At 42.5% G+C, this 288,358-nt stretch overlaps 2 protein-coding genes and 1 long non-coding RNA gene across 3 annotated transcripts; 2 read left to right on the top strand and 1 right to left on the bottom strand.

Annotated features, from left to right (window-relative positions):
- Positions 1-68,021: 68,021 nt before the first annotated feature.
- GPR158 (G protein-coupled receptor 158) lies at positions 68,022-234,488 on the bottom strand. Its single transcript, XM_061586390.1, has 11 exons — positions 232,944-234,488; positions 214,916-215,021; positions 146,126-146,228; positions 138,838-139,055; positions 117,770-117,838; positions 104,780-104,889; positions 91,986-92,224; positions 78,251-78,389; positions 76,136-76,241; positions 74,569-74,715; positions 68,022-70,976 (listed from the first exon to the last, which is right to left on the bottom strand). Exons 1-11 carry the CDS (start codon positions 233,822-233,824, stop codon positions 69,513-69,515), a joined length of 3,582 nt encoding a protein of 1,193 aa, XP_061442374.1. The 5' UTR covers positions 233,825-234,488; the 3' UTR covers positions 68,022-69,512.
- On the top strand, positions 233,970-239,295 carry LOC133365080 (uncharacterized). Its single transcript, XR_009758106.1, has 3 exons — positions 233,970-234,909; positions 238,288-238,478; positions 239,037-239,295. It is a non-coding gene; the product is annotated as an uncharacterized LOC133365080 (long non-coding RNA).
- Positions 239,296-249,011: 9,716 nt separating this feature from the next.
- Positions 249,012-255,537, top strand: LOC133365079 (uncharacterized). Its single transcript, XM_061586391.1, has 2 exons — positions 249,012-250,294; positions 253,721-255,537. The coding sequence occupies exons 1-2, from the start codon at positions 249,793-249,795 to the stop codon at positions 253,924-253,926; spliced, it is 708 nt and encodes a 235-aa protein (XP_061442375.1). The 5' UTR covers positions 249,012-249,792; the 3' UTR covers positions 253,927-255,537.
- The last annotated feature ends 32,821 nt before the right edge of the window (positions 255,538-288,358 follow it).

Raw genomic sequence — 288,358 nt, 5'->3', positions numbered from 1 at the left:
AGTTTCCAGCAACTGGTATTCAGAAGCATGCTGTCTCCATCTGTGGAGGCAGAGCATAGTCATTGTGACCAGTAGCCTTTGATATCCTTATCATCCATGAATTTGTCTAATCCTCTTTCAAAGCCCACCAAGTTGGTGACCATCACTGCCTCCTTTGTGAGCGAGTTTCATAGTTTAACTATGCACTGCGTGAAGAATTACTTTCATTTGTCTGTCCTGAATCTTCCAACATTCAGCTTCATTGAATGTCCACAAGTTCTAGTGTTATGAGAGAGGGAGAAAAACTTTTCTCTATCCACTTTCATTACGCCATGCATATTTTTATACACTTCTATCATGTCTCCTCTGACTCTCCTTTTCTCTAAACTAAAAAGCCTCAACTTTTGCCACCTTTCCTTATAGGGTAGTCGCTCCATCCCCTTGATCATCTTGGATACCCTTTGTTGAACCTTTTCCAACCCTACCTTCATTTATTTATTTCGGTTTTCCAGCTTTTCCTGTACACTCCTGATGTTGCTGGACCCCAGCTCCCATCATTGACCACACAGGCTTGGGTTGATGCAAACTGGTGTCCCAAACTTCTGGGGGGTGCCAGGTTGGGGAAGGCTGCCCTAAACAGTGTAAGAAATATTGAAGGAATTCTCAAATGCCAAAATGAAAGGAACGGTATATTAAACTAGAGGATGCAACTGTTTTAAACAAATGAATCTGTTTAATAAAAAAGGGTGTGTGATGAAAATGTGTTTGAAAGAGAGCACATGAGCATGCACACACACACGTGCACACACACAGAGTTTATGTGTGTATATGTGTGAGCAATTCCACATCTAGCAGGTTCATTTTCCAGAGGTTTCTGACCTTTGTGGTGGTGGTGGTGAGGAGGATTTTCTTGTAGTATGATGGAAGAGGATGAAATGTCTCCATGTTATCAGCAGCAGAAGAAACCTCATACTTCAGGCCGTTGGTGTTGATTCTGCCTTGTAAGAGACTTAATTTGTGTGTGTGTATACTCAGATTGCTGAAATAATATACATATACATGTATATGGCTATCTGAACTAGCATTCTGTTTCCCTGGGAGACAGCTCAAGCATTTATCTAAATTATCTTGGTAATATGACGGAGTGATTGCTCACTAATGGTCAGTAACAGTTTTCTTTGTCATTTTCCTAGTCATTACCTCCTCCGAATGAACTCCAGAATAAGCTTCTGAGAGATCGTGACTGGAATATCAAGCAAGACAATTTCGATTAAGCCGCTCCACCTAGTATCAGGCTTTTTTTGGCCATTTTCATTTATGAAAAATAATACTCTTCCATTACAGTGCCTGATATGCTTAGGAGATGTTTTATTCTTAAACAGATCAGAAGCAATATTTATTCTTCACAGCTGTCTTCTGTTTTCCTGCTAACATATAATACACAGTAGCTCTGCTTGCCACAGTCTCACTCGGAAGGTTGCTGCAGTTGCTGGTATTTACTGGGGTTTGCAGTCTAGACAGCTGCAATTTTTTTCTTTGTTTGACTTGGATGTTTAAGTCCATTTGCCCTTTTCATGGGCTACGAAGAATCACTGATTACACAGGCAGCCTGAATCTAATTTTCCCTGCTGAGTGTTTGAAAAACCCTTAGCTGAAAACTGGCACATGGACAGCCTCCACGTTCTCAAAGGTTAGTGATCTTCAGATCTGGCACATATTTTCAAGGTTTATTTATACTGATTGATTTAAAATACTTAGAAGCCACCTTTCAATATTTCAAATCCTCTCACTGTGCTTTCCAATATACCAAAACTGGCAATAAAATACCCACAAACCAGGTTCAGTTCTCATTTTATGATTTCAAGACTTTCAAGTGCTCCCATGTCTTTTTTTTTTTTTTTAATGGTGTAACTTTATTTCACATCTGAATAATCCTTTTTTGACAAATACATGCAACAGGCACCAAGGGCAGATTTGGATGTTCCACATCAGAAGCCACGGTATGTCTTTTTTTAAAAAAGCATGGTGTTCAGCCACACAAACACAAAGCTATGTCCAACATACATGTTTCCACACCTGTGATATGATTTCTAACAAACAGTGATGCTAGCTCTCAAATGATCATGAGATCAACATTCTTAGGGCTGACTGTCTAGAGTTCAACTTCTGTAAAATTAAAGATTCTGTTTTCTACTAGCACTGTGCCCACCTGACAATGTAAAGCTGTACCACATGTTTGTCTTGAATTTGGGGTTGCTGGGGGTGATACTGGTTCCCCAAAACTGGGGTGATATTTGGGTGGCAATGTTTGACCATTGGTGGTGGGGCAGCAGCAAGGAAGATGATGATGATGATGCTTTTGTGGCTGCCATTCCACTCCCAAGTCTCTGAATGCTCTGTAGCCAGCATTGTTCCAGGGCTTGCTTGCTGGAAAAAGGTGTCCACAGCCATTTACACAGGAGACATTCTAAACATTACAGCTGGGACAGTGAAGACTTACCTGGAGAAGTTTGAGCAGCATCTCTAGCTGCAGCAAGTATAACCTATGTTCTGACACAGTAGTCCTCCCTCCATTCTCCTAGTAAACATGATTGCAATCAATCATAGCCCAGAGAATGAGGAACAGAATTTTCATAATCTGGAGCTGACAGTAATATTTTTTTAAAATAGCTCATCTGCAAATAGGGAAGCTGGAACTCAATCAGTTTGGAAAGGGGTGGGGTTTAAAGTGAATTCTCTGTAAAATGCAGGCTATGTCTACTCTCTGTAGAGAAGCACACTTAGTATTAATAACATTACAGCATGGGTTCTAGTACTTAACTTCATGATTAATCCAACTGTGACATCATGGACTTCAGGTTTAATACCACAACAAGTATATTCTCACATCAAGCCGGTTTCGTGGGGCTCTGTTTTTCATTCGGGTGTGTGTGGGGTGTGTGTGTGGGGTGTGTGTGTGGGGTGTGTGTGTGGGGTGTGTGTGTGGGGTGTGTGTGTGGGGTGTGTGTGTGTGGGGTGTGTGTGTGTGGGGTGTGTGTGATGCATTCCTCCACTAGATGTTCAATTGAGCCCAGAAAAAGAAATCACGTGGCATAATGCATACTTCTGCAAGCATTTTCGTTCATCATTGCCTGTCACATCTGTTCAAAGTCAAACCTTAGTTAAAAGGGTGGACTAGAATGGCTAAAGGTTAGGGTTGTGCACCAACAGGATTCAGTTTGGATCCCAATTTGCTGCTTTGGAAAACAGTTTGATTTGACCTGTGCCCAGTTTGATTCACATTTGAATCACAGTTTGTAAAAACGAAGAGTTGTGCCTTCTCCAATCACTATTATAGAGAAATTAAAAAGGACTATACTGTTTGTTGTTTTCAACAGATTTTGATTAAATTTGCAGTAGCTTCTCTAGTCGGGATAGAGCCTGTGCAATTAAAGATAAATTGGTCCAGTGGGGGTTGTGCTGGGCACCTTTGAAATTTTTTTAAAAAAATTAATGAACCATCTATAGTTTTTAATTTGTTTTGCAAAAATTGATGAAATTCGCAGGCTTGGCAGACCTTTTGAAAAGGATGAATCCTGCCAAATTTCAGAAGGTGATGCAGTGGTTTTCTTGTAAGGGTAGTCTTTATAGTTTGGGATGGTAAAAAGAAGAAGATTCACAGCTCCCCTTCTGTTTTGTGGACAACTTACATAAAAATGGTGCCCCAAGGTAAGACATCTATCAAATTAGAGAAATTGATTGAGGAATTTTTGTGCTTCAAACTTGTGTTCTGCTCAATTGGCACCAAAAGGCACACAATTGGCACCAAAAGGCACACCAAAAGTCACACAAAGCTAATTTGACAGGAGTTGATGTGTGGGCATGTTAGAAGCAGGAGGACATGAATGTTCAGCATTTCCCAAGCACCCACCATTAGAAGAACTAACAAAGAGCACAGACTAGACAAGAACAAAGTTCAACATCTCTTTTCCAAAGCATGGTAGGTAGATCTGTCAGTCACAAAAGAGCTCTCACCCACTCCTCTTTTCCCCCTTGTATTTTCCTTATATGTCAAGTTTACAAATAAATATTTCACTTTATTTGCACACACATTGCACAGGCTTTTTAAAACACAAATCTCTGAATCACCCCAGATTGCTTTGGAGGTCCCCACTTCAGTTTGGTGTGCTTTGAAGAGATTCTGCTTCAGCTGATACAACCCCCAAATTTGACCAAAGTGGCTTGCTTCAGTTCTTGATCCTGGATTCATCCAAATCGAATGCATACCCCTATTAATGGCAAGACAGGTCTCTTGAATTATCATAAACACAAGCAATATTGCACCTCTCCTCACACAGGAAGGAGAGGGTAAGAAATTTACAGGATAGACAACATAATTATATTATAGGTAAACAAAATAACCACATTGCACACAATTATCTGGAGCCAGCAGGCAGGTCGATATGGTGCAAATCCACTGGCAGTCAATCCAGCACTCCTGCTGGTGCATTTGCACCATGTCAGCCTCCCCACCACGTTGCCCCTCTCCCTCCCAGTAAGTGCAATGATGCTAGTGACAGGAGATCAGGTAAAAACTGCCACCCTCTCCACAGATCGCTGCTGTTATTGTCTACACTAACCAGCAGAAGCTTTCTAGGGTTTCAGACAGGGCCCTGTCCCAACCCTACTGGAGATGCTGCGGATAAAACCTGGGACCTTCTACTTGTAAGGCAGATGCTTTACAGCATAGATATTGCCCTTCTGGATGATGATCTGCCTACCAGCTCCTCCACTTTCTGCAGGCCAGTGCCATGTTTATATGGACAGTTGCCCAAAGATGTTAGAATAATCAGCTGGGCAAAGAGGATGCTCTCTTCCTCTGGCACACCACTGCATGGGAAGAAAAAGTAAAAACTCTTCCTTGCATGCTACAATCCTGATTCCGAACCCCTCCCCACCACCTTCTCAGGTGCTATTTAAAGAAATGCATCATGGCATCTAAACATTTAACATATTTAACATTGACTCTCAGTGCTAACCAATAGGACTGGTGGAGAAATTTGTCTCAGTTCACAAGTTTTGAAACAATATGACAACTGAAATACAGCCATCCTTTGAAAGTCACATTTACCAGAATTTTGCAATGCAGTCCTCCAACCAACCAAAGTTTACAAAAACGTGTACATTAGTACACATTTGTACAAAAGCTTGCAGAAATGTGTTTATTAGGAGAAATTCACACTAAAATGCTGAACAATTATCAGGAGGATTTTTAAAAAAATAATCACTAAATGCTGCAGAAAAGGGGAGAACTAAATTTAAGACTGGAAAAAAGAGAAACTGAGAAAACTGAAATTGACAGATCCTTCCATCTCTACTACCCACTGATCGTTATACAGCCACAAGAGTGGCTGTATATTATAGCCAGCGTGAATTTTTAACATTCCGCAATGTTAAATTGAAAATATCCCCCATGCCATTCTGATACTTCCCATAAGCTCAGTTCAAAACAAAACCTTACAAAATATATAGTCCTGATCTCAGAAACGCTTGCTTAACAACCCAACTCAGAGGCACTTGTTACCAAATTCTTCCAAGCTACACAGCAAGTGGATTGGACAGTGAAAGACCAACCCAAATTGTGTTTGCATTTTGACAAATTTGTAGGGCAGTACAATCTCTCAGAGTGGAGGGTCAGGTCTCCTGCTCCCCTGGTGCATTCACTAAAGCTGCCCAATTTCCCTGCTTTTTAAAGTTTGGTAGAAATATCTGTGGGCTATAGGTACGTTCTTAAATCGCAAGGTTTTTTTGCCTATTAGTGAATACATATATGACTGCCTAAACAAGCCCCTCGTAGCAATATTCTCTGAAGTTTATGATTTGAGACCAGTACTTCTTCTGGAGATTCAGTTTTAAGGGAGTGCAACAGCTGCTGCCGCTGCCAAGTCTAGGGGAAGTGCCTATTTCTTTTCTTTTTTAACCAATTTGCAAGTAAAAATGCTTTCAAATGAGAGCAGCCTGCCAACAGAGCAATAGTGAGTTGAAGATAAGTATCCCTTCCTTGCTGCAGGGTGCTGGTCAAGATTGCTTTCACTCTTGATCTGAGTCCAATCATTTCAGAGCAAAACATAAACATCGCCATAAATAGGCAATAAATATGTCAGCAGTGTCTGCTAAAAAACTCAACATGGCCACTTTGCTGATAAAGGTTTCCTGGTGTCCCTCTCAAATATGTGTTTGATCGTTTCTGTGTATATGAAGATAAAGGAGGAGAACCATAAGCCTAGCTGAGTTTTGAAGAGAGGCGGAACAAAGAAAAATGAGTATTTGATAGGACAGTTGAACTCTGGTTACTTACCTCTTAGCAACTTCAATCTCTGAAAATTTAACAGCATGAGGAAAAAGTTGCATGGGCAGCCATGCAGCTACTTTTGTGTAAGTCATACAGGGAATGACTGCACCAGTTGAATGCATGAGCTGGCCCAGCAGAGTGGCTCCATTACCCTATGTTTTCACAGAGCTATGCATCTGGCGAAAATGCTGTCTGGTTTAATAGCCTTTTCAATCATGGGGTGGCTTGCAGCCAGGTTGGCTGGAAAGGTCTATATATTGTTGTGTACTGCCCCAATCTCTGAACAGTGAGAGATCTCCCCGTGCTTGCCCAGGGTTTATTTTCCTTGGAAAGAAGGTCAGTGGAGTCTGCGTTGTCTTTATGAAATACGGTTCCAGCCTGAGTTTAAGTTGGAGGGGTTCAAGGCATCAGCAATCAAATAGATCTTTCCATCAGGCTTATAGGAGGCATGCTGAAACCATGGTGCAGGGAGTCAGCCTCTCTGCCTGTCTCCAGTTTCCAGCCTTTCCTCAGACCCTCTCTTTTGGCCCCAGGAGGGGGGGCTCTCCTGAAGAGTTTCAATAACAGCATTTCAGTAATAATGGGCATTTGATAGACCCTTTAGCCCACCTGGCCACTCTATTAGATTAACAAAGGAGACTCATCTGACCAGTGGAGCATGTTTTTCCACTGTAGAGCCCAACTCCAGGTGCAGGGTTCCAAATCAGAGGCTGGAAGGAAACTCATAGAAATCATCTCTCTCAACCCCCAAACCCATAACAATATGATGATGCTTCTCTCCATTAAAAAAAAGTCTGAAAGTTACCGCAGGCATTAAAGTTACTCATTAGTAGCCCCACCCATTGCAGATGTCATCCTCAATGTATTTTGATAGATGCACAAAACAACCCTGTGAGGTAGGTTACCCTGTTGACGTATGAAAGGGGGCTCAATTAGTTTGACATTGTAACTCCCAGGCCCACTGAAGCCATGCCCGCAAATAGAGGGACTCCGTTCCCCAAGCTCTGTTTCCTCTTGCCTCTTGAGTGTGTCAAATTATTTAAATAAACTTGAAATTATTAGTTACTTATTGCTTTAGCTGCCTTTGCCGGCTGCTACTACAACATGTCATTGTTATCACAGAAAGGGAAAGATTGGGGGAAGGGTGATTTAATTGCTGGGAGGTAGAGGTGAGTGAAGGATTGGGGAAAGTTTGGGTGGCTTGCAACCAAGTTGGCTGGGATAGCCTGTATACGATGCTGCTTCCCCCATTAAAAAAACAATTGTCTGAAAGTTACTGCAAGCATTCAGGTTACTCATTAGTAGCCCCACGCACCGCAGAACAGCCCTGTGAGGTAGGTTACCCTGATGAAGTACAGAAGGGGGCTGACTTAGTTACCATGGAGTTTTGACTTATCAGATGGCTTATGTCCCAGGTGCAGCTAGGTTCCAGATGGGCACAGTTCAATTCACTTATAAGAAATAAAACAGATATGGCTTACATTTTTGTCCACAACATACACAGTTGATCATGTAATGGTTTTTCAGTTTAAAATGTACTGAAATAAGAAAACGATAGTATATGTGAAACATTCAAACAGAGGTGTTTTTTTTTAAAAACCTGTGTTCATGATGGTCTGTGAGCCTGTGTATTAAAATGTCAACTTGAATAATGCTAAGAATATATTTCCTAAAGAGTATTTAATATTTAAGTACTTATAATTGACTCCTGCTGTGCTGCCCCTGTGAGTTTTAAAAAAGAAAAATAAATAAGGATGAGACAAGTTAAGAATACAACAATGAATTCCGATGGTTACCATCAACACCTCACTGACAGAAGTCAAAGGAAATAGACATTGCAACAGATTATGTAGAATTTCAAACTGATAAAATGATTGTTCATAATATCAATATTTTTGAGGCAGATTATTTAAAAAAAAACATTTTTGAAAATTGCCACGAAAAATTGAAATATAAAAATCCAAGCCACAAAGATAACAAATAAGTGAATGTTTGCAACATTTGGTATCAAATCTGAATTTGGTAGACTCCTTGCACGTCACTAACCTGGAGGGCATCAGGTTGGCCCTCTCCTCTGACTGGCAGCTGCTCTTCCAGGTCTCAGGTAGAGTTTTTTCCCCATTATTTGCTACCTGATCCTTTTAACTGGAGATGCCAGAAGTTGAATCTAGGAACTTCTACATGCAAAACAGGTGCTCTAGCACTGAGCTGTGGTCCCTTAGTCCATGGCCAGCTATTTGTTTCCTTTATTTCCAAATAATTTGCTTGTGTACAGATTTTATGAGTCAGCTATTTGTATCTATACTGCACCTGAAAAATATCATCAACCTTCATCCTATACATTACTAACAAATTAGAACTACAATATTATTAAAGATGATTTCCTTGCACTACATTTTAGGATTTCGCAGCCAAGCCCATTTGAATTCAGAGGGCATATGATTGGCATTACACTGAAAGCATCTTAATCCTTCTGTAAGCATCAAAGAATGGTAAGAAAGAAACAGAAGGTCTTTGACTATGTTTGACAGAAATAACATGACCATAAGTCAAAGACAGACATTTGTAGGATGATGCATTTGTGTATCACACAACGCTATATCCTGGACTATGTCAGTGAATGCCTATAAACATATAACGGTTTCTCATTATTGAAAAAAACTTTTTTTTTGCAAGAGCTAATCACGAATTCAGCTGGCTTTTCTTTGATTTACAGAAAATCCTGTAAATGTTTACTCCTGAGAGTTGTAGCCTTACAGTGCAATACTATACATGGCTACTGTAAGTAGACAATAGATGAGTCCTATTGAAATCAGTGGGGCTTAGACCCAGGGAAGCAGGCACAGGATCACATCTTCATTCACTTGCAAATCCTAAATAAATGTATGTGTTTTCTTAGCCCCATTTCAAATTTTCACCTGGGTTGGCTGTCTCTCTGTTAAGTCATACTCCTTGCACGAGCTTCTAGGTTAATAACACACCAGCTTCCCTTCATCCGGCTCACAGCTCCAGCTGACTAACCAGCCTCTAAGTGGAGTCCTTGAATAACCTCAGGCAGTGCTTACAAAGGCTCATTCTTGCACATTCTTACAATCAGTGGTTATAGTAATTTCTTAAAACAAAGGAAGTTCCAGGGTGAAAGCACCAATCTTACATGGAAGCTGAGCCTTCTAATCATAAATGTGCTGTTCTTGTTACTCAGCAGTGGGGGAAAATATTACTCTACACATGTTCAGAGTCACTCTGTAGTGTTACTTTATATGATTATACAGCCACGAGAGTGGCTCTGTACTATAGCCAGCATGTATATTTTGCAATGTTAAATTGAAAATATTCCCCATGCCATTCTGATGCTTCCCATAAGCTCATTTGAAACAAAATCTTAAATTTATAGTCCTGAACTCAGAAACGCTTGCTTAACAAACCTCTAAATTTTCATGGCGATACACAAAACAGTCAGAGAGAATTGAGAGTTCAAAGTGTAAAAAGAGAGAGAGAAAAACCAGACCCCTTTGGGACTTTTTTCTGTCAGAGTTCTCATAATCTGTTGAAATTAATTAAAAATCTGCCATGTTCACAGTGTGCCTGTACCTGTAATACTATTACTGACCTTTCCCTATACTCTGACCTTCATCTTCTGCAGTTTAAAAGTTAACACAATGCCTAGCTGATGTTTAATTAGCTTAAGAAATTTAGCTAACAACTGTCAGTGTTCTAAAAGCCAGACTCACAGCTGCTCAACTTGCCTAATCAGGGTGCCACACCCACACCAGACTTTGATTTCACTTGAGACAGTCATGGCTTCCCCCAAAGAATCCTGGGAAGTGCAGTTTGTGAAGGGTGCTGAGAGGAGACTCCTATTCCACTGACAGAGCTCCAGTGGCCAGAGTGGTTGAACAGTCAGCCACTCTAATTGAAGGTCTGTGAGGGGAACAGGGCATCTCATAGCAACTCTCAGCACCCTTTACTAACTACACTTCCCAAGATTCTTGGGAGAAGCCATGACTATGTAAAGTGAAATAAAGGTCTGGTGTGGACGTGGCCAGGAACAGCTTTTGTTTAAATTTGGGTGGGAGACTACATGTGCCTGCTGCAGAATAAAAAGGTGGGGAAAACTCTGAAAAAGAATAATACTGTTCACAATGTTTTCCTTTTGGAAAAGAAAGGGGCTTCCCCTCTACCCAGTGCCCACCCACCCAATCTCCTCCCCTCCCTGCCTTTCGCCCAGGTCAGTTTTACCTATCCTAAGCACAATTGCACAGGAATAAATCTCATTGAACTCAAAAAGCATGCAAATAATCAAACCTGTCCTCCCCTCCTCCTCCCCCTATCCCCTTCCAATCTCCTCCTTTCCCCTCCCCCATCACCTTCCAATCTCCTCCTTCCCCCTTCCCCTGGTCAGTTATACCTATCCTAACCATGATTGCACAGGAGTAAATCCCATTGAATTAAATAAGCATACAAATGATCAGACCTGCCCTCCCATCCTTCCCATCCCCTCTCCCTTCCTTCTCCCTTCTTCCTCCCCTCCCCTCCCCTCCTCCTCCCCTCCCCTCCTCCTCCCCTGATCTCTTCTCTGGGATATTGTACTGCCCTACAAATTTGTAAAAATGCAAACACAATTTGGGTTTGGAAATATTTCCACTGGTATAACTGGCTGCAATAGAATCATACAGTTGGAGGCATCTTGCAGATCATCTAGTAGTCCAATCCAGCCCTGTGGCTGGTGGGGTGGCACCGTCCCCACCCCTCCAGAGCTGTACTTCTGAGATGACAGACAATGATAACCGCCCTTTAAAGAATGAAAGCTTGTTTTAAGAATACAAGCAATTAAGAATAGGACCCTCTGAAAAATTCAGTGAATAAGGCAGGGCGAGTGCACAGCAAAAGCCCCTTGTGGAAGAGCCCCCACAAGTCTGCTCACTCAAGACTCTCCCTGACTTAAGGGTGGATTTTTCATTATCACAATCACCCTGTAGCTACTTAAGTGATCCTGAAAAAGCCAGCCTGTATAGTAACATAACCCTTGAAGAGTTAAACATTAGAACTTCTAGAGTTAGCCCATTATGGGCTAGAAAGTCCTGTTGGACTTTCCTTTACTCTGCTTTTCAGTTTCAATTTCAGTTCTCTACCTAGCCAGCAATAAAGACGCATGTTTGTTCACCTGCAGTAAGAAAGTTTCTTATTCTGCAGTTATTATGATGAGTAGAGCAGGATTGGGTGCTGCTGTGTATACTACAGTTAGCTAGCTAGCTGGCCACCTAGACCCAATTTCTGCTTTTTCCCAATATGTGCAGCTCAGCATGGGCCTTTTCAAAGTTTCTGGACAGAAAAATCAACCCAGAAACCAATAAAAAAATCCAGTTGCTTTCCACAATTAGTTTCCAATTGTTTAGTTAGCCTTTTATATAATGGCCATTTAAACAGTTTTTGCATGATTGTCCAACAGGAAGGAAAATCTAAAGGTCAGGAACAAGATGAAGGAAGGACTCTCAAGGAGGAGTTAACAAACATATTCTGAAGTATTTATTTTCTCTCTGCTCTTTCTTAAACTTGAAGTATGGACAGGTTTGTGTTTGGGTGGAAACTAAAACTGAGATACCTAATGCAGCATTAAAGCAAAACTCAGGAGCTCCCTGTCATTACCAAAGTAGTTCAGTTTGTGAAGAATCAGGACACAGGGATAGACCACAGGTGAAAGAGGACTGTAGCTATTGGCAAAGTCAAGCTTTTGAGTCTGGAATTCCGGTGCTCCTACCGGGAGCAAGGGCGGGATATAATAATAATAATAATAATAATAATAATAATAATAATAATAATAATAGGGTGAGACAATTCAACAGATTAAACTTCATTCCTGTAAATTAACACATTTTCTGGATGGAGGAGGAGAGAGGGGGAATGTCACCGCCTTTCCTTTCCTGGCCCTCACACCCTCTCTACCAGGGGAAGGGGACTGGCTAGCACTATGTGCCTCTCCCCCCATGCCCCACCTAGAAACGTGGCTGCCCCACCCCACAAGGAAAGCTGACTACCAGGATGGCCCAGCCCCATTTGATGTCAGAAATCCAGAGCTAGAGCATCCCCAACAGATGTCTGTCCAGTCTGCTTGCAGATTTCCAGAGGATTTGGGTTGCATCCACACCATACATTTAAAGCACGTGGATTCCCCCCCAAATCCTCAGAACTATAGTTTACCCCCCACAGAGCTTTAATTCCCAGCACCCTTAACAAACTACAGTTCCCAATCTTCTTAAGTCAAAAAAATTGCAGGAATATGTTTCCTTGGCAATAATAGAATCTGCTCCCTAAAATAATGAAGTTGGCTGGGCCCTCTGTGTACTTATTTATTTATTTTTCATTCATTGTACTTTTTATCATCACAATCTTCTGCTTCAGCATATTTTCTCTCCTCAGCAGGGAAAGGGGCAGGGAGGAAATCAATGTTAGAATCATTACTTCAGTTGCCAGAAGATGAAAGAAGCCCTATTCCAAGACAATTTTAAAATCAATAGACCCAAAGATTCTTCTAACAAGCTGCTGTTGTTTAAACTATGAAGTCTACGTCACCATACTAATTACACTTGTCCGTGAAATACAGGTTCTAGCAATTATGATATTTATCAAACACCATGACACATGTCAGAGCTACTACTGTCAGTAGTTTGTTAATTTAAGAAAAATACATATTGATAGGCAATCTAGGATGGCCTCTCATGCTTAGGGTCTAGCTTGTGACAGGGTTGCTGTGGAGGGGCCCACCTTTGCATCTCAAAAAAGAAAAGAAAAGAAAAGAAAAAGGGCAAAATAGGACACATATTTGCACAAAATATGCATGTTCTAAATAATTTCTGTAGTTTAAATAGAAATGCAAAACATCTAGTGGGTAAGACTGTGACCAGGTGACCCAGGTTCCTGCTCAGTCGACCATCCAGGGGCTCACTGTTGATTGATAGGCAGTTTCAAGGCCCCGCTCTTCCTTCGGATTGTTCTTTATCTTTAAACCAGACTCGGACTGGAGAGGACTGTGATGCGTCCTTCCCTGGCTCTCCCTGTCAGGTTCCTACCTGCTCGTGGTTACTGCCTGTCTCTAGGCACCACCAGGGACTCCACCAGTCCGGACTGCTCTCTCTTATGATTTCTCTCCCCGCTCTAGCACAGATCTCAACAGATCCCCCTGCTAGGCAACCACCAGTAACGTCCCAATACTAGTATTCCCAGAGACTCTGAATACTGGTATTGTTATTCTCTTCACCGCTGCCACCATTTGTTACAGTTCCCCTTCAGCCTTGGTCATTACCTTACCCTCCCTTCTGGTCTGTGAAACCCCAGCCAAGGATCAGGCCTTTGGTAAACCAAATTAAGTATTTATTACAGATAACAAAGCTAACAAGATTAACAAGATTTCTTCTTAAGGCACATAAGCATATGGTTTTACTCAATACTAATCCGAACTCCACCTCCCTCCTGGTAAACAACTCTCTAAACCCCACCAAGCAATCCACTCTTTCTCTTCTCCCCCCAGATTCCACAATTCACCACCTCACATTCACCCAGATTTACCTGTCATCCTTTCATTTATACTGTCAGCCATTTTAAACATTCAGCCAATCATCAAGCATTCTATTGCCCATTCACTCCCCCTCCTCTTTCACTACTTACCATGTATACTCTAAACAACCAGCACTTACCATATATACACTAATATATAGGAACATCACAAGGACTCCTTCAAATAGAGGATTGTCCTCTGCAAAATAGAACACACAGCCACTCTAAGTATAGTCCTCTGACACAGAGAAGGCAATGGTCACATGAGCCAGAGGGCAGGAGGAGGTGTGACCTTGAATAGGCTAGAGGGCAAATACTAGATTGGAGAGGTAGGACACACAAGAAAATCTGCATAGTTTCTCAATGAGTTACGTTGTTTAGAATGCAGCACCAGGCTGGGAGGATGCTGCCTCTCCACTGGTTTGTGAAGTCAGCTGACCGTCTTCAGGTAGAGGACTTATTGACCTATACAGCCTGGTCTGATTGCCTAGTTGAAGGCCCAGAGCGATGGTGCCCCAGGAAGTAAAATGCTGAAAGGTCTGGTTCAAGGCCACCCTCATTGTCTCACAAGCTGTAGGTGGGCTGAACCACTCTTTCTTCTCTGAGTGTGAATATACTTCCATTGCTTCTGAGCAACAGAGAGATAAAAGGATTTTGGGGCTATGCAGGGCATGGTAGTTACTATTGTATTGGCTACTGAACCAGGTCCTACTCTATTATAATAATATTTATATATTATATTATCATATTTGCCAAATATTACCAAGGGAAAAAAGTTAACATATAATCTCTCTTCTCTAGGTCTTTTTGAAGTCTTCATAACTTGAGAAGCAGGTAAAGTGAGGTGAGGTAGTTTCAAGAGATGCAATGCAAATGACTTCAATGCTAAAATTACTCCTAGAATCTGCGGAAGCACCCTCTATTAAGGGAAAGACCAGCCTGGACTCAGCTATTGGCCAGAGAAGAAACAGTTTTAGGGAGCTTGGTTCCCCGCACTCTGCTAGGAAGACCCCTTGGCTTCAATTGTCAGTTGCCCCAGGACTGCAGAGCAGAATGGAAGCACAGTCTGGCCTCTGTCATCAGCCAGACAATTAATAGTTGAGTGTATGTATGCATGAGTTTGGGGTATTTTGTGTGTGCGCGCAGGTATAATATACTATTGTAAACTACCTTGATAACCACTCATTTGAAAGATAGGGTATAAGTCTTCAAAATAAATAAATATTAATTGCAACAATGTGATCTAGGGAAATTTTTAAAGCATCCTTTTTTTAAAAAAAACAATATTCAAAATAGCAATATATTTTCATGTACTCAGGTGCATGTTTGATACACGCAGTAAGGAAAGCAAACCAGGCCAATTTGTGAAAGCAGAATGGCAGATGTGGCTAGTCATTCAAATGATTCCTTCCAGCTGCTTATCAGGTGTTGTTTTCTTCTTATAAAATTTTAAATCTGATGCTAAATGAAATATGAAACAAATCTGACCATCAGGCTAGGGGCAGTATCAGTGTTTCCTGTCTGTGACCTTTCAGTTGTGTGCAGCAACTCCAAAATGTCTCCTTCTTGCTTGCTACCTTAAACCTACCATTTTAGATTTTTGCCATGGAACTGTCAGGAACTGCTGATCACTACCCCATGTGGTAAGCTGTGTAACTGCAGCCTCTCAAGGAAGAACTTTCCAGATTTGGCCCAGCTCCATTCGCTGAGGCTGGCTATGGGCTCCTCCTGAGCAGGAAGGAGTATAAAGTACTTCCTTTTCCAGATGAGCCTTTCTAAAGCAACACAGTCTTCCTCATCTCTGGTGTATCTAATTGCCCTCCAGTCCTGATTCCTGGGGAGCCTTCCAAATGTTCTTGGATTCCAACTGTCATCCGGCCTAGCCATCATGGCTAATGATCAGGGATAATGGGAGTTGTAGTTCAGCAACATCTGGAGGCCCAAAGGTTCCCCGGTCCTGCTCCAGACCGCTGCCCACAGTCCAGTCCAGACAGGAATGTGTGTGTATGTGTGGGGGTGTCATTCTGCTTTTGGTGACAGCTGCATATTCATTTGTATTTATTATTCCTAGGTGCTGTGCCCCTGCTCACTCTGCTCACCAACCACCCCACTCCCCTACATTATCCCCCAAGATTCTCCTTCCTACCCCATGCAATTACTAAGCTCCCTTTTCACCTTCCCAACCCCATTTCTGAAGCCGCTTCTCTTCTGTAGCCCTACTTTGCACCCGTTTTCATCTTCACCCTCATGTCCATCCTTTCTCCTCTTTGTGCAGCTCCCCCTTGCACACAGACCATCCCCACTGTAACCACCTGCATCTTTCTCCTCCCACACACTGCAACTACTAAACACTCTTTTCCCCTTCCACCCTATTATGAAGCCACTATCCCCTCCTGTTCTGCAGCTCCTTTCATATACCTGTTTTTGTCTTCACCCCCATTCCCATGCCTCCTACTCCCTCCTTTTTTGCAACACCTAACTGCACCTCTATTCTCACCTTCACCCCTTTTCCTCCATTCTTCCTCCATTTTCTCAACTCCCCCTTGCACACAGATCACCCCCATTTCCATGCCTCTTCCCTCTCTTCTGTTCTACACCCCCACACACAGACACACATGTGATGATATATGTTGCTATATCTTTAAGAGGAATGGAATCTTAAGAGCAAACCTGCCATTTAGCTTGTTAAGTTAGGGAAGGTTACGTTCAGTTGATGGATGTTGTACATATATGGGTATTTGCTTGTTGATAAAATATACTAAACGACTACATTGAATCTGGAACTTCATTTTCAAGACAGCACATGGTACCAGGAGGAATATGTTGCTTGAAGGTACAGTGGAATACCTGAGGCTCCACATCCTTTATCTCTCTCACACGAAGCAACTGAGGAATGGAAGAGGGAGGTGTTTGAGTACAGTGAGAAAGGAGGAAACTAAAAGGGAAAAGAGGCTGTTTTAAACAATGGCAGAGGTTTGAGTGAAGCAGGGGTTGAGGGACACAGAAACAATGAGAGAGATTTGAGCATGGGTTAGAGTACAGTGAGAAGTGAGTTGGGAAAGGCTCTGTTGTGTCAGCTGCTTTGTTGTATCCATCTCTGCTATTTTTCCTTGTTGATTTTTTTTTAAAACAACAACCCTTCAATGTTCCTCCCTTGCCAATCTATTCAGATCCTTTTTGTTGTTTTAAAGCACCACTTTCCCCCTGCAGGTGTCCCTTTCTTTTTGCTCCTATGCCCCATCACTACTGTTGTGCAACCTGCCTTCTCTTTTGCTCCCCTACCCCACCCTGACTTCATGCAAATCCAGGATTGTGATCCAGCACTACAATGGGGTTGAGTGATAACATTTTACATTTATAGTACATGTCAATGTAAGACATTTATCTCCCACTTTCCTCCAAGGAGCTCAGGGTGTCATACACATTTCTATCCTCCCTATTTTATCATCACAACAATCCTGTGAGGTAGGTTAGTGAAGCTTCCTGTGTGGTAAGTGTGTACAATCCTGTATACACTGACCTGGGAGTAAGCCCTACTGAAATTAGTGGAATTTACTTCTGAGTAGACATGCATAGAATTGTACTCAACACAACACGCTACTAAAAGAAGCATAATTGCAGATCCACTTAGGTCACACTAGCTACGCTGAGGGAGATAGTATCTCCTATATATTTTTTTAGAAGTCTGAATAACAGCTGTGGGAGGAGGGATTTGTGTGAGTATGGCCCTGTGGGAGTTCACTGTCTTCCTGCACTATTTTCCCAATTAAAAAATTCTCCTAAAGTTATTTGCTCTGTGGGGCACAACATGCAATAATAATAATAATAATAATAATAATAATAATAATAATAATAATTTAATTTGTGGGTCGCCTATCTGGCCAATGGCCACTCTAGGCGACGTACAATTTAACAACAATACATTACATCATAATAAAATACATCATAAAATACAATATAACAATAAAACAATAAAACAGTTCCAGTACAGAGTAGTAGGCTATTGGTCGTAAAAATTTAACCCTCCCCGTAAGTCCCAAAGGCCTGTCTGAAGAGCCAGGTCTTCAAAGCTTGGCGGAATACATTCAGGGAAGGGGCATGTCGAAGGTCATACGGGAGGGAGTTCCAGAGAGTGGGGGCTGCCACTGAAAATGCCCTCTCTCTTGTCCCCGCCAACCTAGCTGTTTTAGTTGGCGGGATTGAGAGAAGGTCCTGTGTGGCTGATCTTGTTGGGCGGCATGGTTGGTGGCGCTGGAGGCGCTCCATCAGATAAACTGGGCCGAGACCGTATAGGGATTTAAAGGTTAATACCAACACCTTGAATTGGGCCCGGAAAATAACTGGGAGCCAGTGTAGGTCGAACAACACTGGGGTGATGTGTTCCCGGCGGCGACAGTTTGTAAGTAGTCGAGCCGCAGCATTTTGTATATCTGTATGATGCCTGTATATTTTGTCTCATGGGGCAAATATCAACTTTTGGGGGGGGGTTAATAAGGACAATAGTGGTCCCAATTCAAATGGGGTTCCCCATACCTTTCAGTTGCACATTTTTAAAAAATGTGGGAGGTCTTATTTCCTGTATCACATGTAATATGAATCTGGGCTACAGGCCAATATATAACAGAAATTTATTTATTTATTTAAAATATTTCTATCCCCCCTTCTACCCTATAATAGGGTGGCTTACAATAAAATCAAACACATACATAATAAAATTGTACACAATAAAGATCTCAAAAACATTAAAATAAATTAAAATACATAAAATACAATTAAAATACGTAAAATACAACACACACACACACACACATATAAATATACCTATACGTAATTGTGATTAACAAAACAGGTTTTTATTGTATTGACAAAACGTTTCGGTTTCCGCCTTCATCAGCTGCTAACATACAAATGCTGTTACCAAGGTGGCAGTTATAGAGCTTTGAGGATGGAATGCTCAGAGGGGCTTCATTGGCAGAAGCTAAGTGATGCTGGTACTGTCCTCCAGGTTCAGGCCATGTGGTGCCAACGTGTCCAGAGAGTATATCCAAAAGTTCTCCCTCTCAGTCAGTGCTGCTAGGTCTGTTGGCATCTCTATAGCTGTTATAGAAAAGTCCAACAGACTGTGGCCCTCAGTGTTGAAATGTTTACTCCACTTCTTTTGTCAGTATTGTCTATACTGACGGGCTATAGCTTCCCAGGATTTCAGAGAGGGTCTCTTCCAGCCCTACCTGGAGCTTTTTAAAAATTTCAACAATTTATATACCACTTGACACCATAGTCCTTAAGCAGAGTACAGCAAGGTCAAACAATTGTAGTGTACTTTCAAAAAACCTTTTGAAAACTTTGGACTTTCCTCAAGCTTGTTGCTATACCTTGTCTCATATGCATGGTCAGTGCTGTTCTGGCTACATAGGTAGCAACACTTCCCTCTGAATACTGGAAACAGAGGACATATGCTATGCATGAATAAGATCTAACTAAAAGTAAATGTCAAGCCTCCATGGCACAGAGTGGTAAGCGGCGGTAACGCAGCCGAAGCTCTGCTCACGGCCGGAGTTCAATTCCAACAAAAGGAGGAAGTTGAATCTCCTGTAAAAGGGGTTGAGGTCCATGTGATGTTGCTGCTTATAGTGTAAATATGGTAAGTGCTGTTTATATAGAAGACATATGGTAAGTGGAGTGAAAGAGGAGTGGGGAGTACATGAGCAGTAGAACGCTGGATGATTGGCTGAGCATTTGAATGGCTGGGAGTATAAATGGAAGAATGACAGTTGAATCTGTGTGGATGTTGGGAGTGTGGAGAAAGAGGTGTTTGAGGGTGGAGGTCAGGAGTATGGAGAAAGAGGGAGTTGGAGTTCTGATTAATAATAAGTCAAGTACAAAACAAGAATAGATGAAACCATACGCTTGTGAAACATTCTAAAACTAATCTTGTTATTTCTGATATTTAATAAATACTTATTTGGTTTACCAAAGGCCTGATCCTTGGCTGGGTGATATACATACCAGAAGGGAGGGCAAGGTAATTACCAAGGCTGAACAGAAACAGTATCTAATGGTGGCAGCGGTGAAGGGAGGAATAATAACAATTCAAGTATCCAGAGCAACCCAGAGTTGTATGCGTTATCTATAAAGATACAAGGGGGTTGGGAACAGCATAAGCACGCAGTCACAAAAGTAACCAGCTAGAGAGAGACTCAGGCAAAGTCTCTGGGAGTATTGGTTATAGGACGTGACTGGTGGTGCTGCCTAGCAGGGGGATCTAGTGAGATCTGTGCTAGAGCGGAGTGAGAAACCATATAAAGGATGGTCCGGACTGGTGGTATCCCTGGTGGTGCCTAGTGAAAGGCAGTAGCCACAAGCAGGTGGGAACCTGACAGGGAGAACCAGGGAAGGACGTCACAGTCCACTCAACCTTCCATCCATCTGTGGTCGGTAAAATGAGTACCCGGCATATGCTGGGGGGAGAAGAAAGGCTGGGGAAGGAACTGGCAATCCCACCCCATATATACGGTCTGCCTAGTAAACATCGCAAGACGTCACCCTAAGAGTCGGAAACGACTCACACTACAAGTGCAGGGACACCTTTAATTTTAAAAGTAAATGTTGGGGAAACGCATCAAGTTTCCAAACTAGCAAATGTTACTGGAATATAAGCTATGGTTTGATTGACAAGAAAATTACTTTATGTAATGTTCTCCCTCCCCCCTTCATTTCCCCAACTGTCACTGCAAGCAACTTCTAGGAATACTGCAGTGGGAAATTTGTGTGGAGTTGAGGACAGGAGGAGAAGAGAATAACTTTACTGCTTCTTTCACCACATAGGATACAGATATAGTACCACTGGATGTCGCTGTTGCACCATTGCTTAGAACCAGCTGTGTCAGGTTGTCAAGTGTACAACCCGTTTTCTAGCTAAATACCTAATTCAAGCCTTACTGTCTTGCCATTCTGTTATAGGGTTGCCAGGTTCAATCCCTGAGACTGATCCTGTATCTTTAGGAGAAAAGAAAGTCAGCCAAGTGCAGGTGTTCTTGCAACCCTGTAATGGGAAAAACCACCAGGTGGAATTTTCCCTTCCCCCTGCATAACTTTTAAAGATACAAAAGACCTCTTGGTTGCCAGGCCCAGCCTCCAAGAGGTCTTTTGTATCTTTAAAAGTTGTGCAGCAGGGAGGGATAATGCCACCTGGTGGTTTTTCCCATTACAAGGTTGCAAGAACACCTGCACTTGGCTGACTTTCTTTTCTCCTAAAGATACAGGATCAGTCTCAGGGATCGAACCTGGCAACCCTATTCTGCTATGACTGCAGAGAAAAAATGTTAATAGGGGTGGGGGTAATGTCGGGGCACCCTTATAATATGTTGTTTGCAGATATAGTCCTCCCACATTCTATCTCCACTGTGTTTTTCTCCAAGACTCGCACCAGGATTGCAGGTTTTTGATTAAACTGCATGCCTCTTGTATCTCTTTCTTCCCCTCAACCCCACTGCTGTTTGAGAGACGGTTGCAGGCACAAGTCTGGATATTGCTGGGGCCGTCATGGACAAAATAGTCCCTGACTTCATAGACCAGCCAGGCTTGTACAATGATTGGTGTTTGCCATAAAAATACTTTATTGAATGAATACTTCTCCACCTCTCGGCATGTGCACCCTCATAAAGGAAAAAAAAGGTGGAGGACTTGAATACGTTTCTCCTCTCTCCCATGCCAACATCCTCCTACTTTGTAACAGTTTGTCATTGAGAACTTTGAACAATTCTATGCACACTAACCTGGAAAAGTATGTTCTGCTGATTTCAGTTGGGCTCATAAGCCCTACTCAGAGCAGACCCATTGAAGTTAATAGACATGACTAACTTAGGTCCATTCATTTCAATGGGTCTACTCTGAGTAAGACTTTGAATACAACCCACAATGCCTAGGCTGAAGCTGGATATGCCCTTCAAGGATATTTAGGCCCTTATTCATATATGCAATAGAATACCCATCTCCTGATGTTTATTGTGTGGAATGTATAAATATTACATATTTTATGTATTTTAATGTATTTTTATTGGGGGGGGGGTTGTGTGTACATATATATAGTACATATATATAGTAATATAGTAATTTTAAATTGGTGTAAGCCAGCCTGAGTGATGCCTGGGCAGATGGGTGATATATGAAAATGCTGCCCTCAAAAGCAAAGGCTAACTTCCCTAAGACTAGATTCATCCTCCCTACCATTCTGTTTAACTGGTTGCCACATTTTGGCAGGATGATCAGAGGAAGTAGTATCTAAGCCTTTACCGTATTCAAACAGTTGTGGCTTCCCTCAAAGAATCCTGGGAACCAGAGTGATATAACAATCAATCCTTCTTCCCAGGAAACTCTGGAAATTGTAGCTCTGTGTGGGGAATATGGGATCTCCTAACGACCCAGCACCCAGGGGAACCTGCAACTGTTTAATGTGGTATGATTCTGCTTTAAGTGCATAGTGCAGATGGGGCCTAAATGTAATTGATGTGGTTGTGGGTAGGGAACTGACTGTATCCAGCTTATGAAACAAAAGAGGCAAGAGCACTTAAAATATATTGTGTGGCTGACAGGAAGGGTACTTACATACTGCAGCTCTTCGTATGAAAAAACTTAACAAACAATCAAAAATCCCTGCAGTGTTTGGAAGATTTGGATTACATGTAGAATTTGCTACACTGAAGTATCTTTCTATTATCCATCAAATAAAGGAATGGCAACAATGCAAAGGGAAATGCAGGCACATCCCACTGCAAAATGACTCTATCAGCCTGTCTCCCTACTTCCTCAACACCTATATGGTGGCTGTCACCTCCCTCCCTCCCTCCCTCTGTCTGCCTGCCTTCAGTTCAAAACCCACTTTTCCCATAAAAGGAAATATAGCTTAAGTTATGTGATTGTAACTGCATTTGCTTATCCCTTGTTACCGTTGCCTCCTCTACACTTCCTCTGTGGTCTCCCTCAGTATGGCAAAATTTAGATTGGAAGCCAAGTCCCTGTCTTTCTTGCTAACATTATTCTGTAAACCAAGAATGGGGAAACTGTGACCCTTCAGGAGTTGGATTACAACTCCCATCATAACTGCTGGCCCAAAACATCTCTTGAGAAGGGCACCTTGTATAACAGGTGCGCCCCTGTTGCCTCTTAGAAGGGTTTTGTTGCATGAACTTTCAATTGGAGCTTAATAACCAAAAGTGTGGGGGAAAACCCTAGGAATTTCAGAAGAAGGAATAGATTATATGTACTTACAGAGTTAAATAACCTTCCAGTCTCTCTTAATAAAGGGTTGAGATTTACTTTTTAGTAATAATAATAATAATAATGAAAATAAGATGGACTGCCTTCAAGTCAATTCCGACTTATGGTGACCCTATGAATAGGGTTTTCACAGTAAGTGGTATTCAGAGGTGGTTTATTTATTTATTTATTATTTGATTTATATCCTGCCCTTCCTCCCAGCAGGAGCCCAGGGTGGCAAACAAAAGCACTAAAAACACTTTAAAATATCATAAAACAGACCTTAAAATACATTAAAACAAAACAACTTTAAAAACATTTTTTTAAAAGCTGTGAAGACATCTTTAAAAAAGGTTAAAAACGTATTGTTTTTGAAAAAAAAGTTTAAAAACATATTAAAAAGCTGTGGACATCTTAAAAAAAGGTTAAAAAACATATTGCTTTTGAAAAAAAAGGTTAAAAACATATTAAAAAGCTATTCCAACATAGAAGCAGAGTAGGATAAGATCTCAACTTAAAATGCTTGTTGAAAGAGGAAGGTCTTCAACAGGTGCTGAAAAGATAACAGAGATGGCGCCTGTCTAATATTTAAGGGTAGGGAGTTCCACAGGATAGGTGCTGCCACAGTAAAGGTCCATTTCCTATGTTGTGCAGAACGGACCTCCTGATAAGATGGTATCTGCAGGAGGCCCTCACCTGCAGAGTGCAGTGATCGACTAGGTATATAAGGGATAAGACGGTCTTTCAGGTATGCTGGTCCCAAGCTGTATAGGACTTTGTACACTAAAAGTAGAACCTTGAACTTGGACCGGTAGCAAATGGGCAGCCAGTGCAATTCTTTCAGTCGCGGCGTGACATGTTGGTGATGCCCTGCTCCAGTGAGCAGTCTCACCACTGCATTTTGCACCAGCTGCAGCTTCCAGACCAACCTTAAGGGCAGCCTCACATAGAGCACATTACAGTAATCCAGCCTGGAGGTTACCAGTGCATGGACAACAGTGGTCAGGCTATCCCAGGCCAGAAATGGTCACAGCTGTCTTACCAGCCAAAGATGGTAAAAGACACTCCTAGCCAAGGAGGTCACCTGGGCCTCTAGCGACAAAGTTGGATCTAGGAGCACCCCCAGACTATGGACCTGCTCTTTCAGAGGTAGTATAACTCCATCCAAAGTAGGCAATTGACCAATTATCTGAACTCAGGAACCACCAACCCACAGTGCCTCCATCTTGCTAGGATTCAGACTCAGATTATTGGCCCTCATCCAGCCCACCACCGAGTCCAGGCAACGGCCCACAGCTTGCACGGCCTCTCCCGATTCAGATATTACAGACAAATAGAGCTATCATCAGCATACTGCTGACACCTCACCCCAAATCTCCTGATGACCGCTCCCAAGGGCTTCATATATATGTTAAACAGCATGGGGGACAAGATAGTGCCCTGCGGCACCCCACAGCACAACTGCCAGGAGGCCGAAAGACAATCGCCCAATACTATTCTCTGAAAACAACCCTGGAGATAGGATCGGAACCACCGTAAAACAGTGCCTCTGATACCCATCTGACCAAGTCGGCCCAGAAGGATACCATGGTGAATGGTATCAAAAGCCACTGAGAGATCAAATAAGAGTAACAGGGTCACACTCCTCCTGTCCTTCTCCTGATAAAGGTCATCCATCAGGGCGACCAAGGCCAATTCAGTCCTGTAACCAGGCCGGAACCCAGACTGGGATGGGTCAAGATAATTGCTGCGCCACAACCCTCTCAATCACTTTCCCTAAAAACGGGGTAATGGTGACTGGTAATTGTTACAGACCAATGAGTCCAGGGTGGGCTTTTTCAGGAGCGGTTGGATCACCACCTCTTTCAGGGTGGCTGGAACCACTCCCTCCCGCAATGATGCATTGACCACACCCTGGATCCACTCAGTCAACCCCCCTCAGCAAGCTTTAATAAGCCAAGAAGGGCAAGGGTTGAGTGGACACCTTGCTGGCCACATCGCCGCAAGCACCTTGTCCACATCATCAGGCTGCATCAACTGAAACCATTCCCAAGAAGTTGCAGCAGACGTTGCACTGGACACCACATTGAGGACTACAGTAGATGTGGATGGGGCATCAAGACTGCTACGGAGGTGAGCAACTTTACCCTCCAAGTGCCTTGCAAACAATTCACAGTGGGCCTCCGAAGGGTCTAAGACTCCATTTCCTGGAGTTGATGTCAATAGACCTCTGACAATATGGAAAAGCTCAACTGAAGGCTACTTGAGGATGCAATGGAAGTTGGGCCTTCTTCGCCGTCCTCACTGCCACACAGCAGGCATGGCTATGAAGTTTTACTCGTGCCCAATCAGCCTCACAGCCCGTCTTTCGCCACTTGTGCTCTAGCTGTCGTCCAACCTGTTTCATTGCCCTTAGCTCACTGGTTTACCATGGCCTTCCTCTGAGGCTGAGAGACAGTGACTGGCCCAAGGTCATCCAGTGAGCTTCATGGCTATGTGGGGATTCGAACCCTGGTCTCCCAGGTTGTAGTCCACACTGGCTGTCAGTAATAATAAGGTAGTTAATTTAATCATCCACTGACTTATCTACTTATCTGTGCATAAGATGTATCGTTGTTTAAATTTTTTCAGTGTTGGTATAAGAATTCATATTAAAAATATTTTGTATGCTATTTTACATTTATATCATACCTATATTTCATATATTATGTCAAATATATAAACATTTGTAATGTAAAGTATATGGTATAATGAGTATTTGCAAATAAAATAAAACAGCAAAAAAGAAATCTTCAGTATTTTGTTGCATGACTTTCAGTTCGACATACTTTCTTCTCAATTAATTTGGAAATGGAAAGAAAACAGAACCAGTTCCATTCCAACCTGAAGAGGACTCGGAGGCAATGGTCCTCCCCCCTGTGCCATGGCCTTTCGCTTTTCTATTTTATTTTATTTACTTTGAATATTTTGTGCACCGAGTCATGACTGCCTCCCCATCCCCCAATGCCCTTATTTTTAGCACCTCACTTTTTCTGTTTATTTTAAAAAAATATTTGCAATTAATTTTTTGGATTCCTACAAGACCAAGAGGTGTGGAATGATTGACATGACTCTGATAGGCTCCATCTGGTTGCAGCTGATAACGTCATCCCAAAGGATCCTGGGTAATATCTTTCTATGCTTAACAGGCAGCAGCCTAATCTGTTTGCAAGGTGTGGAGGAACGAAAGCAAAGCAAGGCAAGGCAAGCCTTGAAGCTAACATTTCTGATTCAGCAGGATTCAGCACGAACAACTGGGCAGAGACCATGCTTGTATGGGCACAGTGAGGGAGCTTTTAGAAAATCTACTTTAAATGATGAGTCACCAAATACGGAGTTTTTTACTTCCTGGAAAAATTAAAAGGATTGAAGAGTGGGTTTTTCACTGAATGTGATGTTGTGATTAGGGCACACAGTAAACTAATGATAGTTCTCCCCCATCTCCACCCCCACTTGTAGCCACTATATTTTCTATACCAGCCTTTGCCATCCTGGTGACCTACAGATGTTTTTAACTAGAGACCTTATCCCAGCCTGTGCCTGTGTTGAAATAGCTTTTTAAGACCCCTTTAAAGCTTTTTTTTTAAAAAAAATATGTTTTGTTTTAATACGTTTTTTGAAGATGTTTTATTTTAATATATTTTAATGTTTGTTTTTATGATGTCTTATAGTGCTTTTAGTGTTTTTGTTTGCCGCCCTGGGCTCCTACTGGGAGGAAAGGTGGGATAATAATAATAATAATAATAATAATAATAACAATAATAATAAGTTGGACATCACTGGGGTTGGTGAGAGTTATAGTCCAACAATATCTGGAGGGCACCAAGGCCCCATCTGTGCTATACATTTAAAGCACTATCATACTACTTTAAACAGGCATGGCTTCTCCCAAAGAATTCTGGGAACTGCAGTTTGTCAAGGCTGTTAATTGTTGTTAGGAGACCCCTGTTCCCCTCACAGAGCTACAATTCTCAGAATTTCCTGGGACGAGGAATTGATTGTTAAACCACTCTGAGAACTGTAGCTCTGTGAGGGGAATAGGGGTCTCCTAACATCTTTGAGCACCCTTAACAAACTACAGTACTCAGGATTCTTTGGGGGAAGCCCTGACTGTTTAAAGTGGTATAATATTGCTTCAAAAGTATAGCGCAGATGTGGGATATGAAACCAACTTCAAACTATAGGGCTTCATATCCTAGCTTGTACCTAGACTGTTAACCATAGTGTCCTGGTTCAGATGAAACAGGAAAGTGTTGATAGCTGAAGACTTCCTGGCTTATTCACTTACATGCACAAGAGGAAGAGTGAGGCTGCTGCTCGTGGGGGCATGTAACCCATCCATATCTTAGCTAATTAAGCCAAGATATTATTGTGCACGTGTGGCCATAGACTCCCCCTCTTTTAACTGCTAACTGATAGATCGGTCAGAATGGTGAGATTTGGCTACATTTCTTGTTGTGTTGGCTTTTGCTTTGCAGGTTCCGTTCTGGACTGCCGCCATAAAGCGGAAATCGCTGTAAAGCGGAACCCATTGAGTATAATGGGGCGCGTCGCACAAAAATGACGCCAAAATGCCGCAAAATGCGGCAAAAGCACAAAACTGGCTTTAAAACGGGGAATTTCCCGCTGCCGCATTAGTGGAACGCCGGAATGCGAAGCGCCTGTAAGTGGGGCCCTACTGTAATATGTATGCTGCCTTGAGTGTTTTTAAAGGAAATACTGTTAACAAAATTCTACAAATAATTCATAAATAAACATTATTTTCATTCTGCTTTTTTTTTTTTGAGGGAGGGGGATAGCAAATTATGCAGGAAGAAGCTAAAAGCTCCAGCCAGCCATTCAACCCAATGAATAAAATGAGCCTATTCTTTTCAAGAAAGCATTTTTTCCCCTGCTCATCTCCTCACATATTGTCTTTCTGTTCAGGTACAGCACCACCTTCTGGAAAGATGAATAAACCATTTTGCAGTTAATTTCCCCAAACCGTTCACCTCATTTGCTCTTTTGGTTCACTGGTTCCAATTTTAGAGACAGGGAAGAAATGTGATTCAGTTCTCATGTAAAGGTGACTCTACATAATTTTCACTTTCTGAAACAATATGAGAACCGAAACACAGCCATCCTTTAAATTTTGCAATGCATGTCTCCAACTGAAAAAAGGGTACAAACATGCATATTGGTAAAAGTCTGCATAAAATTAAAAAATGCATATATTACTGAAATAACATGCACAATTCATTTTATGAGGGCAGGGCAAACTGCTTTGCAAAAATTTGTATGTGAGGGAAAGTTGCATATAAACACGCATATATTAGGAGAAATTCATACTAAAATGCTGATGAATATTCATGAGGACTTTAAAAAAAACTGCACATTGATGTGGAAATGTGGACAAATTCAACTTAAGATTGGAAAAATAATGAGAAGATAATAGAAATTGAAACTGACAGAGTCACTCATCCCTAGCTCCAGCACGGATAAGGAACCCATGGCCCTCCAGATGTTGTAGGACTCCAAGCCCCATCAGTCCCAGCCAGCATGGCCAACAATCAGGAACTGTAGTCAGGGCCAACCCAAGGCATTTTTCTTCCCTGAGGCAAAGAAGACCTACCCACCCCCACCCCCATAGATCACCCTCATCCTATAGTTGTCCATGCACTGCTAATGTCAAGTTTGGATTAGTACAGTGCGCTCTATGTGAAAATGGAAATGGACTGCCTTCAAGTCAATTCCGACTTATGGGCAACCCTACGAATAGGGTTTTCATGGTAAGCAGTATTCAGAGGGGTTTTTATCATTGCCTCCCTCTGAGGCTGAGAGGCAGTGACTGGCCCAAGGTCACCCAGTGAGCTTCATGGCTGTGTGGGGATTCAAACCCTGGTCTCCCAGGTCATAGCCCAGCACCTTAACCACTACACCACCCACCCTTTAAGTTGGCATGAAGGCTGGTGAGGCTAGGTTGCTGGTGGGGGCAAACTACAGCAAGGATATTTCACCTTGCTTCAAGATTTTCAGTGGCTGCCAATTTGCTACTGGGCCAAGTTCAAGGCTTTAGTACTAAAACATAAGGCCTATACAGCTCAGGCCCAGAGACTGCCTCATATACAAGCACAGCAAGTCACTGTGGTCTGCAGGAGAGCTGCCCCTGCAAGTTCCAAAGAGATCAGAAACCTGCTCCAGAGTAACTCAGAACAGGGCTTTCAGCGTGGCCGCCCCTATTCTGTGGAATAGCATACCAGTTGAGATATGACAGGCACCCCTACTTTCCAGAAAGGACTGAAGACATTTTTTGTTCAAACAAGTTTTCCCACCTGCTTGAATGGGTCTCTGCCACAGGTGTCTATTTTGTTTTGTTTAAAGATATCCACTGTGGGGTTCTGGTGCAGTTTGCAGCTGTTTTCAGCTGTTTTCATTGTACATCACCTTAAGATGCTTGTGTGGAAGGCAGTCTGATGCTGCTGCTGGCTAGTCTGGCAGTTGAATGTTACTTCCACACTGGTGATGGGATAACATTCTCCACCCTCCCTGAGGCAGTGGGCCAGATCGGGAGGACCAGGACCGGCAAAGGTTGATGGGATGGCACGGGCAGGGCACAGCTGCTCACCTGCCTTCACAATGCTGAGCATCACTGCTGCTTCCTGAGAAGAGCTGAGGCACAGTAGCGTTTGTCCACTGGCTGTTTGGGTACTCCATGCTGGCAAAGCTCCCCCACTGGTAGGGCTGGTGTGGGCAGGGGAGGAGGAAGGAAGAGGGGAGGGGAGGGAGAAGGGAGGAGGAAGGGAGAGGGGAAAGAAGGGAAAGGGAGGTCTGCTCATTTGCATGCTTATTGAGTTCAATGGGATTTACTCCCATGCAATCATGGTTAGGATAGGTAAAACTGGCCATGGGAGAGGAGGAGGGGGTGGGCAGGGGAGAGGGAAGGAGGGAGAGGGGGAAGGAGGAGATTGGAAGGGGAGGGAGGGAAGAGGCAAAAGGGAGGTGATGGGCAGGTTTGATCATTTGCATGCTTATTGAGTTCAGTGAGTTTACTCCTATGCAATCATGCTTAAGATAGGTAAAACTGACCATGGGAGGGGAGGAGGGAGAGGGGAGGGGAAATAGGAGGAGGGGGAGGGCAAAGGAAGGGGGAGGGAGGGGACAAGAGGGAGGAGGAGGGGAGGGCAGGTTTGATCATTTGTGTACTTTTTTAGTTCAGTGGGATTTACTCCTGTGCAATCATGCTAGGATAGGTGGAACTGACTTGGGGGAGGGGAGGAGATTTAGTGGGTGGGCACTGGGCAGAGGGGAAGCCCCTTTCCTTTCCAAAAGGAAATCATTGTGAACAGTATTATTCTTTTTCAGAGTTTTCCCCACCTTTTTATTCTACAGCAGGCACATGTAGTCTCCCACCCAAATTTAAACAAAAGCTGTTCCTGGCCATGTCCACACCAGACCTTTATATTAGACAGTCATGGCTTCTCCCAAAGAATCCTGGGAAGTGTAATTAGTGAAGGGTGCTGAGAGTTGCTAGGAGATGCCCTATTCCCCTCATAGACCTTCAATCAGAGTGGCTGACTGTTAAACCACTCTGGCCACTAGAGCTCTGTCAGGGGAATAGCAGTCTCCTCTCAGCACCCTTCACAAACTACACTTCCCCAGATTCTTTTGGGGGAAGCCATGATTGTCTCAAGTGAAATAAAGGTCTGGTGTGAGTGTGGCCCCAATTAGCCAAGCCCAGCAGCCGTGAGTCGGCTTTTAGAACACTGACAGCTGGTTCTTACCGAGCATGCTAAATTTCTTAAGCTAATTAAGCATCAGCCAGGCATTGTTTTAACTTTTAAACTGCAGAAGATGAAGGTCAGAGTTTGGGGCAAGGTCAGTAATAGGATTACAGGCACTCTGATTTTTAATGAATTTCAAAAGGGTCTCTCTGTTTTTACACTTTGAACTCTCTGTTCTCTCTGACTGTTTTGTGTATCACCGTGACATTTTAGAGGGTTGTTAAGCAAGCGTTTCTCGGTTCAGGACTATAAGTTTTGTAAGGTTTTGTTTTGAAATGAGCTTATGGGAAGCATAAGAATGGCATGGGGGTATTTTCAATTTAACATTGCGGAATGTGAAAAATCCATGCTAGCTATTGTATACAGCAACTCTCATGGCTGTATGAGAAAAGTGCTGTCGGTGCTGGCACCCAATGGTTGCTATGGGCAGCCAAAAAAGAGGTGCCAGTACTCCGTACCGGTGAGTCCCATCCCAAAAAAAGCCCTGGCCCTCTACAAATGTTTGCTTCCAGCTTCTGACTGTCTCATCAGATTGATTGGTCAAAGTGAGGGTGCAAAACAAAAAGGGGAAAGAGTGGCTTTCTTGGGGATTACTAATAAAGAACTGGGCATGCTTAACCACCACTTTCAACTCAAGACTTTCTAATTTAAACGGCACTAATTGTCCTCACGATTTGGGCGTCTCCTTGTCCCCTTTATGTGCTATCTTTGAACAAAGTACATGCCTTATCTTTGTAATTAACCATTCAACATGTCAACAAATCATCAATTAGGTGTGAGTCACTCCGTTGGTAAATCAAGCAGTGGGCCACCGAAACCAAATTGATTTTCTCCAGTCCTCAAGACAACAACAATAAAAGAGGTACACAGCTATACTTAACATTTCCCTGTTGTAATTTGCAGGTGCCTTCTGTGCCCATAATTGGAGACTGTGGTTTTTGAAAGGAGGAATAAAACACTTCATCCTGGCTGTTGTTCTTTGTTTTTTGTTTTATTGTTTTGAGGCAACCTGCATTTAAGGTTAGGACATATAAATAAACAAGAAAAGGGATAGGATCTAACAGTTAGAGGAGACTTGCCTGCTAATTATTACGTTTCAAGTGACGTGTGCATCACATTGGCCTTTATAAAGTTGAGATTTTTTTTAATACATAAAAAAATGGAATGAGGAGGAAAACCTGAAGCTGAATGAAGGACCATCTCCTTTAGGGACAGGGGAGGAATTCAATTTTGTTTGCATTATAATGAGAAACTACCTATTTTGCACTCCTCAAACCAATTTATGACCTGAAACACAGATATCCTTTGAAATTTGCCCTTCTCATAATTTTGTGATGCAGTTCTCCATCCAACCAATGTGTACAAACATACATATATTGAGGAAAAGTGTGTATATAAATATATATATATTCATGAAAATAATATACAAAAAGCATTATATTGTGGGAAATTGCTTTCAAAAATGTATATATCAGTCAAAGCTGTATGCAGAATTTTCTTATTTGGAGAAATGCCAAATTTTCATGAGGATTTTACAAAAACAATCACAAATTGCTGCAGAAATGTGGAGACCTAAATTTAAGACAGGAAAAATGAGAACCTGAGAGAAACCAAAATTGGCATATTCATTATTGTTATTGCTGTTACTATATTAAATTTCTATCCTGCCCTTCCAGAAGCAGCCCAGGGTGGCAAACAAGAGACCAAACACTAAAAACATCTTAAAACATTTCAAAAACAAAACATTTCAAAAAGCTGTTCCAGCTCAGACACAGACTGAAATAAGGTTTCTGCTTAAACGGCTTGTTGAAAGAGGAACGTCTTCAATAGATGCCCAAAAGACAGCAGAGATGGAGCCTGTCTAATATTTAAGGGGAGGAAATTTCAAAGGGAAGGTGCCACAACACTAAACATCTGCTATATGAGATGATGTCTGCAGGAGGCCCTCACCTGCAGAGTGCAGTGATCGACGATCAACGAAGGGTAAGGCAATCTTTCAGATTAATCTACTCCTGCTCCTCCCATTACTTACACACACGCACACGCAGATGCGCGTGTGTGCACGGACACACACACACATAAGGCCTCTCTGAGGTGATGGATCCCTCTTTATACTGGGAAAGACAGCTGACCTCTCTCTCCAGTTCAGGCAAGCATTTGTTTAGGGTATAACTTGGTGGTGGGTGAATTGAATTAGTTCTGGTGTCTCTCTTTTTTAAAGTTCACTATTATACTGCTGCCACTGGTTTAGGGTGTTGATTTTCCTGCTTCTATTGTTTAAGCTATGCTATTTTAGTATGTTTTAAAATACTAGTTACTGGCCATATTTTGGGTCCCAACATGGGACAGAAAAGAAAATTATTATGATTATTTTTGCACAGGTTTGCCAACTTGCTTTTTTTTAAAAAAAAAATTGCCCCATTAAAGAGTAGTATACATTAGTAATTCTTAAATTTGTTTGTTCCTACTTTCTGACTATTTCCAGTCTTAATACACAAATGATTTACAACTTTTGCAAACAGAGCAGCCCCTATCTGTAATATGAAGCCAATTGCTTTCTTTTCCTTCATATTTTTATCACAGTCCATATGACATCACAAATATATTTGCATTTGTCAGAGTCCAGATTTGTTTTTTAGACTACAAATGTTTCCTGAGATTGAGGAGCAGGTTTTTGGCTATGTTTGGTTACAGTTGGATTCCATTTTGAATCAAGATGGTGAACTGAACTTTTCTAAACTGCACTGGTTTTAACCAAATTTTGAGGGGATTATATATTACAGTTTACCTAACAGCATTAGAATGAAAATACTTTTTTTAAAAAAAAGTTAAGAAACTAAAAAGTTAATTATCCATTTATCAAACTCAGTATTTCTTGGTTTCTTAGAAAACCTGAGCAATGATGCATGCTGGCTATCATTGTCAAACGTGCCCTTCTGCTGTTCACATAGGACGAAACAGTCATCCTCTATGCAAGAGGGTAAATGGGCACAAGCTAAACATAAAAACATTAAGATATCAACGGGAGAACATTCAGTGTTCTAGAACACTCTGCTGTTGACACTGAAGTCATCATACTTTAAGATAACATCTTTATGGGATGACTCCAGTGTAGAATTGCTGAGTTAGAATTCTCAGCAAATTTGATTCAATTCAGCTTGGACTTAATGGGGACTCTGGGTTTATTAAGCTGATGTATGTTAAATTGATGATGTGCTACTAGAAAGAGTAATGCCACAATAGCTGCTGTTATGAAGAGGTTGTTCTGTTCTTAGTTTGTATACATTTGGGCTCTGCGTAGAAAAATGTAATAGACCTTGTATTTCATGACTGTTTGTCTTCACTATTCACAAACCATTTTTATCATTTGTCTCTTCATATCTCTGCAGAAGATAATATCGTGCATCTGACAAAGTAGGTTATAGTCCAAGAAAGCTTAAGCTACAATAAAATGGCTAACCTTTAAACAGCTGCTTTTATAATAAAAGAGAAACTTAATGGAATTTAGTTTTTCTGGCCAATAGCCCTTTCTGTCTAGAAAGAAGAAGAAAAGAAGTAAAATTCCCACTCTGGATAACTCTGGATTAAATGTAACCATTTAATCATTTTTAAAGTTATCCCAAGACCCCGATATTCATCAAGAATGCATTAAGACTGTTTTAACATTCAAATGAGACATCTGCCACCTCTCAGATTTTGTTCAAAGTATGCCAATAATTGCCTAATATTTGCATCGCAGAAGGATTGAAATCTATACACATACAAAAGAGGAAAAATGTATTATTAGTCAAGTCAATCATATTTACTTCACACTTGCTACGCAGACCTCTTCAATACTTCTGCTGCCTTTCAACACATCTCAATGAATGGGAATTTCTGCTGAAGAGGCTTTCAGCATCACTGTGACACTGTCTCTCTTTTTTTATTTCCTACACATGTCAACTGAGAAGTAAGCTCCCTTCCTATATACTCACTTTCCTGGGAGTAAAACCTACTGAAACCACATCAAAAACCACAAAGCAGACTAACTAATCCAAACCTCTGGGCTGGGCTGGGGCTGGAAGAGGTGTTCCTTCATCCAGCCCTGCTGGCCTCTGCCCATGGAGTGGTGCCAGCATCACTTCACTGGTGTGGAAGTCCCCGTTTCACCTGCTGAATGGGAAGGTGGTGGGAAATATCACTGGTAGGATCCCCACTAGTGGCAGTGGTGGCTGGTGGCTCCATGTCAGTGGGGCAGTGGAATCTGCTCAGGGTTTTAACCTGAACTTCCAAGGACCTGTCCAAGGTGCTGAAACATCTTCCCACAGTATGTTCAGCACCTTGGACAGCTCATTGAAAGTTTGTACTAAAACCTGGAGCAGATTCCACTGACATGGAGCCACCAGCTGTCACTGGCTGGTAGTAGCCTGCATAAAGGCTCAAAACAAGGCAGGAAGGGGGGCATGAGCTGCTGCAAAATGGCATGGTGGTGGTACTGCTATAGCAATTTGCCTGCTCCTTGCTTTCTGTCCCAGCTGGCATCAGTGGCAGGGCTGCAGATGCAGCAGTGGCCCTGCCTCCCTTTTAAACCCTACCACTTCCCAGCCAGCTTGAACAGCAGCCTGATAACTCTGCAACAATAAAAATGCCTGAGCATACAAGTAGGTCTTCACTTGGTGCTGGAATGACAGATGTGTTGGCATCAAACACACTTCTAAGGGGAGGGCACTCCAGGAAAAGAACACTACTCCAGAGACTTATTTCTTCTGAACAGACATGCATAGGATTGCTGCATTAGTCAACAAAAGGGAGTGTGCATGTGTGTGTTAGGGTGACTAGATGCAAAAGAGGACAGGAACTCTTGCACCTTTAATTATTGTACAACAAGCTGCACCTGCTAAAACTCCGTATTTTACACAACTATTAAAGAGGCAGAAGCCCCCTGACCACCTTTGCTTCTGGCCACCCTAGATAGAAAGTGTGTCACAATTTGAACATATTTTCATATCTGTTGAAAAGGTGAAGAATGAAAGGTGTGTGGAACTCACACAGCCAATGTTAGTTGTACTTCAAGTAGACCCATTGAAATAAATTGACTTAAGTCTACTGCTTTCAACACACAGCTTTGCACACAGTGTCGGAGGGATTTTGACCCATTCTTCTTGGCAGGTTCGCTCTAGATTGTTCAGGTTGGTTGGACATCGCTTGTGGACCGCAATTTTCAAAGAGTGCCACAGACTCTCAATGGGATTGAGATCAGGACTTTGACTGAGCCATTGTAGGACATTCACCTTTTCGTTCTTGAGCCAATCTAATGTTACTTTGGCGTTGTGGTTGGGATCATTGTCCTGCTGAAAGGTAAATTTCCTTCCAAGCTTCAGTTTTTTAGTGGACTGAAGCAGGTTCTCTTGCAGTATTTCCCTGTCTTTTGCTCCATCCATTCTTCCTTTGATTTTAACAAGATGACCAGTCCCTGCTGATGAGAAGCATCCCCACAGCATACTTCACTGTAGGGATGGTGTGTCTTGAGACATGGGCAGTATTAGGTTTGCGCCACACATAGCACTTTGTGTTTTGGCCAAAAAGCTCTATCTTGGTCTCATCTGACCACAAAACCTTTTCCCGCATGGCAGCTAGGGTACTCTCATGCTTTCTGGCAAACTCCAGACGTGTTTTTACTTGGTACCTTTTTGAGTAATGGCTTATTTCTTGCCACCCTCCCATACAGGCCAGTGTTATGCAGAGCTCTTGATATGGCTGTCTGGTGCACTATTCCTCCACTCCCAGCCACTGAACTCTGTAGCTCCTTCAAAGTGATTGTTGGCATCTGTGGCTTCTCTCACAAGTCTCCTTGTTTGAGCGCTGAGTTTTGAGGGGTGGCCTTTTCTTGACAGTGCCGGGGTGGTGTGATGCAGCTTCCATTTCCTGATTATTGATCCAACTGTGCTCACTGGGATATCCAAACATTTGGATTTTAGTTTGTACCCTTTTCCTAATCTATGCATTTGTATTACATTATCTCTCACTTCTGTAGAATGCTCTTTGGTCTTCATTTTCCTTCAGATCCACAGCCTGACCAAAGATCCTTCAACATTGGCCTTTCTTTCCTGCCCTTCCTCCCAGTAGGAGCCCAGGGAGGCAAATAAAAACACTAAAAACACTCTAAAACATCTTAAAAACAGACTTTAAAATACAGTATATTAAAACAAACCATCTTTAAAAACATTTTTTTAAAAAAACCTTTAAAGCATCATAAAAAAACAAATTCCAACACAGAAGCAGACTGGATCTGTACTTAAAAAGCTTGTTGAAAGAGGAAGGTCTTCAGTAGGCGCCGAAAAGATAACAGAGTTGGAGCCTGTCTAATATTTAAGGGGGGGGGATTCCAAAAGGTAAGTGCCACTACACTAAAGGTCCATTTCCTTTGTTGTGCAGAACGGACCTCCTGATAAGATGGTAACTGCAGGAGGCCCTCACCTGCAGAGTGTAGTGATTGACTGGGTATGTAAGGGTTAGATGATTTTTAAGGTATCCCTTGTCCCAAGCTGAATAGGGCTTTGTACTTAACTTGACCCTGTAGCTAATGAGCAGCCAGTGCAATTCTTTCAGCAGCCAGTTGACATGTTGGCAATACTCTGTCCCAGTGAACAGTTGTGCTGCCACATTTTGCACCAGCTGCAGCTTCCAGACCAACCTTAAGGGCAGCTCCACATAGAATTGAATTTCACTTTGTGCATGTGTGTGTGTTAGCATTTGCTGGAGGTGAAACTGAGTTATTAGCTTTCCAAGGCAAGTCTGCATCCAAACTTCCCTAAATATAGCATTGCTGAGAACCTCATGTGAGTCTGCGGCTATCTGGTAATGGATCAGTTGGAGAGGCTGACATAGCCTGTGAAATCTCTATAGCAACTTGCACTCCAGAGAAGAGCTTTGATGAGTACAGGGAGGCCAAATCGTCTCTTGGGCTAATAGGCATGGCTAGTGAGTTCCAGGGAGACCCTAGATATTACAATGATGCAGTCAGTTACAGTAGTAGTCTTGTGTCACTTCTAAATAAGACCCAGGATCTGCACTGTACATTTAAAGCATCATCATGCCACTTTAAGCAGTCATGGCTTCATCCAAAGACTCCTGGGAGTGTTTGTTAAGGGTGCTGAGAGTTGTTAGGAGACCCCAATCCCTCCACTCACCCACAAAGCTACAATTTCCAGAGTGATTTAACAATCAGTCCCTCTTCCCAGGGACCTCCTGGTGTAGATGATACTAAACTGGAGGGACCAATGGTCTGACTTCATATAAAACAATTTCCTCTGTTTTTAAAGGTGTCTTTAAATGTTTTAAGTTGTTTTGTCACTTGTTTGCCACCCTGGGTTCCTTCTGGGAGGAAGGGTGGGATATAAATTTAATAAACAAAACATAAATATGTTCCTAAGACCTCTGTCCCCTTTTTGCATCTATTCACCCCCCCCACTGCCCAACTTTCTCATTCTCTAAAAAAGGACAGAACTACTTGCTTAAAATCATGGCAAATATACCCTGAGGAAACATGAATGCAGAGTTGGGTATTTCTAGGTGAGAATCAGTAGGTGGAAGACAATGATGCTTAACCTCATGCTCACTGATTCTTAGACATCTGAGTTGCCAAACAGGAAACAGAGACAGGAAGACTATGGTTGACCAAACAAAGCCCCAGCTTGGACAGGAAGCATCTATTGCTCTTCCTGTTGATCCAATAGTAGGCATGGGCGGAGCTATTTCAGTATCAGGAAGAGTGATTCCAGTTTGTAGCTTTTGTGGATCACCACATGGAGCAGCTGCACCCAACAGCACCTGATGCACTCCATTCCAATGTCCCCTGTGGCCTTTTCCCTCCAGCCAGGCATTCCTCCTGTCTCAGAGACCAGCTGGTGAAGAATGATGTGGGGGCATTTGCAGGCAAGAATCAGTGGACTTACTAAAGGTTAAGCATCCCTTTTCTCTTTCAACAAGCCTTTTAAGTTGAGACCTCTTCCAGTCAGCATCTGTGTTGGAATTGCTTTTTAATATGTTCTTTAACTTTCTTTTTAAAAATGTTTTTAATCTTAGAAGATGTTTTCATAGCTTTTTCATAGCTTTTTTATGTAACATTTTTGAAGATGTTTTGTTTTAATGTGTTTTAAGTTTGTTTTTATGATGTCTTAATGTTTTTAGTGCTTTTGTTTGCTGCCCTGGGCTCCTGCTGGGAGGAAGGGTGGGATGTAAATACTTTAACAACAACAACAAAACAACAACAACAACAATAACAACAACAATAATAATCCCTTCCCAATTCTCTCATGCGAACACCCTCTATAACCTGCATTAGCATTGCAAGTGTAGTGCTTGTAAAATGCAGCATTGCCACAAGAGAAAGGAAAACAATTACAGGGATGGGGATAGGGAACCAAGAAGGCTTGACGCACGAGGAATTAAATTCTGCTTTTTGCAGGGATTGGCTGCTGATCAAGCAGTGTTTCTACCTGCTCCACACCTGATGCCATATATGATGCCAGGTAGGTGTGGTTTGGTGAAAATGGTCTGGTGGGCCAAATTTGGGCAATGGGAGGGAGGTTCTCCACCCCTGTCCTAGAGAGTCAAGGGACTTGCACACCAAATTGGTCTTTTAATGGATGGGTCTGGACCCAGATCTAGGCCATGCCTTGGCCTATATCCTCTCACTGCCTGGCCCATCCTCTTTCTGCTGTAGCCACCCAGATGCTTTCTGCTGACAGCATCCAAGCCGAGAAGAAAGGATGCTACACATTCAGCCACATAAAGACACAAATGCACACTTAAAATGGTTACCACATGCATGCTTGAATGAACTGATCTTATGCATTGTTGATGTGAACATGCTCAAGCTTAGACCCTGCTTGGAAAGGGGACCTGGAATTCCAAGGGAGTTCCATTGGTGCAGATTAGGGATGACCAACATCTGCATACTCTCCAAACACCATTCTGGAGGCTGGAAAACGCCAACCTTCCTTCATGGATGGTCAAGATCTGTTTTCATGGAGGGGTTAGGAGAACTGGGAAGAACCAAAACTAATAGAGTGACAGAGAAGGAGTGAAGCAAAGAGAGAAAGAAATGGGGTGGCACAGAGAGGCAAGTGGAGAGTGGAATATACAGTCCTGCAATGCTGCAAACCCCACCCTCTTTTGGCTCTGGCTCCACCCACCAGTGGCATGTGGTCCCTGACAGATCACCCCGGAAGGAACCTGGCCTTTGACAGAAAAAAAGATTCCCCATTTCTGATCTATAATAAAATTAGCATCACCAGCAGTACAGGCATCACAGATATGGAGCACAGGCATTTGGATGGTATGAGATCATCAACTGGGAGGTTTCCTGGAAGAGATGTTTTGCCTTTCCAGAATGTGCATGAGATAGCAATGCAAGAGAATGGGTACAACATTAGGTTGTATCGAATGCTAGTCATACTTAGAGCGGATCCATTGAGATCAATGGGCACCATTAATTTAGGTCCATTAATTTCAATGGGCCTACTCTGAGTAGAGCATAGCTGTATGCAGCCTGTTGTTGCTTTAAAAGTAAAGCTGCAGGCTCCCCCTGCCCCAGATCTAGATGAAAATATGATACATTTGGTTCAGGAGCCAGAATCTTCATGATGCCAGCCAGCCATACCTGCTACAGATCAGCTTCCATACATGCCTCTCAGTGAGCCCTTGATGTTCAAATCTAAACCCCTAAGAGGACAATCTTGCAAGATCTTTGGGAATGAAAGAGGACATACAGGACAAACATAGTTGGCTTTGTGGCTGGTTTTGATGTATGCAGTTAAGCCTAGAATGGGTTGTACTCCAGTGAATGTGGTCCAACCAGCCTAGCACCACTTGGAGGTCATCCTTCACCACATCCCAGACCAGCCTTCAAATAATTTTCAAGTGTTCTGCCCTGATTGACAATGAGCCTACAGTGGGGTCTGGTGCAAGCAAGTTAGGCAGTAGTTTTTATTTATTTTTTAATTGTGTTTTTAAAATTGTTTTTTGTGTTTCAAAATTTATATATTTGTTTTTATTGTTTTTAATTGCTGTAAACTGCCCAGAGAGCTTCAGCTATAGGGCAGTATATAAATATACAGGCATACCCCGCTTTAACGTACGCAATGGGACCGGAGAGTGTACTTTAAGTGAAAATGTGCTTGAAGTGAAGCAATTATCTTCACTTGTACTGCATGCAATCACCACTAGATGGCAGCGGCATCATTATTTATTATTTATTTATTATTATTTATTATTTTATTAAGCTTATATACCGCCCGACTAGCAAACAGCTCTCTGGGCGGTGAGCATAAAAACATATACAATAATAAAATTACAGGATCTAATAAAACAAGTATATAAAAGTACACCATCTAAAATAAAATTACAACATTTACTCAAATTAACTTAGATTAAAATGCCTCAGAGAAGAGAAAGGTTTTAACCTGGCGCCGAAAGGATAATAGTGTCGGCGCCAGGCGTACCTCCTCGGGGAGACTATTCCACAATTCGGGGGCCACCACTGAGAAGGCCCTAGATCTTGTTACTACCCTCCGGGCCTCCTTATGGGTCGGGACCCGGAGGAGGGCCTTTGTAGTAGACCGTAGTGTACGAGCCAGTTCGTATCGGGAGAGGCGTTCCAGCAGATATCGTGGTCCCGCGCCGTATAAGGCTTTATCATGCCAATAAATGTCCGTTATTGCGAAGTGCGCGTACTTTAAGCGGGGTATGGTGGAGTATGGAGCATGTACTTTATAGCGAGGCTACTTTAAGTGAAGCTACTTTAAGCGGGGTATGCCTGTAATAGATAGATAGATAGATAGATAGATAGACAGACAGACAGACAGACAGACAGTCCACAGTGGGTAACAAGAGCAAAGGCCCAACAGGCACAGACTGTGTAGAAACTTCACAGGTCAGGGAAAGAATGTTCAGAGACAGGTTCTTTCAGGACCCTGGAGAAGTCCCAGAAAGGAGATGACTTGGTCTATCAAGGCTGTTTGACTTTCCCTTTTCAAACTGATGATCCTTCCCAGGCTCCACCCACTTGCTGGAGGATGGAGATCATTAAAGAAGTAGTCCTCTGGCTTGAGGCCTGGAACCATACCTCTCTGCTAACTCTTCTCATATATTTTGCCTGTCCTGCTGCCATGCACAAACTCAGGGCAAAGATGCTGGCCTCCAAATGGGTCCAGGTTGGGGGCTGAAGTCTCAGGGGTTCTGGATTCAGAGGTCTTTGGTTGAGAAAGTCCACAGGCTCTGGCTCAATGGTGTCAGAGTCAAGATCCAGTTGTGCTACTGCCCCATCAGAATCCACTGGCACATTTACCGCCAAGTCATCATTGAACGTTACAATGCTAAACGTGTCTACTCAGCAGTAAAGCCCATTGAGGTCAATGGGCCTTACTCACAGATAAATGTCCATAGGATTACAGCCTAAATTGCAACTGCGGCCACATTCACACCACACATGTAAAACATTATTATGCCATTTTAAACATTCCTGGCTTTCCCCCAAAGAATCCTGGGAACAATAGTATGTAGAGGGCACTGAGAGTTAAGAGACCCCAGAGTTTCCTGGAAAGAGGGATAGACAGTTAAATCACTCTAGAAATTGCAACTGTGTGAGGAGAACAGGGCTTTCTTAACCATTCTCAGCTCCCTTAACAAACTAGTGTTCCCAGGATTCTTTGGGGGAAGCCATGACTGTTTAAAGAGGTATGATACTGCTCTAAATGTATGGTGTAAATAGGGCCTGGGTCCAGACATCAAGGGCAGCTCCACAACTGAGTACACTGAGTACAGCTTGATAAAAAATATGAGATAAAAATAATGGACATCTCAGAAGGTGAAGCTGATGAAAGCAACGTCTTTACCTGTGATTAAAATGTGGTTATATGAGGGTGGAGCAATGGAACAGGTGCATGATCAGGAGGGACCAAGTACAGGCATCTCCACATTTTCCATATCAAAGTCACCAAACAGGTACAGAATCCTGTGTAAACCAAGAGGCAGGATCAGAAATAGGTGAGGAAAAGCGTAAGAGCTATGCTTATATCCATACATCGGTGATATTTCATTCTGACTTTCCTCAAAGTGGCCTTTAGGGACCAGTAATGTAGTGGCAAATTCAGAAGTGCAGAGTCCTTCATGATAGCCACAGCCACACCCTCCCCCCTTTTTTACTTTTGCTGCTGGGGTGAGAATGAGATCCTTGTTAATGCCTTCCCCCACAACATCCATAGGAGCCAATCAGCAGGAAAGGAGAGAGTTTTAGCTACTGAAAACGGCCTTCTCAGTGGCTGACTCGCCTCCTTTTACTCTCATTGGCTCCAATCAGCAGGAAATTACAAGGAAGCAAGTTAGAAGATTCTTCTCAGTGGCTAACACATTCCCCTTTCATGCTGATTGGCTCATAGGATACTAGAGACATAGGGACCCTGCTGGAACCTTGCTCCCAAAAATGTAAAGGGTCCAAGACCCTAGATGACTACACCCCTGTTAGGGAGGAAATTGACTAGATCAGTAGGTGTTTGCAGGCCAGTCTGTTGGACTAGGAAAAGGGGCTGCAACTCAGACTTACAAAAGCCAATCCCACCCCACAAGCTTCAGCAAGCCTCTGTGCCAGGAATGGCTAATCCGTGGCTCTCCAGATGTTGCTGGCAACAACTCCCATCAACCCTGATCGTTGACCATGATGACTGGGGCTGATGGGAGCTGGAGTTCAGCAAGATCTGAAGGATACCTCATCGATTATGCTTGCTCTTTGCTTTATATTTGTTCATTATCAAGTGTCCAATGCTGGATCAGGGCTGGTGCCATAGCAGCAGGAAGGTGGGGAATTCCCTCCATTGCTCTTCAGAAGCCATCACTGGCCTGCAACTGCTGCAAAGGATAAAAAGGAAACTTACAAGAGATTGCCATCTTGTGGATGGCATGAGGCAGATCACAACTGGCAACATAACAGTTGCCAGTCATAAGGAAACCCATGATGACTGGTAACTTCAGGCTTTTTGGATGAAATAGTGAGGGTGATGAGAAAACTCACTAGCGGAAATGCATTGTGTAAAAACCTGTCTGTCAAATCTTCCAGGAAAGGGAAGGGCTGTAGCTCAGTGGCAGAGCATTGGCCTTACATGCAGAAGGTCCCAAGATCAATCCCTGGCATCTCCAGGTAGGACTGGGACTATCCTGGAAAGCCACTACCAGTCAGTGTAGACTAAACGAGATAGACCAGTGGTTCGACTTGGTCTAAAGCAGTTTCCGGTGTTCCTAACTTCACTGGGTGATCTTATGTTCAATATGATAGGAGATGAGATGGGCAGGCATCTCTATCCACCTTCTCCAGACACCATCATAATCATTTCTGCTTTTCACACCCCTGTCAGAGGCCCTCCTGGGGGGACTACTGGCAAGCTCACCACTAACACTTGAACTGGACATCACTAACAGTGTAATCCTATGCATGTTTTCACAGACGTATGTCCCACTGAATTCACTGGGATTTATTCCTAGGCGAAACGTCCTATCTGTTAAAGCAGTACTGTGATGGAACCAGTTACCTAGGGAGGTGGTGGGCTCTCCAACACTGGAGGCATTCAAGAGGCAGCTGGACAGCCACCTGTCGGGAATGCTTTGAGTTGGATTCCTGCATTGAGCAGGGGGTTGGACTCGATGGCCTTATAGGCCCCTTCCAACTCTACAATTCTATGATTCTAAGTGAGGATAGCATTGCACAGGCATAGCCCAGCTGTTTCCATGCTGGTGCTCTCCAGATGTTTTGGACTGCATCTCCCATCAGTCACCGTGGCAAATGGTGATGGATTATGGGTCTTATAGTCCAACATCGGAAGGGCTGCTGGGATTCCAGTGTGTAGCTGGGATTCCATCATGGTCCCCCCCGCAGATGTTGTTGGACTCCAACTCCAGTTAGCTTCAGTAGGCATGGCCAATGGTCAGGGATGGTGGCAACTGAAGTGAAGTTGGGGGAGGCGGGCATAGTCTATGGTTAATTCCTGTACCTATTTTAACTGGGAGTAAGCTCCACGGAACTCAATGGGACTGACTTCAGAGGAGACATGTATAGGATTGCACTGTAAAGTGACACTGTGGAGCATATCTACTGGACCCATTCTGGGGATAATTTTACACTGAATTTTCATTTAGGCCTTGGTTTGAAACTGCTGGATTTATTTCCATTTTATCTAATTTGCAATCCATATTGCATTCTAGGCTGAGATGGACAGATGCAAAGGAGAACTGGGTCCTCCTGTGCCAGTTCTGCAGCAGAGTGAATTTCAGCAGGTGCACCTTCCCTATGACAACTGACAAAAACCTGTTGCCATCCAAATGCCCTTTTCAATTATATATATGTATTTATTATAACTATTTTTATACCACCCTTCAGTCATAGGCCCAGGATGGTATGCAAAAAAACCCCCCAAAACAAAGAAAAAATGATTTAAAATAATAATAATAAAATGATTTTTTTTAATGAAAAAGCCACAAGTTTGTAAAAATAGCCTGCAAGATTGAAATTGTATCCAAAAAGCTAGGGGAAATAAAAACGTCTTTGCCTGGCACTGAAAAGACAAAAAGGTAGGTGCCAGGCAGATCTCTCTGGGGCAACCCTTGCACAACTGGAGCACCATCACCAAGAAAGACACTTTACCTTAGAGCAGGTATAGGGAACCTGTGGCCTTCCAGATATTGCTGGACTACAATTTCCATCATCCCTGACCATTGTCCATGCTGGATGGGGCTGACAGGAGTTGAACAACATCTGGAGGGCCAAAAGTTCCCCATACCTGCATTAGAGTCTTCTATACATCTAAGAACATAAGAAGAGCCCTGCAGGATCAGACAAAAGGCCAATCTTATCCAGCATTCTGCTCTAACAGTGGCCAACCAGATGCCTGTGGGAAGCTGGGAAGCCAGACCCGAGAGCAACACCACCCTCCGCATTTGTGATTCCTAGCAACTGGGAGTCAACTGTGACACTGGAGGTAATACCAGTGTCTATGAAAGGTCAAAGGTCTCTCTGTCTTCCTTTGCGTCTGATCATGCTATTTGATGTTTTATGGGAAGTTGGTTGACCTGTGAGAAAAATGGTGCTTTGGTTCACAATGTGTAGACATCAACACTTGATTTCCTGACAGTTGAGTAGGCTCCTTTGTTGACTGGCATTACCTTACTCTGTTCAAAAGCATTTCATTTCATTTAAGATGATGTGGAGAGATATGGAAGTTCCATCTGTAGCATTGTATATGCTGGCCCCTTAACTCAGTGCATATTATCTCTATCATAGCCATTGAATGATAAAATGTGCAAGTGTAAATTTCCACACAAGAACCTTCAGTGGCTCACTGCATAGGGCATAGGGTCGAGAAGTAGGAAATGAGAGGTGAAGCCCCACCAGGGGGAAGGGGAAGGGTCACTGAGAGACAGATACAGGGGATATTGATGTTCTGGTCCCACATCCTGCAGGGACTTCAAACTCTGGGCTTTTATTTTAAAAAACAAGTATCTAGCCCTTTCAGAAAGAAAGTTATGAAGCAAAATGTGCAGGTAACTTTCAAAGTTATTTCTGTGAGATGAGACAGCCTGGCTGCTCCACAGCCTGGCAGTGTTTTTAGCCAATGAGTAAAGTCAGAAAGTGAATTACAAGTGAATTGTTTGGACACCAGGCAATGGAAATCCTAGGGTTCCTAAAGGGCTGCTGTTTACACTATTGTGCACTTTTCCAGCTTCTGTCTCATTTTCTGGTGCTTGGAAACTTTGCCCTTACATTTTAATGGCAACTAGGATGCATCATTCCTTTTCTGGATTCATCTGAGATCAGGTATTCCCTAGAAATTATTTTCTGCAAATACTACTACACCATAAGTGTAGATGGATGTTAAAGAATCCCAACCCCCAATGGAAAATGCCAAATGAGAAAACTTTGCAAAGAGGCTTAGGAATGTCTCCTGCTATGCAGAAGCTAAAGACCAGGTAGTCATTAAGAATTCCCTGTATAGTTGACTGTAGTCCATGCTGTAGAGTACAATGATATACATGTCTACTCAGAAGCAAGTCTCTTTGTGTTTAATGGGGCTTACTTCCATGCAAGTGGGTATAGGATGGCAGCCTAGGCTTTGGTTTAGGGTGGGCACTGGGGGAAAGCAGGTTTCTTGGGCCTTTAACAGTAGTGTGGCATGCAGATGTTCAACAGGTTAAGCCTTTTCTTCAATTATGGGGAAGCTACCTGTTCACATTCTGTCTACCAGACATATTATGTGTGTGACCACTGGTTTATTTTGGGGCCTTCCACTCCACCTGCAAAAAAGAGCACAAATTTGCTTATGACAGAAAATATATGCCTTGTAAGACAATTCTACAGAAAAAGGACTGCGACTGACATAGGAGGAGTGTTGAGGACCAAAGTGAAATGATCTAACTCTTTCCTTATTTTTGCTATTGCCAGGAAGTGTAATGTTGCCTGCCAGGAGATGTAATCTTGTGACATTTACAGTACTGAAAAGTCATTTTTTGTTTGCTGTTGTATTTGCTGTTACGTTACTGTTTTATTTTTCTTATTGTGAAATTGTTCTTACAACTGTCCATTTTGAGACATATTGCTGTTCTCTTAGCTGTAAGCTGCTTTGAGCACAATTTTTGTGTGGGAAGGCCACATACAAACAAGGTTGTGATCATGATGTGCCAGTTTTTTGTGAGCAGGTCAGAGGCCCCAACCCACATACAGCGTACTGGGCCCAGAAAATCCTGCCGGCATCCCTGGGAAGGGGGCAACACATGGTAGCTCTTGTCAAATGTTCAGCCTACAACATGCAAGAGCAAAAGGCATTCTGGAGGCTGGGGGTGCATGCACTGGCCCTGCCACAAAACTAGGGATGGAAAGTTCTGTCAACTTCAGTTCTCTCATTTTCTCACTTTTCCAATCTTTCCATTTTTCCACCCAATTTTTCCCCCAGTCAGTTTTCCAAATTTCTGCAGCAGTTTGTGATTTTTAAAAAAACCCTCTCCAGTATTTTAGTATTGATTTCTCCTAATAAACACATTTTTGTTGGTGGTTTTAACTAATGTACACATTTTTGCAAATAATTTCTCATCATACAGTATAATGCATTTTTGTATGTTAAAGTTTGTTTGGTTGGTGAATTGCATTGCGAAACCTGAATAAGTGCAAATTTTGAAAGATGGCTGTGTTTCGGTTATCATATTATTTTGCAAAGTGCAAATTTCATAGATTCAGCTTGAAATGATACACAGCTCTATTTCTCCATAACATCTGAATCAGGAGAGGCTGTGAACACTGGATCGGTGTCTGAATGCAGTAGTGGATTAGATGAGAGCCAGTAGACAGAGGCTCTTTGGGTAGGTGATTCCCATGTCCAGGAGATAGGCAAGTTATCTGTTCTGGATGGGGGGTCGCACTTCCTCTGAAGGAGAAGGTCCATAGCTTAAAGGTTCTCCTGGATTCATCTTTGTCACTAGAGGCTCAAGTATCCTAGGGGTGCCTTTTACCAGCTTTGTCTGGTTTGTCAGCAACAGCCATTCCTGGGCAGGGATAGTCTGACCACTGTAGTCCATGCGTTGGTAACCTCGAGGATGGATTACTGCAATGTGCTGTATGTGGGGCTGCATTTGGCTGTGGTTTGGAACCTTCAGCTGCTGCAAAACTGCTTATGGGGGCACAAGGCTGACAATATGTCACACCACTGTTAACACATCTGCACTGGCTCCCCATTCACTACTGCGTCAAATTCAAGATCCTAGTATTAATTTACAAAGTGCTGAACAACTTAGGGATCACCTGAATCCTTATTTCCCAGCTCGATCACTGAGGTCACTTGCATGAGCGGCTTTGGGCGTCCCCTGAGCAGTAGTGTTGTGGCAAATTTAGAATCGTAGGGTCCCTTCATGTTAGTCACAGCTATGCCCCTCCCTGCTTTTTTGCTGTGGGGTTGAGAATGAGATCCTTGTTAATGCCTAGAAACCAATAAGCATGAAAGAGGAGAGTGTTAGCACTCAGAAGAGTCTTCTCAGTGGCTGACTTGCCTCCTTTCACTCGGATTGGCTTCAATCAGCAGGAAAGGAGAATATTAGAAGACTCTTCTCAGTGGCTAACACCCCCCTTTCATTCTGATTGACTAGCAGGATGCTGGAGACATAGGGACCCTGCTCCCAAAAAAGTAAAGGGTGTACGACCCCCAAGAGCCCACATGACTACACCCCTGCCCCCGAGTCGGTGAGGCTCATGTAACATCAACACAAAATCGAGCCTTCAGTGTTATCGTCCCAGTTCTCTGGAATGCCCCACCAACATAGATTCGGCAGGCGCCTTCTGTTTTAACCTTTAACCTTTCTGTTTCACCAGGCTTATGCAGGTAATTAAGAAGCTGTCTTTTTACAATAGTTGACCTTCGTTTTTAAGGTATTTTTAATGGGTTTTATTATACAGGTTGTATTTGTATTTGCTCTGAGGTTTTTTAAAAAGAAATAGAGGCATGCAAATATATTTATACATAAATAAACTAAATGCCAACGGAATCACATTTCTCACCCTTCCCTGCCCCAAAGGTCCCCATGTGCAACAGCCCTGCCTCCACACCCACAAAGTTAATAGTGCAAATGTGTGAAGGGGGCTTCTGAGTATCAATTGCAAGGAGGCAATTAAACATGATTGGGGGAGAAGCAGCCTAGAAGCCTCCTTCAGACCTTTCTGCTCATCATAAGAGGGACAACTGGGAGTGCAGCAGGCATGCTTGGGGTGTCTAAGGAAGCTGGGGGCAGAGCTAGCATTCCCACTCCCCAGCCCCCTACACCTTTTTTGCCCTCGTGGGTTCAGGCTCACGAGGACTAGTAACTGACTTCCTAACAATGTTGTCTGCAATAACGATTCTGCATTGCCCCTTTGGAGGGGAAAGAATTGTAGTTCTGTGGTCAAGCACTTGCATTGCAGGCAGAAGGAGGTGCAATCCCTGACATCTCAGGTAAGGATGTGAAAGACCCCTGTGTGATACCCTGACCTACTGCTGCCACTCAGTGTTGCACATAAAATGGAGTTAAATGGAGTAATGATCTCACTTGGTGGGAGGCCGCTTTCTGTTCTTATATGAACCACCCCATTGCCCGCCCCATTCTTTTATGGGCTTTATCTCTTATCCCAGGAAATTAACTTGTATAACTTTCTTGCTCTTTGAAGGTTAAACACCACCCCCATGATTAGGGTTGCCAGGTTCAGGGCCTGAGACTGATCCTGTATCTTTAGGAGAAGAGAAAGTCAGCCAAGTGCAGGTGTTCTTGCAACTCTGTAATGGGAAAAACCACAAGGTGGAATTCTCCCTTCCCCCTGCACAACTTTTAAAGATACAGAAGATGTCTTGGAGGCTGGGCCTGGCAACCAAGAGGTCATCTGTATCTTTAAAAATTGTGCAGGGGGAAGGGAGAATTCCACCTTGTGGTTTTTCCCATTACAGTGTTGCAAGAACACCTGCACTTGGCTGACTTTCTCTTCTCCTAAAGATACAGGATCAGTCTCAGGCCCTGAGCCTGGCAACCCTCCCCATTATCAAGTAAAAAAAAGTTTTTCTTTCTTCTTGTGTCCAGTTTCCCCCGTGGAACACTGGGGGGCGCAGACGTACTGGGTTTGAATCAACGCTTGTTAAAGCTGAGTCAAAGTCAGTGATGTAATTTTCTCCATTCTCTCTATTTCTATTAGGAGTGTTTTGTGTTTTGTTTTTACTTACAGCCAACACTTATATCTATTTATAAACTTCGTGTTTCTGAGAAGCGAAAACCTACATTATTCTGACGAGCTGCTGGAATAAGCATCTAGAAGCTGTGTGGAACATGGGGGAAACCAATAAAACAGAAGTGAATTTTCCTCCATCTGTATTAGCAGCATTTTTGTCTGTTCCCATCTTAGACATTTATTTATATCTTTACTGCACCCAGTTTGCCTTGATTTCTTGCTCTGCTGAAATCTCTTAAATTTTCTTTGCATCTGGATTCTAACAGGGCAAACCAATGCATGCTAATGTAGAAGTAAGTCCCATTGAGTTCAATGGGGCTTACTCCCAGGTAAGTGGATAGAGGATTGCAGCTGCCTTGTCCTCCTGGCCTGGATGTTGTCATCGCCTTTGCTCCTGAATCTGATCTAGGGAGGAAGAACATTTCGGGGGAGGGACTGCTCTTTATGAAAAGCAAGGCAACCAGAACTGCCACTAATGTTGGCTGTAATTTGAACTTGTGCTTGAACTTGCCTTTTTTCTCTCCCTCCCAATTCCTTTTTCCTTGTGTGCCATGTCCTTTTAGATTGTTAGCCTAAGGCACAGCTCATTGTAGGGCTATTTTTTGTAAGCTGTTCTAAGAGCCTTTTTGGCTAAAGAGCAGGGTATGAATGCTGTAAACAAACAACCTCGAACAATGTTATTAGCTCTCAGTGGTGGCTGGTGGCTCCGTGTCAGTGGAGCAGTGGAATTTGCTCTGAGTTTTAGTCTAAACTTTCAAAAAGAGCTATCCAAGGTGCTGAAAGCTCCTTGAAAATTCAGACTGAAACCCAGAGCGGATTCTACTGCCCCACTGACATAGAGCTGCCAGCTGCCACTATTCCTGGATTGGGGGCGTCGCTTTGGTGGGGGACTGTTCTTTGCCCTCCTGCTGAAGCCAAAATAGCCAGTACAATCACTGACATGAGCGACCAAAGAGAACAACTCAACTAAATCCCACCCAAGAAGATTCTGACAAGAGAGCCATCAAGGCAGTGCCAGTTGCTCATAGGAAGAATGGTGTGGCCAGTGCAGCTAGATCCTCCAGATCCAGGCATTTGTATCTGTTTTGATACTGGTTTTGGTCTACATGCAGCATCCTTGGGCAGTTGCCTGGAGCCCAGCACCTTGACAGGGTTCTCTACCACTGTCACCTGCCCTGGGACCCCTTTGATGTTTTCTTCTTCTTTTTTCCCTGGTAGTCAGTGCTCCAGTCAAGGCTGGGCATGCCTTGTGGGAAATTAAAATGGCACTGCCCAGTGCTTGGATTCACAGCACTGCCATTGCCACCACCAGGGCCCATAACTGAGAAACTGTGCCCCACCAGATGTTGTTGGACTTTAACTCCCATCATCCCCAGCCAGTATGGCCAACAATCCAACTTCTGGAGGGCCACAGGCTCTCCACCCCTGCTTTAAAGAAAGTAGAGAAACCCTCACCCAAAATGAATAAATTGTATTTATTCATGTATGTTCAATTCCTTTTGATAACTGGCCAGAAAATCCAAGCCTCGCCTACTGCTGTGCATTTATCAAGAGGATTGATCTGCAGAAATCAGCAGCTGAAGCTCTTTATGGCATGGAGCTACACATTTTCACCTGCAAATTGCCACAGATCAACCTGCTGTTATAAAGACACCTGTGGGGCTCGCAGGAAAGGTGACAGCTCTCAAGTGTCTGGAACTATGGATGCATTTTCAGTTTCCAAAATCTATGAAACACAACCACAATTTCCCAATTTACAGGTCCAGAGAACAAGAGCAGGTAAAAAAAAGTCTTGGAAAAAGTGATCACTTCTCCCTCCAAACCAGTTTGTTCAGGAATTGCTATCATTTGAACCTGCTCTCCTCCCAGCCATTCTCTCCCATAGCAATTAGGAGGTGATGACAAGTGCCTCCCCAAGCCATCAAAAGCTTCACTTGCTGGTTTCTACAGATCAAATTCTGGTTAACAGCATAGGAGCATGGCCACTGAGAGAGGTTGGCAACCGAGATTTCAGCTGAACATCAGGAAAAACCTCCTAATTGTTAGAGTGGTACAACAATGGAACCAACGACCTAGGGAGGTGGTGGGCTCTCCAACACTGGAGGCCTTCAAGAGGCAGCTGGACAGCCACCTGTTGGGTATGCTTTAAGTTGGACTTGATCGGCCCCTTCCAACTCTACTTTTCTATGATTCTATGACCCTAACACAAGCCTCTTAAAAGAAAAGAAAAAAGCAACTACTGAAGGCATTCTCTTCCATCTCAACCTGCAAGAGATGCCAACTTTTGAAGCGGCCGTTGTAGCCTTCCCTTTGCTGGAGTTTGCATCTACTGCAGGGATGCTGCCCTCCAGATGTTGTTGGACTACAATTTGCATCATCCCTGACCATTGGCCATGCAGGCTGAGGCTGATGGGACTCGGAGTCTGGCAACATGGAAGGCTACAGGTTCCCCATCCCTGATTCACAGCAACTGAAAATGATAATGTTTTAGCTCCATGTCATGAAGGGGGGGGAAAGTCACTAGCTCTGATTTCTGCAGATCAGACTTCTTTAAAGGCAGAGGAGCAGGCCAGTGATTAGCGTTTCTTTTTTTGGTAGAAAATGAGGTGCTGGTACTCATACCTTGATAAAAGGGGGCCAGCGCAAAATGGCTGACATGGGCAGAAAACAAGGAAGTGCTGGTACTCTGTACCAGTGAGACCCATCACAAAAAAGCACTATATAGATATATGGACTTGGTGGGGAGAAGGAATGGGAACAGTGACCGAATGACATAAGGAACTGGGGAAGACTGCAATACAACGATATTCCACTTCTACATACCATACCTTGCAATGCCCCCATAACACACTCGGTGGCAGCCTCTCACTCTTTCTGTCTCTCATACTTTTTTCCTGCCTGCATTAATTGACCTCCTTTCCCTCCACCCAGGTTTTAAATTCTTGATAAACTATGATTAATGTTTAAAGCTGTTGAACAATGCTCTATATTATAGGGTGAGAGTGCACTGCCCAACTTACATGAAACGCCAATTAAAGGGAATAGTTTACCCTATTGTAATAGAATGTGCTCCTTTTCAAATGTTCTTATTCTTCTTTATCCTTCTTCCTCCCTTGTCTTCCCCATCCCGCAGCCTATTTTAAATTGAAAGCATCTCAAGGGCAGGGACCTATTTATTTTTTGCTTATACACTATTGGAGCCAATTCCAGACTCCAATTCCCATCAGCCCTGGGTAGCATGGGCAATAGTTAGGGATGATGGGAGCTGTAGTCCATCAACATCTGGAGGGTGACAGGTTCTCTTCTCTGGTCTACATATGAATCCCAACTTTTTAATTTGGGAAGATTTTTTTTTTTAAAGGCTGTGGTGGAAACTCCAGAAAATATGTTTGCCCTTTTGAGGAATGGGGTGCGGGAGGACAAAAATGTAGCCAATGGAAGGAATAAAATTGTACTTGAAGGCTGTGTCTTCTCTTCCATGACCCTGGCCAACAAACTAAACCCCAAGCGCACAGGTCAAAATCCCACAATCACTGGAAAGCCATTATCTCATTGTCCCAGTAAAGAACCCTCACACTGCTAAAGGTGCTCCATGCATTATAGATAGATGACATTATAGACAGATGGCAGATAGATGGCCATTCTGAATCCCACTTCCTCTTGCTCCTCGCCCAAGCTGCTGCTGACAAGTGGTGTTACAAATTACAGGGATGCTAATTTTCCCAAAGAATTATTTCTCTAGCTCTGGTACAAACAAGTGTTGGTTATGCCTCCAGGGGAGTCTTGTTCTGAACCCTGCTAGAGTGAATGAACCAAAGTCACCCAGAGAGCTTAATGGCTGGCTGGTCAGTTTGACATTTGAAGCCAGCCCACTCTGGTCCGAGTCCAGGGGTGTTTTCTGTCAAGGGTCACATTTCCTCAAGGATAATCTGGCAGGGGACCCACGTTGGTGGGCGGAGGGGGGGAGAGTCAAAGGTGGGAAGGGCCACCAGCTTTTCTCTCTTCTTTAGACACTTCCTTTCCTTTCTCTTTTTCAATGGCCCCCTTTCTCTTCTTTCTCTGTTTCTTTCTTGTGCCCCCTTCCCTCTTGTTTTTCCTGACCTTGCCATCCATCTGAAATCAGATCAAGGGCCAGATGAAATTGGGCTGAGGGCCACATTCCACCAGTGCAGTAGTGTGGTGACACATTCAGAAGTGCAGGGTTTCTTCATGATAGTCACAGCCACACTCCTCCCCTACTTTTTGTTGCTGTTGTTGAGTTGAGAATGAAATCCTTGTTAATGCCTTCTCCCACAACAACAGACTTCCCTAAGAGCCAATCAGCATGAAAGGGAAGAGTGTTAGCTACTTAAAAGAGTCTTCTCAGTGGCTGACTCACCTGCTTTTGCTGTGAGTGGCTCCTATCAGCAGGAAAGGACAAGGAAGCATGTTAGAAGACTCTTCCCAGTGGCTAACACACTCCCCTTTCATGCTGATTGGCTTGTAGGATGCTGGAGACATAGGGACCCTTCTCCCAAAAAAGGAAGGGGTATAAGAATGCCCCCCCTCAGACCCTGGGCAACTACACCCCTGCACATGTGTCCCCAATATTATTAATATTGCACCAAGCTGGTTCTCTTCTGTTACTCCAGTCCAGAGGCCTTCTTTATTGTCAGTTTGTCACCAACCGCAGATCTTTCTGTTCACCTGGGCTTTTTAAACTTGTCTTTTAAAAAAAACTCCAGGCCTTTGGCCTGTATTAATGTGATTTTAAATAAACCAAATGCACTCGGTCGTTTACTGCAGTTGTAAGCTATGCTGCAAATTCTTTGGTTCTGTCTCCACTAGGGACCCTTGGCCCTTCCTCAGAGCAAGACCAGGGGGAGGAACCTGGGGCTGAGGCCTAAAGCAATGGACAAAGGTGGAGAGGGGACAAAGTGGGGAGAAAGGGCAATGGCAGCACCTGGCTTTGGCAGAGCAATGTGTTGCACAAGCCCTGCAGTCAACAGAAACCTCTGATATCTGAAGCCTGATGCAGGTGGTCAAATGCTGTCATCAGAGCTCCCTGGGAAGAGGGTTTGGTGATGTCATCCTGGAGCATTGGCCATGCTGACTGGGTCCAAAGGGCACTGCAGTCTGGCAACATCTGGAGGGCCACAGTTTCCCCAACAACGTACTATAGCAGTGGGTGACATTAAAAAACCCTACAGCACCTTTACAGCATGTTTAGGCACCACAATGTATCTGTGATGTTCTGGAGTCCAATATTATGATCGTGAGTGTAGGTGGGAATCTACCTGCAGAGGCTTTAACATTATGTAATATTTAGAAAGATGATTTGGTTCAGGGCCCACAGGACTGGCTGTTTAAGAGGACTGAGAATGTGACATTTGGGGCCCCAGCCAATTCTTTTTCTCTCCTCTCCCTCCCCCCCCCCATGTCTGCCTGCATGCAGTGGCTACTTGAGGTTGCATTGCATGACTGCGGAGATGCGTATGTGTATCCCTTTCTCTGGAACCCCAAATTCCTTTCATTAGGTCCGCTAAAATGTTTTCAGAGGTTAACAACAAATTCACAGTGGGATCCTTGTTTTCAGATGCAAGCTACAAGCCATATGTTATTTAACATAAAGACGGAGAATCATACTTGTATTAACTAAACACAACATCCTTAGGGGTTGATGTCACTTATACAGCCTTTCCTAAAAAGCCCTTGGGAATTTGAGTCTGAATACAATGGCCGTTTCCCACATGTTAATTATTTCACTGTGACCCACAGAAAGCTTGGAGAGTTGGCAAGCTGCACAAAGGTTTTACACATTTGATTTATTTTTAGCACCAGGAAAATAAATTTAGCTGTAGTCTTCTGCATAATTAATGATCAAAGTCTTTTCATGTTCTGGTGAATTTACAGTGGATTCTCTTTCTCTCATTAACTCTGTTGGGGGAAAAACAATCTGTAATCTTGCATACAAGGTCTGTCTTAGAAATTCTAGAAACAAGCAGATGCTGACTTATCAGCTGCTGTATAATATGGTACAAAGTACAATGGATAGACATTTTATTTAAAAAGATGGATAATTTTAGAATGATCATGGTGGTATGATAAAAGCCACACATCATTGCAAATGTCTTTTCCCTCTATATCACTCCAGGTAACAGTACAATTCTCAGTGCTTGGTTTGGATTCAAAATTCCTGTGAGTGCAATTCTGTTCATGAACATAAGAACCCTGCTGAATCAGGCCAGAGGCCCATCTAGTGCAACATTTTGTTCTCCCAATGGCCCATCAGGTGCCTATGGGACACTCATGCTGGAGAAAGAAGGAGAGGTGGTTTCTCTTCTTGCAGTGGGCAGATAATTGGAGGAAGTGAGTGGCGTGTGTGCAGGCCTGTCGTTCATTCTTCAGCTTAATATTATCTCCAAACTGGCTCATAGGGTGCTTTCAGACAGGGACTTCATATTGTAAATGGGGCATTGAGATATCACAAACAACTTATTGGCAACAGGCTTGTGTTGTTATTGTAATCTATTGGATTTCCCCCAGAAAGCATAAAAGCAAGATTAAATTGGGAGGTGATGGGTGGGAGAGAAATATGAGTTGGCCATTTGATAACAATGTTATGTGGATACTGCAAAAACAAAACAAAACTTGCATGCATGAGGAGCACTGATGCCACAAACACGCACATTTTCGCTCACCCAGCCACAATTCGAATATAGATCTATCGTATTTCTCTAAGAAATAGATGAATCTTCAGTTCAGCAGCAAGTGGAATTGCATGGAAATGGAAAAGAAGCCGACTCCCAAGCTAGCACATTTTTCTTTTACAACACTGATTTCTACCATTATGAGATTGTTTCTTATCAGCTTGCTGTTTGCCCAGCTCTTTTTTAAAAAGGGCATTTAAAAAGAAAAAAAGAAAAGGGTCTGGCAGTGTTTGGTTTGCATCTGATTCTTTTTCATTTCGAGCAGGAATGAAAGATGCCAAAATTAAACAGTCACTACACTTTTATTCACAAACACTGCAGGGCCAAACACCCAAAGATATCCTGGTGACATTTGGGTGGTATTTGAAGGATCTAGAAGGATTCTGGCTGGTGCTTTATGTGTACAAGGGAAGGGCATTATGTAATCAGTGAACTACAAAAGCACACAAAGGAAACCACAGTGTTCTTTTTGGAGAAACAAATGTTTTAAAAACTGGCAGGAGTTGTGCCTTCCCCAAGTTCAACAAGCAAAGAGAACTTGGCCAAGGAACCCCCTCCTTTCTTGGTAACAGCGGAAAGATTTTGCAGCCCTCCAGACTGTCAGTATTTTGTGGCAGTGATTCAAGATCATACAGGAAACCCTTGGATGAAGGAAGCATTCACCTCGTTCTACCAAAGAATGGCTGCAGAAGAAGAAATTCCGTCTTTTAGAATGGCTTAGTCAAAATCCAGACCTAAACCCCATGGAAATGTTGTGGCAGGATCTGAAGTGAGCTGTTCATGCAAGGAAGCCCTCAAATGTCACTGAATTGGAGCAATTCTGCAAGGAGGAATGGGCCAAAATTCCTTGAAACTGATGTGAGAGACTGACCAACACTTATAGAAAAGCTTACTTTAAGTCATTGCTGCTCAAGGGGATGCCACCAGGTACTGAACTTCACACATAGATATTGACTGTTGAATCACTTGAAAATGCAACATTGTTGAAAATGCATCATGTTTGTGTGTCATTTGTTTAATCCAGTTATTTATTGTTCTTTATCTAGGATTATGGAGTTAAGAGTAAGATCTATTAACATTTTAGGTTGGAAATATGTGACAATCCTGAGGCAATCTTAAGGATATGACAATCACAAACTTTTTCTTGCCACTGTATGTGACTGAATCACACCCAAAGGACTGGGTAATACATAGCCATATTAAGAGGTATGTGATTGAATCTCACCCCCAAATAGCAACAGACTAGAAATGCCCTCTATCAATTTAGCACAAGAAATTGACATTTTGAGGATAGGAGAGCGATGGAAAAATGCATGGAATGAATGAAAGTATGGAATGAATGCATGGATGATTAATGGGAAGAGGTATAAACATCCTGCAAGTAAGGAAGAATGAATGCAGGACTAATGTTTATTGTTGTATGACCTCTCTGCAAACAAATCATAACAAATGATCAATTAAAAACTGGATATAATCTAACTCCATGTGAGGTTTGTGCAAGCAAATCAGGATAAATGGTCAACAAATAGGTCATATGGAGAAGAACAGTGGAAACAACCTCTAAAATTGCATGCTTTTGTGCTATGGTAGCATTCAGATAATCCCTCATCTAGGGAAGACTTTTATCCATCACCAAAATACAGTAAACACATCTCTAAAAAGCAGAGGACAAGAAGACACAGATAGCCCACAGGATGATCCCAGGTGGGTATATAAATACATCCTGAAATACATAGTGGGGAATACAATGACCAGGTGTCCTGTGCGCCTGCTCAGTTCTGCTGTCCAGGTGCTCATCATTGATAGCCAATGTCATGTCCTTTGTTCCTCCCTTCTTATGGTTCTTTATCATTAAACTGGACTTGGACTGGACAGCTCTTCTAAGAGAGGGTACACCTGGTTTGTATGGAGAAGGTCCTGGGTTGAGTCACCAGCTTATCCAAGAAGATCTGGGAAAGATTCCATGGACAGCCACAATCAGTCAGGGCAGACAATACTAAGCTAGGTGGACCATTGGTCTGACTCATTATAAGGCAGCTTTCTCTGTTTGACAGACCTTCAAATTGAGGGCAGTAAAGTAGGCCACATGGCCACCCTACCTTCTAACTTCCTATCCCCACAGCTCACTGATGTGCATACCTATATACCTTAAATCCCTTCCCATCAACAGCACACAGTCAGAGCCCTAATTCCTGATTCAATCCTGCTTTGTGTGGATTTTGCCAGGTGCATGGCTTGGATTTGTCTTACCCACGACCATATCTTTCGAGTTCTAGTGGGTCCCTCTACTGTGCTAGGCCTAAAGACACTTACACATGGCAGTTTACTGTGGGCATTGCAAGTTTGTGTGGTGTCCACCCAAATTCTTCAGCATTATAGCGCACATTTCTTTTACTAAACTCATTTTTGCAAGCAATTTCTCCTAATACAGTGCATTTGTGTATGTTATTTTCATTAATATGTTCATTTTTATGCACTTTTATTTCCCCCTGTTATATGCCTTCTGGTAAACATTGCTTGGTTGGAGAACTGCATCACAAAATTTGGGTGTGAATTTTGAAGAATAGTCATGTTTGTGTTCTCATATTGTTTTGGAAAGTGTGGATTTGATAGTTTTGGTTTTAAATGCAAACTGAATAGAATTTCTCTCCCATCCCTAGTGCCTTCAGATATCTTGGATGATGATGATGATGATATCTTCACCCAAAGATCCCAGGGTGGGTTTTAAAAAACAGCATTAACCCCCTCCCCACAAATCACTACACATGATGAGCCCTACAAATATACATCACAGGTGTCAAAGGCCAGGGTAAAGAGGTGTGACTAGCAGCCTGCAGGTAAATCCCACTGATTTCAGGCCAGATAAAGGCTGTGTACACACCATACATTTAAAGCACATGACTTCCCCTAAAGAATCTTGGGAAGCATAGTTTATTAAGGGTGCTGGTAACTGTAGCTCTGTGAAGGGTAAACAACAGTTCCCAGGGTTCTTTGGGGAAAGTCATGTGTTTTAAATGTATTGCGTGCACACACCCCTAGTTGGAGGCTCATTCTATGAAAATTCAGAGCCCAAAATCCATCTTCCTCTTAAGTTTCACCCATCTTTGATCATTGCAAATAACTTGTGATGCCACTGCAAAATACCTCATCTCGTTCACTTTGCAGTGATGATGCAGAATTATTTAACTTTCTATCAAGATGCAAAAGGGGGAGAGAGTTTTTTTTTAAAAGTGGATAGTGCTCAATTGTTCCCATACAGAAATCAATGCCCTACATAATGGCAATGCAAAAAGGCAACCACAAGTATTTTTTTCATATAAATTTTATTGCAGAGAAGTTATATTATTTACATGCTGTGATACATTACAACATAAATCTATCAAATAGTTCATGGTGGATGCTGTTGGTTGCCAGATTTCTTTTTTTTTTTAAGAACCACAGACTAAAGTGAACAGACGTACAGCTTTATTCTACAACTCTGGTTAGTAGCTAAAATGTTCAAAGTCAAAAGGAAGTGTTTTCTCAGGCCTACCTGTCATCATATGCATGCAACAACCTAAGGAGAGCAGCAAATATAAAATCAGTAACTGTTTTCCAGATCCATAATGCCACCAAAGCTGACAATGGGTAAATAGCTTTTATATTTTTAAAGCATGTACTTCTTGCATAAAATATACAGGTCTAATAAGGTTTGGTATAAATCTATTACATCTTTATAAACCATGTCTTCAAAACAAAGGAGAGATGCAGCCTGCTCATGCATTTTGAGAAAGACAACATAGCAAATGTTTGTTAGCATAGCAAATTATGACCTGTCTTCTACACAGATCCACTAGAAAACACTGTGAATCTAGAGTTGCATTTCTCTTGGGAGAAGAACATCAATGGAACTCCAGAACAAGGACAAGCTAATCAATGCTGGTGGAGAAGAATCTATGAAACATGGAACGTCAATTTGGCTAACTTGGGTTTGTCAGGTTATAGCAATGCTTCTAACAGGTTCATAACGTTGTACAATACTAATAAGTCCAGTGATGTTTCGGCTTTCCTTTGTTTTCTAAGGTGCTGAAGAAATTTTAAGTACAAACAGCTGCAGCACAAATGTTAATAATTGTATGCGCATGGGAAACAGTACTTCATTTTACAAACAGGTCTCTGTTTCTAAAAAGCCTTGCAGTACACAGCTTGAGGGAGCCTATGAAGCATTTTTTTAAAGTGACCCAAAGAAAATTCAAGGTGCCAGAAAACAAACTACCCGTACACTGCGCTCAACATCTAAGGCCCTCCTCTGAGTACCATCACATCGAGAAGCTCGGAGGGTGGTGACTAGAAATAGGGCCTTTTCGGTTGTGGCCCCCGAACTGTGGAATAGTCTCCCTGATGAGGTGCGCCTGGCGCCGATGCTGCAATCTTTTCAGCGCCAGGTGAAAACCTTTTTATATTCCCGCATTTTAATGTGTACTATTAATATTTATGGATGTATTTTGCTGCTATTTTGATTATTTTTGTTTGATTCCATTGTATTATTGTATTTATATATTCTCTGATTGTTTTATTATTATGTACACCGCCCAGAGAGCCCTTGGGCTTAGGGTGGTATATAAATAAAATAAAATAAATAAAAAATAAGTAATAAATATCAAGGCCTGATCCTCAGCTGCTGTGAACAGTCATGTCTAGATTGAATTTAGTGTGTCTGGACCAAACTGAAAAAGCGGAGAAATTCAATCTCCTTCTCTATTATCAATTTCAAGGGATTAAATGCTAGTATGGTGAACTTCCTATGATGGTCAGAAATTAAGACTTTAATTGGCATACACAGGGATCTAAACTTAGTCTGCAGTTTCAGAGTAGTTCACAGTCTTCAGTTCTAAACACAATAATTGTATCAGTTTTGGTGGACTTTGGGCAAAAGGCTGGTCACACTAAGAATATAATTTCCCTCAAGTTATTTGGAAACAAACTCCCAAGTGTATCTTTTTAAAAACTCCATCCTTTTGGTTGATCTGGCCTAGATCAGAATGTTGGAATGGGGCTGGATTACAGGCTTTAGACCAACTTTTGAATAATGGATTGAATTTAAACTAAGTTCAGTGTTAATAGTGTGATCCTATGAATTCAGAGGACCTTACTCCCAGATAACCATGCACAGGATTGCAGCCTGTGTTTATGGGGAAGGACCACCGCTGAGTGGTAGAGCATCTGCTTTGCATGCAGAAGGTCCAGGTTCAAACCTTCCCATTTCCAGGAAGCAGTGGCGGCTGGTGGCTCCATGTCAGTGAGGCAGTGGAATTTGCTCCAGGTTTTAGTTTGAACTTTCAAGGTGCTTTCCCAGGGGCTTAAACCTATTCCCACAACAGGTTCAGCAGCGTGGACAGCTCCTTGAAAGTCTGGACTAAAACCCAGAGTAGATTCCATTGCCTTATTGATATGGAGACACCAGCTGTCACTGCCAGGAATGTCCCGTCTGAAACTCTGGAGAACCATTGCCAGTCAAGTAGGCAATACTGAGCTCGATGGACCAATTGTTTGACTCAGCACAAGGCAGCTTCCCATGTTCTTAGTTGAAGTTAGTTCCCTCTGAAATCAATGGGTCTTGACTTGAGCTCCATTGATTCCAATGGGAACGAAGTCCAACTAACAGTCTGGATCCAACCCAATAAGAAAAGTGCAGAGGACATTATTTTGGTACCTGAGGCAGAAAATACCACAAATGTGCCTCCCCCTACTTGGCAGTAACAACAATAAAATTAAGTAACCAACAACTTGCTGCCATTTCATGACACCCCAAATCAGCCACCTGAGGCCGCTCTCACTCTGTCTAATGGCAGGGCCAGCTCTGAATGCACTTGTGCACATCAGTAATTGAGAGGACTGGGGGAGGTGAGTTTCAAATAAAATAAAGGATCCCAAAGCTGAGGCCAACTGCACATCCTCCAGCCCTGAAATTAATTTTAGAAATTTTCCTAGTTAAACCAGAATCCAAGAGGACTTGAACACAAGATACGACAAACAGAGGAGCAATAAAGTAATGGAACAGAGGAATTCCTCTCATCCCAAAGGAATGGAGGGTTGTGTAATTGATCTTGCCTTCATAATGCTTTGTCTGTTTCCGTGCTAAAACATACATTTGGACATGCACCTTTAGGATCAGGTCAGGTCAGGTCAGGAAAAGGAAGAGGTTGTCAACTCTCAACATGGTTTTGCACAATAGGCACCATACAGTTTGCACACATGAGAGGGTCCCTGGGCTCCTTCTAGGAGGAAGGGTGGGATATAAATTTAATAAATCAACTTGTCAAGGATTATCAATACCTCGGCACAGTCATTAACCATAATGGAGACAATAGTCAAGAAATCAGAAGAAGGCCAGGACTGGGGAGGGCAGCTATGAGAGAACTAGAAAAGGTCCTCAAATGCAAAGATGTGTCACTGAACACTAATGGCAGGATCATTCAGAGCATGGTATTTCTGATTGCTATGTATGGATATGAAAGTTGGACAGTGAAAAAAGTGGATAAGAGAAAACTCACTTGAAATGTGGTGTTGGAAGAGAGCTTTACAGATACCATGGACTGCAAAAAAGACAACTAATTGGGTGCTAGAACAAATTAAACCAAAACTATCACTAGAAGCTAAAATGATGAAACTGAGGTTATCATACTTTGGACACATCATGAGAAGACATGATTCACTAGAAAAGACAACAATGCTGGGAAAAACAGAAGGGAGTAGAAAAAGAGGAAGGCCAAACAAGAGATAGATTGATTCCATAAAGGAAGCCACAGACCTGAACTTACAACATCTGAACAGGGTGGCTCATGACAGATGCTATTGGAGGTTGTTGATTCATAGGGTTGCCATAAGTTGCAGTCGATTAAATGATTAAATATTTGTTATATGGTATATTGTATTTATATTCTACATTTTTTCCTAATGTAAGAAAAATACATTTTTAAAGGTCCCTGACAGACTTTGAAAAGACAAAAAAAATACACACTTCTGAAGGCAGTTCAATTGCATTGCTGTTGTTACATTCTCTCTCCTCCCCCTTCCCCTGGCTAACATTTAAGAACATAAGAGGAGTCCTACTGGATCAGGCCAATGGCCTACCTAGTCCAGCATTCTGTTTTCACAGTGGCCAACCAGATGCCCATGGGAAACCTGCAAGTGGGACCAGACTGCAAAGAGCACTCTCTCCTCCTGCGATTTCCAGCAACTGGTGTTTGGAAGCATACTACCTATGCCTATGGAGACAGAGCATAACCATAATGGCTAGTAGCCAATGATAGCCTTTTCTTCCATGAATTTATCTAATCCTCTTTTAAAGCCATCCATGTTTGTGGCCATCACTGTCTCTTGTGGGAGCAAATTCTGTAGTTTAACTATGCACTGTGTACTTTCTTTTGTCTGTCCTGAATCTTCCAACATTCAGCATCATTGGATGTCTACAAACTCTAGAGTTATGTCATGTATAATTTTATACGCTTCTTACTTGTCTTTTCACTTCTTTTTTCTCTAAACTAAAAAGCCTCAAATGCTGCTTTTCCTTATAGGGAAGATGTAGGGAAGATCCCCTTGATCACTTTGGTTGCCCTTTTCTGAACCTTTCCCAGCTCTTTTTTCATGCCAATACATGCTGTATTCTAGGATCTGCCTTGGGTGCACAGTAAAAGCCTTGGGTCCTGTTCCACATGTGAAACCTTTGAAGGTTTCAATTATATAAGAGGAGGACAGTTCCAGATATTTGCTTTCTTTAATATAAGTTGGCCTTAGAAGATGCTACAAAAGGGATGGGAAACTGGGGGTAGCTGGGGCCATGAGAACTGGTGTCCAATATCTGGCTGGCCACAAGTTCCCATCTCTGTGCTTTATGCAGATAAACTAACCTACCTGCACAGATGTGGGTGCAGAATTATAGTCAATGTGCTTTTCTATCTGCATGTAAATGTGCCCTGCCTGATGCAATCCCTATCACCCTTACATAGTGCAGAAATAATCTCAATGAGGATGGGAATGAACTGTCTTCAAATGCTATCTGGGATTCTAATGTGGTATGTCCTCCCATATACTTTTGGACTCCCACCTCACATCATCCAGAATGTCCAATGGAGTCAAGGATAATGGGAGTTGGCATCCAAAAACATCTAGAGGGAACCTCCTTGGCTACTAGTTCCAATGCATGCACAGAGCCCTCCAGGCCAGCATGAGGTCTCCATTCATTTCAGGAAAGGGAGATGATCTGATTGCATGTTCCTTTATTTGTGCAGACAACTTCCTTTATGGACATAAATCAGGACCACTGTACATTCAAGAGAGCACATACATTTGAGCACACACAGGGTGCTCACACCAGGAGGCAGGAGTATAATCTTTTATACTCATTAATCATTAAAATCACTGGCAGTTTTATTACCTGCCTAAGTGGGGATGAAGACTATAACCGAGGGCTATATTTATAAGGACCTGAATTGCTACTCATTGTAGTTTTCAGCCCCTGTGATATCCAAAATTCACTGACATCCTTACATTTATTTATGTATTGTCCATCACTGACACCACTGGCTTCAGTTGAGGCTATCACATACACAACTGTAAGCAAGTGTTCACGTCTTTGCTGAACTAGTACATAGTTCATTCTTGGGATCTCTTAAAACTGGGTTGAGATTTTGGCTCAGCTAAAAAATAATGATAGCTTTAGATAAATTACAATCTCGCAGGCATCATCTGTAGAAGGGAGATAAAACGTGTTTAGGGACTGCTCTTCTTCCAAAGCTCAGAGTGTCTTACAAATGGTTTCCTAGCTATCTCCCTTCCAGGTAGCTTCGAGGACCAGACCTGCTTAGCTTCAGCAGTAGAATTGCATCATATACTTTCAGATCACTCTCTCAGCCTACCAAAAAGCTACCAACTTTACCTGGTATAGTGAGGATGAATTAGGTAACATCTTAAAAGTCAGCATTGGCCAGTGCATAGATTTACATATATAGACAGACAGACAGACAGACAGACATATAGATATTTGGTATGTTATGAGCAGGGTAGCCATCTCCTGACTCAGACATTGTGGTTGCTTTAACTGCACCAAGTTAGACATCAACTCAAATAGACATTGAGAGAGACTGGGAGTTGCCCATCATCACTCCTGGTCTCTTTCTACCCCTTCCTCATAACATCTCTTGGTAAACACAACATGTGATGTGTGACACCACTAGGCTGTGATCTGGTTGATATCATTGCTTGTTGGCCATGGGGGCCAGGCAATGATGTCATGCCATGCATTGCATTTACTAAACATTGCAAGGAGGAAGAGGCAAACAGATATGGTGTCATGGCAGCTCTGTGTCCTTTGTAATATTATGGCTGCTGCCTCAGCATCCTGTTATTAGGTGGAAAGCTACTTATTGAAAGCCCAGAGTTAGATTTCCCACATTGGATCAAAGGGAGCTAAGGACATGGTTTCCTGTTAGGTGAGGAATCCCTCTGTGGAGTTGAATGAGATACCCATCAGAGTTTGGAGTTGGTGACACTCCTCCAGCTAACGGGAGGAGGCAGAGGAAAGACTATGTGTGTTGAAGACAGAGCAGAAAGAGAGAGAGCAACATGAAGATGTCTAGCTGGAGTTGGCTGAAACTGCTGAAACGGGTGGGGAGTTGCCTATGTTGCTCTCTGGTACTGCCTTGTAGGGCTGGCTTTTTGCCTTCACTTATTCCTTGTTTATATATTTGAATTGAATTATATATTTGATATTCTTTACTCACCAGAGCCCTCTTATCCAAAGGAAACTAACCTGGTAGTGCTGCCCTTTAAAAATCCCACTGCTTGGGGAGGGCATATCGGTAATATTGAGTAGTATACAGAGCAGAGATGGGAAACATGTGGCCCTCCAGATGTTGCTGGATTTTGACTCCCATCATCCATTACCAGTGGAGGCACAGGCGGCCAACAGCTTCTAGCCATGATGGCTATGTACAACCTCCACAGTTGGCAGCAGTATGCTTCTGAATGCCAGTTGCTGGCTCCTGCATTTGGGCATCTGGTTGGCATTGTGAGAACAGGATGACGGACTAGATGGGCCACTGGCCTGATCCAGCAGGCTCTTCTTATGCTAGCTGATGGGAGCTGGGAATCCAATAATATCTGGAGAGCCACAGGTTTCCCATTCCTGTTTCAGAGAGACAGAATTTAGGAGCAAGTTCTTGCACCTCAGCACTCCAGCCCTCCATTCAACCAACTGCTCTACATGCTATAAGGCAAAACTAGAGTCCTGCTTGTCACAGGGAAAAAAGGCCAAGTGATTAGATCACTGTAGCATTAGCACTGTAAGTACAGTTCCCCAATGCTGTTTTACGGATCTTGAGTTGTTAAAGCAACAGTTACTGCCTCTAGGACAGGAGCTGGCAACCTCGGTCAGCAGGTGGGTGCGGTGTGGGGATAAGTGACACTATAAGATTATCTCTCAACATTGGTAAAAGTGCTATAAAACAATTATTAAAGGATTACAAAAACATCTTGCAGATTAAGGTGGCAACCCTTAATCTGCACATTTACTTAGAAGTAAGCCCTACTGAACTCTGCGTGGCTTATTTCTGAGAAAACATGCATAGGATCCAGCTGTATGAGTGCTTTACAAGTGATTAATAAACAATGGGAATTCCCTGTTTTCATCTCCTGTCACTCTCTTAATTGGTGCAGAGTAGGCCAGGGAGGTTCCTCATTTTCTGATCTCTGAAATTTGATAGTATGATGAGCAAGAACTTTCATGTCTAATTTCCTTTTCAAGGTTAATTTCTTCAGTGATATGATGAGCAAAGCCTTTCAAGTCTAATTTCTCTTCCAAACACGAATTCAGAGAGCATTCCAGAACAGTTATTCCTACTCTTCAGAATACATTGTCTCCATTTCCACATTTTCCCTTTTCTTTGAATTGGATCAATGTAAAACACTGAGCAATATAATGATGAGGAATTATTAAAGTGGTACTTGCAGAATGATAAACAATGTTTGCTAGTTTTCTAACAAACAACAGGTCCATTGTCCTCAGATTGATATTTAAACTGTGCTTCTTTTCAACATGCTATAGAAATACTAAATACCATTACGATTATTTACCGGGCTGCACAACTCCCTAAGGTGACAGTGTCTGCTAGTAAAGATCGTAAATGGGTGAGTGCAAGACAAGAAACATACCTCGTATAAAAACCCTGAATCGTACAGCATCAAATCATAATTGGAAATAACAGAGTGAAACAACAAGCCCACAATATAAAGCACGACAGAAAACAAACAAATCCCCAACATGTTTTCTTACGAGCCTGTGAGAGCTTGCCATGGGTCCTAGAAATAAATAAAGTTCTAGAGCAGGTTTTGCTTTTCAAATTGCACACATTTGATTATCTGCAGATTGCATAAATGTATTGTGTCACATAATCATATCAAAGTTATTTGCAAAGATTATACAAACTGGAATGCTTAAATATGAGACACAACATACATATATATATAAGAAAAATGACAGCAATCATATAAAAATATAATTGGGGAACAGGATGCATTAAATTAGCAGCACTATCAAGGGTAGAGATGAGGAAAAGTGAAAAGTCATCATTTCTTTGTTTCTGGATTTGCTCCACAGTTCACAATTTATCTCTGCATGTTTGGAGGCATCCATTTGCTTCAAGTCTCAATGGTATTATACATCCAATTCAAGGTATTTTAGAACAACTCCATTAGATTTTATCATATATAATGAATTCGTACCCATGTTATGCCAATACAGGGCCTTTAGGAATAATTACATTTGATTTTAAGTACTTCAGTGTAGCTTACTTACCAACCGCACACATTTTACAAAAAAATAAATTATTTCTAAAGGCATGTTTTCACTCATTTGGAATGTAAACTCTTTTAGGGACAGGAGAGGGCCACAAGTTCCTCTTGTTCTGGATCGCACTGATAACACTGTTGGCACTCAACTACAAACAAACAAATAAGAGACAATTTACTTTGCTTAGTTCCTACATGTTCAAGGTGCTCATTGCCTGCTTAAGTGATGCTCCTTTTGAATTAGCAGATCCTTTTGACCTTTCCCTTCCCTCTTTCCAGCCCTTTTTCCTTCCATTGTTGCTTCTCTTCCCACAGTCTAAGCCCTCTTATTTTGGATGTGTTGCTGTTTTACTCGAGCTTAAACTGGTAGCGTTCGATAAAGCTATCTTTCTTTCCGCTTTTGGTAATTCTGGTGTCTCGTACTCCCAGGGACAGATTTCCACACGCAGTGTTAAAGGTTGCTGTGAGTTACTAGTGGTTGACCTAGCAGAATCAGAGGGAAGCACATTTCCTGCTGCTGGAGAAGAGGATGCATTTTTTGTCTGATCTCCCAGTTTATTGGTATCTGTGGTTTGTGCTGTTGTCTTTTTGAGCAGTTCCTTGGGATCTCCAGCTGAAAGGCTGGCTACATATTGTTTATTAGCATTTTCACCTTTTAACCCAGGAACATCCTGCTGAGCCTTGGAACTCAAATGTTGTTCTTTTGCTGCCTGTTCATCTTGGCTCTCCCAAGGGCACACTTCACATTTGTCTGTGCTGTTTTGATTGGGTAGCTGATACCCTTCAGCAGTCTTGTGATGAGTTTTGTCCTTTGTCTGGGACAAATGGGGTTTCTCTGATTCAGAGGAAGCAATGGATACATGCTTTTGAGCTTTGGAATCAGAAAGCCCAGACCCTGGGCTCTGGTCATAGATTTCCCAAGGACAAACTTCTCCTATATCAACACCGTTATTTGGCAGTGACTTATCCGCTCCTGCCTCAGGATTTCCAGGTGCCTGATTGGACCTTTGCTGTTTCATTATCCCAGATTTATGGGGTTTTCTTGACTCTTCTGTGTGGGCAGAATTTTTTCGGTGTGAATCTTTATGTTCACTTTTCTCAGAGCCTGAGTGCTTTTTGCTCACTTCTTTGCCCTTTTGTTGAGACTTGTGGGCCTTGCCACTCTCTTCGCTTTGCATTTTGCCTGTCAACCCCAGAGTTTTCTCCTTAGCACTGGCAATAACACTGAGCGATTTCTGCAACACTGATGTTCTCGGATGGAAAGGTTTCTTATCTGCACTTAAATTGTGAGCACTCACGGATTTGCACACCAAAGGGACATTTTCGGTGGACACCCCTTCAACTCTGTCTACAGAATTTTTTGTTGTTTTTTTCCCAGGGAGAGAATCCAGCAAGGAATTCTCGGTAGCTGTGATGACTTCCACACTTTCTGTTGTTAAGCTGTTAGACTCTTCAGTTGGGTCCCGGACATGATCATAAGTGCTGTGAGACTTTTTCAATGAGAAGACCCTGTTCCTCAAAGAATCTTCCTTTGGTTTAATGTGTCCACCAGAATCTGGTGGGTTTTTCCTTGCTACAGGAGTATTCTTTGAAATCCCATGTTCCAAAAAGTCCTTTTCCTCCCGTGAACACTGCCTGGTGACTGTCTCTGGGATCTCAGTAATTCTTCGCATAATTGAACGACCCAAGCCCTTTTTTGAGCACCTCTTCTTCTGGAGGTGTGGATTGTTGGTGATCATCTTTTTCCTCTTATAAATCTCCAGCTGGGCATACAGTTTCTTCAATTCATCCTGCAAAGCAAAGGGAAAAAACTTGTAATACATGGTGAAGAGCTCTCTATAAATATTGGAAATAAAATCAGTGTGGTGTAACAGCTCAAATATTCTTCTCCAACCTGGTTCCCTCTAGATGCTGTTGGACTACAAGTCCCATCAGCCCTAGCTAGCATGTTCAATGGTCAAGAATGACAGGAGTTGTAATCAAAAAAATCTGGAAGGCACCAGGTTGAGAATGCTGGGCTACACTGTTGAGAAATCCAAACCCAAATTCTCATCAAGCTATGAGGTTTATAGACTGTTCCTGAGCAAACCAAAACTATGTGTGATGTTCCCCTACTCCCCTACTGATGGAGGGAAGGGTTGTAGCTCAGTGGTAGAGCACCTTCCCTTCATGCAGATGGTCCCTGGTTCAATCCCTGGTACTTCCAGGTACAGCTGGAAGAGATTCCTTGTCTGAAACCCTGGAGATCCACTGAGCTAGATGGACCAATGATCTGACTTAGAATAAGACAGCTTCCTATGTTCAGTTAGATCACTGATTCTTCCTCCTAAAGGCTTTATTTTCCAATGAAATGGAGGCAGGACCAACGGGGGCAAGGAACTGCCCAATCTTTACTCTTCCTACTTTTTGTCCATTCAGCATAACCCTCTGATGGTGCTTTTCTTGCAAGGGGAAAAAACATAAAAGATGGCTGCATGGAAAAAAATAGGTGGGGATCAACAGTTTCATTAGAAATAAGTAAGTCCACTGCCATTTATAGTTGTCCCTCAGCCTACTCTATATCACAGGTTTGTTGTAAAACTAAGTGTTTTTCGAAGGAAGGATCAGATCCATCATGCGAAAAATACAGAAAATAGTCTTTGGAATAATTTATTTGGCATATGGGTGAGGAAAAGCTTGGGCTACCTGGAAATTGCCATAGAATTCTACGTCATGCAGTTTCACATGGTTATATGGATTTTATTTATTTATTTATTTAAAAGCTTACCCACTCTTCATTGCACAGCAATTTCAGAGTAGGTTACAACAACAAAAACAGTTTCAAATTCGCAATACAATTATTAAACACCACGGCACATTAGTCACAACCAGCCAACTAAAAAAATCAAGACTGGCATTCGATTTCACTAAGAGCCTGTGCAAATAACCCAGGCATAAAAAAACCCTTAAGAGTAGATGCCAGCTGTATCACAGAGAAGAGGGATTTCCAAAAAGAGGAGCTCCACTACTGAGAAGGCCCTCCCGCCTGATGCCATATAGCAGGCCTCAGGTAAAGATGGCACAGCCAAGAGATCCTCCTTGGTAGATCTTAACAAATGGGTAGGTCTATACAGGAAAAGGTGTTCTTTCAGGTGTTTGGCCTCTTGTATAGGGCTTTATAAACCAGTGTGAACTGAAGCAGGCTCAGTAGCATATATGCAGCCAGGGCAATTTTTTACAGTATTGGTGCTGTATGTTTGTGATGGGCCACTCCAGAGAAAAGACCAGCTGTCACATTCTACACTAGCTACAGCTTCTGAACCAGCTTCAAGGGAAACCCCACAAAAAGCACATTGCAGCAGTGCAATCTAGAGATTACCAGTACTTGGATCACTGTAAGAAGGCTTTTCCTGTTCAGGAATGGCAGTAGCTGGTGAATCAGCCAGAACTGGTAAAAGGCATTCCTTGCTGCAGATGCCACTTGAGCCTTCAGCAACAATGGCTCTGGGAACATTCCCAGACTATGCACCTGCTCCACCAGAGGGACTGCAACATCTCCCACTTTCTGGACCTGGGAGCTATCCACAGGACCTCCTCGGCATTCAGTTTCAACTCATTGGTCCTCATCTAGCCCGCCAATGCATCCAAGCACCGTTCCAAGACCTGCACATCCTCACTTGACTCAGTTGACAAAAGAAACAGAGCATACTGATGACACCTGGCTCCAACTCTCCTAATGCCTGCTCCCAACAGCTTCCTATAGAATGCTTAACAGCATTAGGGACAGAAGAGAATTCTCAAACACTCCACAACCAAAAAAGCCAAGTGGGATCAACAAATGTCACTCAATGCCACTTTCTGGTAGATTGTAGCAGAACCACTGCAATACCGTGCCCCAAATTCCCAGTAGGATATCATGGTCAATGGTACAAAAAAACACAGAGAGGGTCACACTCCCCTTGTCCCTCTTCCAATAAGGATAAATCTTCAGGGCAACTAGGTTGATTTGGTCCCAAAATCAGGCCTGAACCTAGACTGGAATTATTCAAGGTACTGTGTCCTCCAAGAGTTCTTAGGACCTGCAAGCCTCCCCCACACCACCTTGAGCACCTTCTCTAAGAAGGGGACATTTGTTACCAAATAGTTGTTGCAAACCTTCTGGTCCAATGTGGGCTTTTTGAGCAGTGGCCACACCACCACCACCGCATTTGAGCAACAGGCACCATCAAAGGTTGACTGAAGTCTTAAAAGTTTGCATAGCGAAGTAGTGACAAGCCCTGGGGCATCCATCTAGTAGAACAGGGCTAGGGAATCTTTATCAGCTCAAGAGCCAACTTGCATTTTGAGCAACCAAATGTTGTCTTTGTTTAGTAGGCTAGTTTTTACACACCCTTCTTTATTCGCCATGCAGGCGAGCAAGAGGTATTGTCAGAGTTCAAGGGCACATTCCAGCCAGGCAAAAACATGGAGGGTGCAATCAGATCTTGTGGGGACGTGGCCTAAGAATAGGGGGTATGGATAGGAAGGAAATGTAGCTTGGAAAGAGGTCCAAGGGCCAGACAGATATTTGGCCTCTGAGCCTGAGCTTCGCCACCTCTGTAATAGAAGGAAATGCATGTGTAAATAGTGACCTGTGTGTACATTTCCCAGGGCTAAAACCTTATGTAGGAGCTAGGGTTGCATGGAGACCCAATCCAATTAAATAGAGCAGATCATCTAGGATGAAGGGGCAGGACTGAATTCAGTCTTCCATTCTAATCTCCTCCTTCCTGAACAATTGATCAGCAGAATTGAACATGCCTAGAAAAACATGCCCAGAGCCCTTATGTCATTTGCATGGACGTATTAGTACAAGGTACCCATGCAGAAGACAACCAAACAACACCATGTTCTTAGGAGTGCACAATGGACACCATTTCTGAAGGAGAAATTGATTGGACTTCATAGAGTGTAACATAATGAGGACAGACCATCCTAAATCCACTCTTCAAAATTGAACTGAAGCATCTATCTAGATAAGGAACTAAGTGCTTCTTCTATTGGATTCTTCATTCTAGACCAGGCATGGGGAACCTATGGGCCTCCCTATGTTGTTGGACTCCAACTCCCATCAGCCTCAGCCAGCATGGCTGATGGTCAGGGATGATGGGAGCTGAAGTGCAGCAACAGCTGGAGCACCAGATTCTCCATCCCTGTTCTAGACTGTCTGCGATGACACTCTAGCAGTACAACAGGCAACACTGTTGCTGCTTATGTTCGACTCACTTTACCACATCATAGTTTTTATTAGGACTGAGCTGGCCATCATGTTGGTCATTGTTTTTTATGATTATTATTACTGAAGATGTTCCATCTGGCTGTTTAAAAACACACACAGAGAAAATTTACAAGATTGGCATGTACCCTAATATCTTCTGGGTCCAAGCTATGTTCACTCCAAGCTGAATTGATACTGCTGTTCAGATAGGATCCAGATCTTCCCATGTCGAGCTCATCTTCATAAGCTTCAGTAGCTATATCATCTCGTGGGTTATTACTTGAATGGGAAAACTGCAAGCATACAAAAGATTTTGAAGTGAAGGCCTTGGTCAATATAATACTAGCATCAAAGAATGTGCACCTGTTCTTTCATTTGAGGGGCTCGACACGCAAGAGTTGACCCTTCCTTGGTGGGTGTCATCCAAGGCTACAGGAGGGCCTGGGGGGCCATTCTCCAGTGAGGATATCTCTGTCCTTCTCTCTGAATATTCAGCTTCTTTTTTGCTCCTTTAAAGCAGGTGTGGAGAACCTTTGGCCCTCCAGACATTGCTAAAATACAGCTCCCACCATTCCTGGCCATTGTCCATGCTTGCTGGGGCTGATGGGAGTCGCACTTCAGCAGCATCTGGAGGGCCAAAGATTCCCCACATGTGTTTTAAAGTATGTATCAAGTCTTGCTATGGGCACAGAAACAAGGGGAAATCTGCAGATATTATATTACCAAAAACTACAAATAGGTGGAGGCTGGACACATTTTTAATTCTACAAAAATAAAATTTTATGTTACTAAAGACATTTATAAACCATAGATTAAGAATGCAATGTTATGGATGTTAACCTGGAAGTAAGTCTTATTGATTTCAAGGACTGCATAAGTAGACTAATATGTTTTTATTAAAAGTATTTTTAATAATAAATTAAAAGTAAATGAAAATGTGTCAGATTGCTTGTGTGTAGGTTTTTGTTTTTACTTATGATGCCTCTTAATCCACTGCCACTATTTTGGCCCATCTGCACTGTACATTTAAAGCAGTATCATACCATTTTAAACAGTCATGGCTTCCCCCAAAGTATCCTGGAAACTACAGAATGTTAAGAGTGCTGAGAGTTGTTAGGAGGACCTCTATTCCCCTCATAGAAATACAGTTCTCAGAGTGGTTTAAAAATCAATCCCTCTTCCCAGGGAACTCTGAGAATTGTAGCTCTGTGAGGGGAACAGGGTGTCTCCTAACAACTCTCACCACCCTTCACAAACAACAGTTTGCAGGATTATTTGGGGGAAGCCATGACTGTATAATAGCACTTTGAATGTAGAGTGCAGATGGGGCCAAAATGTCTGGGCCTGGAGGCCATGTGTACAATTAGCTTTTGGATGTTGTTGATAGGTTTTCATTAATTCAGTGCTTTCTCTGCAAAGAGAGGCATTTGTGCAATTAGGTTCACAAAAAAGGTCTCCAAACGACTTATAAAAACAAAATTAACATATAAATTGGCTGTAAGAACATCTTGAGAAGATGGATATACAATGGGTAGCAGCAGAATTATCTATTTATTTATTTATTTATTGTTTGATTTATATCCCACCCTTCCTCGCAGCAGGAGCCCAGGGTGGCAATGAATATCCAAGGCAGGGTGTAGCCATTGATTGCACCAAGCCAGGCCAAAATTGGCCAGAAATAGGCATCATGGGAAAAGAGTAGAGAAAGAATACCTTCGGGATCAGAAGTAACCCAGTGGTGACTGTCACAGTCAAATGTGTGTGTGCAAAGAACAGCATAAGCATCCAATCAGACTGAAGTCTTGAGGCAAGACTAAACCTGAAAATAGAATTCACAGGGTTGGCAAATACATCTTCCTCCACTTTCCTCCTCCACATTACATGTCAGATCTTTAATATTCCTGACAACACTAATAGAGCAAAAATCCAAATATAACAATATTGGTCTTGCCTTACTTGATTGAACAGGACAGTATTGTCTGTCTCTCCCTTACCTCAACACACATACTTTGATCCACAGGCTCCTTGTTTGTGCATATGTGAGAATGCTAATGTGCACATGAGTCCCATTGTGTGTGCAAAGCCATTTCCAACTCTCCATTCCCAATAAAGTGGAAACTTGCAGGGATGGCTCTAGGTGTGAGGGTCCTCAACAAACTGCCCTGTGGTTGGTCCCTTCTGACATCAGTGGGGTTGCCCCTGGATGGAAGCAGCAGCAGTAACACCGTCCTGTGCAGTGGGTGGATGTGAACTATCCATTGATCTATTATTTATTTCCTTTATATTTATATCCTGCCTTTCTTCTGTCATGGAACCCAAGGTGGCATACATGTGGTTCCCAGGTGGACATTCATCCATGTTGGCCAGCATCAGCAAAATATTAGCCTCATGTGCCTTCAGACCACACCCTGGGAACTAGTGTCACTTGGGGGCACTGACAGCAATTTAAAATGGTGGCCTCCCCGCTGCCTACTGTTGCTGCTCTGTAAGCCAAGATCTAGGCGCGCAGGTGCAAGATCTGTGACTGGGATGGGTCCAGAGCAGATATCAGCATTAATGGGTGTTGGTCATAGTTACACATGCTTTAGCCACACTAGTGTAAATTACTGCAATCAATTATATATGGGACTGCCCTTGAAGAGTAGTCAGAAACTGCAGCTGGTGCAAAATGCAGCAGCCAGGAATACTTAACTGGTGCTCATCTTTTAGATCATATCACACATTGTCAATGAACTGCCTCCTCTTACATAACCCTGTCCATCAAACAGGAGCATCTTTGGAGGCCTCACTCCGTGTTCTGACACCAAGAGAGGTGCAGCTGATGGGGATGCGAGACAGTGCCTTCTTGGTGGCAGCCCCCCAGTTATGGAATTCTTTCCCAAGGAAGATTAGATTGGCCCCTTCCTTTATGGGTATCAGGCAGGTGGGTCTTTTTCCTAAATTCCGCTAGGCTTTTAATGAATTACAATCCTGCCTATGTAGGGATATTATCATGAGTGCATGTTTGTATGCAAATGTAATCTAGCAGTCAGTGGAGGTTGGTCCATTAGGGCAAATGGGGCATTGCCCCACCCAACTCAGCCTCTTTCAGCCACCTCCTACTTGCCTACCTTCTTATATGCAACCAGCTCAGGGGTGGCTCTGGTTGTCAGGTTCCTCCTCCTTAGTCTCAGTTTTGCCCTTGAAGAACTCAGCAGGGAGGAGGATGGGGACAACATTAGAATTAGTTGGCTCCACCTACCATTGGCTCTTTCTCGGTCCACCCACCATTGGCCTCCCCGTCTTCCACTCCACCTGTCCCAATGGGCACCAGCCACCGCTGCCTGCCACCTGGTAGTTTTCTATGCTGTTTTTTATTCTGGAATTTAAGAATCCTTTTAAAGCTTATTATATTAAGATTTTTATTGTTGTAAACTGCTTTTGGCCCCAAAAGGCATCATAGAAAAACTTTAATAAATAACATATGAGAGATTATTTATTTTGATGCAAGTGCATGGAATGGGAAGCTTTTTTGGAGGTATAAACAAATGCACTCTACATAAATGATTACATAAAGGGCTAGATCTGCTATCACAAGCTTATTCTTTACATCAAACACAGGTAATATGTCAACAAACCACTATAAGAAAACCCTCCTGCATATGAATAGATAGGAAGCTCATCTCATTCAGTCATTTGATAGAACATCTTTCAAGGATTTCATACTTTGCAGGAGGAAAACTTCCATTTGAGACCTTCTGATATGCATCTTAGCTCAATGAACTGTTTCAAATTGCACCATGTTGAAAGCAAACATTTAAGAACTACATGCTGCTACAGATCACTTGCCTAATTGTATGGAATATAGCAGAGATAATAAGCTCAATGTGAACTGCAACAGCCAAATAACGTGGCTCGTGAAACGCCGAGGGTACTGTCCGCACTGCATAGCAGAGATAAACACCCCACAAGAGGAATAAAAATTCAGCTGAAAGAGGAACAAAAAAGAAATACATTTTGCCATTAGTATTTACACATGAATATATACAAATTTAATTGTCAGATGTATGCATGTGCTAATATGCTTTCAGATATCAGAATTGTATATCCATCACCTAATGCTGTTTTGCTTCTTGCTCAACCATCAAGCCTACATGTGCTAGCTCCCTGTTCATGCACAGAATGGAAACAATGCACACTTGTATATAAGGCCAGAAAAGTTACTAATTTCCAATGAGCTCAAGGCAACTCACATGGACCGCTCTCTCCCCCACCCCCACACTGTGGGTTGGTAGAGGAGATGCTGAGCACTCCATCTCTCCTCCATCACTCCACTCGCTCCCCTGGATGTAATTCCATGCACTTGCCTCCATGGAATTCCTTGGCACCTAGGGTGACCAGGTGAGTGTTATACCATAAGGCTAATTTTCATTCTTATTTGATTAAAAAAAAAGTATTCTACTTTTTTTTGCTTTACAAGAATCCAAAGTAGCAGCTAACAAGAAATGCAACTGAAACAATCACCAAGGGAGGGGGGGGGAGAGAGAAATACTCCCCTACATGCCTTTTGAAAGAGAAAAACCATTACACTTGGGCAGACAGCCAGGAAGGAGAGGGCCAAACTTAAGTCAGGGAGTTCTAGAGCTTGGAGGCAATTAAGAATGTGCTAGAATTCTACCCAATTTGGACTTGATACTAAATTTTCCATTAATTTGCTTATTCTCTATCATTGCAGATTGGATTTTTATGTAGCAATTTTCTGTAGCTATTTTTGAAAAAAAATGTTAAAGAAAAATTCCACCTCTAAAGTATCAAGAATATAATTTTATTGATATTTCCTTTCAAAATAACAATGTTTCCTTTCAAAATAACACTGTTTCCTTTCAAAATAACACTGTTTCCTTTAAAGTTATCAATATTTCCTTTATCGATACTAATATCAATACCAGGGGGAGGGGGAAAATGGATTAGTAAAAGCAGCAGATAGTGGTCAAAGAATGAACCCGAATTGATGCTGGCCTGTTAGGTTTATGGAATACTTTCGAAGTGACACTGGCAAATAGAGGAAATAGCCAAAAAGGCTCTATTCCATACACCCATACACCTAACCTCAGGGTGTGCATATGTTTAAGAAAGACGTGAATTCTGGTTTGAGTATAAAGTGAGTGTAGGGGTTCAGTTTTAAGACTAAACAGAGTTGGATGGGTGGGAGTAAAAACCACCCCTCCCCTACATTACCCCCTTCATCTGTTTGAAGAGTGACAGGCTTTGATTTGATCTCCCCCATACACTCAATTTAGTGTATCTTCCACACACACTTTATAGCCAGCCCAGTGCATTCTAGCAAAATGTGCAAGTCAAGTTTAGCATTGGATGACTTAAGAGCCCAGACAAGCTCATAAGGAGCAAGGTTGTCCATAAGGTAATAAGGTCCCATAGTTTCTGACTCATCCAGTCCCTCAGGTTGGAAGAGATCTTCTCATAACTTCCTAATCATTTGCTTCCTCTTTAAATGAGTATATTGATGTTTCTTTTATAACTCTCCAAACGAAGGGTTTAACCACTTGTATCCCATTGGCATTCCCGGTTTGTTTGCTTGTTTGTGTTTGCTTGTAACATGATATTACTCTTTGACACTTGGCATGAAACTGGTATGTTTTGGTTCCAACCAAAATTCATCATTTCAAGTTAGAATAAATGAGTTTAGCCCTCATAGTCACTAGGCTGTAGAATCTTCACAAATGTGTCATTCAGTATATGTTGCAAAAATCATGCTCAACGACAGCTGTGTTTCAGTAAATTTGCAAAATTGTAACGGTTATCCTGTGCCTAATATCTTCATTATGCAATCATTATAAAGATTTTGAGAAAGCCACTAGCGTCATTAGCCCATATTCCATGCCTATACAATGGAACTCAGATAAGGCAGACATCTCGACAGTTTATAGTCACAAAGTGGGGGATGTTTTAACTGCAAAAAATAAATTGCACCTTGAATCTTACAAAAATGGGAATTATTTTCCAAGGCAAGGAAGATCTAGAGAATACATCTTCTAGTGAAGCCTAACATTATTTAATTAGCAATAACAAACATATAATTCTGCTTGGAAAACAATTTATTACACAAAGCACCAATTACACAGTTTAAATGTATCATGTGGGATTGTGCTGGAGGGTGGGGAATGAGGTTCATATAATTAACTCTAGACTAACACCACAATTTGCATAGAAAAACCTGCAGATGTTACCAAAAATTGCTGGACTTTTTATGTGGGTGTAGGAGTGTGCACTGTAATTCTGATTATGCAATAAGAACATGGGCATTAAAAGACAATTGTTTTCCAGATGAAACTAAAAGTGGTATCTTTTAAGATCAACAGCTCTAAAATATGCTAATACTGCCATATTTCCAAACATCCCATTTATTTACCAGTTATTCTAAACACATTCTGGCTGGAACACGAAGAGCTGGTGTTCACCCAGAGAAACTTTTTGACTTTTTTTCTGCCTTTGAACAGCTGGCCCCAGTGCCAAAATTACAAATGTTTTTCAAACAGCCATCACTTTCAAAAGCAGTTCCCACCCACCCCTGGAGCATGTGGGTCAGTGGGGATTACAGTAAAAAGAAACTGGGCTCCTGGAACAAGTTTCACAAGTTTTGGGATTGTAGCTAATATGTCCAAAATAGCCCAGTTGCCTATGCTACCAAAGCCATTATTCCCTCAACCCTACTCCACCATTACCACAGTGCCTGAATACATAGATGGCAAAGGAGACAGTTTGCACAGCAATACACACTTCTGGTTACTAGACAATTGTATGCAGACTAAAGAGTATGGATGGGGTAGGTATTTGGTTCTGTTTGGATTTAAATGTGAACCTATCTCCTTTGCACTTTCTGAACATAAGAACCTAAGAACAGCCTGCTGGATCAGGCCAATGGCCCATCTAGTCCAGCATCCTGTTCTCACAGTGGCCAGACAGAAGCCCATGGGAAGCCCATAAGCAAGACTTGTGCACAAGAGCTTTCTCCCCTCCTGCGGTTTCCAGCAACTGGTATTTGGAAGCATACTGCCTCCGCCTCTGGAGGCATAGTCATCATGGCTAGTAGCCACTGATAGCCTTTTCCTCCATGAATTTGTCTAATCCTCTAAAGCCATCCAAGTTGGCGGCCACAACTGCCTTTTGTGGGAGTGAATTCCATAGTTGCACTGTATGAAGTACTTTCTGTTGTCTGTACTGAATCTTCCAAAATGATATGCAAACCAAAACATAGTAACCCTTTGAAATTTGCACTTCTCCAAATTTTACAATGCAGTTCTCCAACCAAATAACGTGTACAAAAATGTGTATATTAGGCCAAATTTGGATTAAAATGCATATCTTTGTGAAAATAGCATATAAAATGCATTGTTTGGAGAAAAGACTTGCAAAAAGGTGTATACAAGGCAAAAGTGCATACAGAATGGGTATATTAGGAGAAACTGTCATTTAATGCAATAAAATAAATAAAATGCTGATGAATTTTCATGAGGACTTTTTTTTAAATCACAAACTGATGAAGAAATGGGGATTGGAAAAGCAAGAAACAAAACTGAGAGGTTCTTCCACCCCTACTAAAGAGAGACCCCCTGACGATAAAGAATTTGATGCTGTGTAAGCAGGCTATGAAGGAGCACTCAGAAATTCATGGAGGACAGGACTATCAATGGCTACTAGCCATGATGGCTGTGCTGTGCCACCCTAGTCAGAGGCAGCATGCTTCTGAAAACCAGTTGCAAGAAGCCTCAGGAGGGGAGAGTGTTCTTGCACTCAGGTTCTGCTTGCGGGCTTCCCCCAGGCACCTGGTTGGCTACTGTGAGAACAGGATGCTGGACTAGTTGGCCACTGGCCTGATCCAGCAGGCTCTTCTTATGTTCTTATGTTCTTAAATCTTATGTTCTTAAATCTGAAGGAGCGTCTCTCCCTATACCTGCGATCCTAGACTAGCAGAGGAAGTCCTTTTTGCTGTTCTGATGATGGATGTTGTCTGTTGTGTGGTGAGTGATACCCCAGCTGTAGAATTCCTTCCCCTTGGAGGCATGGACAACCCCTATATTACTGCATCCAGCATGAGGTAAAAACTCACTTGTTCAGCCAGGCATCTGAAGGCATCTGATTGTTCAAAGTCTTAGTGTAATTACTGACTGATGCAAACTTCTAAATGTGTTCTAATTTTCTTAAATTTTGGCAGCTGCTGTACTGCTTTTGGTTTATTTGAACACTTTTTTATTATTTGGGCATGGCAACTGCTTTGTTTAAAACATCACTGGTCTACTGCCTGGGATCAGGAATGGATGAAGGGTGCTCTTTGATGCACTTAGCATCTCCTTCCATTTACTCACCCGCACATCCACCTCACAAACTAGCACACAAGCAGTGCAAAGACGGTGTGTGTGTGAGTGTTTGCTTTGCATTCATAAGTTCAGAAAAGCAGAAGGTCACTTTGTATTAACCGTCATTGGAAACAAGTCACACAACATCTCCATAAGGAGGCAGGAAGCTCTCAGAAGCACAGGAAGGTTTGCTTCTGATGCAGTGAATCATCCAAGCAACCTTTGGGCAATGCAAACTGCCAGAAAGGAAATGACAGTTTCCTCTTGTCTCTCACAAAAAGGATGACCTTAAGGAGATGTGGGCATGTGAGAAGAAGAAAGGAGTCAGGTAGGCATGCTGCCAGAATGGTTAAGAAATACTTTGCAGTGTAAAAAAATAGATTCATTCCAACCTCTCACGGCATAACCTTCTGCTAATGGAGGGACAGCCAATGTGGTGCCCTCCAAATGTTATGGACTACAACTCCCATCATCTACAGCAGCCTTTCCCAACTAGTTGGCCACCAGGTGTTGTTGGACCACAACTCCCATCAGCCTCAGCCAGCATTGCCAATGGTCAGGAAAGATGGGAGTTGTGGTCCAACAACATCTGGTGGCCCACTAGTTGGGAAAGGCTGATCTACAGCATTGGCCATGCTGCCTGGGACTGATGGAAGTTGAAGTCCAAACCATTTGGAGGGCACCACATTGGCTACCACTGTGCTAATGCAACAGTTCTACTGCTTTATTGGTTTCCTTGATTGCTTATTTATTTCCTTTTATAAGTCACTTCCTATGAAACATCTTAAAGCAATTTAACAATAAAACATATGCAACATAATTTCATATGTAAAAACAATTAATAAAAATAATTCATTTCATATGTTAAAAGCACTTAAAACAATTTCATACATAAAAACAATTTGAAATCCAATACATATAGACTGAGATAAAAAACAAACTCAGTTACAAGGCTTGTTGAAGAAGGAAGGTCTTAAAGAGGCACCAAAAATATAATAGACAGGGCACCTGTTTGATATGTAATGGGAGGGAGTTCCAAAGGGTAAGTGCCACCACACCAAAGGCCTGATTCCTGCATCACACAAAACAGACCTTCTGATGAGATGGTATCTGCAGGAGCCCCTCTCCTTCAGAGCGCAGTGATCAATGGGGTATAAGCGCTGTAGGCTTGAATGATCCTGTCACAATCAGAATTTATGAGGTAGGTGGATAAATTTATTGAACAAGATATATATACCACTGGACTGTAGAACACCTCTAAGCGGTGTCAAGAGCTTTCTTTCTGATTAGCAGCATCATTCTAAGCTAAGCCATATTGTCTATTTAAAGATATTAAACAGCACCATATATTGGATTGTTTCACTTCCGTTTTTAGTTAGTAGATGCTTAACACTGTCTTCTCTCAGTAATCAGGTCTCCTTGGTTCCCAAAATCTGGGGGCCTAGCTCCATTATGCATTTAAAGCAGTATCATTCCACTTTCAACAGTCATAGCTCCCCACAAAGAACCTTGGGGGCTGTAGTTTGTTGAGGGTGCTACGAGTTGTTAGGAGATCCCTATTCCCCTCACAGAACTACAGTTCCAAGAGTGGTTTAACAGTCAATCCCTCTTCCCGGGGAACTCTGGGAATTGTAGCTCTGAAAGGGGAATAGGGGATCTCCTAACAACTCTCTGCACCCTACAAACTACAGTCCCCAATCTCTGAGCAGTGCGAGACTTCCAGGGGCTCCTGTGCTTACCCAGGGTTTGGTTTCCTTGGAAAGAAGGTCAGTGGAGATTGTGGTGTCTATTTGAGATATGGCTTATTTACACATATTCACAACCTGAACTTAAGATAGAGGGGTTCATAGCATTAACGGTCCAATACACCTTGATTTTCCATCAGGCTTGTACAGAGGCACTCCAAAATCATGGTGCAGAGAGCAGGCCTCTCTTTCTGTCTTCCAAGTTCCCAGCTTCTCCCTGGCTAGACTAAAAACAAACATCTCCTTGGCTTTAGGATGGGAGGAGGAGGGCCTCTCCCCTGAAAAGAGTTCTAATAGCTCCCTTTGGATATGCAGATTGACCATTCAATAAATCCATTGACTCACAGGCTGACTTGGCTAAACTATTAGATTAGCAAAGGAAACTAGTGTGACTAGTAGAGCAGGTTTCTTGCTTGCATATCCCAACTTCAGACACAATATCACAGGCTTGAAGGGGACCAAAAGAAATAATCTATCTCAACCTTCAATCCCATAATAATACATTAAAAGTATAGTGCAGATGGGGCCTGGGTTTTGTGACAAATGACCTGACTCAGAGACCAAACACTTAAAGTGAAAACATATGAATATTTCTGGTGTGTGTCATGTTTGTATGTTGTTGTTGTTATGTGCCTCCAAGTTGACTGCGACTTAGTTCTGTTCTGTTTCCACATTCATCTACAAATGTGTGTTAAAATCCTCTCAAAATTGAACTATGTGTATTGTGATACCTTTAAACTTACAGAAAAGTGCAACATCAAGGAGACAGCTAAGGTATGATGTGCACATTAGTCCAAGAGGTACAGATCCAGTCATTTAATATAGAAATTCCTGAAGATCAAATTCCTTAAGCTTCTCTATGACAGGACAGTAAGAATTTTGGAGTAGTGTGCCCTGTACCTTTAATAGTTGCACAGGAGTAGGGCTTCTGTATTTTGAATAGCTGCATAGAAAAAAGAATTTTGATATGTGTGTTTTCTCCCCTAACCCTCCATCATCATGGTTCTACAGGGGATTGTCTCACTATTATCATCCAATTATCCAATGAGAAAACAGTATGCATCTGCTGAAATCCTCTGTTTTCCTCTGGCCATTCAGGCCTTGGAGGTCTCCCAAGGATGTGGTGATTCCCTACACTTGCATTACACATCGATGTCAGATCTCAAATCCCAGGCCAGTGTTCAAGCCAGGGGAGACTAGTCAGTCCGATGTAGGTGGGGCAGTGAATCTGCTCCAGGTTTTAGTCCAAACTGTCAAGGAGCCCTGAAAGGTGCTGAAAGCTCCTTGAAAGTTCAGACTAAAACCTGGAGTAGATTCACTGCCCCACTGACATCGGAGCCACCAGTTATAGAATCATAGAATGGTAGAGTTGGAAGGGGCCTATAAGACCATCGAGTCCAACCCCCTGCTTGATGCAGGAATCCAATTTAAAGCACTGCTTCAAGCAATCCTGCCTTTAAAAGCACTTATGGGCAGCACTCCAGGCAGTGACTTGAAAAGTTGCTGACGGGAAAGATGCTGCTGCTGAGTCTGGACAGAGATAACTAGATGGATGGGCAGGAGAATGGGAAATAACTGTGGCTAAAGGCACTCCCCTCTCTGGGTTTCTACGACTTTTAATCAGACAGAGAAGTCATCACACAAGAGCTAGAGATGGGGGAGAAATTTGACTCTGTTTCCAGTTACCCTCACAAAATCCACACTTCTGACATTTTCAGTTCAGTTCTCCAACCAAATAATGTGTACAAAGATGCATCTATTAGGAGAAAGTGTGCATACAAATGCATATATTAGTGAAAATAACATACCAAAATGCATTATATTATGGATACTTTGCATGCAACCATGTGTACGTTAGTCAAAACAGCATACAAAAATGTGTATGTTTGGAGATATTCACACTAAAATGCTGATGAATTTTCATGAGGATTTTTTTTTAAATGCAAATTGCTGAGGAAATGTAGAGAACTGAATTTTGGTTTGGAAAAATGAGAAACCGAGAGAGTGGAAATGGACAGATTTGTCCATCCCTATACAAGACCTAGTCTTGCCCTCTTGAATTAGAAAGACAGAGGCCAAGATATATAGTGACCCTGAAGGCAGTGTAGCCTAGTGGTTAGAGTGCCAGACTTAGTTTAGGGATACCTGATTCTAAAGTCATGCTCAGAAACTAAGCTTACATTGGTAACTTTGGGCAGGTCACTATTTCTTATCCTAAGCTACCTCACAGGGCTGTTAAGATAAAAGGGGGTACTGTGCATGCAATCTCCTGAGCCCACTGAAGTGGGGTAAGATAAAATATAACAAATATCATTTATATCTAGGAGAAGAGAGGTTGACTGCAGCCTTTAGGTTACATTTCCATGGCTTTTTTGCACTTGAGGTGCCAAACTCATACTTCGACTTTGCACTTAACAGGGTTTGCTAATAGATAACAACATACATGTAGTGCAATCAGTGAAAAACATGGAATTAAACTATCGAATTTCCTCCCACAAGATGAAGTGATGGCCATCAACTTGGATGGCTTTAAAAGGGGATTCAACAAATTAACAGAGGATAAGGCTACTAGCCACGATGGCTTTGTACTGCCTCCAGTTTCAGAGACAGTATGTCCCTGAATACCAGTCAATGGGTATTTGCACAAGCGGCGTGAGCACTGTTGTATTCATGTCCTGCTTGCAGGCTTCCCATAGACATCTGGTTGGCCACTGTGTGGACAGAGTGCTGGACTAGATGGGCCCTTGGCCAGATCCAGCAGGACTCTTCTTATTAACATAAGCTCTTAAAACATTTCCTGGTGCCAAGCCATAGGGCAATGTCCCTGAAATAATTAATGGAAGGGAAGCTGGAGAAAAACACCTATATTTTTGATCTATCCTATTTATCTGTCTCTAGGTTGCGTTTTGGAGTCTTTGCTTACCTGCTACAGTAGACTGAAATTTTACCAATGGTGAAATTCATCTGAATTTTGGTCAAATTTCTATGGATTTCAGTGGCTGAAATCTATTGGATGCCAAAGTAAAAGAGAGACTCTTTAGCCCTCTCCAGGCATTCTTCTTCAGAGTGGAATAAGCTCACAAGGGAAGCAGCAGGGATGAGCATGGTAGCTCCACCCTTCCATCACTGTTTGTGTCGGCCTCCCTCCCTGTGTTGGAAGGAAAGCCTCTGAAGCACTTGTGGGGTTTCCCCATGCATCTGAGAAACCTGGAAAATTAGGGTTCTAAAATCCACGGGGAACTCCAAAAATACAGGAAGCTCCCTGCTTTAGAGGGTGGCAAGAATGACAATGGGGGGAGGACAAAGGTAGTGCACATGTGCTCACTGCCCTCTTTCATGTGTTTACACAAGAAGAAAGCCTGAAGAAGTACTTGTGATTGTCCTTGGATTTGCACATCTGCATCTAGTGCAGGAAGGGAGTGTAAGGAGAAGCTCCTAGCACGGCATCTGGCTGCATAATACTCCATGGCATAAAATAGATTACAGCCTTCCGAGTTACAGTGTTTTCTGCTTTGAGTGATTTATTTAAGTGTAGAAACATGCCTATATGGAATTTGACCACTGGTCCCTCAAGCTCAGTCAATGTTAATGAACAGCAGCTCTCTGGACTTTCAGACAGGAGTCTTTCCTGGAAATGCCAGAAATTGGACATGGGACCTTTTGCATGCAAAGTATGTGCTTTAGCAATGAGCTATGGACCTTCCCTATGTGTGCAGCTTTTCCACCCTTTGCTGTAATTCTGTTTACTACCATTTCATGTGACTTGTTTTGTGCAATCAAAGGAGCAACTGCCAACTTCATATACTGTTATATCCCATGTTATTATATTATATTATCTTTATTCATACAGAGCCATTTCAGAGCCTACTGCTCTCTCCTAGCCTCTAATAATCTTCTCCTGTGTCTTCTTCCTCTCCTCACATTCTTCCTTTGAGCTCCTATTGCTGGTTTTACTTTTAAGCTTCATGTCACAACTACCTTACAGAAGCTCATTGAACATTTTATCACTAATGGCCCCAGTTCCAAAGTAAATTTGCAACTTTAAGATATTATCTTAGATATTCAAAGAAAGAAATTATATATGTTATATTTGAGGCTCAGAAGAGTGTTCTAATAACATAGCTTTGGGAACAGGGTGTGAAATTCAGTAGCCAAACAAGTTAGGTTGGATGAGCACTGGTTTGGCTGAGATTCTTCCAGTCTGGTCAGTTCTGAAGTATTTTGCCTTCCTAGATAATGTTGAGCACAACACTGTAATTAAATTGGCATAAACGGATCTATTTAGCATCTCTCTACTTCAATACAATTTCTGTTGCAGATCTACATGTTCTGTTGTGGAAAGCCTGATCACACAATTCCTTCTGATACATGCATGCACAAATGCAAACACACACTCACATCATCCTAGAATCTTTTGCTGAACATCCCTGTGTATACTAAGAAACACAATTAAATGTTCAAACATCTCAGTCTGAATACACATTCTGAAGACATATTAGCTGGAGGAGGAGGAGGAAGAGATACCCTGCAGGGCATTTCTAAATGTGTAAATCATACATTTTGATTTCTTTATCAATAATCAATAACATTCCCATTTTTATGACATACACATTTTGTATTTACCCATTTTGGAAGCACTGCTTTTATCTCTGTTGCAATCTTGGGCTGGATACTTAACAGAGCCACACACCAACTCTCACAGTTGTTCTCCAGAGTTGTCTTTCCAAATGATTTTATACTCCAACATGGCTTTTTAAAGCAATTTGGTTTTCTGCCACTCTCAGAGGTTGGATCAATCTCAATATGTAGTTCACCAGTTTATTGACTGACTGGCCAAATCTAAATGCAACATGGCAGGATGCCAACACAACCTGCCTAGGATGCTTTTTATTTTTACTCCCTGGTCACTCTTTCTTCCCTTTTCTGCCATTCTTAGAGACATTACTCAAATACTTAAGCCCAAATTTATATATATGTAAGTTGTTTTGAGACTTTTTTTGTAGGGAATGATAAATAAATGCAATTAATAATACTAACAATAATTTGCAGGGCACTTTTGCGTATTTTAAGTATGTCTTTGCCCCATTAACATATTTGTTTTATTTATTCAACAAAACTTGTATACTGCTTAACTTAAAAGAAAACTTTGGTTTACAAAGGGGTCGGGTTTAAAGGTCTACATGTGCAAAAAGGGGCGTGTGGAGGAAAGAGGAGAAGCTCAACCTCTTCCCCATGTTACCTCATGGCAAACAGGTGCTTAAGATGCCCAAAACTGCCCTACACATATCACTTGTCCATTAGGGATTAGCCATGCCTTTGAATTTCAAAATTCTTGTATCCATATATGCATTCATACACCTCAGAGTACCACCTTCACTCCATCAGTAAGTTGCATCTAATGATGTCCCTCTGCTGGAGGAAGGAACACAGGAAGCTTCCTTATACTAAATCAGAACATTGGTCAATCTAGGTTTGTGTTGTCTATAATAACTAGAAATCGCTCTCCAGGGATTCAGGGAGGAGACATTCCCAGCTGGAAGTTGCCAGGGATAGAACCTGGGACCTTCTGTATTCAAAGCAGATGCTCTACCACTGAGCTACCGCCCTTCCCTCAAAGTCTCTGGGATTCAGCAGAGGCTCCTACCAGTAGAACAGGGAAGGAGGTTATTTTTGCCTATTTACCCTCCCCACACCACCTCTCACACTGTTTCAAAGGGTCCCCCGATGGGGGCTGCAGATGGAAGGGTGAATTTGTAAAAATTGCCATCCTTCCCTTGTCCACAGACTGAAGCCTCTGTTGGATCAAAGAGCCTTCTGCCAGCAAGGGACACCTCTGGACACAATGCAATATGAAAACCACATTTGGCTGCCAGTAAAGGTGTATTTACCCCTAACTCTTGCTCATTTGTTTCCTCTCCCATCCTGCAGGGCCAGTCCTGATAAACCCTATCTTCCTTCCCCAATGGATTCTTCCAGCGGGTGGAAAGATAAAGCCAGGCTGCAACTGGAGTCACACATGTTCTAACAGCAGCAGGAACAGAACTCAGCTGGATGCCCCTAATTAATCAGATGTATTTGCAGTTGACTCTTAAGCCAGTAATTAGTTAATTGCACCAATTAATTGATTAATGCTTTCAGAGGTGTTACTAAGCCACTGGAGCAAACCATACATTTACATAGCAATCAAAGATCATATGTAATGTTTGCAAAACATAGTGAGGGGGGAAAGCTACAGCTTCATAGCTAGTCTCAGGTTTCATTTCTCCCAGCCAGTTGACCCAAACAGCAGATTACAATGCTAACGAAATCTAGTACATACCCCGACTACAGAGCTCATTTATAAATTGTGAGTTGAAACATTTTAGTTGTTTTTGTTTAGATTCTGACTTCAAGTCTTCTGCAACTGTTAACTGAACCATGTGCCTGGAAAACTGGCTATTTACTCAATTTCACTGTTCCAGCCTATGCCTGGGAGCTAACAGATCACAGGTTTTTAAAACAAAATTACTAATTATTACATGGGGTGGTGTTCAATTAAGTCCTACTCAGAGCACAACCATTGAACTTAATGAACCTAATTTAGTTAAGTCCATTAACTTCAATGGGTCTACTCTGAGTAGGACTAGTGTTGAACAACACTCATAATTTTTAAAACATTACAATATGTGAGATTAAACACACACACAGACAACTAAGGATGCAAGTATCAAAAGGGCAGAATGGACAGAATTAAAAACAAAATGGATCACAACATGGATTTTGGGATGTCATCACTCTGATTTTTTACACTTCCCTGGTAAGGATGCATACACACCATACATTTAAAGCACATGACTTTCCCAAAGAATGTTGGGGACTGTGGACAGTTTCCAGCAACCTTATCAAACTACAGTTCCCAGGATTATTCCAATTGTTTTTCATCATCTGGTTTTCCTGAATGATATTCATTTTATTTTATTAAAAACTATTTTTTTTCAGTTCCAAAAGAGCAAATCATTAATCAACATTTTAAGGCTTCTATCTTATATAACACTCTGGAGTAATTTCCAGTGAACTCAGTATGGCTTCCTTCTGAGTAAACACTTATGCGGTCAGGCTGACAGTTGTACTTAGGAGATTTGAAATTCTTCAGCAAGTATTTTTAAAAGGTAACCATTTTTAAACAACAACATTAGAACTAAAGATCTGGTTCATGTCCTTTCAGAAGTTAGTTACAATATTCCTTTTAAGATGGCTTATTGGGTCACAGATGATGGTTTTACTGAATTAGTTTTAATTTGCTGAAGTGTTGCTATATATGTAGGTTTTTTTTAAGCATTTTAGTGTTTTTCTATTTTACATTGTTGAATTATGCTTTGATTTTGTTGTTAGCTGCCTTAAGTTTTTTAATAAAGGAAAGGGGAGGGGTGTAAATGTCAAATGAGTAAAATAAGAAACAAAACAGAAACAACAAAGGCAACTTACCAATAGCCATCATATAATCCCACCGGTCTATCAGGCACATGTTGAAGATCAGATGATCTGAGGTTTGCCCTTGGCCGATGAGTGAAATATTTCGTTCCAGGTTTTGGCAGACTGCAGTGGTCCAGCCTACTAGGAACCAAACCACTACCAGAAAAATCACAGCCAGCATTTTCATCACTCGTCCGCCTGTCATATATGGCATTCGTTGAGCAGTTCGAGACAGGAACACCTTCAAAACCCTGCAGAATCAAATAGACAAAGCATCACAGTATAGTTAGTGGGCCATGCTCAAGGTTCTTGCATTAATTTACAAGGTTCTTATCAACTTGGGTCCAGGATACCTTAAGGATCACCTGATCCCTTGTATCCCTGTCCAATCACTGAGATCTTGGGGGGAGTCCCTCATGGTTCAGATGAATGGGTCATTTCCACCAGAAGCTGTGCATTCAGTATTGGGGGCCTGATTCTGTGGAACTCCCAGCTAAGATGAGATAGGTCCCCTCCCTGTTGAATTTCAGGTGCCTGACAAGGACATTTTAAGGAAGGTTTCTGTTTTTATGATTAATTTTAATAGATCTTATTAACTGCATGGTTTTTATAATTGTTTATGTACACTGCTTAGAAACTTCAGTAATTAGGTAGTATATAAATACTTAAATAAAATAAAGTAAAATAAATAGTATTCACTCCTTCAAAGAGTTTCAGTCACTACTGCATTTCCTCATAGAATAACAGTCTGCATTGTACTTCTTTTTTGAAGGAAAGGTGCAGCTCTAGGTGCTTTATTTAAAGCATTATAGTCTGCACAAGCATTTTAATTAAACAGAACTAAGAACAACCCTGCTGGATCAGACCAAAGGTGAACAGCACTCTTCCACTCATAGTGCCTCTGATACTGACGACAGTACATACCCATAATGACTAGTAGCCAATGATAGCCTTTTCCTTCTCCATGAATTAGTCTAATCTCCTGTTAAAGCCATCCAAATTGGGTGACCATCACTACATCCGGAGCTTAACTGTGCATTCTACTTCCTTTGCCTGTCCTGAATCTTCCTACATTCAGCTTCAATGATACTACATAGGAACATAGGAGACTATCTTATACTGGGTCAGCTCAGGATTGTTAACACTGACTGGCAGCAGATCTCTGAGTTTTCACACGGAAGCTCTCCCAGCTGTGCTTGGAGATGCCAGGACTGTGCTCTGCCGCTAAGCTATACTGGACTCCAGAGCTTGTGGGACTCCAACTGTCGTCAGTCCAGCAAGTTCAGTAGCTTGGGATGGTGGGAGTCGTAAGCTAGCAACCTCTGAAGGGGCCACAGATAAGCCACTCCTGCTCCACAGCCTCCTTAGAATTCTATTCTTGTAAATGTCACAAGAGGCAATTCAGATCAAAGGCATGCATGATGAAATCGAGGCAAGTAAAAAAAATGTTTTTCAAGCTATCATTCTAGTGATCTGGCTCTACAAGAGCTTCCCAGGAGACTCCTCTCCCCATATTTTACAGATGGCACAGAAATGTGTGTTTGGAGGAGAAGACAGCTCTGTGTGATTGACATTTCCTCCATGATAGTTTTGAATTATTGTAACTATGTATTGCATACATGCACCAGAAAAAAACAAACATAACCTAAAACCCAAAGGCATCTTTGGACAATTCTGTATCTATATAGTGTGCAGCATGGAAGGAAGGATCAAATAAATATCAGTGACACCAATTATTTTTAGGACATCCGGGTGTCCTGTTTCTTAGTCGTCCTGTCAGCAAAAGAGCTTGTAGGAATGAGATAAAAATCTAGCAAATCGACGAGCTAGCAGAAAAATCACACCTACCATTTACACACAAAGTAAATTCTTCATTCCCATAGATTTTGTATCTTTCTTCTAACTGTTGTCATCATAATTACACCCTAACTTAATTCCCTTACCTGCCTTCACAGCAGACTTGTTTCTGTGGCAGGCAGGAGGCGAGTTCCAGCTTACCTCATCTGGGAGACTAAGCAGGACTAAGGCTGGCCAGTACCTGGATGGGAGACTACCTGGGATGCTGGGGTGCTGCAAGCGAGATCTGCCACCTTTCCCTTCTTCCTACCTGCCCAGCCAGCCAGCCAGCCAGCCAATTAGCAAGCCAGGTGGTGGGATAGGTAGGAGAAAATGTTGGGAGGATAAGGGTCGAAATGGTTTCTAGTCCTGTGGGAAGGATAAGGATTTGAGTGGCCCCTAGCTACGCTTGCTATAAGGATGGTAACTTTAAGAATTGGTGCCTTAGACTGCTTTTTCCCCTCCTCCTTCTCCATCCTTTTTTCCTTGTGTGTCGTGTCTTTTACATTCCAAGTTTGACAGCATGGGTGTCTTTAGCCTGCCGCCTGAACCATGTCTGCTCAGAAGTAAGTCCCACTAATTCCATAGGGCTTACTCCCAGTTAAGTGGGGTTAGGGTTGCAGCCTTAGTCCTGATCTTGTAAGCTGCTCTTGAGTCCCTTTAGGCTAAATAGCAGGTTATAAATGGCTTTAAAAATGTTTAAAACCATTCTTTAAAATGATGTAAAGTTTAAATAAAATAATAATCTGCATCCCATTTCTCTAGTGGGAAGGCAAGTCATTTTACAAATGGACAACTGAGAATTTCCACTCTGAAATCCATTCTCTAGCCCAGAACAAACGTTGGATAGCAGTGTTCCAAATTAGTGACCTCTTCCTTCTCTTATGGGTCCTGGGTGGATTTCACATACATGTATTTTGCTCACAGTCAAATTGTCCTATGGGTTTTGCTGCTTTAAAGCTCCATAAACAGTAGTTTCCATGCATGCACATTTCACTCCTAATTGCACTGCATCACAAGTTTTGTAGACTTTAGGGTTACCTACTTAGTTCCTCATGCACATGATATTTGAAATAATATAGAATGCCACACAGTCTCTTCAAAATATTAGAATGCAATTTCAGAATATAATTCTGCACATTTTGCCCTGAGTTCTGTCTTAGGCAAAATTCACTGGCAGCTCTAATTTTGATGCAGGTGGCCCATCTTGCATTCTATTTATATATTTATACATTTCATCTTTAACATAGTTACTGATGTGTTTCAATGTTTGCAATAGGGTCTCCGCTACCCATAGCATGAACTATGAAGGTCTGCTTTTATTTATTATTTGTTTACATATTCATTTCTGCCTCGATGCCTTTCCTCCAAAAAGGTCACAGCAGCATGCATTGGGAAGGGCCGTAGCTCAGGGCTAGAGCATCTGCTTTGCATGCAGAAGGTCCCAGGTTCAATCCCTGGCATCTCTAGGTAGGGCTGGGAATGTCCCCTGTCTGAAATCTTGGAGTTGCTGGTCTGGCTGTGTATGGTTCTTCCACTCCCCCTCATTGTATTCTCACAACAATCCTGTGAAGTAGGTTAGGCTAAGAGACAGACTGATCTGGGTCATCCAGTGAGTTTCTTGGATCTGAAGCTGCCCCCTCCCTCCACTGTTAGCCTGACACTCTAACCAATACATTACAGTGGCTGAAATATGTTTGCTGTCTGGAACAATGTTTGACCCAGGCACTCAAAATCCAGGAATGGCTGGGGAAGGGGGAGGAGAACCAGGCGTGGATGACTCTGTCAATGTTGGTTTCTGTCAGGTTCTCATTTTTTTCAAAATGAGTTTGCATTTTTTTTTAAAAAAGGTTCTCATTAAAATTCATCAGCATTTTAGTACCAACTTTTACTTATATACACATTTTTCTATGTGATTTTGCCCAATATACACAATTCTGCAACACACATTTCCTAATATAAAGCACTGTATGCTATTTTCACTAATTTAACCTTTTTTAAGATGTCTTGAAAGCTTTTAAAAAATGTTTTTAATGTTGTTTTGTTTTAATGTATTTTAACGTCTGTTTTTATGATGTTTTAAAGTGTTTTTAGTGCTTTTGTTTGCCGCCATGGGCTCCTGCTGGGTGGAAGGGCGGGAGATAAATCAAATAATAAATAAATAAATGCATTTTTTTGCACACATTATGTGGCTGGAGAACTGCATTGCAAAATTCAGAGAAGTGTAAATTTCAAATGATGGTTGTGTTTCAGTTCGCATATTGTTTCGGAAAGTGCAGATTAGAGACATTCACCTTTAAATATGAACTGAATCTACATTTCTCCCCACCACTAGAAAGGACAATAGCCTTGGCAGTGCTTCCCCCTCTTCTCACTGTTGTTTGTCTCAGTTCCCAGGGGGCTTGTTCTCATCCTGCTTAGCTGTGCTTGGCAGTCTGAAGAAGGAGAGAGAAAGAAGGGAACAGATTGGCCAGGGCAGTGTTTTCCCTTCTCCTCCCTCTCTTCTGCTGTTACTTGGCTTCCTGACAGGTTGTGCTCACACTGCTCTGCCTGGAAACCTTGGTCTGTGGTCAGAGAAAAAAAGATGAACTATGGCAGCCTGGACCTTGGGTGAGTCAAGGGAAGAGCAAAGAAGAGGAAAAAACACAGCCCAAACTTATCTACTCCCATACCCAGCTAAAAATAAAAAATAGAAATCTTCAGGGCCAGCTGCACGATTTTATTTTAAAGCACTTGGAAAGAACTCTGAACAACACCTGAAAGTAGTTCCCATAATTGCCAGGTGAACATGTTGAACTGTACATTTTTGGTTACATCTTTGATTGATTTCCTATTCATCTTTATATGCATGCCCCACCCACCCCCAAAAGGCAGAAGGCCCAGACTACTATCTTTCATTTTCAAAAAAGCAAGTCAGTTGGACATCTTTGAAGGCAAAATCTTGAGGGAACATTCTAAGGCTTATGAGACAGATATGGAGGTACTGCTGTTGCCAAGGGCACTTAGGCTGCAATCCTATGCCCACTTACCAGAGATTAAGCTCCAATGTACTGAACAGAACTTTTGTTTGAGTAGACACATTTTGGATTGCACTGTTAGTCACTTAATTGGTGACACTAAGCAGTCAGAAGGAAGAACATGGGGCATTTCCTCTACCTTTTCTGCTCAAAAGGTTTGCTCTCTTTTAAGAGGAACAGCTTGCAGTGAGAAGTACAGGTGCAGAACAAAGTGAATGATGCCTTGTGTCTGTAACAGCTGTATGGCTGGCACAAATTAAAGAGGGTAAGCCTTTTCTAGTATGGAAATACCAATATGGGGAAGTTTCACCTGTTGACATTCTGACTGTCAGACATCTTATTACTTGTGTGGCTCCTGCTTTACCTTTGAACCCTGTATTTCAGCACAGCAGCTTTTAACATTCTGAATGCTGAAAAAATGGCTAAGGATGAACTTCTTATGAACTAAAAAGTTCATGTAGATGAACTTGAACTAGTTCATTTTGTAAAAGGACTAACTTGAACTGGAACCAGTTCCTTTTTGGACAGTATGAGTTTGAACCAGAACTAGTTCTTTTTAAAAAAGAAATGTCCAAGCACTCCATTTGGCCCCAGAAGGTTGCCTAGAAGCGAATGCAGTCCTCAGGCTGAAAAGGGTTCCCCGCCCTTAGATTAGTGGCTCTGTTAATTCCAGGGCTGAATTCAACAGGTTCATCAAACATTTATAGACCAAGGGCAACTGTCCATCTTGCCAGGTTCTTGCACAAGCCACATTGTATGGGAATGGGATGCATTCATACAGTGCATCCAAGGGGGGAGAAAAAATTGTAGACCCTACATTACAGATGAGCCACCTTCTTAGTTATGGTATTCTTCTTAAATGCCCATAAAATCCTTCAGAGAGTATTGGTGCTGGGGCAAGCAAGTTATTTGCCTTTTAAAAGCACAGAAGAGATTATTATCTCACCATAAACCATTTGACTATTTTCCCCTTATCAAAGTTTTCCAGAACAAGGAGTACAAAAGATCTCAAGGTCAATATTTATCAGGAAGCTTACACATGAAAATAGACCTGAGTCATGCTCTCTAATAATCCTCTCCTCAACCAAAGCCAGCTGTAGCAAAATATATTCAAAATTTTCTTTATAACCCTTGGTTCAAATTGGAGGTGACTGTTTCAGCTGAACTTGCACCTCACATGGGAAAACCCTGCCGAACAAAACCTGCCACTTCTAGGCTTGATAGAGCAAAACTATTAGATATGGCACAGTTCAAAATTCAGGTAACGTTTACACCCTAGAAAACCTCTTTTGCTGTTTAAAAAACATTAACCATTTCACAACAAATTTATTCACATGCAGGGAAAGTATTTTTACATTGGCTCTTTTTAAAAACAAAACAAAACACCCAGATAAGCTAAAAAAAAATAGAGCTGAAGTATAGTTGTACATAAGGATAGGTCCACATTTTTAAGTGATCCAGCCTAATTCTCATTTCCCAGATTAATACATGAGTTAGGACAGGAGTTGCCAACCTTTTTAGATCAGCAGGCACATTTTGAATTTTGAGAAGATGCTGTGGGCATCAGTCACAAAATGGCTGCCATTGGGGTGTGACATACCACAACATGGCTGCCTTTACCATGAACTCATCAGGTGGCCTTAGGCACCCCCCTCCCTTTCTCAGCCTTAGCCCCATATCTGCAGCATGAAGATAATAATAATGACCAGGTTATAGCCAGTGTGGCATAGTGGCTAGAGTGTTGGACTATGACCTGGCAGACCAGGGTTTGAATCCCCACACAGCCATGAAGCTCACTGGGTGACCTTGGGCCAGTCACTGCCTCTCAGCCTCAGAGGAAGGCAATGGTAAACCCCCTCTGATACTACTTACCATGAAAACTCTATTCATAGGGTTGCCATAAGTCAGAATCGACTTGAAGGCAGTTCATCATCATCATCATAGGGCTGTAATAAGAAAATGTGTGTACAGTGGAGACCAGTGGCTTTGATGCCAGTGGATTAGTGAATCTCTTCTGAGCTTTAGTCTGAAATTTCAAAAAGCTGTCCAAGGTTCTGAAGCACAACCAAGATATTGTGGCCTGATTGTGCAGTTCCAGAAAAGCAGCAAAATCAAGCCCCCTTGATTGTCATCCATGGGCTGTATTTCACTGGATGGGCCACAAGTTCCCATGGCCTTGGTTCAGTTCTTTCAAGAAAGCTAAAGAAATAGAGCCCTATGTTGTGAGGCTTAATTCATTATGGTCTGCAAAATCCCTCTTAAAGGAACACAGGATGGGAAAGTGTTTGAACTGCATGCTAAAAACCAAGTGTTCATATGCCAACAAGAAGTTAGGCCTGGAAGCATCACACAAACCTTCTGTGTGATAGCAGTTGCAGGATTTAGGACTGCTGCCTTTGGGTTCAATGTTGGGCTGCAATCCTAGGAATTAAATCCCATAGCATTTGGTGGGACTTAGGAACATGTGAATGTAGGAAGCTGCCATATACTTAGTCAGACCATTGGTCCAACTAGCTCAGTATGGTCTACACTGACTGGCAGTGGCTCTCCAGGATTTCAGACAGGGTTCTCTCCCAGCCCTACCAGGAGATGCTGGGGATTGAAACTGGGACTTTCTACATGCAAATCAGACACTCTGCCACTGAGCTATGGCCATTCCAGTCTACGACTCAGACCTGCACCTGACTAAACATGCTTAGGATTGTACTGTGAATCCCATTAATTTCAACTAAATGGACAGCCTTAACTCTCCCACAGAAATCAGGGGCGAGAGGTGGGCTTCAAAATGCTGAACTACACCTTGATTGTATCCTACACAGAGCAAGGTGAGGAAACAAACATGAAAATTAGGAAATAATAATTCAAACAATGTTAAACTGGCACTGGACTATTTAATTACATTTTCTGCCCTGTTCTATAAGCCAATATGAAATTTCATTTCATTTCATATGTCTCCATCTCTCTGGTTATTTTATTTCATATTTCTCCGTCTCCATAGTTTTCCATTTGTTTTTAAAGTTAATACATCTGCACTATCACAACATAATTCCAACATGGTGGTGCCCCACTAGGGGTTGTCTGGTTCGGGGTGTCCTGTGACAGGGCCTTCTCAGTGGTGGTTCCCCATTTGTGGAATGCACTCACTAGTTAAGTGTGTTAGACTTCCTCATTATTCACTTTTAGGGAAAATCTAAAGACATTTCTGCTTTTTCTCAGGCACTGGTGGCTGAAAGATCCATTCCTAGCAACCCTGAAATTATTAGCTATGAGAGTAGGTAATTGTTTTTTAGAAGTTTTTAAACTTTTTTTTAGACGTTTTAATTCTGTTCTATTATAGATGTGTTTGCCATCCTAGGATCCTTCAGTAGGAAAGGCAGGATATACATTAAATAATAAATAAATAACATTTATTATCATTGGCTATCAAATTTATTCACTTTCCTGCTCTCACATGGAAAGGTTTTTCTCTGATAAGTGAAAGCTGTTGCTCCAAGAATTTTTTTCTGCCACTTGCTCCTCTCTGATTTATTAAGCACTGTGAGAAGTAGTGCTGGAATAATACTAATAGCACCATTCAATAAGAAATATGCAATTCTTCTAGTGGGTTTTCCAAGAGAATAAATCAGTTAACAGCCACTTCTTATAAAATTCAAGGTTTTTATCACAAAAGATCAGATTACTCTTTTGCGTTTGATGAAAATTTGATTCCAAATATAACAAAAAGAATAGTTTGTTTTCAAAGATGTGTCAAAGTCTTGACATTTTGCATGATTTAGCAATGCAATCCTGTGCATGTTTCCACAGAAGTATGTCCAAAGTTGTTTGTTAGTTTGTTTTTAAAAGTACTTATATATTGTTCTCTCCCAAAACATCAGGACAGTGTTAACAATATAAAGAACCTTTAAGAGCAATAGAGAACCATCATAAAATGACTGGCTACTCCAGAAGAAGGTAAACAATTGCAGGGGCCTGTCAGCATAAAAAGTTTCTAAGAGATGCCTGAACAGCAAAAGTGAGGATGACTGCCAAATATCTGCTGGAAGCGTGTTCCACAGCATGAGACAAATGACACTAAATGTCTGACTTCTGGTTGAGGCCAGCTGCGCCTCTGTAACATGGGGGACAACTAATAGCACTCCTCCAGAATGGGCTGGTATATAACAGCTCAGGTGGTCCTTAAGGCACCCTGGACTAAGTTGTTCAAGGCTTTGTATATCAACACAACAACCTTGAACCTGGCCCAGTAGAGTATGGGCAGCCAGTGCAGATATTTTAGCAGATTGAATGCTGTCAGCTGTCTGCCCCATCAGCAGGGTGGTGACAGCATTCTTCACCAGTGTGAGCTTCCAGACCAGGCCCAAGGGCAGCCCCACATAGAGCACACTGTAGCAATTCAGCCTTGAGGAGGTTACCAATACATGGGCTACAGTGGCCAAGTTATTCCAATTGAGGTACAACTATGGCTGGCATACCAGACAAAGTTGGTAAAAGACACTCCTAGCCACTGGGATCACTTGGGCTACATAGATGTATCCAGGAGCACTCCCAAGCCATGAACCTGCTCCTTTAGAGGGAGTGCAACCCCATTCCAAACAGGCAGCTGACCTATCTTCCAGACACGGAAACCACCCACCCACAGAGCCGTGGTCTTCCCAGTTTTCAAACTCAGTTTACTGGTTCTAATCCAGTCCACTACTGCATTAAGGTATTTAATGTCCAGTGGGACTCCTGCACAGGATTGCAGCCGAAAGCACTATTTTCATAGGCTGAAGGTTAGGAGAGGAAAATGACCTACCCCTTTCCTCAAAGAAAGGTGAATTAATAGGAAAATCATGTGCACTGCAAACCTCTGAAAAGCTACAGCCTAAGGAAAGATTCTTTCTGCTCTGATTATCCTCAGTTTGGCTAGAGGTACACAGCTGTGTAGTACTCCTGTGTCAGTCTAGACTTTACCTCTCCATATATTATGCATGCTATTGATTATTTTCACTTAAACAGATCAATTAATTTCAGGTTCTAGTGGAGATGAGTCCCTTTAATTGCACTCTGTACGCAGCTTCAAATAGAAGGGCATATCTAATTAAAGAAAAGTTTTTAAACTGATTCAGAACCATTGTTGAAGTGACATCAGTGTCTGGAGATAATTAATCTTCTCATCTGATTCAATGTTTTTACTGTTGGATAAATGCACCCTTTCTCTGTATTAACTGTATGTGTTTGTAAAGGTGCTAGCAAAATCTGATAACTAGGTTTTGAGAACGCATATTTAGAGATGCTGATGAAGTTCTCCCCAGCCAGGCTTGGAAGGGAGGGGGAAAGTCAAACATAAGGTTCCAGGGACGTACCTGCAGGTACGTTAATACATAGGTTTGAAGCCTTAGTAGGACTTTAGAGTAAACAGGCATTGGAGTGGGCTCTGGAGGACTTGAGTTACTAGGTAATAAAGCTTTTGGCCTTTTCATGGAATTTTTTTTTGCCACTGCTCCCTGCACCCCACCCCACATTGTTCAGGAGGGGCTGTCCCCCATGACCCTCTGAAGAGGCTTTTTGGGAGAACGAGGGTATAGGAATCTTTCCTTCCATGAACTTCCATATCTTATCTGACAGTGCAATCCTGTGCACGTCTACTCAGAAGTAAGTCCCTTGACTTCAATGGGACTTACATAGAGCTATGTGGGTTACAGGATTGCAGTCTTAGGATCCAAGCCCATCAAGGAGGTAATTAAAATATAAATATAGCCCACTCATGTGTTGTTAGAATTTGTAAGCAAGTAACACAATCAGTGGAATGGAAGTACTGGCATGGCACGTGCTTTGCATCTATGAAGCCCCAGTTTTGTTCCAGGTAAACAGGAGCTGAAGTAGCAAGGCTGGGAAAAATCTCTGCCTGAGGGTTTGGGGAGCCGCTGCCAGTCTGAATCGACAGCCCTGGGCTAAATGGATCAGTGGCCTGAAAGCCAAATTAGAAGCGATTGGCTTGTGTGTGTTCATTTTGAGTTTACTAAATAGCACCTGTTCTGGATCAGGATCATGGTGTGGGTGGAGAGTAGGGGTGAAGGGAATATTCAATTCAGTTTGCACCTACAGTTGGATTTATCATATTTGCACTTGCTGAAACAATGAGAACCAAAATGCAGCCATCCTTTGAACATTTTCTGAATTTTGCAGCGCAGTTCTCCAAGGAAGCAATGTTTACAAAAATTGGGAAAATGTACACATCATGAATATATTGCTGAAAACAACATACAAAAATGCATTATATTAGGATAATTTCCTTGCAGAAATGTGTACATTAATCAAAACTGCATACAAAAATGTGTTTATTAGGATAAATTTGCACTGAAATGCTGAAGATTTTTCATGAGGATTTTTTTAAAAAAAGAACATCGCAAATTGCTGCGGAAATGTGGAGAACCAAATTGAAGATTAGAAAAATGAGAAACTGAGAGAGCTGAAAGTGACAGAACATTCCATCCCTAGCGAAGAGGGCATTTAATCCTTTGACTCCACCATGATCTTGATCAAGATTCACACGCACACACAGTGGCTGCTATTTGCCCCAAGAGAAAAGTCACCATCGCCACTAATGGCAAATAGCAGCTGTGGTGGATCCTGGGACAAATAGGTGTTATGGAGGACCCTGATCCAGATCAGAATTGCACAAGGGACAAAGTGTTACATTCCCTTTCCCCACATACCATGGAAATGATCCAGAATTCTGCCTTGCACAAGGGCCATTTATTTATTATTGACTGATTGCATTTGTATACCACCCCATAGCCGAAGCTCTCTGGGCGGGTTACAACAATTAAAAACAATTTTACAAAACAAAAAGACAAAAAGCATGCAAAGGCTCATGAGGTCCTTAATGTCACATCTAGTTTGGCTCCAATCCAGCATTAATATGTTTAATACGTGTAGTTTTATATAAATAGTGTTTCATAATGATTGCAAAAAGAATGTTGTCTAACTAGCTATGTAATGTGTTGCATGCTTTTCTGCACGTTACATATTCTCAGCATCTCTCCAATTTTTTTATTTGTAAATTTTTAAATTTGTAATATTTTGTATTACGTTTTAATTATTTTATTATTCTTATACTTATTTTGTTTGTATACTTTATTTATATTAGTATATTGTACAAAGTAACTATATTACTTAATTCTTATTGACCTGTAAATCTATGACAGATACTTGAAATTATCTTTATTGTTCATTTCTGGAAATTTCAGTAAATGGTTAAAAAAAAAATCCAGCATTAAGCAACTTCACATGTTTGCCCAAAGCAGAGCTCAGTTGCCATTTCCCAGGCTCCTGGGAAAAGCCCCTGAGTCTTCAGCTGCTTCTTCTGTAGCTGAACTAGTGACCTCAAGCTGTGCAGTGATATATCCCGTTAACAGTTCTGTAAACCATTTAGTCTTGCTTTGAAGCTTGATATGAGCCTGGCAGCTCTTAGAAGGCTACAAGTGTTATAGTGGCAAAGATCCTAGCATGCCAAGTACATGCAATCCTGTAGTAAATATAATCTGTGTAGTTTGCTTCCAGCATATAAATGAAAAGGGAGGTCTATCATCCTGCCTCATGTTGTGCACAAGTAATCCAGAGGGCAAAGCTGGGGTTTCTGCTATTAAGGAGCCCCAGCCCTACCCACATGACACTCCCTTCCATTGGCAGAGGCTGGCAGGGAGCAACATACATACCAGTCTAACCTTCCTCACCATCAACATTGGGGGAGCAGGCATGAGGATTGAGCTGTTAGTTTCTAGATTATGGGCAAAATTAAAAGTGGGCAGGCAGCAGAAAGCAGATTAAAGAAGTCTGCTTTCCCCAACAACAACAAAAACTCACAGATCATAGCTGCAATTTTCTATGCAGATGTGCACACATGCACTTCATGAAATTACACAGAAGCTTTACTTCGCACAGAAATGAAAATAATAACTTATGTAGTACCTATGCAGCTTGAGTGTAACGGTTCCATAAACAGTAGTGAATCCCAGAAGACGAACCCATCTTAGGAGAACACAGCGAAATGTACTTGGCTCAAAGTACACAATGACAACCTATAAAACAAAAAGGAAGGTATGTACCAACTTCAGCTAAAATTGAAGACGCATTTTCTAGTACCAAAACAGAACTAGACTGACATGATGGGCAGAGCAATCCATCCCATTGTAGACTGGCGGGAGTGGAGCCTCTGGGAGGGGAGGATGCTGGATGTGCTGGCAGGGTGCATTGGAAGGAATACAAAATACCCCTTTTCCTGGTGTATCAGCTGCCAGGATGGACAGCCATGGGAGGGAGCCTAATAGGACCAGGATGCATCATAAGTCCCCTCTCAGCTCTCCCCGACCCTCCGGAATGCCCCCTTTTTGGCCTTCTGCCAGCTTCCACCAGGTTGGGCTTCCCCGGAGGATCTCCGGCTGAGCTGTCCGGGTCCCAGATGAAGGACTAATGTTGGTATAGTCTAGCTGAGCCAGGACCCAGCTGGCTCAGGCGGAGATCCGCCATATCCAACTCCCCTCAGCCAGGCATAAATAGCAGTTGTATTGCGTTCATAACATAGTCAATTTTTCCATGGTTGTTTCTTTTTAAAGGATGTTTTATTACACATTTTGAATTAAAGTAGCATTAAAAAGGGAAGGTTAAAATATGGAAAGGAGACATGGGTTAAGAGGTGTTTTGACCATAATATTTGGAAATACAAATATACTTTTATTTATTTTAAATATTTGTTTCAGAATGCATAAACTGCTCTACATGCAAAGAATATCTGAACAGTGCACAATAACAGAATATCAAACATTATATATTGTTTATTTCTTTTAAAATGTATAATACAGATAATATATAATATCATAAAAGCATAATACAAATAATAAGACACTGTCAAAAAGCATGATGCCCAAAAAAGAATTTATAGCTGCAGAAATAAGCTGAACTAATTTGGGAAGGCTTGGGATAAACGTTTTCAAAAAATGTCAAAAACCTATCAATGCTGGTGCTTCCTTCACTTCTAAGGGAAAAGAATGTTAGTGAATTGGTGCCACAGTGCTAAAAGACTATGGCTGAGTCACAACATGCTTTACCACAGGGGTGTGTGGTACCATCAACAAATCTTCATCCACAGATCTAAGTGCCCAGGGTGGGATGCAGGTGAGATGTAGCTTCTCTGATACTCTGGTTCAGACTCAGTGTCAGGTGAGCCTTCCAGTGACAGTGCTGGATCAATGAGTACCCCCAAGCTCGGCCACATATCACCAACACCTCAGGGATGAATGAGCAGAACTGTCCTGTCACTGACATGAGTATTGTGTGGATGCTCCATCTATGCCATCCAAAATCTGCTTTCATGTTGTTTGACTTCCATAACATAAAATACAGGTTGGTCACCTGGACTGTAGTGTTACAGTAGCATGATTGTACATTTGATTTGAAAACAACCTTTTTCTGCTTTCAATCTCATACTGACAACATGCGCACATGAAGGCAGCATATGGATGAATAGGGAAGCTACTGTGGATCAGTACTGGGTCAAAATCTGCCCTCCAGTTTCTTGGAAGTTTTATTCTGTGAAAGAGGCTTTCATTTTTATGCCCCATTCTCATGGAACTTGAGAGAATTTCTTCAGAGTTTTGGTGGTCATGGGGACTAATTGTTGCAGGGTGGCCAAAGCTGGTGTATATTCTTTTCTTATCAGTAAACATTTCTCAAGCATTCTGCAGCCTCCCTGGCTACCCAAATGTCTTGATCTTAAAAACACACAACCCATTGGAGGAGTTGCCTTATTATATATTCCCCTGGGCTTTAACTGAAGGTCAGCACCTGGGAAGGCTGCAGACTACTGATGAGATGACATGTAGAATGAAAGAAAGGACAAGCGTGACAAAATCCCTGCACTCCATTCCATGAGAACATTACCCAAGTTTCCTCTCCCCTTTGATAATTTTTGGATGCAGTTTCTTTTCTCATAAATTAATGGAGAATGGTGGTGGTGGGAATGCAGTAGAAATGTTCAGCACAGCACTACTGCAGATACACACCATTTTGGGGTGAAAAAGCTTTCACAAAGCTGCTTGACTCCTGGCCCGTTACAGCACTGCTGCAGGGGAAGCCCACTCATAAGAAGAGGCTGAAAGCTACTGCAATATGGCCATGGAGGAACCCAAGTTGAGCCTCCCACTGCAAGAAAGAGAGGGCATCAGCCATGGTGGGCCCTGACAAATACCCCAGGTTACTAATGCTTGGCTTGGAAAGCATTCCATAATCTGGGTGCCACTACCAAAGAGGACCTTTCCCCTGTAGCCACCTGCTACATATTAGAAGCAGAAGGCACCTGCAGGAGGGCCTCCAGTGATGACCCTGGAGTATGGGCCTCAATTATGATATGATTTGACATCAGCATAAGGAGGAATATTCAAACTGATTTGGATGCTTGGAGCTGTACTTTCCAATGTTCCTAAGTGATTTCTGAGTTGGTTGCTGCGCCTTACTGTAACTTTCACAGCTTAAATTGAAGGAATGTAAAACAGCAGTCTATCCCATTCAAGTGTAGCTGACTATACAGTAATATTTAATGAAGAAATAAAAGCCCACTATTTATAACATAAAATCAGCACCCATGCTGATGTGCAGATAATAGCAATAAACAAACTTGCTGCCAGAGTGGTTCAATTAAGTGGTATGTGCCTGCTTAACTAAAAATGAATGCTTTAATAAAGTGTCTTGAAGGGAAAGTTATAGCATCTCCCCTCCTTGATAATTCTTAATCATTGCTTTTTAAAATCTAGGCTTTCAGAATCCTCATCATTTCCCCCTTTGTTTTCCCTGCAGAGACTGGTACTGAACTATTGATGACTTTGGCTCCAATCCAATACACACTTACCTGGGAGTAAGTCCAATTGAACCCAACAGAGCTTACTTCTGAGTAGACATGTATTGGATTGCAGCCTTAGCCTCTGAGTGGAACAATAAACAGCAAACGCTTTTAGGGCAAGGAGTCTTACTTGAGATTCTTAATTTGCTTAGGCTGGAAGCTCTCCAGTAAGGTGGCAAGGTGAATGAGAGGACAGGGCTCCTGCATCTTTAAAAGGCCGTGTAGAAGAATTTTAGCAGATGCAGCTTGTCACGCAGGTTACTGAAAACCTGCTGAAATGCCCAGTCTTATACCACTATTGGAGGTTTAGGAGCCCTGCCCTCTTTTTCACCTGACCACGCTACTTCTCCAGTACCACCTAAATCCAATCTTAGGGGCTCCTCCGGTTAGTGGTGTCTTCTGGCACAGTAAATTCTGGCACATTGCCTGCTTAAGCATAGCTAAGCTTGCCTCTCTCTTCCCTTTGCTGGAGAAACTCTGCTGCAGTCCTGCCTTAAGAGCCCCTGCCAGGGATCTGTATAGGCCCTGTTGATAAACTTACGTTAGCGGTGCCTGAGTGGAGGCTAATTCAGTAAAGAAGGGTTTGACAGGCGATACAAGGCAGAGCACAGCTGTTTTGGGGAGAGTTTTCAAGTGGAAGCCTGCTAATAACTTAGGGTGAAGGTACCAACTCACCCAGAACAGTTTGAGGAATGTACATCAGGGATAGGGATATAGCTCCCATTACCCCGACCATTGGCCATGCTGGCTGGGAATGATGGGACTTGGAGTCTAGCAACACCTAGAAGGTCACAGGTTCCCCGCTTCTGATGTATACTCACCTCTTTGTCCTCAAGTTGTCTCTTCTGGTTGGTAATTAATGTTTTAAACAGGGGTCTGTATTTTGATGGATTAGCTACACTGGTCCTGCCTCAATAGTAGCTGTGCATGAGCCAGACCAGATTATCCATTATATGCATGACTGCATTGTGCAGGACTAAGAGTTAAAGATGTAGACCAAGGGCATACTTGCATTTAGAAAACATATTTGAGCAGCATAACCCTCCAAGCTGTATTGCAAACAATTTCAAAATCTACTGTCCATGTGGCATGAGGGAACTGTCATTTGGGAAGCATATATTTTATAAAGCTCCCTTGGGTAAACAGAACTTCTTTCCTGGTTGTTGTTGTGTGTTTTTTAAGATAGTGGCATATATAAGTGAACACATAGCTAGAAAATGCTGATTAAGCGCAGCAGATATTTCCAGCTTGGTTGTCCCACAATAAGCTAGTTGGTTAGCTTAAGACATTTGTCATTACTCAAATAATATTCAAGCTTCTAGTTACTTCAGGTGTATAACATTAATTACAAGAGAGTAAACTGTGTGCGTGGGAGAAATCAAAGTGTGAAACTCTAATTACTTTTCTAGCTGTACTGTGAAGCAGGTATTAAAGGGGAAACAGTGCCCTTAAATGTCATTCCTCTGCTAATAAGTATCACAATAATTAATGGGTTTCTGAGGAAAGTTGCTTAAGGTCAGTTCTTTTAAATTCTAAATAAAGCCACTGAATAAGATTTTCAAAAGCATCCTGGTGATTTCAGAGCACACGTTCCAAGTGGCATTCACTGTAATTGGGGCCAACAAGCTTTTGTTCCTGCCGCCCTGACCCTAAACAAGTGATGTGAAAGGAAGTCTCGTTGACTTCAGTGGAACTTCCTCCCAAGTGATGGACAAGTCAAAAAGCCCACTTGTACTGCAAAGCGCATAAGGAACTCCTGTGCAAAGGGGCTCCTACATCCATTCAAGGGAGCAGCAGCCCTGCACTGAACCCTGCTGTACATGTGCATTGTTCTATTCTATTCAAGCTAACGATGCAGCCCTGGAGGATGAGCGGAAACTTGATGAGTCCCGATGCCCAAGGGGAATTATTGCATTCGGGTGCTGGCAGGCACTTTTGAAAATACCAGCTCATGATTTACTGGCCTTGTGCACAAGTAGTGTGCAAAATGTCAGGTCCCTGATCATGCATATATACTGCAAGGATGGGGAACTTAGCACCCTCCAGACCTTGCTGGACTACAAGTCCTGTCATCCTAGATGATTGGCCACGCTGATGGAGCCAATGGGAGTTGGAGCTGAAAAACATCTGGAGGGCCACAAGGCCCACACCCTTATATACAGCCTACTTGTGTACAGCTGGGGGGGGGCACATGCCAGTTGTTGGCAGGGCCAGAGGCAAAAATGGGTATAGCTATGAATGTAAATGTACCTTTGTACAGTAGGGTGTAGTGGTTAGTGTTGGCCTATGACCTGGGAGACCAGGGTTTGAGTCCCCACATAGCCATGATGCTCACAGAGTGACCTTGGGCCAGTCACTGCCTCTTAGCCTCAGAGGAAGGCAATGGTAAACCGCCTCTGAATACCGCTTGTCATAAGTCGGGATCGACTTGAAGGCAGTTCATTTTCATTTTTTTTTTACAGTAGGGTGGTTCTATACATGCCCACACATCCCTCTGTATCCTTCATCCAGCATGCAAGAGGCATTATCAGCATTGATGGACACATTTCCAGCCAGGTCAAAACGTTCATGCAGGGTTTGAAGCAGGCCAGTGAGGCCTGGGTAGACAAGCCAGGAGGGCTGTATTCCCCTCTCCCCCAGCCTGAGGTTTTCCCCACCCCTTGTCTTATAGGAACAGGTACGCATTACAGTAATCACACAGCCTTATAAGAACACAGAATTTGCACAGTGCTCCTAGGGAGAGCTCAATGATGAGAAGAGTCCCAATCCTCCTATACTAAGAGCCAATGACTCACCAAGACCTCTCTAACGGAAAGACGAGGCTTTGGGGCTCCGAGGGCACTCCTAAATTGTTTGATCTCATCTGGGAGAGATTTCAGAACAAGAAGGGAGCTACATAAAGCTATAATGTACCCTTGTTTCTAGTCATCTGAATAGAGCTATGATATTAGGAGTGTGCAGGAGGTAACTTTTGAGACTCATTTGAAATTTGGGTTTCTTCCCTTTTTTAAAAAAAAAAGACACATAGGACTTCACAGGAATGGATTGGGCCCTAGAAATGGTAATTATTATACACATTGAAACAACTGGCAATAGACAGTGGGAGGGGGAAAGCATCAAAGGATATTAAGGGTGACAGAAACTAAATACAAGATTCTTTTCATCTAGGCCTCATCATGGACATTATAACTAAAGCTTGACAAGCTGGTGCATAAATCTTGGATGGCAAGATCAAATGTTTATTTCAATCACAGAGATGAAAACAGAACTATTTAACAGAAAACTGTCACCTCAGCATGCTTCCACATGAACAAACTTTATCTGTGCAAATATCCCCAATTCTCTTTCTTACCATACATTTCCTCTATATTCTATGTAGGGATGGGCAAGAAATTTGATTCAGTTCTCATGTAAAGCTGAATTTATCACATTTGCACTTTTCAAAACAATAGAACCAAAACACAACCATCCTTTGAAATTCACACTTATCCGAATTTTGTGATGCAGTGTTTATAAAAACAGTGTTTATAAAAATACATATATTGGGAAAATGAATATATTGGTGGAAGTAGCATACAAAAATGCATTATATTTGGATAAATTGCTTGAAAAACATGTACATTAGTCAAAAGTGCATACAAAAATGTATTTATTAGGAGAAATTTACACTAAAAATGGAAATGGACTGCCTTCAAGTCGATTCCGACTTATGGCGACCCTATGAATAGGGCCTTCATGGTAAGCGGTATTCAGAGGTGGTCTATAAAATACTAAAGAATTTTCATGAGGATTTTTTTAAAAAAAATCTGCAAATTGCTGCAGAAATGTGAAGAACCAAATTTAAGATTGGAAAATGAGGAACGGAGAACTGAAATTGACAGATCACTCCATCCCTAATTCTCTGGTAAAAAATGCCTTTGAGTGGGTTGGTTTGCACAAATGCTAAACCATATTTTATTAAATAATAGTTTATTAAACCATGGCTTAGCTTTATGCACGAACCCTGCCCAGCAGCTTAACAATAGCTACAAGTTTGTCATCAACCAACAAACCATGATCTGAAGCTATGGCTTGTTGCTGGTCTATGAACATTGGTTTGTTTTAAGTATAGCTTGGCATTATGTGTGAACCCAGCACCATTCCTTAACCATGATTTGTTTGACCACCACACCCAAGACGCTCACCAAAATACAAAGGAACAAGGCAAGAGCAGTTGGAAAACAAAACAAACTTTGGAGAAATAAGGCATGGTTTGTTTGATCGTCTGTGGTACAACGCATAGTCTGTGGTAAACAAGCTATGACTTAAACCATGGCTTAGTGTCATGTGGGAATGAGCTAATATGTATTTGCATATGTAAAGGTAAAAGGAGAACTAAGGTGAATTATCCTCTTGTAGACTTAGAAGTTTCAGACACTAAAATTCTTGCGTCATGACTTGGATGATGGTTATGTTCATAGGTTTCCCGTTTAATCTCATTGATATCACTCGCTCAGACCTTGTGTTGTAGCTCCTAATTGCTTTTGCTACGTCACTTCTCACTATTAAAGCAATCCCATTTCTTCTTAATTTCTCATTTCCTGCATAAAATATTTTGTAGTTGCCTGATTGAAAATGTCCCATTCCCATCCATTTTAATTCTTGGCCTCTTGGTCTAGACTCCTGACAGCATTGCTCTCAGCTTCTTCAGAACTCTCAAACCCTCTCACCACATTAAGGTGTGCATCCTAGACGGGGTAAAGAGTGTCCTCTTTAGGTGTGCATCCTAGAGGGGGCTAGAGTGTAAACTAGGGATGGGGAACTTGTGGCCTTTCAAATATTGCTGGGCTCCAGCTCCCATCAGTCTCAGCCAGCATAGTCAATGGTCAGGGACGATGGGAGGTCTAATTCCACCACTGGAGAGCAATAGGTTTCCCATCCCTGAGTTAAATGGATCAGTGGTCTGATTCAGTGTAAGTCAGACCTGACAGCACTTTCTGAAAGTGTGGTAGGTGTTTTGGCTTAAATTTTGGTAAGTTGCTCAGGAGAGGTAATGTCATAATAATGGGGCCACTACTGAAATGTCCCCCTCCTTGTCCTAGTATATTCCTGTGCTGATCTTTGCATATTTGAATACTCATGCATGCGCGCATACACTTGCACAGAACAGCACAGGAACAGTTTTTGAGGAAGTGCCCCAGCCTCCCATTGTCATACGCAAGGCTAGGGTGCTTACCTGTGGGGTTGTCACTTTTTTCTTCCTGGCAAAAGGACCAGCCCTAGTATTAGGAGAGCAAGACAGCTCACTTCAGCAATACATTTGGGACACCAATAAAGGGAAACAAATTGTCAATTAAATAGTTCAGTATTGTTACACTTGTCACCAGTTCTGGGTGGGCAGAGTGTCATTTGGTTTGTCTGCCTCAGAGACAAAAAATATCTTGAGCTACATTAGAGGCAGGCCTTTAACAAGGAAAGATCTATCAGTTATCACACTGGAGGAAGTTCTGTCATCCTGGATTTTTCCTTGCTTTGGGGTTTGAGAGGGACCCCTGAAGGAAGCTGAATCAGCACTGCTCTCATTCCACATGATGAATTTGGAGTTTTATGTTGTGTATTCTAGCTCCAGGCATAGAGTACAAATCAAAAAGTTACAAATAACCTTACATTTCCCCCCAGTTACCTGGGAGATGAAATATGTTTTACCAAACATAATTTCATTAATCAGCTATTTCTACTACATGCTTTCTGATTTGCAGTGCAAAATCTAATTATTTTAGATTTTTCCGTTTGCATATTTGTTAATACCCAGAAATGTTTTTACATTTTATAGATAAAAATGATACAAAGCTTAATTGCAGCATTGTGACCTTTTCTCTGTTTGCATCTTTATGTAACTTGGGGGTGTGATCTAGGCAGCCCTTACAAATCCATCACTAATGCAACTTTAGACAAAAAAGTGGGCTCTCAATTTGTAGTTCTGGTATTCAATAAGAGTCATTTTAATTCTATACACACTTTAAGAAGCTATTATTTAGACTTATATTGACAGAAATTTTAGAAACTTATTTGGCTACAGGATACATTGACAGCAACTGTCACCTGCTTGTTGGAATGGTTGGAGTTCAAACATAAATGCTGAGAGCAGGGATAGCCACTGTGGTGCCCTCTAGATATTGCTGTACTACAACTCATCATCTCTGACCATTGGCCGTATTGGCTGGGGCTCATGGGAGTTGTAGTCGAACAACATCTGAAGGGCACCATGTTGACTCTCCATGGCTTAGAGCCAGTGTTGCTGAAACAATCAATTTAGGAGCTGCTAGTCCAAGCTATGCTCCTTGGGAGAGTGAATAGATTTTATTATCTGCCAGGAACCTTCCTTGCCAGCTTTTAGAGAATTTTGGAGTCTAATCTGAAGAACCATCTTGCGCTGAGGGGAGAGGAGAAGAAAGAAGTGGAAGAACTATCACCATCCAGCTGCCATAATGCCCCCTCCCTCCTTTCCTCAACTGTCACCACAGGGGCATCTGCAGCAGAACCATCTTGCCCTGAGGGGAATGAGAAGAAGCAGTAATAATTGTAATTGTATTTTATGTATTTTAATTTATTTTAATGTTTTTGTGATTTTATTGTTTTACCATTTTATTATGTACATGTTTGATTTTATTTTTGTAAGCCGCCCTGAGTGCCCTATTACAGGGTAGAAGGGTGGGAAAGAAATATTTTAAATAAATAAATAAATAAATAGCTTCTTAAACAAACAAGCTGTCTTTTCCATTATAGTAACTTTTTTGTAAAAAAATCAATACTTTATTGCTGTAATAATCTTATATAAACTACTTCATGAGGTCTGCCTGAAATGCGGTATATAAATGCCTTAAACAAATAAATAATCAGTGTCACTGTAATGGACAAATACAATGTACTGGTGATCATTGTTTTATCTAGACTACCTAAATCCTAGAGGATGGTTGTTGTTGTTGGTATCATAAGCCTACCTTGCCCCCTTTCCACAAACACAGCAATTAAATGCAATGCTAGGTTATAAGTAAGTAAGTAAGAATTTGATCTAAGGCCTAACACTTTAGAGATCAATATGCATTACAGGAATATAATTCCTGACCTAGTTCTCTGAATATTAAGTGGGAGCCCACCATCAAGCTTATATCTGTGCCTTTAGCAGATATAGGTAGGATGTTCTTGAAACTATCCCTAGAATGATGTGGCCAATTCCAAACTATGCATTATCCCATATATTATTTCCAAATAGGGACAGGATCTGTTGGTTGATGCTGCTTTGAAAGCATTCCATTGACAAAACAGGCAGTGTGGATTTGAATTTGTTCTTTGTCTGCTATCCATTGCTTTTTACCATTTTTTCTCTCCAAAAGTATCAATATAAATATTTTTGAAAGGAAACTGGTTTCATATCCTCTTCCTCTATTATAGGCTATTAAAGGCTTAGCTTGCTTCCTCCCCACTTGGAGCTTGGATTATTTGAGTGAAAGGGGATGGCAGAGAGAAAATGAGAGAGATGTACTGCTGTGCTGTGAGTAAAATCAATAAAAGAACAGTATATATTTGAGGGGAAAGCATCCAGTGTCAGAAGAAAGCCACTGAAGTTTGGAGCAAACAGGATCACTCTGCAAAGATGGAGAATACGTGGACCATTGGCAAATCTGGTGCTAAATCCAACTTCAGCAGAATTCTCTCTCATCCGTACTTCCAGTTGCTATTTTTGGGTGGAAATGAATCACATACTGGCGAATTCAGGGTATGCGTTTATAGTTGACTAGGAGGTCTTGTGCAAAACCTGCTTTTACACAAGATCAGACTATTTGTGATAAGGAAAATGACTGAAAAATGCACTGAAAAGTGTGCGATAACATTTCTGAATGAATGCTCATTAAATTGGAATGAATGCCCATTAAATAGTCAACATAATCTAATCTCTCTACAAACAAACCGGGATGAATGCTCACTAAACAGATCATGTGGACGCACCTATAGCCATGTCCCTGGGCAACCTGTAGCTCCACCTCAGTCAGGTGTTGATTTTGATCCCTTAAACTGAAAAGGCTGGAATTTGAACCAGTGGTGGATTTAACATTTGTATATCGGCCTTCATCAAATGGGTTCCAGGGCAGTTTACAAGATAAGACAATACAAATGCGCAGAGCCAGAAATAAAAATGAGCTGCTAGCAGATATAAAGAGCAATCAACAGTACTTTAAAAGTACATAAAATGTACTTTAAGATGCTGAATGAATAAATAGGTTGCTGCCAGACACCTAAAAGAAAGCAACAGTGGTGATAGCTGAGCGGAGGGCACTCTGTCATCAGGGTGTCACAGCCAAGAAGGTCCACCCTCTCTAGTTTCCACCTGCTTTCCTTCTGAAAGGAAAGACACATGGGGAGCAGCAGTGGCAGGGGGAAGCCATATATTCAAAGCCCTATGCATGAACTTTGTCCCTAGACTCTACTGCTTACTGGAAGGTCCTTTTATTCTTCTTCCTGTTTTTCCATGCCACTTTCTGGGCTCAGAACCATAACAGGCTAGAAATAAACATCTTTCCTTTACATGTTCCAGAAAGGCCATCTGTTCCTTAAGGTAGGTGTTCTAACCAAAACAAATCAGTATCTTCCTTTTCTTGCATTGTTCCACAATGTACCCACATACCACAAAAATAGCAGTGTGTTTTCTGGAAAAACAACAACAAGGGTCTGTGTATGTTGTTTGATTTCTGAGGGGGTGGGGAAACCTTGTCAGATCCCCTGTTTTATAACAAATGCCAGAAGGGGAACAGATTATTTGGGTTTCCCTTCTGTATGTGGTGCAGTGGTTAAGGTGTTGGACTATGACCTGGGAGACTAGGGTTCAAATCCCCACACAGCCATGAAGCACACTGGGTGACCTTAGGCCAGTCACTGCCTCTCACCCTCATGAAAACCCTATTCATAGGGGCGCCATAAGTCGGAATTGACTTGAAGGCAGTACATTTATATTTTCTATATGCAATACATATCCAAAGAACAGTAAATTGATTTTGTAGTTGTGTTTAGACATCACATCTACCTGCATGTCTGGCACTCTGCACATGCATGCCTGCCATCACCCAAGGTGGCGGTGGGGGTGTCAATCCCTTAGGGGTGTTCCCGCCACCATCTTGGGTGATGGCAGGCATGCACACGCAGCATCCGGGGTGTGCACATTGACATGCTAACGTAGCAGGTAGGTGGAGAGGGTGGGCCACACCATCTGTAGGGGGCATACCTAGGAGTTCCCACTCTGCAATCTGCAGCAGCATCAGATCACATGACCCAATACTGCCACAGATCGCACAGTAGGAGTTCTACCCTCCCATCCTAAGAAGAGGCCCCTCTGAGCTGCAGGGGTTCTTGGCTAGGGCCAGACCCAGACACCTGCTGGTGCCAGGCCTGTATGTATAAAGTTAGATATGTGTGTGTATGTGTAGAAATGTTGCAGGAGGATATAGGAATGAGGTGGTTTTCACCTGGAGGCTATGAAAAAAACAGTACTTAGAAGGGTTAGAGATGTGAAGGAAAAATGGGGAAAATGTGGGGGGGGTTCACCCATCACACACCCACACCCAATAAGACAATTTAGTCCAGAGTCTAAATGCACCTCTGAGATAAGAGGCCTTCAGGCAATGATCTTTCATGTGATGACAAGGGAATGTAAAGGTGTTGCTCAGTGGAGACTGCTCCATTAGGGCAAATGGGGCACTGCTCCACTGGCCTCAATCTGCTCTCAACATGTCCTCAGCTCCCTATCTTCTTACAACCAGTCCAGGCGCTGGCACTGCTTGTCATTTTCCTCCTTAGTCTCAGCGTTGCCTTTGTAGAATTTAGTAGGGAGAAACATGGGGACAAAATTCAAATTAGTTGGTTCTGCCTGTCATTGGCTCTGGCTCCGCTTACTATGGGTCTCCCACCCTTCCACCTCACCAGCACTACTGGGCACCAGCCATCCCTGGTGTTCCTATGTTCATCTGTGAAATGTTGAAGGGAGGTATTGGATCAGATGCACAGTTTATGGTCTTGTCTTTTGCTCTTCAACTCACCGGGAAATAAAGAAGAAGTGACCCAAATAGGATAGTCTCCAAGAGAATGAGACCAGACGCCTTAATGCTCTAGAACAAAAACAAACAGGTACAAGAAATTAGAGTGGCACAGCCAGTATATTTTTTGTGTCACATATCTCTAAATTATTTATAGCAGAAACACTCAGAAGCTTGCAGTTCAAATGTTACAGTGATGGATTACAATCAAGGCAAATAACTTTGATGTATTTTACACAAGGCAAAAGACTGGCTGCCTAGCAATTGGCTTTGTAAATTAATTAATCCGGACACTGAATATTGGCATTTAAACTGCTTTCAATACCTGTTAACATGTTTGCTTATAAGTATGTTCCCCTCATCAGGATTTACTTAATCACAGTAAGTATGATTAAGGTTGCAGCGTTAGCTCTAACAATATAATACAAGCTGCTATTAACTGAAGTGGTCCAGTTTAAATAGTTTATTAAAGATGTTTACAGCCTACTCAGGCAGACATCACATCCATTTCTCCTGCTGTAAACCGCCCAGAGAGCTTCAGCTATGGGGCGGTATAGAAATGAAATGAAATGAAATGGAATGGAATGAATGAATGATTCAAACAGATGGCAAAAATCAACATGAACTGGGCATTCTCTGTGGCTTGACTTTCTGTGGTGAATTTATGAGGATCCTAGGGGGGAATGGTACTTCTCTCACTCCAACCCCCCAGGTTATTTTCCATGCTCTTAATTGTGAGTGGCAGAACTGCCATCTAGATGCATCCCAAGGCTTTACTTAAAGTTCCACTGCAGATCCTCTGGATTTCAGTTCTTACCGTTCATTAAAGCTTGCATATGTTCTGACTGGTTTAATGTCAAATGCCACACATTACTGATCTTTTCAACACAATGAACAATTATGGACAATTAATACTCCTTTGCAAGAAGACAAAAGTGGTTGGACTAAGCCAGAGCTTCTGACCTCATTTCAGAGCTTCTGAAACCAAAGGATGGGAGAGTACTCTTGTGCTCAGGTCTTGCTTCCCTTGGACGACTGTGAGAACAGGATGCTGGACTAGATGGGCCATTGGCCTGATCCAGCAGGCTCTTCTTATGTTCTTATATAACAACATAATTGTCTTAATATTTCTTCCTGTTAGAGTTTGCAACATTTTACCACTCCAAGAACATAAAGAGAGCCAGTGGGGTGTAGGCGTTAGAGTGTATAGGGGTTAGAGCATTGGACTAGATGGAGAGTCTATTGCCCCTCCAGATATTGTTGGAGTTCAGCTCCCATTGGCTCCAGCCAACATGGCCAACACACAGGGATGATGGGAGTTGTATTATTTATTTATTTATTAAATTTATATTCCTCCCTTCCTCCCAACAGGAGCCCAAGGGCAGCAAGTTATAGTCCAACAACAACTTCGGGGGGGGGGGCAAAATAACACTTAAGCTCCAACTTTTGCCCGTGTGGAAGTGCTTTGAATACTCACACGGGACTCTTTCGATCCCGTCCATAATATTTACATCCTGGAAGGAACCATGATTTGGATTTCATGCACACAAACAATCAGTGCTTTTTTGGCAAAAAAATGAGGTGCTGGTACTCGTATATTGATAAAAGTGCTGCGGGTGCCAGTATATAATAGCTGCTATGGGCAGCAAAATAGAAGTTCCAGTACTTACTCCATGCCAGTGAGTGCTGTCACAAAAAAAACCCTGCAAACAATTATTTCCAGTCTTAGAACCTGGTTAGCAGGAAAGCAGGATGGGGAAGGAGTTTGGGAGGGGAGGAAGATGGGAGAAGGGTTTAATAACCACTTATCACCAACTGCTTCTACACTTGAAGCTATTTCCCTGGCTGCTTAACAAGCGTTTAGCAAATACCACTTTCTAAGAAACTGGTCACTGCTATACTGTATAGTAGGGTGCAGGCTGAGGATGGCTGATGTATAGTTTAGCTCTGACCTTAACCTATGTTTGCAGAACACACTAGGAATAGGAAATGTTGTTCGCTTTGGAACAAATTACCTCTAGTGCTTCATTATTTTCCAGCAGTCAGAAAAGTAGGTAACAGCGATTACATTGTGCCCAGGGTTTAATCAGCTACAAGTGAAAGGTTATTTGCCACCAAAGCAAACATGTTTCATAGCAGTGAACCATCCTTACACAGCAGTGGTTTTGAACAATGAAATACTTCTAAAACACTCTGCTAATGTTTGTACTCCAACTATGGATGTTGACCTATTTTCAACAATCAGCTCCCTTATTTAACAAATTAACCAATCAGCATATTTAGATACGGTTTAAAGGGATATTAAGATCTCTCTCTGTCTCTCTCGGCTGCTAGAATGATACTGAAATTATTGTGAATTGGCATAGTTTATGATTTAAGGGTTGTTTTTCTAGGTTATGTACGTCTGTTTTCAATCAACTCTGCTTCCAAATAAGTCCCGGGTTTCTTGCTTACAAGGCAACAGCAAATCCAAGTAGTACATCACTGCTCAAAATCTAGGGAATGGCACCTCTAGAATATCATTCTTCGGAGGAAAACCCTTCCTTTGTAAATGTCCAGAGTTTCTCTTTTGAGGGAGCATAAAAGGAAATGGAGAGATTTTACACAGAAGTACACAAAGAAACTGATCACACATCAACACAGGATGCTCTGATGATCATGGGGGACTGGAATGCAAAAGTAGGGAACAGAGAAGAACTAGAAACTGTGGGAAAATGGGGCTTAGGAGATAGAAATGAAGCAGGAGAGAGACTTATTGAATTTTGTGAAGCCAATAATTTGTTTCTTGCAAACACAGTTTTTGAGAAACTGAAAAGACGACTGTACACTTGGACATCACCAAATGGTCAATATAGGAATCAAATCGATTATACAACTGGAAGCAGAAGGTGGAGAAGTTCCATACTTTCTGCAAAAAGAAGATCAGGAGTAGACTGCAGTACAGATCATGAACTGGTAATATCAAAAACCAGAGTAAAGCTAAAGAAGAACAACAAAGCAATCATAATGCCAAAATACAAGAATTTAAAGATCAAATAAGGAACAGATCGAGGCTTTAAACTAGCTGATACAGAACTAGAAGAACTATGGATTGAAGTCAGACACATTATCAGGAAAAAATGCAAAAAGACAATACCTCTAATTAAAAAGAGAAAGACCTCAGTAGATGACTGACGAAACTCTTAAAATGGTTAAAGGGAGACGGAAAGCAAAAGCAAAAGGAGACAGAAACACAGTTACACCCCTAAATGCAATAATACAGCAACTAGTACGTAGGGACAAAGAGAACTACTACAATAATTATTGTACAGAAATAGAAGAGGATAATAAAAAAAGGTAGAACAAGAGCCCTATTCCAAAAGATTAGAGAAGGGAAATTCAAACTAAGGGTAGGGATGTTGAATAATCAACAGGGGAACACACTGACTGACCAAGATAAAATAAAAGGAAGATGGAAGCAATAAATTGAAGAATTATATGAAAGAGATGCAAGGATGACAGATTCATTCATGGAGGAACCATATGATGAAGAACCAGAAATTTTAGAATGTGAGGTGGAAGCTGCTCTTAAAATACTTGGAAAAATAAAATCACGAGGAATAGATAGCATACCAATAGAATTGCTACAAGTTACTGAGACTGAATCTGTCCAAATTTTGACAAAAATGTGTAAACAAATATGGAAAACTAAACAATGGCCCACAGACTGGAAGCATTCAATATACATCCCAATTCCAAAGAAAGGGGATCCCAGGGAATGCAGTAATTATCAAACTATTGCTTTAATATCCCATGCAAGTAAAGTAATGCTCAAATTCTACAACAAAGGCTCTTATCATATATGGAGTGAGAAATGCCAGATGTCCAAGCTGGATTTAGAAAGAGAAGGGGTACCAGAGATCATATGGCAAACACGTTGGATAATGGCATGGACCAAGGAATTTCAGAAGAAAATCACCCTGTGTTTTATAGATTACTGCAAAACCTTTGATTGTGTAGATCATGAAATCTATGGAAAGCTTTAGAAGAAATGGGGTGCCACAGCATCTGATTGTTCTGATGTGCAACCTATACTCTGGACAAGAGGCTACTGTAAGGACAGAATATGGAGAAACTGATTGGTTCCTCATCAGGAAGGGTGTGAGACATGGGTATTTTTGTTTGACTTATATGCAGAACATATCATATGGAAAGCAGGTTTGGATCAAGATGAAGGAGGTGTGAAAACTGGAGGGAGAAATAAGATATGCAGATGATACCATACTACTAGCAGAAACTAGTAATGATCTGAAACGAATGCTGATGAAAGTTAAAGAGGGAAGTACAAAAGCAGGACTACAGCTGAATATCAAGAAGACTAAAGTAATGACAACAGAAGATTTACGTAACTTTAAAGCTGACAATGAGGACATTGAACTTGTCAAGGATTATCAATACCTTAGCACAGTCATTAACCAAAAGGGAGAGGATGGTCAAGCAATCAGAAGAAGGCTAGGACTGAGGAGGGCAGCTATGAGAGAACTAGAAAAGGTCATCAAAAACAAAGATGTATCACTGAACACCAAAGTCAGGATCATATTCCCGATCTCTATGTATGGGCATGAAAGTTGGACAGTGAAAAAAGGGGATAACAGAAAAATCAACTCATTTGAAATGTGGTGTTGGAGGACAGTTTTGCACATACCATGGACAGTGAAAAGGACAAACAATTGGGTGTTAGAACAAATTAAACCAGAACTATCATTAGAAGCTAAAATGATGAAACTGAGGTTGTCATACTTTGGACATATAATGAGAAGACATGATTCACTAGAAAAGACAATAATGCTGGGAAAAACAGAAGGGAGTAGAAAAAGAGGAAGGCCAAACAAGAGATGGATTGACTCCATAAAGGAAGCCACAGACCTTAACTTACATGATCTGAACAGGGTGGTTTACAACAGATGCTACTGGAGGTTACTGATTCATAGGGTCGCTGTAAGTCATAATCGACTTGAAGGCACATAACACACACACTATTGCTTGTTGCTTTTTGGTGCTTGATTTCCTCTTTGGCACTGCCTTTAATTATTTTAACTATTTTGGCTTGCAGCATCAAAGCACAAGCAAATTCATGGTCAGAGCACATGCAATGCATGGTTATGGTTTGAAAAGCACATAATACTTTTCAAGAAGGCAGACTGGAAGATTATTTGTTCCTATTGCTCCTTTTCCTTTACCTTTTTTCCTACATAATCAGGGCCATCATAACAGCCTTCAACCGTGGATAAAGAAGTGGTCAAGGGAAAACAGAACCTGAAGGGGTTGACATTCCCAGGTGAGTAATGCACTCTTGTAATTTAATAATTTCTGCTGGGACTACTCAACTGATTCTTGCGCTAGGAAGAAATCTGTTTTTGTTCCACCCAGGAGAATCATTAAATATCTCTTTGCTGAAATGATGCAGCTGTCTTTGGGCACTGCTGTTTCCCACAGGCTGACAAACCAAGCAGCTTCTTTGGTGTAATGAAGCTTGTCAGATATGTCAAAATATTCCCCTGTTGCCCTCTATAATGGCTATACTTTTGCTAGAAAACTGGCATTAATGTATGTAGCATACGTTTAGGAATATGACTGGAGAAACACAGGCACAGTTTCATTTAATAGCTCAAGCTAATGTGTTGAAGCACCAGATATCAAGGTCCAATGCTAGGGCCTTTCAGTTGGTGTAGAATTATAATACCACAATAGATGGCAGTCCACTGATACCTGGGTCCAAACCCATCCTAAGCAATAGTAGCTGCTGCTGTTTATGCAAAGGCTTTGTGCTGCCCAAAATTAAAGACAGAGAGGAAGAAGGAGGAGGGAAATGGAGCTATGAGGGTCACTTGCTCAGTAGTGGTCGGTGTGGTGGGGCAATGGTGCTCACCTGCTCTCCCGACAGCTAAGTTGGTGCTGCTTACCAGGAAGGAGAGGGGAAGCGACGACATGGCGGGGAGGTCAGCATGGTGTAAACACATCAGCGAAGCCAATCCTGCTGGTGCATCTGCACCATGCCAACCCCTCCACTACCTCCCCCTGCTCCTTCCTGGTAAGCAATAGTGACTCAGCTGTTGGGAGGTCAGGTTGGCATCTGCTACTTGACCTGCTTTTATAAACTCTAGTTTGCAGGTATGATTTGCCTTTAATGACTTTGTGTACACAATACATACACACACACATATATAAGGGGAACAGGCCATAAGTAAGCAATTAAGTATATTATCTTGGAAATAAATTCCATTAATTTCTATACAACTTACTTCTGTTTAGGACTGTAGCCTCCGCAGAAGAGACAGCACTATGGAAGGTGCTGTCTGAGGCTGTTAGCCCTCCATTCTTAGGGATGCAGGAGAACTTCATTTAACCCACATTTTTAAGCAAACTGACCTATTTCACACCTCCAGGATGGATTTACGGATCAGAACATAATTATCCTTTGGATTTCATGCTTTCCTAAATTACAGCGTTCTTGGCTCAAAACAAAAAATACTTAAATGTATATTTTAGGATAGAATGTGTTTAGAAATGTGCAAGAATAAAATATGCATTAAAATAAGCATTCTGTGATAAAACAGGTTTTTGTACACACTTTTAAATATGAATTTCTGTACGGATCACAGAATAATGCAGAAACAAGGCAGAACCAACTTATGAATGAACACATGTGAAATGGACACAGACTGGAAACAAACCAATCCTCTTTCATCCCTTGTCAGTCTATAATCTCTGTTTATCTCATCTCTGCTATCTTGGCGCCTTTTAAAGACTTTCCTCTTTCAACAAGCCTTTTAAGTTGAGACCTATCCTAGTATGCGTCTGTGTTAGAATTGCTTGTTAATATGTGTTTTTTTAATAATATGTTTTAACCCTTTTTTAAAAGATGTTTTTAAAGCTTTTTTTAAAAATGTTTTTAACGTTGTTTTGTTTTAATGTATTTTAAGGTCTGTTTTTATGATGTTTTAAAGTGTTTTAGTGTTTCTGTTTGCTGCCCTGGGCTCCTGCTGGGAGGAAGGGCGGAATAGAAATAAAATAATAAATAAATAAAATAAATATAATGAAAATATCGACACAAAGATGTGAATGTTGATATTCCTAGTTCAGGTTAAATGAGAAGTACTAGTGGCAGCTCTGTATGTTGACATGTGGAACTGCCCCAATACTATAGAAAGGGGAAGTTCCAATTTGTTGAACAGCGAATTACCCTCCCTCCATTTGTGAGCTTATCTCTATGCAGCTTCTCCTCCTGAATACTTTTCCTCCCCAGCAGATACTGGAAGTGACCTCCACTGGATGAACAGTGCTTAGGGAGACGGGCTGGACAGATGTTAGTGGCAAGCACAGGAATGATTCAGAATCCATTATCTGTCCCTCCACCGTCTTTTTACATCTGGGACTGGCAACCATTTGGGGCCAGTGGATGCAGTTGAAATTTTGAGAAAGTGCTGTGGGCACCAGTCACAAAGTGGCTGCCATGAGGGTGTTGAAGAAAGAGTCGTGCACTTTGTATTAATGCATTGCTCTTTCTTCAGTCTCTTGATATGGACTCTCTCTTTTCTGTCTTTTCCATTGTACACCTCCTGTTTTTTATGTTTGGGCCTTGGAGGTGTGGCATAATTAAAAAAAAAAAGGTGGCCACATCCAAAAGAGAATTAAGAAGCAGGACCACAAAATGGTGCAGGCACGCCTCCCCATCAACGGAAAAAAAGGTCACCTATATCAGCCACCACCATGCTCATTCATGGAGAGAAGCTCTTTGCATGTCTCTTCTGTTCAGAACAGAAGAGTGGGCAAGTGTCCAGTCCTGGCACTGAATGAAATATGGCCATGTTTAGAGGGGCATGTTCATTGTGGGAGAGGCTGAGCCAGTGCACACAGGAACTGAGAAGGAAGAGCAAACAGTCTGTCATACACTGTGACTTTTTGAGGGGATATCTGAGAGCTTTTGTGGGTGTCATAGGAGGTGATGTTGGGCATGCTGGTACCCATGTGCACCACACTGATGACTCATTTACATGATTGGGGCAGTTTTGTGTTTAAACATATGGAAGACCTTTTTCATTATTCAAGCAATACAGCGTATCACTAAATGCAAAAGGAAAGGCTTTCCTACAAAATGCAAGGCAAACAGTAGTAAAAAGATAAAAAGGACCGTGAACAACAAAGGGAGACAAAGTTGCATGGCAGTCTGATTACCATAGTTTACGTTTTTCATGAAATGTGTCCATGTCTTTTTACTGCAGCATGCGTTTTTGAAGATGGTAGCCTACTTATTTTATTTTATGTATTTAAAATGACACATGCCACCCAAGCTAGCATGCTCTGGGGGCAGCTTACACAACCCAGAAAAGGATAAAGCTATGAAATAACAATCAAGGTACAGCAAACCTACCAATGTTGTAAAACACAACAATGAAACCAGCAGAGAGCAATGGAAACCATTAGATTAAACACCAGCTGGCTGATATGCTGGAGGGCCTGGGAAGATGAAGGTGACAACAAAAGAAGAGGTTATGCTTGGCACAGAAAGGCATCAGATTTGCCTTTAGACAAGCCTCACTGGGATGGGCATTTGAAAGGCAGGGAGGAGGGGACAACTGGAAAGACCTTTTCTCAAATTTGATCTGCTCACACCTTTGCGCATGAAGACTGAGTAGCTCCATTAAAGTGATGTGTTGATATACAGAACCACATCACCCTTAAATATAATGGGTGTAGCACTGTTTACAGTTCAATCAATTCACAATATCTAACAGACCTTGGTTTGCATAACCACATAACACCAGTCTTCCTATTAATTAGCAATATTTTGTTTCCCTTTCAAAATCAGTAGTAAATTATTTTGAGAAAGAAGACAGCATGCACAGTTCACAGGGAACAGCTCCTGCTGTACAATGTGAAAGAGGCTTGCTGAAGTGCATAGATTTGAAGTGAGCCAACTCTAGCTGGAAGACTATAAGTACACTTTAAGTTTGCCTCAGGGAAATCATTAAAGTTTTTAGATGGCTACACTGCATCCGATAAAACTAAAACGAAGCTAAAAGCAAAGATGTGCACGCTTGAAAGGTGTTGTGTTTCAAATCCCCATAGTCTTGGGCTATTCAGGACAGCTACACAATTCATTAGCATTGAATTTCTTTGTGTCAATACACAAAATTAAAGGATTTGAGTTTCCAAAATATATGCAATGAGGAGGGAAAATGTTGCAGGAAGATAGGATTAGCCTGACAGGGGTCCTTTCTGTAACAGAGCCATTAGCAATGCTGAGGCTTTGCTCTTCTGTGATCTGCTGGAAGTGGCATTAAAATTGTGATTCCACATGACACTTAATATTGTTATAAATTCCTCATAACGATTCGACAAGATGGGCAGGATCATAAGCATGGTTGATACATTCAGGTAGCGTCCATTGGTAAAGCACCCTTACAGAAGAACAAGGTCCACAGTGGGGAAAAAGGAAGCAGAAAGAGGAGACCTGAGTCAAGATGGGACACGGTTGGAGAGTAGGGATGGAAAGATCCATCCATTTTGGTTCCAATTTTTCCAATCTTAAATTCAGTTCTCCACATTTCTGCAGCAATTTGTGAATTTTTTTAAAAAAAATCCTCATGAAAATTCTTCAACATTTTAGTGCAAATTTCTCCTAATAAACATATTTTTGTAGGCAGAGTTGACTAATGTACACATTTTTAAACCCATTTCTCATCATATAATGGATTTTTGCATGTTATTTTCACTCATATATTCATTTTCATGCATACTTGCCTCTAACAGATGCATTTTTGTAAACATTGGTTGGCAAACTGCATTGCAAAATTGGGATAAATGCAAATCTCAAAGGATGGCTATGTTGTAGTTCTCACATTGTTTCAGAAAGTACAAATTTGGTAGATTCAGCTTGAAATGCAAACTGGATCAAATTTCTTGCCTATCCCTATTGGAGAGATGCATATAAAAACGGAGGAAGGACTTATGTGGCTCTCTCCGGTCCAGTGGCAGGTGGTGGCTCCATGTCAGTGGGGCAGTGGAATTCACTCTGGGTTTTAGTCCAAACATTCAAGGAGCCTTGGACAGCTCACTGAAAGTCTGGACTAAACCCTGGAGTGGATTCTACTGCCCCACTGACATGGAGTCACTGCCACTGCTCTGGTTAGAGAAAACATCTGTGCCAGAAGCCAAGGAGAAGGAACAAGGCTCATCCCCCTTCTTCACAGATAATCACTCATGTACCACTCAACTACCACCACACATGCACTGCAGGTGGGGTGATGGAAAGCATGTCTTCTAAGCCTCTCTTGCCTTGGGAAAACATTCTGAATATTGGTGGAAGAAATTCATCTCCCTTCCTCAGAAGGTGCTGGACTACGACCTGGGAGACCAGGGTTCAAAACCCCACCTAGCCATGAAGCTCACTGGGTGACCTTGGGCCAGTCACTGCCTCTCAGCCTCATGAAAACCCTGTTCATAGGGTCGCCATAAGTCAGAATCGACTTGAAGGCAGTACATTTACATTTAGAGGAGGGATGGCTACATTTTTCAGGCCAAGACCACACTGGCCCATGGGCAACTCTCTGGGTCCCACATGCTAAAGGGTGTGTGGCCAAGGTAATAAAGTGCATGTGGCCAAGGCAAAAATGAATACTTCCCAAGTCAAGATTCAAATCTCCCTCCTCCTCCTCCAGTTCATTTCACTTCTTCCTTCTTCCATCCCCCCAAGCCATTCCCTTGACTTCCAACCCACTGCATTCTATCTGTCCCCCTCTCCCACCAAATTAAATCGATGAACAATTTGCACACCAATGCTGTTACTATTAAGTAATATAGTGGTGCTGCTAAGTGCTTTTATTATTAAGTGCTGCTGCTGGCTGCTATGCTTGTACCACTGTGATGCACTTGGGCATCTGGAACTGAGTAGTGCTATTAATAGCACCGCTGGAAATCGACTCTCTAGGACTACTCTAACACAGACCTAAACCCAAGAACAAAATAGCTGTTTTGGGAGTTACAAAGGTGGAAATTGGCTCATTTAAAGTAGAAAGTACTTGGGGGAAGCCCAGGGAATGTTAAAAATAATTTTAAAAAAGGACTGGGAAAAAACAGATTTTTTTATTTTAAAAAACACCTAAGCTACTAATTTTGCTGCAGTGAGATGTCAAGGGATTCTTGCAGCTCACAAAATGCTTGCAGGGCCGTATATGGCCTGCAGACCAAAGGTTAGCCACCCCTGAGCTAAAGGACAACTCCCATACATCCCATTTGAAAGAAGGTGTAAACTGAGCCTTAGGGAACAACTTCATGACTGTACATAGTCAGGAGTAAAAAAATTGCTAAGGTTTCTGCCACATGTACACAAGTTTGGAAGCCTACAGTGCTTCCATAATTACTTGCAGATACTTAAACCTCTGTAAGCCAATTTTTCTTCTGACTTTGAAAAGCATATTTCATTATTTCCAATTCCGTCAACCTAACAGGCTGGTATTGATTTGAGTTCATTCTTTGTCGACAAACTGCTGCTTTTACCAATCCGTTTCCTCCCCTCACAAAATTTTTGATATTAATATCAATCTTTTTAAAGGAAATGTCAATATTTTGAACGGAAATGTCAAAAGATTAAAGGAAATAATGATAAATTGAAGGAAATATTAATAAAATATTGATAATATCAATATTTTAGATAGATTGTTTTAAAAAAAATAAATTTCCAGAAATAGCTTTGGAAAATACCTATATAAAAATCTGATCCTCAACTATATTGAATAATTAATAGAAAATTCCATATCAAATCTAAATTGGGCTGAATTCTAGCACATCCCTAACACAAGCCTGTGTTTTTACTTACATAATTCTGTGGACCTTTCTGTGGAGGACCCATCCAAATGGCCGAAAGATGGGCAGAACCAGCTGTGGTATAACGTGGTTGTGACTAAAACTACAATGAGTGGAGCCTCCTCCACAAAGGATCTGAGCACCCTGCTCATTCTATTGCTGGGCACGGAAGACAAAGATGGAGAGTGAGAGGAGAAGGACAATGATGATGAGGAGAAAGAGGACTCCGTGCTGGTCTAGAGTGATTCCATGAGGAAGTCCAAGCAGAACTCAGACATCAGTCCTGATTTCTGCAAGGCCAGATGTCAGGGGATTCAATTCTGCTCATCTCTGGGTGAAGGAGTGTACTAGATTTTGCATTTGCTCACAGACAAGCAAAACTGAAATAGCACAAGAGGTCCACAACAAACAAAGACTGCATAAGTATATAGGTAAGATTCTGTCATAGAAAAAAACTGAAATTAATAATGTTGTATGTTATGGGAAATGGAATGGAAAAACTCAAAATTGGGCGGACACATGTCGAAATAGACACTGACGGCTTCATAATAACTACCTGCAAAACTCACAGGTGGCTCAAGAATGTAGTTTATAAGGAAAACTAACATCCAAATTTCCCCTAGCTAAGAGTCTCTTGTTTCTTAGGATGCCCAGGCTCACCCATAATTAAACTCAATTGCTTCCACGGTCTATAGGCAACCAGGTCAGAGTTGGGAGGAGGAGGGGAACATTCTGAGGAAATTGAGATGGTGGCACCTCATCTGACACTGCTCTTTGGAGAAAAACGACTCATAGAATCATAGAGTTGGAAGGGCCCTATAAAGCCATTGAGTTGAACCCCCTGCTCAGTGCAGGAACTCCTTACAGATAAATTTAGGAGAGCCATGTCTGAACACTCATAGTTGCACTCAATCTACTTGTCAAGAATGAAATTAGAAGCTTGAAGAAGCCACTTGTAGAGACTATGGGCACCTCCCACTCCACTGTGAGCAAAGTGCCCAGGTGCAAAGGATTCCTGGGAGCTCAAGAAAGTGTTCTTCCTCAGCAGTCCTCATCCAAATATATGCACAGGTATATAGGCAGGCAGCACAACTGGCCTTTAGGAGGAATGGGAGGTCTGAGTGTGACTCCCTCATCCAACCTCAATTACAACTTACCCATTCTTCTGGACATAAATAACTTGCACAGAACAGAAAGGGAGCTGGAGCTAGATGACGGCTCTGGGACTCACACAGACCTCTCCCATAGTAGCTACCTGCCCATGTCCTTTGTACGAGCCTAAGTGGGGAAGCAGGGCTCTTCTGAGTAGGGATGGGGGAGAAATTCAATATGGTTTTCATTTCAAGCTCAGTTTATCAAATGCACACTTTCCGAAAACAATATGAGAACCAAAACTCAACCATCTTTCAACATTCACACTTATTTTTGAATAAATTCAAATTATTGAATTTTTCGCAACCAAATAACATTTACAAAAAATGTATATATCAGGGGCAAGTGTGCCCCAAAACGAATATATTCATGAAAATAACATACAAAAAGGCATTGTATCAGGAGAAAGTGCTTGCAAAACTGTGTACCTTAGTCAAAACTTCATACAAAAATGTGTGTGTTAGGACTAAAATGCTGGAGACTTTTCATGAGGATTTTTTAAAAAAAATAAAACATTGCAAATGGCTACAGAAATGTAAATAACTGAATTTAAGATGGGAAAATGAGAAATTGAGAGAACCTAAATTGACAGATCCTTCCATCCTTAAACCTGAGTTTCTGGGAATTTCCTATGCATGGGTGCTGTGACTACAGAGACCTAGATTGTGCTCCTTCCCATTTTAATTTAACAGTTACCAGTGTATGTGCAGTTGTAAGACAAATATTTTATTGACATCTCTGAATCATTTCAAATGTTCATCGGCACCCATCTCAATTGGGTATGTTTATGTAGACGTACACCTTATGCAACAGAATGCTACGTGCATTCACAGGCACACGTATTCATTGACTAAAAGCCAAGGTAAAGCTACGTTCATTAAATTAAACGCATTTCGCCTTTGTTTTTCCACTGAACACTTGGAGGCTAATTTTAATTCACAATGCACAACGCCCTAATAGTATCAGTTGTTTAAGACAGCCATTAAAAGCCAATAATATTACCATAATGAAGTAAAACTTTAGAGAGTTAGAACAGAGCTTTCAGATAAGTTACCATCAGGCTATGAAACAGATGCCTGTTTTCGGTAATGGGATTACAGGGCTGATATGCAGGCAGCTATCTCTGTAACATAAATCACAACTGCAGGAAACACATGTATCATAATCACAGGAAACACAAAGGTTTTGCCCCAAAAAGAAAGAAAAGGGGGGGGGGAACAGGGAAGCAGCAGAATTGTTGAAGCCAATTCTGAGATTCCTGCCAGGCATTTAATTGGGGGAACTGACAGGAAGTTATCCGATATAGAATCTGTTAGATAGATGCAGTTGGTTGTGTAATGATTGCTTAGGAAAGCTAAACAGAAATGCCTGTCTATTTATAGCAAGAGGTGATTGCAGCTATTAATTTGAGCAGTAGGATTCAAGCATTTTATGTGCATTTGATTTTGCTGGTTACTGAATAAACTGGAAGGTTATTTTAAGGCTGAATCATTCTGTTCAGTGCTGTCACGATATTTTAATTTAAAAAAAAAAGTCTAAGGCTTCACCACCCCCCAAAGTCGACGGCTGAGAGTGGGGGATAGGATGAAGCACAGAAGACGTTAGGATGGCATGTAGAGGAGTGCTGCTGTGGGGAATGGAGGGTCCACTACACAAGAGGGCTCAAGTGGGCAGTAAGTTATCATCAGCAGTCATCTCACCAGTGATAACCAGCTGAACAGCTTCAAGGAGGGGCATTTTGGGATAGGTCAGGTCACTGGAAGCTTCAGGTCCACTGGATCCTAAGCCCAACAGATTGCCTGAGGAGTCCAATCCTTGGATCCCTCAGGTGTAATAGCCTGGAGATGGTGTAGCCAAAAGAAAAGGAGGGGCCCACCTTCTGCCCTGGTCTTCAGATGCAGCAGAGGATCCATCGCTCTGCACTTCTTTAGCTCCTTTTTAGGATTGCTGTGTCCCAGACTCATTATACTAGCAAATAATCATTTACGATGAGGCTTGTGTAACAGGAATGTGTGGCTGTTAAAATGTATCTTTTCAGCATTTGTGCATGTTTTACTTTGGAAAAGAGGCATATTGCACCATGCCTTTGGTGATTTCACAAATTTATAGGGAATCCAAACTACTGGTTTTAGAATAGCTGTTAAGTCTATTCTAAAATAGCGAAAAATGTTTAGATGGTCTGGTAAGTCATAGCTCATGTCACACACTTGTGTCTTGTAGTCTAGTATCTTTGAACACAGCAAGTTTGATCCTTACAGAACTACGGCTGCAATCCTATATATACTTACTTGGAAATAAATCCTATTGAAGTCACCGGGAATTATTTCCAAGTAAACATGTGAATGGGATTAGACTATACTTTTTGAGACACACAGATAGAAATAATGCAAGTAGAAGTCAGCTTATGGCTGATCCATATGTTATTTTTACAATGAAGAAATATTTATTTATTATTATTATTTATCTGATTTATATCCCGCTCTTCCTCCAGCAGGAATGTATTTTTCAGTCACCCCCCACCTGTTCTGGAACCAGCAGAATTCCAACATTAGCTATATTAGCTTCGTCTTTCTTTTCAGAACCGCAGGGGAAGGTGTTATCCAGTCCTGCCAGGGCCAGTTCCAGGTTTGGGGTAGTTGATCAGCCAAGATGTCCTCAATAAACCCCTTTTCCCCTCCCCAGTACTGCCCCCACCCTTTGCCTCTGGGCCCAATCTTCACTGCTACCTAGAGGGAAAGGGTAAGCAAATTTGCTGACAGCTGTGGCTACATCTCATGCTTATGCCCATCACTTGCTTGCTCACACTCACGGCAAGAAGAGGAGCAGCAGGGCCAGGGAGCTTTGGTTGTCAGTTGTGGGGGCCCTGCTCATGTATAGGCTTTAGTCAATTTCAACCCCCTGATGCCAGTCTTGAGTGCCATAAACTGTCAGCTCTACACTGCATCAGCAGTGCCAGGGGGGGCTGGAAATTCCTGGGTCTTTGGCAGGGAAGGAAAGTCCTTAGCCAGCAGTCAGGTTGTAAATCTGCCAGGCCTATCCGAAGCGTACTTGCCGAGTCAGAAGTCCAGAAGCAAGGTCAGTGGAGGTCCAGGATCAATTGCCAAGGGGTCAGTCAAAGAGATGCTGCAGGGAAACTAGGTCTACACAAAGCCACGCCTGACGTTGCAGTCAGCAACAAGCTGCAGCCAAGGTGTGCCTTATAAAGAGCAGGATGGACAGCAGGTGTGAGTCCTCAGCGTTTGGGCCTTAAGGAGACAGGCCTGCCTCTCTTCTGCCTGACCTTCTGCTGTCTACGTTCTGCAGGTGAGGGAGGAGTATCCTGTTCACTGTCTGTGTCTGGCTGCAGGGCCTCTGCTGTATCTGGGGTGCTCTGCAGCTGAGGGGGAGAAGGAGCTGGATTCTCAGGAGGCTCCTCCATGTCTCCTTCTGAGTCGGCTGCTCCTGGGTCTGCTGCTGTTACTCCCGAGTCATCCTCATCTGAGGAGTCCTCTGACGGGGCCATGACATAAACCTCCCTGGGTGCTTCAGCTTGTGCCAGTCAGTGACAGAAGGGGCTGTTCCCTTCTTCTAGCTGGGAGACTCAATGAAAAAGGAAATTGTTAACCAATCCACAATGCTTTAGCAACTATATGCAGTATTTCTTTAGAGTTAAAATTGAGATTGATCCAAGAAAAAATGATGTTTGGGTTACATTGTGGACTGCACAGCACATTTATAGGAAGGGACTGGTTAGTTGGCGATGTAATGCAGAAAACACTTAAGGCATATGATATGGGCATGTCCTGTGGTGTTTTCTTTCTGGTCAGAAATTATTGTTCATATCAACTTTTTGGAGAATCCTTGATATTTGTGAATGTTCACAGACGCTTAAATTATATTCCTATGGTAGAGGGACTAAGAGACGGGCAAGAAAAGTGGGTTCTGCAAGCCCGTACAGTAGCTAAGAGGCTTATACTATAAAATTAGGATAAATATCCACCATCTATCACCCAGTGATTTAAAGATCTCACTGCCCCTTCTCTAGTCTAAATAAATAAATAAATAAAATATCTGAACACATGTCTATTTAATTTAGATACCTGTTTGGTCATTTGACTGCCGATATTAAATTATACACTGAAATCAGGATTGATGGAATATTCTTTTTGCTAACATAAACTGGTAATGGTTTTTATTGTTTTAATTATTATCATTATTATTTGTTTTGCTCTTTCTTCTTTCTTTTATATTTGCTAGGGATGGAGAAGGAATCCACTTTAAATTTATTTAGACATTTAATCTGGTGGTTCTGATCTGATTTACCACCTCTTGCATTGAGCGCCCACTATGTCCAAGCTGCTCATGAATTACTGAGTTGGTTTTTAAAAAAAAGAAAAAAAGCTTGGCTCATTTATATGCAAATGTGCACACATACAAAGGATATGTATGTTATATGTATAATACATACAAAAGAGTTAAGCCCATGCTGGACTATATTCCTACAGCAACATTTTATATGTAGTAATACCTAAGTATTTGCATACTGTACAGTTATATGCATTGTTGTGTGCATCTGTTTATGTGCTGGTAATTTTAGGAAGATTTACTGAATTCTGTGAAGCCTATCATTTGTTTCTTGCAAACACATTTTTTGAGCAACTGAACATGTGGACAACACCAAATGGTCAATACAGGAATCAAATTTATTATATAATTGGAAGCAGAAGATGGAGAAATTCCATACTTTCTGCAAAAACAAGACCAGGAGCAGACTGAGGTACAGATCATGAACTGGTCATATCGAAAATCAGAGTAAAGCTAAAGAAGAACAAAACAATTATAACGCCAAAATACAATTTAAATAACATCCCAGAAGAATATAAAGATCATATAAGGAACAGATTTGAGGCTTTAAATACCTTGAGTTAAAAAGAGAGAAAGACCTCAATGGATGACTGAAGAAACTCTTAAAATGGTTAAAGAGAGAAGGAAAGCAAAAGCAAAGGAGACAGAAACGCGGTTACAACCCTAAATGCAACAATGTAGCAACTATTACATAGGGACAAAGAGACCTGTTACAATAGTTATTGTATAGAAATAGAAGAGGACAACAAAAAGAGGATAATAAAAAAGGTAGAATAACAGCCCTATTCCAAAAGAACCAGACACTTTTCATGCAAACTCCAGTGGCTTTCACCTCTCAGTCTGGACGGGCCCTTTGTTATCCAAGACTCCTTAAGTGTTAAACAAAGAGAATAGATATCAATACATGGACATGCTTTCATGAAGCACCCCCAGTCCTTACCCAGGGAAAATGGAAGAACTTGATGTTCCTAAGGGCTAGATAGATTACAGGGACCATCCAGTCCATCCCATATACTGTGGCTCCATGTGGTGGTTTTCCATAGGCTCAATAAATCATAGAATAGGGATAAATTAAAAGCTTTTCTACCAAAATGGAGGCCTCCACAAATTCTCCCCCCAATCACCCAAGTTGTCTACACAAGCATGGAATCCAAAAATAGTCAATGGTATACATAAATCCCATCATAATTCACTTGAGCAAAACTACAAAACAAGATGGGGAACTTGTGACCCTGGACTCCAACTCCCATCTCTGACAGTTGGATGCTAGCTAGGACTGATGAGAGTTGGAATCTAACAATATCTGAGGGTGGCACAAGTTCCTCATCCTTACTATAGAAAGGTACCTAAATCCATATGCAAGTATTGAATATTCAGACAAAAAGTAGCTTTGTCAGTTAACCCTTGTAATGAGTTACTAAGCTTTATAATAAAGTCAGTTAAGCTTTGTAGTGGACAACAAATAGCAGCCTGGGGGAAAGAGGTACCTTTTGCCCCTTAAGATGTCTCCGTGTTCTGTTCAGGAAACCAACCATGCAGAATGCATTGCCCAGGCTAATCTTATCTTGCTCCTTCTGTACCATGTGAGTTGTTGCAGGTAGAAAGAGCTCCCATTTCTAGACTGGCAGTTAGAAGCATTCAAATCCCTCCCATTACAGCCATCTCGACCTGCATAATACAGCCCTTACTGCAACTAGCTTGGCCCTCAGTATGAGGGAAGTAGTTCACCAAATGTTTTTGTCCTGCATGCCATCTCACAGACTGTTTGTTTCCTAGTCCATGGCTATTTGCCTTGTCCAAAGCTACATCTTTACTGTCCTGCCAAGTTATCATGGTGGAATTTAATGTTACTGCTGATGGCTCATCTAACAACAGGTTAATAGTCTCTAAATAAGTTATGTTATTACATTTCTTCATGTAACAAAATTTCTAGTACTGCTGATATTATCTTCCAATGTTTCCTGATTGTTATTTACAAATCAATGAGCCAGCTTATTTATTTATTTATTTATTTATTCATTCATTCATTCATTCATTCTATTTCTATCCCGCCTTTTGGCCAAAAGGCCCTCAAGGTGGCTCACAAGGTTGTGGATCTGTAGGACACTATGGCTCCTTGTTTCCCTGGCACTCCTCCAAAAAGCTCCTTGCCTATCAAGTAACCCTCTGCCTGCAGGGTTATTGCCTGTCTAGAACATGAATCATGAAAGAACACAAGCAACCTGGTTGGTTCCCCCCCCACACACACACATTGATGATTATGATTATGATAAAGAAGAAAAAGAAATGATGAGGCTTGCTGAGCCAAAGAGAATTGCTTTTAAGTATTTTGCAATGGTGAAACAGAACACACTAACCTACCTCATAGGTTTGTTGTGTGATGCTGAGAAAGGGACACATGGAAAGTTTATTCTAACTCTAACTTATTAGCAGCAATGCCCTGGCAAACTGTTCTGAAGATTTTCCTAAATATATAATTTGATGTTTGGATTGCAATGTATGCACTGTGTACTTGTGATATGACTTTTAGAGTATGAACAAGTTCCCTGCACATCTGATGATGAGTGACAAACCCATTAGTTCTCAAGCATTCAGCAGCCACCACACATCATTCATAACAACCCTATAACATAAAATGCTCCCATTTTTTAGCCATACTGAGTTTCATGGTTGCATATGCATGTATGCTAATATATTAAAGTACATCACTTTTACTAACACTGGTTATGGTTCCAAAGCAATCATTTCTTAAGACCTCAAGAAATCTATACTGCTGCTAGATGCAGCCCACCAGCAGAGATGAAAGTTTCATTAACTTTTATACTTCAACTTCTCTCATTCTGATTATATGATAACCTAAAGCTTCCCCCCCCACCTTATTCAGTGTGCCCAGACGTATTGCTTCAGGCATCAGGCTTCTAAACAATATTCTTTATAATTTCATTTGTCATTTCTGTCCCCAGCCCAAATTGTACCTGCTGTGATTGTGAAACAAATGACTGAGCCATTTCATTGACTGGATTTACCAAAGTACCAATGTGTCATACATCCAGGGAAATTAACATCAGTGGAATAAAACCAGTGTTTTAAAAAACAAGTATTGGTGAAAGCCACTGGAGTTTTCATGAAAAGTGTCTGGTTCTCGCACAAGGCAAATGTGCAGACTGCAGCAGAATCTGTGCTACTGTATGATTGGAGTGGCTTTCCCCCCCATCCTTATTCAGTACTTTTGCAAATCTGGGCAATTATTCAGACTAGGGGTGGACATATCAGGCCATTTCTGTTCTATGTCAGTTTCACATGCACCCAATCATAGGTCCATTCCATCCTGGTTTGTTTTGTTTTGTTCATGAAAAATTCACATATAAATTGTATACATATGTATTTTTATATATTCTTCCCCCAAAGTAAGCATGTTTGTAGGCTCTTCAACTTCTCCCTAAAATACACATTTTTGTAAACATTTTTGAACCAAAACCACTCTGCGATATTCACTGAAGTATGCAATTGACAGGTTCATTCTGATTCGCGTATAAGTCTAGAAGTGACTTAGTCAGTGACTTAGGTTAGTTTGCTTCAAAATGTGGACCAAACTAATTTCTGCTCCATCCCTACTCCAGACCCTTAGATTATGATTGTGGCAAATTTGGATCATTCCCTTATAGGCAAAGGTACCCATGTCACATAAAACAGGCAGGAAGGTTAGAAAGGGGAAGTGTTTCTAAGTTTACCTTTGCTTTGCGAAAACGGTAGACCACTAGCATGCTTATGAAGTCCAACAGCATACAGAGTGTTTGGAATGAGATGATAGCAAGCCGTAAATACTTGTCCTCCTGTGCATAGCAGGGAGTATCATCTGTACAGTAAGAACATCCTTCCCTGCAGGGCAAGCAGGTGTAGACTTTCTCAGACATCTCACCTCCAGAAAAATGGCTCTCTGCAACCTTTCCTAAAAGTATCAAATATGGGGAGGGGGAAGAGAGAGATAAAATCATATAGTTCAAGGAGTGAAAAAAGCAAAAGGTTCTATTACCTTCCTGGTGACCTATGCCTCACCCTCCCATTTTTCTGAGCCGTATGAGGCTTTGACACATCACTGTCATTTGGGAGATAGCAACAGAAGTCACCACTCCTTGTGTGAGTCCCTTCTTCACTTCCAAGCTTTTCTCTAAGATTAACAGGGGCTGTATAATTAATGTCTGCTTTGAAACACTAATGTAAAAACACTGCTTGCAATATCCAAAGTTTCTTTGTGAGCAATAGTATTATTATTATTATTTACAGTGAAGGATAATCACAAAACAATTCATTCATCAATAGATTTCTCTATACTTGATTACTGTAAACTTGAACAGCAGCAAAATGTGGGATCTGAATCAAAAAAGTATTGTATTTGAGATACTATATTGTCTGTAATGTTAAATCTCTGATGGTCCATTCACACATGCAAATAATCTGCTGGTATTATATGCAAGTGAAGAATTCACAGGCGTGAACTAGTTCTTAGCCTGGGAATCAGAAGGGTACACATTATAAGGCTAGCTCAAATATTGGTATTTATCTCTTCCTTAATTGTTTTTAGAGACAGACACGCATTTGACTCAGCAAAGCAGGAAGCTTTCACTTTAGTTCTAAATACTTATACCTATCGCTTGGGAATTATAAGTGTGTACAACTCAAAGCAGGGGTCACCAACACGATGCCCATGGGTGCAAAGATGCCCTTGAGGTCTTCCCCTGGCCTCCAATGAACTTCTGAGCCCCGGTCACCATTCACTGCCTTCCTTGGTTATGAGGTGGTGAATGGGTGACCTTTCCTACCCTTGAAAGGTGCATAGCACTGAAGTTGGAAGATGGAAGAGTAACGCTCTTTCCCACTTCCTCTTTCAGCTCCATGCATTTTTCAAGGCTCGGATTATTCTACTGGATCCAACTTTTACCAAGAACCCTTAAAAAGTGGAGAGAGTGTGTTTGTGGGTGTGCATTTTCTCTCTTTTTGTCTTTTGGGGGAGGGGACTGATCTGCAGGAAGGGGGATGGAAGTGATTAGAGGGGTTGGTGCCCAGAGCACACTCTCCAAGTCCAAAGGTGCTCATGGGCCTAAAAAGACTGGTGATTGGTGAAACCTAAGTTAAAGGGCTTAATGGGCCAACTAACTTATCTCCTGTCCTCTTTATGCTTTAGTGAAGAACATAAGAATAGCCCTCTTGGATCAGACCAAAAGACTATCCAATCCAGGATTCTGTTCCAAGTCAGATGCCTATGGGAAGCCCATATACAGCAACAACACTCTCCTGTTCATGCTTGTAAGCAGACATGCCCAGGAAGAGTATGTGTAGATCTTAGATGTGAGCTCTTAATAAGTGGTAATATTGTAATGAAACATCATGTTAAGGGTTGAAGCATTTCTCTGCAGGGATCTCACTTATAACCATTTAGCAGTTTCTTTGTGACATAAGGCTTTTGTGGCCCTTGCTTGTAGTATTTTAACAAGCTCACCCCCAACTTATGCATCCATATCTGTAGTGTGATAATGCACATGAAAAACTATGCACCAGTAGTGGCCGGTTGGGCAGAGTGGGGTGCTCACCTGGCTTCCCAATGCAGAGGTCGCTGCCAGGAACCAGGAGAAGGAAGGGTGAGGTGGTGGCGGGGAGATCTGTGTGGTGCAGGCATAGTGTCAGATTGGTTTCACTGCCATGTCCGCACCTGCCCCCTTTCACTTACTGGCAGCAACCTCTGCACTGAGAAGCCAAGTGAGCAGTGCTGCTCCACCATGGCCCACTCTACCGGCCGCTATGGCTGTGCACATAGGCTCAAAGTGCAGTCATGAACCCTGCAAAAGCACAGCTCCCAACCACATATATGAGCCTATGTGCATCCACACATTGCAGCTGTGGAAAGGAACATGCAGGGCTTGGTGCTGTAATCCCATTTCCCCCTTATACGTGTTAACTAAACACATCTTGGAATGTCCGGATGGTGCTGATGTGCATTAGGTAGGGTTTTTTCCCCCTTTAGTATACTAAATGAAATCCAATGTATTCTCAGTCTAAATCAGGGGTTCTTAACCTAAACCTTAACTTAGGGGGTCTGTGAACCGGGTACAAAAAAAAATCAATTTCCAATGCAACAAAATTTTATTTATTTATTTATTTATTTATTTATGGGGGTTGATAGCTTTAATAAGATTCTCAGAGGGGTCTGTGAATCAAAGAAGGTTAAGAACCACTGGTCTAGATCTACATTCCTCAATGCATGAGGTCATAAGTCTCACCATGGGTGTGTGCCAGCCTAACTTGTCTGCCCAGACAAGCCAGCAGGCTGGAGTAATATGGTCACTGGCCTTAAGAACATGATTTCCTAAATATTTGTCCATGCTCTTGATCACTTGCCTTTCCTGATCCCTGATCCTGCCAACATCTCTCTAGGGCCTATCAAGTCTATCAACCATTTGGGCAGTAGTGCCCTCTTCAGTTCTTAACTTAGAGCAGGACAATTTCTTTCAGTTTCTTTCACTACCCTCAGCTGGAATCAGTTCTGCTAACTGAGCCTTCACTGATGCTTCAAAAAGAATGAACTGGGCTATTTTCTGGCATTTGCATCAGAAACAGAACCACAAATGGAAATCCATCTGCCCTGCTATCTCAGCGACCCACTTCAGCCTCCATCACCACCTACAACTGTGCAGCCTCACAGAAAGCAGAAGGATGGCAAAGTTTCCAGCATCAGAAGCATCTGGCCGGCAAAAAAAATCTTGATTATTAATGATGGTGAGCAAGCAAGAACACAGCTTGACTTTCAGATTCCTTGCTGGGTTTGCAGAGCTGGCAGTTTAGATAAACAATCTTTTTAAAACTAATGTACTGAGGAAATTTCACAGAGCATCAGAGGCTGCACAAACAAAATTTCCAAAAATTGCACTCTGGCAACACTGCCTTCTAAAGTAGAAACATAAAATGTATTTTTCTTTTATGGTAACAGCACTTCTGGCTATGTATAACCCACTTTTCCCAATCAATTGCTGTTCTCCATCTGGGGAAAAATATATATAACTGTAATTAAGCAAAATAGATAGGGAAAAACATGATCCACTAAGGTTGCAATCCTACCAGGGAGAAGTGGGGATATTGTAGAGTTGGAAAAGGTTCAGAAAAGGGCAACCCAAATGAGCAAGGGGATGGAGCAACTCACAAGGTTGCGGTGTTTTTGCTTTTTAGGTTAGAGAAAAAGGTGAATTAGAAGCAGCATGATAGAAGTGTATAAAATTATGCATGGCATGGAGAAAGCGGATACAGAACTTGGGGATGTCCAATGAAGCTGAACGTTGGAAGATTTGGGACAGCCAAAAGAAAATACTCCTTCACACAGCGCATAAACTATGGAATTCGCTCCCCACAGGAGGCAGTGATGGTCACCAACTTGGATGGCTTTAAAAGAGGATTAGGCAAATTCATGGAGGATGATGTCATTTAATGTGGCAGGCCCTACTATGTAGAATTCCTCGACTACAGAAGTCTAGCAGGAGTCATCTCTGTCTTTTTTGAGATGTGATGCTTATGTACTACCTCCAGTGTTGGAGGCAGTATGCCTCCGAATGCCAGTTGGTGGAATCACAAGTGGTGAGAGTGCTGTTGTGCTCAGATCCTGTTTGCTGGCTTCCTGTAGGCATCTGGTTGGCCACTGCTTTCATGGTTGGAGGCAGTATGTTTCTGAATACCAGTTGCTGGAAACTGCAAGAGTGATGAGTGCTTCTCACTCAGGTCCTGCTTGTTGTAGGCTTCCCATAGGAGAACAGGATGCTCAACTAGATGGGCCACTGGGTTGAACCAGAAGACTCTTCTTATGTCCTCATGGCTGACATCTGAGTAATTTATTTATTTATATAAATATTTATAAACCACACTTCCATAAAAAAAAATAACATGCCAGTGTACGTGATTTATTCTTTATTCTTTATTTATTTATTAGATTTATATCCCACCCTTCCTCCCAGTAAGAGCCTAGGGCGGCAAACAAAAGCACTAAAAACACTCTAAAACATCATAAAAATAGACTTTAAAATACATTACAACAAAACATCCTTAAAAACATATTAAAACAAAACATCTTTTTTTAAATTCTACAATGGTATCAATAAAAACATTAATAAAGACTGGTTGGTTTTTTTAAAAGATCACATTCCAAAGGCTTGTCTGAATAGTACAGTTTTCAAAAGACATCTCAAAAAAGGCAAGGATGATTCCTGCTGAACTTCTATAGTCAAGCTGTTTTATTATTTATTTATTATGTTTATATCCCGCCTTTCTTTTCATGATAGAAACCCAAGGCGGCTTACATTTGGTTCCCAGGCAGTCTCCCATCCAGGCACTGATCAGACCTGGTGCTGGCCTCATGTGCCTTCAGACCATAGCCTGGGGCCTGGGTGTTCTGTGGGGCAGGGCCTGCCACACTAAAGGCTCGGTCCCTGGTAAAGGCCAACCAAACCTCAGAGGCGTGGGAGACTTCAGTGACTGAGGTGCAGCATAAGGAATCAAGCAGTCCTTAAAGAGAGTAGGGCAGAAGTTGCTTAGGACTTTGCAAATTAACACAAATGAAACATGCTCAGCATTGCACTGCTCATGACTTTATATTTTTCTTGTATTTTGAATCTACAGTCCCTCTTTCCCTCCCTCTTCACAGTTGTATTCTTGCTCTAGGAACATTTTACATTCTAGCACTTCTGTCCAGATTCATCTCTCTTCTTGTCAGAATTCAGCTCCCTCCCCCCCAAAAAACTATGCAGACAGACCTTCAGGTCATGCTGTTTCTTTTGCAGCAACAGTCACCTCTGCCAGCTCCTCATCTTGCATTCATTTTAAGGAAAACACCTCTCGGATTTTCCACAGTAACAGCCCTTTATTTCTGTTTTATGTTGCAGTGGAGACAGCAGGCTACATTTTGCATTTTGAATCAGTAGCTATTCTTTCATCATTTGACAATCTTCTTCACTCTCGACACTAGCTGTCTCACCCTTTGATTTTGATAAGACACATACATTCAGTCTGGCAAGCTGAGAGCCACATCAAACAGCTCCATTTCCACAGAAAAAGGAAATGTCCAAACCTGTCACATTATGCTGTAGAGATCTACAAGGGTTTTTTTACATGTCCTTTAATTTTATTTAGTACTTAGTTTAATTTAATGCAGGGGCAGGGGACCTCGAACTGTGATAATGCCTTTTGCTTGGATGGATGGATGGATGGATGGATGGATGGATGGATGGATGGATGGATGGATGGATGGATGGATGGAGAGATGTGTGTATGTTGGGTGCATATGTAAAAACCTCTGACTTTGCATGGATGAAACATACTGTGAGCTTATTTAAAATGGGTTCCATTTTCAAACTTCTCCACTAATCAGGACATCTAATTTCACCTTTCTATCTGTTTTACATGTATTCCTTCCTCCTTTTTCTCACATACAGGTATGCAAATCTGTTCTGGTATTCAAAGTGCATCAAGAGGGGGAGAGGACAAGGCAGCATATGTATAAAGAGCCTTGGTGAGAACAGGCTCTACTAAATCACCCAGCATTCACTGGGGCATCTGCAGGTGTACAGCTGAACATGCAGAGGGCTCTCTACAATACCATCCGGAACTCTCGCTGCAGGTGTTTTGCCAAATGCGTGCAGAGCCTGCCCCTCGGCAACATTCACTGTACATAATTTGAACTCAGTTTGAATCACTGAGCGTTGAAGTGATCTTGACAATGTTGATACACCCCTTGGTACTGGCACCCTTAGTCTGCAAGGTTTCTCTCTGAGTGAGGCCCAGTCCTCCATACTACCTGATCCTGTGCAGGGTCAGAACCAACTTAAACCTGTTGAAATAATGGACAAGCCAAACTGTGTAGGGCTGGGCAGATGACATACAGCTGGTGTAAGGAACCTGTGGTCCTCTAGGTGTTAGACTACAACTCCCATCAGCCCCAGCTAGCATGGCCAGGCTAGCTGGGGCTGATGGGAGTCCAACAACATCTGGAGGGCTACAGGTTCCCCACCCCTGATATACAGGAAGAGTAACAGAATATAAAAAAGGAAGTCATCTTATACCAGATCAGGCTCATTGTCTATCGAGCCCAGTACAGTCTGTACTGTGACTGGCAACAGCTCTCCAGGAAGAGGGTTTTCCTATTACTAGCTACCTCCTCCTTTTAACTGGAGACACCTGAGATCTTCTACATGCAAAATGCATGCACTACCACTGAGCTAAGCTCCCTCTGCAAAATGCAATATAGAACATATTATGAGCCACCCATGGCCTCCAGGCCATCGTAGAAGTTTTGCCAATATAAATGCAATAACAGAAGGTGACTAGCTGATTGTATTAAACTACTCATTGTACTCAATGGTTACTAGCCATGATGGCTATGCTCTACCTCCACTGTCGGAGGCAGCATGCCTCTGACTACCAGTTAGTGGGAATCATAATTGGGGAGAGGGTTATTGCACTCAGGTCCTGTTTGTGTGCTTCCCATAGGCATCTGTTTGGCCACAGAGAACAGGAGACCGGGCTAGATGGGCCTTTGGCCTGATCCATCAAGGCTCTTCTTATGATCTTATGCACAAGCACAGGAGAGAGTAAACTCCCTCTTCTAGAGAATGATGCAAGATGAGAAGGGCTTAAAGCCTTGAGTGCAGAAACCAAATTAGCGTGGGCCTCCATTTGTTGACTTCTGAAGATCTGCATGCTGAGAAAACCATCAGCTAGTTTACCCAGATGTTTTATATACAAGTGAAATTTAGCAAAACTAATGTGCACTCATAAATAAGGAATATAGCATCTTATATATATATATATATATATATATATATATATATATATATATAAACCACAGGGCTAAAATTCCTTAAGTGATTATATAACCCCTGAGTTGCAGGCCATTGGGAATATACTGTATAACCCTGACAAGGATAAAAAGGAACTCTGAATTATTAATATTCTCTCTCTCTTTCAAACTCAAGCAAAGGCACTTACTGTGAAAGCCGTTCATTGAAAAAAGTTTGGGATGATAGAATCCAGCCTTACAAATGCATTTGTAGGCTCCAAGTACAAATCCATGGCCCTTAATTGGCATACACTGCAAGAAAATAAAAGAAAGGGAGATGAAAGAGATGCCTCCTCGCCTTTGTAGAGACATTGCACATCTTCATCTTGAGGCTGACTCTGTAGCAGGGGGCTTTCCTTTACAGAAAGTAAAAGAGATTAAAAAGAGGCTGCAACAGCAAATAATCATGATTTTAAAAGTGTGTGTTGGTTGCAGACAAAATTTCAGTGTCAGAACTGTTTTTCATGGCAATATTGCAGTGATATACATTGTTTGGCCTTTATGCATATATATATAAACATTGTGACACTTCTTTGACAGACAGGACTAAAACTGCTAGGTGGAAATGGCAAGAAAGCAGATTCCAGCAAAAGGTTTTAAGAGACATCCAAATGGTAAGAGGTGTTTGACAGTAGAACAGGCTAACTCTCCTTTGCTAGAAGCATTGAAGCAGAAGCTGGATGGCCACCTGTCAGGGATGTTGTAGATTTCTGCATCGAGGAGCAGGTTGGACTAGATGACCTCTAAGTTAACTTCCAACTTTAAAATTCTATGACAGCGCATCCTAACTTCATGAATACTTTATATGAAAATGTGGCTCATTAAAACAATTACATTTGCAGGCTGACACAAAAAGGAAATGATATACGGCAAAAAAAATTGATAAACCTATTCCCGTTATTTAGATTTACTGTATTGGCAGATCAACCCTCAATGTTACAATAAATATCACAGAAAGCCTGTGATTAGCATGGAAGTTATGAATATTTAATTGAAACAATAATATCTCTGCATATGTATCTGCTTGTAAAGTCACAGCCACCTGTAGATAATATTTTATGACACTTTCTGTGTTTGTAGAGACAAAAATGAGGTAGCAGATCCCAGCACAGAAAATGTAGATTTATAGAAAAAGGTCAATTTGGGCAACTGATCTCCAAATTCAGATACCATTGTTTACAAGGGGAACGAATCTGAGAGCAGTCTAACTTTATTTTTAATGATTAAATAAAACAATATAACTGGATAATCCATATTTTCCAGTGTTCCCTATTGGCCAGGGTCATCGCTTATTTGCCCATTATTATTATTGGGTTGTGGCCAATGCTAGCCCTACTCAAAGTAGACTAATTGAAATTAATTAAGTTAGTCAGGTCCATTAACTTCAATGGGTCTACTCTGAGTAGCACTAGAATTACACACAACTTATAATTATTATTCATGAATCGCTTCCCATGAGGCACCCTGGAGTGATTTATAATGTAATAAAAACATATATAAAACAGTTAGATATATAAAAACGGTAAAAACAGTTGCATATATAAAAACAACTATACAGAGATGGAGGGAGGGAGGGAGGGAGAGTTTAAAACAACAATAGCACATACATAAAATCAATTCAAATCCCATACAGATACCAACTGGTATAAAGATCTCCATTCAGAAGATTTATTAAAAGAGGAACATCTTTAGGAGGCACTGAAGAGACAACAAAGTAGGTGCCTTTCTGACACATTTGTTGTTATGTGCCTCCAAGTCGACTGCGACTTACAGCGACCCTATGAATCAGCGACTTCCAAGAGCATCTGTCATGAACCACCCTGTTCAGATCTTGTAAGTTCAGGTCTGTGGCTTCCTTTATGGAATCAATCCATCTCTTGTTTGGCCTTCCTCTTTTTCTACTCCCTTCTGTTTTTCCAAGCATTATTATCTTTTCTAATGAATCATGTCTTCTCATTATGTGTCTAAAGTATGATAACCTCAGTTTCATCATTTTAGCTTCTAGTGATAGTTCTGGTTTAATTTGTTCTAACACCCAATTATTTGTCTGTTTTGCAGTCCATGGTATGCGCAAAGCTCTCCTCCAACACCACATTTCAAATGAGTTGATTTTTCTTTTATCCGCTTTTTTCACTGTCCAACTTTCGCATCCATACATAGCGATCGGAAATACCATGGTCTGAATGATCCTGACTTTAGTGTTCAGTGATACATCTTTGCATTTGAGGACCTTTTCTAGTTCTCTCACAGCTGCCCTCCCCAGTCCTGGCCTTCTTCTGATTTCTTGACTATTGTCTCCATTTTGGTTAATGACTGTGCCGAGGTATTGACAATCCTTGACAAGTTCAATGTCCCATTTATTCCGGACTGTTGCTCAGAATGGGACACTTTGGGGGTCGGGGTGGGGAATGTCAGCCACCAACACATTAGAACTCTAAGTGATCTCCCAGTAACTCCTCCTCCCCTCAAAATTGTGCAGTACTTCAGAAAATGACAGCCCACCCCCAATTTCACAGCATGTGTATACACCTTGTTAGCCCGTTTGATCTTGATATCCAACACGGTGCCCATAGCGACCCTTCCCGTTTTGGGGTCACATGATATGCCAGCCTGCGATACAACTCTGGCCACGTGATTCCGCCTCAGTTTTTTCTGGGCGGGAAGGAGCGGGGAGAAGCCGCTCCCTTTTTCCCGCTTTTCGATTCCCGCCCAGTTCCGCCCCTGCCCTCTTATTCAATACTATTGCTATGAGGAGATGGTACAACAGAATATGACATTTGACGCTAGCTGATGAACTCACTCAACAGTGCAGACTAACCAGGGGTGCAGTCTCATGTGACACCTTTCTGGAAAACTGGATTCCTTTTTTTCCTATGTCTGTTCAAATCCAGGGGAACCCAGACCGGCAGTTTGGCCTAATCATGGATTGGCATGATAGTCATGTGAATCTAAACCTGAATTTGTTTCTCACTTGTCCAAGAAAGAGATTTGTACTGATGAATGACATTCTCTAAGAATGGGTGGATGTGTTCTTCATACTTTGTGATACTTTGTTATGTTTGTGGAAAATAAAAATAAATTAAAATTGGGGATGGGTGCACTTTGACCTAGATGATGATGATGTTTCTAAACATTTATATCCCTCTAGGTCTCAAAGCAACTTGCAACAATAAAAATATACAATGTACAAAATTTAAAACAAAAATTAAATCTCAAAAATTTAAATCCTCAATATTTCCCATGACATCTCTGTGGATTCTAAGCATGGGGTTCAGATGCTTCTTCTGTTTCCCATAGTCAGGTATGCACATGATGTTTTTTCTAGCATAGATCTTTAAAACCAAACAACTTCTTTGCTTTTAAATCAGGACACACTGTTGCAAAAGAAATCAATACAGAAGAGCAAAGAAGATGAACCTTTGCCAGTGTGTAACAGTTGAGTGCAAATGCTCAGGCCTTGATCTTTGGTGTGAGAACAGGGATGTTAAAACAAGTACAGAAGAGTGTTCCTATTTTCAAGAAGGGATAGATAAACATGATGTATGACAGTCACAATAAGTCTCTTGATATCTTGCTCAATTCCCCACAAAGTTGTGGTGAATGTCTGGGCTGCTCATAATTTGACATGTTCAAAGGTGGCAGCATCTCTAGTTGTGAGGAGTGTTGGTATATAAGTGCGCTGGGTAAGAGATGTAAATGGAATGGAACACTAAGTTGTGACCTACGTATCCTGTAATAAGGCCTTGCAGTTTAGGCCTCTTAGGCCTGTTGGTATCAGGTTGAGGCCCTGAGTTAAACAACATTAAATCCCACAACAGTTCTCAGGGGATACTGCTCGTATCTAGTTGCCCCCATGCTTGGCTTCTGTAGGGTCATTACTTGGCTCCAAAACCATTTCTGACCTTTTTTTCTCTTAAGCACCTCACAGTCTTTCTCATCTTGGATAAAGCCTGAGGGCTATCTGGACAGCAGAGAAGGCCTCAGTCGCTAAGACAACCTTCCATCTGCCTTCTCCCATTCCACTGACCTCGCATCTTTGGGATCCATTCCTTTCTTCTACTTGCCATCACTGTTCTTGACTCTTCCTCTTCTTTTTGTTTTAGAATCTTTCTCTTTTTCTTAAAGTTAATCACACCATTAGACTCAGGACTATTTATCTATTAAATTAGCCATATGGACCCAGTTCACACAAATACTAGGCCAAAGCATGGCTTAGCACAAATGTGTGTAGATTCCCAGAGAGGAGACCGAGGCTCCTCCTCCAGTGTTCCTGCTGGTGCAGCACTACCCAGAGCTAAGTCATTCAGAATGTTGTCCCAGCCTAGGTCATGGTTGTGAACCAAGAACAAACCTTGGTTGCAGCTCATGGTTTGTCTGGAGCAAAACAACTTAGCATTACATGTTAACTGAGTCATTTTTTCTACATTAAACCTGCACATGTGAGATGTGCTTTTAAACACTCTTTAAAACTGAATTGATATGATAAATTGATAAGATAAACCTCTTTTTTAACAGCCATATTTGATTTTAAATGGTGGGCCAACATAAGTGTTAAGGCTATTCATGGGAAGGGAGAAATTAACGCTGTTATCTCTGGGATTGTGGGGTAGGAAGGGGTCCCCATCCTTCAACATTCCTGGCCCTATTTTGCCCTATTCAGATCTAACCAAAGCTGCATGCACATTCCTAATAAATATGGAGTTTCTTCGTTCAACATTAAGAATGTAAAAGTTGCCTTGCTAGATTACAGTCAAAGGTCTACCCCAATTTCCCCCAACCTCATGCCCTCCAGATGTTTTGTACTACAACTTCCATCAGCCTCAGCCAGTGTGGCCAATGGTGAGGCATGATGGGAGCTAGGAGGAAATTGTACTTCAAAACAGCTGGGGAAAGCTGGTCTATCCATCCCAGTATTCTGGCTCCAACAACGGTCAGCTAGATGCTTTTGGGGAAACGTAGAAGCCAGGCAAGATGGTAATCCTTTCAATATGGAGGTTTCATTTTTAGCTATTGTGGTTTATAGCTATTTTATAGCACTTAGCTAACGTGTTTTTTTAACAAACAAAAAGGACAGACTATAGCAAGTTCTGAAATCTTGTCCTCAAATTCATATCAACAGTGGCTAGCACACTCCAACAGTGGCTTGCACACTTGAGTGACACTTCTCAAATGTTGCAGCACAACTACCTAGCTTTCAATCTAATTGTGTGCAAGGTCATATACAAAAGCTTTGTGGAATATTGCTGGGTCCCAATTGGTTCCTTCTTGGTAGAATATCTGTACAAAATGAAGATACAAACAGCCCTTTAAAAGGCAAAAGTTCTACAAAGGACAGATTTTTGAAAAATGTTAGTTGTAGTAATGCATTAATATTAGAAAAGGCCATGGTTTACTTTAAATCCATTCTAATCAATCAGTAAAAATATTGCAGTCTCCCATTTTTACACTAATACCAAGAACTTCCAGTGTCATTCATGACCTCAGGTATGTATGCTCAACTCCAGCTCAATGCACATAGTTATGCCCACCACCACTAATTTCTCTTTAGGTGAACCAAGTGTTGTGTTACATTTCTGCAAAATTTCATGGTAATGATGAAATATATTATCGGAAGGGGAAAACCATGCCATCCACACACACTGTATATAAGAAGGCTACTAGCTTCTGCTATCAAATTTTGCACACTTGCAGAGTCAATCTACAGCCCCATATACAGAATTACAACAAAAGTGCACCCAGAGGGCTTAAAAATAACAAGGGCAGCTACTGATGGGTACCCACTGAAGTTAAAAGAGGAGAGGCAAGGCCAAATTAGGCATGATGAGGGCATTAGTCATGTTCTCGCTTGCTCTGCATATTAGGCAGGGATAGGGATGGACATGCAGACGAGAACAGGGAAAACCCCTCAAAGTGCATATCAAATACATATCAGTAAGGAAAAGGGGACAACTGGGATGGAACATAATGTGAAGTTTTTAAGTGAAGTTTTAGTTTGTATTATGTTCCATCCCAGTTGTCCCTTTTTCCTTATTGATTAGAGCTTCTGTAGCCAGTGTTTAGCATATTATGGAATTGTTCATTTTTTAATAGATTAATGTATAAATGTATTATTTTTATAGTATGTTTGATAATTGATTTTAATGCTCTTTATGTGATTGCCCTTGATAAAGGGTCTTTGTCATCCGAAACGTGTTGGGCAGCAATAAAACTAGTTTTGTTTTCATTTTTGACTGTTTGCTGGCCAGGCACTTTGAGGGTTTCCCCTCTTCTCATCTGCTGTACATTTGGGGTGCCTCCCTCCTTGCTTTCCCACCATAGGGATGGGCATGCCAGCCTCAGTCCATTCTGTATTAGTCTCATTGGCACTCAGTCTACTCCAACCAGTTCTTTTGCAGACTTTTCAAAAGAAAGATCCACAGGTAAATTGTACACATTTTGTAACCACTCTTCCCATAAAATACATACTTTTCAACACATTTCAATGCACATTTTCTCCTAAAGTATGTATTTTGTATGCATTTTAACATAAATTACCATTTTGTGTGTGCACAATTTGGGACCGAGGCTGCATCACAAAATCTGGAGAAGAGCACAATCTAATGCATTCAGATCCGCAAGCAAGTCTGGGAATGTCAAATTGGTTTCGTCCACTGTGAAAAGCAGACAAAACAAATTCCTCCCCCATCCCTAGGCAGGGGTGGAATGGCTCTGACTGAAAGATTTAGAGAAAAATTCCTTGCTTATATATGACTAAGGATGGATGAATCTGTCCCTTCTGGTTTCTCTCGGATGCTCATTTTTCCAGTCTTAAGTTCAGTTCTCCATATTTCTGTATCAGTTTGCAATTTTTTAAAAAGAAGTCCTCATGAAAATTCATCAGCATTTTAGTGCACATTTTCCTAATATTTTTATTGCAATTTTGCCTGATAAACACGTTTTTTGTAAACATTTTCCCCTTACATAAAGGGGTTTCATGTGTAATCTTCACAGACATATGCATTTTTATGCAGATCTTTTCACTAAGACACCCATTTTTGTACACATTATTTGGCTAGAGAACTGGATTGCAAAATTCACAGAAGTGTGAATTTTGAGGGATAGCTGTGTTTCGGTTTGCATTTTATTTTGAAAAGAGTAACTTTGGTAGATTCACATTAAAATTAAAACTGAACTGAATTTCTCCCCCATCCGTATATAGGACTAGGTGAACTCAAGTAAATGCTAACATGCCTGCTACCGTTATATCTTGTTTGGCCCTCAGTATACAACAAGGATTGGCACTTGTGGATTAAGGAATCACCTCCTTCACATGCCCTTTGGAAAACTAGTAGCTATGGAGGATTATAGCAACATATCTGCAGTACAAGCCTATATGGGTTTTATAGCACTTCAGTTACCATGGCTTGCCCAAAGAATCCTGGGAATCATAGATTAGTGAGATGATGAGAATTCTGCTAGGAATCTCTAGTCTCTCATCACCACAGAAGTTGGCTTCTCAATGTTCCTTTGGAAGAAGGAATGACTATTGAATCAGTTTGAGCCTTCAGTTTACATTTGCCCTAAGAGTCAGATACCAGTGAAATTTCCATTGAATTGATAGTTTTCTGCCCAAAAACTTCAGATCCTGGAACCAATTTTGCATCTATATGTGACCATAATGGACATCAGAAAATTTAACATAGTGCAGTTGTAGAAGAATGAATTTTATTCTATATCCCTGTATAAGATATGAATCAAAATGGTGTCTTAGAAATTGTGATAGGCATATCATGTATAGAGTGCACCGAGGAGACATGGGTAGGTGGGTTTTTGCCCAAAAAAGCAGTCTATAATATAACATTTAGAAACAGTCAGGCATTTGCTCATAAAGCTTGTTGATGGAATTCAGCTTTTCTGACAGATTTAAAATTAAATCCCATTGTCATGGTCAGACCACTTCCTGGTGAAGTTTAGACTTATGGCTCTGATCCTCCCCTGCAGGTGATGGACAGATTAAGATGGTCCACCCCCAGAGACTAATGGAATCCATTGGATTTCTGAATGCCCTGGGGGAGTTCCCAATAGATAGAGCAGGTGACCCTGTTGAAGCCCTTGTCACGCTGTGGAACAGCAAGGCGTGTTAGGCTCTTCACGGTTGCCCCCAAGCACCCTCTCCGGCATTGTGGAGCCTGGTTTGCACCTTGGTACACCAGTGAGCTAAGGGCAATGAAACAGGTTGGACAACAGCTAGAGTGCAAGTGGTGAAAGACGTACCGTGAGGCTGATCGGGAACAAGTAAAACATCATAACTGTGCCTACTGTGTGGTGGTGAGGGTGGCAAAGAAGGCCCACTTCTCTGCCTCCATCACATCCTCAAGTAGCCATCCAATAGAGCTTTTCTGTATTGTCAGAGATCTATTGACATCAACTCCAGGAAATGGAGTCTTAGACCCTTCGGAGGCCCACTGTGAATTGTTTGCAAGGCACTTGGAGGGTAAAGTTGCTCACCTCCATAGCAGTCTTGATGCCCCATCCACATCTACTGTAGTCCCCAATGAGGTGTTCAGTGCAACGTCTGCTGCAACTTCTTGGGAACAGTTTCAGTTGATGCGGCCTGATGATGTAGACAAGGTGCTTGTAATGATGCCGTCAGCAACGTGTCCTCTCGACCCTTGCCCTTCTTGGCTTATTAAAGCTTGCTGAGGGGGTTTGACCGAGTGGATCCAGGGTCTGGTCAATGCATCATTGCGGGAGGGAGTGGTTCCAGCCGCCCTGAAAGAGGCAGTGATCCAACCGCTCCTGAAAAAGCCCACCCTGGACCCATTGGTCTGTAACATTTACCAACAGGTCGCAAATACCCCCTTTTTAGGGAAGGCGATTGAGAGGGTTGTGGCGCATCAACTGCAAATACTCTTGGATGAAACAGATTATCTTGACCCATTCCAGTCTGGGTTCAGACCTGGTTGTGGGACTGAATCGGCCTTGGTTGCCCTGATGGATGACCTTTATCAGGAGAAGGACAGGAGGAGTGCAACCCTGTTTCTCTTACTTGATCTCTCAGCGGCTTTTGATACCATTCACCATGGTATTCTTCTGGGCTGACTTGGTGAGATGGGTATCGGAGGCACTGTTTTACAGTTGTTCTGATCCTATCTCCAGGGTTGTTTTCAGAGAATAGCATTGGGTGATTGTCTTTTGGCTCCCTGGCAGTTGTGCTGTGGGATGCCGCAGGGTTCCATCTTGTCCTCCATGCTATTTAACATCTATATGAAACCCTTGGGAGCAGTCATCAGGAGATTGGGGGTGGGGTGTCAGCAGTGCACTGATGATACCCAGATCTATTTGTCTGTAACATCTGGATTGTGAGAGGCCATGCAAGCCCTGGACCGCTGCCTGGACTAGATGGTGGGCTGGATGAGGGCCAGTAAACTAACTCTGAATCCTAGCAAGATGGAGGCACTGTGGGTTGGTGGTTCCCGAGTTCAGATAATTGGTCAGTTGCCTGCTTTGGATGGGGTCGTACTCCCTCTGATAGAGCAGGTTTGTAGTCTGGGGACACTCCTAGACCCATCTTTGTCACTAGAGACCCAGGTGACCTCAGTGGCTAGGAGTGCCTTTTACCAGCTTTGGCTGGTAAGACAGTTCCAGCCATTTCTGGACCGGTATAGCTTGACCACTGTTGTCCATGCACTGGTAACCTCCAGGCTGGATTACTGTAATGTGCTGTATGTGGGGCTGCCCTTGAGGTTGGTCCAGAAGCTGCAGCTGCTGCAAAATGCGGCAGCAAGACTGCTCACTGGGGCAGGGTATCACCAACATGTCACCACTCTGCTGAAAGAATTGCACTGGCTGCCCATTTGCTACCGGGCCAAGTTCAAGGTTCTCGTTTTGGTGTACAAAGCCTTATACAGCTTGATACCAGGATGCCTGAAAGGCTGTGAGGGCCTCCTGCAGATACTATCTTATCAGGAGGTCCGTTCTGCACAACACAGGAAATGGACCTTTAGTGTGGCAGCACCTACCCTGTGGAACTCCTTACCCTTAAATATTAGACAGGTGTCATCTCTGTTATCTTTTTGGTGCCTATTGAAGGCCTTGCTCTTTCAGCAAGCCTTTTAAGTTGAGACCTTATCCCAGTCTGCTTCTGCGTTGGAATTGCTTTTTATTATGTTTTTACACCTTTAAAAAAAAAACACCAATATGTTTTTAACCTTTTTTAAAGATGTCTTCACAGCTTTTAAAAAATGCTTTAATGTATTTTAAAGTCTGTTTTTATGATGTTTTAAAGTGCTTTTAGTGCTTTTGTTTGCCACCTTGGGCTCCTGCTGGGAGGAAGGGTGGAATATAAATCAAATAATAAATAAATAAAATGGGAAGTAGCTTCTATTGATACTGTAGGATTCCACAGCTATTCTGCACTCTTCAAGTGCACATGTACAGCCAACGTAAGGTAGATGTATACAAACTTGTAACAACATGAACTACACAATACAAAGATGCTTGCTGGATTTGCCTGAGTATGTCACATTCTCACAGCCTAAGGATCTCAGGCTGCCCAAATTACACACACACACACACACACACACACAGAGAGAGAGAGAGAGAGAGAGGTCACCTCCTTATGAAAGAAAGGTCATACATGAAGACAGTCATACAGATAGATTGTTGGTGGCTCAGCTTGGTTAACTTTAATCAATGTGATTCACTACGGGAAAGAGAGAAGAAAATGAATAACGGAATGACATCTAGGCAGGCTTTTTTATGTTGTTAAAATTAAATAAATCAGCTTTCTGATTATATATTCAAATTACATACATGACCTTGAAGGAAACAAATTACCCACTCATGGATCAATGATTAGTGAATAAATTCTTTTGGGCAAGAAGTCTAACAATGCCATCTATGTAGCCTCTGCTGCAAAAATCATATTTACCCATTAACTTCAGCTTCAGGATTCTTCTATTGAGATCTTTAATTTAAAGCTCCATTAAAATGTTGAGAAGCATCTTTCCCAACAGTAGTTTTCAAGAAAACAGAGCTAATTTCAACACCCCTATATAGGTTTATTGCTTTCCTTGAAGCAACAGGGCAATCTCTCCAGAGGGGCAACCTTATTAACTGTTGAAGAAACAACAAAGAGACTTGTGGCACATAAAAGCTAGAAGACAGCAGTATCCTGGTCCACAGCAGCAGCCAGAACTCATATAAGAAGGCGGAGGAGCTGGTTGAACCCACATCCCCAGGAGAGAAGTAAGACCAAGTCCCTAACCTTGAACTTGATCCTGAGAGGAGTGACCTAGAACCTAAGGCTGCTGGACCAGGTCCCCCACAGGCCACATCTCCTTCACCTGACATCCCCCCAAGAATTAAGTCCCATCATGCCAGACACCTCTCACTCTCCAACACCTGCTCACTTATGCAGATAACATACCAGGGAGGAAGGAGAAGGAAAGCGCCCAAGTGCTAGGCTGTAGACCAAAAGGCTATCCTTTTAAGGGTCTCCATTCCTCAACTACTGTGGAGCCTAGGAAGGGAGGTCAGGGCATAAAAAGAGAGGCATGATTTAGAGCAGCCTTCGCCAGCCTGGTGCCTGCCAGATGTTTCCGATTACAGCTCACACCAGGAGCTGCCAGCACTAGGACTCTGTCAGAACAAGGTCTGTGCATCCAGTGATCTGTCCATGGTTCTGAAAATCTTCTATCTGCTCCTCTGAAATCTTGGACAACTACCTATCTCTTCCTGAAGATATTACACTCAACTGTCTTCCTCGCTGACTCAAATGTTCATTATCACCCCAGAGACTGTTTGCTGGATCCCTCTGCCTTCAGGGTTCCCCATGGGCTCCACTACCTCAGAACAGGTAACTGGAGCCAAAAAGTCATACAATAACAGTGGGCATCTGGCACTTCTACAGAGGGGGTAAATATATATATGAGTTAACAACAGAACGATCCAATCATAACAGCAGTCACTATGGTAGTGCTGTCTTTCTAGCTATGCTATCCTTATTTAACATCTGTAACAGGAAAGAAATCCAGAGTCCCAATTAAGTCAGAACTAAATAGAATCAAATCTGCTGATAAATTATAATTCTTATATTATTATAATTAATTAATTAATTAGATTTATATCCCACCACTCCTCCCAGTAGTAGCCCAGGGCAGCAAACAAAAGCACTCAAAACACTTTAAAACATCATAAAAACATCATAAAAATTCAGCAATTTCATATTGTTACCTCCCGTTGGAGTCTTTTTGTTGAAGCATGTTGGCTTTGAAGTCAGCAGCAATATGTCCTGAATGCTGTGAATGCATTTTAATTTCAGATATGTGTCCATTTATTCTCTTATAACACTATTATAGGATCTAATGTCAAAGCCATACTATCAAGAGTTTATTTACTTGCTCATCCTCCAAAATGGTATATGGCATTACCCACCAACAATGTCTTTTTACTGTCTACACAGGAAAAACAGATCAGTTTCTATGTGTGAGAATAAATGGGCACAAATTTGGAATAAAAAATGACCACTCTAGTCCACAGTGTCATGATCAATAATTACAACAAATACAGTCAACACAAGGATATAAAAAAGAAGCAGAATTGCATTAGTACAAAGGTAACAACTCCATCTCTGGCACTGCATCTCTAAACAACGAGGTAGGGTCCTGAAAGCCTCCTTCTAGATTAACAACCCTTTAAATGTATAATCTAGTCTCGTATCATGTAATCATGTAGTTAAAAGTTCATTTCAACTTGGACAATACATTTAAACTTTGACAACACACACAAAGAAAATCCTGAATAAAAGTCAATACAGTAAGATTTTTCTTCCTTCCCTCTATCTTACATCACACAAATAGCATCATTCCCAAAGTTAATTAGTACAATATAATATAATGTAAAATAAGACATAGCCATAGAAGTTACTGTGGCTGGACAGAAATGGGCCTGGAAATCTGCCTCAGGTGAGGAGTTCAGTTCAGTGAGAAGGAGCTGGGATGGGGAAAAGCAGGTGGAACATAGGAATGTGTGTGAAGGTAGCCAGAAGAACAGGGATGGCTGTGTCTGGAACAAATGATCAAATGATTTCCTGGGTAGCTTACAACAAATTCAAACAAAGCAGCAAGAACTGAATGCAAACCAATTAAAACCAATGAAATCAGAGGCAGAAAACATCTGCATAATAATCAACATTCCATTAAAAGATAAAGCAAACCAAATGGCATTTGCCTGGTACCTAAATTTAAGTAGGCACAAGGCAAACATGTTTGAGCAGAACATTTGATAGCTGGGGCCACCAAAGAAAAGGCATTATTCTCAGTCACCGAACTTCAGAAAGTAGGATAGCCATGTGCCTTTCTTTTACAGAGGGCAATTATCTACTTGAAGGCATCCCCTATTTGAGGGGCTATCAGGTTAATGTTCAACTTGAATGTAAAGAACCATAAGAAGGGAGAAAGGAAGAGGCCTTGAGGTTTCCCATCAACAGTTAGCACCTGGACAGCAGACTGAGCAGCCATACAATTTACTGGGTCACAGTCTTCCCCAACTATGAGATGTATTACATTTCTATTCTATTGAAATTACAGCCATAATTTCTAAATTTGCATCTATATATAGAAATTAGTATATGCAATTATTATGCAAATAGGTGTTCTCTCTCTCATGCATTTCCTCTCTTTTGGTGATATGCAAAAGGCAGGGTCACCTGAAACAAAGTTTCATTTGATTACCCTAATATACAGAGCAATCCATCATATATCTCCAGCCCCAAACCTATTAAGGCTTTATAGCATAAAGAGTAGCAAGATGGTAACTAAATGGAGCTATTTATCATATTATCTAATGAATGTTTTTTAAAGAACATTTCAGCACATTGCCCAGTTCACCAGTTAACACTAAGTAGTGAAGACTGGTAGCTCTGATGTCAGTGGGGCAGTGAATCTGCTCCAGGTTTTAGTCCAAACTTTCAAGTAGTTGTCCAAGGTGTTGAAAGCAGATTCATGGCCCCACTGACATTGGAGTCACCAGTCTCCACTGATGCTAAGCCAAACTATGGTTTAGCATGAATGAACAAGCATAAAAGCTCCCAGAGAGGAGAATGTAACCACTTTGTTCCTCCCCAATTGTTTTGCTGCTGTGCTGTGGTTTAGCTATGTCTAGACAAACAATGAGCTCTAACCAGTATTTGCCCTATGGTTTATACTCTTGGTTTGTCTGGGAAAGCTAAATCATGAGCCCAGTGTGTTGCCAATCACTGCAAGAATCTTGATGTACGAGGAGATTAGAAATGAAACATGAATGGCCTCTAGCCCCTAATTATTGCCTCTAAACCCCTGATTTATGGGGGTGCTGATTGCTTTTGTACTCTGTTACTGCTTAGAATTGGAGTCTGGGAAGCTTAAAATTTGGGCTCCCTGACACAATCACAGCATTTGGGAAGTTTCCCTATGCCTCTGTGCTCAAAACAACACAGGGTCTGGGAAGTTTTTGCTCAGTAACCGAAACAATGCAGTTTGTCCCACAGTTTTGCTCTATCAGGTGGGATTGTTTATAGTTTTCCCAAGCTTGAAGAGGTGATGAGCTAATTGGCTTACAAATGTTCTCACTTGGTTAATGTAAACAAGTAGCCTGATAATCAAAACAATCAAGCAACCTTGAGAATGCAGCTGCATTCTCAAGCCCAAGATGTCACGAGGACAGTATCAGGAGACATCACCTGAGGGGGAAACCAGCTACCTGAATGATGGGAAGATAGTGATCTAATAGGTGTAAGGTGCCCCCTCCCAGGGGGTCTTTGAAGGATAAATACAGGACCCCTAGATCAGGGAGATTAAGCCTTCAGGATACCAGCCAAGATGCCAGCAAGATACCATCAGCAAGAAGGCCAAGCTTCAGCTTCAAGCAAAGTTTCCAGCAAGAATCCACACTACAGCTGTTCAAAGACTTCAAACTGCAGGGCAAACAAAACAGAAACTAAAGACAAGGGAGGGTAGGCAGAGACTCATTTGCCATTAGCTTCAGTTTAGTGCTTTATTACTTGCAAAGAATAGCTGTTTGTAACTCCTGCCTTAATAAACCCTTCATTTCCCCGCAGTCAGCTGTGTTCATTATTTCTTTGAAAGTCCGAACTCAATAGTCTAATGTTTGGGGAGGAGCTAAGCATTTGGCGTTACACCTGAGTTCAGATGTCACGCTAAGCCAAACCATAGTTTCCAAATACCAGTTGCTGGAAACCACGGGTGGGGAGGGTATTCTTGCACTCAGGTCCCAACTGCAAGCTTCCCATAGGCATCGTCTGTTGTTATTGTTATTATTTTATTATTGTTTGCCCGATCTTCACCAGCAGGTCCCAGGGCGACTTACAAAATCTAAAATACAATAGTATAAAGAATTAAAACACATTTCACTCAAAAGAATAGGTGGGTTCTGAAAACATAAATCTCAGGAGCATCTGGTTGGCCACTGTGAGAACAGGATGCTGGACTAGATGGGCCACTGGCCTGATCCAGCAGGCTCTTCTTGTGTGCTTAAATTCTTATAGCTCAGCTCAGCTCAGCAGCAAATTGACTGGGGAGGAGCAATCTCCTCTTTGGGAGTCCAAGTGTTTGCTCATTCACGCTATGCCATGGTTTGGTTTAGGATTAGGGCCTTATGAGGGCACTATGACCCTTATGGAAAACTGCATCAGTGTTTCAGAAATGATAGGCCTTTTAAAAGGCAAGTTTGAAGGCATGAGAGAATACAGTCGTGCAGGTGGGAGAGAGAGAGAGAGAGAAATGGAAACAGAGAGGCAATGCTTCCTACATTTTCTATTCCAAGAACACTTGCTTCCTCACCATAACCTAGAAACCTAGTTTCCCCTATTATAAATGCAGAATTAGTTTAGCCTTGTGATATAGCTTTGGAATTTAAAATGCAAACCTGTTTCCTTCGCCACCACAATAAAAAGCAGCCACAGGGAGTTGGAGGTGTGGACCAGTTTATCTAAGCTATCTGTCCTCCAGGAAATTGTTGACAGAGGCGAAAAATGCTGGTCTCTACTCCCATGGCTTTTATGATAAGGATGTGGATACATTTAGGGAGGAAAAGAAACCCTGGGAAGGATAAAATTGCTGGCATCTCTCACACACATCTAATTTTATCCCTCTTTAAATTACTTTGCCTTCCACTGGCTAGATCCATGTAAGGATACCTGGGGTGGGCAGCAGGGCTGGCTCAAGGCTTGGAATGGGCTCTGGCGTTGCAGTGGACCAGCTTTGCCCCCTGCCTTGCCTTGTGCTGATCCGCACCCCCCTGCCTTCTGCTGGGCCTTGCCACAAGAGGAACTGGGGTGGCTACCCATGCAGATGCCACAGGCATGCTTAAAGCAAGTGCCCATTGGGCACTCACTAAGGTTCCTTGAAACAGAATGGTGATTACCCAATGGTAGGACATTTGGAGATTACTACATTATATTAAATTTGATGGTGTTGAACTTGGCTTTGCCTGTGTTTTCAGATTGGGTAACCTATACTATAATATCCATATCTCCAGATTTATCAACGAATGTAAATATATTCTTATGAGAAGACAAGAGACTATCATACAAATAAGCTTCAATCAGATCCAGTTTTTTAGTGGGGTTTGATATATTTATCCATTTTTTTACTTTACAGGTCAGTGTATGATGTTTAGATACACCAGCAAATAGTGATATGCAATGACAATTGAGCAATATGTATATTGATCACTGAAGAAGACCCTTATAGGGTAGAAACATGTTTGGTCTATAACACAACTATATAACACATAAGTGTTTGTTTGTCACACTCCTTCTGGCTACAACAGTTGTTGTTTTGTTATAATTCTATATACAGGTTTATAATAATGATATTTTAGACATTTTATTCAATTGACATATATTTTCTTATTATTTTCTATATCTTGATACACATACAATTGCTTTGAGATTTAACACTGAATATTCTTTACTTATTTATTTTCGAATGAAACTAACTTTGTAGGTTTAAATACACACACCATTTTTATTGAACTTTTATTCATTGTCAGTTACATGCCAATTTAATTTTCCTTTAGTTAACATTCCTTTCAGACCAAGCACATTTTACATGACTTCATAAGGCAATTGATTTCTTAATTGCCTGTTTGTCAGAAAGAGCTATCAGGAATGTAAATCTTTAACTGGTGTGTCCTTTTGGATGTGTGGAATGAATGTTCAGGGATATCCCCTTTCCCTCTCTGCCTTCTGTACTACAGTTCATCCTCCTGAGCAGTGTCACCTGACTCTCAGGATAGGGGGCTTTGGATGCCCCAGGCAAGCAGTGAATGGGGAAGTGTCCTGTTCTGATCCTGTAGAAGAGCCCATGGGGTAAGATGAGTCACAGCATCAGTAATACTCCTGGTGAGCAAATTGCTCTAACACGGGTTGGAAGTAAATGGAGGTCTCTAGTCCACCTCTCCTAAGCTCTGCAACCTTTCTGATAAGTAGAGCTTCTTAAAAGACCAGTTCTCAGTATGGAACCACAGACAGTGCTAGGAACATTGCAACAATAACTTCTGTCTTCTTTTTCTCTCCTTCTTTGTTCTGGTTTTCTCTCTTTGATTTGTTAAGGCTTCATTTCAAACAACCGGGTAAGTCAAGTCTGTATATCATTTATTTATATTGTGTGTGTCTGTATTTGTGTATTTGTACTGGCATCGTAAATTTGAAAAACAGTTCTGGGGGGAGGGAACCAATTCTCTGGGCTGAAGACAGGCCCCCTACCAGGTGCCCTTCCTGTGTCATTGGAGTGGTGAGGATGCACTTGCTTCCTTTGGGTCAGGAAAGGTGCCTAAGGAGTCTTATCTCTGGTTTGACAGCCAAGTTGTGAACTGGATCCGGATATTGGAAGCATGTCACCCCATTGCTGAAACAACTGTGTTGGTCCCCTATTTGTATTTTGGGGGGGCGGGAAGTCAAGGCGCTGGTTAGGGCCTTTAGGTTACACCTAATGGTTTAGGAGCAGGGCACTTGATAGGCTGCCTTCTCATACACAAACCTCCTGGCTTCTTTACGTAATCTCCCAGAGGCCCTGTTTTCAGTTCCACACCCTCATTTGGTTGAGGCAAAGGAGTATGCCTTCTCTGTTGCAGCACCCAGACCCTACCTAGGGAGGTTTGTTTTGCCCCTTCCTCCTCCCACAGCATGAAGACCCTCTTTTTTTTTTTAGGAAGGCTTTTGGCCTATAGAGTCTGGCTTTTTATTGCTGCCTATAAACATCAAGGAGGGAGGCTGAGAGAGCAGGAAGAATGCACAAAGTAGAAGCATGTTCTCAAAAGTGACAACTGATAAGATTTATGACAGCTCAACATATTTTGGAACACAGGTTCCTTCTTTAGGAGCAATATAAACTTTCAAATCCTACAGATTAGCTGAAGCAGCTTGCATCAACAGCGCAGCCTACCTGTATGAAATTGCCAGACTAGAATGCAGCTTGGCTTTTATTACATTTTTGATGCTCTTGACTACAGTTGCTTTCAAACTCCATTATTGTTGGCTTTTATTGCTGCTGTCTCCTTTATATCAGGGATTGGGAACCTCGAGCCCAGGGTACAAATATGGTCCTCCATGCCTCTCTAGGTCTTGAGACTCTCCCCAGGCCATAGCCCCCTCACCAGCCCTACTTTTCACCCTCCTTGATTGGTTTTGCCCAGCCATAATGTGCTATTGAACTCCGATAAATCCTGTCGCCTGCCTGGACAGGGGATACAGAGGGGTGTGTGAGTGTATGTAGAAAACAGCCCACTGTACAAGGGTAAAGTTCACCTTTATTGCTCTGTCAACTTTTGTCTCTGGCCCTGCCCACCACTGGTATGTGGTCCCAGGAAAGTTGTGCAGAAGGGAATGGGGCCCTTGGCCTGAAAAAGGCTCCCCACCAGCGGAGGCAGGTCTTTTAGGGCAAATGGGGCATTGTCCCACAAACCTCATTCTGCCCTCATCACCCCTCAACTGCCTGCCTTCTTTTTTACAACCAGTCAGGGGATGGCTCTGCCTGTCATTGGCTCTGCATTCACCAACTGTTGGCCTCCCTGCCTTCCAACCTACCAATCTGAATAGCCACCCCTGCTTTTATATATTAATGTTTCTACTGTGCTGTATTTTGTAAGCTGCCTTGAACTATATGAGGAAAGGGCTGTAGCTCAGTGGTAGAGCCTTGCATGCATTAGGTCCCAGATTCAATCCAATCCCTGGCATCTCCAGGAGAGCTGCTGCCAGTCAGTGCTGACAATACTGACTTAGATGGACCAATGGTCTGATTCGGTAGAAGGAAGCTTCCTATATTCCTATGCGGAAAGGCAATATATTGGGAGCTTTGTGAAAATTGCAAACACAGTTCCCAGACCAGGTTGACTGGAGATCTTTGGACACCAGCATTTTTTCTTTTAAATAAGGAGAGAGCCTGCAAATGGCAGCAGTGGGCCCTGTTGGGTCTTTGGCAACTGCCCACGGGTGCCACATGCTGACACCAGGCTGTCAGGCTATCAATGAAGCTGCCTTGTCTGAGGTACGGCTGCTAGGCTCTTCCTTCTATTTTCCCTTTTAATTTTCCCTTAGTGGAAAGGAGTGTTGAGGTGTTAACCGGTGTTTATGGTGGAGGCTGGCAGTAGAGAGGCCAGATGCAGGGGGTAGGACTCCTGTACCCCTAATAGCTATGTAAACAGGGATGTAGTCGTCCAGGGTCTTGGGGGTGTGTGTCTTAGACCCTTTCCTTTTTTGGGAACAGGGTCCCGATGTCTCCAATGTCCTACAAATAATAATAATAATAATAATTTAATTTGTGGGTCGCCTATCTGGCCAATGGCCACTCTAGGCGACGTACAATTTAACAACAATACATTACATCATAATAAAATACATCATAAAATACAATATAACAATAAAACAATAAAACAGTTCCAGTACAGAGTAGTAGGCTATTCGTCGTAAAAATTTAACCCTCCCCGTAAGTCCCAAAGGCCTGTCTGAAGAGCCAGGTCTTCAAAGCTTGGCGGAATACATTCAGGGAAGGGGCATGTCGAAGGTCATACGGGAGGGAGTTCCAGAGAGTGGGGGCCGCCACTGAAAATGCCCTCTCTCTTGTCCCCGCCAACCTAGCTGTTTTAGTTGGCGGGATTGAGAGAAGGTCCTGTGTGGCTGATCTTGTTGGGCGGCATGGTTGGTGGCGCTGGAGGCGCTCCATCAGATAAACTGGGCCGAGACCGTATAGGGATTTAAAGGTTAATACCAACACCTTGAATTGGACCCGGAAAATAACTGGAAGCCAGTGTAGGTCGAACAACACTGGGGTGATGTGTTCCCGGCGGCGACAGTTTGTAAGCAGTCGAGCCGCAGCATTCTGTATAAGTTGTAATTTCCGGACCGTTTTCAAGGGTAACCCCACGTAGAGCGCATTACAGTAATCCAACCAAGAGGTGACCAGGGCATGTACCACCAGTGGGAGCTGATGAGCAGGAAGGTAGGGCTGCAGTCTACGAATGAGGTGCAATTGATACCAAGCTGCCCGGCTCACTGCCGAAATCTGAGCCTCCATGGACAGCTTGGAATCAAGAACAACCCCAAGGCTGCGGACCTGGTCCTTCAGGGGCAATTTCACCCCATCGAACACCAGGTCAACATCTCCCAACCTTCCCTTGTCTCCCACGAGTAGCACCTCAGTCTTATCAGGATTCAACTTCAGCCTGTTCCTTCCCATCCATCCACTCACGGATTCCAGGCACTTGGACATGGTCTCCACAGCAGACTCTGGTGAAGATTTATACGAGAGATAGAGCTGAGTGTCATCCGCATATTGGTGACACTGCAGCCCAAATCTCCTGATGATTGTCCCCAGCGGCTTCATATAGATATTAAATAGCATGGGAGAGAGGATAGAGCCCTGTGGCACACCACAATTGAGAGGCCAAGGGTCTGAAACCTCCTCCCCCAATGCTACCTGTTGATGCCTGTCGGAAAGAAAGGAATGGAACCACCGTAGTACAGTGCCTCCTATTCCCAATTCCTCCAGGCGATGTAAAAGGATACTGTGGTCGACAGTATCAAAAGCCGCTGAGAGATCGAGGAGGACAAGAAAGGTGAATTCTCCCCTATCTAATGCCCTCCTCATATCATCAACCAGAGTGACCAATGCTGTTTCAGTTCCATGTCCAGTCCTGAAACCCGATTGGTATGGATCCAAATAATCCGTTTCATCCAAGTGTGTCGACAACTGATTAGCCACCACTCGCTCAATGATCTTGCCCAGGAATGGTAGATTCGAAATTGGGCAAAAGTTATTCAAAACTTGGGGATCCAAGGAGGACTTCTTTAAGATGGGCTTTACAATTGCCTCCTTGAGTGCTAATGGCATTACACCCTCCTCCAAGGATGCATTGACCACCGCCTTAATCCCCTCGCCCAATTTCTCTTTGCAGCTCACAAGGAGCCACGATGGGCAAGGATCAGTTAGACAGGTGGTAGGCTTCACAGTCGAGAGCACCTTGTCCACATCCTCAGAAGGAAGAGGTCGAAACCGATCCCATTTGACCGGATTGCAACTGGCCAACTCTGTTTCATTTACTGTGTCCACGGCGTACGGAATTGAGCTCCGTAAATGTTCGATTTTGTCGGCAAAGTGCCAATCAACATGAAAGAGAAGTATTCTGAGAAAGGGAAGCTTCTGAGAAGAGTCTTTTAACTTCCTTCCTTGTCCTTTCCTGCTGATTGGGGTCAATCAGAGTGAAAGGAGGTGACTCAGCCACTGAGAAGACTCTTTTCACTAGCTAACACTCTTCCCTTTCGTGCTGATTGGCTCCTAGGGACATCTGTTGTTGTGGGGAAGACATTAACAAGAATCTCATCCTCAACCCAGCAGCAAAAGAAAAAAAGAGGGGAGGAGTGTGGCTGTGACTATCCTGAAGGGACCCTGCACTTCTGAATTTGCCACTACACTATTGTATGTAAAAGAGGTCTGGTCAGGCAGGAGTGAGAAAGAGGAAGGAGCAAAAAATGAAAGAAAAAAGACCCCAAACCCTCTTCTACATAAAAATGGTACAAGAGAGTTGGGGTTGTTGGTTTTCCTCTTCTGCTTTCTCTCCCCTGCCTAAGTTCCCTGAGAAGAGGGACTGATTGTTAAACCACTCTGGAAATTGCAGCTCTGTGAAGGGGAATAAGGGGTCTCCTAACAACTCTCAGCACCCGTCATAAACTATTTGTCCCAGGAGTCTTTGGGGGAATCCATGACTGTTTAACATGGTGTCACGGTGCTTTAAATGAATAGTGCAGATGGGGCCTGAAACACTCTGAGCCCTTATGAAAGCAGGCAAGATCTGTTCTGTATTAGGTTCCATCTCCCTCAAGGAAGCCGCTATGTTCTTTTAAGGATCCTTGTCTCATTCTGTATCCTTTAGCTTCTGTGAGGTGTAAAAGAAATACAAAACGTGGTGAGCATCCAAGCAAAACCAATAAAAGAGAGTGAAAAATCACAGGATACTGTAAGTGATTTTATTGTTAAAAAAAGACAACACATTTCGGCCTGCATACACTCTAGACCTTCATCAGGAGTTAGTTCTAAGTAAAACACAAATTTCAGAGATCTCTAGCAATATATCAAATCTTTGATAATGCCTCCTTTGATAACGTAGGTATTATCAAAGATTTAATGTATTGCCAGAAATATCTGAAACTTGTGATTTCACTTAAAACTAACCCTGATGGAGGCCTAGAGTGTACGCAGGGTGAAACTTTGGGTTTGGTTTTTTTAACAAGTAAAATCACTTACAGCATCTTGTGATTTTTCACTCTCTTTTATAGGCGTAGGACAGTGGCAGCTAACAAGTGGCCCTCCATACATTATTGGATTATCCCTGATCATTGTTCATTTGCCTAGGGCTGATAAGAGCTGGAGATCAACAATGGCTGGAGGGCCACAGGTTAACCACCCATGGTATAGAGATGGAGGAACTGCTGAGGACACATCCACTGAATCTGAGGATGGTGATAAGGCCAGATCCTCCTGTCAGGAGAGCGCAGGTACTGAAGGTTCTGTTTTAGGGAGAATGACCTGAACCTTATCCTCATCTTCCTCAAAAGCACTGTGGAATCTCATGGTTAGGGTCTATAACACCATCAAGAACCCTTACATGTGGATTGATTTATCTGCTGAAAAATACTAGTATTGCAGGGAATTCTGGAGTATACTCTAGGATGGACCTTAGAGTTCTAGCAGGTTGCCATCCATTCTTCTTGGGCATTGCCTTTGTTCTGTGCAAACTGAGACTGTGCTCTAGAATGTAGACTATTCTGCAGCAGCCCTCTACAAAAGAAGATCAGTAGCGCAGTGAAAAACACTGGCCTAGACAGAGTTAAACAAAAGCTAGGCTATATTTTAGCTATCCACTTCTACAAAAAGAAATGACTCACAATCTTTTTATAGTAAGCTAAAGTACCATTATCCACCTGTGCCTGGGCCATGCGTGAACAACCTCAACTTGGATTATTCCCAACAGATCAAAAGAAGGAACATTTTTCCTGTTTTGTAAGTAGGAATCAACAAGACCAGTGATTTATTGTTTCAATTCCAGCTCAGATCTGTACTTTGGGGAATGTCATTAACTCAAGTATGAGACACAAACACCTTTAAAACCATGAGTGCCTTGTGATAATAGCATCAGATGTTACCTGCTTTCTAATTCTCTGTGATGAAAACAAGCTACCATCTCCTCTAACCACCTATTAAAAGAGATGGGTCTTTTCTCTCATCAGCCAGCACGCCCTTACATTTCTGCCTCATTTCCCTAGGTGCTACTGTAAGTGTCTTGAGTATCTTCATTAAAAAAAAAAAAGACTGTGTGCTGGCTACCAGGAATCCCAATGGCAATGTGTCAGTAACCAGTCCAGCCCAGACCTCTTCCCATGAAAGGTTAGCAGCCCTAATGAGAACCCCACTCCAACTGAAGAGGAACCCAAAATAGTCCAATAGCAGTCTGAAGAGCCCCATCTCCTGCCCTCAGTCAGTGTCTCCCTTTAACCCCATCCCATGCCTTGCCTTGACCCCTGGTACTCCCCCGTTGTCCCCAGGGCCTCGGGTGAAGGCTGCAGTGAGCCCAATGGCAGACCCCGTCATTAGAGGAGCAGCCATTCCCCCGTCAGATGGCTCTCCCTCTATTCAGGAGGAAGGGTTTACTTGGGAGGAGGAGGAGGAGGAAGAAGATGCAGCTGCCAGCAATGACTACCTCAGGACCAGGTGAAGCTGGCAGTGACTGTGTAATCTCCTCTGGACCTTTGCTGGGCTAACAACTCCCTTTTGAGCTGATTAATCTCTTGAGGTTCTTGCTTCAGCTCCTGTCTCAACACCGGGAGGTGTTTATGGGCACAATGCCATAAATCGGGGTTCCCAAACTGTGGTCCATGGACCACCAGTGGTCCTGTAACCTTTGTTCAGGTGGTCCACAGTATGTCTGCATTAAATATTCATATTCATTCACAATTGTATTGTCATTGCGTCTTTTATTTATTATGTGGTATGAGAATTTGAATTCTATACATTTCTATATATGAAATAAAAGAAGCAGTAAAGATTCAACTGAAAATCATCCAGCACCTAGTACAGCGCATTACGAGTACTACAATGGGCAGAAAAATCTTTGAGTGGTCCGCCAAGATCCACAGCAATTTTCAGGTGGTCCCTGGGGGGAAAAGGTTTGGGAACCACTGGCATAAATGGCATTCCTTTATCAGCTTGAAAGGTTCCCTGTTAAGCCCATGTCCAGTTAATTTCAACTATTTTCATATAATCCATGTGCGTAACCTGAATGCATATGGAGAGTATGGGAGTGGAGTTGCTCTGCCAGGGTCCTTCCCACATGCATTCAACAGGCTGTCAGAATAGGGCTTACATGCATAGAAACTATTTGTAACGGGGACTCATTTTATCCTGACTGTCCATTTACAGCCTATGTGCATACAGTTTGTATGTGTGTAAAGTCTGTTCTAATGATTGCAGATGTCCTACGTACATCTCCATCTTTTGATTTATGTGCAAAGGGTTGTATGTGTGCTTGGCAATTCAATTTAAACTAGATGTGATGCTAGCTCCTACATCTGGCTTTTTTTTTTAATAACACGAGGAGTGTGTGGGGATTTTCATTGGGACCACAGTGTGTGGGGAGCAGAGGGTTAATCCTTCCATCTCCCACCATAATCCTGATGAAAATTGCCCTCCACCCAATGTGATATGCAGGTGACACCCAGCTCCAATTCTCCTTGCCATCCGGTGTGGCTGTGCATCAAGTGAACTGGTGCCTGGAGGCAGTGATCAGCTGGATGGAGGGGGCAATAAATTGAGAATGAACCCTGATAAGATGGAGGCTCTGTGAACTCCCCTTGAAAAGTCAGGTTCACAGCTTGGAGGATACTCTTGGATCCAGCTTTGTCTCCAGAGATTCAAGTAGCTTCAGGGTCATGGAGTGCCTGCACCCAGCCTCAGCTGGTGAGCCAACTTCAGCCATCCCTGAACAGGGACGGCCTTGCCATAGTAATCCATGCTCTGATATATTCCTATCTAGATTATTGTAATGTGCTCTACCAGAGACAGCCTTTGGAGAGAGTTCAGAAGGTGCAACTAATGTAGAATGCAGCTGGCAAAAAGTTTGTCTGGTACGGTCAGCAGGAATCGCATACTGGTGATTCTGAAGAATCAGCAATGGTTGCCTATACACTACCAGTTTCAATTCATGCTAATATATTAACATTATCCTTAGTCTAAACTACTTAGGATCTAAAAAGCTTCCTGTATCAGTGAACCCACACCAAGACAGGAGTGGGCAACTGCATCTGGCTGGTGATGGGCCAGATTTTTCACTCCACCGCTTCCCACAAGGCAAGTCTGACAGGTTGGTGGAGTTGATTGTTAGCTACACAGAGCTTTGTGGGTGTCACCAATCACCTGATTGGTGGTGCCTGCAGATGCCAGGTCTTTACCTGCCTCATCAGGTATAGGGCAGGTGCGTGTGGCTTGGCAGAAATGGCCTGGTTTGCCAACAGGGAAACTCATGGCCTAATTAGGCTCACAGGTCAGAGGTTAACCACCCCTGCTCTAAGATCTGAAGGGGAGGCCCTTATCCAGTAGGTGAAGCACATGCTGTAGGGAGAGGAAATAAGGCTTTCTCTGTAGTGGTATCCCATTTTGAGGTGCAACTGGTGCCAACAGTGTTGGCTTCTTGGTGCCAGTCTTAAATGAACCCCCTTGTCCAGGATTTTACAGGACATCTAACCTGCCCAGATGTGAGTTAATTGTTAATCTGTTTTGTTAACAAGAGAATCTGAATTTTTAATTGTTGTATTCTATTGATTGTTTTGTTTCATTGTTGCTGGTTTGTTTCCTTATTTCATGGGTTGCCAGTCCAGTGGGTGAAGACCTACAGTGATGCCCATAGGCAGGGCCCCCAGACAGTTTTTATTTTTAAAAAACACTATTTTATTTTTTAAAAAAACTTTTAAAAGTGTCTAGCCCTGCCAGAAAGAAAGTTATGAAGCAAAATGTGCAGGTACCCTTCTAAGCAATTTCTATGAAATGAGCCAGCCTAGCTGTTCCTGTATGTCATGTTTTTAGCCAATGAGTGAAGTTAGAGTTGTGACTAGTAAGTGAATTGTTTCTATGCCAAGCAATAGGAATCCCTGGGGTCCTAATAAACTTCTGTTTTCCACTCCCCTTGTATGACCTTTTCCTGCTTCTTTCTTATTTTCTAGTAGTCTTGGGATCCCTACAGTTTGCCCTTTTCATTTTCCTAGCAACCGGGATGCATGTTTCCTATGGTAGGTTAGTATGAGATCAGGTACTCCACAGAAGTTATTTTCTGCAAATGGTACTACAGAATGAGTACAGCTGAATGTTAAAGAATTCTCAAATGGCAAATGTTAAATGTGAACACTTTGCATAGAGGTTCAGGCATGTCTCATGCTGTACAGGACCAGCCACTCACTGATGGCAGCCATGCTGTGATTGGTGCCCACAGCACTCTCTCAAAATTCAAAATGTGCCCAAAATGTGCCCAACCTGGTCCAAAAAGGTTGGCGACTCTTGCCTAATCTGCTGTTTTTGGACCTAGTGCAAGCTAAATCTATGGTTAAACACAGAATAAAAGATATGGATGTACAAGAGTTGCATGCATTAGCTCGAGACATGGAGGCCTGGGAAAACCTCCAAAGAATATAGGGGGGACAGCATTCCCCCCCCATTTTTCCAGTTTTTTTCCAGGCCTCCACAGCTCTAGTGTTAACTAATGTACATTATAGTCACTGGGCCTGACTTGGTCTGTCTCTAACAAATGTATGCCATATCTAAATTTTCTGATAATACCTAAGTAAAAAAGAACAGTTTTGTGTGCATACTTTAGCATTTGATCCTCTAAGATCCTAGATGTTCACTTCAGGGATAAGTGCTGTGCTTGCAACCACTGAAACAGTCTCTCATGTGTTCTTCTACTGCAGACTTTATCAAGATGAGCACAACTTATCTGAGGTGGTTTCCTGGTAAATCCTTAAAGACCCTTAAGAGATGGTTTCCTGCTAGATGCCCTTGAGGGGTCTAATACATCTATTGCCGAACAGGTGGCAATATATTTGAAATGTTGTAATATCTCTTACACCTGCTATGATTGCTAGTTCTACCTTGCTACCTTTAATAATTAATAATTACTTCTACTGAGGCTGTGATTTTGTACTACTTTGTATTTTGTACTTTGTTTAATGACCAGACAACTGTAATAAACATTTGATTGACTGAGTATTGTTATATTTTATGTTGTTAGGCATCCTGGGATCATAAGGGATGAAAGTGGGATAGAAATGGAAATGATAAGATAATAGCAAATGAGAACAAATGAGAAGGAAAAAGTTCTCACTGACACGATCCAGAGCTTTTTCTCTAAGGCTAATTCCAGCACACAAAAAAGGCTGGGGTTTGTCAGGATTGTAGGTGGGGAGAGAAGGATTAAACCTGCTATTCTTACCAGTCCTGTTTAAAATAGTCTCTTCCCACTCCCACCCCTGTGCCTACTGCCCCTGGTTGGTGGATTGCAACCCCAGACTCATAGACCATTAAATAAATCAACTGTGGTAGATGCCAGTTGATCTCCATTAGGGATGTACTAGAATTCCGCCCAATTCGGATTTGGTACTGAATTTTCCATTAATCTGCTTATTCACTATTGTTGCTGATCAGATTTTTATGTAGTGATTTTCCACGGCTATTATCTGAAATGGATTTTAAAAAATAAAATAAAATCTGCATCTAAAATACTAATATCAAATATAGATTTTTTATCATTATTTCTTTCAAGTTATTAATATTTCCTTTAATTTATCAACATTTCCTTTCAAAATATTGGCATTTCCTTTCAAAATATCAATTATTTTAAAATATCGAGATTTTTTCTAAGTGACAAGTAACAGATTGGTAAAAGCAGCGGCTTATATCCAAAATAATGTATGTTTCAACATGTAACATATAGATGTGTTCCTAATTCCCATATGTTCAACTTACAGATCCCAAACTATAGCATTCAAAGAAGGAAAAACTGCCCAATTATGCATTATTTTAATATAAACACAAACACTTTTCTCTGGAGGGACAGCGAAATAGACTGAAGTTGGAAATCTCAGCTCCTTGAAGTGGAGGCTGGGGGCTCCGATGTCAGTAGGGCAGTGAATCCGCTCCAGGTTTTAGTTGAACTTTCAAGGAGCTGAAAGCATCTTGGACAGCTCCTTGAAAGTTTGTACTAAAAGCCGGAATGGATCCACTACCCCGCTGACATCAGAGCCACCAGCCTCCACTGGCTCCTTGGATGGTCTCAGCATCTTCTTACAAATTCTGTGCTATTAGGACCTGCTCAAATATTCATTACAGCAACATAGTTATACAACATTTGGCTGAGAGGATGCCATTAGTGAATTGTGATTTTCTGCCATATGAAGAAATATATATATTATCCATAGCAAAAACTGAAAAACAGTTGATTCAGAAGGTAAGGGTCCAAGCTCTGTGATGCTTTAATTAATCTACCTCACTCTCCCCTGAGCTGTCAAAGGGCAAATAGTAAGCTCCAATACCTAGTCACAGCATGCAAATATCTCCTCTATTTTCAATGTTCAGAGTGTGACTGGTGTCCCCATCACTTTATCAAAATTCGAAAAGTGCCTGCTGGTCCAAAAACGGTTGGTGAAAGTGTCTTTTTCACTTTCTGTTTCTCATTTTTTCTATTCTTAAGCTCAGTTCTCATCATTTCTACATCATTTTGAGATTCTTTTAAAGTCCACATGCATGAAAATTCATCAACATTTTAGTATGAATTTCTCCAACATACACATTTTTGTATGCAATTTATATCTATAATATTTGCAACTTTTTCTACTGCAATTCATTTTTAAGGTTTTATTGTGATTCAAAAATAACCAGAATAACAAAAAATAACTGCGTAGAGCAGTACATCAGTCACTAATCCATACATACAGTTCCGTTTGCGAGCAACTAAGTACAGGGTTGAAGCACCTATCACATAAAAATATCTGTCATTTGATATATAGCCCTTCCACAAAGAGGAATGAGTTGCTGAAGGTCCTATCTTTTCATCAGGTGTATTAATGAAACTAAGAAAGGGAAACAAGGTTACATCAAATCCGTCATGTCTGACTTGTCCACATACCACCCACCTATGCTGGGTTAAGTGCTCCGAGAGTGCTATGTCCCATATTTTCTCCAGCCACCAGCTACTTGAAGGGCCCCTTCCATCTTTCCAGTGCTGCCCATCGTCCATGCATGTGGCAGTCAGTAACACGGCTGTATCGCTCTGTAAGTTAAAGCCAACACTGGGTCCGGAGTCAACTGCTGACAGGTTATACAGGTGACAGGTGACCACCTGGTTCCTAAGTGCAGACCAGGACCCAAATCAGTCCTCCCGGTTGCATGCTATGCCTCAGCAGAAGCATCTCCTTTCCAGAAGGAGGTCTTTCTTTCCCATGTTATCCCTGGCACAGCTAACCTTCCACAGGGCAGCAGGAAACATTTGTCATCTGACGGCATATTCTGTGATGGCTTCCACTTGGACCATGGCAACAGCTGTCATGCCCTTCTCTGAATGTCTGTTCAGTGGCATGCTATGTTTGAATTGGGTTGCAACTTTTTTTTTGTGGCCCTGGCTCCTGTACCTTTAACAGCAGCCTGCCACACAGAAATTTGACAGACGCAGCTTTATCTACCTAGAGATGGACGAATCTGTCCATTTTGGTTTGCCCCACTTCTGTATCGGTTTGTGATTTTAAAAAAAAGTCTGCATGAAAATTTGCACATCCACCACTTTTTGAGGACGTTTGTTCCATTGCTGTGCTGCTCCTATTGTCAAGACGTATCTCCAAATGTTCAACTGAAATCTAGCCCCTTGTAACTTAATCCCAAAACCATAAAGAGAGGGAGCTCCTGAGATTCAAACCCCACAGAGCAAACTCCGCAGAGCAATTAACTAACCGGTCTGCCACAGAAGTCCCTGAAACCACTGCAAAGCTGGTACTGGAAAAACACCAAAGGTTGGCATCAGGTGAGGTTCTCTGGGGAGGGAGGTATTCCATACACCACAGTAGCTGTAACACTGGAAAAGAATGCACATGATCCCGCCAATGTTGTGTATATTTACGTCCCATGGATTGCAGTGGAGAGACTTGTGTATGTGCTCACCTCTCTCCCACAGAAATCAGTGAGACTTTACAGTGCTTTACTCTGACTTGATCATGCCAAATTTTTACCCCACCTACCAAAGAAAGGGTTGAACACATCCATACCATCAAGCCATTAAGACTGCAGTCCACCAGCTATGTAGTAAGGAGTAAGGCGCAATTCTAACCCCATTTACCCCACTCAGCTCCACTGAATTAAATAGGACTTACATCTGAGTAGCCATGGTTAGAATTGCCCTGCAAATTTCATTAGACTCAATAGGCCTTACCTCTGAGTAAACACACAAAGAACTGGGCTGCACATAAAATGGAAATATGGGCATGTTGTCCTATCTATCCATCTATGCTCGGTCACAAGTTCACTGACTTCAGTGAGGCTTACTCTTAAGCAAGCATGCATAGGATTGCAGGCTTAATTCCAAGCGCTCACTGTATATGCATATGCTTCTGTGTATTTTGCCCTGAAAGGTGTAATATAAAAGCAATTAAGACAGGGATAGGGGATATACAGCTGGAGTGCTATATTCCTTTGTGTGAAACCTTCAGGGGCAGGGCAGAAGCAATGGATATGACTGCCCTTTATCTAGCCACACCAAAGTCAGACGTTTCTACGTGCATGCACGCACACACACACACACCCTCTACCTAGGCAACCAAGAGGTATTATCATAGTTCAAGGATAAATTCCAGTCAGCAAAAACACTTGGGGGTGTGTGGAGTAGGGCTGGAGAGGGGGGAGCATGGAGACAGTCCCAAGTGCCAGACAGGGAGGGCTCAGCACCTTGGACAACTCCTTGAAAGTTTGGACTAAAACCTGGCGTAGATTCATTGTCCCCACTGACATTAGAGCCATCAGTCTCCACTGGCTAGAGGGCCTTATTTGGGCTCTGGACTTGAGGTACTCCACCCCTTGAATTAAGAAAAAATGGAATACAGACTCCACTCTTAGTTTCTTTCCACTCCAAGAAGGTTTCTACTGAAGTCGTCAAAAATGCATCTTGCTAGGGCAGCCAGGCACTTAATTCTGGCATTGATAGCAACAGTGCTCAAAAGCTGGCATGGCTCATCTAAAATAGTTCATGTGCTTCATTGCTCTCCTTCTGCATTCAATAGTCATAAATCCCAACTTTCCCTTTTGAAATCACTACCAGCACCAGGTTGTAGATACAGAGAGCTTCTGACTCCATCCATCAGGTAATGAGGTGAAATCATTCCATAAGAGGAAATGGGAAGAGGGGGAGAGGAGTGTGCCAGCCTGATTTTGCAGCATTTCATTCAACGCTGCCCCTGGTGAGAAGAATCCAGCTGACAACTAGAAATGTTGCTTTGTGTAACACCTTATTATCCATTTGCTCGGAACACAGCAGTAGAAAATAGTTAAAAGGCCACAAAGGAATTTTAAAAAAGCAAGTCCAGACATATGCAGTGAAGTACCTCAGGCAGCCATGAATCATTAAGGATGCAGCTTTTGTAGGTTGGTCTGTTTTTTTGTCCTGGAAATCTATTTGCATGAAACAATAATCTTCTCTCCCCTTCTCCCACCAGCCCATTTCTCGGTGCCACCTGATCATATGCCTCAAATTTTAGGCAGGTTTTTTGTAATGCATAAGAAGCAAAACAAGAAGGACCTGTCTCACAAAGCGGAGAAAGCAGATGCAGCACCTTGATTGGTTATCATGTTCAATTGGCCCTCTTCCAACATAATGGCCTAGATCAAGGGTTCTTAAACTGTGGTCCATGGTTCCCTAGGGGGTCCGTGGATGGGCTTCAGGGAGTCTGAGAACCAGGAGCAAAACAAAAAAAATCAAATAACCTTTAATTATTTATTTGTTTATTTATGGGGGTGCATAGCTTTCATCAGATTCTCAAAGAGGTCCACGACCCAAAAAAGGTTAAGAACCACTGGCCTAGATGATGCCCTCCAGATTACGATCTGTCAGTTTCAATTCTTTCAGTTTCTCATTCTTCCAATCTTAAATTCAGTTCTCCACATTTCTGCAGCAATTTGCAGATCCTCATGAAAATTCTTCAACATTTTAGTGGCAATTTCTCCTAATAAACATATTTTTTGTATACCAGTCTGAGTGCTAAACACGTTTTTGCAAGCAATGTCTCCCAATATAATGCATTTTGTATGTTATTTTCACTATATGCATTTTTATCCACACTTTCCCCTAATATATGCATTTTTGTAAACATTGTTTGGTTGGCGAACTGCACTGCAACATTTGGATAAGTGCAACTTTCAAAGGATGGTGGTGGTTTGTTGAAAACCTATTGTGCTTGTATCTCAGTTTCACCAAATGGAGACACAAAAGATGCAGATTGGAAGTAAAACAACACTTTACAACAGAGCCAGAGGTGCCACAGCAAGTGGCCTGTGAAAGTTCTCCAGCTCTTTTATAGTCCCTGCAATCATCAAAGCTGGAAGCACTGATTGCTTGGAGCGCTAATGTGACAGAAAAGAAAGCAGGAAAAACAGGAAGCAGGAAGGAAGGAAGGAAGGAAGGAAGGAAGGAAGGAAGGAAAAGTGCCAGGACCACATGAATGAGCACAGGATCTTTTACTTTACAAGAATGTCTGACTGGGGGAGCCCTGTGATGTTCCAGTATTAATGTATAAATGGTAAGTGCTGTTTGTATAGAAGATATGTGGTAAGTGGAATGAAAGAGGAGGGGGGAGTAAATGAGCAGTAGAATGCTGGATGATTGGCTGAGTGTTTGAATGGCTGAGAGTATAAATGGAAGGATGACAGTTGAATCTGCGTGGACGTTAGTGGGTTGTTTGAGAGGTGTTTGGTGGGGTTTTTGAGAGGAGATTGTGTGGAGAGTTGGTGGATGTGAGGAGAGTGTGGAGTTCGGATTAATACTAAGACAAGTATCACAGGAATAGATGGAACCATATTCTTATGTGCCTTTATAAAGTAATCTTGTTATTTCTAATATTTAATAAACACTATTTTGGTTTACTGGAGGCCTGATCCTTGGCTGGGGAATATACAGACCAGAGGGGAGGGCAAGGTACTTACCAAGGCTGAAGGGAAACTGTAACAATTGGTGGCAGCAGTGAAGGGAAGAATATAACACCACAAGTATCCAGAGCAACCCAGAAATATATGCATTCTATATAGATCAAAGGGATTGGGACAGCTTAAGCACGCAGTCACAGACGTAACCTGATTGAGAGAGACTCAGGCAGAGTCTCTGGGAATACTGGTTATAGGACGTGACTGGTGGTGCTGCCTAGCAGGGGGATCTGGTGAGGTCTGTGCTAGAGCGGAGAGAGAAACCATAAAAAAGGACAGTCCGGACTGGTGGAGTCCCTGGTGGTGCCTAGTGACAGGCAGTAGCCACGAGCAGGTAGGAACCTGACAGGGAGAGCCAGGGAAGGGCGTCACAAGCCCCTCTATAAAACATACAGTGTATTTGTATTTTATATGACAGGCCACATTTCCACAGAAACCAGCATTGGTTTTAGCTATGTCCCTTATGATTTATACCAGCTGTTGGGAACCACAAGTGGGGAGAGTGCTGTCGCATTCAGGTCCTTCTTGCAGGCTTCCCAATAGGCATCTGGTTGCCACTGACCAAACTGGGTGTTGGACAAGATGGGCCTTTGGCCTGATCCAGTCAGGCTCTTCTTATGTTCTTAGGATGCTAACAAGGGGTAGCCAACATGATGCCCTCGAGATGCAGTTGGACTACAACACCCATCATCTCAGACCATTGGCCATTCTGGCTGAGGTAGATAGCAGTTGTAAAACATCTGGAAGGCATTATGTTGGCTACCCCAATGTAAAACAACTCTTCTGAGGTGGGGCATGTTGGGGTTCTCTTATGTGGGCAAGCCAAATTGTGCCAGATGCTACATTTTGTGTCTCAGTCAGGACACTGGTTTTAGCTATGTACCTTATGAGGTAGTTCAGAGGTATTTTGGGGGGTTGAGGGAAGAGCCTATGGCCTAAAAAAACCTATTAGCTTAATAAAACTTACATTAAAACCCACATGTGTATTAAATACACATAACATATGCCCACCCATTGCACTTATGAATAGGGCAAACCCATTCATGAGGTGCTGTAGCTCAGTGGTAGAACATCAGCTTTACACGCGGAAGGTCCCAATCCCCAGCATCTCCAGAAAGGGCTTGGGAGTGGCTCCTAACAGAAACTCTGGAAAGCCTCTTGCCAGTCAGTGTAGACAATTCTGAGCTAAGATGGTCCAAGGATCTGACTCAGGATAGGGCAGCTTCCTATGTTTCTGTGCCATGGGCTCTTGCTCTATAATGTATGGTGCCACATAACTTGGATCCCAAAGTTATCATGGGATCCAAGTTAAGTTGCACTATATATTACAGAGAATTCTAGCTCCACGTCACTGGTTGCCATTGCCAGGGAAATGCACAGCCTAATGACATCAGTTGAGGGATTTGTGGGCCTTCAGATATTGGTTGACTTTACCTCCCATCAGCCCCAATCAGCATGGCCAATGATGAGGAATGATGAGACTTCTAGTCCAACAACATCTGGGGGGCCACTGGTTCCCCTCCTGTGGGATACAGTATTACATGTTACAGGGGGGGTCAGTATTGGCTAGAGTGTTGGACTGGGAAACTAGGCCTCAAATCTCCGCTCAGCCCTAACGCTCACTGGGTGACCTGGGCCAGTCAGCCTAACTTACCTCACAAGGTAGTTTTGAGGATAAAATGAGGAGGGGAAGAACCATGTACACCACCTTGTGCTCCTTGGAGCAAAGGTGGGATACTGATTACATAAAAACAGGACAGTTCTGTGTTTCCCAAGCTGTGTTTTTGCACTGAAGCTGTCCAATAAGTCGGTAAACAGATACTGTCTCAGATAATCTGCATTTGATAGGCCTAGAAATCGTTCTTCTCTAGCAACCCTTCACCCACCTCTACCTCTCACAGCCCCCTCCCCCAGAGGATCAGACTTACTGCCTTGACACTCACTCATGGATTATCAAATCCTTCCCTTTTATTAGCTATTTCAGCTGCCTTCCTGCAACTGGATGGCTCAGAACATCTTCTCAATCTACAGTAGTAAGGCTGAGAGATAGCAGGGCACTCTTACTGCCCAAAAAACTTGCGGGTGACTCATCTTCATGAAAAGCAAGCTGTGTGAATCACACAGCCGTGGTGATGATGACTCAGAATCATAGCAAGTATCTGGCTGGAAACAGAAAGATTTTTAAAAAGCCCTATTGAGAGCCAAGGGTACTGATTTAGAGAGGGGTTTTCCACTTTAAAAAACAACAACAACGGCAATGATAAAAAAATTAAAATAAAAAAGAGAGATGATTTGGTTTTAATGGGACAGAAGAAAATGCCGATTAAAGTGTGACTCACTGCACATTGCCCCTTAGTGCCCAATTTGCTAGATTCAACTGAGCTAGCCTTCCTTTTGTTCTCTCATAAGAGAAATCATGATGGGTTATTTTTATTCTAAAAGCTTGACTGTACAAGTGTAATGAACAGCCCATGGCTGTTCATTATCTGCAGCCATCAGTGATCGCGGGGAGGAACAAAAACAATTCCAAGTTACTATTTTTGGGTGCAGACAAATGGGACATTTTATTTGAGTGACAATCCTGGAGTGGAACTCTGAGAAGAGGTACCTGGTGACAACCCAGAAGTTTCTCAGCCTTCTGCAATGCAAAAGCAGAGTTGGAATTCAGTGGAGACAGGTGGCTATGATGTCAGTGGGGCAGGGAATCCATTCCAGGTTTTAGCCTGAACTTTCAAGGAACTGTCCAATGTGCACATCCCAACCACCAGCCTCCACTGTTTGAATTCTGTCCTGAGAGAAGTACAATCTCCTCCTTCACAACTAGTCTTCTAGCAATACGCAACTAAATTCAGACGTCAAAGGCATCAAAGGCATCAAAGGCCTTCTAAGACACTTTGTTAAAGGTTATATTTTCATGTTGCAGGCCTATATTTCTTGATTTGTTTACTATTGTTTCTTTTTTGCTGTTGTTTTATTAACTTGCCTTTTAAAACAAATACTTTAATACCTAAAACAAATACTTTAATACCTGCATTGAGCAGGGGTTGGACTTGATGGCCTTATAGGCCCCTTCCAACTCTACTATTCTGTGTTTCTGATTCTATGAACAGCTAATGGGGATGGAGGATATTTCTGCAGAGATCTGTCACAGCTGTTTGTGAAGAATATTTCTCCACAGCCCATGGCCCTGAATAGATCACTCAGTAAAGATGGATCTGCTAAGCATTTTTTTAAAACTGTTTGGAAGCAAACTGCCAAATTACATCACTATGCTGTATCAGAAACACACAACATCCAAAGATCAAGCACAGAAGATGGATTCTCCACAAGAGCCACTGCCATCTCGCTCATGCGCAGGTGTGTGGTCACATACGCACGCACACGCGCACACACAAAGCATATAACCTGCAATTGCATGCTTGTTTCTCTAAGATCACTCTTCTCCCAGTTTTCAGTTGCTACAAACCATTCCACAAACTTTACAAGCTGTAGTTTGTGTGTGGCATTGCTATGCCTGCAAATTAACTATATTTCAAAATTCTATCTGCTACAATATTTAGTGATATTTAGCTTCTAATTATATGACTATTTATAGTCTACTTGATAAGAGGATAAAGCTAAGCCTCTTCTGGTCAATGCTGGTTGATGACAAGTGGGAGATAAAGATCCCATGGCACAGTCAGTAGAGCTGCCACTAGTTTTCAAACTAAACACAGTAAATCAGGTTGAGGCAGGAACACAGAAAGCTCCTTATAGCAAGTTAGACCATTTTGTCTAAATTAATTGGCAGCAACTCTCCAGGATCTCAGATAGGAGTCTTTCCTAGCCCTACCTGAAGATGCTGGGGACTCAAACTGGGGCCTTCTGCACACATGAAACCTGGGCTCAGCACACCCTAAGAGACCTCATACGCAGTGGAGACTGCTGACTCCGATGTTGGTGGGCATTGAATCCGCTTGAGGTTTTAGCCTGAACTTCCATGGAGTTGTCCAAGATGCAGAACCTGTTTTGGGCATTGATATCAGCACCTTGGACAGCTCCTTGAAATGCCAACAAAAACCCAGAGCAGATTCACTGCTCCATTGACACTGGAGCCACCAGTCTCCATTGCTCATACTGCTTTGTAATATGCAAGAGTGACTTGGGATGGGAAACTTGTAGCCCTCCAGATGTTGCTTGGCCCCAGCTCCCAACAGCCCCAGCTAGCATGTCCAATGGATGGGAGTTGCAGTTCAATAACATATGGAGAGCCACACATTCTCCATCTCTGCTTCAAATTACAGAACTCACAAGCAAGCTTGTGAAAAGAATTAGCAGTAGTTATGCCATAACTGAAAAACTATCTACTGTTAGAGACTTGCCATAAACATAGAGCCAAAATGAAATTTCAGGACATTTTCAAAATTTGTGTTTCAGATTTCAAGCTGGACAATGTTTCGCTTTCAGTTTTTAAAAATCCAAAATACAGATTTCGTTCTTTGACCTCTCTCAGTACAGTCACTCCCAGAGAGTGCAGCATATGGGCTCAAAAGCTGCTCTGGGAATAAAATACCCCGAATTTCTTCCTCCTGGACCAGGGGTTAGGAATCTGTGGCCCTCCATATATTACTGGACTACAACTCCCGTCACCCCTACCATTCGGCTTGCTGGCTAGGGCTGATGGGATTTAATAGTTCAACAACATCTGGAGGGCCACAGGCTCACTGTTACTGTCTTAGACTAATCAAGTGCACATTTGAAAGGAGTCACTGGAAAACAATACACATAGAGAACCTAGGAACCTAGGAGGCAGCCTTTTACTGAGCCAGACCCTTTGTCCATCTAGCTCAGTATAGTCTACTCTGATTGGTATTGGCTCTCCAGGATTTCAGACAGGGAGTCTCCCTCAGCCCTACCTGGAGATGCCAGGGATTGGACCTGCGACCTTCTGCATGCAAAGCAGATGCTCTACCACTGAACTATGGCCCTTCCCATAGAACCATGCCAGTAATTATTCTTGTCTCTTTCTAGAGCTGCAACGAAATGAAGTAAGTCTGCCCCACTGCAGCAAAGCATGTCTGCAAAGCATGTTTGTGCCTCAGGTTGAGGCATCATTAGAGATTGAGGATGATAGTATGTGGTGTAGGCCTCAGCCCCACCGAAGAAGGCAGAGCTCGCCCTAACGTTTCCTGGCAACCACAGTGGCAATGGCATTTTTTGCTAGGCCAAAGCTTCATGTGCTGTTAACATCATTGGCCAACTTTATCATAGGCCTAATGAGAGAGGGCAATTCTAGTCAGCAAATATTACAGATCAGCTATATGGCTTTTCTACATAATGCATTAAGTCCACAGTACTTTCAGACTGTGCGCTTGAAGTTATCCACTCCCTCTCTTAATTTCATGGGCCAGCATGATCCTCTTTGGCGCTCAACAATCCAACAGAGGCCCAAGATTCCAAGCAAAAAGCAGATCACAACAGCCTCTGGCTCATGTATCTAAGGAAAATGTGTTTCCCTACCCTCCTAACATGCTATTTTCTTAGTATATAATGTCTGAGTTAAGGCACACAGGCAATAATAAAAGTGTCATAATAGCCTGGGTCTGTCTCCAATAGAGTAACATGATAGGTGGTATCCAATTCAGCACTTTTGTGACACAGAAGCCTGGGAGGGTTAGACGCTCTTATATGTACAGTATATGCATATATGTATTTATTATTTAAAACATTTCTATCTTGCCCTTCTACCCTACAATAGGGCACTCAGGGTGGCTCAAAATAAAACCATACACAGTATAAAACACACAAAAAAACATTAAAATAGATAAAAATACATAAAATACAGGTAAGAAATCTAGGGGGGGCAGTATTAAAAGCGACTAAAGAAGTAAAACTAAAAAGGGGGGGAATAAAATCATTTTCAGGCTCTACTTTCAGTCCCTCCCAAAGGCTCTTTGGAACAAGATGGTTTTCAGAAGTCTCCGGAACACCATAAAGGAGGGAGCAGAGAGGGCTTCTTGGGGTAGGGTATTCCAGAGCTTGGGGGCCACAGCTGAGAAGGCTCTCTCCCGTGTGCCTGCCAGTTTAACATCTTTCATTCCAGGCATGCAGAGGAGACCAGAGGCAGCTGATCTTAAATCTTTTCTTTCTATCCAAAATCAGGGTCTGGGAGGCGGGAGATAGGGGGAAACTCTTCACTTTTTCACCTGCACTCCTGGGGGGCAAATAGATTGACCATCAGACCAATCTAGCCTGTGGCAATGGGTAAGAGAGCAGATACAGATACATACTCAACTCCATGGATCTTCTCTAGGGAACAAGAAATTGCTATTATTGCTGCCATCTTCTCTTTCATTTAAGGTGGGGAGACCAGACAGGAGACAGTGTAACGTTTCAGCTGATTGGGCTGATGGGTTAACTTGAATAGGACAGGGAAGAGCAAATTGAACACCACATTGCTGCTGCTGCTGTGCCTTAATTTTATTTTATTTATTTTTTAAAACTTATATACCGCCCGACTAGCAATAGCTCTCTGGGCGGTGAACATAAATACAATAAAATACAATATAGTACAAAAACATCACAATCTAAAATCAAATTTCACAATCTAAAAACTGCATAAGCTAAGATCAAATTACAAACATTACAATCATTAACAAAAAAAAATTAATTAAAATGCCTTGGAGAAGAGAAAGGTTTTAACTTGGCGCCGAAAGGATGATAGTGTCGGCGCCAAGCAGACCTCCTCGGGGAGACTATTCCATAGTTCGGGGGCCACCACTGAGAAGGCCCTTGATCTTGTCACCGCCCTCCGGGCCTCCCTATGGGTCGGGACCCAGAGGAGGGCCTTCGTAGCAGACCGTAGTGCATGAGCCGGTTCAATTCAAAGTGACAGAAATGCCCTATCAAGAGCAAGTGAGCTGCTTTCCATGGAATGAACTCTGTGGGTCTATAGAAACAATGTGCCTAATTGATTCTCACATTGGTAATCATGAGGAGGGTCACAGAAATATGGAGGCCACTGAAGGCCTAACCTATGGAAATCTCATTGAACCACTCCTTTCTGAGGGAAGGACTGTAGCTTTGCGCCTAGAAATTCCCAGCTTCAGTCCCCAGCATCTAAAAGGATCAGGTAGCAGGGAAGTGGAAGACTTCTGCCTGAGACCCTGGAAAGCCACTCTGGCCCAGTTAGGGTCAGCAACACTGGGCTAGAGGGAAAGCAAGGCCAGTCACTGTCTAACTTATCTCGCAGAGTTCGTATAAAATTGGGAGGGGGAGAAACATGTTTGTATACCACCTTGAACTCCTTGGAGGAAAGGTGGGATGCAAATATAATAAATAAATAAATAAGGTCTGATCTGGTTTAAGACACCTTCCTAGGTCACTGCATCTATACTGGCAAAATGTTTGGCCTATAGATTATGGGCGGCTTACAATATTTTCTTTTATTTCTCATACAAGGGAAGGGGCCACAGATCAGTGACAGAGCACATCCTTTGCATGCAGAAAGTCCCAGATCTGTCTCCAGTTTAAAAGGATCAGGAAGGATGCAATGGGAAAGATGTTCACCTAAGACTGCAGATAACAACCTGTGCTAGATGGTTGTATAGTCTGATTTGGTTTAGGGCAGCTTCTTGATGTCAGTGAGGTGGCAAGTTAATTTTAAGTGAGAGGGGCATGAGTAAAGTCGACATGCTGTGCAATGTATATGTAAGGCAAAGGGCTATTGTACTGAAGCTTTTTTCTGTGCCATTTGTTGACAGGTGCTCACTAGGGAGAAACTGAATTGAAATGAAGAGAAGGAGAGAGTAGAGCACCTGCATCATTTATCATCATCAACATTAAAATAATTTCTACACCACCTTTCATTTCAAGCAGATATCAAGGTGGTTCAGAAATACCAAGGGCCCAGGTTCTACGCCTCACATCTCCAACAAAAAAGAAAGAACTTTCAAAAGAAGAAGTTAAGATTCTGTGGAATCACAACATACATGCAGCCTTGCTTGGAGGTCCTCATCATCAGAACAGAGAATAAGGAAGGAATCCATTGACTGTGTGGGGCTGGTAAACTCTTCCATGGACCTCAATAACAGGACAGCATTGTGAGTGAGTATTGAATTGTCCCTCCTCCCCTACACTGCACTTCCCCAAAAATATCACTGGACTAAGTGGTTTCCATTGATCTTATATGAACTTCTCCCACATGCCTCCATCTACCAAATTTAATTAGCATAGCAACAGTAATTCAAGCTGGAAATCATTTCCCAGCAGGAAAAACAAAAACAACCAGACAGAGGGAAGAAATAGAACAGAAATTAGAGAGTGTTTAGACAAAAACAGGCTAAAAATAGTAATTATCAAATTCCTGGTATATAATTGAATCATTTTCATGGGAAACATGCCACATTCTTTGGGTAGAAATGAGTTTTTCCTTGTTCATAGCTATAGCTCATTAAGGGTGATGTGTTGCTATGGATACAGAGAACTATGGTCTGCTGCACAAGGCAAAAACTGGATATGATGGGCTGCAAGGGTTGCTGTACTAGGGTAACATCTGGAGTCATCATGTGCAGCAATTCACAATGGTGCAACTGCATTGTATGAGGCCCTGAATGTGCTAGATAGGGGTGGTGAAGACAGGGAGAACACAATCATATCTAAAGCAACAGGGCTAGAACCCCTGATTGTACAGTGATAAGCACAAGAATTAACTCAAAAGCATGAGCACTGAATTACAAAATCGTATAGCCCTTTTAGAACACTAATGGGAATGTAAGTTGTAATGCTATACCACACAATGGCCACTGAATATACTGAACCAATGTGGTGAGCTGGATGAAGCACTGCAGAAAGGAGACCTTGGTTCAAATCCCCACTTAGCCTTGAAGCTAACTGGGTATCAGAAATCCAGCCGATAGTGAGTCTTAGACTGGAGATCTGAAATGTGTCAGATAAGGAGAACAGACACACCTGTCAACTAGGCCTCCTGAACCCATAAAAGCTTCTTGATGAGGCTTATTCAAGAGACTTGCTCTTGCTGGCTTCATTTTTTCTTCCCTTCTGTCTTTGCTTTGAATTGCCATCAGGATCACAGGACTGGATCTAAAAAAAGGCTGGCCTTGGGGTAATCCCTTTCTCTCAGCCTAGCCTACCTCAAAGGAGTGTTGTGAGGATGGACTAGTGTTCTGACTCAGTATAAGGCAGCCTCCTGTTTCCCTGAGGATAAAATGGGAGAACTCCATCTATGTTTCCCTGGGATGCTTTGGAAGAAGTGAGATCCAAGAGCGTGATTTTGTAGGGCACTACTGCAGAACCTACACTACCAGCTTCCAAATGTGTTATGGACCGCAAAGGAAAAAATGCTGCAAATAAAAAAAAGTAGAGAGGAATCGCACAAGCGTGCATAAGCCAGGCTGCATGGAACCACAGGCAGCATTTGTTGTGCACTGGTGCATGTGAACGGTATGTGTCAACCACATATGTGCAATGATTTCATCCCACTTCTGACAAAGTCAAATGAAGATGAACCCCTAAACCAGAGGTCACCAATGCTGTGCCCATGGGCACCAGTAAGTCCACCATTACCTCCCATGGCACCCTGCAAAAGGTCTCAGTAAATATCCCTTCCAAATTCCACAATGTTCAGGAAAATGTTTGCTCTTCCAGCTCAGTTCCTGTTTGCACTAGCTCAACCTCTCCTACAATGAACACAACTGATTCATCATGCCCACATTTTACTAGATGCCAGGATTAGTCATCTACTCTCTGTCCTATTCTAAACAGAGAGAGGTGCAACTAACATTATCTTTGTGAGCGAGTGCAGCAATGGCTGATGTAGGTGCCTTTTCCCCATTGATGCAGGTGGCATGCCCATGCCATTTTTGGTTCCCCCCCCCTGCTCTTTTAGATATGGCAGCCATGTATGCCACATCCCCATGGCAGCCATTTTGTGATTGATGCACACTGAACTTTCTCAAAATTCCAATTGTGCCCTCTGGCCCAAAAAAGGTTGGTGACTCTTGCCCTAAATGTAGAAAACATTTTCCTCTAATAGTGAACTTGAGCAATTGAGTTTGGAAGCAAAAGAGGGCCACCCAAAATATAAAGAAAATCCTGATTTCTACATTTGCAGGGGGTTTCCTAGGAATGCAAAAGTACATAAGGTTGGAAATAGAAAATAGAGAAAGAAAACCTTAAAAAAAAAAAAAAGGTTTGATAAGGATCGGTGAGCTTCCAAATTATACAGAACATTACGGTGCTGAGAAGCGGGAAGGAAATTGGATGTGTAGAGAGGGAATTAACCTATTTAAGTCCTTAACAGCAATGATTCTGGAGGTGGTGAAGGGTTACATGGATGTGTTCTGTGAAGTTTTTCTTTAAAATCCCCTCTCTGCACTACACAAAGATATTTCAGGAGGAAGGTAAAGAAAAAGGACCTCTTGTCCCCTTTGTACTCTCCAATCTCCCACCCTCAGTTCTCACTATATAGCTACCCCAACCCTTTTTAATCTGTATATCAACTCGATAGTCAATTACCTAGCGGTAGTAAATTCCCACCCCCCAAATTGGCTAACAGACCCTTGTCCATATTACTATATGCGGATGATGCTGTTCTTCTGTCTCAAACTAGTGTTGGCCTTCGTAGCCTTTTGAGGGCGCTCGCTTCATACTGTAATGAGGAAATGCTGAAAATAAATTACGAGAAATCTAAGGTTTTGATTTTTACCAAGAAAAAGGCTAATCACCAATGGCAAACAAACGACCATCTGATCCAGCAGATTACAGTGTACAGGTACCTGGGAATTGTTTTCCATTCCTCTGGTTCCTGGAAATCACAAATTACCAACGCCATCGCGACCACTCAGAGGAGCGTAAAGGCATTGCTATCTTTCTTCTACAGTAAAGGGGGATAATATATCCCCTCTGCGATACAGGTTTTTATCACCAAGGTATTAGCACAAATGTTGTATGGACCGCAATTTTGTGCTTTTGATGACTTTGTGTCTTTGGAAGCTATTCAATCTAAATTCCTTAGATCTATACTTGGCCTCCCTTCCTGTGTACCTAATGTAGTCTTTCTCTTATAGAGTCCCGTGTCTGGATCTACAGAATTAACTACTGGCTTAAGATGATCTTTACCCCTTTAGGGTTGGCCCGCCTGATGCCAGAAGATTCCTTTCAGTCTAAGTGGAAGTGGTTCTTGTATAATAAAATCTATGCCCTTGGCTTTTCACTTGAGGCGCTTATCGAACTTGGGTTTTCCAAGGCCAAAATGGCTATTCTCCAACGGATCAAGGATATCGAACTCCAAACTAATTTAAGTTTGGTTGCGGCATATCCTAATCCGGGTTTGAATGGAAGAATATTCTCTCCTGCGTACTATCTGGTAAACTTAACTGTTGTTAAATACAGAAAAGCGTTCACTTTGGCTAGACATAATGTCTTGCCTTCTGCCTTACGCCTTACTCGCGGGCAGGTATAATAGAGTCCCCTACTGTGAACAGGTTTGCCCATGTGAGAACAGGGAGGTGCAGACAGTAGGGCACGTCCTTCTGTATTGTTCTTTCTATCGAGATCTTCGTCATGTTTTTATTACTCCTATTCTACAAGCTCTTCCAGCGGGTTCTGAAGCTGGCTATCTCCATTTCTTGTTAGCGGATTGTAACCCTATGGTTACCGCTATGGTAGCCAAATTTTGCGCAGCCGCCATTATTTGTAGGAAAAGATACTAGATACGGAGTAAATGTTTTAACTGTTATTTATTTCTTTATATTTTCCTGCTTTTTATCTTGTGGTTTTTTGTAAGATGTAACCTGTGTATTTTGTATCTATACTAACTTGACTGGTCTGTGACCGAAATAAATTCATTCATTCACTATAAAGCTACAAAACGTTCAGGTCCAAGGTGCTACAGCAGGGATGGGGAACCTGTGGCCCTCCAGATGTCGCTGGATTACAACTCCCATTATCCATTGGTCATGCTGCCTGGGCTTGATGGGAGCTGTAGTCCAACAAAATCTGATTCCCCATCCCTGTGCTACATAAACATAGGAATATGCCTTGGACCAGTCAGACTGTTTGTCCTTCTAGCCCAGCATACTCTACACTGATGGGCAGTGGCTCTTCAGGGTCTCAGGCAGAGGTCCTTCACATCACCCGATATCTGATGCTCTATGGCAGGAGTGGGGAAGCTTTGGCCCTCCAGACATTGCTGAACTACAACTCCCATCAGCCCTAGCAAGCACGGCCAATGGCTAGGGATGATGGGAATTGCAGTTCAGCAACACCTGGAGGGCCAAAGCTTCCCCATACCTGCTCTCAGTAGAGTAGGAAAGGAGGGGGGTGCCTTTTCCTCTTTCCTACTGAAATGGCCAGACACATACACATGAAGCCTAAGAAGAACTATGAAGCTGCTATTCCAACCTGGCTGGAGCTTTGTCCTATGATTGCACCTCTTAGGAGATACACTGAAACAATCTGTTGGAACTTATTCCATAATGCCAAGTCTTAGATTGTTAGTGAAGAGGTAAGGCAAATCTCATTTAAGAAAATCTTCTTGGCCATCCCATCAAAATCCTTATGTGATCCCAGACTCTGGTATTTGTGGCATAGCATAATTGGGGTGAATTTGATAGCCAAATTGCATTCAATTGATGCTGCCTTAGTCCAAGGGGCTGGATGAAATGCCCACCTGACTGTTTCTAGCCAGTCTAAAGAGATAAAACGTTATTTAAATAATCCATATGTACAACATTAGTAGGATGATTGCTGTTCAGATCTGGATAAGAGAAATCCTCTTTCCAGATCACTACATTATCATGAGCTAAATGAGAAAGCATTCCAAGAATGACTCAGCATTTTATGATCAATCATTTTTTTAATCCTGTTTATTGGAAAGGATAATTAGTTTTACTGGAAAGATCCCAGAGATTTTCAGGTACCACTGACCCAGCCTTCCTTCAGAATGTAATCCTATACAACTAGATCTATGAGTAGCAAGCAAATGGCAATTTTACAATACACTTGCTGATCAAACATGTTTGGTCTGTTGTGAAATTCAAGGTTGGTGAGCCTAGTCAGTAACCTAGCATGTAAACCCTCACATGCAACAAAGTTATCATAGTTTATAAAGGACAACTTCTTAGCCATGTTTTGTATATGGTACATGCCAACGAGTTCATCATGGAAGTACCCAGAAATTTCTAACCAAGTCTAGGTGTCTTCCAGAAATTATGTATGACATGTTCATTAAGAACATAAGAAGAGCCTACTGGATCAGACCAATGGCCCATCTAAGATGTTTTAGAATGTTTTTAGTGTTTTTGTTTGCCACCCTGTGCTCCTTCTTGGATGAAGGGTGGGATATTTTGTTGTTGTTGTTGTTGTTGATGATGATGATGATAATAATACAGCATCCTGTTTTCACAGTGGCTGACCAGATGCCTATGGGAAACTCACAAGCAGGACCTGCGAGTGCAAGAGCACTCTCCCCTTCTGCAGTTTCCAGACTCTGGTATTCAGAAGCATGCTGCCTCAAATTGACAGTGGCAGAGACAGACTAGGATATGGCAGAGTTATCCTGTCCTTCTTGCAAATAGCCCAGGATGTCATTGTTTCACCCTCACCCTTTTGGCCTCACAACAACCCTTTGATGTAGGTTAGGTTGAAAGTTAGTGACTGGCCCAAGGTCGCCCAGCATGCTTTGTTGATAAATGTGGATATGAACCTGAGCCTCACTCAAGCCCTATGTTTGGGAAGGCATATAATATGAATAAAATAAAGTAGTCTTCATGGGTATGGAACACAGATCAGAAATATTTGTATCCAGGATCTTGTAAATATGATGTGGCCTTTTCTCACCTTTTTTGTTTTTATGACCATAAATAATTTGATGTCATTAGCAAACTTGGTCACCTCACTGATCGCTCTTAACTCCAGATCATTTATGAACAAGTTAAAAAGCACCAGAGTCATGATAGTTCCCGCATGGGACTCCACTTTATTCTTCCACAGCCTCATATCACATCTGCAGAGAGAGATAGCTCCTCAGAACAGCCCTCTGCCTCTTCCTTCGTCCCATTCAAAAGCTGCAATCTGTCTCCCAATATCCTAAAAAGATAAGGATGAGACATCTACTCTTAATGTTCTCCTAGCTTTCCTGGGTCATTTCTAACAGAAGATGAGCCTAGCAACTTTGTCACTGATTATTAAGGAATATTTGCAGCCATTCTGGCCCCATTAACCCTCTCCTGTCCAAACCTCCCAAACATACAACAACACATACTATGAGCAAAGGCTGCTCACAGTGGAGAAAAGCAGTTGTGTGAACTGAACTTCACTCAAGCAAATTTACAGGGTCTGCACCTGCATACCATTTTTTATTCCTCCCCAGTTAGAAAATGTTCACAATCCTTAACTGTATTCATTGCTACTCAATTTTATTCTCATGACCTGAGCATCCTATATTGCTTCTCCTCTCAGAACAAGTTGACTCTACAGCATTAACAGGAAGTTCAGCTGCCACTAAAGGAGACAGATGTGATTCTAATAGAAAGTGTTGAGAAAGATGGTGTTATTTTTGTAAATTCCTTTTGAAGAGCGGAGAGTGATTTTAAAGTGACATTACACTGTCCCAGGTACTGTTTGCACAAAGAATGAGGACAAGCATAAGAAGTAAGTGAAGAAAACAAGAGGCGTTTAGAAAGAGAATTTGACTCTCGTAAAACTCTGTTCTTCTGCATAATTTACTATGAAAATTCCAGCATAATTTTAAACAAATATATGACATTTCCATTGTTCGTGAGGAATAGCCCTTTCAAAGACATTTGGGAGGGGTAAGCCTCCGTGGCGCAGAGCGGTAAGTGGCGGTAACGCAGCTGAAGCTCTGCTCATGGCCGGAGTTCGATTCCAACTGAAGGAGGAAGTCAAATCTCCGGTAAAAGGGGTCGAGGTCTACTCAGCCTTCCATCCATCCGTGCTCGGTAAAATGAGTACCCGACATATGCTGGGGGGTAAAGAAAGGCCGGGGAAGGAACTGGCAATCCCACCCCATATATACGGTCTGCCTAGTAAACGTCGCAAGACATCACCTTAAGAGTCGGAAACGACTTGCACTATAAGTGCAGGGACACCTTTACCTTTAAGCACTTAGAATTGTATAAATAAGGCCAAGCCAAGGAATACAGAAAGCATTTGAGCAGGGAGCTGTCCACAATGTGGTACTGAAATCAGTGTTGAAATAAGCAGTTAGCTTGTCTGAGTCAGAAGGACTCCAGAATCCAAGTCTGATTAGGAGATACCTGGAGAACTCTGTAACCAGGATGTGTGTCTCCATGCAACTGAGATGGGTGGGCAATGTAGGTATCATCCCAGCCCATAATTCCTTTCACTCACTGTAGAATGGGTGATGATACGTGAGCTGTGCATTGTTACTGGTCAATACAATAAGTCTTGCTTGATTGTGCCCTCATGCCAAACAAGTTGCAGGATTATGCCTAATAAAAATCACATTGCAATCATCTATATTCCCCCTCCAAGTCCATTTAAATACAGTAAAATAAAACATAGTCACCGCATTATGTTCTTCCTTAGGGATTACAATTGTTGCTCTCTACAACTTTATTTATTGTTCATATGCTATCACATCTAAAAACCTCCAGTATGACTAATCTGCTTAGACCTATTAAATGCAGGGACCAATGGTTTTAGAAACATAGGAAGCTACCATATACTGAGTCAGACCAATTGGTCCATCTAGCCTACTACTGTCAACACTGACTGGCAGCAACTCTCCAGGGTTTTAGATGGGGATTTTTTCCCAACCCTACCTGGGGATGCTGGGGACTGAACCTAGGACCGTCGGCATGCAAAGTAGAATATTTACCTCTGAAATCCAGCCCTTTTCTATCTGTTCAGTTGTACTGAACTCCACCCAGTTTTTCTAATTGCCACCATAGCAGCATGCATAACGTTGAAGAAACCAGTTGGCCATTTCTATAATGATGTTCATGGAGATGCATCACCTGCTTGAATTATAAGTATTCCAAAACTGCTAGGAAATCAGCATATGGAGCCCAACACAAACTGATGCCAAGTGGATGTTTGAAGATGGAAGAATGTTCTCTTTGCACTAGGATCAATACAGGTGACAAGAGGTGGGCTGCAGATACTTTGGTACCTGATGTACAAAACTGAAATAATGCAACCTCATGACTTTGAAGCAGCAACATGGGGGGAAATAGTCCACAAGTTTGTACGGCCATCAACACTTGAAAATATGACAGCAATGAATTGGGCAACACTGAAAAAGGAGTGAGCTCCTCAGTTCTGTGTCAGGGACTTCAGAGTTTGAACAGGAACTTCATAACCTCAGCTGGGACCTAACCTATTTAGTCAGAGCTTGTGACACCTTTGATGTATCAGCTACACTGGTTGCCAGTGTATTTCCAAACCCAATATAAAAGTGATGGTTTTAACTTTTGAAGCCTTAAAGTTATTTGAAGAACTGTCTGTACCCATATCAACCTGGCCACACTTTAAGATTGACAACAAAGATTCTTTTTGTTTGTCCGCCACCATGATTATTGAAGTTGCCAGGCAAAAGGGAGAGACCATTCTCCATGGAGACAACTCTGGACTTCCTTACCAGCCAACCTCTATAAAATGACCACACTTCAGGCTTTTAGAAAAAGCTTGAAGACCCACCTATTTCCAGGGGCGTATTCATGAGGTGTAGAATATACTGACACTGTGCCCCTTTGGGGCTGATGGACAACTAAAATGAAGATTTACTGTGGGCTGGGGATTTATTAATGATTGTCAGCTGTATTGTTTGTTTTATCATATTGTAGCATATTGCTATGGTTGTATTTTGTATTTTATGCACTATTTTGTTAGCTGCCCAGAGTCAGTCACCAGGAGAAGCAAGAGAGAGCATGGAGGGGAGGGGGAGAGAGTGAAAGCACGGGTACCAACAGGATTTCCTGGCTCCATGACACTGTATGTAGACTGGGTTCCCTACACCCGCCCCCAACCTATTGCAAGAACTGCTGCTTATGTACATATATTATTTATTTTTTAACAAAATTTTGAATATAAAGACTTTTTAGCGGTTTACATAAACATTATCAATAAAACAGTTAAACACAAGGAATTAAAAACATATTTAAAACAATAAAAACAGCTACTGATCAACATCCATGTGTCTGAATAGGCTTGTCTAAACAAAAAAAAATTAAGCAGGCGCTGAAAGGAATACAGCGAAGGCATCTGCCTGGTATCAATAGGTAAGAAGCTCCAAAGAGTAGGTGCTGCCACACTAAAAGAATGATTTCTTACAAATGCAGAATGAGTATTATGTGACACCTGCAACAGTGCCTATTCCACAGAGCGAAATGCTCGAGTGGGCACTTATGAGGTAGGCAGTCTCGCAAGTAAACTGGTCCCGAGCTGTTACAGGCTTTATACATCAATAGTAACACCTGGAACTTGGCCTGGGAACAAACTGGCAACCAGTGCAGATCTCTGAGCAGAGGCGTTATATGCTGAACTCCAGGCCCAGGAAAAATGGACCCTTTTTACCTCTATGCCGGCGGCCCTGAGTGAAAGCAAACAAAGACAAAGAAATGAATTACAGAGATGAGCTCATAACAGGCACACCCCTGACCCTTCTAATTCAAGGAAGTTTCCATGTTACCATTCTAAAGTGGTAACTGTACCAACCACTGGGTTGAATGAGCTACCACAGCTCATTCTCTCCTTTCATGCCATCCAGTTATCACTCATATCTGACCAGCTGAGAAGCGCCAAATCTTTTATTTCACTTGCTATTGTCTATTGCTTTTATATTTCACACGTGGAACCCATAACCAAGTGCTTCTCTTCAAGAGTTCCAGCTTCTCCATCCCATTCTCTCTCCCCAGTTTTCCATTCCTCCTCCCCAACAGTTTGTCAGCGCAACATGTTCAGTCTGCTTTTGAGGTCCCCCAACCCATGCCTTTTCTGCGTGGATGATGCCATGTAGACTACATAAGAACCAGCATTCAGAGAATCAAATTCAATAAATATATATACTTTTTGCTTCTTTGGAACGCTTGGAGCAATTGACTACGTGGGGCTCTTCCTTGTTTCCTATTGGCATAGCTTCAAAAATAGTGCATAATTGGGTGCTCTGAATTAATCCACTGTGTCCATGTAACCTGGCAGCCTGAATTAATTAATATCATTACTTAAATATAAGTACAGCTCTCCATTTTCACAACAGATGAGGCTTATCCATGGAAATTATTAGCTGTCACATGCCAAAGAAATAATCACAATTTTTCAAAATATGGTTAGTGGAGCAAGGGCCTCACCTGCACTATACATTTAAAGGAGCATCATACCGCTTTAAACAGTCATGGCTTCCCCCAAAGAATCCTGAGAACTGTAGTTTGTTAAGGGTGCTATTCCCCACACAGAGCTACAATTCCCAGAGTTGCCTGGGAGGAAGGATTGGTTGTTAAACTACTCTAGGAATTGTAGCTCTGTGAGGGGAATAGGGGTCTCCCAACAACTCTCAGCACCATTAACAACAAACTACAGTTCCCTGGATTCTTTGAGTGAAGCAATGAATGTTTAAAGTGGTATGATACTGCTTTAAATGTCTAGTGCAGATGGGACCAAGGAGAGAAGGTAACAGGCAGAACACATTCTATAGCACTCGCAGCAGTGGGAATTCTGATAAAGGAAATTGAAGGAACTTATTATTGGACACATTTTTCTTGTACTTAATATTCTTTTAAAAATTAGATGAAAAATAAAGATATCTTTTCTTTTCCTCAAGCTACAAAGCTGTGTTTCAAAAGGTTAGACTCTATACCTTCCCATAAACTCATTTGACCTCCACGCTCTGGACCACATCCATAAAGCCACTTTATAAAAATGTGCTGCTTGCACAGTACAATAAATTGAACAAAAAGCTCAGGAGGACAGGATCAATGAAAGTGATAAAGGAAGATTGATCTGCTGAATGGGAAGCCTATTAGCCATTGTTGAGAAAGAGGAGTGCATCCCATTTGTCTCTTCCTCAAAAATTTAAATTACAGCATTACAGAGGGGCATTCGAACAATGCACCATAAGGGCTTTGAGGTTCGGCAAGATGACAGCCACCATCTCCACACATTCTGACACAGAACCCTGTGTCTCCTCCACAGGGCTAAATGAGCAGGAGAGAAATGTAATAAAGGAAACCCGCTGAATACACACAAGCGCAGGTGAAATCACAACGCAAAACCCTAAGTATGGAAACATATTGATGGGAAAGAACTGAAAGCTGACTCACATATAACCATTTTATAGAGGCTGGTTTTTATAATGAAATTGAAGTTGGTATTAATTGACTGCTTGTTTGGGGGGGGGTGGAGGGATTAGCAAAATCACTTAAATAATGCAGATTGAATCTGAAGAGAGAAGTCCCAATAGCACTCTTATGAGCAAACTGAACAAAAACAGTGTATAATTTGAGGAGAAAGGAACAGAGAGGTTTTGTCTTTCTTAGGTTAGGGCATGTATATAGCAGGGAGACATAGAACCAAATATATAGTGGAAACTCCCTCAGAACTGTACAGCCAATCAGAGTACGTGCTACATTACTGGAGATTATGCCACTCTTCCCGGTTGCTAAGCAACACCTTCACCCATCCCCCTCTTGGCCTACTGACTTAAAACACCAACAGAACTAACTCTTAAATTACAAGCTGAATGATCCCTGCTGTGGCACTTCCAACAGGGGGGAGATGGTATTGTGGCCTAACAGCCCTATGCAGGAAACCATTTGGGAATCCCACCTGAAAGGAAGCCCATACATGTGCTTCATTTGCTCACACCACCTTTTGTTATTCTGGGCCTGTTTTCTCCTTCCCTCTGCCTCCTTGCCCACTTCAGTAATTTAGATGGTATGCTCCTTAGGGCAGTCCTTTCTTTTTTTCCCCCTTTTTCACTTTGTGAAGTGCCTTGGGTGGAATGATGATGCTTATATCCGGGCCCCATTCAAGGTGCTTGCATTAGTATTTAAAGCCCTAAATGACTTAGGCCCCAAATAGCGGAAAGATCGCCTCCTTCCCTACAGCCCCTCTTGGGTGTTAAGATCAGCAGAGGGGGCCCTCTCCATAGTCCCACAGGCAAGGGCATTCTCTGTTGGCTGCCCCTAAGCTGTGGAGTTCCCTCCCCACTGGGGAGCATCTGGCACCTTCATTATATAGTTTATGCCATATGCTAAAGATGCACCTCTTTGCCCTGGCCTTTGACACTAAATAGGACCTACCCTATTCTTGTGACTGTAAGTTGTTTAAACTGTTTTTAATATTGGATTTTTAAAATGCTGTAATCCATCCTGAGAGCTTATGATAAAGTGTGTAATAAATTGAAAGAAGATGACGAATGTACACCACGAAGCTGGTTTTTTTTAACAAAAAATGAGTTGGTGGTTTATAAATATTCATAGAAATAAATAAAAATAATTTTGCCAGAAATGTGGTAAGACCTTGACAAAGTCCTGGAACATTTCATAAAATTCCTTCACTATCCCATGGTCCTCATCTCACCATGTGTGTACAGACTCCAATGAAGCTGAATGCTGGAAGATTCAGGACAGATGAAAGAAAGTATTTCTTCACTCAGCACATAGCTAAGCCATGGGACTCGCGCCCAGAGCAGGCAGTGATGGCCACCAATTTAGATGGCTTTAAAAGAGGATTTGACAAATATATGGAGGATAAGGGCATCAAAGGCTACTAGCCATGATGGCAATGTTCTGACCCCAAAGTTGGAGGCGGTATGCTTCTGAACACCAGTTACTGGAAACTGCAAGGGGGGAGGAGAGAATGCTTTTGTGCTCAGGTCCTGCTTGCCGTTTTCCCATGGGCATCTGGTTGGCCACTGTGAGAACAGGATGCTGGATTAGATGGGCCACTGGCCTGATCCACCAGGCTGTTCTTATGTTCTTGTGTTAATCACTAGCCCTATTTGGGCTTTCACTGCATGCAAGTGGTCATGCAATGGGAGACGCACTGTCAAGCCCCTCCTCCTCCCCCTCCCCTCCAGCAGGTCAGCTTTAGTCCAGTGTAGTCCACCATTTGAGAAAGAAGGTCTGCAGAGGGAAGCAAGCCTCCTTTGCTCTTTTTTATTCTACTTTACTACCTTTTTTGTTTCAGCAAGCCTACCCAGACACATAATTTAGGCTGCAATCCAATATGCACTTACCTGGGAGAAGGCCCATTGAACCAAATGGAGCTTACTTCTGAGTAGACATGTGTTGGATTGCACTGTTAGTGATCTGTGTTTGTTTTAAACAGTTTCGTGATTTTTTTATTGATAAGTATCTTGCGTATATATATATATATATTAAAATAGTTTGGTATAGTTTAGCTATGTTTTATCAATAATTTTATTATGCACACCACTAAGAGAGGTTTTATGATTAAGTGGTCTATAAATCTTTCTCAGTAAATAAAATAAATATTCAAGTAGGCTCCCTGCACAATTTAAAGCCTTGACTGTGCAGGGCTCTAAACCACGCAGTAAACATTCCCAAGTAGAGGAGATGCTCCATGCAGCCCTTTGCCCTCAAACCTGTGGAGGACTGACATGCTGAAGGGGGCAGGGCTTGGAGGTGCACCTCCACTCCCCCTCGCATAATTGCTCATACAGTACTAGGGATGGAAAGAACTCTCAGTTTCAGTTCTCTCACTTTCTCATTTTTCAAATCTTAAATTCAGCTCTGCGCATTTCTGCAACATTTGCCTTTTTAAAAAAAAAAAAAATCCTCATGAAAATTCATCAGCATTTTAGTGTGAATTTCTCCTAATAAACACATTTTTTACTAAAGCAGACATTTTTGCAAGCAATTTCTCCTAATATAAAACCTTTGTGTGGGTTATTTTCACTCATATATTCATTTTTATCCCCTTATACATATGTTTTTGTAAACACTGGTTGGAGAACTGCATTGCAAAATTTGAATAAGTGGAAATTTTGAAGGATAGCTGTGTTTCGATTCAGATATTGTTTCGGAAAGTGCGAATTCGATAAATCTTGCTTTAAATGTGAATTAAATCTAATTTTCCCCCCATCCCTAGCTTACATACAAGGAAACAACATTCCCCTTCCCACACACGTATTATTTCCCATTCCCTGTGTTCCTCTTGCAGTCATCATTCATCCACTCAGCTGCCCACTCTCACTTGGTAGGAAGGGGAGAAAATAGCAGTAAGCTTCTCACCTGGAGGAATGCATAACACTGAGGTACCAACCCTAATGGGTATTAAAGACTATGCCTGGTAAACCCTCCTCCTGAGAAGCAATACATCAATAACCCATGTTTAATCCTTAAGAACATAAGGAGAGCCTGCTGGATCAGCTGACGGCCCACCCAGCCCAGACTCCAGATCTGACAGAGTCCAACCAGATCCCTTTGGGAAGCCTGCAAGCAGGATCTGAGTGCAACAGCAATCTCCACAGCTGTGATTCCCAGAAACTGGCATTCAGGGGCATACTGCCTCCAACACTGGAGTCATACATAGCCATCATGGCTAGTAGCCATTGATAGCCTTATCCTCCATGAATTTGTCTAATCCCTTTTTTAAAGCTGTCCAAGTTGGTGGCCATCACTGCTTCTTGTGGGAGTGAATTCCATAGTTTAACTATGCTCTGTGTGAAAAAGCGTTTCCTTTTGTCTTTCCTGAATCTCCCAACTTTCAGCACTCATTGGATGTCCCTTGGGCAGCAGCATAGGCCTGGTTCCTACGGCCCCCTTTTTTCAGGTTCTGTGGCTGTGCTAATTTGGCAACAACATGTAGATGGCCCATGTGGAGGAGCCAGTTCTCACACCACCCATCGGTGACTCCATGCAATCCTCACTGAGCCACAAACCCAAGAGTAGCCGCATATACTCCTGCCAGCAGTTGCACAGGAGCTACGAAGCAGATGAACTGGGCCACTTTAGTTTAAAAGGGCTGATTTTTTTTTAAGGGTGGTGGCGGTGGCTTCCGAGCCGTAGCTAAGCAACCCACTTTTCCTTTACATTGAAAAACATGCCTTGCAAAGCCTCACTTTCACAGAAAGCTCTGACAAGCCTCCATCTTTCTTTATATATAACTGTTTCTGGAGAAGGGCAAAACCAGCACCAAGTTGGAATCCCATATGGGCTTTTCCTGTAAGGAACAGCTATGCAAATCTTGGAACCCCTTTGTTCATTTGGGAAGCTTTCAGTAGATGATCAAATACATCTAATTTTAAAAAGCCTTTCTCTTAAGCTCTAAAAAGATAGCCAGGGAGCTAAATGGAGTCAGTTATATTACATCATGTAGTTCTGTTTTTTTTTTTTTTAAAAAATCAGTTAGTTCATAATGGGATTGCAGTCATCATTTGATGCCAATTACAGTACTGTTCACTTCATGAAGACAGTGTACACCCCCATGCCTCAGAAACACCCTTATGGTGCTTTCTCAACAAATGGCATTTATTAAGAACCAAAAGGGTATTTCTGAGGTTTCTAGCTTGTTACAGGCAAGGATGATGCAGTAAACAGGACTGAAAAGACACACAGAATGACCTTTCAGATGTTCCTGAACTACAAGTCCCATAATCCCCGAACATTGCCTATACTGGCAGGGGCTGATGGGAATTGTAGTTCAGCAACTACATCTGGCGGGCCACTGGTCAGCCAATCCTGGTGTAAAAGCCAGAATGTAATGAGCCAAGCCAAATGGGCATTGGATAAATAAATTTTTTGCAACCAGGTGCACAGAAAGAAATGTGCGTGGACATCTGACAAGTGAAATTGTTGCAACCCACAGAAAGAGAGAGAAATAGACGAGAACAGCATTTTAGAAATTAGACCCTTGCAAGATTAAAATGCTTATATTGCCAGAAGACTGCCAAAATAATGTCCCAGCACTTGCTCTAGAGCAGGGATGGGAAACCTGCGGTCGTCCAGCCAGCTTGGCCAATGGTCAGGGAGGATGGGACTTCTAGTCCAGCAACATCTGACGGGCTACAGGTTAATGGCTCATGCTCTAGTTCTGCAAAAGCAAAAACCAAACAAAATAAGCCCAGAACATGTTACTAGTGGAAGGCTCTCATTTCTAAAATGTTGTTCACAAGTGTCTCCAACACATCCCACTAGTTTTTGCAACCATTTTATTTATAAAATTAGGGCCTTTATTCTTACAGTTTATTTATATACATCTTTTTGGCTCCAAGGGCCCCCACAGTGAACAGCATATTACAGTACAATAAAAATAAAAATCCAATCCCTGTCCTCTCCACCTAGTGCAAGGATAGGTTTCCTATCTGAAACCTTTGAGACCCCCTTGCAGTCAGAGAAGACAATACAGAGCTTGATGACCAATGGTCTAATTCAGTAAAAAGGCAGGGTAAAAGGGAGCAAGGCCTCCCCTGCAGGCTTCTCCATTTAGGACAGAAGCTGAGAAATAGTTGGAAAATGAACAGTCACCCTCTCTAGTCTGTCCCAAGCACATCCTGCCCCGGGGCCAATTGTGGCTTAAACTTATGACCAAGCATGTAAGTTCCTCATCTTGGATAGGAGACACTGACACATGTCATCGTGTCCTGCCTCAATGAACCTATGCATAACCATGACAACTTCCTCTCACTGTTCTCCCGTCTCCAATCCCCCAGCCCCCATCGGCAACACCAGCTCCACAGGGGCCTCACCCAATGGGGGGAGCTGAGCTGAGTTGCTACAAAATCAAGAGATTCCCACCGCTTACTAATGCTAACTTCCACAAAACTGCATTCCAAACACACTTTCCCTTAACTCTTTGGAATGGTGACTGCACTGAAGTGCATAAGCTGCGGTATACCCGCATGAATGCCCACAAGCAAATCAAAAACAACACTTGCAGCACCAGTTGCAACACACAAAGCAAATAAGAATCCACAACAACCCTGTGAGGTTCAGTTATTGAGATTCCTGTTTTGCAGATCATCAGCTGACACCGAGAGACAGTGGCTTTCCTCGAGAGAGAAGCAGGCATCTGAAAATGCCTAGCACATCACCTAAACTTAAGCAATAAATCCCCCAGTTTGTTCATATAAAAACTGCATTTTTTTCTCTTCATATCCATTTTCTACCTGCCAAGGAACCTCTCTGTGTTGCCTAAGGGTGGAGACAGACCTCAATCACAGCTGGATTTTGTTATTCCCAAGGATGGGGAATGAATGTTCCTTCTTTCCAGCATCCCTAGGTGCAGCCTGAAACCTGCATAACAGTAAGAGCAGAGGTCAACAATCTTTTTGGACCAGAGGGCATGTTTTAAATTTTGAGAGTGCTGACCATGCCAGTTACAAAATGGCTGCCTAGGGGGGGTGGCATAACACAAAATGGCTGCCACAGGGGGGCATGGTATAATACAAAATTAGAGAGTAGTCATGGTGAAGCTTTTCCCATAACTGTTTTTCCATACTAGAAAATGCTTGACCTGTTGAATTTCTGCCTGCTATACAGCTGTTAAAGGCCCAAGAACCCTGTTTTTCCCCTATGCCAACCCTAAACCAAAGCCTATATTGTTTGTATGAATGTATGAAATCTCCCAGGAGATTCAACTCTTACTTTATTTCAATGACGTGTTATGGAAAAACAAATCGCATTTTGATATTATAGCTAGAGATCAAACCCTATATGGTTTGCCTAAAATCCCCCAGGAGACTCAACTCTTACTTTTTTCATGTAGAATGGAAAAACAAATAGGATTTTGTTATTGCAGTTAGAGGTGAAAAAGTCAGCAGCTACCATCAGAAGATAGGGTAAAATGATTTCATTCACACACGCACGCACACCCCTACTGCAACAAAATGTTCATTTGGCTAGCCTTTCTGTTACTTCTGCTTCCAAAGGGTGGCATTTCAAGATGACTATTGTGCTCCTGAGACTTAATTTAAGCTGTCAGGTTTCCTAAGAGAGCTCATTTTTTTTACTATCTTATTACTCATAATGACGTAGGCATCGGGCACATGATTTTTAATTTTTTTAGCCCTTTGATAGTGCATTGCTACATCATATATTTTGTTCAACTTGAGAATCAACCATAGCAGATAATGTTAATACCCTCATATTACATGCAGAAGGAAGCATGACTGTTTTGCTTTTTAATATACAGAATTTCACTGTCCAAATTAAGAAAGAACAGAGGGTACTGTGCTGTTCCATTTATTTATTGTCACAACACCTGTATTTTCCACCTATATTCTTGTTCTCACAAATAATTTAGGCTCAAACTTTCATGAGTCATGACTGCAATATTACACTTGCTACGTATAGCTCCTCATCTGGGATGCTTCACTAGTAACCTGAGGCAAAAAGTCATGCATAGTTCAGAAAGGTGAAATGAGACAATTAACACCCTTTTAAAACAGTGGCTTGGATTTGTCCTTTGAAGACGGGACAGTGGACTGGAGATGGGATGTCAAATGACGATATTGTTGGGCGGAGTCCAGTTGGTGTCCTGATGGAAGGGCTTTTGATCCAGCAAACGCCTCAAACAACAGAAAAGGAAGTGGCAATTTTTGCTGGTTTCCTCTTGCCCCTGCAGCTCCTCCTCCCACTGCACATCACCTATCCTGTTCTACAGCAGGGGTTCCCAAAAGCTGGTCCGTGGACCATCACTGATCCACAACTTCATTCAGGTATGTCCGCATTAAATATTCATATTGAATTTTAATCATATTTTTATTGCTTCTCTTATATCTTGTATTCTGTTTATTGTATTCTATGGAATGCAAATTGCAATACAATAAAATAGAATATAAGAAATAAAAGATGCAATCAAAATACAACCAAAATCATACAGCATTTAGCACGGCAGATTACAATTGCTGCAACAGGCAGAAAAATATTAAGTTCTCCGTCAAGACCATCAGCAAGTGGTTTATTGGGGGGGGGAGTTTGGGGACCACAAAAGTCCTGAGCCCAAAATCCCCATCCATGCTATTTACATTCCATCCAGTTGCTCATTGTGTGAATGGCGTCTTGTCTAGCTTGGCACTTGGGTGAAGAATTGTGCATGGTTTGAAGAAATAATCCTGCCCTGTCCCTGTTGCCCATCAATTTACGCGCATGAGCCAAACATCAAATGTTTTGCAAGACATCATTTGTCTCTGTTTAATCTTTCCATATGATTTGGTAAATCTTTAACATATCTTTAAAGTAATCCTTCTAAATTCAAAAAGTCTTAAACTATACCATTCTCCTATGTTAAGTACACATTCCCTTTTTTTTCATTTTAGTTGCCCCTCTCTGTGCATTCTCCTGAGCTGTAAGACATAAAACCTTCCAGTCACCATGACCTACTTATTCTCACTTTGCTCTTTCTGAAAATTGTGTAAATAGAAACCTAGCCCCTTGGCACCCTCGATCTGGCTGTTCCAAGGCACTCCCAAATGTGAACAGTAGATCAGCTACACCACTATTCATTAAGCATACTAAAGGTCAAATTCTTGCTGTTTTCCAGTTCTTATTTCATACCATTATTCCTATTTTCCCGAGTCCTTCCATTTAATTACAGAAGGCTGGTACGTGCCATGCTTCAGCAAGATCAGGTTTCTGTTCAACAGTTAAAAACAGCCTTCCCCAACCTGCTGGCCTCCATATGCTTTTGACTACAATTCCCATCATCCCTGGCTATTGGCCATGCTGCCTAGGGCTGATGGGAGTTGTAGTCCAAAACTTGTGGAGGGCACCCCCAGGTAGTTGGTTCAAGGCTACTCCCAGATGAAGGGTCTGTTCCTAAGGTAACAATGCAACTTTCCTGTTAACTATAATTTGCAGTGACATCCCAGTTCTTACAAACTGGAAAGGGGAAGAGGTTCTCTTGCAGGGCCGGCACCGGCCTGCCCCGGGCCTCCGCACCTGCCAGCATGCTCCACCCACCTTTCCTTTGAAGTGAATGTTGGCTGCGCTGTGCTACACATGCACACACCTTCCATCAACCAAAAAGATGGCAGGGGCATGAGCCCCTTAGGGAAGCCTCAGCCACCATCTTGGCTGATGGCAGGCATGCACCCACAGCGCAACCAGCATTTACTTCAAAGGAAAGGTAGGTGGGGCCTGCGGGCCAGGCCTGCACAGTAGTAGAGGGGGTGCCTTGGAGCTCCCTCTCTGTGATCCATGGCAGGGCCGGGAGCCAAAGCTGCCACGGATTGTGGAAGGGAGCGCTACCCACCCACCCTAACAATGGGCCCTTCAGGGGCCCTTGTCAGGGCCTGACCTGGCTGCCCTCTGGTGCCGGCCCTGCTCTCTTGATTCTGAGGAGTGCCCTGCTGGGATGGGGAATAGCATTTTTACTGACAGAGGATACACTTGGATGCTAAAAACTTTGAGCTCACAACCTTGAAAGAAAAGAAAGGAAAAAGGTGTGTGGGGGGGATGTTCTGGACTCAACCTTGCCAGTGAAGCAAGTGTTTTTAAATTGTGGCTCCTCTCATCATTCACCCATATGCTGTAAGTGGGGCTTTGCCCAGATCTCCTCCTTCTCTGGCAGGGATAGGGAATCTGTGGCCCAGACAGCAAGGCCAAGGCTCAGGGTGATGGGAGTTTTGTAGTCCAACAACATCTGGAGGGCCACAAGTTCCCCAATTTGGCCATAGGGTATGAGGGGCACAATCTGGATTGGCACCCTAGAATGGGAAGGATAAATTGGACTTTAATCCGTTGTCTTCATTGCAGTGCGATCAAGATTCCCCTTCTCCATCACCACTATTTGCATTGGAAAGAAAGCCCCCATTTGGTCAATGGAAGCTTTCCTTCCAGTCCATCAATCCTTTGCCCCCGTTATGGCTCTGATGGAAACTGCCCTCCCCTTCTATTTGGGCTGGAAGGAAACCTCTCATTTGTGGCAATGAAAGCATTCCTTTCAAAGCAAAAAGCAGGCATGGGTCTACTGATTTGGACCAGAACCTCAGGGGCAAAAAATTAAAGCCCTTCTCAAATCCTACCCACCACAAAGCAGGGTCCTGATCTAGGTCAGGCCCCCAGGGCCTGCTATTTACTTTAAAAAAAGAAAACACCTTAATGCAGTTGCGAATTGCATGGGTGGTGCTATGTCTAGTTTGGTTATAAGAGAAGCTAAACTGATCCATAATTCCCAATTCCATCCCTCAGTACAAGCTGACCAGGCCCCAGTTTTGCTGTGTTTCATACAGTTCCCATTTCACTAATGGTGTTTTAGTCTGTTTTACAACATCCACTTGGTCAAACCATTCTGGTATGCAAAAGCATATCTTAAAAAAAGGAACTGCAGCCTAGCTTGGCCCAGAGAAACAAATAAAGCGGAGCTCCAGTTTTAAGAGTGAAATGCTCCGTTAAGTGCAGATGTTCTTATGCATCATTCATGATCTTTCCTGCTTTCTTACATCCTGTCATGCTTTCCATCATGCTCCCGAGATCTAAAAACAATTCAAGCAGTAGAGTCGCACTGGAATTTACTCTGCATGCAAAACAATTAAGAACCACAGCAGAGTCACTCTTCAAACATTCTGGAACAGAATGCCAGACCCAAATCTAAATGTCAACTTAGGGGGCAATATTTAATTTACACTTTTAAAATTTGCCACTTTTTGTCTTTTCCCCGGCAGAGGTTTCCCCTCACAGAGGTCAACTTTAGGAAAAGGAGAAGTTCAACATGGAACACTTTTTTTGTAGCACAGGAAAGCGTGCCTTGGAAGCATTTGTTTAAACAAGAGGTCCCTCTTTCGGTCTGCAAGTGCCCCCCAAGTGATCGTTTGCATGAAGTATGACATGTGTGCATTGAAGTTCCACACAGAGGCACCATTTCCTCTACCCAGCACCTCCATGTGACCCCAGCAGATTACAAGCCCACTGATGGTCCTGCAAATTCCCAGGGGAACATGGAAAGGCTTGTCTGCATAGCTATCAATATTCTTTGCAGGGATGAGGAACGTGGAGCCCTCCAGATATAGTTGAATTCCAATGACCTCCAGCCACAGCCAGCATGGCCAGAGGTCAGGGATGATGGGAGCTGTAGTCCAACAATATCTGGAGGGCCACAGGTTCTCTGCCCCTGCTATAATGTTACACAACCCCCACTTTCCTGGGCAGTGAAGAAACCCATAGGCAACATTAGGAGCACATTCAGTTTTCTTAGGGAGAGAGAGCACTACAGATATACAGAGTCATCTTTGCATGTTTCGTTTTCCTTACCTTTGCATCCCACCCTTCTCCTTCAGGGTTCCACCTTACTCCTTTTCACCTCAGTCAACCCCTGTGAGGCTGGTGAGTCTGAGAAATAGTGACTGGCCCAAAATCAGGCAAGAGCTTGATGGTTGAGGGGGATTTGAATCCAGGTGTATCAACAGTTCTAATCCAACACTCTTACCCAGGGATGGGGAACGCATACAGCCCTGTCTCTTTATCTGGCCCTTAAAAACTCCCCCCAGGCCACACACCCTCTCTCCACTCCATACTCCTCACCGGCCCTTCTTCATACTCTGAGTGTTCACACCTGGACGGAATGTCTGCTTGAAGTCTGATAGTGCCTGCCTGCCTGCCTGCCTGCCCGCCCGCCCGCCCGCAACATCTCACCTAAAGATTATTTATCTATTAACTCTTGTTATGGTTTAAGTATACTTTAAAATGCAAAGCTCTGGATGAGTTGTAAGAAAACATTTAAAAAAAAACAAACTTTGTGAGAAAATTAGATTTTTGAGGGCGAGTGGAGAGGAATTAAAGCTGCCTGGCCTGGAATCTGACATTTTGCTGTTCCTGCTTCAGGAGAATGCAAGATGTTTTCTTATTTCATATACGCTCCCCCAGGTTAAAAAGAAAATCCTTCAAGAGAAGGATCAGCTATCTAGCAAAGACATAGTTCTTTGTGATAGCCTGTGAGTGCTCAATTCTGAATTCCTAAGCTATGAAGGCTCCAAAAGGATCTTTCCAAATAAAATGGCAGAGAAGATTCAGTGTAAATAAGTGCAAAGTCACACACTGCAACCAAACAATGAAAACCTAATTAAACACAGCCAATAAAGAGAGTCTAAACTGACTGTGACTACCTAGGGAAAATTCTTAGGGTCATGGTGGAAAGCATCCTGAAAATGTCAACTCAGTGTGGTACAGCAGTGAAAAAGAACATCTCAACATTATGGGTTTCAGCCAACTAAGTTCGATCCAGAGTAGACCCCACTGAAATTAAGGAACTCAAGATTGTTAGTTTTAATGGGTCTGCTCTGAGTAGAACTAGGTTTGGGTACAACCCTGAATATAAGCCATGTATCATATTGCCACTGTGTTGTTGCAAACTCTCCACTTCCAAGAGTTGAGATTGTCCATAGGCAATGGCAACATATGGGAGAACTATTAGGGAAGACTTCTAAAACCCACAACCTCCAACTACCTGACTACTCTCCATTTTAGACAAATTGTGCTTCCTGTAACCTTCTAAAAACCATAGCTATGGGGATCATCATAAAATGTATAGGGTCTAGAGGGCCCTTGACCCCACTAATTTGAACCCTGGGCAATGTCATCTAGATTTTGATTTCCTTGAGGTGGAAATCATTGGAGACATATGGCATTTTTGCAATATTTGCTTTATTTCCAGATATGCAAGTTGAGGAGACAGGCATACCATGTCTCAAGTGGTCATGCCCAGGATGACAGCATTGTCAGCTTACCTTTTTAAAAAACTGTAAGGGTTGATTTGTTTGTGCTATAATTAATTGTGTTTCTCATGTTCTCTATCACTCAGGCTGTATGCAGAAGGTAATTATAGCTATTTATAGCATTCAGATCTTTTGCAAGTAACAGGCTTTTGCTTGTTTGATTTAAAAAAAACAAAAGAGGAGGAAGGATCTAGGAAGTCTTTGAAAGATACTAATCCTCACATGAATCCTAACTTCTCTATATAAAGCTAGCCAAAAGCAAGCATTTAAAACAAATTGTTGCTAAATGACTGATCAAGGTCAAAGAACTGACTTGGGTCATTCTACTGAGTCTAGCCATTGGTCCATCTAGCTCAGTGTTGTCTACACTGACAGGCAGAGGCTCTCCGGGGTTTCAGGTAGGCTCTACCCCAGCTCTGTCTGGACACACCAAGGATTGAATCTGGGACCTTCTGCATGCAAAGCAGATGCTCTGCCACTGAGCTAAGGCCTGCCCTTCCCCTAAGGAATTGTCTGGCTGTTCTTTTTCATTCTACTATGCTAAGGACACTTCCCTCCTGTCTTTCTTTTTCAAAGCCGGAATACCCCTAGTGGAGGGTGATGCAGCAGGGCAAATGGGGTGCTGTCCCACTAACTGTGGTCTGTCCTCAACCAGCCCTCACTTCCTTGCCTTCTTACTTACAAGAAGTCCAGAGGATGGCCCTGGCTGTCAGCTTCTTCCTCCTTAGCCTCAGGGACTCCCTTGTAGAACTCAGCAGAGAGGAGGGCGGGGACAAAACTAGAATTAGTTGGCTCTGCCTCTGATTGGCTCTGGCTCCACCTACTGTTGGCCTCCCTGCCTTCTGCCCTACCAGTCCTAATGGGCACCAGCCAGTACTGAATACTCCACATTCTTACTTAGAAGGCAAGTATTGTTGAACACAAAGTCTTTTACTTACTTACTTACTTACTTACTTACTTACTTACTACTTACTTACTACTTACTTCGTACTTACTTCGTACTTACTTCGTACTTACTTCGTACTTACTGCACTTTTATACCGCCCCATAACCGAAGCTCTCTGGGCGGTTTACAGCAATCAAAAACATTAAAACAGATATACAATTTAAAACACATATTTTAAAAACAATTTAAAACATAATTTTAAAATTTAAAACAATATAAAAACAATTTAAAACACATGCTAAAATGCCTGGGAGAAGAGGAAAGTCTTGACCTGGCGCCGAAAAGATAACAGTATTGGTGCCAGGCATACCTCATCAAGAAGATCATTCCATAATTTGGGGGCCACCACTGAGAAAGCTCTCTCCCTTGTTGCCACCCTCCGAGCTTCCCTTGGAGTAGGCACCCGGAGGAGGGCCTTTGATCTTGAACGTAGGGTATAACATTTATACACGTCTACTGCGTTGAAGGTCCAGCTTAGACATGTGGTTAGAATCCTAAGGCTGGAATCCTATACATCACTGGTAGTCCACCAGGTACTCTCCAGTTGTTGCTGAACTACAACTCCCAGCAGCCCAAGCTAGGTAGCAAATGGCCAGGGAAGAATGGAGTTGTAGTCCAAAAACATCTGGAGACACCATGTTGGCTACCCCTGCTAGAGACACTTCCTTGGAAGAAATTCCCATTGAATTCAGTGGGGCTTGCTTCTGATCAGACATGCATAGGATTGTGCTGTAAATGCACATAAAACATGTTTTTACCCCACGCATACATAAAGCAGGGGTGGAGGCCTACTCTTTTACACAGAGGGGAAGGAAGCAATATCCCATCTTCCTCCTTCCCACCCTTTACCTTCCCTTATTTATTTATTTACAAGATTTATATATCACCCTTCAGTCAAGCTTCCAGGGCAGTTTACAACAAAAAAAAATACAAAACAACGTCCGACACTTTTAAAGCAGTTCTTCCATCCCACCTCCAATACTGGTGAAAGAAGTGAGCAGGGGGCAGTTTCATAAAAACTGGCCCTCCATCCAAGTCCACAATTTTGAAAAACTTCTGAGACTCATCCCTAACACGATAGTCCTAATACAATGTCCCCAATGTTCAACTGATGCCTAATACAATGTTGTCTTTTTGAGACTGGTTCAGTTTGCTCATAATGCTATGCCAAATTATGGTTTAGTCCAGACTTTCCCAACCCTTTGAGTCCCTAGATGTTGCTGGACTACAATTCCCATCATTCCTGACGATTGGCCATGCTGTCTAGGGCTGATGGGAGTTGTAGTGCAACAACATCTATGGGGTCCAGCGGTTGAGAAAGGCTGATTTAGTGTGAACCGGCAGGCATGCTGGTACATACTGAGAAAATTGTGACCGACCGCTTCACTCTTCTCCTGCTCCTGCTGCTGCCATGCTACCAGGAGATAAGCCATGGTTCGGCTTAGCATTATATGTGAATCCGAGTTTGTGGTTTCTCTCCTCCAAACAAAACACAAGTAGTAAGCCAAGAGCAAACCTTGATTACAGCTCATGGTTTGTTTGAAGCAACACAAACCACAAGCCTGGGTTCACATGTAATGCAAACCATGACTTAGCTCCTGGTATCACAGCAGTAGGAGCAGGAGAAGAGTGAAGCAGCTACAATTTCCTCAGTGTGTTCCAGCCCACTTGCCTATTCATGCTAAGCCATAGTTGAGCTTAGCATTACACTCACTTGGGGATGTTGGGAAATTCTGATGGAAATGGAAATGGAAGCGGAAATTGCCGATGTTCACTTATTTGTCTCATGTCCGGAACGGAAATCCATCCAGCGAATACAATCAGTATTTGCTGCTATTGTTGCTTTCAGTCCGCAAATGCTACATAATTGATTACAGTACATTTCCCCCCATTTGCATTGTGTCTCCTTTGCAGTGAAATGAATGGGATGGAACAACGTAACGCCAATGTAAGTTGCATAGTTTTGCCACAACGGACGGAGAGATGAATACTGTCATTTTTGGCAGAAGACAAACAAGAGGAACAGAAACCATGCTGCATATTAGGAATATAGGGCAGAATGGGAAACAATGTATTTTTACGTCCCTATGTGCAAACCAGGCCATTCTCTCATTGATTGTTTTATTTATACAAGTATTTATATACTGCCCTCTTACAAAACATCAGGGCAGTGTAGAGCAATATAATGATTTCTTTGTGTATTTCCTTGCATGATTAGCAGAGAAGTAAAGGGCTGAAAATCTGGCTGTTCATGAACCTTGTGTCTGCATCCGCATGAGTATGCGTGCACATATGTTTGTGCATGTGCATTTAAAAGTGATTACTAGACCTGTCCCCAAAATGGAAAGCTTCGCCCATTTATTACAGGAGCCTTCTGTGCCTGGGTTGAGGGCTAGCAGTTACCAGCCACAAACGTATGTTGTCACAGTGTTCACTGCCACTGAATCCTTGTATAATCCATGATGTGTGGAAATCTCCTTCCCATTTAGAAAGCATGAAAATGAGGACAAGACATTCTGTGTACAAATCAAAGCATAACATGGCAGAATGCATCATTCATTGAGAATGAGAGATTTTTCCTTACCTCAGAGCTATTTAAATGGCATGTGTGAGTTCCTGAAAACCATCCCTCATTTGAACACTGGTCAATGTCCACTTTCTGTAAGTTTATGTCCACTTTCACAACACCCCTGGGACAAGAAGGGAAAAAAAACATTAAAATACATAGAGCCAACATACCACCTACCTTTCACTATCACTAAGAAAAAACAAAGTGCTGAGTCTTAATTGCATTTATGAGACGTTGCAATTAGAGAAACCAAGCACCTCATTAAGTTGTTCTGGCTAAGAGTGCCAAAAATATCCTGGTAATTAGCACCAAGAGCAGAAAAGATACATTTTTACTGGTCTGTTATACATTAGTGGATGGCTGCAAATAAGTTTCCTGCAGTTGTTCCTTTCAAAAGCTTGTGTACACCCACCCATCCCACAGATGTTGGCCCAGTCCAAAAAGATAGCCTCCAGCCTACTCAATCTCTCTCCATTATTCTCTGAAATCAACATCGCAATGAGCTTCCAATGGATTCTTAAGACTTTTCTGAATCATCATGAGATCATGAGTTGCTTGACATGAGAAGTTAAGCTGGAGGAGAGCTATTTGTTTTGTCATTGCCAGGAGCTGTCAATGTCACAGAAGGCAGATTTCACAATAACTGTACTATGAGTTGTCTCCAACTAAGTTCTACCCTGAGTAGACCCACTGAAATTAATAGACCTAAGTTAGTCATGGCCATTAATTTCAACAGGTCTATCTACTCTGAGTATGACTAACATTGGATACAATCCTATATTATTCAATGAGATGTATGAATCATTTATGGTGTTAACTCTCTTTGCAGAATGTTCTTGATTGAATCAGAGGGGGTAGAGTCACTTAACCAATTACAGGTACAGAGTCTAAGAGACCTGTTTGACCTGCTTTTCAATAAACAAGTTGCTGTGGGGGCCAGGAGTGCTTTTTTATCTGCTACATTTATTGTGCAGACTCATCTCTTCTTGAATACAGAGGATCATTCAGTGCTGATTCATGTTTTCATAATTCCCTGCTTCACATTGGGCTGCCCTTGAAGACAACTCAGACAACTTCAGCCAGTGCAAAACACTATTGGACATCTTCTTATGGATGCCAAGAGATGTGAGCCTACACCATCGGCTATGGACAGATGGTAGTAGATAGGGGAGGGATCATAGCTCAGGGGGAAGGCTACAATCCCTCCCCTATAGGTATAGTGGGTGATCACTGGATCAGGTCAGTGGCCCATCTAGTCCCGCATCCTGTTCTCACAGTGGCCAACCAGATGCCCATGAGAAGTTCACAAGCAGGACCTGAGTGCAAGAGCACCCCTCTTGCAGCTTCTGGCAACTGGTTAGAAGCATACTGCCTCTGACTATGGTGGCCAAACACAGTCATCATGGCTAGCAGCCATTGATAGCCCTGTCCTCCATGAATTTGTCTAATCTTCTTGCAAAGCCATCCAAATTGGTGGCAATCACTGCTTCTTGTGGGAGCAAATTCCACAGTTTAACTATGTGCTGCATAAAGAAGTACTTTCTTTTTGTCGATCTTAAATCTTCCAACAAAGATTCAATCCTGGTCATCGCCAGTTAAAACAAATCAGGTGGCAGGCAATGGGAAAAAACTCTGCCTGAGATCCTGGAGAGTTGCTGCCAGTCAGAACAGACAATACTGGGCTAGACGAACAAACCATCTTGATCTGGTCTTGATCTTCTCATTGTACTATCTGCTAAAATGCTTTCACACTCAATTCAGGATGCCTTTCGTAGCTTGGGCCCTTGACACCCGAGAGATCACCTCACACTGTATCGACCCCGATGCCAACTGGTCCATTTATTCAGGCTCTGCTTCATGTGAGATGAGAACAGTGGCAGATAGAAGCAGGACCTTTATGCCACTTGATCCAAGGTTGTGGAATGATCTCCCCTCAAGAGGTGCATAGCTCCTCCCCCTTCCTGATGGCTTCCAGAAGGGACTGCAAGGCGAATCTTTTCCACTGCATCTTTTAGCCTTCTTGGATTGCTGTTTGATCTTCTGTGCATGTGCAGTTTCTATGTACCTTAGTCCATCTTTTGTAAGCCACTTCGAGCCTTAGAAAATGTTTTAAATAAAATAAAAGCCAAGCTCACACACCAAGGCTCAAAGTGGCTTACAAAAGATGGACTAAGGTACACAGAAACTGCACATGCACAGAAGATCAAACAGTAATAAAACACTAAAAACACCTAAAAAACATCTTACAAACACAACATCTTTAAAGTGTTTTTTTAAATCTTTAAAAACATCTTGAAAACAATTCCAACACAATTCCAACACAGATGCAAACTGGGATAAGGTCTCTACTTAAAAGGCTTGTTGAAAGAGGAAGGCCTTCAATACCTGTCTAAAAGACAGCAGAGATGCCACCTGTCTAATATTTAAGGGGAGGGAATACCAAAGGATAGGTGCCACAACATGAAAGGTCCACTTCCTATGTTATGTGGAATTGACGTCCTGATAAAATGGTATTTACAGGAGGCCCTCACCTGCAGAGCACAGCAATTAACTGGGTGTATAAGGAGTAAGATGATCTTTCAGATATTCTGGTCCCAAGCTGTATAGGGGTTTAAACACCAAAACCAACACTTTGAACTTTCAGCAGCAGGGTAACATGTTCATGATATGCTACCCCAGCGAGCAGTCACACCACTGCATTTTGCATCAGCCACAGCTTCCAGACCAACCTCAAGGGCAGCCTCACATAGAGCACATTACGGCAATCCAACCTAGAGGTTACGAGTGCATGGCCAGCAGTGGCTAGCCAAAGCTGCTAAAAGGCACTTCTAGTCACTGAGTTCACCTGGGTCTCTAGAAACAAAGATGGATCCAGGAGCACACACACACACCCAGCCTATGAACCTACTCTTTCAGATGGAGTACAACCCCATCCACAGCAGACAATTGACCAATTATCCTGAACCACCAGGAATTATCGGGAACCACCTACCCACAGCACCTCCATTTGCTAGGATTCAGAGTCAGCTTCCTGGCCCTCATCCAGCCCACCATCAAGTCCAGGCATTGGTCAAGTGCTTGCACAACTTCTCCAAATTCAGATGTTACTGACAAATAGAGCTGGGTATCATCAGCGTACCGCTGACACCTCGCCCCAGATCTCTTAATGATGGCTCCCAATGGCTTCATATAGATGATAAACAAAATTGGAGACAAGATGGTACCATGCGGCACCCCACAACACAATGAGCAGGGGGCCAAAACAGAATTACCTAATACTATTCTCTGAAACTGAACTTGGAGATAGGACTGGAACCACTGTAAAACAGTGCCTCCAATACTCATCTCACCAAGTTGACTCAAAAGGATACCATGGTTAATAGTATTAAAAGCTGCTGAGAGATCAAGTAAGAATAACAGGGTCACACTCCCCCTGTCCTCCCAATAAAGTCATCTGTCAGGGTGAACCAACCCAGTCCTGAACCCAGACTGGAATGGGTCAATATAATCTGTTTCATCCAAAAGTACTTGCAATTGTTGTGCCACAACCCTCCCACTCACCTTCCCTAAGAAGGGGGTATTTGCAACCGGGGGAGTAGTTGTCACAAACCAATGGGTGAGTAGTTGGATCACCATCTCTTTCCGGTTGACTGGGACCACTCTCTCCAGCAAAGACACCCTGGATTCACTCGGTCATGCCCCTTCAGCAGGCTTTAATAAGCCAAGAAGGACAAGGGATATGAAAGGCAAGGGTATGAGAGTCTATACTAGGTTTTCCCTGCTTGAGTGAAAAGTCATTTTACATGGATTCTCTCTTGTACTATACCCATTTCAGCCAAACTTCAGCATGACCTTTTTTTAGACTTGAGACCTCCATCTGTCTTCCCTCTCTCCCCATTCTAACGGCATATACCAACAGTAACAGCTGGTCAAAACAGATTGCTAAATGCTCTCATGTTGCAGATTCCCAGGAGGCACTTGCGCTTGGAGATCTAGAAATCCTCAGGCCCACCTGGCATTCTCCCGCACACTGCATAACATCTGCAATGGAAGAATTACTGACTCTAGTATGTCATCTATCTTACATTTGCCTGCGTAACACAGTACTGGAAGGTCTCTCCTTTAACTTTTTTATTGTTATTGTCAAGGAAAAACCCTGGTAAGTATGTATTAAGACAGCACAATCTCATGAACAAACAAAGCATCAAGGAGAATCAGTAGGTAACATGACTCCTCTCTTGGGTGTTGTTATGATCTCCCAGATCACCAAAGTCGCTCTTTTAGTGATACAGTGCCTGCTCATCAGTTTCAGTCATCAAGGGCTGGAAGGCAGACATTCTGGAGGTCTGCTCCATTCCACATTAAGTCATTTTTTCCCTACTGCAGACTCATCGAGGTCCAGGCCTGATGTATATTGAAGGCCTACCTGTCTGAGCTGGTTTTGGGGCTCCAAGTTAAGCTGGAAAGGGTGAGAAATTTCATTAAGTCCCTTATTTTATTGTATTGATTTCCAATTTTGTTACTTGTCTCCAATATTTTGGGATGCTGTAGGCTAGGGGTAGCCAAAGATGGTCCCCTCTAGATATTGTGGACTACAATGCCCATTATCCCTGGCCATTGGCTGTGCTCACTAAGGCTGATGCGAGTTGTAGTCCAGCAACATGTGGAATGGTCCAGGTTCAGTCCCCAGCATTTCCAGGTAAGGGTGGGAATGTCCCCTGTCTGAAACTCTGGAGAGCTGCTGCCAGTCACTGTAGACAATACTGAGCTAGATGGACCAATGTTCTAACTCAGTATAAGGCAGATTCCTGTGTTACAAAACATATGCAGGACATCACGTTTGCTACCTCCACTATAGGCTATGCATCTAAAGAGTATCAACAAGACTTTGTTCCCTACACTTTATGAACCAAATATGGACAGGATTACAAGCAGACAACAGATAAGGATTGTCCCAACTGACCGAGGAGGGCACACTGGACTACTCCTATACCTTGTAACAATGGCACGATTTGAAGAAACTGAAGCTTTTCATGGCACAGAAACATTTGCTAATAGCTGCAGTTCAAGCTGCTATTAAAGGCACAGGATCAGGAGCCAAGAAAATGCTGGCAAATCTGAGGAACAGGCACACCAAATAGAAGGGTTTATAGACAGGCTTAGTTCCAGGTGACTCATGGAAGTGGGCTAAGCCAGGTGCTACCACTAAACTACACGTTAGAGTTAGAGGGGCTTTGTAAGAGATTGAGTCCCAGCCCTCTGCTCAATGCAAGAGATCCATCACTGGAGCATCCCCAGCAGATGGTTGAAGACCTCCAGCAAAGGAGGGCCCTGCACGCCTCTAGATATGGCACCATGGTGCCATATAGATGCCGTTGGACTAAAACTCCTGTCATCACTGACCATTGGCCATCTTGTCTAGGGCTGATGGGAACTATAGACCAACAACATCTGAAGGTGCACCATGTTGGCTATCCCCACCCTACAGAACTGTTTGCATCCTCCAACGGGTCTTACCGTCAAGGTATTTCTCCTATCTGGCTGTAAATTAAGCCCATTCAATCTAGAACTGCCCTCTGGAACAGCAAAGGAAAAGTGTATGCCTTCCCAGGTATTTGAAGACTGTGATCATGTGAGCTTCATGGCTGTGCGGGGATTCAAATCCTGGTCTCCCAGGTCATAGTCCAACACCTTAACCACTACACCACACCGGCTCTGGGGTTTATAAAAAAGAAATAGATGAGAAAAGATAAAAAGAAATAGAAAATGAAGATAAGTACTGGTTCCTTTAAATCTTCATAACCTTACACTACTTCTCAGTGCCTTTTTGGTAAAAAAAAAAAAAAATGAGGTGCCAGCACTCACATATTGATAAATGTACTGTGGGTGCCAACACAAAATGGCTGGCATAAGCAGCAAACAAAGAGGTGCAGGTGCTCCCTATTGGTGAGTACAGTTTTTTTAAAGAAAGCCCTGCTAATAGAATATTATCGGACCAATTACTTGACTAGTTTGGGGGTGGACAGTGTGCTGGCTGCTAGTGCAGTAGGAAAAAAAGCTTAGAATAAACTCTGCTGTCTTTCGGTTCTCACATTGTTTCGGAAAGTGCAAATTTGATAGATTCAGCTTGAAATGTGAATTGAATCAAATTCCTCGCCCATCCCTAATCCCTACTACAGCTTACCCCAATGAGGCACCTTCCAGATGTCATACAGCTACAACTCCCATCATCCCTTGATCACTGGCCGTGCCAGCGAGGGACCTCTCCAAACATCCTTTTTATTATTTATTCATTATCATTTCTGCTCATGATGGTATCAAGATGGATATACACAATCCTGCTTTCAACAGCTTGCTCCTGCAAAGGTCTAGGGGTGAACATACTGCTTCATTTCCAGCCAGTGCATGTCCTGTAGCTTCCTGCAAAAAAGCATGTAGCTTTTCATATCACAAATGTTTTGGTTTATTTTTTCTGTCCCACTTTTGTTGTGCTATAGCGCAGAGTGTCCCTCCAGACAGCAATAATGCAGTAACATTAAGAAAGCATTGCAGAGCACTTAATACAGCAGAATGATGTGTGGATGGTCCAGAATAAATTCATTGCTAGTGCACTATTATCACGTCAATGATAACACCAGTCTGGAGAGGTCCACTGTCACCCTAACACCACAAATCCACTTTAAAAAAAGAAACTGAGTTTTTGCAGTTTAGAAAGTGATGGGGGAAAGCATTGAAAACTTTGGGATAATTGAAATTAGTAACTGGAAGACATGTAAACACCCTGCAAGCAAATCACCCTGCAAGCAAATCACCCTGCAAGCAAATCACCCTGCAACACAAACAAAAACCCATCAGTCTGAAGGGGTTCTAGGATTGACTGGAATAGTAGTCCAAACATTTGGAAGACATCAGAATGGGGAAGTCTGCTTCAGCAGGTGCTTTGAAGTTATCAGGTTACACAAAGGATTCTGGACAAAGCAGCACTAGCTGATCACCATTGCTACCCAGATCTGCCTCATGCTTTGAGCAAATCACACAGGTCCCTAGTTAGGCAGAGAGCAGATGTAAATGAATACATGAGTCTTTTTATTAACAAAGCTAGAGGTGGTGTGTTAGGCAAAATAGTCAGTTAAAGCCAAATTATACAATATTACCTAGTGGCTGGAGGGCATGACACCCTCAAAATGCAAAATTCCCCCTCAGGTGGTAGAAAATCCTCTTTCTCTGGCTGCAGATTCCATCTAGAATGGCTAGATGCAGCTAGACTCACAACAGCAGTAATTGGCTGCTTGGCAATACAGTAAGGTTGCTCTGCAGAGCTAGGAAGACTGTGTTACCTCCAATTACTGCCATTGTGTACAGCCACCATGCTGATCTTGTACACAGTTGAGCTGTGCATAGATATGTCACAGGCTGCAGCTCTTGCATTTCATTTGGCCTCACTATTCACAATGTTTCTTTCTTTATCAGTGCATCTGGATGCCTACACATCTGCCAATTTAGCCTAACACTTTGTACATTCAGTTTTAATCCATCAAAGCTCCTGCCACAATAAATCTGTTGGTTTTTAAAGAAGCTCACTGGGTGACCTTGAGCCAGTCACACACTCTGTCTGCCGAAGCTACCTTGCAGGGTTGTGTTGTAGATAAAATGAGAAGGGAGAGAACCATCTTGACTGTCTGGGAAGAAAGGTGGGATATAAGTCAATCTATTAAACATTAAGAAAGAAAGAAAGAAAGAAAGAAAGAAAGAAAGAAAGAAAGAAAGAAAGAAAGAAAGAAAGAAAGAAAGAAAGAAAGAAAGAAAGAAAGAAAGAAAGAAAGAAAGAAAGAAAGATGCACGTGTGAACCAGCTCTGCATCAATGCCACTGCAGAAATTTGAATTCTAATCTGTGTTTTCCCATGCAGCACCTGAAGATACGGCGGGACTACACTAGGCCAATTTTGCTTCCAGAGCTTTTTCCCATGAATGGTTTCCCAAGTGGTGCAGCCTCCAGTTAGCACCTTGGACAGCTCCTGGAAAGTTCAGGCTAAAATCCAGAGCAGATTCTACTGCCCTGCTGTCATGGCGCCACCAGTCGTCAGTGCTATGAACTGAACCACATCTGTACTGAGGGCAGCTACATGGATCATACAATCTCCCCTCCCTATAGTTTATCTTTCACAAATGCAAGCAATTGAGCAAATGGAATTACACCATTTTTTCCAGCATGCATTTTGAAGAGGACGGTAACCTTCACTAAAAATAAATGCAAATGGAAAACTGGGCATATTTATTTATTTATTTATTTGTTTCATTTATAGACCGCCCATAGCGAGTGGCTCTCTGGGCGGTGTACAAAAAGGTTAAAATACAAAATATCAACAATAAAATCAGACAACAATAAACACAAGCAGCAACTAAAGAAAAAAATAAAAAATAAAAAATTTAAATTATAACATAAACGCTCATAAACATATGAATTAGGATCCACTTGCAGAGGGAATTCCTGTGGGCCATTTAGAGCAGTTTGCAGTAGTCAGATCTGAAATCTATCTTGTCAATGATATTATGGCAGTTTCTAATGCGCCTTCAGATACATGCCACGGATCACGGCATATCTGGGGAGTTCCCAGCACTTTAATCAAAAGAGCTCGTTAAATAGTCTTTTCTCACTTTAATTACTGCTTGGCTGAATTCTGCCAGCAAAGGAAACATAGCTCAGGATGCAGGATTCTATATGCCAAAATGTGATGTTAGAAAGAAGGGAAGGCTGAACAGAGTGATTCCACCACCAACGGCAACATCAAGAAAACCCCTGAATCACTGTAGGAACACAAGAAGCTATCTTATACCGAGTCAGACCATTGGTCCATCTACCTCAGGGGTCAGGAATCTGTAACCTTCCAGATGCTGCTGAACTGCAACTTCCAACAAGCATGGCCAATGACCCAGGATGATAGGAGCTGTAGTTCAGCCATATCTGGGGGGGGGAGGTTCCCCACACTTGATCTAGCTCATTATTGCCTTCACTGACTAGCAGTGGCTCTCCACGATATCAGACCAGGGTCTCTCCCAGCCCTGCCTGGTGATGCTGAGGTTGAATAATCTGAGCTAATACCAATTTGCCTGGTGACACCTAAGAGTAGGTGGCAGCAAGCACTTGGATCCAAGGAGGGGAATCTAGAGCTGGGCTGTCCCTGCCAAGGAGGCCTAATCCTCATTCACTGTCTGCTTTCTTTCACCTCAACAAGACAATCTCAAAGAGCTTTCCACAGAAGCAGGCCATCCTTGGGAATACCCTGGTCCCAGACATGTAAATGGCAGGGTCTGGAAGCCCTTCTTTTAATATCCCACATTGCCCCTGAGGAAGCGTCGCTCCTGAGCATTGTGGGAAAAGATGGTGGCAGCTCCCAGAGTCAGCTGCCCACCACTCACCAGAACACTAGCTACTGTTACCCACAACCAGGTAAGCCCAACAGCAGAAACATTGGAAATAGAGGGAAATACACACCTCTTTCCCATTCAGAAGTGGTGAGCAATCCTATACTCTTACCTAGGATTATGTCCCATTCAGCATTTAAAGCACATGAATTCTCAAAGAATCCTGGGAGGTGCAGTGTGTTAAGGGTGCTGGGAATTGTAGCTCTGATGGGGTACATTATAGTTCCCAGGATTCTTTGAGAGAAGCCATGTGCTTTAAATGTATGGTGTGTATGAAGTCTTAATGCGCCTTGCTTCTGAACAGACGTGCATAGGATTGTTCTAATAATTTCTAGAGATCCCGGGTGAGGGTGTGTGTGGAGTTGAACCCACAAAAACTGGCACTGCTACCAACTCACATTAACAAATGTTGAAAACAGGGCATCTTCAAAAAGCAAAAATAAATAAATCAGTCTAGGGACAAAGGGAGATGGTGATTTACCAAATATTGGTTCTATAAAATAGGAATATTTGAAGTGCATGAAATACAGCCTATAAAACCCCTTTGCTAAATGGGATGTCTTTTTTTTAAAGTGCCTGTGCAGCACATTTTGCTTTGAGTGTTGCAGCCCCAAGATAAGCTGGAAAGGATATCAAATTTTGGAGGCTTGTTTGGTGAGAAAATGTACTGAAAGGTTATTTCTCTCTTCCAAGCGGGAAAATGGAAAGGAGCAAGGAAACCAGAACATGAATATGTCCCTAACAGATGGCTCAAAACAGGCATTTTGCTGGGGGAAGACTCAATGCAGCATTTTAAGGAGAGAAAGATGAATATTTCATCCTTTTTCTCTTAAGGGACTTAACAAGAGGAGTTTGGAACTTTAAAAGCCTCATTATCATTCAATGACACAGAGAAAGGGAAATTAAAAAGCCTATTTTGAGAGGCATATGTGGTGATTAATCGTAATGATATAATGACACAGGTATAATTTTTTTTCACTTTTTTTATCATTTCTGATTGTGAATGGATTCCTCCCTCCCTTTAAATGAAAATTTTGTTTCAGTCGTATGATTTAATAACCAACATGTGGAAAAGATGCTTAGAACAGGGATTTTGCTGTTTTATATTGTTTTGATTCATTTATTGTACATTTATTCTTTTGTACTGGGAAGTATTATTTTTATTTATTAATTCTTTGTTATAGTTGGGAGATGCTTTGAGTTAAGCTTGGTTTTTGGAAAAGCAGTATACAAGTATTACATCAAATTAAAAAATCAGATCAAGGATGGCCAAATATCACTCTCTGGGCTGTTCTGTCCCTTCAGTCACTACACTGGTGGCCAGACAGGTGGTTCAGTTCTCTGATAAAGTGTGCAAGCATTGCCTAGACTAGAGATATGAATGCCACAGGTACGGGGAGATAATATTAGGACATGGATGGGAGGATTCACACTGGTCATTGGCGCTTCTAGAATGTACATGCAGCAGCAATGCAATAAGACTTATAAACACACAAACTTCTTGTTTTTCCATAAACAAATGTTCACTTTTTTAAAAACCATGCCTTCTGTAAAATGTGATAGAGCTACTGAAGTCAGATGAGTAAGTCTGAGACTTGACCTACCCCAAGGACAGCCAGTTGAGCATCCCAAAAACATGAAACTAGCATAACTTAGAGCAGGGGTGAAAACATTCTTCAACCCAAGGGCCACATTCCCTTCTGGACAAATCTCCAGAGGCCACATGCCACAAGTGGGTGGAGCCAAATGCAAAAGTGGGTGGAGCAATGAATGTAAATTTTACCTTTGTGCGGTAAGCTAGTTTCTATACACACAACCCCACTCTATATCTTCTATCCAGGCAAACAAGAGGAGTTAGAATTCAAGGACACATTTCAGCCAGGCAAAAACTCTCAAGCAGGGTGTGAAACAGGGTCAATGAGGGGTGGGGCCTGGGGAGAGGGAGTATGGCCTAGGGATCTCCCTGAGGGACAGAAAGAGAAGCTTGGAGACCTTCAGTCAGCCCTCAGGCCTGATGTTCCTCATCCTTGACTTAGGACCTCATATGCATCATTAGCCTGGCCCCAACCATTGACCAGAAATGGAGCAGCTATTAGGGTTTGCTTCCACTCCGCCTGTCAGAAAGAAAACTCTGCTCTCACAATGAGTTGCCCTGAGATTGCACATTCTATCCTCATTGATCAGCCACAGGACAAAGATCTATTGGGTTGCCTGTGGCCGAGGGGAGAAGGGGGCTCTCGTTTTGTGTTATTGCAAGCTGTTGTGTGCCCCCTTGAGGATCATTTGATCGAAAAGCAGAATCCCCATCCCAGAAAAATAAATATTTCTGTACACAAAAATAATCTGTTGCCCTTCCACTGCCCAGGACTGGCCCAGGGCAACATGAAAAAACAGAAGTCAAACAAGTGACGTGGGTCACATCCACACCATACATTTAAAGCAGTCTTATACCACTTTAAGAATTATGGATCCTGGGAAATGTGGTTTGTTAAGGGTGCAGGAAACTGTAGCTCTGTCAAGGGTTAACTACGGCTCCCAAGATTCTCTGACGAAAGCTATACCTGTTATAGTGGCATAAAAAGGACTTTAAATCCATGGTGTGCAATGGAAACTGGTGGCTCCGATGTCTGTGGGGCATTGAATCAGCTGCGGGTTTTGGGCCGAATGTTCGAGGAGTTGTCCATTGTCCTTTCATCACCTTGAATGTTCAGACTAAAACCTAGAGCAGATTCACTGCCCTACTGACATCGAAGCAACCAGTCTCCACTGATAGTGTGGATGTGACCATGGTTACTTCACCCAAGTTGCTATTCATACATTACCAGAACTCGCAAGTCTCCTAACCTTCAAGGGAAACACTGATACCAAATGCACCTATAGATGTACACACTGAACGTGCGCAGCTGATTAGCTCTGTGTAACAGGGACAGCACCAGCCCCAGGCATTGCTGGGCAGCTGCCAGAGCCCTAGCAGAGCCCACTGTTGATGCTGCCTTGGGCCCCCTAAAAAACACCTGTGCAGCCCTCCAAGGCGTAGCAGATAGCTGAATTTAGCCACCATTTAAAATCCCAGAATGACCTAAGAGAAACTTAAATGGCAGCTAAACACAGCTGACCAGCACTACCTGAAGCCCTGCTTTGAACTGCTGCCACCACCACAGACTGCCATCAAGTAACCCTGCCCACCAGAGGCCATTTTGAGCAGCACCACCTCAAACCTGCTGCATAGGAAAGGCATCATCTGTCTGAAACAGCTCATAGGTTTGCTGCTGTGCTGTTTGTGCCCGAGAAAAATCATATAACCTTGTTTTCCACTATTCTGCCCAACATTTCCACTTGTGTGTTAAGATGTCACACAGAGCTTCCCCATCGTTCCGTCAACTTGCACAGCATTTGACCTCGGTAGTGAAAAGAAAGTGTATGCACACACTGCTATACTCACATTTTAGACGCAATGTTTTATCACAGTAGACAAGCCCTCACACTAATTAGCTTTGCTCACTGGGCAAATAATGTCTAAGTATTTCTCTATGCAAACTGGCAGATATGAACCAGTAACCAAGTGATATACTACCTGGAAACCTCCCACACTGTACTCCAGACACTTGGTGTTAAAGGCAAAACAAGCAACAACTAAGCAACTTTTTTTAAAAAATTGTCTAGCTCACTACAAGGCCCAGATTCATAGAATGTAGGAGTGGAAAACCTTTGGCCCTCCAGATGTTGCTGAACTACAACTCTCATCAGCCCTAGCAAGCATGGCCAATGGCTAGGGATGATAGGAGTTGTCATTCAGCAATATCTGGAGGGCCAAAGGTTCCCCACACCTGGTCTACACTGACTGGCAGCAGATCTCCAGGGTTTCAGACAGGGTTCTCTCTCAGCTCCACCTGGAGATGTCGGGGATTGAACCTGGGACCTTAGAACATGCAGAATATGCAGTCTACAACATGGTATAAAAATAGTCAGCACAAATGTGGTCTGATTAGATGAATGTACAAAGAGCCCTCCTAGATCAGATCAAAGGCCTACCTAGTCCAGCCTCTTGCTTTTCACAATGACCAATTAACTGCTTATAGGAAATCCACAAGCAGGACATGAGGGCAATAGTTCTCTCCTGGTGTTCACCAGCAACTAGTATTCCAGGGCATTCTATCTCTGATCCTGCAGGTAGCATACAGATGTCATGACAATTATCCATTGATACCTTTGCCCTCCATGAGTTTGTCTAATGCATATTATTATTATTATTATTATTATTATTATTATTATATTGAATGTATATCCCACCCCTTCCCAAAGGAGTCCAGGACAGCAAAAAATAAAGTAGTAAAAGCAATTCAATTTCAATTTTATTTAAAATAAAACATTAAAAAACAATTAAGAACATTTAAAACAAGAGCAGATCTGCTGAACAATACAAAACATCTTTATTATTATATTATTAAAATGATTATTAAATTTATTACCCACTCTTCACCCAAAAGTCCCGGGACAGGTTACAATAATTTTTTACAGACATCTAAGTTGGTGGCCATCAACACATCTTGTGGTTGTGAACTGTGCTTTGGCTGGTAAGACAGCTGTGGCCATTTTGGACTGGGATAGCCAGACCACTGTTGTCCATGCACTGGTAACCTCCAGGCAGGATTACTGTAATGCACTCTATGTGGGGCTGCCCTTGAGGTTGGTCCAGAAGCTGCAGCTGGTGCAAAATGCAGTAGCGAGACTGCTCACTGGGGAAGGGTATCGCCAACATGTCACCCCACTGCTGAAAAAATTGCACTCGCTGCTCATTTGGTACCGGGCCAAGTTCAAGGTTCTAGTCTTGGTGTACAAAGCCCTACACAGCTTGCGACCAGGATACCTGAAAGATCATCTTACCCCTTATATACCCAGTCGATCACCAAGCTCTGTAGGCAAGGGCCTCCTGCAGATACCATCTTATTAGAAGGTCCGTTCTGCACAACATAGGAAACAGACCTTTAGTGTGGTGGCACCTACCCAATGGAATTCTCTCCCCTTAATTAGACAGGCACCATCTCTGTTATCTTTTTGGTGCCTATTGAAGACCTTCCTCTTTCAACAAGCCGTTTAAGTTGAGACTTTATCCCAATCTGCGTCTATGTTGGAATTGCTTTTTAATATGTTTTTAAACCTTTTTCTAACTATATGCTTTTAACCTTTTTTATGTCTTGAAAGCTTTTTTAATAAATGTTTTTAACGATGTTTTGTTTTAATGTATCTTAATGTCTGTTTTTATGATGTCTTAAAGTGTTTTTAGTGCTTTTGTCTGCCGCCCTGGGCTCCTGCTGGCAGGAAGGGCAGGATATAAAACAAATAATAAATTAATAATAAATAAAATGCCTGTTAAAATGCCAACCTTCCCAAACAACAAAAAGCCAACTTAAAGTCATAACTATCCCGCCACTACGCTGGAGCAGAATAATGAGCAAGAGACTAAAACAGCTCCTGATAGTAGACACAGAAATTGTCACAGTATTAGTACAGCAACCTAGTTGTGCAGAAGGTTTGTGGAAGAATTTATGTGGAAGTAAATGATAGCAAGGGTTAATCTTTGTAGGTGGGAAAGTGTTTTTTTAAACTGCTACCATGGTGACCTCTGCTGGACAGTCTGTGTGGCAAGCATTGCTTCCACTGGATTCTATTCTGTCAAGAATTAGCCTGAATTAGGCATCCAATACTGCAACAGTGTTGTCCTTTTGACCAGGAGATTACAAGACGGTTTTAACTTCATCTAAAAAAAAAAAGATATTTCATAAGAAACAGAGAAGCTAATGTGTACTGCAACAGTGCATGCTCAAACTTCAAGCAGGGCATTCTCATCTGAATACAGGTAAAACCTCTTTGTAGAGACAGTGATTTCAAAGAGCTGTGGTCAGTTTCTTGGAAAACCTATTCCTTTGTGAGCCTGGCCCAGACAACTTTTGGCTGTCTGAAAAACTCAAGGGAAAAAAATCAGCTTTGCAGCCAGGCTCATTTCCAACCTGAAAACTCACAGAGGTTGGTCAAGTACTCTGGCAATCCCAGATTCCCACCAGCCATTTATATAATCAGACAGGAACACTAGTGGAAGGGGCCAAGGGAGATCCCAATTCACATGAGGAGTAAACGGAGAGGATATTTAGTAGTCGGGGGAGTGAAAAAAAGCCTGGATTGGAAGGAGCCCGGCAAAGAGCAGCCTCAATTGAAAAGTCAGGAGTCACAAGAGGCAAAGGCCAACTTCTAGCTGCTGTTTGAAGTGCCAGACACAAGTGTCTCCCTAAAGAGTTCAATGGTCTGTCAATGCCTTCAGAGTTGTAGTAGCCAGATTTTGGCTTTACAAAAGGAATCTCTCAATGCTACTAAGGACAGATGGGAAATCAAGAACATATCCCAGCGTGTCTGGGATACAGTATCACCAAATCTTGCCAGCCTATAATAATAAAAAAAATATTCATAGATACCCGTCATGAATTGCTTGAAAGTCACTTGGGTGATTTTGTAATATGAACCCTCTAAGGATGGTTCTGAGAAGGAACATTGTTTCCCCCCCCCCCAAAAAAAATCCAGCCCTCCAGTCCACAGAAATTTGAAAATTCCACCATCAGCATTTCTTTAAATACAGTATTAGCTTTAATGGTTCTCAAAGTAAAGTGCAGGAAACCATAGTTTGTATTAGCCGTGTATGTGTGTGTGTAACAATGTTGCCAATAATGAATTATTTAAGCAAATCTCTCTCCATTAGGCTGTAGGCTTACAAACTCCTTCTCAAAACAGAAGGGGGAAATCAACCAGTACCCTTCCTACAGAAATCCAGCAGACACACCTATTCTGATAACACCCCCCAAAAAACTGCACACATTTGCTCAAAGCAGTTGTTAATCAGGTCAACTAAAGATTGCACAACTGAAGCACTCATCTACTAGAAGATTTAGAAAAGCATTGGACCCATAACAGACAGCAATGTCAGTGAAGAAACAAGGATGGACTCTTAGCTCAACGGGCCTGAAAGTGATGGGGAACCAAGAGGCTTCAGTCAAAATCCCAGCTCAAGCGTAGACAAGTGGAACACGTTTTTGGTCCAAATTCTCCCAAACAGTAAAACAGAAATAGCAACTTGCTTCCCATAGCTGAAACACTTCACTAGTCTGAAGCTTTGGAATAGTTAGACTGGGGAAAGTCTATCATTAGCACGGCTACATAGATAGATAATGATAACAAAAGATGATCTGTAACTAATGTAGCCAAATCCATCATTTGCTGCTCTGCCTCCAGACACATTGCTCAGCTGCTGTAATGGGATGGATATTTATTTATTTATTTATTAGATTTATATCTCACCCTTCCTCCCAGTAGGAGGAATATAAGAGACAAGTTTATTATTGAAGTTGCTAAGCCATACACTAACAAATTAAATGTGATAACTTGGGGGGGAGTTATAATATCTAATGGGCTAAAGCAGGAGTGGAGAACCTGTAGTCCTCCAGATGTTACTGAAGTGCAACTCCCATCCTCCTTGACTATTGGCTAACATCTGGAAGGCTTCTGGTTCCCTGTCCGTGGACTATCTAATGTCACGGGGTCCAATCCAGCAGAAGATAGCTATGCATAAAGCTGCAATCCTAACATACATACCTGGAGTAAGTCCCATTGAACACAGCAGGACACACTCCCCCATAAACCTGCACAGGATTGCACTGCCTGTCCCACTGAAACCAATGGTGCAAGTGAGTCAAGATTAGCTTAGGTCACATTGCTGTCAACTAAGTCATTAGGCAGGACTTAAGTTTAGCTGGACAAAGCCATGGTGTTTTGTAGCAGCAGTACCAAACCGCCAAGTAAGTTTGCACATTCACTGGAGCAAGAAGTTGTCAGAAGAGGCAATATACCCTTGCAATTCTTGCCCATCTCATCAGGAGTGCAATTTCCTCCCACTTGAGCTCCCACCTCAAATGGCAAAGGGAAATCTTTTCATACAATTTTGTTTTCTTCTAGAGCATCCTAACCTCAACCCAGATACATTAAAAAAAAAAAAAAGGAAAGAGCCTCTCTGCTTTCTAAAGAGGGGTTTCCTGCTTGCTGGTCACTGCTTTGTATTAAGGCAGTAATGCTATGCAGTCAGAAAGAAGGACTGCTGAACACAGAGGGTCACACAGGATTGGGCTGCAAATGGGATCTTCACATGGCATCTTGGCCAAGCCACGAGAATCTTTAAAAAAAAAAAAAAACTCTAATTTTCCTAGGAGAGTGGAAAATACCATTCCAGTATTTTAGGACGCAAAAGCAGTGGAGGGAGAGACTGTAGTCTTGTCTACACTTACATGGAATAAAACCCCACTCAACTGGGGGTGGGGGGGGAGACTAACTTCTGAATAGGATCAGACTGCACATAAGTTAAAGGGCTTCACAAATGTTCTGCACAAAATCTGTGCCACAGGCTAGGACCGAGATGGCCGGGCTTCAGCCTGCCCAAACATATGCCCAAAAGGATTTTTTTGTTGCAATTCATTGATGGGGTGTCTTAAAAGGGAAAGAAGAATCCCTCCTTAAAGTTGCCTCTTACTCCCATTTGCTAGGAGAAGCACAAGGAGCCTCACAACACCTCAGATCTCCTACCTGAATTCAGGAAGGAGGTTTGGCTGTAACCCATAGAAAGCCGCAGAGAGGGTCACCAGCCAGGAAGGCTTGTAATTCCCATTCTCACACTCCAGATAGGGAGAGGACCATTTAACGTGGCTCTTCTCGGCTGGGTGGCCCTCCCGCCTCCTCAGGCTGCCCTCCAGAGCCTTCGAGCCAGGAGTAGTCAAGCCCTTGCGGTGCTGGTGGTGCGGCCTCCACTTGCGCTTCAAGGCGTGGAACCACTCCGTCTCACTGGAGGCGTTGGCCAGGTGGTGAGCCACGGCCGACAAGTCCTGCAAGAGGATCTGGCTGCCCTGACGGACGGCTTGGAGGAAGACCTGCGGGGCAGAGGACAAGGGCTCCAGGTTGAAGGTGATGGCCGCCCTGGAGATATTGGGGTCTCCTTCCAGGAGGCTCTTGATCAAGACTTGGTACCACTCGATGTCCTCCTGCAAGTTTCGCTCCCGGGATTTATTGCTCTGCAGGATGACGTTGAGAAAGTTGGTGGCATGGAGGAGAGTGTCCAGGGCCCCATGCAGTGACGGGTGGGAAGCCAGGCGAGCCTTCCCGGCCAAGTTGGCCAGCTCATACCTCCCGGAGCAGTTGGCCCGCCTCAGCTCCCGGGAATCGCCGGTGTAGAGGAAAGAAGCCACGTTTTGGGGCAGCCCCTCCGGGGCGAGCCTCTGGGCCCAGCTGGTGCTCTCCTCCTCCGGGGCTCCGCTCCCGGGGGAGGGAGGAAGAGCCGCCCTCTTGGCGCTCTGGTCAAGAGCCGGTTTCTCTTTCCCTCGGCCAGGCGCCGTCTGCCCTTGGCTGGCGTCGACCGCAAAGCCCAGGTGAGCGGAGAGCAGGAGGAGGAGGTAGAGCCAAGGTAAATCCATCTCCTCCACTCAAGCGGAGGGAGACCCAAGTCCGTCGAAGTCCGCCACCCCCCCGACTCAACCCACCGGCAAAAATAGGAACGGTGATCGTTGCTGTTATGAGGAAGCTTCTCCCCCTCAAAAAAAAACAGGGGCAGAACGGAGAGGAGGGAGGCTGAAGCAATCCGAGTCACCTGTAGCAGAGCTTCCGGCGATCTCTCTCGGGTCGGGCAAGCGCTGGGAATTACGCAGGCTGCCCCTCGTCTCTAGGAGCGCAGGTTACATCCCTTCTGGCGACAGGGAGATGGTACCGTTAGCCAGCTTACGTCTTTATCCCCCATCCACAGCGCTCTCGGGAAGGTATCGGAAAGCCCTGCCTAGAAGCCCTCCTCTCGCTGCTGCTGCCGCTTCTCCGTCCTTCGGTCAACCGGCCCGCTCCGCCGCTCCCATCGCCGCGCAAAAGCCCCAGAGCCGCAGCCGGCGACTTCTTCAGACATCGCTTCCCCGCCAGCGAGAGACGGGCGGGAGTTGCGGCTTCTCTCCTAGGCAGTAGAGAGGCGGGGCGAGGAACCCGGGCGGGGATGCATCCCCTCGAGCCGCTGCCCGCTGACTGGAGCGCTCGGCTTGCCCAGCACAGCAGCAGCAAGCCACCGGGCCTGTAGGAGGCGGTGTTAACTAGACTGCTACGCCCACGGCCGGCCCCCTTGTTACCGCTCTCAAGACCCGCCCTCATAGGGGTACTCCAGACGCCTCCAAGCTCTGGATGGCCGCCTCTCCTGTCAATCATGAGACAGCCATTTAGTGGGGAGGAGGAAGGCGCTGAGTTGGTGCTGAAGGAGGAGATGGAGGGGGCACTCCCCGGGAGAAGCAGAGCCGGGGCGGGGGAGAGAGACAGTTGTTGTCACCTGCGGAAGCCGCCTTGGAAGAGCGGCGCCGGCGCCTTTGCGGGGATCCTCTCTGCCGCGTCGGATTTGGCCCAGCGAAGGTGGGGGAGGCAGTTGAGAGCTGGGAAAGGAAACCTACTGAAATGCCGACTGCCTCAAGGTTATAAAGGACTCTGGGGGCAGAGCTCGGAGTTAATCTCTCCCTTCACAGCGTCCGGCAAAGTATATTAGGCTATGTTTTGTTTTTGTTTTTAATGGCATTAATGAATGAATTAATACCGAAACTAGGCGTGGATCATCACAGATCAGGGAAACAGAGACACCTACTGGCTGAAGTTTTAAAACTTCTCTCAAGATATTAAAACCTTGTTGGGAGGGAGGAAATACAGTCATCCTAGATGAGAAAATCTGTTCAGTGCCGGGGAAGATTTTAGGTGTTGCTTTTTTCCTTCCCATTTGGATGCATGCAAATATATGTTGGGTATTTCTACATTGCCGTTCAGTGGAAATATCCTTAGGAGAGCAGCGGATTTGCTGTGGGGGGGGAAAACACTTCACAAGGCAACCAGTCTGAAGCAAATGTGTAGCCTTTGTTAAATCCTGCTGCCAGTAGCATTTTTTTTTTAACATCCAGGCATTATAAATATTCTGTGTGTGCTGTTTCAGTTGTGGTTATGCATTATTATCATTATTATATATGTTGGCCTCAATCCAGGGCACAGTTGTGCACACTTGTATGTCCTATTGCTGACGGTGGGAATTGAGCAAATAAAACTGTGCATGCCGTTGTAGCTTTTGCTGAATGCTGGCTGCATGATAGGCTACATAGAATAATGGAGAGTAACAACAGCACCTAGACCCCTGGTCTGGCTCATAGAGACCAATCTGCATTTCACCTTGAATGACACCTGGAAAATGTGGTTTATCATTTATTTACTGGACTAGTAAATGTGACTGTGTTGATCATGCAATGGGTCTCTTAGCCAAGGAGTCATATCCATGTGAGTGTCAGTGAACTTCCCCTGTGCTTTTACAATCATTGGGTTGTATTCAGTGCTAGTCCTACTCAGAGTAGACCCATTGATGTTAATGGACATGACTGACTTGGGTTCATTATTTTCTGATGTCACAGTGGCACTTGGCCATGCACATTCCTGATGGGCCTACTGATTCTATTGGCTTACTTGCTCCGATGTCATAAGGAGACTTGCCAGTCATAGCTAGGTACAACTAAGGGGACTTCCAGGTTGTCACTGTTTTCAGGTGGGATTCAATCACATACCGGTAAACGGAGGTTGCACAGTTATAGTTAATAGGGAGATTTTGCACAGCAAACCACCTTACCCAAAAGAACAGACTTTTTGTGATAAGGAAAGTGATGGGGAAATGCCCTGGAAAGTGTGGGATACACCATGTCATCTAGCCTCCCTACAAACAAATCAGAATGAATGTTCAGTAAACAGATTGTTTGGAAAAACCTTTAGTGCTTAGGTAGGCTTTCCAGATACTAGATTCTGAACAAAGTCCATGAGCAACCTACATGAACCCCTTTCACCTGTCACTACTCTGTGTGCTTTAGAACATGCAGCGTATTTCCGTACAAACGTTAAACTCTTCATTCATAGCCATCCTGCAGAGAACAAAAATGGGAAGGTTCTGTTTTATATGCATGCAATCTAAATTAGCATCTGTTGTTCTTTCCTTGTTCCATTCTAGTGAATAATGGCATCTGTGACATTATCAACGTCAAAATGTCCGTAAATTCTATACTGAGGAATAGCAACAAATGAGATGTCTGTTTTTTTAAAAAATCAGCAACCTAACATTCTTCGTATTCTCTATCTGGGATGTTTTTCTACAAAGTATAGGACATTATTCAGTCTCCCTCTCCACAAATATGAAGAAAAAGCTCAGCTGAATCAGGGCAGTGTGGTGTAGTGGTTAGCATGTCAGATGGGGACCTGGGGAATCAGGAATCAAATCCCTGTTCAGCCATGAAGTCCACTGGGTGACCTTGGCCAGTCATTGTCTCTCAGCCTAACCTACCTCCCAGGATTGTTCTTCTGAGCATAACATCGGGAGGGGGAGGACCATGTTTGTAGCCACCTTGAGTTCTTTGGAGAAAAGGTGGGATATAAATTTAATAATAAATAAATAAAGGCCCATGTAGTCCAGCATCCTGTTGTCATAGTGGTCTACCAGATGCCTATGGGAATTCTACAAGCAGGACATTGAAAGCCATAATTCCATGCATGGTCCTTCCTGTGATGGTAACGGTTTCATCAGAAATTCTCATAAATGGGACGCTTATGTCAACAAAATTGAAAATAAAAGAATGATGTCTAGATACTTAATATGGACAGTAAATGTATAGGAAATATAAAGGACATCCATAATGCCTAACACCTACCCAGCTGTGAGCTTCAACCCTTTTTGCCATGGTTGTGCTTTGGGACAGCTCGGCTTACCTAATATTATGCAGAAACTTGTTATAACTTGACTCCTCTAACTGATGAGCAGCATGGCACTTTGGTTCTTCCCCCCCCCCCACAGAGAGAATGTGGCTGCAGTGGCATTTGTGCAAGCCGCTCCACCTGCCATCAGAGCTACATATATCTCTAGGATTAACATGTCAAGAGCATGATTCGTCTGTCTCACAGTAATGTGCAAAACACAGCCATAAATGGTTGATTCCAATTACACTTTACAGAGTGAGCTGGCATAGCATACTCTGCTGGATCAGACCAAAAGTCTGCTTAGTCCAGAATTTCCCCCAGTAGCCAACCAGATGCCTATGTCCCTGAGCAAGATATGAAGTCCATAGTTCTCTCCTTCTGCTGTTCCCCACTGACTGGTATTCAGAGGCATGATGCTGCTAATCCCGGAGGTAGCACTTAGTCATCTTGACTAAGAGCCACTAATCGCCTTATCTTCCTTGAATCTTCCTAATCCCCATTTGTGTTTATTTTAGTCTTAAAAGGATATCACATAGAGTACAAAAATTAGTGGGGAAAGGTGAACAAGAACAGCACAAACGCTAATTCCAGAGGATTTTATATTAATTTTGTATTGTTTTATTTAAATATTTATAAACTGCACTTTCATAAAACAATATAACAAGGCAGTGGTAACACTACAGGAATATCTGTAAAAACATCCGTAAGAATAGTTGTTTTTTAAAAGTCACATTCTGAAGGCCTGTCTAAATAGTAGTTTTTAAAAGTCATCTCAAAGAAAGGAGGGATGGCGCCTGGAGGTCTTCTATTGGCAAGCAGTTCCACAGGGCAGGGCTTGTCATACTAAAGGCTCGGTCACTGATAAAAGCTGACCAGGCCTCAGGGGAGTGAGGGACCCCCAAAAGTGCCCCCATCAGAAGACAGAGATGGTGCATAGGGAATCAGGCAGTGCTTACTATATTTTGGGCCAAAGTTGTTCAGGGCTAGTATCATTGATTTAGAATTAATCATAATGATTAACCGTTGTTATTTTCCACATGCTATATAATGTAAATAATACGCATGCAAAAAGAAAAGATAATACAATTGAAACCAAATGATGAAAGAGATTTTAAATTTTATTCTTGATTATCCTCATTTGAAGCCGGCCAAGTTGGTGACCGTCGCCACATTTTGTGGCTAGTGAATTTCGTGGTTCAGCATTGCTGCAACAACACATCCGTCCTTTTGTCTGCGCTGATCCCCCGCACCATACATTTTCATTGGATGAATATGGCTTGCTCGCAAAGCTATCCATTGTCACAAAGGAAACAGCCACCTAAAGGAAGAAACCAGGTAAAAAAATATTTATTCATTTATTTGATTTATTAGTCGCCCATCTGGCTGGATTAACCAGCCACTCTGAGTGACGTACAAAGCAAAAACATATAAAACATCAAACATGTAAAGTCTGTTTGTTTAATCCTGTATAGTCCGAAGATGTAACTGCAGATGGAAGTTCCTGGTGGAAGTCTTCTCACATTGGCATAAAAACCAGTGTGGGTGAGAGTCCGTTTGCAAGATCTAAAATGGCATCTCCCCCCCCCCAATCTTAGCGTCCAGCAGGGAGAGGGGTGGGACAAACAGGCCCCTCAAAATCGAAAACAACAGGGCAGTTCTCAAAGAAGCTGAGGCGAAGGAGCCAGGGTGTAAACACAACCGAAATAAGCATGTAGCTAATTGATGTGTTAAATTCTACTGAATTAGATTAATCCAACATTTGGTTAACCTTCATCTTTGGGTGATTCCTTAACACTGTCTGTCATCCCAAACTACTTGTCTTTCATTCATGACGTAAGATGATTCAAAGGACAGCAACAGCTAAAGGCTCAATAACATTTTATTTTTATTAAGCGGTGAACAACAAAGAACTTCCTGGAAGAAAGGGAAGAATCAGTGTAAGGGAAGAATTTCCCCCCCTGTAATGGGGCATGCAGCAAATAAAATTTTCAAAGACCTGCATCTGCCAAGGACAAAGATGAGATGATCAAGCTCTTCTATTACATATCTGCCAATCATCAGAACCTCTATGAAAGATAAATGCTTACTTTCACAAGACAGTCGATACATGCAGCTAGACCACAAAATACCAGAGGTTAAGTTTTGCAATAAACTGTAGGAAAATGAAGAGAACTGTAGGAAAAAGAAAAATATGTCTAGTGCCAGGATGGAGAACTTCAGTCCCAAGTCTCCAAGGACTGAAGTCCACCAGGTCACTGTTTCTGAACCTCAGAACTTTTCCCAGGCCATACACCTCACTGGCCCTGCTCTGCATCCTAAGTGTTTCTGCCTGGCTGCAGTGTGCCCTTGAACTCTGATAATGCCCCTTGCTTGTCTGGGTGGAGGCTACAGAGGGCAGAAATGGCTTGCCCAGTGGGATGGAGCTGCAACACAGGGAGAGAGGCAAGGTGAGAGGGAGGTCATCATAGTGCGAGAACACCACATTCACTCCAACACAGTGTGCCTCACAGCCCCTCCCAGTAAGTGGCAGCGACACTGCTGCCAGGAAATGTTGCTTCGACAGAGGGATGTGCATAGAAATTGCCCTCCTGTACCAATGTAACATTTATATTAGTTGCTCCTCCCACTTTTGCCTCTGACCCCGCCCACCACTGTCATGTGGCCCTTGGAAGGTTGCCCAGAAGGCAAAGCGGCCCTTGGGCTGAACAAGTTTCTCCACCCCAGTAATAAAAATGCAGGTTGACCCTCATTACCCTAAAATCAGCTTCAGATATACTTTCCTGAATTCCAGAAACCATGTTAGGGCAATATCTTTATCAGTCCAACCAAAACATCACAAGATAGTACACAAGCTTTTGAGTTCTACAAAACTCTTCATCAGGCTAGATGGTAAACAAAGGTGGGGGGGGGGAAGAGATTGGCTGGTGGTAAAGTCATTAAAATCTGCAATTTTTTCTTGCCCCACTCTCATGCTTTGTTTACTATCTAGCTCGATGAAGAGTTTGGAGAACCGGTAGGCTATTTTGTGACATGGTGGTTGGTGTAAAATTGTAGAGAAAAACACAAGCCACCTAGTGGTAGACATTGGTTGTGCACTCTTATTTTAAGAAACCCAAGACACATCAGTGTGAAGGAGCCTGATTAGTATGTTGGGCACAACATGTGCCTCATTGTAATTGTTGTAATATGTTTTCTCTGTATGTCCTGTTCATAAGCTTTTCAAACAATGGGCTGGCCAGTGTTTTGCAACAACATGTGAGACTAGATGACCCTCCAAGGAAGATCTTGAAATGGGATAGCTCCAATGTTAAGGGCCACTATTATCAGGCACCTGCCAAGGCCCACATCCACACAGAGCACTTGCTTCTGATCTCCAGAGTTCCCCAGCCCTGTTATTGCTGCTCCTCCTTGCTGTTGGTACCTATCAGGGCCAGTCCTACCATTAGGCAGAGTGAAGTGGCTGCCTCAGGTTGCAGATTCTGAGAGTGGAGAGCAGACAGAGCTGTGTGAGCTATTATTATATTATTATCTTTATTTATACCCTGCCATTTTTCCAAAACTGGAACTCATGGCGGCTTCCAGATAAAAAATACATATAATTAAAAACATACAAAGTCTACATTAAAATAAGATTAAACTATTTCCAATATTAAAACCATACACAATATAGCTAAAAAAGTTCAAACTAGTTTAAAAACGATATAGTAGACATTAGCAATGCAGCACCCTTCACGCCCTGTCCTTAGCCTTCAAGTCCAAAGGCTTGTTGGAATAGGAAGGTCTTTGCTTGTTGGCGGAAGGACTGCAAAGAGGGGGTCATTCTTATCTCCCTAGGAAGGGAATTCCAAAGCCTAGGGGCAGCCACTGAGAAGGCCCTCTCACGTGTCCTCACTGGCCGTACTTGAGAAGATGTGGGTATTGAGAGAAGGGTCTCTCCTGAGGATCTCAGGGCCCGGGCAGGCTCATACAGGGAGATACGGTCTGATAAATAGCCTGGACCTAAGCCATATAGAGCTTTATAGGTCAACACCAGCACTTTGAATTGTGTCCGGAAACAAACTGGCAACCAGTGGAGCTTTTTTAACGGGGTAGTACGGTCCCTGTAACCAGCCCCAGTTAACATTCTGGCTGCAGCATGTTGTACCAACTGAAGTTTCCGAACAGTCTTCAGAGGCAGCCCCACGTAGAGCGCGTTACAGTAATCTAAACGGGATGTAACTAAGGCATGTGTCACCGTGGCCAGATCAGACAGCTCAAGGAACGGGCGCAGTTGGCGCACTAATCTTAATTGTGCAAAAGCACTCCTGGCCACTGCAGAAACCTGGGACTCCAGATTTAACGCTGAGTCCAGGAGCACACCCAAACTGCGAACCTGTGTCTTCAGGGGGAGTGTAACCCCATCCAGCACAGGCTGTATCCCTATTCCCTGATTTGCCTTACGACTGACCAGGAGCACCTCTGTCTTGTCTGGATTAAGCTTCAATTTGTTCACCCTCATCCAGTCCACCACTGCCGCCAGACACTGGTTTAAAACCGAGACAGCTTCCTTGGAATTAGGTGGATTAGATAGATGGGTCTCTAAATGTGAACTGAATTTCTCCCCCATCCCAAGCTGGCACTGACCGCTATTTTTTTAAAAAAAATAAAATCATCCAGAGCTGCAAAGAGAACCCATGGGTGGAACAGCTGCAGCCACTGCTCCTGCCATCATTCTTCTCTCTAATACCTCTGGGCCCTACCCCAATGAGTACATCAGATGTGGGGCCCAGATGAATTAAGGAGAAAGAACTTGAGGGTGGTGGCACCATTGTGGCTGGCCAGCACTGGAGAAGGAAGTGCTTCTGCCTGTGCTACTCCAGGTGGGTGGTGACAGCAGAAGCTAGCTGGAGAGTGCAGAGTGGTCCAGGCAGTGATGCTTCTTGGCCACCACCATGTGTGCCCCTGCCAGCCCCAGGGCAGCCCAGGTGACAACTTGGAAGAGACACCATCTGTTCTGCTTTGCAGGAGGGGGACATTAGAGGTGGTGGCAGCAGGCTGGCCAGCCAGCAATGGACAAGAAGCACAAGAACTTAAGAAGAGCCTGCTGGATCAGGCCAGTGGCCCATCTAGTCCAGAAGTGGTAGATGGTGGCTCCAAGTCAGTGGGGCAGTAGAATCCACTCCGGATTTTAGTCTGAACTTTCAAGGAGCTGTCCAAGGTGCTTCAGCACAGGCAGTGGTGTTCTTTCTCCATCACATCCACCCACCAGTGCCCAGTAAGCCTGTGCAGGGCAAGGTAGTAAATTACATCCTTCCCTAATAACAGTCTCCTGGATTAATTTTTTTCCCAGCCGTGCTATGTCTCCTTTCTTTTCAGATGGTATCGTCCTTGAAAGTATTGGATTCCATTTCTGCCCCTCATTAGAATTTGTCAAGTTTTTGTTTTTAAACTTTCAGGGTTCAAATATTGGATTCTGGGATGCACTAGTATGGTGCAAAACTCTGGCAGATGGACTGGCTGACTGTGCACAGAGGGGACTAGTTGTGTTGCTAAGGTTGCCAGCTTCGAAATAAAATTAAAATTCTCATGAAAAATGCTTCCAGCAACAGCATCATGCTGAGGCTTGTTTGGAAAACCTGCAGATGTGAGCCCCAAGAAATAAAGTTTCAAAGAGTAAAAAGGGAGTGAAAGGGATAGGAACACACTTATTATTTAAGGCAATTAAATATAATTGAGAGAGAAATGACCATTCCAAAATACCTTATGTTTTCAAATGCTATTTCATTTTGGGCAGCTAAGGAGGGGAGAGCAGGTGGAAAATAACAAGCGACTTTAGATAACAGTATCTGCCTTCCTATATCCAGCACATTTTAACTACCTGGTAAGTAACAGAAGCTAATGATTATACACCTTGCAGACGGTTTGCAAGTCTTTCTGCCGGATGCACCAATTAAACTGTTTCTAAGTTGTGGCACTTGGTGTGTGTTTTTCTTTTTTCTGTCATAGCTTCCTATTTGAAGTTCTCTCCTTTTCTAACAGCAGCTAAATTTGTGAACCACTAATTAAAGAAAGGGCACTTCTTTTTTAAAACAAATGTTGAAAGGAAGATCAAGGGAAGAGGCAAAAACGTGGAGGCCCTCAAAGCTAGAGGAAAAGCAGGAACTACTGTGGAATTTTGCTGCACAACATTTCCCCATCAAACAGAAAGGAAAATGGAGTCTGTAGGTTGTGCAAATGGCAGGCTGGGGATGGGAGGGACCGAAAATGTGATAAAAGTCAGCGCTGCAGAACACTAAGAAACTGATGTGATGAAGGCAGATCCGGGGGGGGGGGGAAGGGAAGGATGACTAAAATATACAAATAAATGCCCAGCTTTCCTTTTCATAAAAAATGAACGTTCAAATGTGACCCTTAGTAGCCTTTTTAGTATCCATAATGCTTAAATGTGCAATCTGCACAAAAATCCTATAAAGCATTCCCATTTTACACTTGACTCCTTCAAAACAGAACTTCATGGCTGCTCCAAATGCACAGGTGGAGCTCTTGCATAAGTGAGCTTCCCATTTCTTTCATCAGAGAATGGAATTCTCAATTGCACACATGGAGCTCTCTTTTCCACTCAGTGGTAGATCTCCATGTGCCCATGCGAGGACTCTGTAGGGCACAGAGTTGGGACACAAATGGAGGGATCTGTCCATGTCAGTTTATCTCAGTGTCTAATTTTTCCAATCTCCAGTTCATGTCTCCACATTTCCTCAGCATGTTATGATCTTCATGAAGATTTTTCAGATTTTTTTGTGTACATTTCTCCTAAAGTACACTTGGTCTAGTCACAGTCTCTCAGCCTAACCTACCTCATAGGGTTGTTCTGAGGATAAACTGGGGAGGAAGAGAACCATGTACGCCACCTTCAACTCCTCGGGGGAGACTGGGGCCAGACTCAGACCAAGAGAATAAATGTGGATTTTTCCTTGGGACAGTAGATTATCGGAAATAAGCTGCAGTGAGCCTCAAGCTAGCATGCTCCCTGTTCTCTGCTATGCACACAAGAAAGCTCCATTTTTTGCACAAGAGCAAACCTCAGTTTTGCATTACTTAAACTCGGGGAACTGTGATTTGTTCTAACCAAAGTTATTCTAGTAGAATCTTCATCATCTACACCAACAGCAAATTCACTTCCAGCCATTAGGTAGCTACAACAGCACCATTCATACATGTAAGAGAAATGAAAAAAAAAGTATAAGGAAGGCCAAAGGAGGGGAGGAACCTGAAAACAGCTCAGTGAGGATTTAGCATGATCAGTGGCCATGGAATAAGGGGTGGGGGGTGGAATAGAGTATCCTGGAAAAAGGTATGTCTGGGGCTGCATTCAGACATGGGGCTTATTGTGTTATTTTTCCAGATTAGAATGCTAGCACTTTTGCCCCAGTTTCTAACATTCCTTTCACACTGCAGTGCCTGTTGTTTTTTCTTCAATATACCACCGTGTAACGCTAAATTTCACACCAGTGGGTGTAGTGTGACACAACAACAGTGGACATTATCAGACATGACGCCTTCCCCATCCTTTATGCGCATGCATGCTTCTATATGCTGGATACTGCCCTAAATGTTATTATGTGAGTGACACTTGACATGATCCCAAGAAAACCACGGGGAAAATAAAATGTCAAACTCTCCCAATTTTCTGGGTTAAGGGGATTACAAACAGATTTTTCCTGGATTGGAAATGAGCACTGAGCTTCCATTTGATTCTGCTAGATTTCCAGAAGTGGCTTTTACATCATGTGAAAGATCACATAAAATGCAAAAATTAACAGGTAAGGAAATGTTGGGAAAATGGAATAAAGTGATGTCTGACTGGCTGTAACTCTAAGCACGAGCATCTTTTTTTCAGGTCTGATGTGTAGATCTCTGATATTCAGTGTAGTGCAATTATTTCTTCATCGCTGTCATCGACCTTTATTATAAATAGGCAATATTTGACTTGTAGCTGAAAAACCTTTTCAGTTCTTATTTCAAATAGTTATCAAATAAATCCCTTCATCCTTGATTCATTCAACCCATTAACATGAAGCTTCTAGCATAAAACTAGAACAAACAGAGATCACAGGTTATATGTACTGATTACAGGGTATCATTAATCAGTTTATTCATCGCAGAATGATAACAGAGATTCTCAATATGACAATGTATTGTAATAGACAAGTGCTTACATTTACCAAATTTTGCTCAAGGGTTTTAGGATTAAAATTCTAAGAGGACTCCAGTAATTCTTCCAAACACTTAGCTGCCTGGCCACAGGTAACACAGCTCCTCTGTGATAATATAAGAGCTATGCCATAACAGAAGTAGTCAGAAATGTTGTTATGGGCTGTGTACACACCATACATTTAAAGCACATGACTTTCCCCAAGGAATCCTGGGAACTGTAGTTTGTTAAGGGTGCTAGAAATTTTAGCTCTATGAAGGGTAAGTTACAGTTACCAGGATTATTTGAAGGAAAGTCATGTGCTTTAAATGTATGGTGTGCTTTCAGCCGTGATATCCTTGCCCCTCTGTGACATCAGAGCAAAATAAGTCAATGGCACCAAGAGAAGTAAGGCAGGCAGAGAGGTGAAGGAAGTCTGCAGAGGAGAGCAGAGCAGAGCAGGACCATCAAGAAGGATTCAGCCACACTAACAGTCAGTCAAACTGATAGTCCTTTGCTATGTCTTTAGCAGATTAGAATTTACATTTTTGTTGCATGTTTTTGCTTACTTGCAACATAAACAAAAATAAACTAAATTAGGATCTCAGCTGTTTGTCAGCCATGTTGCAGTTTTCCACCAGGATAAATTTCCTCTTCAGATGAAGATTATTACTTCATAAGAGATGCTGCCAAGTTTAATTTTCATAATCATCATTTTATGAACTGCCAGGAGGTTTATTTGCTAAAGAGAAAAAAATGGCATCGCTCTCTCTCATACTAATGTATGAAATTTGAAGGTATTGCTACCATCAAACACTGCATACCTAAATACAGCATTTTACATACTAGTCAAGACAATGAAGTGCAAACCAGATTTCAAGTTCTTCAGTGAACTCAGAATTAGTTCAGTAGCCAAGCACATGCTTTGTACATATATTCATCCCTTATTTATTCCTGACTCCATGTCTCCTATCAGCAACTGACTTCTATTTTGTGAATACCACACACTTTGATAGTACAAAGACAACAACACAGGTTCCCCAGACCTGATCTAAACCATGGTTTAGACCATAAGTAAACCCCAAATAATTGCTTTTCATCCTTAACTGGCATGAGAAATACTCTTACAACTTTTCATTTTGTTGGCAAATCATAATGCTGTGTTGATACTTGTAACTGAACATCAGAAAGGCTCGAGTCTTACATTTCAACACTTGGGAACCACTCTCTGGCACCTGGCAGCTGATCTGGTGACAGTTCGCCATAAATTGCTGATACAGGGTGTTGCTTTGAGTGGCTACTACAGTTCACCTCTGATGCACAGGCACTGCCTTCAGTTAAAATGCATTAACCTGAAGGCTGCCAAAGACCTAAGGTCCAAAATTAATGTGACAATAAATTGATGGGTCAACATATCAAGTAAATTTGGACTTGTGGGTCACCACATCAAGTAAATTGGGAACCCACTAATTTAGATTATCACCAAAAAAAAACTCCAGTAAGCCTTGGTTTTGCATGCTCCCTCTTCACCATGCGCAAGAGAAGGAGCATGGAAGCTCTTACTTTTTGAATTAGAGCAAACCATAGTTCTACATTACTTACAAACACAGGAACTGTGGTTTCATTTCACCACAGTTAGTTAAAGCACACCAAGATCAACCTATGTTTTGATATCCTCTGTTGTTAACCAACTAGTCTTTGAATAAACCACAGTTTATTCAACAACAGCAACAACAACCTTTCCAAATGATTATTCTTTCCTTCAGAGTAATGCATATGACAGTTCTATTCAGTGCCAGCAGCAATGTTCATCATCAGTGGAATTGTTAGGGGCAGGATGGGGCAGAAAACTGAGGTCCCCCACTTAGCTGAGTGAGCAGGAAGGCCCAAAGCCAGGATATGTCTTATTAAAAAATAAAATAAAATAAATGGAGAGCACAAAGGAATGGAGAGTCAGGATCTCCATTGCTGGGAGAGCTTGAAGTAGTATAGCCAGGCCACTGCCTTGTGCCCACATACTCCACTGCCTCCTGAAAACAGTGATCCTGATTCCTCCGTCCCTGCAGTCTCCTCCTCTGGTCCACTTTGAATTGCAGGGAGGGCTCAAGATAAGTTGGATGTGAAGGAAAGGGTGTGACCTAGGCCAAGCCTGCAAAACTTGTGACCCAACAAACCTGATGATCCCCATCATCATCAAGATGCCTTACAATGTACTTGTTCATGCAGTCCCAGGCAGGCAGCAACAAAAACAAGAGGTTGGTTTAGCCTCTGGTGGGTCACAACACAAGACTGGTGAGAATCACTTGGTTTAGCCTGTTGCAAGCTGTGCAAGCCTGACGTGCTACACCAAATCAAGAACAGCATCTTATCCAGCCATAGGGGAATGTTATGGAATCGATCAGCTCCCAGTTTGGCTAGGTTACTATAGCTACATGTGCTCAAAGGTACAAAATCACACACTCACACACACACACACACACACACAGACTAACTTACTGGACTACAACTGGAGTTGTTGCAAAAAGGTTCAGTGTCTGAATTTCCTCCCATCATATCCTTGTTAAAAGGATGGTAAAGCCTGCCAAAAAGCAAAAAATGATAGATTTTGCCAGAACAGATTATATTAATAACACAGATCAGCATAACACAAGATAGATTTACTACACAGCATTCCATATTGTCTTTCTCTTTCATTACTTTCTGCCATTAATTGCACAGCCATAATCAAAGTCATATCAGTCAATTGGAAGAAGTAGATGAGCTCAATTTCATACTCCGGGCTCACGTTCTCTTTCCTCCATTCATCTTCATTAGCGGCATCTCACTGGGCTTTCCAGAAATAAAAGATTATGTTTTTTTAAAAAGGAGGGGGCTTTTAAAATTTTCTCTCTGGGAAGGGCAGAAAGAAACTAGGAGGGATTATTTTAGAATAACATCGAGGATGTGAAAAGATTGGGCTTGTGAATATATAAGAGTGATATAAGTGTCATTTATGTAACACAATCATTTGGTTTTGCATTGGCATTCTGAAATGCTTTATAAAAGTTTCTGATGTTCACTCTCACCTGATGAGGTAGGTCATTAGTTTTCCCATTTTACAGATGCAGAACTAAAACTGAGAGGTGGGATAGTTCCGTCCCAAGCAAACATAAATCCCCAAGGTCAGAGGCAGTTGATAGTCTAAGAGAGACTGGTGGTAGGCTGTGAGGGATCAAAAAAGCTGGAAGCAGATGACAGGTTGGTTGTGAGGTTCCAGAGAAGATGAGGAGCTATGGTTACTCAATGGGGCAAGTGACTCAGACAGAGTTCTTTTGAACGTAGGGATGGGGGAGAAATTAGAGTCAGTTCACATTTCAATGCAAACCTCCCTTGCTTGTGCTTCAGAAAACAACACACAAACCAAAACGCAGCTGTCCTTTGAAATGCACCCTTCTCCAAATTTTGTGATCCACTTTTTCCAACAAAACGTGTTACAGAAAGGCATATAGGAGAATGTCGTTCCTAATTAGGGGCGTATTTGCCCCCACCATAATTACAGGGAAGACTTGGGAACATTCTCGAATCAAGTGCTAGGAGCCACGTGAGATCAATAATCCTATCAGGGAGGGCGCTGAGCAGCAGATATAAGGCTGCTCCGTTCTTCCCGCGCTTGCCTTTTTTGCCTCGCGGCAGCTGCGTTTCATTCTCATTCCACGTTGCTCCGTTGGCGGCTTTGGCATTCGTTCGGAGATTTTTCATTGCTTGTGATTCCTTTGCCTCTCATTTTCCTTTTCGAGCCTTTACTTACTATTATCGGATCTTCAACGATCAGCTGGGCGTCGGGAGTCCGCCTACGCGCCTGTGGCGGCGGGCGGCAATCCGGCTTCCTTATTTCCTGGTTTAGTTCCCTTTAGTGTTATTGCCTTTTAAGTTTCAGTTACGAGGGTTTGAGTTGTTTGTTTGTTTGTTCCTGTTTTAGTTTGTGTGTCTTAAATTAATTCTGCCTTTGCTTTAGTTAACGTTGAGATATTTGCCCCCCCCTCCAGTTATTCTTGTTGTGTAATTCCATTTAGATTGTTAATCCTTTTGGTTACTTTGGTAGTTACCTAATTAATTTTAGAGCAAAGGTTTAAAGATATAATAAGTATTGTTTCTGTTAATTTAACAACTAAGGTATTCCATTACTTTAAAATTCATTTACTAGTCGTTATTTATTCCGTTTATTAGTGTTAAAAATATAAATTACCCCCCCTTCCCACTTCCCTTTACCTTCAATCCTTTTTCCACTTTCCCTTTGTATATAATAAATAAATAAATGTATAAGTAAATAAGTAAATAAATAAAATATATAAATAACCAAAGAGGTTGGGTTAATTTATTAGTTGTAGTGTTATAGGCACTTGGTGTATGCTAATTATTATTATAATTTGTTGACTCCATAATTAGATTATAATAGCATTTTGGTCTTTTGTATAATAGTTGTTTATTGTTACTTACAAAATGCCTCCCAGGAAGGCTCAGCGGAAAAAAGGGGTGCGGGTGGTCAAGCAAACTACAAAGCGCCCTCTACCACAGGAGAACCTGTCTTCTGACAAAGAGGAGGATTTTGGGACCATCCGTGCCTTGGTGGCTAGGGTGGAGGCGTTGGAAAAGGAACGCAGACGTCCCCTGGATGCTGAGACTGGCACAAGTACCGCTCCAGCAGGTAAGAAATCTGCACGATTGGCTTCCAAAAAGCCTAAAAATCGTATTCTTGCTGATTTAGTTTCTAGAATCGGGGTTCTGGAAGCTGTGGTACCCAGTGAGGAGCCAGCAATCCGTACGCATACTGCGTGTTTACCAGCTGATCAAGCACCTATTTTTGCTGTCACACCTTCAGTTCTGTCAGCTGCTGGGCATATGCGAAGTCAGCAGCCAGTTCCGCATGATGCTGCAGCGTTTACTCCAATGGTTTCTGGGTTTGCAGCACCTTCTGTGATTGCCTCTCCTTCGGCGTATACAGGTGAGCAAATCATGCACTCACAAGCTCGCAATACACATCCACAGGATTCCACTGCCCTTAACAGGGATATACAAACAGCTGATTCTCCTTCGTTGGGAGCAGCTGCCCACCCAGTAGTGTTTATGGGAGGGGTGTTGGTACCCCAGCACCCACAGCTTCCTTGGCCGGCGGCTACAGTGAGTCCTTGGCAGCCGCCTTCTATTTCCTCTTCTCAATCACCTGCTTCTTTGTCCCTTCCATATGGGGTTTATCCTCAAGGCGATACGAACAAAAGAAAAAATTTGGAGGGGAGAGTATATTGACTTGCTTACTCTCCTGTTTCGTGAGCACGAGGCTAAGCCTAAGGACGGTCAGGAAGGGAAAGAGCGTGAGGCAGTGATCAAAAGGAAGGTGGATAGGGTGTGGCCTAATTGGTTGAACGCCTATACGATTTATATGGGTGTTATGACACAGGCTTATCCGTCTAGGGCTTTATCCATGATAAAATATCAGGATATAGTGCATCGGGCCTTCCGAGAATTCTCTGGAACCGCTTGGCTTAGGTATGATCAGCATTTTAGACAAAGAGCAGCATTAGATCCCACCCTTCATTGGGACATTGAACATACTGGACTGTGGCTACATTCTATGACCTCCGCCAGGCCCTCTCTTGGAGATAGGGCCGATAGTGAGCATTTATTGGCACGTGTGCAGACTTCCGCCTCTGGCTACAGCCAAGGCGGGCAGTGGGTTCAATCCCAACAAGTCTGCTGGACATTTAATAGCAATGGCCGATGCTCTAGACGTCCCTGTAGGTTCCGACATGTTTGTGCACTGTGCTGAGGCAACCACTCTAGTTCCTCTTGCCAGAGGGCACGTACAGCTCGACAGGGTACAAGGGAGCACCCACAGCCAAAACACGGTCTGGCAATAGCGGCTGTACGTCGCAAGGCCAGTAGCCCGATCAAGCTGGCTCCTTTGGCGAAGCTGTTAGAGCATTATCCCAATCGGCAGGCTGCTAGTTTTATACTCCAGGGTTTTATGGATGGTTTTCGTATCCCTTATGAGGGTCCTAGGATTGCTACATCGCTAGTCAATCAGCCCTCTTATAGTAATTTAGTGCCTGTAGTTTTGGCCAAGCTTCATGAGGAGATACTTGCTGATCGGATATCAGGCCCCTTCCGTTTTCCTCCTTTGGAAAATTTGAGGATTTCCCCTTTAGGTATTATCCCTAAGAAGCAGGCTGGAGAATATCGCCTGATTCATAATTTGTCATTCCCAAAAGGGGCCTCTGTCAATGATGGCATTTCCCCATTATTTGCATCAGTTAGATATACTTCTTTTGACGAGGCGGTTAGAGTAGTTAGAAAAGCTGGAAGGGGTGCTTTAATGGCAAAGTGTGATATAAAATCTGCTGTTCGCCTTTTGCCAGTGCACCCTGAGGATGGGGATTTGCTTGGTTTTAAATTTCAAGATCAGTTTTACATTGACAGAGCTATGCCAATGGGCTGTTCTGTGTCGTGCACTGCTTTTGAAGCATTTAGCACATTTCTAGAATGGGCATTGAGGAGGAAAGCATTGTCCTCCTTTTCTGCTCATTATCTTGATAATTTTTTTTTATTTGTGGGACCGTCCGTGTCTTTTCATAGCCTTCATTTGATGCAATCTTTTGACACTTTAACTGACAAATTGGGAGTTCCGTTAGCTCCCGAAAAGTCAGAGGGCCCTACTACTTCCCTTATTATCTTAGGGATTCAGTTAGATACTGTGACTCAGTCCTCATGTTTGCCGCTTGAGAAGTTGGTAGTACTGCGTCAACTGCTCTGTTTAGTAATAGGGTTGAAAAAGATCACACTGGCCCGGTTACAGGAACTTGTGGCCACTTAGTTTTTGCTTCCAAAGTTATTTCCCCTGGTCGTGCGTTCCTCAGGCGTTTATGTGACGCCATGAAGGGAGTTCACTCTCGCTTCCATTTCATAAGGATCACGTCAGGGATGAGAGAGGATTTGTACATGTGGCTTGCATTCCTGAAGGATTTCAATCGCCTTTCCTTTTGGAGGGAGGAATTAATCTTAGAAGCGAAATTACCGGTGCATTCTGACGCTGCTGGATGCATTGGCTTTGGGGTCATCTTTAGAGCCCAGTGGTGTGCTGAGCGATGGCCTGACAGTTGGCGAGATATCGGAATTACTTCCGATTTGACATTTTTGGAATTTTTTCCAATTGTGGTCGCTGTTCGTATCTGGCCAAAGGCATTTACAAACCGCACAGTGCGCTTCTGGTGCGATAATATTTCCACAGTTAGCGTGATTAATGCCCAAACTTCTAAGTCTCCTCATGTCATGCGCTTGGTGCGCGCTTTTGTGTTGCAATGCTTGCGCTTTAATATTTTATTCCTGGCCAGACATGTTCCAGGTTTGCAGAATACAGTAGCTTTCACGCTTACAGATGGCGCGCTTTCGGGAGCTTCCACCTGGAGCGGCTCTGGATCCTGTACCAATCCCACCTTTCCTGTGGAACCTTGGCAACTAGAAGTTGGGGTTGCGATTGCTGCCGCTCTGGCTCCCAGTACTCAAAATGCGTATGAGCGTTCATTTGCTAAGTTCCAGACTTTCCGTATAGGCACGGAGCTGCCTTTGGAGTGGCCTATTCCTGTGGAGCATTTATTGCAGTTTATGACACATTTAAAAGGGCACAATAATTCTGTTTCTACTATCGCTGGTCACCTCTCGGCACTAGACTTTATTTCCAAGGAAAGGGGGCTGCCAGATCATTCTGTAGATTTTAGGGTCAGATAGGTCCTTGTGGGTTGGTCGCGTTCCGCTCCCAGGTCCGCTGGCCGGAGGAGGCCAATCACGCCTGATGTCCTCCTCCAGATCCTGGCACTATTTAATTCTTTATGCTCATCTCAGTATGAGTTGCACCTGTTCGCCGCAGTAACTCTGACGATGTTTTATGGTGCTTTTCGCCCTAGCAAAGTATTGCCCCCTTCTAAGTGCAATGTGACTTATCGAGCCTGATGCTTTGGCGATTGCACATTCGGTGCAGATATAGTGAGGTTTTCACTGCGGGTCTCTAAGACCGATCAAAGGGCCATGGCAGTATTCGTGCTTTTACGAAGTCGCCAGGTCCAGGTATTGTGCCCTGTGTCTGCAATGCGACAATTCTTATCCATTCGGCCGGCGGGCCAGCGTTATTTGTTCATACATATGGATGGTACTGCCCTGACTCAATTTCAATTTTGGGCTGTTGTTCGGCGGGCCTTGTTGGCCAGTGGTCGCAATGCTGGAGACTATGGGCTGCATTCTTTCCGGATTGGTGCAGTTACAGCTGCGGCCCTTGTGGGCATGAGTATCAGCGAGATACAGGCGATCGGAAAGTGGCGTTCTGATGCATTTAAGTCTTACGTCAGGTTTTAACAGATGACTTTGTTTTTGTTTCCTGTAGGTTTGACAAACATCCCAATTCCCGTCAGGATCGTCTTGTGTGGCCACTCAGTTGTGTTTTGGGCTCATCGGAGGGCATCCTCGTTTGTTTATGGAACACAGCTGCAGCTTTCTGCCACAGCTATGATTCAGTGGGAAGCCCGGAGGGGCATGTTATGGGATGCGTTGCTGCCTGCTGTGTGCCAGACAGGCCGCACATATTGTTAATTCATTTGGGTGAAAATGATTTGGTGCAGCGTCCTGGGTTGGATTTGCTGCTAAAAGTTACGCGTGATCTCACATGGCTTATTAGATCATATCCCCATCTTCTGCTTGTATGGTCTGAAATGCTTGTTAGAAGGGTTTGGAGGGGTGCTGTTCACCCCAATAAGATAGATAGAGCTAGGAAATGGGTCAATAGGAAGGTTAGGGATTTAGTTTTGTCTCTTGGTGGGGCAGTTATTTCTCATGATAGGATTAGGTTCCATGCCCCACATCTATTTCGAGATGATGGTGTTCATCTTTCTGAGCAAGGGTGTGACCTGTTTTTGGAGAATCTTATGGGGGGATTAAGGGGATTGTTATCCTCATTGGGTGGAGGGGACCAAGCTTAAGCTGATCCCCTCTTGTGGCATAGAATTCAGGCAGGTGAGGTATATGGGGGTTAAAATTAGGTGGTTAAGGCATCATGAAAAAGGGGCACTTCCTAGGGAACCATCAGGGCTTTGTGTCCGGTGGGGATCTGTGTTGTGTCCTTGTGGGACCGGCTTGCGCATCATGGTGAACGCCTGTACGGCGGGGCCATGGTGTGGGGGTTGGAACCACACAGCTGGCTCCAGGAGCAAGGAGGGAGGAATTCACCCACATCCTTGACTATGGAGTCATGTGATGATGAGAAGTGATGCCTTAAGAAGGTGAGGGTGTAATCCCTCGTTGTTAGGTTTAGCCTCACCTGCCCGAAAAGATATAGATTTGAATAATTGGCTGTATTGCATTGGATTTAGGATGTTATATTTTAATAAATATAACATTATACCAGTTTGGTGTCATGAGTCTTCTTTGTGTGGGGGCAATGTCGTTCCTAATTAGGGGCGTATTTGCCCCCACCATAATTACAGGGAAGACTTGGGAACATTCTCGAATCAAGTGCTAGGAGCCACGTGAGATCAATCATCCTATCAGGGAGGACGCTGAGCAGCAGATATAAGGCTGCTCTGTTCTTCCCGCGCTTGCCTTTTTCGCCTCGCGGCACCCACCCTCCCTCCCTTGTCAGTATGGGCTTTGCTGGTCGCCTGAATGGGGCCGAGTAGGAATTTTTTGGGGGGGATCCTGATTTCAGAATCCCTTTGGTTTTGCCTACTCCATACTGCTTGGGTTTAATTCAATTGGCTTCTCGGTTGGGTGGGACGCGTCTGCTTTGGCTGGCATAGAATTCAGGCAGGTGAGGTATATGGGGGTTAAAATTAGGTGGTTAAGGCATCATGAAAAAGGGGCACTTCCTAGGGAACCATCAGGGCTTTGTGTCCGGTGGGGATCTGTGTTGTGTCCTTGTGGGACCGGCTTGCGCATCATGGTGAACGCCTGTACGGCGGGGCCATGGTGTGGGGGTTGGAACCACACAGCTGGCTCCAGGAGCAAGGAGGGAGGAATTCACCCACGTCCTTGACTATGGAGTCACGTGATGATGAGAAGTGATGCCTTAAGAAGGTGAGGGTGTAATCCCTCGTTGTTAGGTTTAGCCTCACCTGCCCGAAAAGATATAGATTTGAATAATTGGCTGTATTGCATTGGATTTAGGATGTTATATTTTAATAAATATAACATTATACCAGTTTGGTGTCATGAGTCTTCTTTGTGTGGGGGCAAAGCATGCATAAAAATGCATATAGTTGTGAAAAACATACCAAAATGCATTGTGTTAGGGAAATTACTTGCAAAAATGGTGTGTTAGGCAAAACTGCATACCAAATTTTTCTATTAGGAGAAATGCACACTAAAATGCTAATGAATTTTCATGATATATAGATATGTATTGCAAACTATGCAGAAATGTGGTGAACTGAACTTAAAGATTAGAAAAATGAGGAACAGAAGAAAACCAAAATTGACAGAAATGTCCATCCCTACTTGGATGTAGGGTTTTTTAAATCTATTGGCCTGTGACATCAGCTGACTGTATTCAGACTAGAATGGCAGTCTGGAAAATGCCCTTTCCCCACAGACCCTAACTGGTCTGTTTTGCTGCGGGGTCAGAATTCTGGTGGTACAGGAGGTAAGGCGCTAAGGGCGGTTACTGGATATCTTGATCATGCCCTCAGTGTCCTACAGCTGCGGTCACCACATATATAATGGATCGTGCTGCAAGATGTATAAATGTGCCCGCTCACATCATCCCTCCCAAAGAAGGAATATGTAAATCATGCCCATATTATTTATTTATTTGTTTGTTTATTGGATTTCTTAGTCGACCATCTGGCTGGCTAACCAGTCACTCTGGGCGACGTACAAAATTTGAATGGTGTATGCCTGCAGTGCAGACATATCCTAAGTCTTCAGCAATACAAACACTAGCATTAAACATTTCAATTGACAGATAGTATGAAGGGCTGGATTAATATATTATTCACCGTGTTTTACTAACATCATCATGCTTTACTAAAATTGGGGCTCAAGCGTATTTATGAAAAAAAGTAGTGCCTTTTCCCTTCACCAGCAGCAGGGCTATTCCACATCTCAGTAGGAAAACTCCCAAGCACGCAAGCAAGCAGCAGCTGTCTTAGTGGCAGCAGCATTGCTAACTGGAACATATTTTATTTAGGCACAGATATTTTCTTTATACCAGTTTTTCTACATAAACCCTTGCGTTCACCTGGGCATATCACGTGTTATGTTGCAGACTTGTGGATGCATGTAAATACTCATACTCCCTCATTACATGAACAGAGGGCCTAAGTAACTCAGTTACTCTTTACATGTCCATATATTAGGAAGAACACAAGAAGAAAACAAGGGTAGAGGCATATTTACCTTTGTGCTGGTTCCAGTGTGTCTCCACCTCTGCTTTCTGAAAACGGGCACACAATGCTAGTCATACTCTGCCCCTGTTTACTCTACAACCTGGTTGGACCAACTCCAGTGCATTTTTTAAAAAAATTCAGCTTCAGACAGATTTTGCGACTGATTGGTAGTTCAACCCATTGCCCTTCCAGGTGTGTCCAATGAATACACTTTGCTGTAGGCTCAGGCAGAGACATCAATTAGCCCACCACTTTGCTGTGAGCAGTCCTGAAAGACCTGAAGTCAGCAGTAGGAAAGGGAGGTGTGTCCAGCTGAGGGCAGAGTCACTTCAAAATGCAGCCAGAAAAAACATTCTCTCTACTTTGAAGCAGCTAGTGTGCCCACAGCCCAAGTCTAAGTGATGCAATATAACAGAATGTCACTACTTGTCCAGCTCTGAGATTATAAACTGGAGCACATGTGAACAATTAAACTGACAGTGAGCATAGGGAAGGAAAAAAGAAAAAGCTGTATTTGGGTGGATTAGGAGTGAGTCAGTTTCTGGGCATATTGTACCTGTTCATAGTTTTTCAAAATTCTCAGATGGGGCTGGCTTGATCCTGGCATTCACTGTACGGCCTTAGACAAGCCACAGGGATGAGGAACTTGTGGCCTCCAGATCTTGTTGGACTTCAGCTTCTGTCATCCCAAACCATTCACTATGCTGGCTGAGGCTGCTGGGAGTTAGAGTCCAACAACACATGGAGAGCCACCAGTTCCCCATCCCTGCATGATGGCCATATCTATACTAGAAATGCATTTCACACCACTTTAACTGTCATGATGGCTTCTACCAAAAAATCCTGGGAACTGTTATTTGGTCAGATGCTCATTATTCTCCTATTAGAGAAGCCTAGTTCCAGCTTCACAGGGCTAGACTTCCCTGGATTCTGTGGGAAGAGGGATCACTGTTAAACCAGTTTAAGGAATATAGTGTAGGTGCACCCTCTTTCTTAGCCTAATCCAGGGTAGCCAACATGGAACTATCCAGATGTTGTTGGACTACAACTCCCATCACCTTTGACCATTTGCCATGTTGGCTGGGGTTATTATTATTATTTATTAAATTTCTATCCTGCTCTTCCTCCCAGAAGGAGCTCAGGGTGGCAAACAAGGGACAAAACACTAAAAAATAATAAAAACATCTTAAAATAATCTTTAAAACAAAATCTTTTAAAACATCTTAAAATAACACAGATGCAGACTAGAATAAGGTCTCCACTTAAAAGGCTTGTTGAAGGAGGAAGGTCTTCAGCAGGCACGAAAAAGACAACAGAGATGGCACCTGACTAATATTTAAGGGGAGGGAACTCCAAAGGGTAGGTGCCACAGCACTAAAGGTCTGCTTCCTATGTTGTGCTAAATGGACCTCCTAATAAGATGACATCTGCAGGAGGCCCTCACCTGCAGAGTGCAGAAATTGACTGGCTCTATAAGGGGTAAGACGATCTTTCACGCATCCTGGTCCCAAGCTTTACACACCAAAACCAGCACCTTGAACTTAGCCTGGTAGCTAATGGGTTGATGGGAGTTGGAGCCCCAACATGTCTGAAGAGCCATCAATTGGTTACTTCTGGCCTAAGCTAACTTCCATGCTTGGCATAAGATCAAAATGAGATACTGCCCTGAGCTCCTTAATGGTAAGGTGAGATGAGATTCAAATAATAGACATGACAATCAAAAATTAAATATTCATCTTTCCTTTCAGCCATCAATCAGCTCCAGTATGCCAGCTATTCCTTTCTGATACAGACAGTATGGCATTATTTTTGTAGACGGTGGCACTTAATTGGATTCATTATAGCAGCTCTGGTCTACATTAGCATCACCACTGATACAGAACATACATTCATTTCTCCATCTTAATTTACAACAAGATGTCAGTCGGCCACCTACAGGCTTGGCAGAGAGAATTCCACTGGCAAAGAGAAAACCTTCCATCCCACCATATCTTTGACATATCTTTCATAAACCTTATTGTATCAGGCAGATGGCTTATCTTTCTGTCAAGCTGCCCTCTTTGTCATTACAGTGGGAAATCTCCCTTGTAATGCATTTGCATGCAGAAGAAAGGACTTTGCAGTACATCAGGGGTTCCCAAACTGTGGGCCATGGACAGCCAGTGGCCCATGAGCTTCATTCAGGTGGTCCACAGCATGTCTGTGGATTTGTGGTTGAAAACAAGAAGCTGGATATCCATTGCATTCAATGTTCATATTATTTTAATTGTATTATTAATTGCTTTTTATTTCTTATATTGTATTTGACTGTATTCCCATTTGAATTCTATGGAACACAAATATATAAGAAACAATAAAAGAAGCAATAAATGTACATTTAAAAATCATACAGCATACAGCATGGCAGATTACAGTTGCTACAACAAGGAGAAAATCATGGTCTTTAGCACTTTCCAAGGGGCCCATGGGTGGGGGGGGAGTTTGGGAACCACTGCAGTAGTATTAAAAATAGGACTTGTAGATGTAGTAGGTCTCCATCTAGCAGGTGTTCACCCGCTGAATGTTCCTCCTGTTAATGCATTCCCACTCCCAAATTCCCAGCACCTCATGGGTTTTTTAGACACCAGTATACATGCGTGCTCACAGATACACACACACACTTAGCTATTGCTTCCATTTCTTCATTAGGGTGGCTACTTAAGCATCACCAAAAAAGAAATCAAGAGAGGATACAGATTTGCAGAACACTTGCATACCTAATTTATTGGCATAGATGCAAATTTAGAAATGATTATTATAATTTAAACAGAAAGACAGTGCATGTCTCTAAAATTAGGAAGACTGTGGTGTGTGTGCCTACTGAGTCACCTGCTCAGGTGCATTTGGGCAACTTCAAGGCCCCTGTTGATGCCTCTTTATCTTTAAACCAAACTTGGGTCCCTTCTGCACTACACATTTAAAGCAGTATCATACCACCTTCAACGATAGTGGCTTCCCCAAAGAATCCTGGGAAATGTAGTTTGTAAAGGGTGCTGCAAATTGTCAGGAGACCCCTATCCCCCTCACAGAGCTATAGCTGCCAGAATGGTTTAACAATGCCCCTCTTCCCAGGGAACTCTGGGAATTGTGCTCAAGATGGCAAGCAACAATCTCGCAAATGCAACAAAATGAAATAACTGAGCAATATACAAAAATAAAGAACAAAACAATTAAGAACAAAACAGATTAAAAAATTGAAATCAATTAAAATCAGTCTCACAACTCACAGTTCAGCTTTGTTGGTCAAAGGCTTGTCTAAATGAGAATGTCTTTGCCTGCCAACAGAAGATAATCAGAGAGGAGCCCAACTGGGTCTCCTTTCGCAAGGAGTTCCAGAGCCCTGAGCTCAGAAGGAGAGGACACAAATATATTACTTGAAACAAACCAGATTGAATGTGCTGGTAGCATATTATACAAAAGTGTTAAAGGGAACATTTGAAAGGAAGCAGTTGAGGGGGGGAGGAACACAGAAGCAGCTGGTTATTCTAGGAATAATCTCTGCTTGTTTGCAGAGAAGCTACTTCATCCCTGCGAGTTGGAGACTTCATTGATCACGAAGCTCAGAGGCTCTCTGGAGACCGGTAATTGACATCTGCACAAACGATGTGGCTGATGAGCCTGTGATTTCTTTCCAAGACGCTGTGGAGAACTGTGTTTGCAACAAGTACCTCTGTGATAAAAGCCAAGCAAGTTCTGTTTCCAGTCTCCTAATGGAGAAAGATCTGTGGCAGAGAGAGACAGAGACGGGGAGAAGGTAGAGATCCTGTCAAATTGCTGTCAAAGCAAAAGCCAAGTGTCATTTCCCAAACAATGTTGCTGTATTAGTTGTACACTCTCTTATGGCACATTATGCAACACATGCACAAGATGGACAGACTGGCAGAAATTCATTACCTTGGGCAGGCAAAACCCTGCCAGTTGATCCACAGGTTATCTATGTTTGCTAATTGGTAAACGAGAGGAAAGGAAACTGGGAGGAAGATAGGTAGGTAAATACATAACATTAGCTGGTGGGATTTTTTTGTATCAGAAGCATGATCATTGTGGGCTGTCCACAGTACTGGGGCCACTAGACAACATAATAGACCTGGACCCAAGAGACCAGGTTAAAATGTGAAGCCAGATTTTACTCTGGAGTCTTTTAGATGCCATCACAGCAGCTGGAAGGCAGATAATATGGTCTATGAACTCATATTTCTCACTGTATGTATGTATGTATGTATGTATGTATGTATGTATGTATGTATGTATGTATGTATGTATGTATGTATGTATAACTTTATTGCTTAGCCATAGGCCATCGCACAACAGATAACACATGCAGCATTTCAGTACACAAGTTACAGTTAAAATTAAATTAAAATTCATTCGTTGGATACATACCAACTAAAACCTGAAAGTCACAACAGACTATTGTGCTTCCCAGCTAAAGGCCCACTATTAACTGATTAAAACCCTGTTAACACTTACAGACTGTTACCATAGGGCATCCCCCTGACAGTTTATCGCATGATCGGAGATGTATTTCGCACGTAGCTTTCAGGCTGCGAGTGCAAAAAGGGCAACCCTATATGTTACAAAAATGTCTAAATCAGACATAAGATAAGAGATGGCTTGGAGAATCTGGTCCGGGCACAAACGGGCCAACAAACAATTCAAGTATTTCGCTCAGGGACAGGAGTATAAAGGGCAGAACAGTAGATAATGAGGCAGATCTTCAACCTCCGAGACACCACATATGCAAAGACGCTGGGACCAAGGGGTCTGTGTGTAACGACCATCCAGCACAGCGTTCGGCATAGTTTGGAAACGAAGCGCTGTAAATGCTTGCCTAAGTTTTAGATTTAAAGGCTGGGTCAGGTATGCAGCTCTATGATGGTCACCTTTATAGAGCTTATACTATCTGGAGAATTTAGAAACATGAATGACCTGCCTGTCTAAAATGGCACTGTGCTGATAAATTTCATCTCTAAACTTTAATCTGGTGTTTATGGTAAACGGTACCTGTCTCTGGATGTGATATAGATGATAAAGGCTATCGACTCTTGAGGCCCAGTATTTAACTTTTGGTTCTTGCTCAAGGCACAATTTGAGTAGTGACTTGGCTGGGGCTACTTTGGAGATGTTCCAATAATTAATCAAAGCGTAGTGAACACGAGCTCCAACTGAGGGCAGACCGGTCTCTGCTCGAAGCAGGGCGGCTGGGGTACCATGAGGTAAAAACAGTAACCTTTTCAGGAAACTATTTTGAAGAGACTCGAGCCTTTTTAGCTGGTTTTCTTCCCACCCCCAGACTGCCGCACCATATAAGATCTGTGGAAGAACCTTAGCCTGAAAAATTTTTAAGGCAGGGGCAATTAAATTGCCACCTACTGTGCGATAAAATTTTAGTATGGCTCCAATTGTTTTTAATGCAGAAGCTATAGTCATATCCACATGCTTTTTCCATGAAAGATTTTCGGAGAAGTATACTCCCAGGTATTTAAATTCACGGCATTGATCAATTTGATGTCCTTCAATTCTCCATGTGAAATTAGTGTGCCTTTTGCCAAACACCTTTGTTTTCTCGTAATTGATCGTCAACTTTTCTTTAGCACAGTAATCGCTAAGTTTCAACAGTAGCCTCCTTAGACCATTGCGAGTGATAGATAATAGTAGCATATCATCCGCGTATAGTAAAATGGATATTTTCCTAGTTCCAATTGAAGGTGGAAAAAACTCCGGCCCAGATAGATAAGGGACTATGTCATTTATATAGAGGTTAAAGAGTATTGGGGCCAAAAGTCACCCCTGCTTTACCCCTTTATTTATAACAATGGAATCAGTTAGGGAACCAGATATCCCCACTCTTACTCGTGCCAAGGTATTTGTGTGCAGTTCTCTAATCAGGAACAATAGATGTTTGTCAGTGTTGGTATTTGCCAACTTAGTCCACATTAAGTTCCTGTTGATGGAGTCAAACGCAGCTGCCAGGTCGACAAAGGCAGCATATAAACGCTTGGTGGGACCTGCCATACACTGTTTGGCTAAAAACAGGAGGGTCAGGCAGTGATCAATAGTGCCTATTCCTTTCCTAAATCCAGCCTGTTCGGGGTAAATAACCTGGTTAGAGGATTCCCAGTCCTCTACTTTTAACAGAAGATATTTACTATAGAGCTTAGAGCCAATATCCAGGAGGCTAATGGGGTGATAATTATTTGGATCCTGCTTATCACCCTTTTTATAAATAGAGAAGACTATGCTCTGCTTCCAACCCTCGGGGAAGATGCCCGAGCTATTGATTTGATTAAACAACTTTGCCAAAATAGGGGCCCACCAGTGAGGAAAGGTTTTATAAATTTCTGGAGGCAGCATATCTTCTCCTGGAGCTTTGCCTGATCTAAGGGCTGATATGAGGGATTTAATTTGTAATGCAGTAACCGGTGACCATTGAGGCATGCTTGTTTTCTCAATGGGAGGAGGGTTATTAGCGGGGGAGGTCATGTATAGCTTACTGAAATGGGAATGCCAGGCAATTGAAGGTATTTGTCCAATAATTAAAGGTCTGGGAGTACCCATGCCCTTAGAGACAAGGTTCCAAAATTGGCTCTCATTCCTCTCCACTACGGCTAGATCTAGCTGTTGCCATTGGAGTCTAGCGTATAATTCTTTTTTTGTTCCAAAAGTAACTTATATGAAGACCTCAAATGGACTAGGTAATCATGCGAGTAAGTTACAGTGTCTCTAACGGCCGAACGTGAATAGTTCATCAGCACTCTCCTGGCTATCCTACACTCCTGATCAAACCATCCGTTTCCTGGTTGTCTAAAAGACAACATTCGTTTTTTCTGGACCAACATTGGTCTTAAATGTTGCACAATAGTCTGGTAAACCTGAATGGCATTCGTTTCGGAATTCATAATGTCTTGCCGTAGGGAATGAAGAGTGTTGCTAACAAGTAGTTGTGAAACAGAGGAGTGCAGGTCAATGGACCAGCGAATTCTCTGTTCCGCATCTTGGAACCCCTCCAGATTTAGTAGAGGTTGGGGGGGAGAAGGTATCAAAGCTCTCACGTATAACAAGAGCTGGAAGTGGTCACTTTCCACTCTGTTATCCACTACAAACCTAAGTAAGTCCGGAAACAGGGCCTTAGATACTGACATATAATCTATTATGCTGGCACCCCAATTAGTCAGATACGTAAAAGAGCCGTGTGACTCATCTATGTCAGTGCCATGCAAACATTCTAGATGATGCAGTAGCAGAAGTTCTGCCATTCTCCTCCCCTGTTTATTAGACTTTTTGTCCTGAACAACCCTCTCAGTCAGCGGAGTTTGAGGACTAGGCCCGTGGAGTATGATGGTCTCACCCGTTGACCATACTGTCCCCATTCTGGCGTTGAAGTCACCACACAGCAGCAATCTACAGTTGGGGAATTGAAAATCTAACTGTGACAAGATTCCTGACAGTCGATCCCAAATACTGTTAAAACCCAAGTTCTTAGCTAAGGTAGGTGGAAAATACACATTAATACAAATACACGGGCTGAGGCTTTTACCCACAATCCTTAAAATCTGGATATACTGTGAAGAGTTGTTATTCAGCACCTGAATATCAACAGGCAAATCCACCGAAATGAAAATAGTAAGGCCACCACTACCACGGCCTTTTTTGTTAAGTTTTGCCGCAGGACTAGAAAAGGCACGAAAGCCCTGAAGAGACGGTAAATTTGCTTCAACAGCCCAGGTTTCTTGTAAACATATAATCTTGAATTTTTGAAGGTAAGTGACAAAATCCAGGTTGTACTGCTTATTTGCCCAACCCATGATATTCCAAGATAAGATACTTGATTGTCAGGCTGAAGAAATTTCATTGGCGTCTCGAGCATCGCATATACAGCCTTTTAGTTTAGTGTGTGATTGAGTGAGGGTTGGGAGGTGTGGGCTTTTCTCTTTAAGATCTATAACTGTTGCACAGTGACTTATGACTGGAGTTGGCAAGTTTTTCCGGGGTTGCGTATTCGTCTCAGCAATGATCTGAATAGATGAGGTTGTCATATCACTACTTGGAGAGGACCTTTCCTGTGATCCTAACTCCGGCTCTTCAAGGTATCTCATCTTGAGCCAGTAGTTAGAATTTGGGAGGTTCCTATTATCAACATATGTAGAGCCTTTGGAAGTTGTCTTAAAGGAACTAGTGGCCTCATCTCCAGGTGGAGCCTTATGTTTCGTCACAGACTGAAGAACAGGAAGCGAGACTTCCGACTCGACAGTGGAAGACCCCTCTTTCTTAAAGGGTGAGGTAGAGGACACTCCGACAAAAGCCCCACAGGCTTCCAAATCTGTTCTCTGGTGATCAGTCACCCGTCTCCCCCCCGAGACTCTCGGGGTCATACGTTCTTGTTCATACATCACTGGATCAGTGCCATGTTGAAACTTCTTTAAATGGATATCTAGAAGGTGGGACTTAAGTTGGTCAAGTCTGCTTAGTATATCCCCTTGTCCACGAGGCGATAAAATGGTGAAAGACTCTATCAGCAAATTCTCTTCCTTTTCAAACGGTTCATTGTTTGAGTCAGGGGGTTGGGGACGTTCTTGCGTCCCAATGTCCATCCAGCTGTTGTTACTAGCTAACTTTCTAGTGTCATTGCCGATGCTTGAGTCAATCGGGTCGAGATCGATTAAGATTCCCTGGCTTCTTTCCCTCTCTTCTAACACACAGTCAGGATGAAAAAGACGTCGAGTGTGTAAAGCCAGTGGGGGGGGCCTTGTTTTCAAAAAATCTTAGGATTATTATTCCCATTTTGGCAAAAGCATCCTTGCAATTATAAATTTGGCTCACAATATTGCAGGCATTAAAGGAGATAACAGCACGGGCTCTTATCCCATTATAGTATAAATACTCCACCTGGTCAATGTCATTTATGGTAAACTGGATTGAAAGAGGTCTCTTCAGAATTTTTAACAGATGTACTTTACGATCACTTTGGAGTAGTTGGCCTCTTGGTTTAGGGAAGTTTGCTAAAACCAGCTTATAGCGATTCAATACTAGGTCCCATTTATTGCCCTTAGGGCTTTCCAACTTCTCCTGCCTTAAGTTCACATTCAACAATACATCGAGCCACGGATCTTGGCAAGGTCTATACAAGACCTGCTCTTGCGTGGGGGATGCTAACTGTAGAGGCGGAGTAGTTATAACAGCCCTTTGTGTCCTCAATCTGGTTTGTGTTAGTTTTCCCCATGGAGCTCTTCAACTGCATTTTTATGTCCTTCTCAGTTTTCTGTGTAGGAGGGTTTCCTACTAACTTTCATTTTAGTTTTAACTACTAAAATTCATTTTCTTATTTCGCGCTGGCTTTTGATTTTTCAGGTTTTTACTCTTTTTCACGTTAGTAACCCCCCTTTTTATCTTCCTGCGTTTCCAAACTCTAGTCACCAGCTTAGTGGAAGTGGTTGTTGTTAGTGAGTTCGATCGGGTTGATGTGGTTGAGCCCCCAGGATGAAGAGTCGGAGCGGCCTTTTGATGTATTTCAGCTAGTAGTGTTAATAATTGGTTACATTCAGTTAAAAAGGATTTGACATGCTCTAAATCCATTTCAAGCATTGTGGGCTGTCCACGGTACTGGGGCCACTAGACAACATAATAGACCTGGTCCCAAGAGACCAGGTTAAAATGCGAAGCCAGATTTTACTCTGGAGTCTTTTAGATGCCATCACAGCAGCTGGAAGGCAGATAATATGGTCTATGAACTCATACTTCTCACTGTATTTAGCTGGATTTCAGTCCTTTGCTGGTTCTCCTAAGGACTTCATGGGCTTTAATATGGAATTGCTTTGTGGGTGGCAAGAGCTATGAACAACTCAGTGCAAAACAAATAAATGTTAAAGAAAATGTAAAAAATCAAGAAAACATCACAATTTCAGGCACATCAAAAGAAACATAAAGTAGCATTCTTTACCTAATTCCCTTCTAGGGGATAAATGTGGATTATGGTTCCTATATTAAACATTACAGACTCATGTTTACCTGGATCATAGAGCAAAAAAAGGTCAACTTTGCAGAGACTGCCACTTAGGGAGAATGCAGTGAATCTGGTCAGTTGTTATGACAGTGAACAAACATGGGCTGTACTAGGCAGACTTTTGTCATGTTAAGGGAACAGCAAAACTGCCTCCAAACCGGACAAATGACTATTTGTTAATACATTTAGGTCCTCCCAAGCAACAGGAATTCAAAGTAGCATTTTGTAAACAGAATTAGCCCTCAATGATCAACCCAGGTGATTCTGAAGGAAAATGCAGCTTCAGTTCAAAGGGAAAGAATGAATCTTTTCAAAACACAATCAGGAACAACCTTTTGGGCCTATGTAAGTTTCATGGTCAAGATAGACTTCACAGATGGAACAAAATTAGTTGGAGGCATTTGTTGCTTCTGATTCTTTAGGAGCTCTCTATGCAGACAATGGACAAATTCTGATCCCCCCCCCTTATTGAGGCATTCTTCTGCCTTGAACAAACATCAACAAAACTCAGACAAGCTGGAGGGTGTTTTTTTTACCAGTTACTATATTTTTACAAAAATGTGAAAACTAGCCTTTGTAGAACTACCTCCCCTCCCTTTTTTTTGGCCTGGTCCCTGCAGCAACTAACCAGTGCAAAAAAAAAAAATGAGCCAAGATATGATCACCCCAGGCTTTACAGTTCAGGGAAACCAAACAGAGACGGTGAATTTTTAAACAGGCATCAATTCATGCTCTTCAGATGTCTGGTGGGTGTACAGTAAAAAATGACAAAGATTTCATCCCATAGTGCCAATGGTTATTTTCAAATGCTGCAGGTAAAGTGATTCCAGCTGCTCTAAGGGCCATCTGCAACAAGGGCTGAGCATTCTGGATTTAGCAGTAAAGAAAAGCATTTTCTTGTTTGGATTGCTGCTGAAAGCTTTAGCCCACAGGTGATCTTTATTTCTAAAGAATGTATAGTGGGTGGTGGGGATGGAATTAAGAGACCATAAAAAGAAGACTATGGAGAAATGTGCAGACTCTTACAAAGAAAGCAATGTGAGATGTTTCATTTTGTATACAGCCTCTCTCTCCACCTCTAGAGCCAGGCAGAGTGAATGCCACCAGACAATGACAAACCCTGCATAAAGGACTCCAAAGAGAACATATCCACAAATAACAACAATAGGACTTACTCTAAACACTTTTCTCTGGAAAGCCTGTCATTTATTAATCCAGGGAATTTGCAAACAAGAGACAGTGTGAATTGAAATGTTGATCTTTACCTGCTGATGCAAATTGCTTTTAAGGTATTACACATATGCATAGCAAGGGAAGAGCCACAGTTCAGTGGCAGAGCACATGCTTTGTATGCAGAAGGTCCCAGGTTTGAGCCCTGGCAGCTCTAGGAAGAGCAGAGAAAGACTCCAGTCTGAGACCCTGGAGACCCAGAACAGATTTAGGACCCACCTTTAACATCCATTTGGGCACCTATTTCTAATTTTCTTCATCATATATTTGCATGGTGGTAGTACTGTTGTTTGAACCCTTAGATCAAGCCATGATCCTGACCCACTGGCAGAAGACAAATGTGTACAACAGGAGTGGGCAAACTTCACGCTTGCAGGATCTACTTTATTTGGTACTAGAACCCCAAGTCACTAACCGGAGCTGGGTGCAAAATAGTAGCTCAGGCAGAGCCACTCACTTGCTGTGCTTCATCAGCTATATGCTGGGATTACTTACATTTATAACTATAAATTACCTTTGATTTACTAGAGATTAGGGATTCTACGACAAATCTGGCAACAGATCTGCACCAAGATCTTGCCAATGGCGACCAATGAATACTAATGATTTACAGGGAAGGAACACTGAGGAAGAAAGAGAAGCAATTTGGCCACAACAGAGGTATTTTAATTCATATTATTTTGCCATTGCTCTTGCTGTTATTAAACTGTTGAGAGTTGGTACATTTCTGAGCCACCTTCTGCAATGTATGGAGCAATGGTTTGTCTCTATGTAAGGCAGCTTCCAATGTTGCTGATCTAAGAACAAAAGTCTTAAACTGTGAAGAGTGAGGGAGTTTCAAGGCACATGGAGGTGGAGGCATGGGTGATATTCCAGGGAAGAAAAAAATCCTGCAAATAGGCTGAGCCAGATGCACTTTTCTCTCCGCCCTTCCCTTCCCCCCCAGCAGCAGAGGTTTGACAATGAAGCCATTCACCCAAACTGTGATGCTATCTGTGGAACATTTGAAAGGTTCTGGGCCCAGCATCTCCTTGCCTTCTTTGTCCAGCTGGTTTAAGGAGGGAAGTCTGGGGTCTCTCTTGCAGTCCACTTTGGATGCTGGTTCCCCCCCCCCCAAACCACATGCCCCTATGCACACTGTCATGGACTGCAAACAGTTGCCTGTATATGAGGATTCTGTGCATTTGCCTGATGAAGAAGGGCCATAGCTCTTTGGTGTAGGGTATGCGCTTTGCATGCAGAAGGTCCCAGGTTCAGTCCTTGACATTTCCAGTAATTAAAGGATCAGACTGAAGGTGAAGGGGGGAAACCTCTGCCTGAAACCCTAGAGAGCTTCTACCAGTCAGAGCAGACAATACTGGTCTACATGGTGATGGCTGGAGTGCTTGCGAGGTAGAATAAGTGTTTAAAGGGACCAAGAGCAGAAAATACAATGATGAGCAAACTCTACAGAAGACTAGAACCTGCCCGTACTGGTTATTACTTCTGGCTTCAGATAAGGAACATGCTGACCACAGATTAGTTAAGTCACTATGGCCTTAAAATGAGCCTGCTGACTTCCATGAGCTGTGTTATGCGCAGGCATAGAGACATGGCATTCTGGGTCTTGAGAAGCACTGCTCTATACCCATGATGGTGCCTGCAACAAAATATTCAAACAAATGTGCTGACCGAGAAAGGAGTTAACCACATATCCAAGGAACATCTCATAAAGATGGCTGGATAGGTGAACTGTCTTCATTCGAAAATGTTGTGTTTGGATAGACTGATATTGACATCAGTCTAATTTATAAGAGGAGAGGCTCCAGGGTTCACATATATCTGGAAATGAGTTCTCTCCCTTAAATGCCTTCTTAACTCCCATCCAAGCTGAATTGCAGAGGAGGGATCCTGTTTTGTTTGAGATCATGGTGGGAAGGGAAGGGTTAAGTTTCCCATTCCCACACACTGTGGTCCCAGTAAAAATCAGGGTGGGGAACACCTTTAATTAATTTTTCAAAACTGCAGTTTCCAGACTGTCTTCAATGGAAACTCCACCTAGCATACATTGCAGTGAATATATCAAAACCACAACCTGCTTGCATTGGCTGCCTGTATGTTTCCAAGCTTGATTTAAGATGCTGGCTTTAACCTATAAAGGCTTACACAGCTTAGGACCATGATACCTGATACCTAAGGTCCTCCTCCAGGTGCCTACTCTGAAGGAAGCTCGGAGGATGGCAACAAGGGAGAGGGCCTTCTCAGTGGTGGCCCCCAAATTATGGAATGATCTCCCTGACGAGGTGTGCCTAGCACCAACACTGTTATCTTTTCAGTGCCAGGTCAAGACTTTCCTCTTCTCCCAGGCATTTTAGCATCTCTTTTTAAATTGTTTTTAATTTTTTAATTGTGTTTTTAAATTGTTTTTTGTGTTTTAAAATTCGTATATTTGATTTTATTGTTTTTAATTGTTGTAAACCACCCAGAGAGCTTCAGCTATGGGGCGGTATATAAATGTAATAAATAAATAAATAAAAATTAACATCTTACAGCTAGGATTCACTATGCAAAATATCAGAGATTCCCAACAACAGCCTCTTTAAGAGAACAGCTGGGGGGAATGGGGGGAATGAGATTTTGCACTTATAGCTAAATTAACATGCTACTTAGGCACAAAAGAGAAAATACAAAGATATGACAAATTTCCTGTAAGCTGGTCATCTTTTATTAATTTTTGCAGAATTAATGTGCTATAACACACAGCTTTGCTTTACAATGTTTTAATTAGACTGTGATGAAAATATGTTGGGGGGGAGTTATAAAATACAGCACTATGTTAAGTGTATGATTATGTAATTTTGTAAGTTATGTCCTTATTTTAATCTGATTTCTATGGTTTTGTTTTTATATTTGACGCTCCCCCATTCAGATAATAAAAAATGCATTGCACTGCAGTAACTCAGTGTGAAGGATACCAGACAGCATGAGTCACAGTGGCCAAGCTATTAGTGCCCAGGAAGGGGCCAGAGTTAACACATCAGCCTCAGCTGGTAGAAGGTGCCCAATGTAACTGAAGCTATCTGGGTTTGGATCCATGAACACCCCTGCTAGGTACTTAATAACACACTCCAGCTGATTCTAGGAGCTTTTCCCCTTCCTTCCGCAGTCAGTGGAGGCTGGTGGCCCTGATGTCCGTGGGGCAGTGAATCTGCTCCAGGTTTTAGTCGGAACTTTCAAGAAGCTGTCCAAGGTGCTGAAAGTTTGGACTAAAGCCCAGAGCGAATTCACTGCCCCACGGATATCAGAACTACCAGCTTCCACTATTTGCAGTGTGTACAAGATTGCGTCATGGACTGTGATTCTAACTTGGAGGATTAACCTTCATTTTGCTCACACATGCTGCAGATCTCTCTCATTTCACTCAAGGACATGCTTTAAATTCCTTTCCTACAGCACATTGTTTGAAAGACCATAAATAGCTTCTCTTCAAACACAATACTGAAAGCTGAAACTAATAATAACAATAATAAAAAAGAAACCACACAATTTCAGTCAAAAGCACTGACTATGTTGGAAAAAGAAAAAAACCAAATTCCTGTGGCTTGCTCAAGGCCACCATGTATGCTTGAAAGCTGAGCAGTGCCCTGAACTGAATTTTCCCCATCTAAACCCAACATTCTAGCCCTAGTTCCTACCTCACTCAAAATTGGTGCTCCTGATTTGAAATACAGCTCGGGACCAGGATACCTGAAATCTATCTTACCCCTTATATACCCAGTCGATCACTGTGCTCTGCAGGTGAGGGCCTCCTGCAGATACCATCTTATCAGGAGGTTCGTTCTGCACAATACAGGAAATGGACCTTTCCTGTAGTGTGGCGGCACCTACCCTGTGGAATTCCCTCCCCTTGAATATTAGGCAGGCGCCATCTCTGCTATCTTTTCGGTGCCTTTTGAAGACTTTCCTCTTTCAACAAGCCTTTTAAGTTGAGAACTATCCCAGTCTGTGTCTGTGTTAGAATTGCTTTTAATATGTTTTCTTTAATAATATGTTTTAACCCTTGTTTTTAAAAAAGATGTTTTTAAAGCTTTTTAAAAAATGTTTTTAATGTTGTTTGGTTTTAATGTATTTTAAGGTCTTTTTATGATGTTTTAAAGTGTTTTTAGCATTTCTGTTTGCCGCCCTGGGCTCCTGCTGGGAGGAAGGGCGGGATATAAATCAAATAAATAAATAAAGTGGATAATATTACAATTAATGTTACATTACCTCATCTAAGATACAATTATGATGATGATGATGATGATGATTTATTACATTTGTATACCGCCCCATAGCCGAAGCTCTCTGAGCAGTTTACAACAATTAAAAAACATTAAAAACAAATACACAAATATACAAATTTAAAAACACTTTTTAAAAAAAAACCAATGTCCACTAGAGGGAGTTTTGGGCCCTTCCATAGAGTTTACTTTCTCCTGGACAGATCAGGGAGAACAAATTACATCTGGTCTTCTCCTGGGCAATGACTCTGCTTAGTCATAAGAGGGACATTATGAACAGAACTGTTACATGGATTCCTTTGATAGCCTTAAACTGGACATCCCATCCCATTGCACCAATAAACACACCACAGCACCTATTGTGCATTGCCCTTTCCCTGCGCCTTGCCTCACTTTGCCTCCTTGACCCAGAAATTTCAACCATGTCATCTAAGATCCAAAGTGGTGCAGTGGTTAGAGTGTTGAACTAGGACCTGGGAGACTAGGGTTCAAATCCCCACTCAGCCATAAAGCTTGCTGGGTGACCTTGGGCCAGTCACAGTTTCTCAGCCTAACCTGCCTCACAGGGTTATTGTGAGGATAAAATGGAGAGGGGGGAGAACCATGTACGCCACTTTGAGCTCCTTGGGGGAAAGATGGGATAAAATATAATATAATATTCAGAGCTTGGAAAAGTTACTTTTTTGAACTACAATTCCCATCAGCCCAATCCAGTGGCCATGCTGACTGGGGCTGATGGGAGCTGTAGTTCAAAAAAGTAACTTTTCCAAGCTCTGAATATGATACTCTACCTTTGGGGCTTTGGACCTCAGACTGCCTGTGCCAGAAGCCAGACCCTAGCTGTGGCTGGCCTGCCTCAGCGCTTGGCCCAGACCTGATAGTTTCATTGATCAATACAAAACTTAATGTTGCTTCTTGAATCGGAATTAATAATAAGCTCAAGTACAGAAAGGGCTATAGCTTGGTGGTAGAGCATCTTGTCCAGCACTCTAGCCAGTATGTCACACTCACCTAGATTCCATCACCATGTGGACAGCAGTGTAAGTTCAAAGAGCCTTCTACTTCATGGACCATGTCCCACAGTAGTAGCAGGACTGACAGGAAGTTCTGTATTTAGATGCATTGCCAATATATTTATTTAATAGATTTGATACCAACTTTTCAAAATAAAATAATTTCTCCAAAGAGCAGATGTCTGATAAAATCAGCTAAAAACATATACAATATTACAATAAAATATGTACCATAATACTGCTTGAGACCAGGATACCTAAAATATTGTCTCACCCCCTATATACCCAACCAATAGGGACAAGGGAAGAATTTTGATTCAGTTCACATTTAAAGGAGAGCCTACCTAATTTGCACTTTCCAAAACAATTGGAGAACTGAAACTCAGCCATCCTTTGAAATTTGCACTTCTCTGAATTTTGTAATGCAGTTCTCCAGCCAAGTAACATGTACAAAATTATTATTATTATTATTATTATTATTATTCAGCAACAATAAAACCACAACATGCATTTCAGCAAGAGAGTTACTTTGAGTGGTATCCTTCTGTCTTGTGCCTGGTCTGGAAACCCTGTATGTTACCAGGCCAGGTTCAAGGTTCATGTATTAATTTACAATATCCTTAACAACTTGGGTCCAGGCTATCTTAAGAATCACCTGTTCCCTTTTATCCTGGTCTGACCACTGTGTCTGCAGTGTAGCAGACCCAAACCTGTGGAACTCCCTCCCAACTGAGATTAGATAGGCATCCTCCTTGCTGAACTTCAGGCATATCTATGACTAAAACTTTCTTGTTCCAGCAGGCATTTTAAGGTAATGTTTGCTTTTGTTTGGTTTCATGATGATTTTACTGTTCTATTGTTTATTTTATGTTTGGTTTGTTTTTATGTGCAAGAAAATGCAAATGTACTTTCATATACTTAGTATTGCACATGATTAAGTGGTATATAAATGTTTTAAATATATAAATAAAATCTTTATCATGCTAGACCAGGAGTTGCCAGCATTGCACCTGCAGGCACACTTGTGCCCACAGAGGCCTCCCCTGGTGGTGTCTGCAGGGTCCCCTCTTCCCACTGAAATTAGGCTTGAAAGAAGCATTCTGTTGTAGTCAATAGAACATGTTGTGGTGTGTGTGTGTGTGTGTGTGTGTGTGTGTGAGAGAGAGAGAGAGAGAGAGAGTAGTGCTCACAACAGTTTCTCTGTTTTGCAGGTGTGTCCACGGGCTCAAAAGGATTGATGACTCCTGTACTAGACAATGACCAAGACACTTTAGACTGATAGATAGCCAGAAGAGAGAAAGATGTGTATATAAATTCACTAATTTGTTTTATAATTGTTAATTTTATAAGAGTTGCTATCCACCTTACTACTTTTCCTTCTTTTCTCCTTAATTGATAGTGAAAGTCAGCAAGCTGTTTTCCCATGGGAAAGCTAAGGGCTTAACTATAACTTGCATATACCAGCATGCTTGTCCTTATTAAAGTGGCATATTTACAGTGCGGGCAGAGAAATGTGCTGTTTTTGAATTGTAACAACAGGGTATGCAATAACATGGCTGAAAGCAAAAGGAGAGGTTTGGTTTGGCAAATGTTTTGCTCCTTTTGTAAAACAAACAAACCCTAAGAAAAGTTTAAACTATTGTCACAGTCTGGAAGTAAAGAAGAGCTTCCCTAAATCTAGTGAATGGCTTCTGACAAGGCAATATTATGCCACTCTCAGAATTAAAGATGAACTGCAATCTGCTCTCCTAATGCAAGCAAACTAGGAACTGGGACACTGGAAAAGCCACTCTGAAAGGGACAAATAAGGCTGGGAGGTTTTTATTCAAGAGGAAGAAAAGAGAGTTCTGGAAGGGTTATCTTAAAATGGTTGATGAGGAGAGAGAGCACTTTTCAGATGATATTAATAAGCTGATTTTCAGATTATCTCCCTCGCCCCCTTGCAAAACTACACACTTCAAAGGTTTAAGGAATGGGAGATAGATTTTTTTCCAGCAAAACATTAGTCTCAATTAACTTGACTGTAACAAAGATTAACAAGCCACAGAAGGAAACTAAGGTAGATGCAATCTGCAGGAACATTTCTTTCTGGTCAATATGGAAAAGAGGTTTGAATCTGGGAAGCACCACAATAGTATTGGGCGATGGGTTCCAAACCAGTCTCTGTGCTTCGCAAAAGGGCTCCTGTTTAAACAAGCAATATCAGAACAATGGACAGGGCTCTGCAATGAGATATGGACTGCCTTCAGATCACCACTATTTTGAGGGAGGCATTCAAGTGCATACCAAAAATTTAAGATTTATGCAATTACAGTGCATTAGAGTGCTCTGTCACCCTAGTACAACAAATCCACTTTCGAAAATACAGACTTTTTGCAGTTAGGAAAGCAACAGGTAAATGCACTGGAAAATGTTGGGTGAGTAAATGGTCAACAAGAAGACAAGAAGACTTCACACAAGCAAATCAGGATGAATGATGAATGCTCATTGTCATATTACCACCCCATAAAGAGATCAAAACAAATACTCAATAAAGACAACATAGTCTAATCACTGTGTGAGTTTTGTGCAAGGAAATCAGGATGAAAGCTGAATAAACAGGTTATCAGGAGGAACCCATAGAATTAATTTCAAGTGAAAGACCACAAGATATAAGTGGATGAAGTGAAGCAAATTGAATTTAGTGGTGAAGGTAGCAGATGGCCTTAGATCCATGATCCAGTGTGAGACATTCTTAATAGGTGGATTCCTATGGCTGGATTCAGATGATCATATGGTGATGAGTATATGAATGAATCACAGCAAGTAACCAGGTTGAAATATAATACCTGCAGTCACCAAGTTTAAAAAAATGTGGTGGGTCACAGCCAGAGCTTGGAAAAGTTACTTTTTTGAACTACAACTCCCATCAGCCCAACAGTGGCCATGCTGGCTGGGGCTGATGGGAGTTGTAGTTCAAAAAAGTAACTTTTCCAAGCTCTGCACAGCAAATAGAGCTCTGAAACTCACACATGGTTTGCACATTATGCAGCAGAAATCATGGGTTTTCCATTTAGTGGTTCATGCAACAGGGAGCTGTGGACAATCTCACCTCCCAGACAAGAGTAACTCTATGGCACACATTATCAGATATACGGTTGCCACATTCACACTGTAAATTTTAGCAACACTTCTAAAAATATCTTAGTCATATGCCTAAAAATGTAGTGCGTAAACTGAAGCAGCCCAGAGCTTGACAAGGAATGATTGGAACTCAGTACTAGGGAAAGACAACTTTGCCCCCTCCTTCAGAATAATGAGAGTTATGAGACTTTGGAAGCAAGCAAGGTGCAGTCTCTTCCTAGATATTATTGTTATTTGCCCCCAGTCTCCAAGCAGTGAGAGACTTTGGGGTGGCAGCACTTGCCCTGGGTTCAGTTTGCATGGAATGAAGGTCACTGGAGACTGTGGTGTCTTTGTGATATATGATTTCATTTACACATTTATACAGGTTGAGCATAAGATAGAAGAGCTCACAGCATTAACGTTCCAACAGATCTTATTCCCCCATTCGGCTTCCAGAGAAGCTGCCCAAAGCCATAGCTTTGGTTTCAGCACAGAGAGTAAGAAAAGCCTTTGTGCCTTCCAAACTCCCAGCTCCAGATGACACTGGCCAAAGACTAACCCTGGCCTATTCTTCTCTTACCTCTAGGATGTCTTGGCCTCCAGCCAGGTAGAGAAGGAAAGGACTACCCCCTCCTTCTGGAGACATCACCAGCTAATTGCTTCTATGGCAACAAATCTGTGTTGTGCCCAACTCTTTAGATGTGTAAAACGGGTGCTTAACAGGCTGTACTAGGGCCATTAACATAACAAAGTGACCAGTTTGACCACTTCAGCAACTCCTTCTACTACAGACTCTCATCTTACAGATAGAAAACCACAGGCTTGGAAGGGATCCAAAGACATCATTCAAACCAACCTCCCAATCCTATAATTCAATATACAGCATTAGCAATAGACAAAACACACTACAACCTTAGATTTTGTTTGCCTCTGGACAACTCTGGGCAATGTCTCACTATTACTCCCATTTTACAAATGAGGAACTGAAGCAGACAGGTAGCAATTGCCTCAGTCCACCTTGCAATGGCTCTCTTTACATACTGATTAATACTCTCAATTGTTCCCATTCCATTGATTCTTCTTCAAATGAGGCAACATATACTGCTGGAGAATGTCTCCCTTCCTTTCTCAGCTTATACTGCCAGTACCCCACTGTTGACTACCAACATCCTTTCAAACCTGCCATAGGTATCAGAACAAAATGGTTAAAATTAAGCTAGCTCTGTCATTTTTGGAATATACTTTGACTGGGATCCACAGAGTTGCTTAGATTGAAGGCAGCTTAGGAGGCGGATCTAGGAGTTGCAATCGTTTGTTCTGAGTGGGAGAGAATGTGGGGGTATGCACCATTTAAGTTGAGGTCTCCTTCCGTGAAGGAATCTGCACTCAGGTTAGTACATCATTAGCAGACTATACCTGCCAACTTCAGTAAACAACTTATTCCCTCCTACCTGCTGGGCGGTTCTGGCTTGCAAGATACGCAGATGTGGTGGTTCTGTCCTTCGGTTGCAGGGTTCTGGGATCACGTTTTTAAACAATAGCAAGCATAATGGGTCAAACCATCTCTAAAAATCCTTTATTGGCATTGTTGCCTGTTTTGTTCAGATACATCCAATATTCTGTACAAAAACGTTATAATTTTCCACTTGATAGCAACCAGAATGGAGATTTCCAGGTGTTGAAAATAGCTTCTGAGCTATCATTGCAAAGCTGGTATTTGTGACTTTAGTGCATTGTGCTGCCTGAAAACTTGACACATAATAATAGACTTTTAAGGGGATTAGTGGATCCTGATGCATTTGATTCCATTTGGTTGCCATTCATGTCTTTTTTAAACATGGACATGCAGGATATTCAGCTTCCTACAGGGCAGGAGTCATTTTGGAAGGAGAACATGGTATAGTGAATTCTTGCATTTCTATTATAATGGCAATGTGCTAACACCCAACACCCTCTTACTCAACTTCATAAGGGGGGGGAATTGTCCAACTCCATAAGGGGGGAATTGTCTCACCTCACAATGTGAATGCAGAGACTCTCTATGTTGTGCACAACCTTGTTTTGTTTTGTCGGTATCACGACCTCAGATTTAGGCTTAGGTTAGCAGGCAGTGGGGAAAGATGAGGGAGAAGAGGAAGATTGGATGGGGGATGCTGAGATACTGGAACGGAGGCTGATGGAAGGAAGGCCTCCTCTTTTCCTGATTCTGGCAGCTCTGGGTGTAGAGGCAGGAGTACCAGCTTTTTCCTTCCCTCCCATGGAGAGGAGAGTGTCATCGGGATCTGGGGAGAGCACTGACTTGCTGCTTGGCGTGGATGAACAGGAATCAGAAGGGGAGGGGAACTCAGCCTCCCCCCCCCCGCAGGACCAGGTGGCACCTCCAAAAATGGGAATAGACCCACCCTCCTAGATGTGGTGCATGTCTGCAAGCTCAACATTCCTGCAGAGCATGAGAATCTGACAAGTAAACACGCCATGACTTTCCTTTAAAAGCTGGGCAGGTGGGTGTGGGAATTTGTTGGGACAACTCAATAGCTCCCATACAGTTTTGAATGTCTTGCTCTGTTGTTGGACTCTTGCTCTTTGGCTCCTGCTCCCAGCCTGGTTGGTCTTGCCACTCTGCCTCCTAGTAGGAGATTTGGGGCTATTATAACTCTGTGCCTGTTGCTGAACCTGCACTGTTACTTTGCTCTAATAAAGATCTCCTCCTTTGTTCCATGTAAGAAGTCTCTGTCATCACGGTTTGGGTGGGAGCCAGGACAGTTTTGTTTTGTCTTATAATGTTCAGTGTTAGTGTTTGGTACTTTGGAAACTTTTGTTGTTGTTTTAAGAGTTGCTTCGGTTTAACCAAATGGCTTTAGCTAGCCCAGTGGAACTGTAAACAGCTGATTTGTATGCCACATCCTAACCTACTTTGGAAAAGGACCTCAGCTTCAAAAGCAGTTGCTAATATGTTAGCAATCTAATTTGTGTTTTTTATGTGGTTAAGGCGCTGGACTACAACCTGGGAGACCAGGGTTCGAATCCCCACACATCCATGAAGCTCACTCGGTGACCTTGGCCCAGTCACTGCCTCTCAGCCTCAGAGGAAGGCAGTGGTAAACCCCCTCTGAATACCGCTTACCATGAAAACCCTATTCATAGGGTAGCCATAAGTTGGGATCGACTTGAAGGCAGTCCATTTCCTTTCATTGTGTATGCTTTTATTGTGAGCTGCCCTGAGTGCCCTATTGTAGGGTAGAAGGGTGGGATAGTAATATTTTAAATAATAAATAAACAAAGTGGCAAGGAGCATTGCTACCCTTCATTATATAGCTTGCATCATATGCTGAAGATGCACCTTTTTACCCTGGCCTTTGGTACCTTACATGTATGTATGATGTATGTATATACGTACAGTGTGTATGTATGTACGGATGTACGTACATATGTACTACGTATGTACATATGGACAGACAGTCAGTCAGACAGTTTATTCTGATTGTAAATTATTTTAACTAATTTTAATATTGTATTTTTACATAGTTTTATATCAGGAATGGGGAACCTTTTTTAGTCTAAAGGCCGCAGTACCTTCTAGGCAACTCTCTAAGGGCCACATGCCAGTAGTGGGCAAGGCCAGAAACAATTGTGGGCACAGAAACTACTGTTACTTCTGCACAGTAGTTGATTTTCTGCACACACTCACATTTCTCTCTCTCTTTTATCCATATCCATCCCAGCCAGGCAAAAACATTAAAAGAGGTTCCAGAACAGGGCCGGTAAGGGATGTGACCTTAGGAAGGGGTGCCACCTGGGAAGGGGGGAGTCCTTAGGGCCAGACAGAGAACCCTGGAGGGCTGTGTTTGGCAACTGGGCCTGAAGTTTCCCATGCCTGTTTTACATTGTTATTGTAATCCACCTTGGGAGTTTAGAGTGAAGGGCAGGTGAGAAATCTAATTAATTAATAATTCACTAACAGGCAAAAAAACTTGTGGTTTAAGAATGTACCTATAGCCAACAGATATTTCTAACAAACTTTAAAAATCAGGGAAATTGGGCAGCTATAGTGAATGCACCAGGGGAGCAGGACACCTGACCTCCTCTCTGAGATATTGGACTGCCCTACAAATTTGTCAAAATGCAAACACAATTTGGGTTGGTCTTTCACACTCCAATCCACTTCCTGTGGAGCTTGGAAGAATTTGGTAACATGTGCCTCTGAGCATATGGAGATGCCCTGTTCCACTCACAGAGCTTCAGTCAGAGCAGCTGACTGTTAAACTACTCTGGCCACTGGAGCTCTGTCAGGGGAACAGGAGTCTCCTCTCAGCACACCCTTTACAAACTATACTTCCCAGGATTCTTAGGGGGGAGCCATGACTGTCTAAAGTGAAATCAAAGTCAGATGTGGGTGTGGCCCCCTGATTAGGCAGGCCCATCAGCTGTGAGACTGGCTTTTAGAACACTGACAGTTGGTTCTTACTGAGCATGCCTAACATTATCATTGAGTTCAAGCCAAAATTTCTTAAATTTCTTAAAAATCAGACAGGCATTTTTTAAACTTTTAAACTGCAGAAGATGAAGGTCAGAGTGTGGGGCAAGGTCTGTAACAGGACTACAGGTACTCTGTGAACATGGCTGCTTTTTAATGAATTTCAACAGATTATGAGAACTCTGACAGAAAAAAGTCCACAAGGGATCTGGTTTTTCTCTCTTTTTACACGTGGAACTCTTGATTCTCTCTGTTTTGTGTATCACCATGAAAATTGAGAGGGTTGTTAAGCAAGCATTTCTGAGTTCAGGACTATAAATTGTGTAAGGTTTTGTTTTGAAATGAGTTTATGGGAAGCATCAGAATGGCAGGGGGGTATTTTCAATTTAACATTGCGGAATGCGAAAAATCCATGCTGACTATAGTATACAGCACTCTCGTGGCTGTATAATGCTAATATCCAAGTAAAAGAAGTCTAAAGCTGCCCACCCACACCCACCCCTATGGACTCACAGTGGATTGTGACCAGCATTTATAACATCCACTATTTAACTCACAATCTTTCTGTAAGTAGCCTAAATTGTTCTTTTGTTTCCCAATAATAATCACAAAGAAAAATCTTGACTGCGCTGATGAAAATTGTAAATGTGTTTGAAAGGTGCCTTGGCTGGCCCTGCCATCAGACAGAATGAGGCAGATGCCCCAGATAGCAGATGCTGGAGCAGCAGTGAAGTATTGGAGTACAGAGCTGAGTGTGCCTGCCCTATACCTCTTAAGCAAGTCTGCTGCCCTCAGGTGAGGTGGAGGACACTGCCCTGTCACCAGTGAGGAAGTGAGATTCAGGTGCAAGTTGGCTTCAGTGTGTGGAATGGGATAAGATGCTATGCAGCAAAATGTCTTAGGCCCATTCAGCCATGAAGCAGACTGGGTGACTTTGGGCCAGTCATTGCCTCTCAGCCTAACCTACCTCCCAGGATTGTTGTGGGGATTAAATTAGGAGGAGGGAAACCATGTACCCCACTTGGAGCTCCTTGGAGAGAAAGTGAGATATAAATGCAATAATACATAAATAAATAAATAAATAAAACCAAATGACTGCATTGTTTTAATGGGATTATTTCATTGTATTTTTTAATTATGGGTATTGATGTTTAATGGGATTGTTTTATTGTGTATTTTAATTATGGATGTTTCTATTTTAATGCTTGTATAAATGGTTTCTATACCTGTATACCACTTAGAAGCCTAGTTTTGCATTAAGCAGTATACTACAACAACTATAGAGACCTGCCTAGATCAAATCTCAGAGCATAGTTTGTAGGCACATACTGAAGCAGGTTGGGGGGGTGCTCAGGGCCTCGATGAGAGGCTTCCTGGGAACTGTGAGTAAGCTGCCTTGAGTTCCATAGAAGACATATATAAATAAATCCAAGTTTAAATTCAGGCTTGTAAATAAGCACTTTGCCTGGTCCAAGTCTGAACAGAGAAATCTGGTGGTGAGGAGGCCTAAGCAGGACAAGGAATCCTTGCAGAATAGCCAGAATGTAACTATGTAGTTGTTATTTTTTAATTGTTTATTTGTATTGCTTCTTAGGCAGCAATTGAGTAGGAGGATGCTATCTGTATGTTTTTCTTTCCATCTCCACAAATAAAATTACAAACTTTTTAAAAAGAAAAAAAGAAAGCATATATTCAGGAAGGTTTTTAGAATATCTATGAGGGGGAGCAGTTCCCCCATGCCACCACTATCACCATGGCTACAGCCTACAGGCATGGCCTTGTCATCACTCACAAAGAAGAATCACCTCCAGGCAACCATGACACAGAAGCTTTTCTAAACTGGAAGAGATTTTTCTTTCATTTTGTGTTTGTTTACTTTTAGCCATTTATGTTTCACCGATAAGTAGCATTGGGAATATTTGAGCAGGTAGATTATTAAACATTTTTGTGGTCTAGCTTTCTTTTTTTTTCTTTTCTTCTTTGAAGCATATTATTTTATTTGAAAATTAAGACTATACAACTTATAGCAAATATTATAACATATTTTAATAGAATAAGCTGTTAGTAAGCAATTTTCCAAACAGTATACATTGTTGACAATTGGAACATTCCCATTTAAAACAATACTAAAAAAGTAACAAAATTACATTCACAATAACAACATCAATAACAATAACAAGCGTCAAATAGGCACTATTAAAGAGTAGGAGAGCCATTTTGAGTGAAGCTATACTTTCTCATAACATTATAAAAGGATTATAATTAATTGTTCTCTTTTTACTAAAGTTCTTCAAACTTTCACCAATTTTGTTCAAATTTGTTTATCTTTAATCCTTGTTTAACCCATTGAATCCAGGTAATTTCATTCAAAGGAGATATTTCTAATTATTATTCATTAAATTTCTGTTCCACCTTTTCTCCTAAAGGAGCCCAGGGCGGCAAAAACCAAAACAGCAAAACAAGGCAATTTAAAAACATTTAAGGACCTTTTACAGACCTATTTGCAAGACTGACTGAAACTAATTTAAACAATCATAATCACTCATGAAACAAATATCATAATCACAGTAAGGCTGCTTGTGCTTAGAGGCATTTTGAACTGATACTATCCTGTACAAAGAATATGATCTGTCCTCTGAAAGAAAATATTATCCCTCTCCATTAGCATGAAACAGAATCAAAGCAATATAATATCCAAAGGGACGTGGGCTCTGTTCTCTCAAGTAGGTCATGTAAGCACGGAAGAGCAAAATGAGTATACCATGAACAAAACAACCATTAGGTATCACAGTGCTCAGTCACACACACACAACACACACACACATATATGATATCACTTCTGAGCAAACGACTCAGACTTTTCCTCCGGGGACCATTATATTCTCAACAGAAGAGCCACCGGCGGCTGACAGATGGCTACAGGGGATGACATAACGCCTGAAAAATGCAGGATAAAACAGACATGCAGGGTAATGAAGCAGCTGATATTTCAATGCAAATAATGTGAACAGTGCCATTTGAAATCACAGCTGGCCTACAGGAGTCCTTGGAGCCAAAAATTTGTCAGAGTCAGGAGTGTGTCCACGCTTCTGTGAACGTTCCAGATGTCTCAAAGGAACAAAAGGGTGACTCCTTGACGTGATGAACAAACCAATATAGCCACCATCCTGATGACAATCCATGTCTGATTCCCTTTATTAGGAACTGTAGCAGGGCTATCTTCAGGATCCTCCCCTCCTGTCCAGAGGACCCACCCTTGCCAACCTCCTTTAATTCAAAGGCAGAGCTTCCCATAGTAGTAAACAGCATGGTGGGGTGGAGATGCTTATCTGACACCCCCCCCCAGGTAGGTGGGTCACCGCAGCTTACTAGAAGGGGGAGGGGTAACACAGTGGTGAGGTGCGCACAGTGTAAATGCACCAGTGGAGTTCATGTTGTGCTCCTTCCAGGGTGTTTGCACCACCACCTCTCTCCTCCCCTTCTCTCTCAAGATAAGCAGCAATGACTCACCTGCTGATAGCTCAGGTATGTATCTCCCCCCTACCATGCCTTCTGCTACTGGCCCCCCATTATATCCTTGTCTACACAGTCCCACAGGAACCTAAGACTGCAGGATATGGTGAGGGCCCTTTAATAGCTAGTCCACTCCTTCAGGGAGGTGGGGTTTCCTGCATGGCAGTCCAGCCAAGGTATATAAGGCTGCAGTAGGAGCTAGGCACTTGCAGAATCAATAGTTTGCAAAGCTACTGTAGCAAGGCCACATGAGCTCTCAAAGGTCCTGCAGAGGCTCTGGGTGCCTTGGACTCCAGATGAGACACTTGCTGGGCTTCCCCAGTGAGCCTCAAGTTTTAACAGAACAGGACAACACCTAGATAACCACCTACACAGAATGATGTCCAGGGATTCCTCTGCTACCACCCAGAAGAAGCACCAGTCCAACACTCCTTAGGCCAAGCAGGAATGGAACTGACTAGGGATGCGGAAGAGAAGGATTCCGTCTCCCCAGGGCATGATGGGTGTACTAGCATCGGTGCTAAAGAGATTACATGGGCTCCCTATTTGCTACAGAGCTCAATTAAAAGCCCTATGTGGTTTGGGGGCAAAATAGGTGAACAAGCACCTCTGCCTGTACCAACCTCCCAAGAACTAAGATTAGCAGAGGAGGCTTTTCTCCATGTTGCATCTTTAGAAGAACATCATAAAAACATAAGAAGAACCCTTCTGGATCAGGCCACTCATCTAGTCCAGAATCCTCTTCTGACAACAGTCGACCAGAAATATATGGGAAGCCTAAAAGCAGGACCTGAGCGCAACAGCACTCTCCCAATTGTGATACCCAGCAGCTGGCATTCAGAGGCTTTCTACCTCCAACAGTGGAGGTAGAACATAGCCATTATGGCTAGTAGCCACTGATAACTTTATCCTCCATGAATTTGTCTAATCCTCTTTTACAGCCATCCAGGTTGGTGGCCATCGCTACTTCTTGTGGGAGCAAATTCCATAATTTAACTATGCACTGTGTGAAGAAATCTTTTATTTTGTCTGTCCTGAATCTTCCAACGCTCAGCTTCATTGGATGTCCCAGAGTTCTAGTGTTATGACAGAGGGAGAAGCCACGCACTTTCTCCACACCATACATAATTTTATATGCCTTTATCATGCCTTCTCTTACTTTTCTCTTTTTAGGTACAAAAGAGAGTGGTAGTGTCCCAACTGCGGAATGCCCTCCCAAGCAGAATCAAGTTGGGCTGTGCCCTGATCCTTAATCGTGCTCATACCCCCAGCCCTTCACTGGCTGCTACCCTGTCCTCTTCCGCAAGGGACAATATAAATGGCTACTAGCCATGATGGCTGTGCTCTGCCACCCTAGTCAGAGGCAGCATGCTTCTGAAAACCAGTTGCAGGAAGCCTCAGGAGGGGAGAGTGTTCTTGCACTCGGGTCCTGCTTGCGGGCTTCCCCCAGGCACCTGGTTGGCCACTGTGAGAACAGGATGCTGGACTAGATGGGCCACTGGCCTGATCCAGCAGGCTCTTCTTATGTTCTTATGTTCTTAAATCTTGGGTAAGGCAGATGAGGTATCTGGCAGTGAGGTGCTCCAGTGAAGATTTGGAGGATCCTGGCAGGCCACCCATTAGATGACAAATGATGAGTGGGACATCTTTTTCTCATTTGGAAATCATGGGCTGGAATAATACAATCCCTGTCATTTCTCTGGTTGTTGTTAGCCATCAAGTGAGCAGCCCACTGAGACTTTCAAGTCTTCATTGGAGGTCTTCACCAGCTGTTTCCGAGGGGGCCAGGAGAGCATCTGGAGGAGGGCTGGCATTTGTACCCTTCAGGCATTAAAGTCACATCCACACCATACGTTTCAAGCACTCTTACAGCACTTTAACAGTCATGACTTCCCCCCAAAGAATCCTAGGAACTGTTTGTTAAGAGATCTCCTAACAACTGTCAGTACTCTTAACAAACTACAGTTCCCAGGATTCTTGGGGGATGCCATTCATGTTTAAAGTGCTTGAAATGTATACTCTGGATGTGACCTAAATTCCATGCTCAGACAACCCTCTCAAGGCTTTCTGAGCATTCACCTTTAATGTTAAATGGATACAACTGCCTTTTGGGTGAGAACAATCCTGCTCACCAGTCTCTAGTAAGCTGTCCGCATCCCATCAATTGAGCCAGAGAAGAACAGAGGAGGACCCCCAAGAACTACCAAGATCTCTGCCACCTACATGCTGCTTTGCCGTTAAAGCCATTTAGGGGAGGGGCCATATCTCAGTGGTAGAGCATGTGCTTTGCATGCAAAAAGTCCGAGGTTCAATCCCCAGCATGTTCAGGTAGATCTGGGAGAGAACCCTGTCTTGACACCCTGGAGAGCTGCTGCCAGTCACTGTTAACAATACTGAGCTAGATTGACCAACAGTCTGACTTAGTATAAGGCAGCTTTCTGCATTCCAAAAAAAGAAAAGAAAAAGGGAATGCAGGTTAGAGCTGTTTCCCACAATACAGTGACCCTAATCCACAGTTCCTTCCATCCCAACCATGATTCAAGTCACAGCTGCTCTGCAACCAGAATCCATGTGCATCCTCAGGAAAATGTGGCATTTCAGTTGTGGGAGAGATTATAATGACATGTCAGTGAAGACCTGGAAAGATTAATTTCATTATGAAGCTGTTGAATGTCATTTAACTCACTCTATTATTGTCGTCGTTTGTTTAAAAGGTCTGTATCTCTCACTTACATAGCAGGTTGATCATTTTCCATTATATTTTAATTGGCTTTTTATATCTCTCTATATTTTCTAAGAAACCCCAGCAAATTTATCATAAGGCAGGGGCCTGTGCACCATATGGTGCTCATTCCAAGATAATGAAATACCTGCTAAAGCACATAATAGCTATCTTTTGTCAGTGAATGCAAAGCTTCTTTGTTATTCATGGGTCTGCTTTCCAATATTTCCCAAGCCAATGCACAGAGTATGGTTGCTCACGGGGCATGTGGCTGGAAGATGCCATAGGCTGCTACATTTTTGACATAATAATTCATCAATTTATGCTTTTGCCAAGCCAAAATAAAATGCCATATTCTAAAATAATTTTTACTCTCTGTCAACATCAACAACCTTGCTAACTTTATCTAGTTAGATTTTTGGTTTTGTACATTTTTCCAGCATCGGAGGGAAGTTTAGATTAGACTCTTTGAAAATGGCTCTGGTTTATCTCACTGAGACACCTTTTGAAGGCCCTTTACAGTATTTCACACATCAAGGGCTTCAACATCCATTTCAAAAATAAGAAACAGTCTAATCTGTTTTACCTAGGTCAGTGTTATACTATTATCACTTCAACCTGCTTGAATTAAACTGGAGCACCCATCTGCATAATGGAAAGAGGATGGCTTACATTTCTTGTGGAACAGAATAGCATCTTTTCCAAAAAGGGGCACCACACAGGCTGCATTTTGGACTACATGCAAAGATTCTTCGGGTACTACTCAAGTGCCTATTGTTATATAAACACTTCAGTGGCCCTATGTATGCCAAATGCATGATTCCCTTGTCTTAGAGAAAGAAAAAATGATAGTGATCAAAGCAATCCAAACTGGAGCCAGGAAGCAGCAATGTGGAGCAGAGCAGCAGATCTACCACTATGTCTGGACACACACACCCCGGCTTGCACTGGCCAGTGTGGAACATGAGGGGGCTTTGTTTCCAGTCCTGATTATCCCCGTTGCCCTCCTCTGAATCTGTTCCAGTTTGTCTGTGTCTTTCTTTAAGTGCGGTGTCAGGAACTGGATGCAATACTCAAGATGAAGCCTAACCAACGCCGAATAGAGGGGAACTAGTACTTCAAGCAGTATGGAAACTATACTTCTCTTAATGCAGCCTAAAATAGCATTTGCCTTTTTAGCAACCACATCACACTGTTGGCTCATACTCAGCTTGTGATCAACAATTCCAAGATTCTTCTCACATGTAGCATTGCTGAGCCAAGTATCCCCCATCTTATAACTGTATAT

Source organism: Rhineura floridana, chromosome 10 (genome assembly GCF_030035675.1).
Source record: "Rhineura floridana isolate rRhiFlo1 chromosome 10, rRhiFlo1.hap2, whole genome shotgun sequence".
In the NCBI taxonomy this organism is placed as follows: Eukaryota; Metazoa; Chordata; class Lepidosauria; order Squamata; family Rhineuridae; genus Rhineura; species Rhineura floridana.
The sequence above is the reverse complement of the archived record's forward strand: the minus strand, read 5'-3'. Positions and strand labels throughout refer to the sequence as shown.

Excerpts from the sequence above, each read along its gene's own strand:
- LOC133365079 (XM_061586391.1), top strand. The coding sequence starts at position 249,793 with ATGCCTCCCAGGAAGGCTCAGCGGAAAAAAGGGGTGCGGGTGGTCAAG. Across the intron at positions 250,295-253,720 it reads CTCTCCTTCGGCGTATACAG|GTTTGACAAACATCCCAATT; the intron begins GTGAGCAAATCA and ends TGTTTCCTGTAG.
- GPR158 (XM_061586390.1), bottom strand. The coding sequence starts at position 233,824 with ATGGATTTACCTTGGCTCTACCTCCTCCTCCTGCTCTCCGCTCACCTG. Across the intron at positions 117,839-138,837 it reads ACCGTTTTCGCAAAGCAAAG|AGCATTAAGGCGTCTGGTCT; the intron begins GTAAACTTAGAA and ends TTTTTGTTCTAG. Across the intron at positions 78,390-91,985 it reads GGATTATATGATGGCTATTG|CTGAATTTTTATTCCTCTTG; the intron begins GTAAGTTGCCTT and ends TTCCTCTTTCAG.